The sequence below is a fragment of the Mytilus galloprovincialis genome, chromosome 11 (assembly GCF_965363235.1).
Source record: "Mytilus galloprovincialis chromosome 11, xbMytGall1.hap1.1, whole genome shotgun sequence".
Classification (NCBI taxonomy): domain Eukaryota; kingdom Metazoa; phylum Mollusca; class Bivalvia; order Mytilida; family Mytilidae; genus Mytilus; species Mytilus galloprovincialis.
This window is the reverse complement of record NC_134848.1, coordinates 43,451,084-43,710,829: the sequence shown is the minus strand read 5'-3', so window position 1 is coordinate 43,710,829 and position 259,746 is coordinate 43,451,084. Positions and strand designations below refer to the sequence as shown.

General features: G+C 32.8%; 9 protein-coding genes and 1 long non-coding RNA gene across 10 annotated transcripts; 6 read left to right on the top strand and 4 right to left on the bottom strand.

Annotated features, from left to right (window-relative positions):
* Nucleotides 1–20,195: 20,195 nt before the first annotated feature.
* Nucleotides 20,196–25,313, bottom strand: LOC143052222 (uncharacterized). The gene is made up of 5 exons (XM_076225212.1): nucleotides 23,633–25,313; nucleotides 23,164–23,229; nucleotides 22,936–23,016; nucleotides 22,397–22,462; nucleotides 20,196–22,065 (listed from the first exon to the last, which is right to left on the bottom strand). The coding sequence occupies exons 1-5, from the start codon at nucleotides 23,892–23,894 to the stop codon at nucleotides 21,623–21,625; spliced, it is 918 nt and encodes a 305-aa protein (XP_076081327.1). The 5' UTR covers nucleotides 23,895–25,313; the 3' UTR covers nucleotides 20,196–21,622.
* Nucleotides 24,641–26,591, top strand: LOC143052223 (uncharacterized). The gene is made up of 4 exons (XM_076225213.1): nucleotides 24,641–24,650; nucleotides 25,448–25,506; nucleotides 26,079–26,141; nucleotides 26,276–26,591. The coding sequence occupies exons 2-4, from the start codon at nucleotides 25,454–25,456 to the stop codon at nucleotides 26,469–26,471; spliced, it is 312 nt and encodes a 103-aa protein (XP_076081328.1). The 5' UTR covers nucleotides 24,641–24,650; nucleotides 25,448–25,453; the 3' UTR covers nucleotides 26,472–26,591.
* Nucleotides 26,592–70,027: 43,436 nt separating this feature from the next.
* LOC143050758 (uncharacterized protein KIAA1958-like) lies at nucleotides 70,028–71,199 on the bottom strand. Its single transcript, XM_076223877.1, has one exon. It carries the CDS (start codon nucleotides 71,006–71,008, stop codon nucleotides 70,028–70,030), a length of 981 nt encoding a protein of 326 aa, XP_076079992.1. The 5' UTR covers nucleotides 71,009–71,199.
* A 7,112-nt stretch (nucleotides 71,200–78,311) lies between these two features.
* On the top strand, nucleotides 78,312–83,999 carry LOC143052221 (metalloproteinase inhibitor 3-like). The gene is made up of 5 exons (XM_076225210.1): nucleotides 78,312–78,468; nucleotides 79,452–79,531; nucleotides 80,548–80,659; nucleotides 82,505–82,626; nucleotides 83,816–83,999. The coding sequence occupies exons 1-5, from the start codon at nucleotides 78,354–78,356 to the stop codon at nucleotides 83,948–83,950; spliced, it is 564 nt and encodes a 187-aa protein (XP_076081325.1). The 5' UTR covers nucleotides 78,312–78,353; the 3' UTR covers nucleotides 83,951–83,999.
* Nucleotides 84,000–104,014: 20,015 nt separating this feature from the next.
* On the top strand, nucleotides 104,015–113,329 carry LOC143052220 (metalloproteinase inhibitor 4-like). Its single transcript, XM_076225209.1, has 5 exons — nucleotides 104,015–104,180; nucleotides 105,593–105,672; nucleotides 112,112–112,223; nucleotides 112,585–112,706; nucleotides 113,165–113,329. The coding sequence occupies exons 1-5, from the start codon at nucleotides 104,066–104,068 to the stop codon at nucleotides 113,297–113,299; spliced, it is 564 nt and encodes a 187-aa protein (XP_076081324.1). The 5' UTR covers nucleotides 104,015–104,065; the 3' UTR covers nucleotides 113,300–113,329.
* Nucleotides 113,330–116,875: 3,546 nt separating this feature from the next.
* On the bottom strand, nucleotides 116,876–129,066 carry LOC143052219 (uncharacterized). The gene is made up of 10 exons (XM_076225208.1): nucleotides 128,831–129,066; nucleotides 128,027–128,194; nucleotides 126,839–126,893; nucleotides 126,393–126,428; nucleotides 123,037–123,351; nucleotides 121,988–122,077; nucleotides 120,366–120,614; nucleotides 118,544–118,684; nucleotides 117,901–118,067; nucleotides 116,876–117,150 (listed from the first exon to the last, which is right to left on the bottom strand). The coding sequence occupies exons 1-10, from the start codon at nucleotides 129,047–129,049 to the stop codon at nucleotides 116,953–116,955; spliced, it is 1,638 nt and encodes a 545-aa protein (XP_076081323.1). The 5' UTR covers nucleotides 129,050–129,066; the 3' UTR covers nucleotides 116,876–116,952.
* Nucleotides 129,067–133,769: 4,703 nt separating this feature from the next.
* Nucleotides 133,770–216,105, bottom strand: LOC143052217 (uncharacterized). Its single transcript, XM_076225207.1, has 17 exons — nucleotides 216,063–216,105; nucleotides 211,029–211,890; nucleotides 188,599–188,683; nucleotides 184,211–184,288; nucleotides 183,095–183,135; nucleotides 178,474–178,516; nucleotides 177,031–177,633; nucleotides 176,452–176,538; nucleotides 175,678–175,968; nucleotides 164,171–164,219; nucleotides 163,154–163,350; nucleotides 162,222–162,508; nucleotides 156,090–156,230; nucleotides 152,944–153,198; nucleotides 152,336–152,445; nucleotides 139,360–139,501; nucleotides 133,770–136,290 (listed from the first exon to the last, which is right to left on the bottom strand). Exons 2-17 carry the CDS (start codon nucleotides 211,884–211,886, stop codon nucleotides 135,541–135,543), a joined length of 4,017 nt encoding a protein of 1,338 aa, XP_076081322.1. The 5' UTR covers nucleotides 211,887–211,890; nucleotides 216,063–216,105; the 3' UTR covers nucleotides 133,770–135,540.
* Nucleotides 144,340–147,337, top strand: LOC143052218 (uncharacterized). The gene is made up of 3 exons (XR_012971042.1): nucleotides 144,340–144,488; nucleotides 146,215–146,334; nucleotides 146,877–147,337. It is a non-coding gene; the product is annotated as an uncharacterized LOC143052218 (long non-coding RNA).
* A 10,740-nt stretch (nucleotides 216,106–226,845) lies between the features above and the next one.
* Nucleotides 226,846–231,271, top strand: LOC143052216 (uncharacterized). The gene is made up of 5 exons (XM_076225206.1): nucleotides 226,846–226,877; nucleotides 228,602–228,698; nucleotides 229,320–229,500; nucleotides 230,150–230,235; nucleotides 230,817–231,271. The coding sequence occupies exons 3-5, from the start codon at nucleotides 229,322–229,324 to the stop codon at nucleotides 231,110–231,112; spliced, it is 561 nt and encodes a 186-aa protein (XP_076081321.1). The 5' UTR covers nucleotides 226,846–226,877; nucleotides 228,602–228,698; nucleotides 229,320–229,321; the 3' UTR covers nucleotides 231,113–231,271.
* Nucleotides 231,272–233,758: 2,487 nt separating this feature from the next.
* Nucleotides 233,759–235,348, top strand: LOC143050757 (uncharacterized). The gene is made up of 2 exons (XM_076223876.1): nucleotides 233,759–233,792; nucleotides 234,116–235,348. Exons 1-2 carry the CDS (start codon nucleotides 233,759–233,761, stop codon nucleotides 234,925–234,927), a joined length of 846 nt encoding a protein of 281 aa, XP_076079991.1. The 3' UTR covers nucleotides 234,928–235,348.
* Nucleotides 235,349–259,746: the final 24,398 nt, after the last annotated feature.

The following is a 259,746-nucleotide window of genomic DNA, read 5'->3' as shown; positions in this document are numbered from 1 at the left end:
TATGTAGAGATGTTAATCCATGAAACGCTTTCTACTCTATTGAAGTAATATCATTATTCAAAAGATTTCTGGAAGTATTAAAATAAAACATATTAACAATAAAATATTCAATAAATCTATACCCGATAAAGATTTTGAGTTGGGAATAATTAATTATTGCAGGGACGGTGGCAAACGCCGTGTTGTACAGCAATCGATTTTCCATTTGAAATTTGAGCTCATTTAAGTAATATGAACTATTGTTTTATGCGTACCCCTAACTATTAGAACTACTTCCTGAACCAAAGAGGGAATTAAAAGTTGATCGTGATGTCAACTGGCAAAGGAATTCCTGAAAATAGTCCCAATCATCCTATTTTCATGAAACAATCTGGCCTTTTGGACCAGCTTTTATGAATACTTTTTAACTATAGGAAAGAATTCCTTTTTCAACTAACGGTTCATGTTATCCTACGCTATGAAAGCGAATTCCGATAATATTAGGTTGAGCTTCTGCTTCTGTTTGATGGCCTCTATACAAGTATCTTATATATATTATATAATAAGTGTCCCGCCAAAGGCGGGTCCCCTATTGTGATCAGTCTGTCCGTCCGTCCGTCCGTAACACTTTGTGTCCGCTCCATATCTAGAGAACCATTATGATTTCATACTTTATACTTTACATGTTTATTAACCACCACCAGAGGGCGTGTCATGATGTATGTACAACTTCCTAGGTCATAGGTCAAGGTAAAAAAAACTTTGGTTTCAGTTGACAACCCTGTGTCCTGTGGTGAAGATCGTGTCCGCTCTATATCTTGAGAACCGTTATGATTTCAAAGTTTATACTTGACATGTTTATGAACGACTGCCTAGGGCAAAGTTCAAGGTCAAAAACTTTGGTTTCAGTTGTCAACCCCATGTCCTATGGTAAAGATTGTGTCCGCTCTATATCTTGAAAACCGTTATCATTTCAAAGTTTATACTTGACATGTATATAAACCAACACCAAAGGGTGTGTCATAATTTATGTGCAACTTCCTAGGTCAAAGGTCAAGGTCAAAAACTTTGGTTTCAGTTGACAACCCCATGTCCTATGGTAAAGATCGTGTCCGCTCTATATCTTGAGAACCGTTATCATTTCAAAGTTTATACTTGACATGTTTATAAACCAACACCAAAGGGTGTGTCATAATTTATTTACAACTTCCTAGGTCAAAGGTCAAGGTCAAAAACTTTGATTTCAGTTGACAAACCCATGTCCTATGGTAAAGATACAATTTTTTAATGCACATTATTCACAGCGGGGCCCACAGAGATGGCTCCCATCTCAATGATATCTAGTCTATTTAAATATAAAAAAATACACTCTGTCTACTGTTCTAGAATATCCTTTAAACATTTTGACATTTCAGTAATGTAAGTTTTTCAAATAAATGGTTCAATGGCATTGCCTCATTTGCTTCTCTAAAATTGGTTACGATACCGTATTTATTTTTGTACAAATCTATTTTTACAATGTTTATAGAGATGTTAATCCATCAAACGCATTTTGTTCTATTGAGGTAATCTAATTCTTTCCCGGGTTTCTGGAAACAAAAAAAACCCAAAAAAAACCACCAAAAAATGTTGAAACTTACAACAGTCCAGACTAGTTTCCAATGTACTGGAAATATAGTTCAATATTTCACTAAAAGTCGCTAAATATAACTTAAATAGTCAGTACTGTTTCTCCATTAAAAGTCACATTTTAGGGTTCATCCTTCTAATTAGTTTCACATGGTTTTGTTACGGAATTCAACTGAAGTAAACAGTTATTAAAAATGTTCCAATTGTTCTATGTTGTCCAATAATTACAACAACTATCGTCTACTACTAGTATATAAAACTGACTAGACACATAAAAGTCTTGTCCTTAAATCAATGTCACGAAGAGTTCATAGTTATTTCCTTGTACCATAAAATAGTGGTAATAAAAATTGTCCACATACGTCTGTAAATACACAGTTCATGATATAGTTGATTAAACGTTCAATATGAATATATGGATTATATATCAAGGTATCCTAAATCCCTTCCGGTCACTACCATTCTGTATTCTGCTTTCTTCCTTTAAAGACTAAATACATGTTATAGTTTATTTAAACAATTATTTACTATAGTGTACTTCTCGGTGTCCACTTTGATTAATTATCATGTTGGATGTAATCGTATAGATTTATGTTAATTGTCAATAATCGGTAACTTCAGCACTGGATACATATTATTTTGTGTATCATCCTTGTGGTTGACCAGCATTGGTGCAGAGGCTACATCTCTGTTGGTGGTAACTTCACCCTCGGTCTTTGCCGACACAAGATGCCCCACCTTATCATATTTGGCAGCGATATCATCACATTTTCGCCACCCCCTCTCCTGGCTGAACAAGATGAGCAGAACCTAACTTTGCACATAATAAACATAGCTATTCCAACCAAAAGAGCCCCAAATAAATATATCAAAGTATATACCAAATTTGGTAATTCACTATCCTCAGTTATTTGACTCAAGCTTTTTAATTGGCTAATTAAATCATCCTTTGGTATCTCTTTAATTTGATCTAACTCTTTAGGTAACATTGTTAAGTTAAATTTCGGAAAAGACTGGTGAAAAGGTTCCCATAGCTTTTTGGATGTCAAATCATTATTTATTATCCTTGTAAAAAAAATCGTCCCTTGAAGTAAATTTACTTTGTTGATTATAAAAAGGCAATAATGTCATAGAGTCATTCGTCGCTGTACATGTCTCATTAAGCGTCAGAATATTTATTGGAGGGAAAATCCTTTTTTGTCAAGGTCGTTTTATATTTAGAATTTTGACAAGCAATTGCAAAATCAAGTGGTCTATTTGTCGTCACTAACCATGATCCTCACGAAATATAGTTTGCCATGGGCAAGATTGAACTCGGTTCTACTAAAACCTTACAACATTTATCAAATTGAATGTCATTTTCTTTCTTCATAAATAGTGACATCGCACAATTCTTACTTAGATTTATAGGGTAAACAGGACTTATTATTTAACAAAATTTTGTTAAACGATCTGTACATTTATTAATTTTATCATTATTTAATAATACGTATTTTGACCGCTCAGCATTTATTGCAAAATATTCAACATTTATATCAAATTTCGCTACCATTGTTAACAATTTTGTACCGTTGTTTTTCGTAGGCATAGGGAGATTAAATGCTTTACAAACCTCGAACCTATTGTTTGAATCGAGAAGCGGAAGTAAAATAATGGCTAATATTTTATCATCGTAAAGTACAGTGGTGCAAGTCAACAATCTATAAAAGAACCACAAATTTGAATTAGGATCCTCTGATATTAACTCTAAGTATCTAGGTAATTTGTTTTTAATTTCGTTTAAAAGTGGTTTTAAATTTGTTGGGAGTAATAGTACTAGGTGAAAGATGACCTAATGATAACATATTTAATTGCTAACCTAAATGTTCTGAATAAAACATTGCTTTTTGCACCGGTTATTTAATCTAGTTGAACATACATTTGTATATAATTTTCAAGATCGATTATTTGTTTTTCAAATTCTTCTGTTACATTTTCGAGTTAACAATCTATTTCACGCAAGTTCTCTATCAATGAATTAATTGCATGCCTATTTTCGGAAACTGTTACATTTAAAATTGAAAGATTTTCTGATAAAACATGAGAAAGTTCATTTGATTATCTTCAAGAACTCTTATGTTACCTTTTATTGCACTTATGTCTGAATCCGTTAAAGTTCCAAACAAAAAACACATGGCTTTACAGATAATTGGTAAAACACTACGTTTATTCCTATGTAAAGCCTAATAATCATTAAAAATTCTTAATATCGAAGAATGGGTATCTGTTAGTAATCGAAATTCATTCCTTAAATTAGATAAGGTATTTTTAAATCCTTCCTTTTCCGGTTTATCATATCGTCTCGTTATCTCTTGAGCAAGCGCGGCTGTTTGAACAATGTCATTTGAAAGTTTCTTTATAAAATTATCAAAAGGTTTTAAGTCTGTGACAAATGTAACCAACCAATTCCATCTTGTGGTCGTAATTGAATTTATTTTGTCGAAAACTACATTTTCTGAAATAAATGCTTGTTCACCCAAACAAAAGAGGAGGGTGACGAGAAATAATGTCCTCATGTCTGTCCTGTAATTTAAAGAAATATTAATTAATAGTCGTTTAAAAATTAGTGCAAAAGTTTGCGAAATATGCTGCCTTAAACTTTTCAAAGGTCGTTTACACGGGAAAATCCCTTACAAAACGGATATACACCATTGACCAATTCGCAAATATAAGAGGGGGTCAAGTTGATATCAGTGTTTGTTTTTTTAGTAAGTTTCAAAAGAGTCCCTCATGGTTTCGCCTAACATATTCGACTCATGGAATACCCTTGCTTTAAAATTCCAAGTTTTGAAGATTCGTTTGATTATAGAAGGCTTCAATCCTTCTTCCAGTGTTTCTTCACATCCGGAATATGCTATGTGGGAAAATTCATGAATGATTAAATTGACTTTTCCTTTCATTATTTCGGCCTCTGCCAGTCTTTCTAAATCTTCTATTCCATAACATTAAGATCTAGTTAACTTTTGATTGTCGTTAACGATTTTCTTTTCATGAAGAAACAAGTGACTTAATATTTTCTCATTGTTCGGAGGTAGTGGGTAATACCACATTGAATTCTTTCTATAATATGTAGATATTTTATAATGGCATTGAGCTAATACATTTTTTTGTATTAACTTATGTAGGCGATTTAGGGATTAGCAATCAATGGGGATTTTACTGAAATAGTTTAATCCTTTGTAATAATGATAAAATAAACATGAATAAAGAATAAATGGAAGGTGTATAATATGATATTAGTAATGACAGAGTTTTATAATTTAACGCAAGTTGTTATTTACTTGTCTAATATATGATTTATTTAATTGCTCGAAATAGTCTATGTGTAAAGACATAGAAGAGGGCAAACTATTATAAGGTATATCTACCTCATTTTCAATAATTGTTATAAAACATAAAGGGTATCATATATAAAAGGATCAAAATTATATGACAGAAGATAATTTAAACCATCGCAATAGTCCAAATCTTCGGAATTATTTGACAACATGGACCAGACTTGTGCCGGAGACAGACTGAACATGTCCATGTTTGGTAAATCTAAGGAATAGAAAAAAATATTAATATAAGGTAGAATGTAGACAGTATAAATCACAATAATAAACAAGATATATAATTTTCTTTTTTTTTTCATAATTTTTTATTCTCAAACATGATGCAATGAAAATTATTACAAAAAAAAAAACAACACACATATACATGTTAAATATACAAAATAATTCAATAATAATAAAACATAAACTGAAGATTTAAAGGCTTTAAATATTTACAGATGTACATAATGATATTAATTAAATGACAAAATACAATAACTATTGTAATGTAAGTGTCATAATATTAAGATCTAGTTAACTTTTGATTTTCGTTAACGATTTTTTTTTTCATGAAGAAACAAGTGACTGAATATTTTCTCATTGTTCGGAGGTAGTGGGTAATACCACATTGAATTCTTTCTATAATATGTGGATATTTTATAATGGCATTGAACTAATACATTTTTTTTGTAGTATGCAACTTTTCGCGTTTATCCGCGCACTTGAACTTATGTAGGCGATTTAGGGATTAACAATCAATGGGGATTTTACTGAAATAGTTTAATCCTTTGTTATAATGATAAAATAAACATGAATAAAGAATAAATGAAAGGTGTATAATATGATATTAGTAAGGACAGATTTTTATAATTTAACGCAAGTTGTTATTTACTTGTCTAATATATGATTTATTTAATTGCTCGAAATAGTCTATGTGTAAAGACATAGAAGAGGGCAAACTATTAAAAGGTATATCTACCTCATTTTCAATAATTGTTATAAAACATAAAGGGTATCATATATAAAAGGATCAAAATTATATGACAGAAGATAATTTATAGCATCGCAACTACTAACGGGGGTTCTTTACCCCCTACAATACCTATTATAACCCCTATATGTCGAGCCCCTAGATACACAACCTCCATCTTATATGGGGGATAACTATTATAACCCCTATATTTTAAACCCCTAGATACACAACATCCATATTATATGGGGGATAATTAACCCCAACCTTTCCAACACCCATATAACATCCAATGATATGGGAGTTAAATAACTCCCCCAACTTTAACATTCAAATGTTAAGGAGGTTAAATGGATTTTAAATGTTATTCAAGTTTGATACATGGGGGTTATACATATTTAAATGTTATATTCTACAACATACACCATTTTAACATCCATTCAATTCAACAGGATGATTTTGTATCCTATATTTATGTAATCTGTTATATGAAAACAAAATCACTCACCATGAACTGTAATAATATAAATAAACTTTATGTTCATCATGAGGTTTATACATCTTTTCGATCACATAGGTAGCATTTAAAAGAAAACAGAATGGACAGATATCAATGTGGTTGTTTTTCTGAAACATTTCATGATACTTTTACTAATACTGATCAAATTGAACACAACAACATTTGTGGACAACACCCATCACAAGAATCAGCTAAAGAAGGCCATGACAAGAAATTTAAAATGGAACAGGTTATAGGAAAAGCTCGAGAAATGTTAATGGCACAAATGGATTCTGATAATGTGGCGCATCATTTGGCAACAAGAAACGTCATAACCGTAGAAGATAAAAACAAAGTGTTCAAGATTAAATCTAAATATATGAAAGCTGAGAGACTTTTGAAACGTGTTATTGAGTCTAACAATTCATCTCTTCACCATTTGAGGATGGCTTTAATCAAGGCAGACCAGAAAGATCTATTGAAGTATATAAGTGAAAGAAATGAGCAATACGTAGAGTTTGATGATGATGATTTAACCAAAAGCTTGGAAGGAAGGTGTATGATTCCGTTACAAGGTGATTCGTACGTTGTTGCGAAAACTTACAACGATAAGATTCTCATAAACATTCGTAATTATCGAAAAGTAGCTGAGAAGAAATATCCCACTAAACAAGGTGTGTCGCTTACACTCTCAAGATGGCTAAAGTTGAAATCTCAAAAAGACTACATTAACAGTATTTTTCAACTTGTAACAGATGGCGAATCGGTAGACGAAGAACTTATTCACTTAGGCGGAGGAGTGTACGTGACACTAAATTCAAAATATCCTAATGTAGACCTAAGACATTTCTGGAAACCTGAGGATTCGTATAAACCCGTTCCAACCAAACGTGGAATAACATTAAATAAAATCAAATGGAACAAACTTTGTGATGTCATGACTATTATGACTGACTTTGTTCCAGAACTTAATAATGCTATCGTGTGTGAGTATACTCACTACAATGAAATGGAACTTCAGAAATGTTCTGAATGTCATCCATTTAGTGACGAAGATGAAGAGGAAGTATCTCAAAATCAGGAGGGGGATTTTCAGATAATGAAACCCATTATCATGCATGATCATGAATCTGAATAAAATGGTGGTTTGACAATTTGTGAAAAGCAATGGAATTAGATGACACACTAATGACAATAATATTATGTTTAATATATTTTGCTGTTGTATTTATAAAATAAAATATACATATATAACTATTAATGTGTTTGTGTTTTTAATTTAATTCGGTATAACTGTTGAATTATTTTGGAACAGGTAGCAATATAGTTGACGATACTCTTATTTTTAGAGAAGGGTTTTACACTTTTAGTTTTTGTTTTTGATCAATCAATGTTGATATGGTTTGTTTTTAAAGGGATTTTTATTTTCGAATTGGTACAGATTTGTAAAATTTTATAAATCATTGTTACACAGATTTAATGTTCATTTAAGTGGGTTATCATCAGAACGTTAATACACGTTTAAAACTATTGTAAATTTGAACACTATTACACCACAGAAAAACAAAATGACACAGAAGCAAAAGGAGAATTACGTTAAAAGAATATGGACAAACCCTAATCATCCTGGAGCTTTTGCTGGACCAGATAAATTATTAAAAGTTATACGTAGTGAAGGAAAATTTGACATAAGCAGAGCACATTTAAAAAAGATTTTAGCTAAAGAGGATACATATAGTGTTCAAAAACCTTCACGAAAAACATTTAGACGAAATAGAGTAGTTGTAGCAGGGTTGAATGCTCAATGGGACGGAGATTTAGCATCAATGGAAAATGTATCGAAATACAACTCAATGGAAAAATACAACTCGGATATTAAGTTTTTATTGATACTGATTGATATTTTTTCAAGATTTTTGATAGTTAAACCTCTAAAAGATAAAAAGAGTGACACAGTAACGTCTGCTTTAAAAGAGATTTTTAAAACGGGTAACAGGAGACCCAAAACTGTACGTTTTGATTTAGGCGGAGAATTTCAATCAAGTGTAAAAAAATATTTAAAGAAAGAAAAAATTAATGTATTTTACACGCACAATTCTAAAATAAAAAGCAATTATGCAGAGAGAGTAATCAGAACGTTAAAAAATCGTATTTATTCTTATTTTATGGAAAATCAAACATCTAAATACATAGATGTTCTTCAGAAATTGGTTAACAGTTACAACAACACACCTCATCAATCCTTGGGAGGGGCAACTCCTGCGTCTGTTACCAAAATAAATGAGGACGAAATAAGATATATACAATACCTAGTTAGAAAAAAAGCAAAATCTATAGAAGTAATAAAAAGGAAGAAGAAAAAACAAGTTTACAAATTCAAGATAGGAGATATTGTACGAATATCACAACTAAAAAGGGTATTTGAGAAAGTCTATCAAGAAAATTGGACATTGGAATATTTCAAAGTATCTAAAAGATTTAAAAGAGAAAACCAAGACATATATAAGTTGAAAGACACCCTTAATGACGACGTGAAAGGATCGTTCTATAGATACGAGGTACAGAAAATAGACCAATCACAGAAGAAACTGTACAAAATAGAAACTATTCTAAAAACCCGAAAGGTAGTAGGAAAAGAACAAGTATTAGTGAAATGGTTGGGTTGGCCATCAAAATTTAATTCTTGGATTTTAAAGAAGTCGATCAAAGATATAAAATAATATGCTGTAATTGTTAGATGTCATTCAAAGCCAAAATGAGTTTGATAATTGTTGTGTCTTCAGAAGATGGAAAAGGTTTATTTACCGATAACAAACCCTACGATTTCAGAGTTAAATTAAATCAAAGAATACGGTTGGATCATAATTGGGTGATCGCCATTACGGAATTTACTTCATCAGAACGTATCGATTCACATAAAAATCCTGAATTATTTATTTTTTCAGACATATGCCAGAATAGTTTCATTGGAAATAACGAACATCCATTACTTAGAAGGACATATTTTGACAACGCAAAACAAAGAAACATTATTTACAATACTCCGTATTATATTCAGGTCAGACAGGGTGAAATACAACAAATTCATTTTTATATAAAGGATGACAAGGGACAAGATGCTTCATTTTTACAAGAGAAGGTGACCATAACGCTTCATCTGAAAAAAAGATCCCCTTGTTCGTGAAATGAATAATTATCTAACAGATCCTCTCATCTGGAAAAGATTTCATAAAAACATGGAGGGGAATAAATTTAACGCATACAGTTACAGACGATTGAAAAGAAAAAATCAATTAGGACGGGGACTTCATGGTCGTTTTAGACATTCTTACATGATTCCTGTGAATGTGAATGCAAACGACACCGAGACAAATTCCATCAGTACTACCATGGTATCACCTGTTGTTGCCTCAGAAGATAGGGCAACTTCAGAAATGAAGGACGTAAAAGAAAAGAAAAAACCCCATGTTAAGGTGTCGAGTATTATAAAAAGAAAAAACAAGAAAAAAAAGCTCAAAACGAAAAAGGAACGCAAACAATCAACATCAAAAACAACCAAGAAGAGAACCAGACGAGCTTCAAAAAAGAAATTCAACAAAGACTATTACGATAACGTTTGGAGTTCAGTTTCTGTTAAAAAAAAAAAGAAAACGATAAAATAAATTATGGCTTTTTTGAGTGAAGATAATAAGGAAATTGGCCTTCCAATGGAACTTTCAATATTTGCTTCTCCCCCTAACCAAGTGGCCATAGATAAAATAACATATACAGAGGAAAGGCCAATATCTAATCTGATTAATTATTCCACACCCATTGAAATAGTAATCTCAGGAGCTGGTAATGATTACATTGACTTGAGAAAAAGTCGTCTTTTTGTTAAATTACAAATTTTAAAAGAAGACGGATCTTACCTGCAACCAAAAGAAAAAACGGGAATTATTAATTTACCGTTACAGAGTATGTTTTCACACATTGATGTATACATGAACAACAAATTAGTATCGGCTAATTCTAACAATTATCCATGGAAATCGTACTTCAAAGTTATACTGTCTTCGGGAAGCGATGAACAAAATTCTCAACTTCAAAGTCAGCTTTTTATGAAGGATGATGACCCTATGGATTCGTTGACATTAAATGCTGGATATGTTAACAGATATGAATACACAAAAGAGTCTAGGACATTCGAATTAGAAAGTAATTTGATGGAAGATGCATTACTTTTGGATAAGTACTTGATTAGTGGCGTGGACATTTACATGAAACTGTTCCGTTCCAGTGCTCCTTTTTTACTGATGTCCGGAGAAGCAAAACCAAATTACAAGGTTAAAATATTAGACGTGTTCTATAGAACTGCTAGGGTTAAAGTGGATCCGGGTGTTATTTTGAATCATAGGCGTCAAATTCAAGAATCTCCAGCTAAATATTTGATTAACAGAAGTAACGTAATACAAAATGTCATACCTCTAGGATCAACAGAATTTTACTGGGATTCTTTATTTCCGAAATCTCTACCTTCTAAAGTTGTGTTCGGACTTGTTCCTCAAAAGGCAATAAATGGTGATTATACGGCCAATCCTTTCAATTTTCAACACTTTAACATGTCATGTATTACTTTGAAAGTCAATGGTGTGGAAGTGTATGGATCACCTCTTAACATGGATTTTAGCAACAACAGAAATTACACAGCAGCATATGTAAGACTTTTTGAAATATGCGATAAATGGCAGAAGGATACAGGATTAAATATTTCTTTGAATGATTTTGGGAATGGTTATACGTTCATAGTGTTTTCCTTAGATCCTTCTGATTTCCAAGAAGATTTTCTCAATTTGGTAAAACACGGAAATGCTCGATTAGAAATACGGTTTAGCGTACCCACAACAGAGGTTGTGAATTGCATGTGCTATTACCAATCGCAAGCCATTTTGACATGTGACGAGACAAGAAATATAAACATAGTGGAACCATGAATGCAAGAGAACTGATCGTTTTTTTAAAAGACTTTAAATGTTTAAATAAAGTATCTATCTGTATAAGTGACATTAATGGTTTGCCTGCTACCGTTGTGAATCACTACCCTCAACTATTTATTATCAATCCTGGAAAACATTGGTTGTGTGTATTTTTCTATGACTCTACAAAAGCTGAATATTTTGATAGTCTGGGAAAATGTGTAGAGTTTTATGGAACTAATTTAGCAAAGTTTATAAGCAACAACGCTAAAGATTGTTTTTCAATACAGAGACAATTACAGTCTAACACTTCAGATATTTGTGGACTTTATGTTGTATGTTTTGTAGTGATGAAAGTATGTTATCAATTTTCAATTAAAAATTTTAATGATATGTTTACTGATAATGTATTTGAAAATGACCAATTCATTAAAATGTTTTTTTCTAAATAAATATTAGATGTAAAAAAAAAAAAAAAAGTTTTGTTCTTTTTACGAGGGGTCTTCTCTGATATGAATATAAAACTCATATGCGACGTATCGTCTTCATTTTAAACAAAGTCATGGAGAAGGAACACACTCTTCTTCCTTTTTCATCTCCAACCACAATATATATCTCTGGACCAACTCAAGCAGGTAAATCGATTTTTACTAAAAAACTTATAGAAAATGCTGACGTAATGTTTACCAAACCACCGGAAAAAATTTTATATGCATATTCCGAATATCAACCATTATTTGACGACATTCAATCGTCCAACTTAATATTTCATGAAGGTCTGCCTGATAAACAGAAAATAGAAGAATTTACTCAAGATACTCAACATTCGTTAATCGTACTGGACGATTTGATTTCTAAAGTAGTACAATCAGAGGAAGTTTTACATTTATTCGCCGTCACTAGTCACCACAAAAAGGCATCAGTGGTCCTTATTTCACAATCTTTGTATCCTCCAGGTAAATACTCAAAAAGTATTTCCCTGAATTGTGCTAATTTTGTCTTGTTTCACAATCCTAGAGACATGCGTCAAATTGTAACGTTCGCATCACAAATACTTCCAGGAATGACTCGATATTTCTTAGATGCATTTTTGAAAATTACAAAACAGAAGTATGCATACATACTTATTGACCTCTCGCCTCATAGAGAAGACAGACAATACATGCTTAGAACGGGTATTTTTCCAGGTGACACCTGTATAGTTTACAAACCTATATAAAAATGCATTCTTGTTCGTACGATCATTTGGTGATAATGAGCAGGCGAATGAGGTCAAATGCTGTGTTTCTGAAGTTTTTATACGAAGCTGGTACAAACCAACGAGTTGCAATCTTATCAAATCTGACTAAACCACAAATCAGTGTTCTATCTGAAGTAGCTTTAAATATTTATAAAGGAGTATTCCCCAACAAACAAAAATACGTCAAGTCATTAAAACCATATAAATCCATTGTGTACCAATTGGGAACAAAATCAGTAGGAGTGCGAAAAAAGAAACAATTATTGATTCGTCATAATAAACTAATTCCTAGTTTGTTAAGACCTGTTATGGATTTTTTGCAATGATGGCAAAAGAACTAGTTTTGTTATCTAAAAGAAAATATGATGAACTTTTAAAATCTGCGTCAGAGGATAAACAAGACAAACCTACAGGAGAAATAATGGAAAACGAACATGGCGAGAAACCGCAAATTTCTAAACCCATAGAGCAAGTTCCAAACTCTGACCCAGCTGAAATGGGACGGTTCGTTGAGAAGATTAACGACGATGCGAGTGGTACACCAGGAATTCTAGATCAACCTCCTAAGAAAATGAAAAGAAAAAATATGAAAAAAAACTTAAAATGGATATTATATTAACTTTTAATTATGTAACTTCTCATTTGTACAATAAAAATCTTCAATAAAGGATTAATGTTAAGTCATTTGTTGCAACAGTAACCGAAAGGTAAAGTAGTTAAGTCATTTAACAATCTTCTCTTTGTATATACCATTCTGTACTCCTTTTCCTCAATCCTGTTGTATAATTTCCTTTTACATGCAAGTCGGGAAATTTTACGCGGATTGGTAGTCTTTATTGTTTTGATAGTTTTATTCACCACTACGTCACAAATAGATGAAAAATTTATTAGATCTGAATTCATCTTATTGTCTAACGAAAAACCTCTCACTTTACACTTTTCATTGCCCGATGCCAATCTGTAGGCATAATTCTTAGGTCCTCCGGCCACAAAATGTGTGATGTGTTTATCCTCAGGTGAAATTTCATTTGTTAATTGTCCTAAGTAATTGCCAATAGGAAGTGTTTTTGAGATAATTTTATCTTTATCACAAAAGATGATCGAGTCTGTGTCTACATACAATGTGTTGTGACCCACTTGTTCCATAACGTTGTAGAGCTTGATTCTGGCCCAACAGGTAGTAAAAGATGCTATGAAGATGTTGGTTTTAACGTCTATGGGGATAAAAGGGGTCTCGTGTACATGTTCTATTTGTATGAAATCTTTACTAATGATATGGAAATCTTTTACATCCTTCCGGGGATCTGAGAGTAGCTGAAAGAACTTATCTCCCTCGTGTTCGTGGAAAAACGCTGTTTGCCTCATATTTAAACGTTGACCAAACTTGCCCCAAAAACTATTTAAACATATTTTTGCCAAACTACGGAGTCCTGGATTCTTTTTTATATTATCATAATCTAAATGTATTCCCTCGTGTTTTGCGTAATCAGCTATATATTCCATCTTTTCTTGATCTGTTTTACACTCCTGTGGGAAACCTGATGCTTCCTGTTTAAATTTCAAAAATAGATTGACGTAGGCATCAAAAAGGCCTCCCACACCCGTAAAAGGATCATGCTTTTTGAATTCTTCAAAATGATACACCTCGTATATTTTAAGGATTTCGTATCCTTTGGAAAGAGCCAGCTCCACTTCAGGAGTACACCATGTACCAACAATGGCTCTCTCGTCATTGGTGCATGTGCAGTCGTTTTGGTTTTCATCATCGGCACACTTTTTGCAAAGTGGAAACTTTAATTTTCCATTGGAAACGTATGGTAAAACGGGATGAAAAAGACGTCTGTGGGGTAAAATCTTTACTTTAACCACCCCAAAATACTTGGAAATATCTTGAAAATTCGATGTTATGATAACTGGATGTCCTATGGGGTATTTAGCATACTTGTTGACGCTAGGATACAAGCTGAAAAATAAAAGAAGGAAATTATCAACTAAGTAACCAAACAATGTAACATAAAAGAGTTCTGAATATACAAATGAATCAAAAACAGTACTTATTACATTATTTTATATTACCTTGTGAAATCATAATATTCAATTGTCTCTCCTGGTTCTGCGCATTCATGGTACAGTTTAATTCCGTTAGTCCTTCCGCCATAAAAGCTATCCCTTACATTTAATCGGTCTGTAATATCTAATGTAGAAACTAATTCTCTCATTTGGTCATCTGTCGACATTAATTGATGAAATTCGTGCTCCCAGATGCACACATACTCGTATCCTAGTCGTATCAGTTCCCTTTCTTTCTGTTTGGTCATAATATATAGTTCGGCCATCGAATGTTTTGTCTTCGGATGAGTTGTCTTTGTTCTATCATGGGGAAAGCAGGAGGGACAACCATGGAAACAACAACCTGAAATCATTAATGATAATAAGAGGGTTTACATCAATCAATGCGCCGCATTACTTTAACAATCGTTATTCAGTTGTAATAGGTGGGAATCGTTTTGATCGTCTTGAAAGAAATCGATAAATAATAAGAAAAAATATAATAAATTTATAAATATATAAACAATATAATAAATTTATAAATATATAAACAATATAATAAATTTATAAATATATAAACAATATAATAAATTTATAAATAATATTGTCGCCGCCGCCTCCTATGCCCTTAATTATTTACTCACCTAAAAATTCGTATGCCGTTTTCTTTGGAGAATGGACATAACCATCTAGTCTAAAATTCGTGCCTGGTACTTTGTGTTCTCCTCGACCATTTAGTGCGTGTTGTATGTGAATTGGTTTTCCTGACCGTCTACTACGCTCCATTGTCCATTCCAACCATTGGATTGACACTTTACTGAAATTGTCTCTTGATACGTAACCCTCTGACGGAACTACTGCAATGGGACTTTTAACGAAAACTGTTCTTCCAATTGTGTACGCATTAGACGCATCTATCGTTTCCTTTAATACCCATTCACCGTCAGGTAATTGCACTTGAAGTGAACCGTTCACAAATTTCGAGGGACACTTGAGATTTGTGTTCTGGGTTAAATCCGTCACACACGTTTCATATTCTTCCTCTAGGAACAGTTGCCTGTAGATGGCTTGACAGACAGAAGCAATCGTGATGTAATTAAACGGATCTATACCTTCGGCGTGCGTTATTATTTCGCCTTTTTCGTTAGTGTCTTTTACAGATGTCACGTCAATCATAATTTTACGAAACTCCATACATCCTCGCCTCAAAATATCTACATCTGATACGCAATAATTGTACATCTCCGACTGAAAGTCAAATATTTCATTTTCTTTTGAACGGTACCAATTCCAAAATAATTGGGCTTCTTCTTCTCCCATATAATCGACTCCATAATATGATGCAGCCGGATAAGGTCCTTTATATGATTGGTGTTCTTGGGTGTTGAAGAGGTGTGGGAAGTGACCCTTCTGAAGCTCCTGAAGACCAAAGCATTGTGGAATCTTCGATAACTTCATATTGATAAAGTTGATAGAATCGAGAAATGTAAGGTCTAAGTTTTTCGAGACATGCATATAAACAATCTTTGAGCCCTCGAAGATGATTTTATCGGGTTTTACACTGTGATGATCTATGAGTGCATTGAGTAGGGGGTAGTTGTCGAAACCTTTGGCGTTGTGTGCTATGAGAACCGTGTTTTTGTAATGGGGGGTCATGATGTGAGAGCAGAATTCGTAAGGTACGTTGTTACCTCTAAACACCCTCTGTCTGTAACCGCAACCATCTTTACAAGGTAAAATCCTTTTGTTCTTTTTTACTATTCTACAGTTTTCACAGCGACTCCCACAAACGTCACACTTAGAGTTTATCGTTAAATCATCGTTTTCACAAAGGGTACAAGTAGATTGCAAAACAGCAAAATTTACCTTGTGCTCATTTAGTCCACACCAAGACTGATGACAGTTGATGCAAATTTTACAAGAGTTACATCTCGTTTTCATAGCACATTTCGTTTTACAAGGTTGGCTGGGTACGTAACCATTAGAACATTGTTCTTCATATCTACATCTGACCTCATAACAGTTCGTACACATTTTGCATTTTTTACACCTGTCTGTTGTCGAGCATTGTTTCTCGCACGGTTCGCCGAGCAAATGACCTTCACTACAGACCATTTGTTCATTTTGTGTTGTTTCAAAGTCGTAAAAAAAATATTTCCTCGGTTCCTTTTTACTAGATTTCCAAATAGATTTCCGCTGATAACACAAATGGTCTCCTAATTGATATTGGAAACAATTTTTACATTTCCATTCCCCGCATCTATGTTGTTCGGGTGCTCGTTTGTTTCTTTCTAGGACTTTTTTACAAGTTTCACACTGGTAAAACCTTTCGCACATTGATTTGTCGCAATCATGGCCTCTGATGGTTTTAAGGGAGTTGTGTCTTTTATAACACGCTTCACTACGACATGTTCGGTGGCAGTCTGAACAAGTAACTTGATCGTTACTGATCTTACATTGATGACTACCGCAAACGTCACATGTTTCGCTACAGGAGTGCCTCCCCTTGTTTTTATACGGGGTTAAACAGTGCGAACAGAAATAGCCAAAACCAAAATAACCATTTATACTCCCTATGGCATCGTAATGTCCATTTCCATCTGCATCACCCGTAAGGTACAGGTAAATGTTTTTACGTTGGGAGTTATTAGCCACACGATAAAATTTGTTGCCTAATTTTGAGGATAACACCAAAATATTGAGGTCCAATAGGTTTTCAAAGCTATGAATGTCTCTAATGCTTAGGGGTTTGTCAGTTGGAAGATTTGCTTCTTTACATAAGGTTAATGCCATGGTTTTACTGTAAGATTTATTATTCACAGCGGAATCACTCACGTGTTTGTAATAACTTTTGGTAGTCATGCCATGTTTCAAGACTTTTTGAAAAGTGTTCATGTTGGGGTCATCGTCTTTTGTGATCTCTCTCCATTTGTTCAGGGGAACGACTTCGCAGAGCTTTAAAAAACATCTACCAATCGCTGTTGCCATACACATTTCGTCGTTATTCGATACCTGTAATAATGACTTTTTTAGGGCAATTGAATTACGGGTCCCTTTGAGTCTTGTTATGGGTATCGTACCACTCCCACTAGGTACTGCAATGCTCCCTATTGTGACTTGCATAGCTGTATCCAAGGGTAAATTTTCGTCGGAATTTAGGACGTTTTCTACTGCATCCATGACCCTTTGCGAGTTAATGTTGGACCAGTTATCCAATGGTACGACTATCGAATTATTCAATTCGGGATGTGAAATGATAACTCTTCCGAGGTCATAGTCATTTCCTCTGGCCCTACCCAGTACGTCATCGAACATACCCCTAAGTTCGTTTTGAAGATTGCGCATTTTTTTATTTTTCCAGGTATCTTTGAATTTTACTTTGTATGTAGTCTCACGGGCTAAATTTTTGGAGAAGGTTTTCTGTCCCGACATTTGAAATAAATAAGGTAAATCTTCGTTGTCGTTACCACTCCCCCTTTGTTCGATGTCATCCATAGTCAATGTGATATTAGGGTCGATACTGTTTTGAAGGGACGTGTGTACACCTTGAATAACACTCCCACCCTCTTCAAAGTTGTAGGGGGTAGCCATGTAATTTGTCGTTATAGCATCCATGTCCATTACGTTCGCATCCACCCTTTGATTCAAGTCATCCATGGTATATACTATATTTTGGTTCAAACCATATTGAAAGTGTGTTTGTGATTGAGGGTCCATATATTGACTAGCAGTAGCTCTGTAAGTGATGTGGGAGTGACTTGTTGATGGCATATTTATGTCTTTGATATTTTGAATAACATTAAAGTCGTTTAAAGCATCCAAATCGAAATTAATGGCTAGGTCATCTGAATTTGAAAATGTATTGATGTCATCTATAATTTGGTGAAATTCCAAATGATCTTTCAATTCCGATGATAAGTTGAATTTCATATAACACTTTTGACATGTCAACAAAAATGATAGTCTGTCTAAAACTTGGGAGTTGTTTAAAAGGCAGTTATCTGTAGCCCAACTTATTAAACTGTCAGCATCTGTAAATGTGTTCAATGTATATGTCAAATTGAATGACAGAAAGTGTCTGATCCTATTTTGTATCAAAGGATGATTTATTAGGTCATTGTCTAATGCCCATTGCTGCAAGTCCTCTAAAGATGTAAAATCCTTGACAATACTGTTCAAACTTGGTGATTTATGCTTCATTGTTTTTGGTTTTGTCCATTTACTGAAAAATATTTGTTTTTATTTGGTTTTATTTCTTTGGTATTTGTATTTGCTTGATTCTGTTAAGATAAAAAAAAAAGTGATACCACTATTCTAAATTTTTAGTTTGATTTTACTAAAAGCAAAAATATTTGAAATGTTTACTTACCTTACATTTCATATGTTTCCATTCAAATAAAATCTTGTTGATTTTACTTGGTTTTATAACCCCTAAAATCATGTCATAATGTTAAGGTTCAAGTATTATGTGTCATGACCTTGGATACAGTCCAATGAGTTTTACATAATAAAATATTGTTGTATAATTGTACTGTTTGTATGAGGTAATTTTAAGGTTCAATAATTCTGTGTCATGACCTTGGATACAATCCCATGAGTTTTACATAAAATATTGTTGTATAGTGGTACTGTTTGTATGAGGTAATGTTAAGGTTCAATTATTCTGTGTTGTGACTTTGGATACAGTCCAATGAGTTTTACATAACAAAATATTTGTATAGTGATACTGTATGAGATAATGTTAAGGTGCAATTAGTCTGTCATGTCATCATGACCTTGGATACAGTCCAATGAGTTTTACATCATAAAATATTGTTGTATAGTGGTACTGTTTGTATAAGGTAATGTTAAGGTTCAATTATTCTGTGTCATGACCTTGGATATAGTCCAATGAGTTTTACATAATAAAATATTGTTGTATAGTGGTACTCTTTGTCACACATTTTTTTTTTCTTAATTATAGATAAATGAAGACATAATGTTCATAATGGTTTTAATCAAAATATATACATTCATCATGAAACAAACATACATATTAAAATGCTTTTGGTTATGGAATTTCAGGTAAAGGAATGCAATATATTTTAACAAATATCACATTTATCTTCTAAACCTACAATATTAAAATAACTGTTCATAATTTTGTGTGTTTTTTTTTAATTTCAAAATCTTATATTTAAAGAATATTTAATAAACAATAACCAAGTAACTTCTTATCAAACTAAATTAATTATTTTCCCCCTATGTTTCTTTTTATAAAACAAGTATTTGTTTAACAAAGCAATTACAGACATAGTGATATCAGAATTTCTTGGAAATTGTATGGCCATATTAGTCTTGATATATTTGGGATGAACACAAATAAATATCACATTACCTCCATGTTGTACACAACTAATTTATAAAATAAAACTTCCTCAATAATAACTAAGTATTATTATTATTTGAGATCATTTCTTTAAAAAACAACGTATGAGTAAAAATCACCTGAGTAACATTTTAGCACCAATTCTTTAACACACAAAAAAAAATATCACATAACCTCCATGTGGTACACAACTAATGATTGTATAAAATAAAACTTCCTCAACAATAACTAAGTATTATTATTATTTTGAGATCATTTCTTTAAAAAAACAATGTATGAGTAAAAATCACCTGAGTATAACACACAAAAAAAAAAAAATATCACATAACCTCCATGTGGTACACAACTAATGATTGTATAAAATAAAACTTCCTCAACAATAACTAAGTATTATTATTATTTTGAGATCATTTCTTTAAAAAAACAATGTATGAGTAAAAATCACCTGAGTAACATTTTAACACCAATTCTTTAACAATAATAGCACCTTGACTAGTTTATTATTTTTTATGAAGAACAATGACATATGTCATTAAAAATATCAGTTTAAATATAAAAGTCACAACAGTTATGGCAATAATATCAAGTAAAATATATTCATATAAAAAAACAGTGATGAGGTAATACAAATCAAATACCTTTTAAAAAAAAATAACAAGTGTCAACAATAAAAAATTAACAACCACTGGTGTAATTGAGTTTTTAAATAATTTCATACATGAGCATAAAATTTTTTAAACATCAATACATAAAACATGTATACCAACAACAAAAAATACTAAACTACTCTATATACATCTTTAATATGAGCATCATATTCTGCAATGGATAAAAAAAAAAAAAAAAAATCTAAATGAAATTTACACATGTAAATTAACCCTTTTATGAAAGATGTAAGTATATTTCTTTAGGTTGAAAAGTTTAACATTTTAGATTTAAAACTAAAACATGTGTATTATCCAAGTGAAGTCAAATAATAATATACATTCAAAGGCAAAACCAAATACACCCTTTCACCATAAAGCACTTTTAAAAGTAGGGAGACACCAAATCCATAGTTAAAAAAGTATGTACCATTGAGTGTTTTGGATCTATTGTTTTTTAATAATAAGAATCCTCCCATAGATATAAAAAACATATTATATAACTAAAGAAATTGGTGTATGTATCTTCACTTAGATACTAAAAATAAATGCATTCACCTTACTATTCCCCCCTTTATGAAAAACATCACCCACTCTCCAACATAAAAAATAAAGGCTCAAATACATTGACCTAAATAAAAAGGATTAGGCCTAAAAATCAAAACAAGCAAAAATCTACTAGCTAATGAGTGTATTTCTAATATGTACAGACTAATTGTTTTCAATTCTTTTATTTCAGGTGAGAAAATGTATTCAAATTTCATATGAGAGGGTAAATAGTTTATTTTTAAAAATTTCAAGTGTTCAAAATATACCATTAAATTTTCAATTAAAGAAGAGATTATTCTTTTAAAAAAAAATTTGTGTTTATAAATAATTAAATAAAAAATTACCAGAGTTCAACAATTAAGGAAAATATAACATGATTAAAAATGTTTACAAGGCTGCTTCTAACTGTTTCTTCTTGTTGTGGGTTCTGATGGCCACTGGTTCATTCAGTTCTACCATTTCCATGGGTGGAGCAGACGGTTCGGGTGATGAGTCTCTGTTTTCAAAAAAAGTAGTAGGTGAATCTGATGTTGGTAAGGGTATGGTGTGTTCAATTGGTGTAGACTCAAATGAAAAAACAGGAAGTCTGTCTATGGAATAGTCGGGTGTTGATGTCGGAGGTGGAGTGAGTGATGGCGGGACAGTAGAGGAAATCATACTCAAAAAAGAGGTCTGTGTTTGAGATATCTGGTGTCTGTCAGCTGTTATGGTGGTGTTGTCTAGCGGTTGGTGTAATGGCAAATATGTAGTGTTTCGTTTCAGTTGTAGTATCCATTTCAGGACAGACAAGAATGTAAACATCCCAAAAATTCCACACCCTGCCCAGAATGCTGTAAAACAAATTTATATAAATATAAATTAAACATATCATCAGACCTTTATATATATATAATAAATTTTATACATGTCTGTAAAATCATATCTCATATATGTTTACTCCATTGTTTTATTAGTACTATTATAAATGAGAAAAAGTATTCAGTTATCTCCCTTTATTGATGCATGCAGGGGAGATAATTAAATCCCTTTAAGATATAGGGGGTCATAAGTTTAGATGTTTGAGAGTGACAACAAAACAGGTTCAAGATATCCATTGTGTTCCAGCAATCAAAGTTCTTCTGTATTTAAAGAGACATAACTTAAGTAACTATAGATGCATACCTATCATAGCAGTTTCCATGGTGCTTGACATCTTGTCACCATATTTCATTATTGTTTTGTCCTGTACTGAAATAATAAAAAAAAAATATTATAAATAAATCATTACTATGTTGTGTAGGGCCCTTTCAAAAAAAAAACCTGCTCGATAATCAAAATGTTCCATTTACAGAGTTACTGGAATAAGTCCTCAATTGGCAAGAAACCTCATGTTAAAATTTCAAAGTTATATTAAAAACTGATGTGTCCACAGACACTGACAACACTAACACAGACATAGACTGTCCCACATACCATAATACAACCATTTTATTTTCAGTCATATAAAAACCTGACCCCCAACCATTGTAGAGAAACCATTTGGAGAAATGTCATGCTCTGTACAGTATAAAGTTCTATATAATTTGATAAGAGTAGGCATCTTGGTAAAATTTACTGCCCCCCAACATTTTACCATCAATCCCCCTTTTAAAAAAAAAAAACATATTGTACTGTATATAGCTGAAGTATTACTCATTAATAATTGTATAATAAAATCTTACTTTGATTTGTAGTCAGTGTTGTAGACTTTTTCTGTTTGTTAGTCATTTCCAATTGAGAATTCTGTAAAACATTGTCTGGTACTACAAAATAAATGAAAAAAAAAATTAATAAAACATGTTTAATTCCTTCCTTAAAAAAAAAAAACCACACACAAAAACAAAAACAAACTGGCAGTATCTTACTTAAGTATTGAATATTAATAATCATACTTAAATAATAAATCTTACCATGAACTGTAGTTATTTCCTGTTTCCTAGTTGTTTTTTCTTCCTCTGGTAAAATATTGTCTGGTACTGTAAAATAAATGAAAAAAAAAAATCTAATACTGGAACTGATTGAAAACTTGTTACAATCTCACATGACATTGAAAGAGAAATTTGATATTTCATACCTAGTTTTAAAATAAATTTGTTGGAAATGTTCCCATGGAATTATAATTTTGATCACTCACACTTACTGCAAAAATCAACTACAAAATTGTTTAATTATGCACATACAGAATACATTCCATGGGACATGAAGATCAGATTTATTTATCCTTCAACTTTATAATAATTCCTTGTCAAGAACTGGTCGGATGCCCTTAGAGTTATTCCCCCTTTTTTTTTTTATTTTCGAAATAAGGCAAACTGTTGAAATCGTTAGAATGGTTGGACTTTAAGACATAAATCTTGTGAGGGTAATCATAAAACTTACCACATTCTATCTCATTGCAAAGCCAATTGCATAATTTGTTGAACACGTGTACCACTGTTGGCGGTTGCTCTTGTGCCTTAAGAAAATTGATGGTACAATTACAACTTTCCGACTGAATTTCAATAATTCTGACGTTTTGAAGAATGTTTATTTCTGTACTACAGAAGCAGTTGGCAATTGCCGTTTCATATTTACAATCTATCTGTCCTTCTGCGTTTAAAACTAACAATAACACAAGAAAATGTACGATCCAAAATGCCATGTTTGTTTTCTAATGTACCAATGAGAACGTGATGGGTTGTAAACAACAGAATAAAAACATCGGAATCTTCATAAAAAATATAATATATAGCAAACAATATAAGTATATTTTATAAACAAATCAATTTTCATCATATTTTAACACACATAATTAACGTCGTAAGAGAGAAAACTGAAAAAATTAACTGTGGTAATTACATAACTCCTTACGGTTCACTAAATATATATGTTGGAATGGATATGTTATTGTTTCCGGAACGTTACATAAGATATTTAATTTTCCGATCATTTTCACACGTTAATAACATGATTAAAATTACACAGTGAAAACTATTCTTAGATAATGATCTTTTAGTAATGTGCTAATTGAAATGAGGTTACCAAAGATAATTAATGGTTTCACAGTTAACTGTAAGCAGTGGCATTTGGAAAGGGTAGTTTATATAATAATGTTTTACTGTTACATATTTTCTCACATTAACAAAACATTTTAAAATAATAATAATCCTTTAGCAAGATGTTATTCAAATTTAATGAAATGTGTAACATCCTATTACAAAAGATAATTAACGGTTTCCCAGAGTGTAAACAGGGTACCCGACGGATGGCATTTGGAATGGGTTATTTATATAATAAATCTTTGCTATTATGCATATAGTCTAGTTTTAAAAAGTCTCATTTATTATGTAACATTTGTATACATAATAAGTGTAAAAATCAGTTAAACTTTATTCAGAGAAAGGAATTTGAGAAAAATGTAAGTACAATTTGTTGAGTTATTTTTCATTTTAACGCATATTCTTTATATATGAGATAAAATATTTGTTATCTTCATCTTAACTTAAATTTATGAATTTTTGTTGTTAGAAACCTTACAAAATAAACTTGTTTCTATAATTCTAATAAATTAATTAAACTTGAATTGGTTAATTCTACTACATATGTAAGTGATTTAATGTTGGTTTTCTGGTTTTAATCAGTCCAAATGTGACACGGGTAAACCCTAAATTCTAAATTAAATAATAAAAAAATGATATTGAATTTGTGTAAAGGAATTTAGTGTAAATATGTCCGTAAGTTAGGGTTGTTCCTGATTTTGGAGATGATATTTTACTACGAATAACAAAACCAGAAAACTGTTAAATTTAATGTGTGATCCTTATTCTCCTTAATTTTGTTCAGAGATTTCTGAAAAATGTCCACATTAAGACCCTCTTTAATATTTGTGTATATTTATTAAATACATACGTAAAGTTTGTTAGTATGTTTCATATATGTTTCTCGTTTCTCGTTTTGTAAATAGATTAGACCTTTGGTTTTTCTGTTTGAATTATGTTACACTGGTTATTTTGGGGCCCTTTATAGCTTACTGTTCGGTGTAAGCTTTTGCTTCGTGTTGAAGGCCGTACTTTGACCTATAACTGTTTAACTTTTTATGTATTGTTACTTGGATGGAGAGTTGCCTCATTGGTACTCATACCGCATCTTCTTATTTATACTAATATTGTAATGGTTAAATATGTTTTTTAAATATATTTTTGTTTTAATTATTAGATTAAAATGGAATCTGTCATAAAACAGGAAGTACCAGTTAGAACCCCTGAACAGACCAGGTATATATCAGTAAGGTTGTTAGCAAGACTATGTTGCCTTCATATTCACAATATAATCAATTATTTTGATAAGATATCATTTAAACATCCTTTGAGTGAGTTTACACTGTCCATGTACTTGTTTGTTGTCTTCGTGTGTATTATACGTATTTCTTGTTGCGTCCTTTGTTTGCATGTGTCCGAATTTTGCAATAGTCTATGAATTTATGATTTGTTTTTATTATCCTTTTGATTTGTTGCCGTGGTATTCGTTTTCCATTGTATTAAATTTATCTTCATTTATCTTAGCTACACTGTAAAAATTGTGCTTAGAACCTAAACATGTTTAGGAAAATGTTTAGAAGCTATACACATAAATGTCTGTTGTGTCCCCCTTCTAAACATGTTTAGAATTTCAACATGTAATGCCCCACATGCTTAGAGCCTAAACATGTAACCAATTGTATAACATGAAATGTGTATAGAAAAGTGTTTAGGCCCTAAACACAATTTTTACAGTGTATATACTGCTAAAATTTATATATTTTATAATCTTTACATAAAAGTAATACATCTAATTTATGCTTTTGTAGATCTACTAATGTGCCTTTGGAACCTGTGCAACAACAGCCACCTAATAGAAATACCCAGAACATGTGAGTATATTTTTTCTTTTAAAAGCCTATTTTGTTTTAAAATAATAGAACTCCAATCATTAGTAATTGTATATATCATAATTTATTATTTTAATTTTGTGCTGTAAAAAATAAATTTTATCTATATTTTTTAGAGCTTCAGAATTTGAGATGGTGGAACATTTAAACAATATAATGAGTACAAAAATCGAAGATTTAGCCATCAAGATAGCATACAATGCCCACATATTGACAATACAAAAGAGAAAGTTGAAAGAGGAAATTAGTTTTAAAAAACATTTAAAAATGAGAAAAAGAATGCTATTAGAAAGAAGAACAAATGGCATATAATTTGATCTTTGGAAATGGACACTAAAGAACTTTAAATACAATAAAAGAGTTGTATGTTATGATTGTTTTCTTTAATCTTTTATTACACAAAAAGTACCCTTACGGTGAGACAAACTCATAATGAGCAAATGTATGGACAGTACCGGAATGCAGTTACCCTCTTGCCTTCCCTCTCTTATGGCCATCGGATTTGAGTATATACTTTATATTAAGAAAAACACATATATTACATAATAGCTCATACATTTATTTTGATATTTTCCAAATACATAAGTAAGTCCTGTTATTAACTTCTGTGATAAATAACTCTTGTTATATACTGTATTATAGACCTCAAATAGTCCCATTGTCTTTGTGATAAGGATATTCCTTTAATAGTAGGTTTATTGTTCAAAAATTGACGAATGTCTATAATTGTTCTTTTGTTGTATTCACACACAGTTAACATAAATTCACCAGGTAGACGGAAATGTTTAATATAAGAACACAATGATTGGTTAAAAGTAAGGTTCTGTTCATTTATATCATAGTTGGAAACATTCATGTTATGCTTTGACATGTTTGATGACAAATATAAACTACCAGTTATCCATAGGGTAGATGCTGTAAATATGAATAGCACTATAACACCTGTCCATTTCAGTACATTTATGTGAATTTCATATTGATGGTACATATTCATTAAACTTGATGTGACACTATTTTGTGGTGATATTGAATTGATTCTGGTATGAGACATGGTTAATTTAAATAGTAAATCCTTTCTGTTAGAATTCAAAAATATATATAACCTTATAGAGTTTAAACACACTTTTATAAAATATTGTTGAATTGTCAGTTATATATTTGTATTCCTGATTGGTTAAACAGAAACACCTCCCCCTTAACTTTAAATTGGTAAAAAAAAAAAATTGGAGTAAATATACATAAGAGAAAATCTTATCATTATATATTCTGGATGTAACAAATGGGACATGCCTCTCAGTACAAAACTTAGATGTTGGATATAAGTGTGTCAAACTTGTATATCATTTAAAATCAATTTAACCTCCTTGACATTTGAATGTTAAAGTCTGGGGGTTATTGAACTCCCATATCATTGGATGTTATGTGGGTGTTTGAAAGGTTGGGGTTAATTATCCCCCATATAAGATGGAGGTTGTGTATCTAGGGGCTCAACATATAGGGGTTATAATAGATATTGTAGGGGGTAAAGAACCCCCGTTAGTAGTATCGCAATAGTCCAAATCTTTGGAATTATTTGACAACATGGACCAGACTTGTGCCGGAGACAGACTGAACATGTCCATGTTTGGTAAATCTAAGGAATAGAAAAAAAATATTAATATAAGGTAGAATGTATACAGTATAACTCACAATAATAAACAAGATATATAATTTTTTTTTTTTTCATAATATTTTTTTCTCAAACATGATGCAATGAAAATTATTACACAAAAAAACACACATATACATGTAAAATATACAAAATAATTCAATAATAATAAAACATAAATTGAAGATTTAAAGGCCATAAATATTTACAGATGTACATAATGATATTAATTAAATGTCAAAATACAATAACTATTGTAATGTAAGTGTCATAAAATTAAGATCTAGTTAACTTTGGACTTTCGTTAACGATTTTCTTTTCATGAAGAAACAAGTGACTTAATATTTTCTCATTGTTCGGAAGTAGTGGGTAATACCACATTGAATTCTTTCTATAATATGTAGATATTTTATAATGGCATTGAGCTAATACATTTTTTTGTATTATGCAAGTTTTCGCGTTTATCCGCGCACTTGAACTTATGTAGGCGATTTAGGGATTAACAATCAATGGGGATTTTACTGAAATTGTTTAATCCTTTGTAATATTGATAATAAAAATAAACATGAATAAAGAATAAATGAAAGGTGTATAATATGATATTAGTAATGACAGATTTTAATAATTTAACGCAAGTAGTTATTTACTTGTCTATTATATGATTTATTTAATTGCTCGAAATAGTCTATGTGTAAAGACATAGAAGAGGGCAAACTATTATAAGGTATATCTACCTCATTTTCAATAATTGTTATAAAACATAAAGGGTATCATATATAAAAGGATCAACATTATATGACAGAAAAAAATTTATAGCATCGCAATAGTCCAAATCTTCGGAATTATTTGACAACATGGACCAGACTTGTGCCGGAGACAGACTGAACATGTCTATGTTTGGTAAGTCTAAGGAATAGAAAAAAATATTAATATAAGGTAGAATGTATACAGTATAACTCACAATAATAAACAAGATATATATTTCTTTTTTTCATAATTTTTTTTTTTCAATAATTGTTATAAAACATAAAGGGTATCATATATAAAAGGATCAAAATTATATGACAGAAGATAATTTATAGCATCGCAATAGTCCAAATCTTCGGAATTATTTGACAACATGGACCAGACTTGTGCCGGAGACAGACTGAACATGTCCATGTTTGGTAAATCTAAGGAATAGAAAAAAATATTAATATAAGGTAGAATGTAGACAGTATAAATCACAATAATAAACAAGATATATAATTTTCTTTTTTTTTCATAATTTTTTTCTCAAACATGATGCAATGAAAATTATTACACAAAAAAACAACACACATATACATGTTAAATATACAAAATAATTCAATAATAATAAAACATAAACTGAAGATTTAAAGGCCTTAAATATTTACAGATGTACATAATGATATTAATTAAATGACAAAATACAATAACTATTGTAATGTAAGTGTCATAATATTAAGATCTAGTTAACTTTTGATTTTCGTTAACGATTTTTTTTTTTGAAGAAACAAGTGACTTAATATTTTCTCATTGTTCGGAGGTAGTGGGTTATACCACATTGAATTCTTTCTATAATATGTGGATATTTTATAATGGCATTGATCTAATACATTTTTTTTTGTAGTATGCAAGTTTTCGCGTTTATCCGCGCACGTGAACTTATGTAGGCGATTTAGGGATTAACAATCAATGGGGATTTTACTGAAATAGTTTAATCCTTTTGTAATAATGATAAAATAAACATGAATAAAGAATAAATGAAAGGTGTATAATATAATATTAGTAATGACAGATTTTTATAATTTAACGCAAGTTGTTATTTACTTGTCTAATATATGATTTATTTAATTGCTCGAAATAGTCTATGTGTAAAGACATAGAAGAGGGCATACTATTATAAGGTATATCTACCTCATTTTCAATAATTGTTATAAAACATAAAGGGTATCATATATAAAACGATCAAAATTATATGACAGAAGATAATTTATAGCATCGCAATAGTCCAAATCTTCGGAATTATTTGACAACATGGACCAGACTTGTGCCGGACACAGACTGAACATGTCTCATTTGACTCATTTCTTCCTTGATGTGTTTGCAAAATTGTTATGTCCAAAAGATGTTGTTTATCTGGCCGTAATTAAAAAATCAAATGATGTTTCTTTGAATCTGAAACAGTGTCATACCAAATTTTGGCATGACCTTCTAGATGGAAAGTTAATGATTCTGCACTTTTTTCCTTTGATAAATCATTAAAAACTACAATATTGGTTAAAATTAGTTAACCCAGTCTCGGGATTTTGAGTATTATCACCTTTAAATTTCTCAATTTTCAAAATAGTTGACATATTAAATATGTTTGTAGGAGGTTGTACTGTCCTACCTGATGAAATTGTGGAGGTTGTTGTGGTTGTTATAGCTCCTGCTCCTGTTCCTATTGTTGGTCCTGATCCAGTGTTTGTAGTTATAGTAGTTGTTGGTAATGATGTTGAGATTGCCGTTGAAATGGTAGATGTGACAGTGTTTACAGTTGATATTGAAGTGGCACTGGAAACTGCAGATGGTGTCGATGTCTGCAAAGAAGAATATAATGAAGAAAAATGTTTAGGCGTTTGAAGTTGAGTTGTTGGCGGTGGTGGTCTTGTAATAAGATGGAATAGTTGGTCTGCGGATAATGGATGGTCTCAAAGGTGTGATGTGGTTTGGTGCTGTAGGATATCCCGTCCACGATGAAAGAAAATGGTTGCTGTGGCTTTGATGAATTGGTGATGACTGTAAAAAGTGTTGGTCGTCGTATGGAATGGTTGTATTGTTGTCAAAATCTTCAACAGGATACGATGGTGGATTGTCGGTTTTGAAATGTTGCAAAAATATATGAAGTATTAAAAACTTGAATAATCTTAAATGTAATTTAATTTTGCTTATTTCAGTCTCTAAGTTACTGTTTTATCATTTTGGTGGCGTTCCTGCTCCCGAGGTAACCCATTTTTCAAATATTTGTGGCGTCCCTGCTCCTTAGGTGACCCATGCGTATATTTTTGTGGAGTTCCTGCTCCTTCGGTAACCCATTATGTCAATTATTTATGGCGTCCCTGCTAATCAGGTAGCCTGAATAATATACTTACCTATATATATATTAAATTATTATAACTTTGTACTGGTATAAGATTATCCAACAGTACACGGCAACAATAATTTTACTAACTTGTTCCTAATAGGTAACTTACAAACAAGGATATTCATGTTGTGTAACCCTTAATGAAGTTGTTCCTAATCTTAAAAGACGACTGATTGCAAATATTAATATTGACATGCGTTTAAAATACATGTTTTAGTACCAACAAGGTTCTAATTAACATCATTCTGAAAAGATATTCAATAGATGATTTAAATAACTACAATTATTGTGTTGATAAACTTTGTGTGATGTTATGGTATGTTGTACCCGACAATTGTAATGACTTTTGGCGCAATCTAGGGGGGGGGGGGCTCACGGTAGGAGGCCGGAATCAACAACGGAAAAGAAAACCAAACTAGAAAAATCAAGAAACACGCTATTATTTAATAAAGAGAACATCATTATAATTATAATCCAATTTCACAATACAAATATTATAGTCAAAAATAAATTGAAAAGAATAATTAAATACTACAATTCAAATTAAATATAATATAATAACAATAAAAATAACAATTAAATTAAACCTTTTTTTTAATTAAAACATAAATTATTTATAAACTTTGTCTTATTTTTCCAAAGTAAAATAAATATAAAAATATTTTTTAATCTAAATTATTTCCAGAACCAAGAGACTCGCCTAGAAAAATCAAGAAATACACTATTAATGTTTTAGCGACTTGATTTCCTTATATACCAATTTCTAAATGTCACAGTGACCATAAATCAAAAATTAGAGTTTTTACCCCAATTTCACGGTCCACTGAACATGGAAAATGATAGTGCGAGTGGGGCATTCGTGTACTGAGGACACATTCTTGTTTGAAATATTTGTGGCGTCCCTGCTCCTTAGGTGACCCATGCGTATATTTTTATGGAGTTCCTGCTCCTGAGGTAACCCATTATGTCAATTATTTGTGGCGTCCTTGCTATTCGGGTAGCCTGAACAATACACTTGCCTATATATATATATATATATATATATATATATATATATATATATATATAAATTATTGTAACTTTGTACTTTGTTGCTTGTTGTCTCATTGTCGCATTACCCACATTGATTTAATTATGTTTTGTGGTTTTTGTGTCGGCTTCTATAGTACTTATCTAAAAGTATTCCTACTTTTTCAGTGTTTTTGGTAAATGTATGGAAAATTTGCGTGCTAGGATGAATCTAAGACTAATCAATTCAGCCTCGGAAGAAAAACTAAAAAAGTTAGTAGCTCAGCCGTCGTTTCTATGCTGTCAAATTATCAATGAAGACCTCGTTGGAGTACACAACCAACAGATCAACCTAACTCTCAACAAACCCATCTATGCCGGACAAGCTATTTTAGACCTTTCAAAGAGACTGATGTATGAATTTCATTACAAGGTGATGAAGGCTCAGTACGGTGACAAGATCAACTTGCTGTTTACAGATACAGGTATGATATTTTTGTTTGTTTGTTACAGTAAAAGCCATTGTTTCTTTTAAATTTCTAATATTTTTCATTGTTTTATCCTTTGTATAAGTAGAATAAAGGAAGTGATTCCTCTTTGGTATTGTGCTAACATTTCTGAATTCATTTTAGATTCGTTGTGTTATGAGATTCTGACTGATGATGTATATGAAGACATGAAACCTATCAAAGACCTATTTGATACCTCAAACTACGGCTCATTCAACAAAACGAAACATCTCTTTTCCAGCAAATATAAGAAAGTCGTTGGGAAATTTCAAGATGAGCTTAGTGGTGAGTTCTTTCAAACAAACATCTCTCTCTAAAGTTTAACATAAACTTTCTTTCAAATTTTCCTTTTTCTTGTGAATTTTCTGTTAAATTTTCCTTTTTCTTCAGAATTTTCTTTCAAATTTTCCTTTTTCTTTAGAATTTTCTGTTAAATTTTGCTTTTTCTTTAGAATTTCTTTCAAATTTTGCTTTTTCTTTAGAATTTTCTTTCAAATTTTGCTTTTTCTTTAGAATTTTATGTTAAATTTAGCTTTTTCTCATGTGCCTCAAAACATCTTTTCAGGTGTTCCTTTAAAAGAATTCGTTGGCTTGAGACCTAAAATGTACAGCCTTTTGTATAACCAGACCTCTACAGAAGGTATCACATGCGAAAAGGAAAAAAAAGTGGCGAAAGGCATTTCAAAAACTGAAATAAAACAGACTCTCCGACATGAAATGTTTAAGAAATGTTTAAATGAAGAAACTACGACCACCAATTCAATGACGTGCATTAAAAGTAAAAATCATGAACTGTTCATGGATACCGTAGTGAAAAAAGGACTGTGTAGTTTTGATGATAAACGCTACTGGAAGAACCCAATTGAAAGTTATGCTTATGGACATTATAAGATAGACACATATTAGTGATAGTATTTATTAAATATTCTTAAAAAACTAACCGTCTCAGTTTGTATTATGTCCGTAATGAAATTTTGAAAATGTTATTCCTTTAAACGCCTCACTAGTCACACCACATTGTCATTGTATCGTCTGGAAAAATGCTCCCATCTCCTCCTCTGATAGATTGTATGTCCATAATGAAATTTTGAAAATGTTATTCCTTTAAACGCCTCACTAGTCACACCACATCGTCATTACATGGAGTGATTCTTCTTGCCTCTTGGTGGCCACCCTCACCGGAATTGTACTTCCCTTATTCCACATCGGGTCTGTTTGAAGTGGAATGGCCTCGTTTTCATATATCAATGTTAGAGGTGCCTGCAATAATAAAAATGAAATGTTTAAATAAATAAACCAGAGAGAAATGAAATACTTTCAGTGTTGCTTATCTTTTTTTAAGGACAAAAAGGTTGTTTGCAAGTTCAATTCTATACATAAAAAACAAGTATTGCTTTGTTTGCATTGTATCAAGTTAAGAATACATGGTGATTCTTGAGAAGAACAAAAAAAAAACACCACCCTCTATTGCAAGACTTACCTATTGTATGTATTGTTAACTTGTTCTCACCCTGAGCATGTATGAAATATTTGTCACTGGACGTTAAGCAACCAACAATCAATCATGATTCTTGAACATATTCAAACTCTACATTAATAAATATATACTTACGGAAGGTGCTGGTGGTGGTGGTGTATAAAGCGAGGTAGATAGATAAACAGAAAGATAAACGGTAATAGACAATACTTTAAAACTTCCTGTTGTTTACGGTAAGCGCATACAAACAGAGAAAAAAAACACCTCAAAGGGTATAATCTTTAATTTCCTCGGTTTTTAAAGAAAACTCCTACACGTGAACCTCATGTAAAAACAAAAAGAAAGAAAATAATCTTAACTGTGGAAAGTATGCCGTTAGGGACTCTAGGTGCCCCCTCATGGTAAAAAGATCATCCAGCTCGTCTAAGCCTAAATTCAGCTTCATCGTACCATTAGATGCCTCCAAATCTAAATAAAAGAGTCCTCTAGCGGACTTTTTAAAGGAAAGTACTTTCCCTCTCCCGAATTGGGTTTTGTACTCCGTCCTGCCAGTTGAAGTAACAGACTGGGTAAACTGCACATTTTCGGCTGCCATTCTGATAACACTTAATCGTTTGCAAATATATTTCTAAACAAAGGTTAGAAGTACTGACTTGTAAACGAAAAATACACACTTTTATATTTATTTCATTTTTCTAGCTAATATTATCTAAACCAATAATATTACACTTTGAAGTATGGGGTGGGACTAAAGGAGGGATAACCACACCATTCTTAGGTTTCGCATAACAACTCTATGCCAAATTGTTTATGTGGTGCGCAAACAAAAATGCGCTTAACAACAAAACAACGTGTTGATGAATCTCTAGAAACTATACTATGATAATATGTCATCTGCTTTATTTTTGGGTTTCTTAACTTAAAATCTGTATCTAAAGCAGCTACATTGTAAAAAAAAAAAAACCCAAAACGTTCGATTTTTTTTTGAGTGCCATTGTCTTGTACCTAATATTTTCTTATTATATGTTTCCGTTCCCCCCTTTTTTTCAAGTTATACTATTGTTGAAGATCATATAGCAACATCTCAATTCTTTCATATTTATTCTTTTTCGTATTGTTTTTTGATACAATCATAATCTCCCGCCTTTTTATTTTTAATTAACTGTTGATTGTGTGCACATGCGCAGACGATTCACAGAGAAAAAACTGAAAAATCAAAAAATGGTGCTCGCAAAGTGTTTGATGTTTTTATGTATTGTTGTGTGTTATGGCCAAGTGCATGACCTTAGTATAAGGAAATGCAAAAGTGTGGTTGATGAAAACTACGAGGTAGTAGAACTGCAGTGTTTGTATGAGGGGGAAGGCAGCTACGTTTTCACTGGACCGGCTTCAGTGAAAAAGTTCACCCTAGACAGACTGGCGGGTTCCAGCACGTTGATGACTTTTGGCCAGCATTTAGAGAGAGTATCCATAAAAACCTGCACCATAGGCAATTGTTGCCAGGCCATCTCAACATCTCCTAACACGGAAGTGCAGATTGCAGATAAAATTTGTGTAAGATGCTATTACGTAACTTGTTTTCAACATCCGCCATTTTTATTGTTTACAAAAAATTGACACCTACTTTATGAAAGACAAATTCCCTTTATTTTCTTTTAAAAGTATATCAATATAAGAAAAGAAATATTTGTTAGCATACTTTTAATTGTATTTCTATTAAACAGATTTGTGTTAAAAACTATAAATATTAAATTTGATATATTATTGTTTTTTTTTTACAGTCACTGGAAAACCTGAATACCGAAGACCTAGTGTCCACTACTGATGCGGGCGAGACCTCTCCTCATACGGAGGGAGGTTCTTCTGACTCCTCAACAGAATGGCCTCAAAGCGTTCCAACAGCAAAAGTGTACGACCACAGCCAAATGTCCAGCACTCTCCCTGACCATCAACAGGTGGGTTTTCACCAATAGGGCAAAGAGAATCCCTACTTAACATAACCATTGCATTGTGGTGGTGTATTCTAAAAACATAAAAACACTGCTGTTAAAATTAACGTAAACAATTTTGAAAGTACTTATTTTCACTATTTTAGACATTTATACTTATAAATTTCTCATGCTTTAAATTCAACTAAAGCTAAATGTGTATTGATTGTAACATGTATTAGGGTGTGGATTAGGTTATGTTATCTTATTTGTGTACATGTAGTTTATTATTTAATTTTTTATTTTAGACTACTACAGAAAATGAGGCCAACTCCACAACACCATGGATAGTGGCAACCGTCACCACTTTAACAGGTAGCTTAAAAGTTTATATAATTTTTCTTGGAGTAATTTTGTTTCTTTTAATTGTCTTAATTTTGGTGTTCTTATTAAAAAAGTATTACTATCAATCAGACTACATTCCAGTTAAGAACGATGATTCTTTATATGTTGAAATGGATACCATAACTAGTTAAATTATTTCTTTTCTTGTAGTACTTCTGGTGATAGCTCTCATTTGTTTGGGGAAGAAATGTTTGAGGAATAGTAGGGGAGGGTTAATTGAGCATGGTCTTCCTCTACAGGAGATTCCTACTGCCCCTAAATATAAGTTCTATTAGGATAAAAGAATTAATTATTAATTGTAATTGTAATTTCAATATCACTGCTTTTAACTCTTTTTTTTTTACTTACAGTGATATTCTTTCTAATAGGTGGATTTATTGTTTGGAGGAAAAGACATTCTAATAATATTTCAAACTCAGAAGATGAACTCTATAATAAAGCCTGGTACAATTTAAGTAGTAACAATTTATAAAATTTGTATTTATTTTTATTTTCTTCTTGTAGAGCAATTTCAAGTTCTAATCTTTACCATGATTAGCGTATTAGTGGTTTTAAACCGTATACATAGACTTTTGCTAAACGCTATACCAGCTTAAAGAAACTTCATCCCCCCTGTAAGACAGCTTATTAACCCTCCTCAACATCAACCACTACACCAAGCAGCAGTCTGACCTATACCACCTGTAGTACACCAGGAAGTCATCCTACCCTTACCAGCACCTCCACTCATTTTAAGAAGAAGCACCAGACAGTCCATACCACCCAACAGACTTAATTTGTGATTAATTTGTGTATTATGTTGTTTTTTTATTGTTTTCAAACCAAACTTTTATATAATTTGTGTAATTAAGATGTACCTAACACTGTAGGGGGATAACTCTGTAAAATCAGCTAAATGTTTTATTTATGATATGTATTTAAGGACATTGTAATAAGCTTCTCAATGGTTGAAATTAGTTTTGTTAAACTGTTATATACCCAGTGTAATTTTTATGAAGAAATGGTTGGTTCAAATATTTTGAAATTTATGTTTAAAGTATTTCTTACCTGTCCTTCAAGATATCTAAAGCTATCTGCAACATGTCTCGGCTTTGTACACTATTAGCTGCATTGCACTGCTGCATCAATTCTCCCAGAAATGTCTCACTCATTCGTATGAGACATCCTATTCTAGTTTCCCTCCTTTCATGCAACAAAGCATGATATAGTGCAGAAACATCAAATTGTGTACTACTAAATGTGCTGATGGGTTGCTGACAGTACCAATTCTTCATTTCTTCAAACAACTCAGGTTGTATTGAACACTTATAACACGGGAAAAAATTACTCCCCCACTACTGGCACATGCTGAGATACAAAATTAGTTAATTGAGAAATAAAGTTACTGATTGAAGCACGATGATCCATCATAAAGTTTTCTAAATAGAATGAAAGTATAACATTTTTCCTAAATATTAAAGGACTTATTCTTCTCTCTTGGTTATGATAAGATTCATTAAATAAAGCTGGGTTGATAAATTTAATTCATTTAGACTTAACTGAGATGTCATTTTAGGATTAATTTATATATGTCTAAGCATCCATTGTGATGACAAAGGAGATATTAGTATTCTATGCTATATTATCTTAAGAAGTTTATTGAGGGGGGAAGGGGGGGTGCTTTTTTTTTATTATTATTGAAGGTTTTAACAAAGGAGAGTGATAACTTTCTATACATAAGAAAGACTCAACATCCTGTGTTTGGCATGATTATAAATTATGGATAATTGATACATTTTTCACTTAATTTCTCTCTTTAAATTTATTTTTATGATGAAAATAGAGAATAAGTCAGATTTTTGAAATGATGTTACTTCAAAGGGTGTTGTTTATATTATACATATGAAGAAGTTTTGTATATGTTTACACAAGTCTGTTTTGTTATGTTAAGAAGAAGTTTAACTCAAATTAGTAGTAATATATGTTTATCTGTCTGATGTTCTCCATTAACAGTTAATCAGTTTTGAAACTTAATTGCAATTAAGACAATTTCCTATACTCTACATCTTAAGATTGTTATACATGTTTATCTATCAACAGTTATTTAGCTTGAGGCTTGATTGTAATTAAAAATATTTAGTAATTACACAGTATAATAACTCCTAAAGGAAGAAAATCAAAATATTTATGAAGCTTTACATCAGAGGGATTATCTGATATGATCTATCAGATTAAAAGATAACGTTAATTTGGTCTTAAAAATATCAAAAATGCTATAGAGGTTGATGGGGAACATTAGACAGACCTTAGTAGTATATGAAATGTTTATACTGTAATATAAAACATGTATATAGTCTTTGCTTTTTCTTGTTATTAAGCAATATAGTTGTGATAATTTATTAAATGTTAATTGTTTTAAAGTTGGTGCTAAATAATTGTGATAATCATTAAAGTTCATATTTCAAATCATGATAGTTGTACTCCTGATAACATGCTGTTATATATATATTTAATATATTCATGATAGTTTAAGAGAGGAAAATATACTCTATAAAGACAAGTTTTATAAAGAGAGTAGTGCTTATACTATAGTTTTGGTGCTGTGTATTCTTATGGTGCTATGCATTCTGTCAGATTCCCCTACCAAGATAAGTTTTATAAAGAGAGTAGTGCTTATACTATAGTTTTGGTGCTATGCATTCTGTCAGATTCCCCTATAAAGATAAGTTTTATAAAGAGAGTAGTGCTTATACTATAGTTTTGGTGCTGTGTATTCTTATATTGAAAAAATAAGCATTTACGGTTGTTAATCAAACCATGATACCTGTATATATTTTATCTATATTTTGTTACTTTAGAGCAACATTCCATCTTTTAATGTTTGCTTCATGCATGATTTCATTTTAAACATGGAAACCATGTGGGTTATATTTTTATTTTATAACATAATTTATCTTCTATCACATTCCATCAAGTTACTTTTTATATTGTAGTCATTTAAAAAAAAAAACTAAGATCATCTAGTTAATCATATTACTATATGTAATCTTTTACATGTCTCTTTTTAGAAATCCATTCTTGTTAAAAAAAAAACCATTTGGTTTAGAAGCTTTATAAAATTTTATATATATTAGAAACAAACTCAGGGTTGTATGCTCAAATATCGGTTTTAATACAAGTTTTTATATACTATACATATATTGTAATATTTATTTTTTATACTAAAAATACTCAATCAGTGTTTGCAATAATGGTGATCTACACCAAATGTGATGTATACATAATGTATATAAGTTTTTGATAATAAAAATAATTTATTTTCTTCAATCTTTGTTTTATCTCTTCTCAAGCTTCTGTAGTTTGTGTGTTGTGGAAAGAAAATGGATGCCAACCCCTTATCAACAACCATCTCTCTCACATATTGGTTAACTCCAAGCAAATACAAATTTAGACAAGCAAAAAACAACACAAAATTCAGCAATGTGGACAACATGGGTGACACACGTACCCTGGTTACCAACCAATGTTGCTTTACCTTACAACGTGGAAAACAAAATGGACGACAAACATATCCCTGGTTACCCACCAATGTTGCTTTACCTTGAAACGTGGAAAAACAAAATGGACGACAAACATACCCTGGTTACCAACCAATGTTGCACTACCTTGGTCAAAAGTATGATACGTGGACCAAACATTCCATCATCACTAGCACAATGTTTACTTTGCTCTACCTGCTCTACTGTTTTCTTATCCCTATTCTACTACTACTGTTTATATAAACTTGTTCCCTAAACTCTTTAGCTAAAACATAACAATCTCCTGTAAATGAATCATACATCTACCTTCATGGCTTTTCATTAGGACGTCGTCATCGTTGTCCTCTGTAGTATTTGTTTGACTTATATACCTTAATAAGATATTAATTCATAGATTTTATTTATGACCCCACTTAAATAATTTTGGTGTTACACATGTGGAGGGTATATACATATCGTTTTTTTTTGTGTGAGTTTAAACGTGGGGGTAAACCATTACAATATTTTGTGTATTAAAATTATGAGGTGTTATAATCAGTACCCGAACAGTAAGGTTTGTGAACCCCTACATTATTTGGTTGATATATATTAACTGTATCAGTGGTTAGTGAACCCCCTATATTGAAGAGTTTACATTCAGTACATGTATCTATGGGGTTGGAGGATATATATTACATGTACCAGTGGGGTTAGTGAACCCCCTATATTTTAAAGGTTAAATTTATTACATGTACCTATGGGGTTGTTAAACCCCTATAGGCATGGGAGGTTGGGAACCCCTTATAGTAGTCACCACTACATCTACACCACACAAATTTACTACCAAACATCAGACACACCCTACTGCATCTAAACAGCACTTTACCCAACCAACTTAAAACAGGAGCAATATACTACCAGTCGTGATTTTTATTGACCATACATCTGAACCTGTACATGCATCTAAACAGCACTTTAACCAACCAACTTAAAAACAGGAGTATGTCTTATGTATTATTTCTGTCAGTACAATATTCGTATTGATATGAACAATTTTAGTTTGGTAGAGTAGGCGGATAATTAAGTTTATAAGGTCAAAATATCGCATAGTTGATGAATACACCTCCGAAAAAACAGATTATTTTATTGGTTGAATTGAAATCCCTCTTATTCATTTATTTACTTCAGTTTCATATTCATACTATGTCTCCTTGGTTACTCCCAAAACCCGTCATCAGAAACCGGTGATTCGGAGGGTCACTGACATGCATAAGGGTCTCCCGTTCAGTCCTAAGATATAGGAGAGGATTGACATGTGTGGAGATTCACCCCCATCACTTATGTGACAAGTACATCTATGTTAATCAGGGTTAGAGTAGACCAGGACCATGGAATAACAATACTTGCCTGAATTTTGAAGATATATTGACAATACATCTGAACGCGTTCATCGAACGATCAGGGGTAGAAGGGAGAATTTCACCAACAGTCAGAAGACTTTAAGTCCGGATGTTTTAACGGAACGAAAATGTACTGCAAAGCAGATGAGGTAGAAAAAATTAAATATGTAGAATTTACCTCCTAGTATCTATGAACTAATAAATATTCTATTTTGAAGCGGTTCGTCACTACTTTGGCAATCGTTATCCAAATATTCGAGAAATTATGAAAGAAAATGGAATTGTTCGCCTAGTTTTAGAATCAGATTATCCGTATATCCAATGTAGAGAAACCCAAATTCCAAACCCGTATATTGTCAGATTTGTAGCAGAGCAAATTTCCAAATTATTAAATATTTCAGTGAAGCAAGTCTTTGAAATTACATTTTCAAATACCTCAAAAATATATGCAAAGAGGGATTAGAGATGAGGAATTGACTGTGTTTGTTGTATATAGGTTTATTTCGTTATATATAGAAACTGTTTAATATTAATATGTTTGCGTCAATATTTACTCTGTTCTTTAGCGTTTATTTTTTTATTTAATTTTCATGTTCTAGTGAAGTTCTCCGAAATTATCTCTGTTTCATATTAGTCTAAGATTTTATTTGTAACAGGAGTTGACGACCACTGAATTTTTAATTGAGCCATTGACTCGGAACGTAACCTAAAACGCTAATAATCAAAATCCATTTGAGAAATAAGTTTTGGATTTTAGTGAACGCTGTGCACCTGGAAAACATTTAATTTAAAACCCGAGAACATGAAACGTCAAAGTTATTTGTTATTTTATACCTGTAAATTGTAGAACTCGCATTTCTGTGTGTAATCAATAGTAATTCGGATAAATAACTCGAAATACGGACTTTTATCTTAAATTTTTGAAAAAAAGTGTAGTGCTAGCAGTTTAATATTCACTTGTATGCAAGCATGTATGTCTTTAAGAAGGCGCGGCCCGCCAAGTAATTTAAATCGGAACAGCAATCATACAGGTAGTCAACAAATAAATTTGACGTTTCTAGTTCTCAGTTTCAATTGTGTGTTGTTGCTACGCCCTTCCGTTTGACGATGTTAATATTATCGTTCAAACTACACTATAACGTAATATAACGTTGTCGCGTCTTGTTCTGAATTTAAATTTAACAAATGCCATTTTTACTTGTGATTGTGCAATGTGAGATAGACATATAATATTGACCTCCGTAGGGCCTCTAACATTCAGTAAAACCGGTTTTGGCAAAACAATCACATTCGAGCGATATCAAATACGGAACCTTTTCAACTATGTTATTTATTGTTTTAGAATTGAATTTATGTTAAGGCATTATTTTGAGTAGAAGTCTAAAGAGAATTAACAAATACAAATGGAAGTTTTTAACGACCTTGACTGGCTATACAGCCCTTGCACGGTCGGTAGAGAATTAACTTGAAACATCGTAAGATATATAAACTATATCGAAAAAATAATTTTGTCGTTTTTATATTTATCATTTAAAAATTGGCATCATAACTGCGTGAACGTACAATAATGTGAGATCGAAATATTGACCCTCGCAGCGCCTCTTAATTTCAGCATAACCGGTTTTCTGAAGCAGGTCAAAATTGGGTCATATTAATTGTTGTTTGACGTGTAATGGAATTATTACCTGAATATATATAGTTCTAGAATAATTAATCTAATATAACACAACTTTGCAGTCTTGACGAAGGCGAAGTGTCTTTGATTAAAACTTTGAATAGAACAGAAGTGCAACTCTGCCTGGTTCCATGTATTTGGGTTGCTCCATCTATCCGTTTTCCGAGAGTAAGGTTATGTATGCTTGTCTAGTTTCCTGTTTCATATATCATATTTCTTCAAAATTGGAGAACTGCTTAAGCGGTATAACAATCCCCCAACGGCACCACACTTCTCCCCGTTTTCTTGAGAAAAAACTCAAAATGATCTTGGTTTGTTGGCCATGAGCAAATTTGTTGACAATGAAAAAGAATAACATATATACTTGTATCTTAAACCAATTACAAACCAGTCAATCTGGTTAATAGATGTTAAAGGCTAAAGACCAAGAGTGCATCAATGTGACATTATTTAATCAAATATATATTATTTAGAAACATTATAAGTTGTGTTAAAACTGCCTATCACTGTGAAATTATGAAAAGAATAATAAAAAATACTGCCCATTATTACTTCAAACCCAATCCCCTCAATAATCTTTAATCATTGAAGCATTTGTTGTAGTAGTGGCCAAAACGTCTTCAAGGTATCAGAAATAATCTTGAAAATTCATCACCTACAAAGATGTATGGGTTGACAAGTTACTCCTTGTAGCGGATATATGGAGCATCAGATTCTAAAAAATGTTGTTGAAGTTGAACTTTTTGATGGAGGAATATTTGTCAGTAAAGATGAATGATGTAACGCAAAATACAATGTTCAAAAAATGTGAAGATGCAGACTCAGACATTTGTTCTGTCCCTGCAAGACAATGCCTACGAGTTTTGTGATCTTTAGGTAGGTTATTGACCATGGAGGTTGAAAGTTGAAAGGTTTGGGTTGTTATCTCCTCTGCTCTGTGGACAACGACTGGAAGGGTTTTCTGAACTGCCAAATTAAGCTGGTTTTTTTTTTTAAGTTTTGAGAATTTGGTCTATCGGTAGTATCCAATCCACATTCTCCTACCGATACAGTTTTGAAGATGCCAAAATAGAAGTTAGATTTTTGAAGAACCGGTTTTATGTTGATACAGAGTTTTGAGTTGACACTTCGAGGGTGCATTCTAAAGGAGAATATAATTCTATGATCTGTCTTGACTTCTGATTTTTCTGCTGATGACAGCATATCTATCTCCTCATTTGTCTTTTCCTTATTTATTACATTTTAACATAATTATAACTCCTTTTCAGACAGTTCATCACTTTTCTCCTTTTTTTTTTTTTTGCATGCTAAAACTTAAAATCCTCTTTTCATCATTCTTAACTACTTTTTTTTTCTCCTTTTTAATTATTTTTCCTCTCATAAATCATCACTATAAACCTTAAATATTTCGATGAAAACTTTACTTAACTTGTCTCTCTTTCAGACACTTCATTTCTTTTCTCTAACGTTACCGCATGTTACTCATCCCTTAGATCTGAACGTAATAAATATTTACAATTTATTTAAATAAACTTCCTTTAATTTTGACTGTATCCTTAAAAGTTAACCGACGCCAAAATTATTTTACGTTAATCAAAACCATTGCCACACGAGACTCTTTTCGCATACAGTTTGACCAAATACACGAATTTCTGTTTTACTGCCCGGATCAAATGAAATATGAGCATTCAACTTCTAATACCATAACCAAAATCTTTTGTTTAACAAGAAAGTATTTTTTTTACTGATTAAACTGTTCTTACCCCAGTTGTGTCATTTGTCTTTCTCTTTTTTCTAGGTGGATCCGGCCGGTTAGATGGCCCAGCCTCCTCATCCTCTTTACCCTCCTGAATCGTATCAGCACACCGAAGTGCAAAATGCACGAGTTTACACATGTTCTCCCTTGAATCCGGGATTCCACCCAACAGCAATAGTTCATCTAGCTTAACACCTTTGGACTTTGCTATACTTGTAAGTTCTGCCTTACTGAGTGTCGGCAAACACTTCCCATCGTATTCTTCCATTTCGGGATCTTCTTCCCGAAACTTTCTTAACACTTTTACAATATTATTCATTTTTGCGTCCGATAAGGACCGCAAACTCCAATCAACTGACCAGACCACAAGATGACCGCGTTATCTTATATTCGAGGCACCCAAGGGTGAACTTGTAATAATGCCTCCTGATTCATTAACGAGACACGTTTTTCGACAAAGGCTATTTTTGACTTAGCAGCATCGGCTTTGGCAAGCTTCCTCCGTGTCAGGTTTGACATCTCGGTTAGAGCTTCCGCTAAGCGAGGTTTTCTTATACTTAGATGATTTTGTTTGATTGGATTTATCTTTGAGAGGGCAAGGCGATGCTCATGTAAACCTTCCATGGCCAGTTCCACCTTTGTCAGACAAAAATCCAATGTGAGATAACATGCGTCTATGTCCTTTCGACTGTCCAAAGTTCTGGTCCTTTGTAGAAAGTTCAGGTATTCGTCTGTGAGCCTACTATAATTTGTACAGGCTTTTACAATATTGTCCTGGACTGTTAATAGTTCCTGATGTTCGTTAGGAAGCGTGGTGATTTGCAATAACTTGGATGCTATATCTGGCCATAGAGCTCCAGTTTCTGACAAAACTTGTCACGTTTTTCTGTGAAAGCTCCTTTACCTTTTTCCGTGAGGTCACGTACTCGCCTAGTCTCGGTATTTTCATCTAAATATGTGATATAAGACGGAGTTTCAACATGTTCTTCGGGGACATCATCCTCCGGGGGCTGAACCTCTTCTTGCTGTTCCGCGCGACTGGAATCCATGATGTAAATCAACTAACTAGGCAATGTTTATTCAACGTTGTTGGTTTGCTGCCTAGAACACACAAGCTGTGTTGCGTATTGTCAAGCTAACAGCTACGAACGATGCTCCGCTGTATTTCCTTATCAGGAGATGTGTAGACAAGTTGTTGTCAATTTACTGTACTTCGAGGGTTGACGCGTTCTTGTAGGGTAGATTAGACTGTAAAACTGACGTGGAGTGGCGTTATCAGTGAGACACAACATGCAAGTTGTAGACCTTTAACTGTAATGGCCTGACCATTTAGTATAAACGACGATTGGGTTTAAGGAAATAGACTATCAGGTGCTGATACTTTAACCAATACCACCACCCCCAGTCCTAGGTTTGAAACCATTTCTTTAAGACAAATACCAGCAAACTTCAATCAAGGTCGCACATACCATTATCTTCTGGAAAGTGTTGTGATGGAAGGTGAAAATGGCCAAACTGATGACACTGACCTAGTCCATTTGACATAAAAAAAAACACTAACCAAAGGCCAACAGTATGTCAAGAGTGGTAGTGCGAGTAACATCGTGGATAATGAGCGTAACCATCATTAAAGTCGCATCATCTATGCGTAATGAAGAAAGGAAAGTGCAAGTGGGGCTGTTAGAGATACTAGCTGTACATGTCCTGGGTCAGCTCTCGGACGTTGCTATTATTTGGCAACAGTCTTACTTACAGTACATAAACACTGTAAGGAGTTTGGAAATGACCAATAAGCATGTACTAGTAAACAATGAGAATGGGAAAAGGGAAAAAAACCATAAAAATCCAGGAAAAATTACAGATGCTTCATATACATCTTACAAACCAAAACATCTGAAGCTTACAGAGTTTGACCCTAGACCTACAGATTTAAGAAAAGCCAATGATGTTAACAAACAGTTTTTCGAACAATTTAAAATACGACTGTGTTAGTACAGGAAAAACTTCAATGTGGCACACCCTAATGATTTGATTATTAATGTTTAACACTGGTTAAATACCGCATTTAGGCTATTTCGTTGCGGCCAGTTTTTATCGGTGGAGGAAGCCGTGTACACACTAATGAAGTACACATATGAGGATTATGATTTTTTTCCTAAGCAAAGAGGAATTTTAAAGTCTCAAACTTGGGATTGTTTTTAATAATATAAAGCAAGAATGTTGCTAATCTGAAAAAGATGTTTTTATGATACCTAACGCAGTATCGTAATCAATTCAATGGAAATCATGTTGGTTCAGAGCGGCAGTAAAACGCTTGCCGAAGTGGGGCGTCCGTTTGGCTGTGCGGGATGTATCAAGATCGAAGTCACGTCCGGTCAGCTTGGGAACGTTAAATCCGATGCCTCGTGTACTCTTTACACGTTAAGAACCCTTGCAACAACTCTTTGAGGGGTTCGTGGGTGGCATGTTACAAGGCAAAATGTCTGTCCCTATCCAATATACCCTCATTTTCCAGTGGCAATCCAAATGTACCCGACAATCATCCCAAAAGGCCTCTATTGTGACAAGTCCTATCTATTGTTTGTATTGTTAACTTGTTTTCGTCCATGACATATTTGCCACTGGACATTAAGCAACCAATAATAAATCAATCAATCCCCGTCTGATATTTTATGCAGGCGGAAAGTTAGGAACCTGATGTTCCGTGGTTGTCGGTTTCTGTAGTTCATAAATGTTTCTTGTTTTCCGTTTTTATATAGATTAGACCGTAAGTTTTCCCGTTTGTGGTGCCGGTTCATCAATTTGCATCTGCTGAGCATTCTGTTGGTCACCATTTCTTTAGTTGAATTCAATTTATTATAATTATCGAAAATGCTACAATAAAGTTATTACATAAAGCTTTGGGTTTTTTCATTGTCTGATTACAAATTAATGAGTCTGTTTATAGAGAAAAATCAAGATAGGGAAAATAAGAGCACCCTGCATCCCACAACCAGCGATACTGTTCGGACGAACGAACGGACGCACAGACCATAAAACATTATGCCCAAATATGGGTCAGAGAAAAAGGCAAGCGACTACCTCCTCAACTTAATGGATAATAATTTATTTTCAGAATTACCAATGAAATATGGCATGATTAACAATTTTGAAACTGTCCTCATGAAAGACCAGTTAAAAACGTATGACTCCTTTAAGACTACACTATATTAAAATTATGTTTATTATAATTTGAGTTTATCATGACTTTGTCATCTCACTCTTTTGGGTAGTTAATCATCTGTGCACACGGTCTAAGACGTCACAGTGCACATTCCATTATAATCTAAATTGCTACGTCAAAAGTTTACACGATGTTTGTGTATGATATGTGTACGCAAGTAATACATGAACTTCTGTTGTTTAGGTCAGCACTTTAGTTCTTCTTCTTGCTGTGTTTCACTCCTTCCAATAGGAACCACCAATTTCAACTTGATATTTTATGTTTCTAATCAAGTTACTCAATTCGAAGTGGCAGGTGTGTTCGATTCCTATCTGAATTTACCAGGATTGTGAGTTTTTCTGCCGAAGTTCTGTACTGTCCGTGCAGTCCGGCTTCCTTTAATAATTATAAATAGCATATAGCGCTAAAAGTAGTATTGAACATCAACAAATCAATGAATAAATGTTTTAACCAAAACAAAGTTTACTTATTGGGGATATTCAGGGTCAAATGAACCCTGTCAGATGAATGTCTTAAACGTTTAATTATGTTGATAATTATCATGTGTTGACAATTGAGGTTTACTTTTTAATTTTCCATATCCTTTCATCCGTTCGTGTGTCAGATTTTGAAAATCTTATTTATGGAAATGATATGTTGACATATGGATACGTTGTCGTGTTCTATGTACGTGTATCACGATTTCCGTGCTCTCTTCATTCCAGTTTTTTCTACATCTTTATATATCTTTTTTTCTATAAAATAATACCAACGTACTTTAAAATGGGGAGGAGTATAATATTTTTAATTCCTTTTAAGCTAACACATTGTTATAAATACAGCAGATGACAAAAACAGTGTTCAGACAGCATCAAGTGTCCAACAAATTGTTATAAATACAGCAGATGACAAAGACAGTGTTCAGTCAGAATCAAGTGTCCAACAAATTGTTATAAATACAGCAGATGACGAAGACAGTGTTCAGTCAGAATCAAGTGTCCAACAAATTGTTATAAATACAGCAGATGACGAAGACCGAGTTCAGTCAGAATCAAGTGTCCAACAAATTGTTATAAATACAGCAGATGACAAAGACAGTGTTCAGACAGCATCAAGTGTCCAACAAATTGTTATAAATACAGCAGATGACGAAGACCGTGTTCAGTCAGAATCAAGTATCCAACAAATTGTTATAAATACAGCAGATGACAAAAACAGTGTCCAGACAGCATCAAGTGTCCAACAAATTATTATAAATACAGCAGATGACGAAGACAGTGTTCAGTCAGAATCAAGTGTCCAACACATAATGAACAAATTTCATCAGTTAGCACCCGAGACAGAGAAAGCTGCAACTCCTTGTCCAACCCTGGACGAGATATTTGGACATCGCAGTAGAAAATTTACAAGCGTTCGCTGTTGGAGATTCTACTAAAGCTTTGTACAACGTGGGATATGAACATTATCTTAAGTTCTTACAATTGCAAGGATCAACTTGGTCAACGTTCCTATTACCACCTGTTTCTGAAAATTTGTTGATGCGTTTTATAGCCTATTGCGAATCTAATAAGCATCTGAGATATTCCACAATTAAATCCTACCTATGTAGCATACGTTTCTTTTACTAACTAGAAGAGGGCGTTAATCCATTCGAGAACTTTGTCGGTTACCCATTGCCAAAATTAAAATCAGTATTAGTAGGTTTGAAAAAGAAGCATGCCATTATGCCTAAGAGAATTTGTTTACCTATACCATTTGATATTTTACACAAAATGTGTTTTTTACTGCGCAATTGTATTTTTGATAGTTTTACAGATGTTCTAATAGAAGCTGTGTGTGTAACAGCTTTTTTCGGGGTTTTAAGATGTGGTGAATTTTCTGTTTATTATACAATTTTTGTTATCATGAATCAAATTTGTGTCTTAATAGTGATGTTCAAATATCAAATGACTGTATTGTTGTGCACCTTAAGAAATCTAAGACTGGTCCTTTTAGGTATGGTATTACTATTCCTTTGTTTAAAAACTCTACAGATATATGTCATGTAGTTGTACTTCAAAATACTAGACTCAGAATGAGTATTTTTAGCAATTCTGAGTCCTTTTTTATCACTTATACAGGTGATCCATTGTCAAGATTTTGTTTCATTTCTCATGTTAAATGTTCATTAGACAAATTAAGATTATCCAGCTAAAAAATATAATGGCCATTCATTCAGAAGTGGTGCTGCAACTACTGCACACAGACCACGACTGGAAGATCATCTTATTCAAACTTTGGGACGATGGTCCTCAGATTGTTATACCAAATATATTCATCCCTCTCCAGATGTACTTAGACGAGCTCAAATTCAAATGACCTCTACTTTGAACAATTAAAATTTGTACTGACAGCAAGGAGTGGATTGATTTTCATTCTTCTCATTATTTCAACTTGGGGCTACAGCCAGCCATATTGTAAATAAATGCATATGATTTTATATTCTTGAAAAAATAATAGTTTAGTACTTAGTTTTTGTATATATTAGTATACTTCTCGTCACACTTAAAGTTTATTACAAACTACAGACATATGTCCTTTAGAAATTGAGGTTTGGGTTTATGCATACGAGACAGCAACTCAAGGCAAGAATTCTCATTTCTGTGCTAAAAAGTGGTATGGGTAAACAAAAGACATTAATTTGGTAAATGTTTTATAACCACTTTATAATAAATCAAGAACAAGTGAAGTCATAGATGGAAAGTAAGGAAATTGGGTATGGAACACCTCTTCAATCAAATGATCCTAAATGGCACAAAATATGACGTGGTCGTATCACAGCATCACATGCAGGAGAAATAACCAAGCAAACAGATGGGGCTAAACTTGCTGAACGCTTGCAGTCAACCAGACATGTTCAGACAGCAGCTATGAAACGTGGAATAGAATGTGAGGTTACTGCAGCACATGCCTATAGTAAGGTGATGAATGACAATGTCAACTTATATCCATGTGGTGTGATTGTAAATCCCTGGTGTTACTGGCTTGTAGTTACCCCCAACAGAGAAGTATATGCAACTGATAGAAATTAACCACATGGTTTGTTGGAAATAAAATGTCCAAACACTGACCAATTATTAAGCGTCAAATGTCTTCATATAATAGACGGGGAGCTAAAACTGAAAAAAAATTATAACTATCATTATCAAATACAGATGCAAATGGGAGTTACAGGATAAAACTGGTGTGACTTTTTTGTTTGGCTTGAAGATTCACATTTGGAGAGTTTATTTTGATAGTGAATTTTGGGAAGCTACAAAAGACAAACTTGATTTGTTTTTCAACACTTATTTCTTGAACTAAATTATGTCACTGTATGTATAAATGAAACACAAATCCAACTTTTAATAAGTGATGATTTATTATTTTTGTTTAATTGATGGTGTTTTGAACAGAGTCAAAAGATTAGCAACAGTCCATAACCGATTCAGTCAGAAAAAAGTAAAATCACAAAAATACTGATTGATTGATGGTTGCTTAACGTCCAGTGGCAAATATTTCATGCATATTCAGGACGAGAACAAGTTCACAATAAATACAATAGGTAGGTTAATACAATAGAGGCCATCTGGGATGATGGTCGGGGAAATTTGGACTGCCACTGACAAACGAGGGTATATTGGATAGGGACAGAAATTTTGCCTTGCAACAGGCCACCTACGGACCCCTCAAAAAGTTGTTGCAAGGGTTCTTAACGTGAAAAGAGCGTGGCACTCTCTTTACACGAGGCATCGGATTTAACGTCCCCCTTCTGACCGGACGTGACTGCGAACTTGATACATCCCGCACAGCCAAACGGACGCCCCACTTCGGCAAGCGTTTCACTGCCGGTCGGGAGAAGACCAAGTGACCATATTTCTATACCCCAGTCACCCCTGGGGTCCAAAAATACTGAACTTAGAGGAAAATCAATTCGAAAAGTCCATTATCACATGGCAAAATCAAATAACATAACGCATCAAAAACGAATGGACAAGAACTGTCATATTCCTGACTTGGTACAGGCATTTGCAAATGTAAAATATGGTAGATTAAACCTGGTTTTATAGCGCTAACCCTCTCCACACATTAACCTACATAAAACATAAATAGTTCAACAATAAGATCCATCGACGTTGGACGTCATCTATTGATGGGTTCCTTAGAAGACTTATAATATTTAATTTTCATTCTTGTAGCAGTAGGCCTGATTAAAAAATAGTAGAAAATTAAAAAAAAATCAAAAGTTGGAAATCCAGTATAACACTCTATCATGTCATGGTCAAAAGAAAATCTTGTTACTCCGAACAGTTCTATTTGTCACTTCTGGTTTAAACTTGTCTGTTCATGTGTCTTGTCTTTCTCTGGAGTCCTTATGCTCTATCACATGTTCCAGTTTCTCAATTTTCTCAAGATGGCCAGAATGAATATTAGAATCAAAACTCCTATCAATATAAGATAATTATATTAAGTAATGGTATAAAGCCCTTAATAGTAAAAGGGGAGCGGAGAAGAAATCTGAAAGAACACTATGTTTTCTTTTGATTTTGTAAAAAAAAATGTTGAGTAGTCATATAATATATGTATTTGCATTGTCTATGACCATGATGACAGACGTGTTTGAAGTTCAAAATGCATATTATTTTTATTACAGTCTCAAACACACAGTAATACGAACACCATGGGATAAATTAATTACACATATCTACAGTAATGATGAAGCAGAAATCGCTATCAACTCCTGAATATGCATGAAATATTTGCCACTGGACGTTAAGCAACAAACAATCAATCAATCATGGTAACAGTTCGACACGTAACAATTATACAGATGTTTTACGTTGAACTAATAATTAAAAATTGGGACGGATACTTCAAATTAAAGAACATTATCAGCTTCTATGAAAAGTGTAAACAAATGCTTGTGTTTCTAGTATTTACCTACCTTGAAAAAATCAACTTCATCTCTACGTATTGCAACAATCCGGTTTTTTTTTGTGTTAAAATTTTCTTCTCTGATGGTAAATGATGAAATCTCAGCTCTTTACTAATTATTGTTTGCCATTGCAAAATGGCACACCACAGTATTCATCTCTTTGTTTTACTTGTTCATGATGTTGGAGAAACCCGTAGCCAGGAATTTCCAAGGGGGGGGGGGGGGTATTTGGACCCACGAACTTGACTTTAACAGTCACAATTCGAACAGAACGTTGACTTAAACAGTGCTTATTTGTTATCAAGGGGGGGGTATAACCTACGAAATTATGGATTGTCAAAATTCAAAGCTTTAAGTGGTCCATGTTGACCATTTAAAAGCACTTCACACACGTGATGATACATCTGATGCTCCAGTTTAAGAAGAACAATTAACAGAACAAAAATTAGATCAATCAATTTGGATTGATAACACAGTTGACAATATCACTGATATACAAGATGAAAATGTTCACAACGTTGAAACGAAACCAACTTATCCTAAGTATAGTAGTCGGAGAAGACAGATAAAACCTCCAATAAAGTTTTCGCCATATTAACATACATCATAATACAAATTATTTTTATTAAAAGAAGGGGGGTAGTTATTTATTTGAAATGCGAAAATACATACAAGTACAAACTATACATATTCTCTTTTTTATATTTATACCCAACATAATAAATTTACACTCTAAATATACTATGTATTTATATATCGTTGATATGTATTTAACAAGAGCATAACCATAACTTTGCATGAATACATGCTTTTGTGATTCTGAACAAGTGTTCGGATAATTTATTAGCACATATTTTATATGTTTTCTTTTGTTATTAGTTAATTTAGGATGTACAGTATTCCGGTATACGCACATGAACAATTTTTTGCCATCGGTATTTACGTACTTTCGGTACTATGGGTAACCGGATGCTGTGGTTAAATCGATGAATGTGGATCGATATATAGAGAACGTTGAATTGGTCATAGGTACCAATGTAACACGGCTTATAAATAGTCAGGGTGGGCATGTTCTATTATACGGCAATTTGTTGGCCATGGACTCTCTTTAGTTTTCGGCTATGTAGATAGAAACATGTACACTTGTACTAAATAAACATTGTTGCTTTAAAATGACTGACCAATGTGGGCCATGTCAGAATTGTCAAGAGTAATATTTGATTTGACATAATATAAATATTCCTTTAGTTTATTTTTATTTTAAAGGGGGAGATGTGCTAGTCAATTGACTGAATAATTTGATGAGTAAAACCAAATGCATTTATACATTGTCACCTCAAAACTTTTGGTTCCAATTTCAGAATGGAGATTCAAATATTCGCTGATGGAGACCTTAATGATGAGGATTTAGAAAACAGGATTGAATTTTTCTACACACCAATAACTATGCAGTGTCCTATTGATGGCTGTAACGCCGGTAGATTTGATTGATGGTTGCTTAACGTCCAGTAGCAAATATTTCATGCATATTCAGGACGAGAACAAGTTCACAATAAATACAATAGGTAGGTTAACACAATAGAGGCCATCTGGGATGATGGTCGGGGAAATTTGGACTGCCACTGAAAATGAGGGTATATTGGATAGGGGCAGAAATTTTGCTTTGCAACAGGCCACCTACGGACCCCTCAAGGAGTTGTTGCAAGGGTTCTTAACGTGCAAAGAGCGTGGCACTCTCTTTACACGAGGCATCGAATTTAACGTCCCCTTCTGACCGGACGTGACTGCAAACTTGATACATCCCGCACAGCCAAACGTTTTACTGCCGGTCGGGAGAAGACCAAGTGACCACATTTCTATTCCCCAGTCACCCTTGGGGGACCGGTAGATTTGGGTCAAAAGCTAAATATCAAAGACACTGGGACGAGAAGCATTTATATTTAACAATCAGTTACAGTTGCCCAGAGAGATTGTGCAAGTCAGTATGTAGAAGGAAAGCTGATATGAAGCAGCACCTCAAAAAAGTTCATGACATTGAAAATGTACTTAAACTGGAAACACAATTAACCACATGTAAAAAAGAGGTCAGAGAAAATAAAGGATTTGTTGATCCTGGTGTTTTTATTTTCCGTGGCCGGACCAAATTAGCAACAACAACAACCTCTACCACATCATTGACAAATACTGTTACCACTATGGGTAACACCAACACACCATCTATCACCAGCACACCATCTATCACCAGTACACCATCTTTCATCAGTACACCATCTATCATCACTACACCATCTATCACTACTTCACCATCTTTCGTCGTAAATCTTCCATCAAAATTTCCAGAAACATCAAGAAGACCGCCATTACTTCCACTACCAGACCTTCCAGTATTTCCTGATAGAACCCCATTTTCCTTAACATCAAGAATTTCTCTTGCAGAGTATAGAAACAGAAGCCAGCCGGAAACAGAAAATGCCCATTCTGGGCATCCTGCAAACAACCACTCTGGTTGTACTACATCAACAATTCCAAGTAATGAAAACCTGATCACAACAGAACAAAACAACCAATCTGGTTGTAAGACCACAAGCAGTAAAACTCAAACCTCAATTACAGATCTACCTCCGTTGGTACTGCCACTAATACCAGAGACCCGCCCAGAAGTAGAATCCCTGCTAAGATGGTTGTGTAACTCAATGGATGCTGTAGGACGGTTGCGTGAGTCGGCGAAACACAAGTTGGAGGATATAAAGGAAGCAGACAACAAGATAGAGAAAGTAGAAGGAAACTAGATTGATTGATTGATTGTTTGTTGCTTAACGTCCAGTGGCAAATATTTCATGCATATTCAGGACGAGAACAAGTTCACAAATAATACAATAGGTAGGTGGATACGATAGAGGCCATCTGGGATGATGGTCGGGGGAATTTGGACTTCCACTGGAAAATGAGGGTATATTGGATAGGGACAGAAATTTTGCCTTGCAACAGGCCACCTACGGACCCCTCAAAGAGTTGTTGCAAGGGTTCTTAACGTGAAAAGAGCGTGGCACTCTCTTTACACGAGGCATCGGATTCAACGTCCCCTTCTGACCGGACGTGACTGCGAACTTGATACATCTCGCACAGCCAAACAAACGCCCCACTTCGGCAAGCGTTTTACTGCCGGTCGGGAGAAGACCAAGTGACCATATTTCTATACCCCAGTCACCCTTGGGGATCTTTTTTTTTCTATAAAAAACTAGAAGCAGAAAACAGAGAACTCAGGAGACATATAGCAGAAAACAAATGGAGAAATGAACTGTTCAGAGACATTGCCAAACAATAGACGTTGAACTTTATATTTAATAATGTGATGTTACTCTATATTTATTATATTTATTGTTGCATAATTTTATTTAAATAACTTAATTTATTTCATTTGTATTTCAGGTTGAACATTGTTATATAAATATATGTAATTGTTGTTATTATTGAATATTTTATTACTTGTTGATCTTTATTAAATTATATAGGCCCTAGTAGGCTGAATTTTCATTACATATTGATTGTGCTAACTATAACTTTATTTCAGATAGTCTTTGAACAATACTTACAAAACTAGTAACATTATACGTATTGTTAATCACTTGTGTAAATTTAAAAAAAAAACCTGTTTTTAACTTATATATTTTAGGTTATATTCTTGCCATTTTGGACTAATGTGTTTCGGCACATTAGGTCATTTTTGGGGATAGAAATACGTAAGCTCTAGGGTTTGGGGGAGCGCACTTTTTGGGATTTGAACGCTAGTAAAGAGTTGACTTTATTTATATTCTACATTTTATCTAAAACAATATATCTTACTAACCAGGTAAGGACTTAACCGTAAACTTGACCATTCGTATGCTAAGTATTTATATCTTATTGAAATGTATTGTAAATGTGAACTACAAAATACATACATGTAAAAAGCACGTAATAAAACATATATAGACTTTAATAATCGTCAGTTTATTAGAGAACCTGGGAAAACATAACACTAATCTGTTTATACATCTGATGGTAAATGATGAAATCTCAGCTCTTTACCAATTATTGTTTGCCATTGCAAAATGCACACCACAGTATTCATCTCTTTGTTTTACTTGTTCATGATGTTGGAGAAACCATTATGGATGATACTGGTGCCTAGGTTTGCGTCATTTTCGATAATTTAACCCTTGGTCAATTCATGCATGAGTACCTTTAAGGAACCGTCTATGGTGTGGATTCGACGCGAAACGTAAAAAACTTGTCTCTAATTTCCCTATTTATGCTCCTCATCTATTAAGTGCAGTTAAAAAAATCGAATCAACTCACAATTGTGATAACGATTGGTAGTTTAAAAGTAACTTTGTCGTTGTTAGTACAAAGTTTCAGATGTATCCGATGTTACTAAGTGTTATTTCCGTTCATACACAATGCCTTTCTGTTAAAAGACAAATACTAATAACGAATTCGCGTAATTTTATTAGCTCCAATCGGCAGGTAAGACCAGACACTGTTAAATGAGATTGTCATACAAAGATGGTCTCCCCGTCAGCGTGTATCCATGCACGATTACACGCGGTGATTAAATCTCTAAAAGGGACTTTATCTCTTTCAGATTGCAGAATGTAACACTGGGGAAGTAGTTTGACGAAATATCAATATAAATATGATAATAATATAAGCATCGCTTGTGTAAGTCGTCATGTCAAGCAGTGAATAATTGTTTTCGTCGTTGAAAAAAATGACTTTGTCGCGTCTGGTGCCATGATCAATATATTATTATAACCCACAATACTAGAAAATGTGAAATTAAATATACATATAAATTATATTATTAAAGAAAGCCCGATTATCAACATAATCATTAATAGCATAGATACAACAAAGAATAACATTTAAACAATTTTACGTTAAGCAATAGAAAAAACTTTGTCGTTGTTAGTACGTGGAGTTATTATGCTATTCTGTCATCTATTGTTGGTTTCTCAACCTTCAGTGGCAAACAGTTCATTCGTGTTCGGGACGAGAAAACGGTTTAAAGGTCGGGGATATATGCAATAACCTCAAAATTGCCCGGGGCAAAAAAGAGATATTGATATTGTGCCCTCTAAATGACGTGACGTCATTGCGTCCTTAACGACAATGGCGAACGGTGACGGTGCTCGTTTCGTCGCAGTGGGAGAAGGCGAAACGGGAGACTTTGTGGAACTAATGAAAAACGTCAATACGAGAAAAAAAACAGTAAGTGACATTAAAATTCTGAAGGACTGGTTAACAAGTGTCGGAGAATTACGCAATCCAGAGGATATTCCAGTTGAAGCGATGAATATGTATCTTGCCAGATTTTTTATAGCAGTACGTACAAAAGATAGAAAAGAATATGAGCCGGATTCACTAAAATGCATACAATCCTCGATACACAGATATCTGAATGAAAAAAGCAACATCAGTATATTAAAGGACAAGGAATTTGCACACTCTCGGGATGTTCTAGGAGCGAAGCGTAAAGCATTAAAAGGGAAAGGACTTGGAAACAAAAAAAGACGTGCAGACCCCTTCACTTCTGATGAAATTGATTCCTTGTTCAACAAAAATCTGCTAGGAATAAGTAAGTTTTTATGATCAACTATTAATAAAGTATTTAAATTTATTTTATAGTTAAAACACAGTTCCCGTTTAATAATAGGATAGTAATTAGAATTCGTCAAAAGTTTCAGTTATACAATAACTATGGTTGTATTTTTTTTTCTTCTATAAATAAAAAAGTAATTTCCAGAGACTCTCCTCTCAATTTATAGAATTTCTTTCAATAAAAGAAAAAAAGGTAGTTGCATTTGTATAATGTACAATTGCATATAAATTATTCGTATATAATATACATTTATCATATGTTTAGTAGTAAATACATAGAGAATAATACATGGCAAAATCCGTATCATATGTCGTATCATCCCGAGACATCAATATCAGCCCAAGGGCCTTTAGGCCCGAGGGATGATATTGGTCGAGGGTGATACGGCATGTGATACGGATTTTGCCATGTATTATACACTTTATCATATATTTCAACAGAAGAGTATTATATTATATGAATTGTTTTCTGATCCATAGCACTGGGTTACCTTCAGTTCTACTTTTGTCTTGTTTCAAAGACCTTAAAAGAACTGCTCAATACTTTGCGTGCTGTTGTTTTAAAAATATTTTGTTTATTATTGTATTAATTTGTGTGTTTTGTATTTTTCATAGTTTGTGCCAAAAAATATGAAAACTTGACGTTCGTGACGTCACATACAATATGAAAACTCGACGTTCGTGACGTCACATACCAAACAATGACGTCATTCAAAAAATTTACCTATTTTGAGGAAAATTTTTCTTAAGCAAAAAAAACCCCAAAACTGACTAAAAAAAAAAAAAAAAAAAAAGTAGGGGTGTGATAAAGGGTATGCGATAAAGGGTGCGCATCAAAGTTGCGCGATATGGATTAAACAGCAGGCTATTTATCACATATGCAAAACTACTGTATTTACTACTAAACATATGATAAAGTAGTTTTGCATATGTGATAAATAGCCGGCTGTTTAATCCATATCGCGCAACTTTGATGCGCACCCTTTATCGCATACCCTTTATCACACCCCTACTTTTTTTTTTTTTTTTTTTTTTTTTTACATAGTCAGTTTTGGTTTTTTTTTTTGCTTAAGAAAAATTTCCCTCAAAATAGGTAAATTTTTTGAATGACGTCATTGTTTGGTATGTGACGTCACGAACGTCGAGTTTTCACATTGTAGGTGACGTCACGAACGTCAAGTTTTCATATTTTTTGGCACACTAAATGCAACTATGAAAAATACAAAACACACAAATTAATACAATAATAAACAAAATATTTTTTAAACAACAGCACGCAAAATTTAAGGCAACCCAGGTGCTTCGGACACAGGCACTTGTTTCTATCCATACGAAGGTCGACTATCCATATAAATAGAAGCTTCTATTTATATGGATAGTCGACCTTCGTATGGATCATAGAAACAAGTGCCTGTGGCTTCGGATAAGTACTTGAGCAGTTCTTTTAAGGCCTTTGAAACAAGACAAAAGTAGAACTGAAGGTAACCCAGTGCTATGGATCCGAAAACAGTTCATATAATATAATACTCTTCTGTTGAAATATATGATAAAGCGTAAAATACATGGCAAAATTCGTATCACATGCCGTATCACCCTCGACCAATATCATCCCTCGGGTCTAAAGGCCCTTGGGCTGATATTGATGTCTCGGGATGATACGACATATGATACGGATTTTGCCATGTATTATTCTCTATGTAATTTCGCATCGTTTCATATTCAATTTATGTTATTTTAGGTAACCCTGAAGCCTTAACAAACACAGTATGGTTACATAACAGTCTCCATTTTGGAATGAGAAGTAGACAAGAGCATACAGATATGTTATTCGGTGATGTAACAATGAAAGCAACATCTGAAGGAAAGCACTATTTTGAATATTCAGAAAGAATGACAAAAACAAGACAAGGGGAGTCTAGAAATACAAGGTCGTTTGCACCTAAAATGTTTGAAAACCCAGGTAAATACCGTATATCATTATATCGTGACATTTTAATCTTACAAAAACACATATTTGTAATAACAATTCATATATAAACTCACAATAAAACTACTTTGCAGCAATAGGAACAGAACACAAAACAGCCGAAATCGAATTCTTAATACATAAACATAACATATATTCTCTGCGATTTACATTTAAGAATATTTATAAAAAGTGTTGTATGTATAAAAAAAAAAGTTTCTTCTTTATTTTGTAAGTCATTGGTCTTCTTTGAAGGTGACCCAATATGTCCTGTAAATGCATTTAAAGAGTTCATGAAAAGACGGCCTGTTGATACTTTGACACCAGACAGTAGGATGTATCTGTCAACACTCCACACTATTACCCCTGACAACACTTTTCCACCTATTAGAGCACTGTGGCTTAGTAAACAACCACTTGGAAAGAACAAGCTTGGTGACCTGGCAAAAACTATGTCTCTTAAAGCTGGTCTCACATGCCGTAAAGTTAACCACAGTGCCAGAAAAACAACAGTTACTTCATTATTACATTCTAACGTTGAAGCTACCCAGATAATGCAGTTGACTGGACACCGTAATGTTCAATCTATAAACCAATATAGCTCTTCTTCTCTAGCAGCAGCAATAAATGAGTGACATCTCTTCAGTTAACCGAGGATCTATAGCTAATAAACCTGGAAATGTCTCTAATCAGCAAAGTACATCCACTCACAATATTGAATAATTAACAGATGATGATTTAACAAATGTAGATGTCGATGCAATGGTTGCTTGCATTGCAAGTTATGAGAATTCTGCTACAATGGCAACTAGCAACAGTGCACAACCAACAGTTATAGATTTAGCCCCAATTCGATTTCGTTAACATTTTCTGTATAGTAAAAGAGATGATAGCGCTAAATTCATTCAAGTGAACTTACCCAAATTTTGCCACTAATTACATAATAATTGATTACATAATGATTGCATAATAAACATATTGCATTCATTTAAAAGACTAATCTTTTATCTATCTATATATACCTCTTTTATTATTGTCTATGCATTCATAAGAAAGTTACAGCATTTCTAAGGTTAGTGATTGGAAGTAAAAAAAATCTTTGTATAATTTGCTACCTTAAATCTAAGATACCTATAGAAAAGAACTTGGTATTGATATTCTACTAGTAAACATAATGAAAGCACTACATGACTTTAAATATTAAAATACTAATGAAGTGTGTATGATATCACAATCCCATAAATGTTTTAAAAGCTTTGCTGAAAACTAGTGAAGGCCGTACGGTGACCTATAGTTGTTAATGTCTGTGTCATTTTGGTCGCTTGTGGACAGTTGTCTCATTGGCAATCATACCACCTCTTATTTTTTATATATAGTCTATCATCTTCAATTTCATCAACAATAATATTCATCATTTTCTTGAAATAAAATGTATGCAACATACTTACGTACATATTGTTCATCATATGGTATTTCAATGAACTGAAATTCATCAGGATTTAACCAAATTAAAAGTTTACATGTTCTTAGTCCAGTGCAAAACTTAGTTAACTGAATTTGCATAAAAAATTCTCGATTTCCTTTGACTTTTAAAACTAAAATACCATTGCTATTCTTATGAACATCATATGTTTGACCTGTGAGTTATCCACTTGACAGAAGGTACAGGACGTTTAATTTCTAGTAATGTGCCTTCAATTAAAATCCGGCCTTGCAGATGAAGTTGTTCACGAATAAAGTTAGTAGAGTCTATAGTTCTCTTATTCGGAACTTAGCTTGCGCTGCTTGTAGTTATTTTAATTTTCCTCGCGTCTTTCCATAGAACATTGTTGCATTGGTTTATAGTGTCGGTTTGTAATTTGATAGTACGGGACAAATCGACAGCAAGATATTTATAATAAAAGGATGATATAAAAAAGAAGATGTGGTATGATTGCCAATGAGACAACTATCCACAAAAGACCAAACTGACACAGACATTAACAACTATAGGTCACCGTACGGCCTTCAACAATGAGCAAAGCCCATACCGCATAGTCAGCTATACAAGGCCCCGATAAGACAAGGTAAAACAATTTAAACGAGAAAACTAACGGCCTTATTTATGTAAAAAAAAACAAACGAAAAACAAATATGTAACACATAAACAAACGACAACCACTGAATTACAGGCTCCTGACTTGGGACAGGCACATACATTAATAATTTGGCGGGGTTAAACATGTTAGCGGGATCCCAACCCTCCCCTAACCTGGGACAGTGATATAACAGTACAACATGAGAACGAACTATAAAAATCAGTTGATAAAGGATTAACTCATCACATGGACAAACATACAAGTGGACGTGGCCCGGTACATCCCGACACCAAAAGACACAATGAACAGATCTGAGAGTACTCGCAGTTATCTGACAGCTAGGTCAAAACCACTAACAACTAATAAAAAAATCATGCAACTAAGACTACATTATCAATCCGTACACATCCAACATCCAATGGATTTAGTGTAAAGACGTCATAAACAGCCAGAGAAAAACATGACCTTGTGCAATGCCAAGTTACAGGTATCGACAGATTGTAGATCCATGAATATCTTTATGCATATAACATACTAGTAATATTTCGTTAGCTTTTAATTTACTGATAATGAAATCAATATTTATACCAATAAAAATAATATTCAATGATCTTATTACAGTGTTGAATAGGTAACCTTTTAGAATAAGTTTATTTAAAGGAGCGACAAGTTTACATGGATCATTTCAAAATTTTCGGGCACGGTTAATATTTCCGTAAAAATGAGGATGTGCTATCCCGTTTGAAATAAAGTTTTCTACAGGTACAACCAAACTTCAAAACCAAATCTTTATATCTATGGAAAACTTTAGTAAAGGATTTTAGTAATGTATGGTAACGATATCCCTGGTTTAATAATTTACCAGTAATACATAGGTTGCGTTCGTTAAAATCAAAAACGTCACAACAGACACGGGCATAGCGAACAAAATGTGAAATATAAACAGCGCAAGATGGTGCCATAGGAACATCACCATCTAAAAATGGAAAATTAACAATAGGGAACGAAAAATCGTCTCATTTGTCGTAAATTTTAGTGTGGAGTTTCCCGTTTAAAACCGAAATATCTAAATCCAGGAAAGGTGAGTTATTCCTTGGGGTAAATTTCCGCAGTATATTGAAAAAATTCTTGATTACTTAACGAAAACATATCTAGATAACAGTTAGTGTTGTTGAATTTATCAATTAAATACAATTTCGACGGGTCTTTACTGAGTTTAGTCATGAACTGTGATTCGTAACAGTACAAAAACCAAGTCTGTATTAAAGGGACACAATTAGTGCCCATGAGCACCTTTGACAAGAACTTAATGAGTCATGTTCACCATGGTCTTTAGGAATGTTCTCCTTAACGGCTGGTTTGCTGACGAAACTTTTATTAATTGTTGTTCCTTTTAGTTTGAACAAGGGGAGACTGTTCTACAGCTGTTACAAGTTTTTAGGAAGAACAATCCATTGGTGTGACACGAACACCTGGAGCATCTACATTGAAATCGTCTAGTAAATTTTCACTCTGTTTTGGTTTTTTTGATAAAGGCCTTTGCTCAATGTTTCTCTTGGTACCTCTATTCCACATGGCATTGTCATCTGGTCGTGTTATTCCTGACTGCATGTTCAACCTTCCAAAGCACTGCACCTACTTGACTACAGGATAGCCCTTGTCCTGCCATACAGGTACACCATCCTTGTTCAATGGGTCCGTCCATAGAGCAAATTACATAGGCTTCGTTTAGCGTACTTTCTGTTTGGGAAGCACGAACGTCTGCTTTCAAATACATTCTGCCATCCGAGAGAATGTTATGGAAAACTTTGTCAACATTGCCGCTCTGAAAATAGTTGTAGCTTTGGAGAATTTTGAAGTATATCATTTCTGCATCATCCAACGGCTTTTGACGATATCAAATTATTAAAAATGTCCCCGTACATGATGTTTGGCAACTTTCTCATGTCGTCAATCCACTCTGTTACGTTATTTAATTCTGAGGGCATTGCTCTTTTCGTCTGAGTAGTCATAATACAGGTAATAATCCAACATTTTGTACGCACTGATTCGCTTTGTTTACAATTTCTTTCACTTTTGAAATGGCGGACTGTTATCGTGACGCGCAAGTGGCAGTTATCTTATCAAAAGGCGGTAATTGATTAAATCCGTCTATAAAGTGATACATTTCCAAGCAACCATGTCGAATATTTAGCATAACCTCTGTTTCCTTCGAAATAGGAAATGGCTACCCTAAGTTCATGTTTTCCGTGCGAAGGCTTTAAGAACTCGAGTATTTGGCATGTCCTTTGTTTCCTTCGAAAAAGGAAATACATACCCTTAGGTCATGTCTTCCGTGCGAAGGTTATTAGAATGTCAAGTATTTGGCATATTCTTTGTTTCCTTCGAAATAGGAAATGTCTACCCTTTGGACGTGTCTTCCATGCGAAGGTTATTAGAACGTTGAGTATTTGGCATATCCTTTGTTTCCTTCAAAAAAGGAAATATCTATTTTTAATTCATATCTTCAATGTGAAGATTATGAGAACGTCGAGTATTTGGTATATTCGTGGTTTCTTCGAAACAGGAAATGTCTATCCTTAGTTCGTGTCTTCCATGCGAAAGTTATGAAACTCTTGAGTATTTGTCATATCCTTTGTTTTCTTCAAAATAGGAAATATCAACCCTTAGTTCATGTGTTCCGTTCGGAGGTTAAGAGAGCGTCGAGTATTTGGCATATCCTGTGTTACTGTCGACATAGGAAATGTCTATTCTTTGTTCATGTTTTTCGTGCGTAGGTTTTTATAACGTCCGAGTATTTGGCATATATTTTGTTTCCTTCGAAACAGGAAATGTCTTTTCTAAGTTCATGTCTTCCATGTCAAAGTTGTCAGAACTTCGAGTATTTGGCATATCCTTTGTTTCCTTCGAAATAGGAAATGTTTACCCTTTGTTCGTGTTTTCTGTGCGAAGGTTAGGAGAACGTTGAGTATTTAGCATATCCTTTGTTTCCTTCGAAACAGGAAATGTCTAACCTTAGTTCATGTCTTCCGTGTCAAAGTTTTCAGAACTTCGAGTATTTGGCATATCGTTTATTTCCTTCGAAATAGGAAATGTCTACCCTTCGTTCATGTTTTCCGTGCAAAGGTTAAGAGAACGTCGAGTATTTTGCATATCTGTTGTTTCCTTCGAAATAGGAAATGTCTACCCTTCGTTCATGTTTTCCGTGCGAAGGTTAATAGAACGCCGAGTATTTTGCATATCCTTTGTTTCCATCGAAATAGGAGTCGTCAACCTTCAGATCGTGTTTGCCGTGCAAAGGTTTTAAGAATTCGAGGTTTCTGAATATCGTTTGTTTCCTGCGAAATTGTCAATTTCAGTCCATAGATCATATAGGGAACATGTGTACTAAGTTTAAGTTGATTGGATTTCAATTTCACACAAAACTACCTTGACCAAAAACCTTAACCTGAAGTGGGAAAGACTAACGGACAAACGGACGCACAGACCGGAAAACATAATGCCCGCCCCTCTACTATCGTAGGTGAGGCATAAGGGAAAAAACCTCCCAAAATATTAAAGACAGACAGCTAGATATCACCAACATACTATGAATGACAAAAGGAAGTGACAACCACGCACTTGCACGTAAACTCATGCTGACCCTGCAAAATCATTGACCAATAAGAAAGATGTAATCCAATCATACACTGGTCATAACTGAAATGTATCTGCACGTGAACACATGCTCTCTTATTTCAAAAAAATATTGTTTAATTCAGTAGGACACTCTGGCCCTTTAACCAGTCTAAGGACATCATAAATTTATAGTAAAAATAGAGTCTTAGTAATAAATAATTAAAACAGCAATATCTTCTGTCTTAAATTACTTTATTCAGCTTAGTTTTCAATTAGCAAATAAAATTGGTTTTAAGACAGGCACCTAGATACCACAAACATAATATGTATACACAGGGCTGATTTGCTTTATGATATAAAAACTAAACTGACGAAAAAAGGTCATTTTTCAAAATCATTAAATACAAAAAATATATTTTGCAAATAAAACATTTGACATAAAAGTACATATTTAAAATGAAATAATAATACATAATGCATACGTAATTACATCAACTTATGTCATATCAATCTCAAATAAAAGACAAAGAATAGCAAAGTTGGTGAGAAAATACTGCCCCAAATCCACTCTAAGGCTGAAATAGTGTATCCACAACCGATGACTCTAGCGACGTGAATACAATGTATATATAACTTGAAAGAATTAACAAGCAATGCTGACCTAAAACAAGATGTTATTACATGAAATAAAGAAAAGAGTTTTGGCAGGCAATACTGACCTAAAAACAAAGCATATAATTTTATTAGTAAAGATCTTAAAAACGTTTTGACAGGCAATACTGATCCAAACACAATAGTTGTAAGAAATAAATATCATAAACTTTTTGGCAGTTCATACTAAACCAAAACAGAAGCATTTTATTACTAAAGATTATAAACTAGTAAACGTTTTGCCAGGCAGTGCGGACCAAAACAAAACAGGTGTACTTGTATGAAATACAGACGATTCACACAGTTGTAATTGTATCCAATAAATATCATAAAACTTTTTGGCTGGAATTACCGGCCCGAAACAGATGAAGCATACAGTTCTGTAACTAACCTAATTTATTTTTATGCTGTTAAATTCCATAAACGCATTTGACAGGACAATTCCATCCACGAATTGAATCAAAAGATCTTTAGTTTTCCTCCTTATAAAATTAGGTGCTGTATAGTTACGAGAATCCAAAACAATTAACGACATAACGAACAGTAAAGAGATGGTAGAATGATAGCGTGAAACTGGTGCTTAGGACTTTCATCGGAACTATACAGCACCTATGTAAGTTGTTGATATCACGCTTTATTACACATAACCTTCAATAGGCAAAAATATTTTCGTAGATCAATGCCAGACTCTACGAAAGCCGGAAAGAATCATTCAAAATTCAGAATTCAAAACTCAAAAATAAATATTGCAAAAACATAACACGTTTTTCCGGTATGATCGGAATATGTAAAATGGCGCCAAGGATATAATTTTGTAATATATGATTGACCATCAACAAGAATGTTTGCTGGCTTGACATCTCTGTGGATTATTTCCTTGTCTTAACCATGAAAATACATTACTGCATGCTAATGAATAATTTGTTTAACAAGTTTAAATTTGCTTTTCTTTTTGTGTCCTCGTCTAAAAAGATCTTCAATATTGAAACCATTGATGAATTCAGTTACTAAATTAACACCATGCCAATCATATGCAACTGCCAGTAACTAAACAATATTTGGATGTCTGATTTTACAATTTTACAATTTTTCCTCATCAACCATGGTTTCAATTTTACTTTTGACTTCTCTTGGTTAACTCTTGATGGCAACAGTCGCACCATTCCATGTTCCTTTGAAAACCCTGGCAAAAGCTCCCTTCCCTAGCTCTTGTCATGTACTGAAAATTACTTCTGCTAACGGAATAATTGGAACAGAAGAAACTATTTCTATGATCTGTGAAGTGCTGGCTGCTGTTTGTGTGCGATTTTTACTCTTTGCATAACATACTATAACTTCTTCTGACTTTTACCTCTCTACTTCCTTTGAAACCACATAGTAATATCTTCCAGTCTCGCCTATTATTTTAAGGTTGTGTTCAAGCCCTCATTTGATAAGAATGATATCTTTAAACCGTCTATACTTTAGTTATCTGCTCCCATGGGCCTAGCAGATAACTCCAATAACTAGTTCGTCATCATCATGTCCAATAATATCCTTCGTACGATTAGTAAGTATGCGTAGTAAATCAGCTGCTTGAGGTAAAGCATAATGCACCTTTACTTCATTCAGCTGGAATACTGTGTTCTATTAGTTACATAGTCATTTACTGACCGGGTACGGAATTTACCCTGGTCAGTAGGTTTGATACCTGGTGAGGCGAAGCCGAGTCCGGTATCAAACCTACTGACCAGGGTTAATTCCGTACCCGGTCAGTAAATGACTATGTAACGAATTTACCCCATCGATTCACATGTTTGAAACGACAAAAACCTAATGAGATCAAATGCCAAATGATGCACAAATTTGAGACAACTTGCCAAGTAATGCACATGTTTGAGACAACAAAGGACTAGAATTAGACAACAAACAACAAATGATGCACATGTTTGTGACAACAAATGCCAAGTGATGGACATGTTTGAGACGACATTAAATGATGTACATGTACGTATGAGACGACAAATGCATACTGATAGAAATCATACATGAATATAAATAGACATGTTTAAGACGACAAACAACAAATGATGCGCATGTTTTTGACAACAAATGCCAAGTGATGGATATGTTTGAGACGACAAACACCAAATGTTGCGTATGTAAGAATCGACTGGCTTTTTCTTTGTTAATTACTACAAATATAAGTGTAAACAAAAATTTAATTCAACAATAACAACACCATGGCATGAACAACTAATATCACAGTCTCAGTAAATTTTGACAAATTGTGTCATTGAATGTTAAGAAAAGATCATCAATGTCATTTTGAAACATTAAAATTGAAGTTAATTGTTCCAATTGTATATCCTGAAAATGCGGGCAAGATTGGTTTATTTTGAACATTTGAGATATTTGCAATTGTCTCAGTTTGCAATGAACTTAATTGAAAGTCAGCAAAGAGATCAGAAATATTTAAACCCTGCAACTCTGAAATGGCGACTGAACGACAAGCTGAAGGTCCATCCCCACATTCTTCAATCATCGGCACAATACTTGTACTTTCATTCACTGTTTCAGGTGGCGGCAAGGCAAGTAAAGTTGAATTTTCAGGTGCTGGCAATGCTAGAACAGCAGAATTTTGGGTGGCTAGACTTTTTCCCATTGCATGGCCCATTGCAATTTTCTCTTCAGTGTCAGTTCTCTGATAAACAGTGAGAGACTGAACTGATTTATGTCCGGTCACTGCCATTTTTTGAGATGGATTAAGGGCATACGATACAGTTACAGGGAAGGTAATGACGTTGCTAACGTAAAATGTTATTTTCGCGACGTCAAACTATGAAATATCGGGAAAAGATGCATTTTTCGACTATTTTTTATCATTCAAACTGATTTAATTTGAAAACGAGTGCATGGACCCCTATTTTTTAAAACGACATTTTGTTTCATTTTGCAGGGAGATTATGTGCACCAAATTTTATTAAACTGTAAATAGAGGATTTTTTTTAATTTTGATAAATATACAGCAAAAAAATACGATTTTTTCTTAATTTTGACCATTTGATAAATATGAGTTATTTCTGAATAAAAAATGCATATTTTTTTAGGATACTTATAAAATACAAAAATTACCGATTATTTAACAAAAAAACAATTTGTGTTTATCTTTTAAAACAAAAAGTTATGTCTTTCTTTCGAAAAAGAAAATATCGATACAGATCTGAATTTTAAGCAAATATACAAAATTTCGACCTAATTTTACTCAAAAAGTAGCACATGAAGGTATATTTTTTATTACATATTTGATTTAATCAGGTAGAAAATAGCCTACATGCAAATTTTCATCAACTTGTAAATACAGGTTCAAAACTGTATCGTATGCCCTTAAACATACTTTTTGTCAATATTGTTGCTCCAGTTGCACGAATGGAATGATTTGTGTAAATTTGTGAAAGTTTAGCCCCCTCACTCAACTTTGTCATGAATTTTGCCAATGTTTTTTCTCCTAATCGTGAGTTACAATACCAAATTGTATCGTCATCATTGAATGATTCATTCGGCCTCTGCCATAAACTAGTGCATAAAGGATGAAGTTTGCTGATATATGTTTCATAAGATTTGACAGGACAATAGGGTGATCCAGGGAACTCGGGCATAACGCCTGAGGTTGATTCTCTGTCATTACCTCTATGATTTTTTGTGAGTTCATCTTCACACTTTGCCACATATTTAAGTCCAGTCTTTGGATCATTTAAAACTTTAAATGTAGATTTTGTCATTCCATGCATATTAGCCTGTGATCTTCTACAAAAATATAGCCTGATATCAAATTGCACTTTGTTCAGTAGAGCTTCTGGTGCGTCAGGGATCATTATAATAGATTCATATAATTTCATACGGTCTGTTTCATTGATGACTGGGTGGTGGTCAACACTGCCTTTACCTAACCTTTTTAACTCTGCAAGCGCTGCCTTAAAACACTCATTTGCATCACAAAACTCAGGGTCCTTTATTATATCAATCTTCCGGCTGTAAGGAACCCCATGTAGATGTCTGTTTAGAGCATGTCTGGTGTTTTCGAACGATGTAGCTTTGTAGTGTTCACCGTCTTGTTTACGTGCGTTCATGTAAAAGTGCCCCAACACTTCGTTTAGTTTTCCTGAGTTATATTCCTCAAACTGTTCGTCCTCGTCTGTTGCTTTTAAATATGCTTTAAGAAGTGTTGCTGCTTTTTGGTTACTTTTGATTGTTTCTTTAGAATTAATCAGCATTTTCTTTTTTTCAATCTCGTCTGCTGTCAGGGACGCAAACCGTTTCGTCGCCATTTTGAAATTTTCTGTTGAGAGCAAAGAACGATAACTCTATCGTTGACAGGGTATTGCTAAAACAGTGACCAGGTATAAAAAATACATGGTCTTTGTCAGGGTATTGCTAAAACATAAACCTGGTATAAGTAATACATGGTATTCACGTGGTGCTAATTAAGGACAGGGATTGGTTGATTTCTTAAGAGGTGGGGTAATTGGGTGTCCATCCCTACCACTGTTTCCTTGTCGAGGTACACTTAACGTCATGATGTAATGGATCAGTTATTCCATGACCTATGAAGTTCTCCTGTTTCATCAGAGAGTAAAAGTAGTTCCACGGCTTGTTTTCTGCCGATAACAGTTACCATGAAACGGAATCTCAGTGTACCGAATGCTTTTCTTTTGTATACCTAATGTAAATACTCGAAATATCCTGGTCTTTAACTTCTAATTTTGTTGCTCTTTCTTTGGGAAGATTTTTTTTCCTTTTAAATTCTAGATCAATATCATGTTCTATATACTTACTCTTTTTACTTTTTTCACCAGTGCTTTTACTACAACCTGTTTTCTGCACTAAACTATCGCTGTCACTGTAAACTATATCTGTTCTATGCACCATTTTTCTCGTCATCAGAAAAACTGATGACCTAGACGGAACTAAACCCCTCCAAGTAAGGTGATCTTTGTAGTTACTCTTCGCCCAATCTTTATTTAGAAAAAAGCTTTATTGGTTTTAAAGTAAAGTCAGTAAGACTTAACTCCATGTCTTCGGGTTTTCCTTTTGGTAAATTGGCATCTGGAAAGTATAATGCTTTAGCTTTCAGGAAAATTTCTTTGAAACCAACATTCTTGTCTATGGGGAATTCTCTTAATCCCCCTCCATATGACTGATACACTTGTTTATACCCCTGTTAAGATGCATACTTATTTTCTGGAATCCACTGGAATCTGACAGATACAAAGTCAGAATCAATCCGTTGTTTATGTTTTCCTTTTATCTAAGCATTAAGTGATGCATGTCATTTATGTGGTATTGTACTTAATTTTCAATATTTCAAACTATTTATATTGACTTCTATTGTGTACATTTTTTATGCAGAAGGCATATTTAATTTATATTTATCGTAATTATCTCGAAATTCGCTATGAATTTAAATGTCAGACATATTTGTTTACGTCTGAATCATTTAAGATTTTAAAATTCTCTTTGTCAATAACCTTTTAAACTCCAAGATCCCCCAAGGGTGACTGGGGAATAGAAATATGGTCACTTGGTCTTCTCCCGACCGGTAGTGAAACGCTTGCTGAAGTGGGGCGTCCGTTTGGCTGTGCGGGATGTATTAAGTTCGCAGAAACGAGAGTGCCACGCTCTTTGCACGTAAAGAACCCTTGCAACAACTCTTTGAGGGCCCGTAGGTGGCCTGTTTCAAGGCAAAATTTCTGCTCCTATCCAATGTATCCTCATTATCCTGTGGCAGTCCAAATTTCCCCGACCAACATCCCAAATGGCCTCTGCTATGACAAGACCTACCTATTGTATTTATTGTGAACTTGTTCTCGTCCTGAATATGCATGAAATAATTGCTACTGGACGTTAAGCAACCAACAATCAATCAATTTAAACTCTAAGCTAATGTTAATATTTTACAAGTTCGTTATGCAACTTTTTCGGTCATATCAAATACACCTATATTTCAATTGATTGGTGGATTGATCACCTATCGTAATTCTCTTTGATGAATTACATTACTTAATTATATAATTTCTGTTTACAACATGACCCCAACAGACTGTGTTGTTATAGCAACTTTATTTGGTATTTAAAAAAAAGATAAATTTATATTCAAGGACTCCGTTTGGATATGCCAAGGAGAGCACATGAACTAATTTTCCATCACAATCATATATTTATTATGTTTTTGATTTAAAAGAACTAATTTGAAACAATGATATTTTATATATGGACTTTATTAAATGAATTTGGACTTTACCAATTTGTTTATGTTTTTTTGTATTGGACTGCCGACTTGTGTGTGTGAATAAAGCGCTAGTACCCCGCATTGTGAATTGTTCCAAAAGACAGAATTCTAAAGCATTAAGGGGGACAATGGTCATCAGATTAAGATCTATCTGCCCACAAATTTTCAAACAAATCCTTTTGTTATGTTGATGTGCCTGAATTGATATTTTTACGGACATTTTGCAGTTTTTTGGTTATTATCTTGAATACTATTATAGATAGAAAAAAACTGTAAACAGCAATAAAATGTTCAGCAAAGTAAGATCTAATATTAACTAGATACCATTGAGATGGGAGCCATCTCTGTGGGCCCCGCTGTCAATAACGTGGGGTAAATAAGTTGTATGGATAATCTGATATGAAGCATTATTTGAAGTTATTACATAGTCTCATGTGAGATTTTATTCTAAGATTTTAAGTTAAAACTGATAAATATTCTCAACTTACTTTCATAGTGATATGACTCGAGAGGTAGAGCGGACACAATTTGTTAAGAACAACGAACGGATGGACATACCGACGGACTGACCTTTGACCTAGGATGCATACATTATGACACATTCTCTGGTGTTGGTTAATATATATGTTAAGTTGAAAATGTTTGTCAGGTATAAAGTATGAAATAATAACAGCTGTCCTCTCAAAATATAGTGTGGATCAAATTTGTTAGCGATGGACAGACCAACAGACAGACAGACCTTTGACCTAGGAAGTTGTACATACATCATGACACACCCTCTGGTGTTGGTTTATATGGATGTCAAGTATAATATTTGAAATCATAACGGTTCTCAAGATATAGAGCGGACACGATCTTCACCACAGGACACGGGGTTGTCAACTGAAACCAAAGTTTTTTTTACTTTGACCTAGGATGTTGTACATACATCATGACACGCCCTCTGTGGTGGTTAAAATGGATGTCAAGTATAAACTTTGAAATCATAACGGTTATCTAGTTATGGAGCGGACACGATCTTCACCACAGGACACGGGGTTGTCAATTGAAACCAAAGTCTTTGACCTTGACCTTTGACCTAGGAAGTTGTACATACATCATGACACACCCTCTGGGGTTGGTTAATAAACATGTTAAGTATTAAGTATAAAATCATAACGGTTAGATAGATATGGAGCGGACACGATCTTCACCACAGGACACGGGGTTGTCAACTGAAACCAAAGTTTTTTTACCTTGACCTTTGACCTAGGAAGTTGTACATACACCATGACACGCCCTCTGGTGGTGGTTAATAAACATGTAAAGTATAAAATATGAAATCATAATGGTTCTCTAGATACGGAGCGGACACAAAGTAAGTGTTACGGACAGACTGATCACTATAGGGCGACCCGCCTAAAGGCGGGGCCCTAATAAGTCAGCATGACCAAAATTGTCAGTCAACCCCTTAAGGAGTTATTGCCCTTTATTGTCACTTCTTTCATAAGTTTTGTAAACATTACAAAAATCTTCTACTCTCAAACTTGGTCATAATCATCATTAGGGTATCTAGTTTTGAAAATCTGTCGGATGATCTTGCCTCCCAACCAGCATGGCAGACATGGCAAAAAATAGAACATAAAGGTAAAATGCAGCTTTTGGTTTATATCTTCGACGCTTAAGAATTTATATCAACTTCCTTCAGCTGACCCTAAACAAATATATACTAGTTCAGTGATAATGAACGACATACTTTTTTTCCAAATTGTACACAAGAAACTAAAATTAAAATAATACAGAGGCTCCTGACTTGGGACAAACGCAAAAATGCGGCGGGGTTAAACGTGTTTATGAGATCTCAACCCTCACTCTATACCTCTAGCCTCTTTATCTCTATTTTTACCCAAGTTCATGTCAATTTCATTAGCAACGCCACGTGCCACTTTAGTTTTTAGCGATAATTTTCATTCTCATGATATGAAAAATTATCACATAAAAAGATCAAAGAAAAAATGCACAAAATAGCGATAATAACTAATATCATGTATATGGTTACGACTTTGTGAATTACCAGTTGAAATGTATATGTTCGGTCTCATCTCTAGCCATTGAACTTTCTGTATCTCTGACATACTCTGGTTAAGCACATGATCACAACTTTGCTGCACCTCAAGCGAATTTCGAATGACAATATTTAAAATTCACACATCAAGTATAGCACGAAAAATTAGATATTATTGTCAGTTCTAAATCGACCGATGAAAAACACTTTACCAAATATACTATCAACACGTGTATAATTATAAAAAAAAATCATTCGGTTGTGTTTACATGCCGGTGTAAATAACGTTGATAAATATGCCCATCTTTCACTTACAGTATATTTATTTGCATAGGGATATCTCCTTAAATTTAGGTAGTTTATTTTCTTCTCAATCAATTACGCTTATTTGCAATAATACGGAAAGTGGGTTATAAAAACTCACTATTTATGTCAGGCGGACACTATACGGTATAATACTTTATATAGTAGATATACAATATATGTATGTTGTCGGAAAATATAAAATTTATTTGTAAGAGCTTTCGAAACAGGTTGAAAAGCGAGGCTCTGTCAAGCTTTCCCGATTCGTAGCGAGTACAAATGCATTTCATAATTTCTGACGATGTAAATATATTGTTTTTATCCTGAAATTACTCCCAAACTTAAGTTATTAAAATCAAAATCATTGTCTTTAATCTCTCAAAGAAATCGAAATCGTTGAAACGCGGACCGCGAAGAGGACCCCAAAATGAACCGGTTTGGAAACAGAAATATTCATATAACTGCTAACTCAACATGAAAGTGGGGTAACATGAGACTTTATTTGTACAAGTAATCAAATGAAATATAGGGGAGTTCCTGGGGTCACCCAACCCCCTCCTTTTTGGGAACTTTGAAACGGTTGGAATTCCCACCCCTAAACCATATATATTAAAATACGGGACAATATAACTAATCATATGAAATATAGGGAGAGTCCTGGGGTCAATCCACCCCTACTTTTTCGGAACTTTGAAACGGTCGAGATCCCCACCACTAAACCATATATTCAAGTATGGGACAATATAATAAATCAAATGTAATATAGGGTGAGTCCCTGTGCTCACCCAACCCCCTCCTGTTTGGGAACTTACGAAACGGTCGAGATCCTCACCCCTTAACACAATATATATTCAAGTATTGGACAATATAATCAATCAAATGAAATATAGGAAAAATCCTTGGAGTTGCCCAACCCCTCCCGTTTTAGAACTTGGAAATGGTCGAAATCTCCATCCGTCAACAATACATACTCATGTATGGGATTATAGAAATCGAATGAAATATAGGGGAGTCTCTGTGGTCACCCCACCCTCTCCTGTTTGATAACTCGGAAACGGATGAGATCCCCACCCCACCCTTGAAATATATATAATCACGTATGAGATAATATGATAAATTAAATGAAATATAGTGGGAGTTCCTGGAGTCAACCAACTTCTCCTGTTTGAGAACATGGAAACGGTCGTGATCCCCAACCCTTAACCTTATATATTCATGTTTGTGACAATATAAGATTAAAAAAAAATATAGGGGGATCATTCCACATCCTGTTTGAGAATTTGAAAACGGTCGAGATCCTCATCCCTAAACCATATACATTCATATATGGTACAATATTACAAATCAAACAAATATAGAGGGAGTCTCTTAGGTCACACACACCCCTTCTTTTGTTTGAGAATTTGAAAACATTGGAGATTCCCACCCTTGAGAACTTAGAAATGGTCAAGATCCTCACCCCTTAACCCTCATCTATTGGACAATATAGCAAATCAAATGAAATATAGGAGAGTCCCTGAGGTCTCCCCATCCTTCCTGTTAGAGAACTTGCGAATGGTCGCGATTCTCACCCCTAAACAATATATAAGTATGTATGGGTCAATACAACTAATTAAATGAAATATAGGGGAGTCCCTATCCCCTCCTGTTTGAGAACTTGGAAACCGATGAGATCACCACCCCTAAACCATATATTTTCGTGTATGGGACAATATAACGAAGTTTTCAAATGAAATATAGGGGAAGTCCCTGGGACCACCCTACCCCTTCCTGTGTGAGAACTTGAAAACCGTCCAGATACTCACCACTAAACCATAAACCATACATATTCATGTATGGTACAATATAACAAATCATTTACATTTACTATGGGCAGGTCAGTCAGACCTCACATTTGCTCCCTGTAGTAGTGAACATTTTTCTGATTTGTGTCTCATAACTTTTGTACTATAGCACACAAACTTAGTATTCTTTCCAGGGAAACCAGTTCATTCATACTATTACAGTAACATGTTCGTACTAAGTCAAATTGTACTACTTTCAGTCAACTAAAACTAACGTTAATTACTAACTAGAACAACTGCAATCATTGCGAACTTATACCACTGCAGACTCACCATACAAAAATATACATTGATATATGCATTGCTTTTGAAACCTTGATAACATAAATAATATTTGCCTTAACAATTAATTCATTAGATAAACATAAATGTACAATAAATGAATGTTTAATGTTGAATCAACATTGCCACAGTTTTCATTATTACAGTTGTCTTGGTTTTTGGTTTACTGTCCTCAGCGCTTACAGCGCTTTGATTTATTTTATTTTGTGATGCATTTTTACAAGGAGAATCTACATGTAGAATAAAACAAATCTTTAGAGTTAATTACGTACAATTCGCCTTAAATTTTCAGTTAGATTCAGAAATTTCATTATGTACTCCTGGCTGCACTTACAATGTGTAGCATGTTACTAAAATTAACTGCTGATAAAATCCTTTTAGCATTTTATGTAAATTATTCAATAGTTTGGTTATATATGTACAATATACGACTGACAAATTGTTTTGCACTGCTACTTTCACGCATTTTATTCTTACATCTGTTGCGTCTGCAGGGATATATACTTAAATAATACTGCATAACAATTTATCACGGCTTAACATCTCTGACCTTAATTTTACATATTGACAGATAATCAATGATTAATAACATGTGTAAGCTTGATTATGTAAAAACAATTTCATGACTTATAGACTATTAACAAAATTTATTATTTTTTTACAAAATTTACAATTTTTGTGTTTAAATACGGAAATTATCAAATGTATACCTTTAAAATAACTACTACGTTTAAAATAACTACCATCTGTGTTTTTTTTTTTTTACAAACTTCATTTTTGCCAGAGGCAGTTCTCTGGATTTAAATTTACCGGTGTATTGTTTCAGGTATTAATATATATAATTATATATACGACATTTTATCATCTAAAATTTTAGTGTTTGTCAGACAGTCAGCTTCAATACGTTCAAAATGAGAAACGGGATAATACAGTCATGTTTTTTGTTGATTTTGTTATTTTCAGTGTCCGAACAATGTGGATGTCCTGCACAGTATACACAACAAGTCATTTGCGACTCTAAATTGGGTAAGACCTTTTTTTATCAATGATATGAGGGGTTTCAAGTGTTGCGTAAATATTGTAACATGTTATAGGGATGATTTCAAAATAAGACAAATTTTTGAGAAAATAATAAATTAAAAAAAAACATATAACAGAGTAAGTAGAGGGCATTGTCGAATATATTTCACTTAATTGAACAAGCCATAAACAAGAACGATTATCGAAGCACGTTCAGCTTTAAAACTTGTGTGTTCGAAGAGGTCAGAAAAGCTCATTTTTTTTTTCTGTTTTGTGTTTGTTTGAAGATAAGTTACATTTTTTTGTTCTTATAAAAAAGAAGATGTGGTATGATTGCCAATGAGACAACTATCCACAAAAGACCAAAATGACACAGACATTAACAACTATAGGTCTACGTACGGCCTTCAACAATGAGCAAAGCCCATACCGCATATTCAGCTATAAAAGGCCCCGATAAGACAATGTAAAACAATTCAAACGAGAAAACTAACTTCTTGGTTGTTGTTTTTTTTTGGTGGTTTTTTTTTTGGTGGGGGGGGGGATTTAGGCGTACACAAATAAGATGTGGGGCATTAGAAAGGAGGTAAAAAGTAGGATCGGGGGGGGGGGACAGTTAGGGTGTCGGCCACATTACAAAAGATCGAGATATCAGAATGGGGAAAAAATAAGGATCTGGGGAAAAGAAGGACAGTTGGGAAGTCGGAAACTTATCAAGAAAAATCAATATTTCGGGTATGAACATCCCGCATAAAAAAATATACTACATATCACAATATTTCATCTTGTCAACAAACAACTCGTTGTTTTTGATTTCCGCCAATGAAATTCCACAAAAGCTGAATAATGATTAAAACATTATCTTTCAAACAAGTAAAATTGTTTTAAATTATTGATACTGTTACTATTGAAAATATTGAACATTAAAAACTTCGCCATTCAGCGATCAATATAAAATTATCAATTAATTGCCTATTGCTTCTTTACAGTTGTTGTGGCTATAATTGATTCGTCCTCATCAGATGGATTCAACACCAACTATAGAATATCAGTGACAAAGTTTTATTATGTAAGTATTAACAATTATTGTTATCGTCAACTGCGTCTTATGTGAAAGTCCGTCGGATAGTTCATGATTTAAAACGGTTAGCAAGAGCTAATACTAATTGGACATTCATTATCGACTCCTAGGAGTCGATATTAAGAATTGAACGATGGACAGTCAGTGCGTGAATTGTTCTTGCTACCTGATTAGAAGATATTACGAGACGTGAATAATCAAAGTTTATTGATTGGTTAGAACAATCCAAACCTAGTAAATGTCCTTCAATCCCTCTCTATTTTAGCAATTAGATTTGCCTGGTCATTAATCATGCAGATTCATGATATTGGTACACAGGTAACTTTTATCTATAAATAGTCGAATCTTCTGGAGTGTCGTAAACAATAACGTTAAACGATATATACTACTTCATAACGTGTGTGGTAAAATTTGTTGATTGATGCACGTGGCTATTCTAGTAAATAAATTAATCTACAAAGCGAGAGCACTTTCCATGTTCATCAGCTAAGAGTCGACTAGCCCTTTTTGAAAGGCTAATGCTTGTTTGAAGTTCGTTTCAGATCAGAAAGAATATATTTCTTTATTTATTTTGTGATTTTTCGAATTTAAGGAAGATGGGTTGTGGGAGAGTTTAATTTGCTCTGTTTTTTTTGTACATTATTTAAATTGATCAGACCATTTCAGTTTTATTTATTGCATCATTTCTCTCTGTTTGAGTATTACAGTTAAGATTTTCCATCCTCCAATTTTTTTTTTGTGAAAAACTAATCTTATACACGAGCAAACTACTCGTTTTGCTATCAAAGGTGACTTTGTATAATATGCACAAAAGTTTGTACTTTTTGTAAGAATATTTTATTGTTTAATTTGCCCAATTTAGAAATTTATTTTCAGTTTGGGTTATAGAACCTACTCGTCTTTTAAATTATTGTTTTATAGACTTGTAAAATATGTTATAGGATATAAGAACTATAATACTGATATTTTATTTAATGATTTTGTTATTATTTTATATATGACAGGGTAAGATGGAATATGATCAGTTGTCCGATAAAAAGACCCTGGAGACACCGAAATCAAGTGCAGCATGTGGACCTGTGGTTCTGACTGTAGGATCAAGTTATATTTTATCTGGTAAAACAATGTTCTCAATAACAGACTAAGCATAAAATGCATCATTGTTTTTAGCTCACCTTGCCTACAGGGCCAAGTGAGCTTTTCTCAACTCTTGGCGTCCGTCGTCGTCGTTCGTCATTAACTTTTACGAAAATCTTCTCCTGTGCAACTACTGTGCCAAATTTACCCAAAGTTGGTCACAATCATCATTGGGGTATCTAGTTTTAAAAATGTGGCCGCCATGGCTAAAAATAGAACATAGGGATAAAATGTATATGTTGGCTTATATCTCTGAATCCAAAGCATTTAGAGCAAATCTGACATTTGGTAAAATTGTTTTAGTCAAGATCCATCTACCCTGAAATTGTCAGATGAATAAACAACCCGTTGTTGGGTTGCTGCCCCTGAGTTGATAATGTTAAGGACATTTTGCCGTATTTGGTTATATAGTCTTGAATATTATTATAGATATCATAGACATAAACTGTAAGCAACAATAATATTCAGCAAAATAAGATCTACAAATAAGTCAACATGACCAAAATTGTCAGTTGACCCCTTAAGGAGTCATTGCCCTTTATAGTAAATTTTTAACATTTTTTTGGTAAATTTTGTTATCTTTTATAAAAATCTTCTTCTCTGAAACAACTTAGATAAATTTAACTAAACTTGTCCATAGTCATCATCAAAATTACGCTGATAAAATTGGCTAATAGGTTATAATTTATCCACCCTCAATTTTTTTTTTTTTACCAATCAGGCAACGTGTTTTTGGTTGCTACCCATGAATTGATAATTTTAACAACATTTTGCAGCTTTTGGTTATTATCTTCAATAATATTATAGATAGAGATAAACTGTATACACCAAAGTAAGACCTACAAATAAGTCAACATGACCAACATGGTCAATTGATCCCTGAAGGAGTTATTGCCCTTTATAGTCATTTTTTTTTACAATTTTCATAAATATTGTAAATCTTAGTAAATTTGTACAAACTATTTTTCCTCTGTAGACTACTTAGCTAAGTCCAATATAGATAGAGATAACTGTAGACAGCAGAAATATTAAGTAAAATAAGATCTACAAACACATCACCATCACCAAAACACAAGTTTGTCATGAATCCATATGTGTCCTTTGTTTAATATGCATTCAAACCAAGGTGAGCGACACAGGCTTTTTACAGCCTCTAGTTTTTTTTTATCTCAATACTTTTATTGGCTACCGACATTGCATTAGATTGAAAAATCAATTACATGTTATACATTTCATTAGCTAATCTGAAAATATTTATGATGACTGTTGACTGTTAGATTATGATGCAGTTAAGGGTTAATATAAGATAAAGGAAAAGCTTGGGTTAATGTAGAGCTAGTGTTCGAGTAGGTATTCTGGTTCAGAAACGAGTCAGTAAAGTTTTACATTATGTTGTGAATAAACTCGTCATAGATACGAGGATTAAATGTCATGTTTACGCCAGACAGACTCATCACTGAAGCTTGAATCCAGAAAAGTTAAAAAGACCAAATGAAGTACAAAAGTGAAGATCATTGACAACCAAAAGTCATACAATTTTTGCCAAATATAGCTATTTAAGGTAACCTATTCTTGAGAAAGAAAAGCCTTAGTATTTCAAAAAAAGAAGCCCGAAAGGTTAAAGGGTGTATCATTTGATTGAATTAATTTATTATTAATTCATTACAACAACTGCCTCTAAATTCTTCTGTCACTGATTTATTTGAGAGAAAAAAACATATAATTAGCAACATAAACTTATTGTTGGGCTTATCGATACAGTTTGATTTCAATTATTCATATTCGTTGTACATTTAGTGAATATGTATATTTTTTACTTAATAGTTGACCTGTATGATGGAAAAATGAGCCATAACTTGTGTGGACTTCAGGTTGAAGCCAAGAAAGCAAGTCAGGTCTTGTTACAAGGATTGGCTGGAAAATATAAAGATAATTGTGGATGTGAGGTATGATTGTGTTATTGTTTAAGTGGCGACATGTGTCACAAATGAAGCAGATACGACTAAATAAATATGTATTTGATTACGGACTTATGTTGGCCCTTCGTCTTACTGGTAGTTTTTAAGGAAGTTCGTTATTCGCTTTTAAGTTCAAAATAACAAGCTTTTCACAACATTAGTATACATTGATAGGGGATTAATAAAGTAACCAAAAGAGAAAAAATAAAATGTAGGTCAATGTGCTTGTTTTTGAGATATAAATTATTGGAATTTTGGCGGGAAAATGTTCTCTCTTGATTTTTCATAGCTTAAGGTTGCAGTCTTGTAATTGACTGCTCCAAAGGCTTACATGCAAAACATCTGATCTTTGAAAAGATGCAAGATTTTTTTAATTCTATTTATATGTTTCAATTCAGTATAAACCTATAATCAAACAGAAAAATTTAGTACAGAAAGAAATTCAGAAAGAAATGCACTATTTTGTTTCCCTCTATGTTTTGACAGCACCGGAAACTGGCGTTGTAATACAAGACTGGTACCGTTATCAATGACAAGTTAAAGTTCTCAAAAACTATAAAAAAAAATGACAACGATTTTTATAAGACTTTTTCAGATGGCTTATAATGATACATGTAAAGGATTTGAAAAAAGAAAAATGGGGGCAACGGGCAATTTTATTAATGCATTCAAATGGATAAAAGCAAAGGATTCCGAAAATCTGACAAAAATTCCAAAACATGATAAAGGAATTTTTATGGGTAAAAGGGATATGCAAATAAGTAACTGTGCTTTAAACCTAAGTTTTCGTAAGTTGAAAGACTTTTTGTCTGATTTTTAAAACTGTCTTTTTTTACAAATATTTGAAAAACTCTTGTGTGAAGCTTTGTTGTGCTGATGAGGCATACAACGATTTCTTATCACTCATTATTTTACGGTAACGGTTTAACAAGACCCTGTAACTTAAGACCCAAATTTTGTATGATTAACATTGATTTTAATTTTTTTATTCGGAAGTAATTTTCATTTTCGGGTGGGTTTTTTTTTGCAACAAAGGCAAAGGTTTTCTATGTAATTGCTTTAAACATTTTCATGCCTGGTTTCCCTACAGCTCTCTATGAATTGGTGACACACAACAATTAATTGAAGACTAACTATTTCGTCGAGATGATACACTCTCATATTGTTTTACTTTCAGATTCCATTTGCGTTTGATCCTCCACCAACAGGCCCACAAACCAGAAACCAATGTAGAAATACACCTCCAGGTTGCTCTTATCATAGTATGTGTAGCAGGAATGGATACGGTAGATGCAAGTGGCAAGGTTGTTAAACAACAATTATTAAAAAAAGTTTCGCTTAAACACTTTGTGTTATTTTGTTAATTTCTGGATAGATTCGATAAATTGATTGTTAATTTGCTTAACGATCTGTGGTATATAATTCCTGGCATATCAAGGACATATACTAACGCATACAAAAGGGACTTACAATTTGATCGATCAATTTCTCATCTGTGCGTTATTTATATATTTTTTTTATCATAAGCCTTATCGTTTTCTTTGGAATTTTTCAGTATCCACATCTGATTCACGCCACCTGTAGAATAGGCAGTTTCACGATAACTTTGAAGCCCGTCTTTGATTGCTGATAAAATAGATGTTAATAATTTAGAAAGAGGTTTCGTGGAGCACTTGGAAGACCTAGCAATATACCGTTCTTTGTAAGGACACTTATGTAGTTTAGGTATCCAATACAGTGATGGAAGATCCCGTTCTTCATCTTTGGTTGAAATTCCAAAGGAACATAGAACAGACCTATGATTAAACTAGTGTTTAGTTGATTGAATGTTGGTTGCTTAACGTCCAGTGGCCAATATACCGTGCATATTCAGGACGATAGCTTGATTGGTATCTTTAGTTGTGTGAACTGAAGGCAGTTTACCTTAAAAACTTGACTACTGTAAAATCAGATATTAATTAATGTTTATATTTATTTTAAAAATATTATTGATTAAGTGATGCAATTTTAAGATACATATTCATGTTACTTACCATAAATTTGACATTCCAAGAATGAATGCACTAATTAATTTCTGAATTTACAGTATTAAATGATTTTCCTGATAAACAACATGAACACTTTAAGGGGGTTCATATATTTGCAGATCTTTTCATTGAAATAATTAAAAATCATTTAAATAAATATGAATGTTGTATCTACATTATACATTTACATGTAATACTATATGAATTCACTTAAAATATTAAAATCCCAATGAAATGTGTATGATATCACAATCACATAAATTTTTTAAAAGCTTAGCTGAAAAAATCATTTAAATAAATATGAATGTTGTATCTACATTATACATTCACATGTGATACTATATGAATTCACTTAAAATCATAAAATCCTAATGAAATGTGTATGATATCACAATCACATTTTTTAAAAGCTTTGCTGAAAACTAGTCTATCATCTTCAATTTTATCAACAATAGTATTCAACATTTTCTTGAAATAAAATGTACACAGTCTAGCAACATACTTACGTACATAGTGCCCATCATATGGTACTTCAATGAACTGAAATTCATCAGGATTTAACCAAATTAAAAGTTTACATGTTCTTAGTCCAGTGCAAAACTTAGTTAACTGAATTTGCATAAAAAAATTCTCGATTCCCTTTCACTTTTAAAACAAAATTACCATAGCTTTTCTTATGAACATCATATTTTTGACCTGTGAATAGTTCATTCAATGTTATCCACTTGACAGAAGGTACAGGACTTTTAATTTCCAGCAGTGTGTCGTCATTATTAAAATATGCCATCCGGACTTGTAGATAACCAGTTCTTTTCTGATGATACATACGTCCCCTTTTCAACGACATGGTATCCATTTGTCAATAAATACTCCTTAGCTGCAATTTGACCTTCTTAACCGTGCTTTGTAAATTATATCTTCAAACTTTGGATGAAGATGTTCACGAATAAAGTTAGTACAGTCTGCAGTTTTCTTAATCGGAACTTAGCTTGCGCTGCTTGTAGTTATTCTATTTTTTCTCGTGTCTTTCCATAGTACACTCTTGTATTGGTTAATAGTGTCAGTTTGTAATTTTATAGTACGGGACAAATCGACAGCAAGATATTTAGAATAAAATGATAAACACATGTGACAAGAACTTAATGAGTCATGTTCACCATGGTCTTTATAAATGTTCTCCTTAACGGCTGGTTTGCTGACGAAACTTTTATGAACAAGGGGAGACTGTTCTACAGCTGTTCTAAGTTCTTGTGAAGATCAATACATTGGTGTGTCACAAACACCTGGAGCATTTACATTGAAATCTTCTAGAAAATTTTCACCCTGTTTTGGTTTTTTAAATACTATGTTTGATAAAGGCCTTGACTCAATGTTTCTCTTGGTTACTCTGTTCCACATGTCATTCTCATCTTCACAGCTAGCACAAGTCATGTTATTCCTGACTGCATGTTAAACCTTCCAAAGCACTGTACCTATATGACTACAGAAAAGCCCTTGTCCTGCCATAAAAGAACACCATCCTTGTTCAACGGTTCCGTCCATAGAGCAAATAACATAGGCTTCGTTCACCGTACTTACTGTCTGGGCAGCACGAACGTCTGCTTTCAAATACATTTCGCCATCCGAGAGAATGTTATGCAACACTTTGTCAACATTGCCGCTCTGAAAATTGTTTTGGAGACTTTTGAAGTTTTTCATTTCTGTTCCATCAACGGCTTTTGACGACATCAAATAATTAAAACTGTCCCCGTACATCATGTTTTGTCACTTTCTCATGTCGTCAATCGATTTCGTTACGTTATTTAATTCTGAGGGCATTGATCTTTTCGTCTGAGTAGTCATAACTCAGGTAATCATCCAACAATTTTTACGCACTGATTCGTTTTGTTTAAAATCTCTTTCACTATTGAAATAGCGGACTGATATCGAGACGCGCAAGCGGCAGCCATCTTATCAAAAGGCGAAAATTTAATAAGTCTGTCTATAAAGTGATACATTTCCAACCAAGCATGTCGAATATTAAGCATATCCTTTGTTTCTTTTAAAAAAGGAAATGTCTACCCTTAGTTCATGTTTTCCGTGCGAAGGTTATGATAACTTCGAGTATTTGGCATATCCTTTGTTTCCTTCAAAATAGGAAATATCTACCCTTCGTTCATGTCTTGCGTTCGACGGTTTAGAACGTCTAGTATTTGGCATATCCTTTGTTTCCTTCGAAATGGGAAATATCTACCCCTAGTTCATGTTTTCCGTTCGAAGGCTAAGAGAACGTCGAATATTTGGCATATCCTTTGTTTCCTTCGAAAAAGGAAATGTCTACCCTTAGTTCATGTCCTCCGTGCGACGATTATGAGAACGTCGAATATTTGGTATATCCATTGTTTCCTTCGAAATAGGAAATGTCTAAACTTAGTATATGCCTTCCGTGCGAAGGCTAAGAGAGCGTCGAGTATTTGGCATATCCTTTGTTTCCGTCGAAATATGAAATGTCTAGAATGTCGAGTATTTGCCATATTCTTTTTTTCCTTCGAAATAAGTAATGTCTACCTATAGTATATGTTTTCCGTGCGAAGGTTAAGAGAGCGTCGAGTATTTGGCATATCCTTTGTTTCAGTCAAAATAGGAAATGTCTATCCTTAGTTCATGTCTTCTTTTCAAAAGTTATGAGAACGTCGTGTATTTGGTATCCCACCTATTTCCTTCGAAAAAGGAAATGTCTATCCTTAGTTCGTATCGTCCGTGCATAGGTTATGACAACTTCGACTATTAGGCATATCTTTTGATTCCTTTGAAATATAAAATGTCTACTCTTAGTTCATGTCTTCCGTGCGACGGTTGTGAGAATGTCGAGTATTTGGCATATACTCTGTTTCCTTTGAAATAGGAAATGTCTTTTCTTAGTTCATGCCTCTCGTCCGAAAGTTATGAGAACGTCGAGTATTTGGCATATCCGTTGTGTCTTTTGAAATAGGAAATGTCTCATCTTAGTTCATGTCTTCCGTGCGACGGTTGTGAGAAGGTCGAGTATTTGGCATATACTCTGTTTCCTTTGAAATAGGAAATGTTTATTCTTAGTTCGTGTCTTCCGTGCGAAGTTTACGTGAACGTCGAGTATTTGGCATATCTTTTGTTTCTTTCGCGGTAGCAAATATCTTCCCTTAGTTCATGTCCTCCGTGCAAAGTTTATGAGAACGTCGAGTATTTGACATATCCTTTGTTTCCTTTGAAATAGGAGTCGTCAACCTTTAGGACGTGTTTGTGCGCAAAGGTTTTAAAAATTTCGAGGGTTCTGAATGTCGTTTATTTCCTGCGAAATCGTTAATTGCAGAAAAAGATCATATCATAGGGAACATGTGTACTAAGTTTTAAGTTGGTTGGATTTCAACTTCATACAAAACTACCTTGACCAAAAACTTTAATCTGAAGCGGGACAGACTAACGGACACACAGACCAGAAAACATAAGACCCCTCTACTATCGTAGGTGAGGCATAAGGAAAAAAAACAACTCCCAAAATATTTGAGATAGACAGCTGGATACCATCAACATACTATGTATGACAAAAGAAAGTGACAACAACACACTTACACGTGAACTCATGCTGATCCCGCAAGATTAGCCAATAAGAAAGATGAAATCCAAACATGCACTGGTCATAACTGAAATGTATCTGCACGTTAACACATGTTATCTAATTTCAACAATTTATCGTTTAATTGAGTAGGACATTCTGGCCCTCTAACCAGTCCACAGACATCATAAATTTACAGAACAAATAGCTCACTCTTAACTTGAGTCTTAGTAATAAATAATTAAAACAGCAATATCTTCTGTCTGAAATTATTTTATTCAGCTTTATTTTCAATTCAGTTGTAATTGTATGAAATAAATGATCATAAACGTTTTGTCATGAAATACCGACCCGAAACAGTTGGAGCATAAAGTTCTGTTACTAACTTAATGATTTTTATGCTGTAAAATACCGATTTGACTTCAATCTTTGAATCACGACATGACAATTCCATCTATGAACTGCAGCAATAGTCTTTTTATTTTCCTTCTTCTAAAACAAGAGTCCAAAAACAGTTAACGGCATATCCAACTTTAAAGAGATGGTAGAATAATAGCGTGCAACTGATGCTTCAGACTTTCATTGGAACTAGGGTCCAGTTGTGAATCCAAATGATGATCGAAGTCATATGTGTAAATTTGTATTTATAAAACAGTCAAAGGAGGTCTTGGTTAGTTAAGGATTCTTGTTGATACGACTGACACGTCTGGATCAAAATTATAATCAGGAAATTAGGTATGTGTCATTAATGTCAATGAAACAGCAACCCTTCAACATTCGTATTTTTGTAATATCGGAACTATGGCATACCGCTGATATATGTAAGTATATTTAAGTTGTTGATATTATCACGCTTTATTGCAAATTTCCTTCAATAGCAAAAGTTCTTTCGTAGATCAATACCAGACTCGGTGCTCTTCGGTCATAGTTAACGCATGACATAAACAAATTAAGCATGTAAAACAATGAAAGAAACTTACATTATCATTAAAAGACAAAAACGATCTCAATCTAGAACATCAAACATATCGTGTGTTAAGGAATAGTATGCGATGATTTAATTATCATAGTTTCTTCCTCTTCAATCATCAACCATTTAACAGACATTATTTTATTTTTATTGTGTAATAAATGAAGTTAATGAACTTTAAAATATTATCAGTATGTCTTGCCCATTATTATTTTTATTGAAAAAATTTGTATTCTAGAACGGAAAGTGCATATGCACTTAAAATGTTTTTCAAAGGTCAAAATACAGGGCTGTGTGGCATATTTTCAACGTTAACATGCCCCGAACTTTTAAAAGTTAAAACTAATAATAAATTTCTTAACTATCAATACCTTGACTGTATAATTACCCCAGACTTCAATATAAACAATATGCATACGTTTATTTACTGGTAACATTCCCAAATTATGTCTCTATGACATGAAACATAGAAATCATAACTTGGAACCAGTATGTAAACAAAATCAATTCTTTATGAATATTCTATATCTCCCCAAAAGAGGCGTGGTTTTAGAAACAGCTGTATTTACAAAGTGCAACCTACAATGCATTAGTATCTATAATACTAAAATTACGAGGTCCAATTTATCAGCCGTCATCACGTAAAAACGACGAATCACAGAATTCAACTTTATATATAACTAATATAGTACAAAGGTGTAGATTAAAAATTACACCACTCCAGGCCCTTTTGTTTTCCACGTAATTAATATTGCCAATAATTAAGAAGTTCCGGGTCGAGTCCGCTACCGATACCAATAGTATATTCACCTGTTACCTATTACCTTATCTGTACGTTCCGCATCTGACAGGCGCACCACCAAACGTTGTATTCAGGACTAATATGCTATATACACGGGTCATAACCACAGGGTTGACACTACTAAATTGTCAAATTGTTACCTATTGTAGTATTTTAATCAGTAAGACTTTCTAAGATAACAATACGAATACTAAAAATCTGGACTAAAAATAAGGCGTATAGGTACAGTTTTCAATTTGTTAGTGGGCATGACGTAAAACAGCAAAGCAAAGAATTCAACTTTATTTATAACTTATATAGGACAATGCTGTTGATTAAAAAATACTCCATTCCAGGACCTTTTGTTTTCAAAATAATTAATATTACCAATAACTGATAAGTTCCAGTTCAACGGGTTCAAACAGAAAGACTTGGAAGCAGAGAAAAACTGTGTATCTTATAATCGACATGACTTTATCAGATGACAATACTAATACTAAAATAAGGCTTGCGCATAGTTGTATACTTTAATTCAGTCACGGACCCGTGATATCACGGGTGTGTTCTAGTTGGTATAAAAAGTATCGATTATGTTCATCAACTTTCAACACATTGTTTGATAAGAATCACAAGTAAACACATAAAATGCTGATGACAAAAGGAAGTGACTACCACGCATTTACACGTGAACTCGTGCTGACACCGCAATATTATTCGCCAATAAGAAAGATGGAATTCAATCATGCACTGGTCATAAGTGAAATTTATCAGGACGTGAATACATGTTATCTAATTTCAACAATTTATCGTTTAAATAAGTAGGACACTCTTAACTTTTGACCAGACTTGAGAAATACTTAAATTTACAGTAGAAATAGCTCACTCTTAATTTGAGTCTTAGTAATAAACAATAAACATAATTATCTTCTGTCTGAAATTATTTTATTCAGCTTAGTTTTCAATTAGCAAAACAAAATGGTTTTTACGACAGGCAGCTAAATACCACAAACATACCATGTATACACAGGCCTGAATTGCTTTATGATATAAAAACTAAACTGACGAAAAAAGGTAATTTTTCAAAATCATAAAATGCAAAAAAATACATTTTGCATCAATCTCAAGTAAAAGACATAGAATAGCAAAGTTGGTGAAAAAATACTGCCCCAAATCCACTCTAAGGCTGAAATAGTGTATCCGCCACCGATGAATCTAGCGACGTGAATACAATGTATATATAACTTGAAAGAATTAACAAGCAATGCTGACCTAAAACAAGATACGGATGTTATTACATGAAATAAAGAAAAGTGTTTTGGCAGGAAATACTAACCCAAAACAAAGCATATAATTTTCTTACTAACGATCTTAAAATCGTTTTGACAGGCAATACTGCTCCAAAACACAATAGTTGTAAGAAATAAATATCATAAACTTTTTTAGCAGTTAATACTGAACCAAAACAGAAACGTAACATTTTATTACTAGAGATCATAAACTAGTAAACGTTTTGCGAGACAGTGCCGACCCAAACAAAACAGGTGTAATTGTATGCAATACAGACGATTCACACAGTTGTAATTGCATGAAATACATATCATAAAACGTTTTGGCAGGCAATGCTTACCCAAAACAATATAGGTGTAATTGTATAAAATAAAGATCATAAACGTTGTGTCAGGCAATGCTGATCCGACACAGATGAAGCATAAAGTTCTATAACCAACTTAATTCTTTTTATGTTGTAAAATACCGGTTTGACTTCAATCTTTGAATAACGGACAGGACAGTTCCATGCATGAACTGCAGCAAGAGTCTTTTTGTTTTTCCTACTTCTAAAACTAAGTGCTGTGTAGTTACGAAAGTCCGAAACAATTAACGGCATAGTCAACTTGGTAGAATAATAGCGTGCAACTTGTGCTTCGGACTTTCATTGGAACTAGGGTCCAGTTGTGTATTCAAATGATGATCGAAGTCATATATGTAAATAAGTATTTATATAACCGTCTAAGTAGGCTTTGGTTAGTCAAGGACTCTTGTTCATACGACTCGCGCGTCTGGATCAAAATTATAATCTCGAAATTAGGATGTGTCATTAATGTAAGTGAAACAGCAACCCGCATACTTGCCAACCACTGACAATGGGAAATCATGACATGTCAGAAAGCTTGTGAAAACGCGTGACGTAGATGGGGACCTTTTAATATGAATGTGGTAATGTTCATAATTTCACATACAAATTTGTTAATATAAAAAACAATATATATTCTACTGTTAACTGTTATTGTAAAGCACCACCACTAGGCACATATTCAAAACAACTGCCAGTTTTGAGTTTAGTAACATGTACATTTATTTGATAGCAGCACACAATATAAATGTAACATAGTCAAGTTCTGATCAGAATTCCGTGTCAATTTCTTTATAATTGAAAATGCTCTCCAACAGTAAGAATTGATATTTGACTGAATTACATGTAGTTTCATCAAGATTTGAAAGAATGTCATAATGTCTATTTTTTTGGCAATGTAAAATGTCATCTATTATCTCTGTCATTGCTCCCATTGCTATTGCCTGGTCAAAACTGGGTAGTTCATCAGAAAATAGCTGGTTCTATGAGAGCTGATCCAACAGTTCTATGATATTTTCATCCCCATGGCCAGTAGAAATCTGTTGCCAAGATTTGAAACTGAAATTGAAATAGAAAAATGTTTTATAAATTTGATTTCCATTAGATAAACATGTTTAATGCTTATTTAAATAGCAACATTGTATTTCTCCTCTCACATGTATTGTTTTTTATCATAGCATCATATAATGCACAAAATATGCGTTACTTGTCACTCGATCATTTAAACTCGAACTCCAAAATAATATAATTTATAAATTTTGAATCTTGCCGTACACATCGTTTTGGCTCAACAATCTGCGCTTTAGACGACGATACAGGCCCTGAAAGAGACCTCTTCCTGTGCAAATTTTCCCTATAAAGTGAACTTGAAATAAAGTCACAAAATCGTTTAAAAAACTAATCACAAACAACTTACCTTTTACTGTTTCAAGTGTTTGTCCATATAGAAAAAATAAACAATATGGCAGCCAAACAATTACTTCGAATTTTTCGGTCTTTATCGCCGAATAAGGAAAAACCCGAGAATTGCGATATCACCAACGACCAAAAAATGAAAAGAACGAAAAAGCGTGTAATTGCTTGTACACGCCATGTGACAAAATCCTCGCATGTAAACGGTTGAAAAAGCGAATATCATGTCACTGGGCATGTATGACAACCCATCAACATTCGTATGTTTGTATTATCGGAACTATGGCATACCGTTGATATATGAAAGTTGTTGATATCACGCTTTATTGCAAATTTCCGTCAATAGCAAAAGTTCTTTCGTAGATCAATACCAGACTCACTGCTCTTCGGCCATAGTTGCAGTATGAAATAACTCAAAAAAAGAATGTAAAATAATGAAAAAAACTTAAATTCTCATAAAAAACAAACACGATCTTAATCTAAAACCACAAACATAACGCATATTAAGAAATAGTATGCAATGATTTAATTGTCACAGTTTCTTCCTCTTCAGTAAGCAACCTAATATTAAACAGACATGATGTTTATATATCATGTAATAAATAAAGTTAATGAGATTTAAAATATTATCAGTATTATTTTTATTAAAAAAAAATAGTATCATAAAACGGAAAGTTCATGTTCACTACAATGTTTTTCAAAAGTCAAAATATAGGGCTCTGCGTCATATTTTCAACGTTTACATGCCCCGAATTTCTAAAAATTAAAACTAATAATAAATTTCTTAACTATCAATACCTTGACTGTAGGATTACCACAGATTTCAATATAAACAATATGCAGACGTATATTTACTGGTAACATTCCCAAAGTATGTCTCTATGAGATGAAGCATAGAGATCATAACTGGGAACCAGTATGTAAACAAAATCAATTCTTTATGAATATTCTATATCTCCCCAAAAGAGGCGTGGTTTGAGAAACAGCTGTATTTACAAAGTGCAACCTACAATGCATTAGTATTGGTATAAAAAGTATCGATTATGTTCATCAACATTCAACAAATTGTTTGATAAGAGTCACAAGTAAGCACATCAAATGCTGATGACAAAGAGAAGTGACAACAACGCACTTACACGTGAACTCGTGCTGACCTCGCAAGATTATTGACCAATAAGAAAGATGGAATATAAACATGCACCGGTCATAAGTGAAATTTATCAGCACGTGAAAACATTTTATCTAATTTCAACAATTTATCGTTTAAATAAGTCAGTCTGGGATCTCACTGGCGTTTTATTTACCTGATTGTGTAAATTTTTTATAACTTAAACAGGTAAAATTATTTTACCGATGCAAATATGCTGAATGTACCTAAATAGGTAAAAAAAAGTTCTCTGGATTATCTCCCTTTGACAAATGATCTTTTTTTTTATCAACTTAATACAGATATGTTTCTAGTCCACTTGATTTTTTTATTACCTCCCTTATTTTTGTTAACTTTTTTTAAGTAAATACTATAATTCAGTTAAATTCGAAAGACAACTTTAATGACTCACAAATTTCAAATTTAGCGCTGTTAGTTTTGTTGTTTATATATAGTTTAATTTCAACATTTGCCCTATATCTAATGAAACATTGTGGGCACACTGATTACCATTTTGTTGTATATTTATGATAACTTCTTGAATTTTCTTTAAGAAATTGATTTAATATTTTCACAATTTTGGGATTACTTCAGCAATTTCAGGTAACTGTTTACAAACAAGATAGGGTCAAGCCAAAAATAACAACATGCATGTTATTAAAGTTTGAAGTTGTCTTCTCCAAAATAATCATTGAAAGTTACTTCAAATCTTCCTTTATTCCACCAGAATTTGGTTAACATCCCTGCGATGTTAAAAGTGATTACAATAGCTCACATGACCAATAGGGCTAGGAAAGCTCAATTGAGAAATAATAGCACCACATGGGACTTACAAAAGTATATAAAACAATAACGTTCTTATAAAATGATTGCTTTAAAAACAATTCAATAAGAATGAACATGATAAATACCTTTAAAAAAGTAACAATATTTAAAAAAAAATTGGTCCTACATGTATATGGTATATTTTAACATTTTTCATCAGCAATACATATTAAAATGTCGTGTGCATGCTCTAATGGATCATTAAAAGTATTGGACGGTTCATTCAAGACATATTCATACAGTTACAAGATTATTCTCGATAATATCCAAAAGATGAAATTAAAAATGCAAACATATTTTAAAGCTTTTAAACTGACTAAACATGTAACTAGTATATTGTAAAACAAAGTATAACATGTCTGTAATAATGAACTTAAACCAATATTAAAAAAAATAACGTCTAGTCAAAAAACATATGTACAATTATGTTACACAAAAGTGATATTATTAAAAAAAAAACAGGAGATAGTGATACATGATATATAATATTAAGTCAGTTAATGAGTCTATAAACATAATAACGATAAAAAGTAAATATCAAGTGTCAGGAAAAAAAGGCACTAAACTGGACTACTACATTCATGACATTTCACATATCACAGAAAAACATCGCAATGGAACGCCTCTTTGCAATCTGTGCAGGTGGTTTCAATTTCTTCTTTATACTCCTTCGTTCTACATTACTTTTGTCAAGAACATCTGGCCATATAAACATTTCATTTTTATTTTTTTTCATGAAAGATACGTCAATATCTTCTTCTGCTACACTGTTGATCTGAAAACAAAATATAATTGATTTTATGGGTTTTTAAAATTAAGTATGTAATAAATAGAAAAAAAACAAGTATGGACACAGATCAGCTTGGATAGTATCCAGCATTCTGAGAGTATTGCATGGCAATACATAGTCCCATTCCAGTTAACAATCATTGTAACCCCAAAAACAAAATTCAAACTTGATCTGTAACTTGTCATGTTAAATCTATATACCAAATATCAAATCAATATAGTCAAGCATGACAAAACATTAATGTGTCCATAATACAGATGCCCTCTCCCACACTATCATGATACAAATATATAGCAAATATCAAATTAATATCTTCAAGCACGAACAAAAAATGTGGACAACTGATTGGCCAGACTGAGGGATGGACAGACAGACATACAGACCGACGGAGTGCAAACATATAGTCCCCTTGGACTTTAAAAGTAGGGGACTAATAACTGCAAAATATTTGTATATAGTATACACATCAAGGCTTTCATAGTGTTTACAGAAATTATGTACGAACACAATATACTTTTCATTTGTGGACAAGGGTATACATATGTTTTCTGGGATTGGTTTATGGACATGGCTTTTTACAAAAAGTATTTGAAAAGTAATATTGTCTTCTGGGCTTACATGGAAGAACGAACCTAATTCCAGTGAGAATGATTCACAATGAGATTTCACGCAAATTTTTTATTTCCTTGTCCGGGATTTGTAAGAAAACAACTTGAACAAAATGATGAAAATTAGGATCTGTTACATTTAAAATATTTTGCTAAATTTTTTTATTCTATTCTTAATACTATGCTATTTATTTCAATTAATCTGGGGCTGTCAATCATGTTTTAGCTTTTTCCATTGATCAGGGATCTATTTAAATAAATTTAAGGCCCATACTCTCAAAAAGTCGGAACAAGTGAAGTCTAATATTTTAACTACTGTTAACCAACCTTTCCAATGAATTGCTTTGTTCTAAATCTTAACTTAGGCACTGGCCTCCCTAACAACATGACAGGTTACCAACTATTACTGAATGTATTCACACTGAAATATAGTTCCCTGTAATTCTCATGTATGTGCACATAATACACATATAAACTGACAAAATGGGTATATTTTTAGAGCAGTTTATTCAAGAATGTATTTCATTAAGGTGTGTTGATGTGCAGGCTTTTTTATTTAAACATTTTGATTAGGTAATTGGGTATTGATACAGTACTAGTATGATTGACAACTGTAATTATCAACAAACAATCAGAGATAAGGTAGACCTTTAATTACAATGCGCAACCTCCAAAACTGTCAATCAAATTGACCACACTACCTTAAAATCTATGTCAATAAACAATTCAATATACAAACATTTGACCTTTCAATTGAATACAAAAATGTATATATTAGATATTTGATATATATAAGGATGATAGATTTATTCATTGCCTATTTCTTTTGATCTACATTACGTAAAGTGATTCTGTAAATTATGTCTGAATGATAAATGATCTATGGATTAACAAGATCTTAAAAAAAAAAACGAAATATTAATATAAATATTAATATATAAATGGTATTCAAGTAAGGCCTATAATTTACTTAATAAATTTTCAATTATCATCTGTAGTTAATCAACAATTTAGATCACTTATTGTTATGCTGTTAAGCTGCATTATGCGAGCACCCTTGATTTGTGTTCCACTCAATACATGCTGAAATACTTGCCATTGTTATTATCTAGCTGGCTACTATGTCATATATAACTAATTGAACACTTTTTTAATACTTTTTATTCGCGATTACAAAAAATATGACGAGAAAAACCTTAAATGATCGTCGAATCATCCAAAAGTTACACATAGGAAGTAGTGCTCATTAGGAATCCTTGTGTAGTATATTATGACCTGTGCTTTTGGCTAAGATGTCAATGAACAAAAGTATGAAATATTTAATCTCCGAAAATGTCATAAGACAATTAGTTTAGATTTCCCAAACGGCAAAAATCGTAGGAATATTGTTTATAACCAATACGTAGTACAACATCAGTAGTCTATTATATATTATTATTAATAAGTTCAACTGTTCATGCTGTTTGCGGCAATTTCAAATTCAAAGACGAAAATTTTCATATTTTTTCAATTTGTAGGCAGGGCGCAAATTAACGGTGGTCCGAGGTCCGCGACCTTCCACTTTTGCACGCGGAAATTCGATTTGGTTTCTAGCTACGCCCGACGGAGTCATCTTCCACTTTAAACAAAATAAGAAATAACTTTGCAAACTTTTTCACCAAAGTCTAAATAAACGATCTAAAAACTTATTTTCCTCATTATAATTCATGACAGCGATGTTCATTTTGTTCAACCGCTAGCTTTATACAAAAAATCGCCGACAAATAATGTGTAAATTCGAGTAAAATCGTATCTAATTGGCAAAAACGACATTGTAAACACAATAAAAATGGCTGCCGTGAAGACAAAACTTTACAATATCGAATCCGATTCCGGAAGTGGATAAGAGAAATTCCGGGTTTTGACGATCAACTACAAAAATATCCAGACATGTGACAAAATACATCTATGCATAGTAAATGAATATAAACACTAGAATTGAAAAAAAAAAGGTTTTTTATACAGACACTCAAAATTATTTTTTGACAAATTTTAATGTCAAAATCTAATACAATGTGACAGCTGGGAACAGTATATCTAACAATATATATGTTCATGGTCATAGTATAAATTTTCTTTATCAGTGATAAATGATGATAATGCATGTAAGATACTTTTAAAGTGTAAACAAATTACTGCAATTTTAAAGGGGTATTTTTTTTTTCTCATTTTGAAGGGTCATTCAAAGTAGCAGGAAGTTTCTCACAAATAATGCAACTATATTATATAATACCGGAATGTAAGCAAATCATATGATATATAAGTGGCGTCCTTTAGGCCACTCTATCCCCTCTTGTTTGATAACTTGGAAACAGTCGAGATCCACCCCTAAACCATATATTGAAGTAGAGGACAATATAATAAATCAAATAAAATATAGGGGGAGTCCCTGGAGTAATCCACCCCTCCTGTTTGAGAACTTGGAAAAGTGTCAAGATCCACACCCCTAAACCATATATATTCATGTATGGGACAAAAAAACCAAATCATTTACATTTACCATGGACAGGTCAGTCAGACCTCACTTTTGATCCCTGTAGTAGTGAACATTTGTCTGATTTGTGTCTCATAACTTTTGTACAAAAACAAATTTCCCACAACTAATTTTATGTCCCCCAAAGATTCCTGATAAAGTGTGTTATGACTTCAGTCAATGTTGAAAGAACAGTAAAGAAGTTGAAACATTTCCTTTCTGTACATACTAACTGGTTTATTTAAATGTGATTTATAAAAATCCTCTTCCAGCAGTTCCCTATTTATGTGTGAAATTGCAACATAAAAGACAATAGGAAAGTATACCTTTTCTTAAAATATCCTGGTGTTTCAGGTTGTTGTTCTGGTGTTTCAGTTTGTTCTGGTGTTTCTCTGGTTGTTCTTGTGTTTTCTCTGGTTGTTCTTGTGCTTCAATTTGTTGTTCTTGTGTTTTCTCTGGTTGTTCTTGTGCTTCAGTTTGTTGTTCTTGTATTTCTTCTGATTGTTCTTGTGCTTCAAATAAAATTTACTTCTGCCAGTGAGAACCCAGACTGTAAATAGGACACTCTTAATCCTTTGACCAGACTAGAGAAATACATAACTATACAGTATAAATAGGTCACTCTGTATTTAAGTCCTAGTAATGTCTTAATGTCTTAAATTATATTATTCAGCTTAATTTTCAATAAGCAAATAGTGAGCTTTTCCCATCACTTTGCGTCCGGCGTCGTTAACTTTTACAAAAATCTTCTCCTCTGAAACTACTTGGCAAAATTTAACCAAACGTGGACACAATCATCATTGGGGTATCTAGTTTACAAAATGTATCCGGTGACCCGGCCAACCTACAAAGATGGCCGCCATAGCTTAAAATAGAACAAAGGGATTAAATGTAGATTTTGCCTTATAACTCTGAAACCGAAGCATTTAGAGCAAATCTGACTGAAGGTTAAATTGTTCATCAAATAAACATCTATCTGCCCTGCAATTTTCTGACGAATCGGACAACCAAACAGCAATAATGATCAGCAAAGTAAGATCTACAAGTAAGTTAACATAACCAAAATGGTCAGTTTACCCCTTAAGGAGTAATGACCCTTTATAGTCATTGTTTACCAATTTTCAGTAAATTTTTGTAATCTTCTACAAAAATCTTCTCTGAAACTATTGGGCCAAATTTAACCATACTTGGCCACAATCATCATTGGGGTATCTAGTTTTAAAATGTGTGGTGTGACCTTACCCCAAGAGTGACTGGGGAATAGAAATATGGTCACTTGGTCTTCTCCCGACAGGCAGTAAAACGCTTGCCGAAGTGGGGCGTCCGTTTGGCTGTGCGGGATGTATAAAGTTCGCAGTCACGTCCGTTCAGAAGCGGGACGTTAAATCCGATGCCTCGTGTAAGGAGAGTGCCACGCTCTTTGCACGTTAAGAACCCTTGCAACAACTCTTCGAGGGGTCCGTAGGTGGCCTGTTGCAAGGCAAAATTTCTGTCCCTATCCAATATACCCTCATTTTCCAGTGGCAGTCCAAAGTTTCCCGACCATCAGCCCAGATGGCCTCTATTGGATCAACTTACCTTTTGTATTTATTGTGAACTTGTTCTCGTCCTATATATGCATGAAATATTTGCCACTGGACGTTAAGCAACCAACAATAAATCAATCAATGTGTGGTGATCCAGCCAACCAACAGAGATGGCCGTCATGGCTAAAAATAGAACATTGGGGTAAAATGTAGATTTTGGCTTTTTACTCTGAAACCAAAGAATTTAGAGCAAATTAGACCTGGATTCAATTGTTTATCAAGTCAAGATCTATCTATCCTGAAATTTTCAGATGTTGGTTACTGCCCCTGAATTGGTATTTTTTAAGAAAATTTTGCCGTTTTTTATTTTTATCTTAAATATTATTATAGATAGAGATAAACTGTAAACAGCAATAATGTCCAGCAAAGTAGGATCTACAAATAAGGCAATATGACCAAAATGGTAAGTTGACCTCTTTAGGAGTTATTGCCCTTTACAGTAAACTTTTAACAATTTTCATAAATTTTGTAAATTTTTGTAAACTTTAAAAAAATATTTTCCTCTATAACTAATGGGCCAAGTTCATTATAGAAAGAGATAAATGTAAGTAGCAAGAATGTTCAGTAAAGTTAGATCTACAAACACATCACCATCACCAAAACACAATCCATCTTTGTCTTTTGTTTTATATGCACATAGAACATGGTGAGCGTCACAGGCTCTTAAGAGCCTCTAGTTTGTTGTTCTGTTGTGTATTGATAATGTTGAACTGGTTGCATTTGAGTAGAGGACAGTTTTCCTCCAGTGACCAATTGTTAACAGGCATAACACATGTCATGCTGGGACGGCGGGTTCTGACGCTGATACTGATTGATATAATAATAATTAGGAGCAGTTTCAACAGGAGCTAGATGATAAGTTGTCTTTTAAGGGAGTGGACGACAGGATTTATTTCTAACCGTACGCATGGCTCTGGATTATGCCTGATGGACTTTTTTTCTTCTTTAGAATCCGAAGCGAGGACATTTGATTCATATTCTTTGATAATAGCCCAGCAACCGACTCAGGATCTGCTATGCGTATTAGTTTGTTTCTGTCCTTAACCTTGTCTATGAGGTCTATGATGATACGTGAAACCTTCTTCTTAGAATGGGGAACAGAGTTATCAACCTGTTTAGCTCGCTAAAGTCTTCCTTGTTAAACTTGTATTGTATTTTATGATCCTGTAATTTAAATTTTAGCGAAACCGCTTGAATCTCTGCTTTTAACTTTTTAGAAATAACGTCTTGTTCACGGACCAAATTTGATTTAAGATCAACTAGTTTATTGTCAAAATACACTTTAAAAGTTCAAAGGTATCGGCCAAATCACAGCAATCTTCTACTACTGTCAATTTAGAAATTATTGCGAGGTTTTTATTATTGCGAAAAATGCGACAGAGTTGTAAACGCAACAATTTAAACTCGCATTTTGCAATGTTTTATATGAATTAAACAGGATTTTTCTCAAAATCGTAAAAATAAAAATCACATTTATGTCTAAAATGACAAAATTGCAACAGTATATAGTTGTGGCTTTGTGAATTACCAGTTGAAATGTGTAAATATTCAGTCTCACCTTCAGAAATTTGACTTCCTTTTCTTATATCTGATATACTCAGGTTAAACACAAGCTTACAACTTAACTGCACCAAAGAGAATCTCGAATTACAATATCTAAAATTCACACATCAAGCATAGCACGAAATATCTTCTAACTCGACTAAAACATTTTACCAAATATACTTTTAACACGTGTATAATTGTAAACAAATGCATGCGGTTATGTTTACATGCTGGCGTAAATAACTTTGATAAATATGCCCATCTTTCACTTCCAGTATATTTATTTGCATATTATTTTTTTTTTTGGCATAGGGTAAATTAGGTAGTTTATTTCCTTATCAATCTATTTCACTTGAGCATTTACAATAATAAGGAAAGTGGGTTATAAAAACTCACTATTTCTGTCAAGCGGACACTGTACCGTATAATACTTTATATGGTAGACATACAATATATAAATGTTGTCGGAAAATATAAAATTTATTTGTGCGAGCTTTAGAAACAGGTCGAAAAGCAAGGCTCTGCCGAGTTTTCCTCCTGTTTCGTAGCGAGTACAAATGAATTCCATATTTTTCGACAATGTACATATATTGTTTTTATCCGGAAATTACTCCCAACATTTGAAACTTAAGTTATTAAAATCATAATCATTGTCTTTAATTTCTCAAAGAAATCGAAATCGTTGAAACGCGGACCGCAAAGAGGACCCCAGGATCAGGTTTTGGAACAGAAATATTCATATTACCGCTTACTCAACATGGAAATGGGATAACAGGAGACTTTATTTGTACAAGTACTAATAAAGCAAAAATTTATTTGTATACCAGTTATTTGTACAATAGATGGCTAATTGCAGGATAAAAATTGAGGTAACATTAAAGTAGACATCAATAACGCCGCCGAAACATCCTCGAAGAATAGCTTGTAAACTAGCACGGTTGGTTAGAACTTCCTTTGAACTTATGGATTCCTCATTCATTTTTTTAGAATGCATTTCAAAAAAATAAAAAAAATTAGAAAGTCTTGATTAAGTAAACATATCTTATTTTCTGATGTATTTTTACAAGCAGAATCTACATGTAGAATAAAACAAATCTGTAGATTTAATTACGTACACTTCGCCTTAAATTTGTAGTTAGATTCAGAAATTTCATTATGTACTCCTGGCTGCACTTACAATGTGTTGATGTTGTTGTTGGTTGTTTGCTTAACGTCCAGTGGCAAATATTTCATGCATATTCAGGACGAGAACAAGTTCACAATAAATACAATAGGTAGGTTGATACAATAGAGGCCATTCGGGATGATGGTTGGTGAAATTTTGACTGCCACTGGAAAATGAGGGTATATTTGTAGTTAGATTCAGAAATTGCATTATGTACTAAAATTAACTGCTGACAAAATGCTATTAGCATTTAATATAAAATATTCAATAGTTTGGTTATATATGTATAATACATAATTGATAAATTGTTTTGCACTGCTACATTTACGCATTTTATTCTTACATATGTTGTGTCTGAAATAGTTGTAGGACATAAAATTGAATAATACTGCATAACAATTTATTACGGCTTAACGTCCATGATCACAGTATTACATACTGACAGATAATCAATAATTAATAACATTTGTAAGCTTGATGATGCCATAAAAAAATCATGAGTTTTTTTTCTATTTAGAAAATTTATTTCTTTGTTACAAGTTGTTGTTATTTGTGATAAATCGACACAATGTTTAAATAAGGAAATTATAAAATGTATACCTATTAATAACAACTGCGTTTAAAATACATAACATCTGTTTTTGACAGAGGGATTTTTCTCTCAGCAAATGTTTGTTTGTATGTATGATAGCATTAATCAACTTCATGCAAACACCCTTGTTTATTTGAGACCAGCTGGATTTTAATTTACCTCAATATTGCTTCAGGCATTAAAATATATATTATAGTTATATATACGACATTTTATTATCTAAAATGTTAGTGCTTTTCAGAGAGTCAGCTTCAATACGTGTAAAATGAGAAACGGGATGATACAGTCGTGTTTTTTGTTGGTTTTGTTATTTTCAGTGTCCGAACAATGTGGATGTCCTGCACAGTATACACAACAAGTCATTTGCGACTCTAAACTGGGTAAGACCTTTTTTATCAATGGAATTACGTTGCGTAAATATTGCAACATGATATAGGGATGATTTAAAAATAAGACAAATATTTGAGAAAATAATAAATTTCAAAAACTTATAACAGTTAGTAGAGGGCATTGTCGAATATATTTTACTAAATTGAACAAGACATAAACCAGAAAGATTATCGAAGCAAGTTCAGCTTTGAAACTTGTGTGTTTGAAGAGGTCAGAAAAGCTCATTTTTTTCTTTTTTGTTTATGTTTTACAGATAGGTTACATGTTTTTTTTTTGGGGGGGGGATTTAGGCGTACAAAAATAGAGATGTGGAATTACAGAAAAAGGGGGGGGGGTTAAAAAGTAGGATTTGTTGGAAAGAGGAAAACAGTTGGGAATTCGGAAACATTACAAAAAAAATCGAGATATCGGATATCGGGCAATATTGAATGTGTTTATGATTATACTTGTATTATTCACAATAAAAAATATTGTTTACACCGAATGGAGTAAAAAGTGGGATCTGGGGGAAAGAACCAAACAGTTGGGATGTCGGAAACATTACCCCAAAAAAAATCGATATTTCGGATATGAACATCCCTCATAAAAGTATACTACATTTCACAATATTTCATCTTTTCAACAAACCGCTCATTGTATTTGGTTTCCACCAATGGAAATCCACAAAAGCTAAATTATGATTAAAATGTAATCTTTCGAACAATTAAAATTGTTTTAAGGTAGATTCATGGTATACCGCCATCTCGGATTGCACAATCACAGTTCAAAATCGGTCTAGTTATTTGCCCAAATTTGCAAAAATGGTTAGAATGATAAGTCATATAACGAAAACTTGGTGATTTATTGTATTATACAAAATTATTAAACAAATATCATTTATTTTTGTTTTAAGAAACATTTATTCAAATCAGCCATTAAGGGGAAATAACTCTTTTACTAAAAAAAAATTATACTGGACTTATAGGGAAGTTTGTTATTTTTACTTGTAGCAAGAAAACAAGTTCGGTGACACCATTTTGTGTTTTTATTTTCTTAAAATATATAATAAAACCTATCTTCTCACGATTTATTTCAAAGTTTTATCTCGAAATATTTTTTTATGCACACAAATGTGTTTTTTTCAGGAACAATCTAACCAAATTTAGACAATTTTCGACGACTCATAGCATGAAAAATAGCACGATGACCCATACTTTTTATTATATTTTTGAAAAAAAACCATAGTAAAAATTAATCTTCATCTTGACAAATTATAAGAAAATTCTGTCTCAAAAAGTCTATGCTTATGATCTACATTAAATTATTGATATTTTTACTTTTAAAAATGTTGAACATTAAAAACTTCACAATTCAGCGATCAATATAAAATTAATAAATGAATTGCCTGTTGCTTCTTTTACAGTTGTTGTGGCAAAAATTGAATCGTCCTCATCAGATAGATTCAACACCAACTACAAAATATCAGTGACAAAGTTTTATTATGTAAGTATTAACAATTATTGTTATCGTCAAACATGTCTGTAAAGAATTGCGCTAATATTAACGTACCTTTTTGCGGTACGGCCACTATCTTTGTGACGTCGCGTAATTGTAATACTTTATGTTGTATTGAATAGAAACGTATAATGGCAGACGTAGTTCTATCTTTAACGCCTTAGTTAGCTTACGATCAAATACACAACGCAACGCAATAATCTACATTGGTGCCGTGACTTCAAACGGAGAGAATGGACATCAGCCGACTAAAATCCTTGAGAGCGGGGAACAAAGCAGCAGTAACAAAAGTTTTTAAAAAACTGGAGGAAGCCATCGGAGATTCAGAAATAGACACGGAGGAAGTATCAACATTGCTCGAAGCAATTGAGAAGAAAAAGAAGACGTTAGCCTCAATAGACGAACAGATATTGAATGCAGTCGAATCAGAAGATATAACAAATGAAATTCTTGAAACAGATGAGTATTATTTAGATTTAGAGGGTAAAATTCGAAAATTTAAAAAGTTCTTAAAACCCGTACCAAAAGCAGCATCTTCGATACTAGATTCAAGCGCACCAGAGTTTGTTCCGTACACAAACCCATTTACTCACACAAGTCAGCAATTATCTCAGTCAAGTTCGACCTCAAGTAATAACCATCGCCTACCAAAGCTATCTCTTCCCAATTTTAATGGAGACATTTTACAATGGCAATATTTCTGGGATTCATACGAGACCACGATTCATCACAATCACACATTAACTGACATTCAGAAATTTTCGTACTTGAACTCATTGCTTCAATTTGAAGCTGCAAACGTAATTTCAGGATTGACAATGACAAATCCAAACTATCACAAAGCAATTGAATTATTGAGAAACCGCTATGGGCAACCACATAAAATCATTAATGCATATATGAGAGCACTACTTGATATACCCGCACCACATGATACATTAGAAAGTTTGAGAACATTTCATGACAAATCGGAAGCCTACATACGGGGTCTAGAGTCTCTCGGACAATGTCAGGAAATGTACGGATCGTTATTGATACCAGTAATTCTCGGGAAGATACCGCATGAAGTACGAAAAAATATAACACGAGAAAACGGGAGCGACAGTTGGAATATTCAATCGCTTCGAAACACGATAGGTAAAGAGATTTCTATTCAAGAGTCCGGATACGGAGATTATACACAGACGTATTCAACCGCAACACCTAGCGCAAATTTCATAACAGGCGTTAAACGAGTAACTACAGATAAAACCCGTCCGATAAACACAACAGACAAATCATTCAACTCGAATCGGAAGAAACAATGCACATATTGTGACGGAAACCACTGGCCTAACGAATGTAAAGATGTCATAGATCACGATAAAAGAGTAGCCATTATAAAAGAAAAGAGGTTATGCTTTAATTGTTTAGGTAAGCATAAAATAGCCGATTGCAAATCCAAGAATACGTGTAAGTGTTGCCACCGGAAGCATCACTCTTCATTATGTAAACAGAACTTGTACTCAAATAAACATCATATTGAAACTGAACAATCGCAAAACAAAGTAGACACAGAAACTTCTATGTTGTATACCGCTAGCGAAGAAAGGTCCACTGTTTTACTGAAAACCGCATTCAGTCCAGTCGTTCACAAAAATACATGTATAGATGCAAGAATACTCTTTGACGAGGGAGCTCAGCGCTCATTTATAACGGAAGAACTAGCAGCTAAATTGGACATTAAAATAGAGGGGTCTGAAACATTAAGTATAGCTACATTTGGAAGTACTACGAAAAAGGTGAGAAATCTTGACAAAACAACAATTAATCTTAAGTCTACAGAAGGAGATTTAATCCCGATTAAAGTTTTAATTGTACCAACCATTGCTTCACCACTTCAAACTCACAACATAGGAATAACGCAGAAGTTTTCATATTTACGTGGTCTACAATTAGCACACCCAGTCATGGATGGAGAGCAATTTGAAATATCCTTATTAATTGGAGGTGATTTTTACTGGGACATAGTTCAAGACAAAATAGTGCGTGGAAACGGTCCAACCGCAGTTAGCTCGAAAATTGGATATTTACTTTCCGGTCCTGTCCCTACGCGAAACAGTAATGCATCTTTCTCAATGATGAATATACTAGTATGTCACAAACAAGAAGAGTGCGATCTTGAAAAATTTTGGCAGCTTGAATCGTTGGGAATTGACGCTAAAGAACAAAATGATCCAAACCTAGCTGAATCAATTGAAAATTACTTACAAACCTCTATTACGAAGAAAAATTATAAGTATATTACGAAATTACCATGGAGAGAGAATGCGCCAGAACTACCTACAAATGAAGACATCGCAAAACGCAGAACGGAAAGCGTTATTCGTCGCCTTAAGAAGGATCCCGAGATGTTCCGAAAGTATGGTGAGATAATTACAGACCAAGAACAAAGAGGATTCATTGAAAAGGTATGTGATGAAAGTACATGCACAAACAAGGTTCATTACATTCCGCATCATCCCGTAAAAAAGGATTCAGTCACCACCCCGATACGCATAGTATATAACTGTAGCTGTAGAGCGAATGCCAGTAGTCCTTGTCTTAACGATTGCCTAGCAACATATCCACCAATTATGACTGATTTGACGGAGATATTAGTACGCTTTAGAATGTACAAATATGCAGTTACAGCAGACATTGAAAAAGCATTTTTGCATATTGAATTAGATGTTGATGACAGAGATGTCACAAGATTTTATTGGTTAGAGAATCCCATGGACACAGAAAGCCGTTTGATTACCTACCGGTTTAAGGTTGTACTTTTCGGCGCCACCTGTTCGCCATTCATGTTAAGCGCCACGCTAATGAAACATTTTAGAGACAATCCGTCAACTACATCAACAGAATTACAGAGAAATGTATACGTGGATAACGTTCTGACCAGTTTTACAGATAAACAGTCACTTTTGAAATTCTACACGGAGTCAAGAAAATTATTGTCAGAGGCAGGATTCAACTTACGGTCTTGGAATTCTAATAGTACGGAATTACAGAACGTTGCAGGACGAGACAAGATCGGCGACAATGACGACATAGTCAAAATTTTAGGCATGAGATGGGATAGGGAATCCGACGATTTGAAATTTCAACAGATTGAATTTATGGAAAAAGACAAAATGATAACAAAGCGTGAGGTTTTGCGCACATCGTCTAGAATTTTCGACCCCCTAGGATTAATCACGCCAATTACGGTGAAAGCTAAGCTGTTTATGCAGACTTTATGGAAGGCAAAGTTGGATTGGGATGAATGTTTGTCCGACGAACTGAGAAGTAAATGGCAGGTAATAGCTTTAGATATCGAGGAGGCTACCAAAATAGTATTTCCACGAATGTTAACGGAAGGAGTAATTAACGAGAAAACGTCGCTACATATTTTCACAGACGCCAGTCAGTTAGCATACGGAGCTTGTGCTTACTTAGTTACAGCAAATTCATCGGTCATCGTCATGGCTAAAAACAGAGTAGTACCCGTGAAACCGATTTCATTACCACGTTTAGAACTTATGGGCGCGCTTATCGGCGCCAGATTAGCAACGCATCTTCTTAAAGTCATAACAACAGAACATGTGTATATGTGGAGCGATAGTCAAATTGTTTTGAGTTGGATTAAATCGTCAAAAATCTTAAAACCGTTCGTAGCAAATCGACTTAAAGAAATAAGAAAATTAACAGAGAATGCTGAATGGAATTATTGTCCAACAGATGACAATCCAGCTGATTACCTAACTCGCGGAATTTACGCTAAACAACTTTATAACAACAGCTTATGGATGAACGGTCCACAATGGATTTTAAATCGTGAGAATTGGCCGACATGGACGAGGAAAATTGAAGAATGCAGCACGATGATAACTGTTAGCGATGAAAAAACAGACGATAAAAGTACAAATGCTTTAACACAGACAATTTCATGTATAGATATACAACGATACAGCTCTTTAGAAAAAGCAATTAGAGTAACAGCATACGTCATGCGTTTTATACAGAATATACGGAATTCAAAAGATAAACGGTCAATCGGATTTATCAGTGTTGAGGAGCGATGTAAAGCATTAAAAGTTCTAATAATGACAGTACAACAGGAAACTTTTAAGGATGAAATTGAAAGCTTGAATTCATCTTCACAGAAAAAAGTGCCACTTGTTCGACAACTTAAACTATATACAGACAAAAATGGATTACTACGTTGTACCGGGAGAATACAAAACGCACCTGTGAAGGAGAGTACTAAATATCCGTTGTTATTGCCAACACATCACAGTCTTACGTCCTTAATCGTTATGGATGCACACACAAAGACTTTACATGCCGGACTTAACAGTACAATCGCATATATTCAACAGAAATATTGGATACCGAGAATAAGGCAGTGCGTAAAATCACAAATTCGTAAATGCGTCCATTGCATTAAAATATCAGGAATGCCTTACAGCGCACCCGATCCGCCACCGCTACCTAAAGATCGAGTCAACTACGATTATCCTTTTTCAGTAACCGGCGTTGATTTCACAGGAGCTTTGTATACAAAAGGAAAACACAACGAATTAAGCAAAACATATATTTGTTTATTCACTTGCGCCGCTACACGAGCTATACACTTGGAGATAGTCACAGATTTAACCGAGGAGTCTTTCATGCTTGCTTTTAAAAGATTTGTCGCTAGGAGATCTACACCAAGGATTATGTTGTCCGATAATGCAACAACCTTCAAGGCAGCCGCCGAAAAGATTACAAGATCAAGCAAAGACAACCGAATACAAGAAAAACTTGCCGATCAAGGAACGGAGTGGAAATTCATACCCAACCGAGCACCGTGGTTTGGAGGCTTTTGGGAACGCCTAATTGGACTCACGAAAAAGTCAATTAAAGCAATACTAGGAAAGTCATGTGTCACTACGGAAATGTTGAATACAATTGTAATCGAAATCGAGGGAACTCTAAACAATCGTCCGATAACTCACATTTCTACTGATATTAAAGATCCCGAACCGCTGACGCCAGCGCACCTTTTATATGGTCGTCGACTTGACAACCAATCGGAACAGAATATTGACAGTGCTACTTCCGAAGATTTGCACGTGAAACTCAATAAAAATTTACAGAGAAATAATGAACTAATCAACCATTTTCGCTCAAGATGGAAACACGAATATCTGACGTCACTCCGTGAATTTCACCGTACATCTGGAAGAAACGAACAAACAATACAAATAGGTGACATTGTACAAGTACACAATGACACAAATCGTATAATGTGGAAATTAGCAGTTGTACAAGATTTAGTTCGTGGAAAGGATGGACTCATTCGATCAGCTGTTATCAAGACCGACACAGGAATCACCAACCGTCCGATTGTGAAGCTCTATCCGTTGGAAATACGCAGTACACATGATGACAGTGAATGAACTTTTCTGCCCTGGAGAACTTTTCTGCCCTGGAGAAATTAGTGGATGTATAGACTGTTAAATTAACTCCAGTTATTATATAGACTTGTAAAAGTGTTAAATTATTCAGACGTGAACAGTTAAAATACTATTGAGAGACTTTAAATATGATTTTATTTCTTTTTATGTCACAATTTACGAATTTTTCATATTGTATTTCAAATTTGAGTTAAATATCATTTTCTGCGGCCCCAGAATGTAAAGAATTGCGCTAATATTAACGTACCTTTTTGCGGTACGGCCACTATCTTTGTGACGTCGCGTAATTGTAATACTTTATGTTGTATTGAATAGAAACGTATAATGGCAGACGTAGTTCTATCTTTAACGCCTTAGTTAGCTTACGATCAAATACACAACGCAACGCAATAATCTACAATGTCTATTGTGAAAGTCCGTCGGATAGTTAATGAATTAAAACGGATAGCAAGTACTTGTCTAAATTGGACATTCATGCAAAGTTTTAGATCAGAAAAATTATTGTATATTATTTATATTGCGCTTTTTTGTTTATTATTATGGGGACAGAAAGGTTTGATTTATACTGTTTTTTGTACATTATTTAAACTGTCCATACCTTATGAACCTTTTTCTATTTTTATTTGTGAACAATCAGGATTTGATACAAGGTTCAAATAATTTTAAGTACATACGTTTAGATTTTTCCACCCCCAATTATGTTTGATAAAAAAATAAATAATGCACGATTAAACTGCTAGTTTTGCTATCGGAAATATCTTAGTATATAATACATGCTTTTTGTACTTTTGCATGTTACTGTTTCATTGGACTTTTTTAGAAATGTTGTTTCGGTTTGGGTTATATGACTTCAAGTTATTATTTATAATTATTGTTTTAGAGACATGTAAAATATGTTATAGGATATAAGCGCTGTAATGATTTTAATAAATTTGTGATTTATTTTATACATGTTTGGACAGGGTAAGATGGAATATGATAAGTTGTCTGATAAAAAGACCCTGGAGACACCGATATCAACTGGAGCATGTGGTCCTGTAGTTCTCACTGTAGGATCAAGTTATATTTTATCAGGTAAAAGTGTGTTTGTCATTACAGATTGAAGCATTAAATGCATTAAATGCATTATTAGACTTTTTAATTATTTAAACGTTTTCATTGGCAAACAAAGTTGCAGAAGAAGGAAAAATAAATAACTTGCTGTATATTTCATTTAGCTACACGAAAAATTAACATAATTTAAGTTAATACATTATTGTTAATTCATAACACCAACTGCCTCTAAATTCTGCTGTCATTGATTTGTTTGAACAATTACATATAATAAGCAAAATAAACATATTGTAGGAATATCCAGTACGGTTGTTTTAATTCAATGTATCCTTATCATATTCGTTGAACATTTAGATAATTTGTATTTTTTATCACATAACAGTTTCTCTGTATGATGGTAAAATGAGCCATAACTTGTGTGGACTCCAGGTTGAAGCCAAGAAAGCAAGTCAGGTCTTGTTACAAGGTTTGGCTGGAAAATATAAAGATAATTGTGGATGTGAGGTATGATTCTGTTATTGTTTTCGCGACCACAATTATCACAGACACAGTGGAGAAGACACTGCTAAATAAATATGATTTAGTTATGAATTTTGTTAATTTTGTTTATAAATTATTTGGAATATATTGTAAGATATAGATGTGTTGTGTTATTTTAAAAGGACTTGACAGTGTACTCTTAATTCGTGAAATGTTTTGAGGATTAGAGTTAAGCAATCACCAATCAATCATGTTTTAACGTTGTTCAAAGAGCCCGTAACTTAAAACATAACTTATCTATGATCAACATGAGTTTTATTAATTTATTCTAATGCAAATATAATATTCTTCATTGTTATAAAAACACAGGCATGAAGATTTGCTAAACAATTTTGTTATGCCGGGTTACTTTTACGCTTATTGATAATTTGGAAAACATAATTGTCTTCCAGGTTATATTTTTCTTATTGTTTTACTTTCAGATGCCATATGCGTTTGATCCTCCACCAACAGGCCCACAAACCAGAAACCAATGTAGAAATTCACCTCCAGGTTGCTCCTATCAAAGTCTTTGTAGCAGAGATGGATACGGTAGATGCAAGTGGCAAGGCTGTTGAAAAAGTCATTAAAATGTTTCGTTTTAACACTTTGTGTGTTATTTTGTTACTTTCTGGAAAACAAATTCGATAGATTAATTGTTGATTTGCTTAAAGTACAGAGGTAAAGATTTTCCGGCATGTCTAGCACTATAACATATTCAAAATGTATATAAAAGGTGGTTGCTATAAAAGAAGTCAACAGAAGTGAAGGGCAAATAGTTATCAACGGTACCAGGGTTATTATTTAATACGCCAGACGGCTATTATTCAATCTAAATAGTATACTGTAGTAAAATAATGAGATGGATAAAACAATAATAGCTATTGTAACGCCTTTAGCATTGAGAAAAAAAACATACCGCAATACGTAGAATGGGTCTAATGAAAGAGGGACGAAAGAGACGAAAGAGATTTCAGTTGAACACAAGGTCGTGTTCAATTTAGAAATAGGTAATCAAAGAAACTAACCATTATGACAATGACGTCTGGCGTATGCAATTATAATCCTGGTACCTTTGATAACTATTAACATAAGTTAACAAAGAAATACTGACAGTTATTGACATGCCATCTCCGATCCTACGATTATGTCTTCTTAAATGTTATGTGCAATGACTTGACAACATTATCGTATATTTATCCCTTCTGAATAAGTCTGTTTAAAGATTCGGTACGTTTATAAGGTGAGTTACAATATTTGTGTGTATTGTATAGAATATAACCATAAAAGATGAGATGTAAAATACCTAAACGTATAATATGTCTGAACGTGATTGTATTCAATAACGTCAATATCGTGCTCCGTATAAATATTGTTCCATTCCTTACAAATAAAAAAAGAAGATGAGATATGATTGCCTATTTCTGATTAATACGTTGATATCTCGGAAACAGAACATTCATGCCACCAAAATCTACCAGAACACGTGGGCGTGGTGGAAGGAGTAGATGCAGATGCAGAGGGAACTCTGATTGTAACGAATTATGATCTAGCAGAGATGTCGGACCAACCAATCCAACTTGTATTACAACCTCTTGCTGGTCCATCAAGTTCAAATGACGATGTTTTAGTGCACGATATCAGGCCTACGGATGACACAGATGTGTCGAGTATGGTTAACCCGTTGGAGAAAATGCACAAGAAGTTCAAATTACATACAGACAACCTAAACCTGGAGAGTTTTTATATATTTCATGTGTGACAATGAGCATGATGGTCGTAGTACGATCGTAGTCAGGTCGTTAGAAGAGCGTGATGAGGACGGCATATGCGTGATATAATCGTACTATGGTCTTGAACAGCGTGGTTTTAACGTGGTATATTCGTATTGGAAGCGTCGATGGGTCGCTGTAAGACCGTGATGGTCGTAGTAACGTCAGTGTGAGATCGCAGCGCAGTCTCTCCGAATTGAATCACACTTTCGCTACGATGGTACAGCATTCTTACCACGACCTTACTGCGCTCTCAATACGCTTTTACTACGACCTGATTTCGCCACGACACACGAACCCTTTCAAAGTTGGCCGGCCTCATCACGATATTGAAGATCTCACCACGACCGTATTACGACCTTACTGTAATCTACACGATCGCACTATGATCGTCAAAATTTTAATTTTTTTCACAGATCATAGTGCGATCGTGGCCTAGTAGGACTGCGGTATTATACGCTTTGTGAGAAAACAAATAGGATTATCTCAAATATTTTAAATGTTTATATCTTTTATTTCGTATAAAGTTAAAGTCTATAAATAATTTGTTGACAATTATCATAAGTTACTATATATTAGCATGGTGCACCGGTCGGGAATAACCATTTTTCTTATAAAAACAACATAAATTGTCCTTTCTATTTTTGATATGTGTATGGAACAAATATTTCAAATATGTTCCTACGTCAACTGTCAATGATGTTATCAGTGGATACTTTGATTTTATTTCAAGCAGTTAAAAATATCTCATCAGTCTCACAACTCTTCGGAGACTTATTCATTATCCATATGTCTTTTGATTGAATACAAAACGCATACTCATGTTTTACTAACGCTTTATAAACACTTGTAAAATAACATGCGTTTTAACAACTTTTGTACCTCAAACACTCAAAGGGTTTTCTTAGAGTTTTTTTTCTGTTAGGTTGAAGGCCAATTCTAGGATTGGATAGAAAGAATTAGGATTCAAAGCTGTTGTGAAAATTCCAGATTAACCTCTAAATTTAAAACACTTCTTCCCCTCAACTTTAAAATAAAATCTATTGTTTCACCTTTGCCTGTACAAATACTAATTTGGTTTTTTTTTTTAACCGGTTAATTTATATTGACTATGTAAAAAAAAAAGTGCATAAAATTTATAAGATGATTCATTACTATGAGAAGTGAAACATTTGTATTTATACGATAGTTGAATGCGATAGTAAACTCGACTGCTATTCTACATGTTTGAAACTCACTTAATTTTTTTTTAAAACAATGTGTCTATAGTTATCATATTACTGAATTGAAGTTATTGAATCGTGTGAATGATTCTACGCAAAATCAATTTTCTTTACTATTTTTTTTTACATTTTTTTTACATTTTACCAATTACACGTATTAGATTAAAGTAAAAAAACGACCAAACCTTCAGTTGAGAGTGAACCTTAAACAATTGTTACATGCAATCCCATTTTTCCGACGTTCTTATGGTTGTCATAATGAGACATCTGTTTTTCTTTGAAGAATTCTGGATCCAGGGGAATATATTAATAAACATTGTAACTAAACGCTTACTACGGGCATGGGTTTTGCTCATTGTTGAAATTCCTACGATGACCTATAATTGTGAACTTCTACGTCATTTGATCTGATGGCGATTGATTGGTGACCATACAACATCTTCTTATTTTTATACTACATATAATATTACACAAACAATAAAGACCAACGACAATAGTGTCAGTATTTGCTTCATGGAATATTGTCAGATTTCAATACATGCACAAGAGAGAAATAAAAGGTACTGCTTTTTTAATGTTGTGCATCATCCAAAGTCATTGATATGAATTTTCATGAAACAGAACAACATTCTTATCTGACTGCAAAAAACCGATGCGAGTGAAACAAGTGTTAAGTGATTAGTTTATTTTCTATTGAAAGGTTGGATTATCTTTTTATTGTAGTTGAATTGTCGACATTATAGCGTTTTTAATTACTATTATTTGAAATGTTAGAAACTGTAAAGTGCAACACAATATCACTTATAGAAATAGTGACAAAAAAGGACAGATATTAAAAAAAACACAGGACATTGACAGAGGAACCTTTATAATTCGAATTTGAAATACTCATGTGTTTCAGAAAGATATTGACTTTCATCTCAATTGGAAAAAAAATTATGGCCGTCACAAAAAAGTAGAAACCAACAGAACTTATTATATTTATTTTAAGAGCAGGAGGGTTCTAAAACAAGTGTAATGCAGTAGAACCCTTACAAAATTAGCGATCAAGTTGTTTGTGTATCAACTACAAGTCTAACACTCGAATTATTTCAATATTTCTAATTGTGTTTTTTTTTATTTTGAGGATGTTTTTTGTGTCATGGATAAGAAATACTCATATAACCAAACAATTTATTAGGTTTTTAGATATTTGCTATAAGAATACGGGAACAATACTTTTATTATTATTTCCTCTCAGTTTTGACATTTCCCATCGTAGACAATGATGTCATCAATAGCTATATCTCCATGGTAACCTTTTCCTTTGTAACCTCTTATTGAGACTTCAAAATCAGAAGTAGAAGATAATGTTACATTCATTCTATTCCATTGAAATCCCTGATCACCAGATAACACTTGCAACACAAGGTAATTTGCTGGTGTTTGGTTTTTCTGTAAAAAAAATAATAGCATAAATTACACAATATGTTTACTCTCTGATACTCAAACCAGCACTTTCCTTGATACATTCCCCATTTCCATTAACAAATTTAGTATACCAAAAATCATCAAACTTACAATATAGACCCGAGCCAAATATGATAATGAATTTGTCATGAATAATTACCTTAATCAATAATTTTTATTAAAAAAACTAGTACAATATCATAATCATAATGGAATGCAAATAATCTCTTAAAATTACAACCACATCATGCTGATTTGAAAAATGATTTTAGTTAATATGATGAGTTTATTTAGATAATGAAACAGCAATGCTTTTTTCTACGGGGGATCATTAATTTTAAAATTGAACTCAAATTCTGCGTATAAACTGAATTTGAAAATTTTTAGTTTCAAGAAAGGGTTTTTAAAAGCAACATATTTGATCTGGTCTTAAAATCTTTATACATATCCCTACGTTGTAATCAACGCTTTTAAAATTTTGTATTCTGGCAATGCTACAATAAATAAAAGGTCATGTATACATACACAGAGGAAAAACGAGGCGGAATATGCTTAATAGAATATTAAAATTCAGAAGTCAAAACCAATCGACAATGCTAAGGGAATAAAGGAAAACGACTAGACAATAGAAAAAGTCTACAAAATACATCTAAGCCAATCAACAGGAACCCCCATCACAAACCAGGGATGATATCAGGTGTTCCGGAAGGTCAGGTTTTCGTTGATAATATTTACCTGGATTATTCCAATCTCAAGCTGGTCAATATCTGACCCAAACATATGATACCAGAGACTTAAACATCTGTCCTGGTTTCCAGTCATTAGTGGAGATACCAGATCAGCATATTCGTTTTGATTATGACTTGATGTTTCAATATACAAGTATGTACCTCGTACGTTACCTACAATTATATTAGAAATGGGGTAAACTAATACCATTTTAGACAAATACCATTAAAATCAATTTATTTACAATTGTGCGTTCATATTAATGATATAATAATTATTTGTTTTCTAAAATCAATGAAATTAATAATATCTTCTTTCTTTTATTCTTTGAATACTTGTATAACTTATTTCCAGTTGTTTTTACTGGAAACAGCAACATCATGGATGACATTTGTGAAACAGTTACTACTTACATATTTCTGAATCATCAAATGTCATCAATTCGTCGGAAAGTGTTTGATGTTTTATATCTTACACAATTTAACAGTATTTATGCCATGGTTCATATTGAAAGCTCGCCGCGATATTGCCTTTTTTGCTGATACTAATAATTGAACTCTTTTCCTTTTGATCAGTTTTGACATTAATGATGAGATAACAATTACAGTTTCAGCCTTATACCTAGATATCATCAATGTATCATACTTACCAATAGTATGATCATGACTTGGACCTGTGGCTGTTGACGTTGTTCCTGCTCTATGAGATATCCAATCAAAATTGTCACTGGGAACTTGTTTCCATAGACATATATCTCCTGCTTCAAAATCACAGTTGTATTGCGTAATACCTGTAAAAAAAACACCTCAAAATTACGCAAGAAGTGTAAGAAAAAGAAAGTTTGGTAAATTCAACAAAATCAGCTGTGATGTGTTTCAGCTTTTGATTTTGCCATTTGATAAAGGGTTTTTTCCGTTTTGAATGTTCCTTGTTTTTTTATGTTACTTCATACTTCGTAAAAAATTCTCACAATTACTTACTATTAATATAGTCAGGATTTCATTCTGATAATTGTATACAATATCCCGCCAAGGGCTGGACTAGGAGTATGTATAATACCTGTTACACATTTATTGGACGTCATTTGTGTTTTTATTCTAACAGTATGAAATTGTAAATTGGCATTTATGTTGCATATATGATATTAAATGTTCGTTAGGAAAATGATGCATCACCTTTTACGATATGTAGATAAGTTTTACCCTACCAAGTATAAGAGTGAATCATTTTTGTGAGGTTCGAACATCATTAGCTGAGGAAAACTATCTTTCATTTAATAAGGTGTCTTGTAGTAAACTCTTGTTATAATTTAGAGAAAATTTTAGAAGATAAGGGGAAAATACTTCTTGTAAAATTTGGAAAGAACATTCCATGTATATTGTGTTAGAGCTAAACGATATGCAGGCATTAATTAGTTGTTATGTATCGCTTCAAAAGATCGATAACGTTATAATAATTGAAGCTGGAGTTATTTGCTTCTGGTTAGCCAACGGACATACGAACGGACGGAGTCAATCGGTTCTTAGACCTGTTTCCGCCTTCGCCGAAACAGGTAAATATGGGAAGTCTTTAAAAAAAAATTACAAACCAAACGTTATCAGCCAACGGAAAAAGTGTAAAACAACTGTCAGATTCCTGAACTGGCATATGAATGTTATATTACAACTGATTTTAAGTTGGAAGCATTGTATCGATTGCTAAAGCGAAGGCTAACATGTTCCGGCACAGTAATGTTGACTCAATTTCAGGAGGGATTTTGTTGTATTGGGGACGAAAACATGAATGTATTGTACACAAGGCGTCCCAATCTTAACCTTTTTATTGTATACTTGTTGATTTATAGACAATAAATACAGAGGCTTCTACTAAAGATTTGTTCATTAAATATCACTATATAAATTATAACATTTGTTTCTTAAAAAAATAGTAATCACCTATACTTCCTGATCCACATAAATCTCCCGTCCCGTTCTGTTGCTCGTACAGGCACAAATTAAGTGTGATGTCTTATACAGTGATATATTAATCACAGGGAAGAGGGCGGGATAGGGATTATGGCAATTGGAACATTTCCGTATTAATCTGTGACACCAACACTCCTAAACGGTTATCGAGCTATAACAAGGTCATCTTACAAAATATTGTGATGTATTTATATCATTGAATAACGACACATCTGTACATACTGTAATAAAAGAAAATCAAGACACTTTGTGCGTAGGCAATGAACTGTCTCCTAGAATATACATCTACATCTAGGTACATGTAATTCACCATTTCAGAATATAATGCACTCTTGGTAATATTTCGAAAAGCGTACACCAAAACGTTGTTATTGGTTTAAACATTCTAAACAATGGAAATTAAACCAATGACGTAACGTTATTTTCATTTTAGTGTACGCAAAATAAGATTACCCATAGTCCTTTAGATTGTAAAAGGGCGAATTGTCAACTTAATTCCTCAATTACCTTTAACCTTCAATTCATAAGTTGAAATTTTTCTTCCATTTATAAAACAAGTGTAGTTCCCCTGGTCGTTTGGTAAAACATCTGGTATCGTCAATTGATGTTTATCAGACGATAATTTTACACGTGGGTCTAAACTACTCGAATCCTTCATCCACGTGACCAAGCCAAATAATCCTGTACTGTTTTTACAGTCAATAACAATATTTTTGCTACCTACTTGGATACCCTGATTACTTCTACTTTGCTGTTCTGAAAAAAATAAACATAAAAAATTCTCGTTTTACATTTTATATTTTAGGGCCGTTTATAGCTGACTCGCAGTATGGTATATGTTCATTGTTGAAGGTCGTAAAAAGACCTATAGTTGTAAAATGTATGTGTCACTATGTCGTTTTTTGGAGAGTTGTCTTTTTGGAAATCATACTACATCTTCTTATTTTAAGATTCACTGTCAATTTCATTATGTCTGTTGGTGCCATTTTATACGCCCGTCAACATTTTTCGGTGTGTCCGTCTATCCGTCTGTCTGTCCGGCGTAAATATGTCGCACCTAACCTTAAGAACGAAATATCCAAATTTCATGAAACTGAACATAGTTAGCTGTTTCTTATGATGTTCAAACGATCTGTATACTTTTTAGTGAAAATGAGATTAAAAGTTACGGGACTTTGTAACTAAAACAGGGGTTTGGTTTGGTTTCTTTCACATGTCGTGCCGTAGCTCAAAAACCATTTATGATTATAGCTTAAAACTGTACACACTTCTTTGTTATATAAATCTAAAGTTCAGAATACTTTTTGGTGATAATTCAAAATTTCATATAAGGGTAATTGAGGGTTTGTTTTTTTTAAAGGGGGGTTTCACATGCCGCGCCGTATGTCAGGAACTATTTATGATTATTGAATAAGAATTCACACACAAGACGACGTGCGTAGCCTGCGCTCATGGCGCAGCTGTTTATTTGTGATATATAAACGCATTTAGTAAATATTGGATTCAGAGTTTTGTAAAAATCTGGATACAGACCTACAGACAATGTGTACATTTTTCAACATTAAAATGTTATTGAACTGTAGACACTAAATCCACAATAATTCAGACTTGTTCTTGACAATCAAACGTTAACCGTATCGTGATTTTTTTTTAAAGAATTAAGATGGAAATACAACTCGGGTTAAAATGAACAGAACACTGTTTGCACCAATAAAAGAGGGACGAAAGATACCAGAGGGATAGTCAAACTCATAAATCGAAAACAAACTGACAACGTCATGGCTAAAAACGAAAAAGACAAACAGACAAACAAAAGTGCACATGACACAACATATAAAACTAAAGAATAAGAAACACGAAGCCCACCAAAAACTAGGGGTGATCTCATGTGCTCCGGAAGGATAAGCAGATCCTGCTCCACATGAGGTACCCATCATGTTGCTTATGTGATGACAAATCCGTTAAATAGTCTAATTTGGTAGGTCACATTCATGAAATGGAAGGGGATTGAAATTACGACGTAAGGAACATATCCGATATCATTTGTGAATAAATATTATCAAACATGTTAGTTTATACAAATGTTTTGTATTTTGAATATAAATTTCCTTTCTTGCCATTATACTTACTTAATTTACAAGCACAGTCCTCGTCTAAAACTTTACCGTCAGGGCCTTTTGGTCCTTGGTCTCCTTTTTGACCTATTTCTCCAAGTTGACCTGAAAAAGTGAAAGCTATATGATATATTTTTTTTGGTAATATATCAACATTTATATATAGTAATAATACAATTGGCGAAGTTAACTATTATCATTGGGGCTCACATTTGATCTGAATAACTTCAAGACTATATCAAAATCATAATAAACCAAAATAAATCTAACAACTAAATATACTTCGGGGCAAGGTTAAACAATCCTGTTTCAATTACAAAAAAGCCAACAAAACACAAAAAAAGAAGGTGAAAGAGGGCATTATATAACTTATATTATCTAAACGTTTCAATCAATTGAAATAATGCGTTTAAGTTGAATTACAAAAACAAACTTAACACCATTTTCAAACACCAAAAAATATAGCAATGACAAATTTAAAGATGATTTAGTAAGGATAACCTTTATAAATCAGATTTTTAAAACCCGGACGTGCTTAATGTAATACTAGTTATATAATAAAGTTTCATAGAAAGTTTCATTATAGTCTAATTCTATGGTTAAGATAGGAAAAAGACGGGAAAGTCGTATACAAATGTGAACTTTATTAAATGGCTAAAGATAAGTCAGATAGTGTCATGCCATAGTGAACCAAAATCTTTGTTAGAATTATATTAGATACGGACCAACAGGCACTTCATATATCCGACTCATTTTGTTGCTTATTCAGGACCAGTACCGGACGAACGAATAGACTTATCGTACATTGCATACCAACCGTTTTAGAAGTTTAGCGTATTATAAGAAATAGACAGATTATCATACGATATCAATATTTAAGTACAGAAGAAATACAATATCATATGCAATTTAACACGGAATTAAAGGATTTGCGACATTCTAACACTTATGCACTTATTTCACTAAAATGTTCCTATGCAGGTATACTTGTTACATACTGTAAGATATAATGGCTATTGCGTGTTTAAACTATTTTATTTCTGATTTTAAATCTTTTAAATTACCTTTAAAACCTTTTGCGCCGATCAAGCCTGGCGGTCCATTTAAACCTATATCTCCTTTTGACCCTGTTAAGCCTTGACTTCCAGGTTCTCCCTTTAATCCCATTATGACAGGATCGCCAATGTCCCCTCTCAAACCTTTTTCTCCTTTCATACCAGGACTTCCACGTAGACCCGGAAGTCCTCTCTGTCCTTTATCTCCTGGTGGACCCAGTGGTCCTTGATAACCTGGATCTCCAACCAGTCCATTGAGACCAGGCAAACCCTTATCTCCCTGTATTCCTTGGTTTCCTTTAACGCCACTTAAGCCATGTGGTCCTTCAGAAAATAAATAATGTCAAGAACAGCTCTAAGAATTTGATAGTATACATTGAAGACTTTTTTTAACGAAAGCCAAAATTGCGTTATATTTAACTGTTATAAAAAAGAATATGTGGTATGATTGCCAATGAGACAACTATCCACAAAAGACCAAAATGACACAGACATTAACACTTATAGGTCACCGTACGGCCTTCAACAATGAACAAAGCCCATACCGCATAGTCAGCTTTAATAGGCCCCGATAAGACAATGTAAAACAATTCAAACGAGAAAACTAACGGCCTTATTTATGTAAAAAAAAAATGAACGAAAAACAAATATGTAACACATAAACAAACGACAACCACTGAATTACAGGCTCCTGACTTGGGACAGGCACATACATAAATAATGTGGCGGGGTTAAACATGTAAGCGGGATCCCAACCCCGTTAGATGACTTTATATGTTCACATGAAGTTAAGCATACTAGAATGTATAATTGCATGCTTATATTGGTGATTTTGAATCTGTTCAAAGTTTTGATTTTTCTCCCCTGTATACCACATTGCCTCACATTCTCATTAAGAAAAAATTCACACACCTAATTAAATGGGCATTCAAAAAATCAGAATGTGAATATATATGTTCAAACTCTTTACGGTCATTTTTTAGTAGCAATAAACAAAAAAACTATGTTAATTGGACATGCTTTGATACTATATATGCCCTTGAATTTTTACTAGATAACATTTTTGTTCGCTTTGGGGATTCCGTATATCGTCAGATTATCGGAATTCCAATGGGGACTAACTGTGCACCACTTATTGCGGACCTGTTTTTGTATTGTTATGAGTTACAATTTATGACAAAAATAAGCAAAGACCCATCGAAACAACATCTGATAAACAAATTTAATAATACTTTTAGATATTTGGGTGATATTTTAGCTCTCAATAATGAAGACGTCAGTATGTATATTAATGAAATTTATCCTGTTGAACTTACTTTAAATAAAGCTAATACTAACAATGACCACTGCCCTTTTCTCGATCTTGATATCTATATCACTAATGGAAAGCTGAATACTAAAATTTATGATAAAAGGGATGATTTTTCATTTCCTATCGTTAATTATCCGTTTTTAGATGGTGACGTTCCCTTGCCACCATCTTACGGTGTTTATATATCTCAACTTGTACGATTCGCTCGTGTATGTAACAATGTTTTAGATTTTAACGAGAGAAATTTATGTATTACTGAAAAATTATTACACCAGGGTTTTCGATATCACAAACTAGTCAAAACATTTACTAAATTTTATCATCGGTATAAAGACATCATTCGTAAATATAGCTCAACATGCAGACTTCTAATACGTTCAGGTATTTCACATCCAATTTTTTATGGAAATATTCTTTATAAAGCACAAAGGTGTCAGTATTCACCTCAGAAACTTACAAAACCTTTGAATAGACTTATTAAGAAGGTATATAAATACGATACTGTTGTCAAGTCATTAAAGATTGCATATTTTGGCGTTGATATTGAGTCATTGATAAGGTCTTTGCATCGGAACTAAACACATTTATTCTAAAAACAGTTGCTGGCATGACACGGGTTATGTTCTTCTCATATATGTTATGATGGTATGATACTAAACCCCTAACGGGAAGGATTGTGCCTGATGTTCATATGATGAAATCATAATCTTTCAGTCAGTTTAATTGAAGTCTGGAGCTGGCATGTCAGTTAACTGCTAGTAGTCTGTTGTTATTTATGTATTATTGTCATTTTGTTTATTTTCTTTGGTTACATCTTCTGACATCAGACTCGGACTTCTCTTGAACTGAATTTTAATGTGCGTATTGTTATGCGTTTACTTTTCTACATTGGTTAGAGGTATAGGGGGAGGGTTGAGATCTCACAAACGTGTTTAACCCCGCCGCATTTCTGCGCCTGTCCCAAGTCAGGAGCCTCTGGCCTTTGTTAGTCTTGTATTATTTTAATTTTAGTTTCTTGTGTACAATTTGGAAATTAGTATGGCGTTCATTATCACTGGACTAGTATATATTTGTTTAGGGGCCAGCTGAAGGACGCCTCCGGGTGCGGGAATTTCTCGCTACATTGAAGACCTGTTGGTGACCCTCTGCTGTTGTTTTTTATTTGGTCGGGTTGTTGTCTCTTTGACACATTCCCCATTTCCATTCTCAACTTTATGTATGTATATATAAAACTACCGAGACCAATTTTAATGCACTAGATGTGCATTTAGAGAATTATTGTTTCGTCATTAGTGCTCAAAATCTCCATATTTGTTGGCAAAACTTATATAGATCTTTATATGTTTAATTATGTGTTGCTGGTTTTCACCTTTTCTTCTGCCTATATTCTACTGACATTTACCCTGGTTTTTTAAAATTTAATTTGTTCTGATGTTTAACTGTCTCTTATGCATCTGTTTGTTTAAGTTTAACAATATGTTATTGTAAATTTTAAACTGATCTTGCTGTAAGTGACTCACCTTTATCAATTTTTGTTTCTTTTAAAAATAATATTGTATACCACCGAAATAAAGAAAGGTAACAAGTGGTAAACAGTGGGTTTTTTTATATGAAATGCTAGTTGTCGTTTGTTGCTGTGAATCATATTTGTTTTTCGTTTTATTATCTTGTACATAAATGCAGCTGTTAGTTTTCTTGTTTGAGAGTATTACATTCGCCATTTAGGAGCCTTTTAAAGCTGACTATGCAATATAGTTGTGTTCATTGTTGAAGGCCGAACAGTGACCTAAACTTGTTTAATTCTTTGTCATTTTTATCTCTTGCAGAGATTTGTCACATTGGTAGTCATACCACATCTACTTACTTTTTATTGTAATCCTTTAATTCGATAAATTTATGTCATTCATTTTAAAATGCGAATTCAAGATTAAGATATTGCGAAAGTGTGAGTTTTAAGGTGACTTATATACAATGATAATACTTGAAATCGAAATAGTGTCGGTAAATTTTTACCATGAAAAATTATTCATTTTACTGAAAGCGTAGTAATCACCTTTTGTTCCCTTTGCTCCAGGTTGTCCTTTGATTCCTACAAAAGAAACACATTAGCTTTATGGTAAAGAGGGCACATTACGCCCTTCATACGCATACTGAAGATGTTGCAAAAATAATATGGACATTCGTAGAAGGTTATTTTTAAAAGGCGTTAAGATGCTGTTATAAAAACAACTTACAAGAGGCTAGCTTGAGGCGTATGAAAATGTGTTCATATTTAATGTTAACAGCCTCGTTAGTCTTGTGAAATAAATCTTAAGGCACACACGTTTATGTAAAAACAATACAAATGGGCGCCTCATTTATGTAAGTATTATATTATCGGCTTGGCCAATTCAACAAAACCACATTAGATCATATTTCTATACTATAGTTTACTCTTTAAAGATGAATTAAGTAAACCTATGATCACACATTTATTAACCGGATTTTACTTATACTCACCTCGAGAACAAACGGTACCATTACCAGAAGTGCAGTGTTGTTCTAGAATAGATTCCTGTAAATATAATATGTAACTAATTTAGTTCATAAACTTAGTTTAATGCTTCCTCGAAACAGATACTTCTAAATTAGGTAGTCTGGGTTAAAAAGTGTCTGAATAATGAATGAAAAAAAGTAAAATACAAAAAAAACTGAACTCCGACGAAAATTCAAAACGGAAAAGCCCTTCTCAAATGTCAAAATCATATGATAAAATACTTTAAACGAATGGACAACAGCTGTCATATTCCTGACTTTTATATCTGATTTGCCTTTTTTCAAAACTATTTCATTATTTCTGATCTTTTACGTTTGGTGTAACGTTCACAGCTGCCCTACAAACTTAGTTGCAGTAGCATATTTATTGATTGATTTGCTGTTTTAAGCCTCATTAACATATTCACAAATGATATGTAACGTATATATTTAAGTTTACAAGTAGTGTAATTGAAAACAAAAACATTTTATAAATATGATCAATGTTTCAAACTCATATTTGTCAATAATAAAGCATATGCCATTTGACGTCCACATGCATTTCTACTTTGTGATACGTGTATCATAAGAATAGGATATTTGAGGTGTTATACCACCAAATTATAGTACGTCACTTCCGGTTGCATATAAAATAAGCAGTATTTTGTTTATAGTACAGGATAAACTTTACTCATGCCAGGTATTTCCTTTTTTTGAAACAAATGATTAATTCTGCACAATGTTATGAAAAATGCAAATTTAACAAAGACTAAAAGTGGAAAATCAAAAGTAATTTTGCATCTTTTAACACGTTCTGTAGCTAAAAATACTATATGTGAACCCCGCCGCAATTTTTCGCCTATCCAAAGACAGGAGCCTCTGGCCTTTGTCAGTCTTGTATGATTTTCTATTTTAGTTTCTTGTGTATAATTCGGAGTTTAGTATGACGTCCATTATAACTGAACTAGTATACATATTTTTAAGGGGCCAGCTGAAGGACGCCTCCGGGTGCGGGATTTTCTCGCTACATTGAAGACCAATTGGTGGCCTTCGGCTGTTGTCTACTCTATGGTCGGGTCGTTGCCGCTTTACCACATTCCCCATTTCCTTTCTCAATTTTATATGTGACACTACATTATGATAAATGGTAAGAAATTACTATTTATGACGTACCTGCATGGTTAGCAATTGTTGAAACATAGTGTGAAGAGAGGATGATGTCTGTCTTTTGTGTAGATTCTGCCCAACTCCCTTCTCAATTTCAAAAACTTCAAGTATTTCTTTTACCAAATTGTTCGGAAGATGTTTGGTGTTTTTAAGGAAATTTATAATTTCTTTTGTCTGAAAACAAGAAATTAAACCTAACATGTTTTCTACTGTAATGTATTTTAATTCTCTATTTTTTTCAAACAAAAGGGACTACTTATTGATTAAAATTGAACGACATATTTACTAATAAATGATTCCGTTTTTATTCCAGAGCTACATGGTTATATGAAGCCGTTTCACGAACCAAAATGAAGATAAAGAGATCGACTGGAGTATTCACAAAATATGTATACAAAATGTTACTGTGGCTTTCTAACATGTCAGACATTTGCTCGATGTTTGGTGCTGTGGTGCATGTTCTTATTTTTTCTTCTCTCAGGCGTAATAATTAAAATTTCTCGTTATCACAATTTGCATATTATAGGCGATAATTCCTTTCTGCAAGGCCGGTATAAGGCAATAATGGATTTCAAAGTTATATCTCTTCATGACAATGCTCTATGATAAACTATAAATTGTTTTCCGGAGCGGGACGATACAGTTATCCAACAATCGCGTAATGTATGAAAGTAGATATGTATTTTGTGGTTGACTATTACTTTTATGTGTATCATCATCTTGTGTGCTATGGTTTGCAAGCACGCAATTTAAAAGAAATATTTATTTTATACATGTACATGCATGTAGTGCATGATGAACAAATCTTACCTCATATGACATTGTATCCTCCGAACCACACCGTGTTTCCAGAGCTCGTAACTTTTCTGATTCGTACAGGTATTCATGCTTGAGTGTGTAGGTTTTGTAATATTGCCAAAGAGACAATATGATAAATAAAGCAGTGTACAATGTTGTCAGACATATAAGTATTGTACGAGATAAAGATTTGATCTCCATTTTGAAATTCTTATCACTCAGACTTGTCATGTTAGTATTGCAATATCAGGAATTATCTACATATCCAAATATAGGTAAACAATGGTCAAAGGTCATTTTCAGTAATCTTGTTTAATGTTATCACGTGTGCAAATTTATAAAAGGACCTTTCAATATTTAACTTTACTAAATAACTTGCAAATCGAGAACCTTGTTTGTAGTCTTATCTTAATGTTTTTCATTATTTCGAGCATAAGGCGTTAATTGCAGATTGTTTCTTCTCAACTCTAAACGATTTAGATTTAGATCGCGACGTTCGAACTTTCAATCCAGATGACATGTACACATACGTCTGTATATCAAAAATCACTACATAAATGCAATGTCAATGCGTGTTTGAAATAATTAAGAGCAATATAAAAGGGGAGATTTTGTTGCTGTAGAATTATACTCACTGACACTAAATTTGACAAAGTTTTTCTTTTTAGTGCAATATTGGATTATCAGATATAACCATATCTTTTCTTATTATTTCTATTTGATTGTGTTGCTTTGTCTTTTAGCGATTACAATTGAAGTTTCATCACAAAATGGTTATTAATAAGTTTATTCATGATATATCCGTGTTATTTAACCTATTGCGAAGGTGTTGACAACATTGTTATGTATTAGGGTTGAATTCTGTTCGAGGTCGGGGCTATTCCAGGTAAGGGTGTAAGGTCAGACCCGTAATGCTGTTTTTTATGTTTTTAGTATGAACGTACTTATGGAGAATAAAGACGTGTTTTTGTAATGATGTCTTGTCCAGTTATTTAGTCCCCATAAAAGGCAAGAACATCTCATGGTGGAGGACCCGGGCATATGTATTAGGGTTGAATTCTGTTCGAGGTCGGGGCTATTCCAGGTAAGGGTGTAAGGTCAAACCCGTAATGCTGTTTTTGATGTTTTAAGTATGAATATGCTTATGGAGAATAAAGACGTGTTTTTGTAATGATGTCTTGTCCAGTTATTTAGTCCCCATAAAAGGCAAGAACATCTCAACAAATCGTCAACTTAAGTATATCTATGTACACATTGTCACTTGTCATTAATATGTAAATAGCTTTACCGTTAAAGACATTTTGTAACAAAATGTATCGGCATGTCACGCAGATACAAATGTGTGTAAATATTGTTTGGATACAGCTGTTGTCTTATTTATCTTGTTTAAATACTAAGTGTAAGTGTACTACCACAATTGATTTCCCGTATTAGTCTTAGTTAATTTTGCACTTTTATAAACATTATGCAAATTTTATCTTTGTTTTCGAATAAAAAAATACATTGAACAAAATGATTTTACATGATTTAGAATACGGTCATTAAACGTACTTTGTGCCTTTGAACTATTTGCTGCTCATAATACGATAATGGTTCGTCATAATAGTGTAAGTGTCTTATATGTTTGAGTTTTACCTGCTACTACCGGTATAGGTCTTGATATAACACTTATTCGCTGATGGATGAAAAGGCTTTTGATGTGCCGATTTTGTGGCAAATTCGTTATTATGACCAATAATATTTACCTAAAGATAAGAGTTTAAGAAGACAGAATTATTTAAAAAGATAAATCATTGACAAATGAACCATGAAAATGAGATCAAGGTGACACGAAGCCTGCAAGACATATATATACACATCACAATCGTTCCATATACTAAATACAGTTGATAAATTTCTTATAATATTCGAAAAACACGCAAAAAACATGAAAAATAAAAATTAATCAAATAACCATGCAAATGAGGCTTAGGTCAGATGAATCTTGCCAGACGAACATGTACACCTGACTATCATAACATACACCAAATATAGATGAATTATTGCTTATCGTATATGAGGTACGAACTTCACCGGGTAGCTTTAACCTTTATCACTGTTCAATGGAATTAGGTTGAGGTGAAGCATGCAGACGTTGCAAGGAACCCATATACCAAATGTAGTTATCTTATGACTCATAATAAGTGAATAATTCACTAAACCAAAAACACATATTTTTTTTCAGGCTGTCACTGAATCATGAAGATGAGATCAAGGACAATAAATATATGACAGAAAAAAAACTTATTAACATAAGGTATTTGCTTACAAGGTCTGAAGCATTCAGATCCTTTTCTTGAAATATAAAGCTTTATAAAGGAAATATTAGTGTTATATACATATGCACATCCATTGGTCTACAATATGTTGATACTTGAATTTGGCATTGCACAAGGTCATGTTTTTCTCTGATTGATTATGACTAAGTTCATTAGATGTGTACTGCTTGACCATTTAGTCTTGTATGCATGATAGTTTTTTATTTGTTGTTATTGGCTTTAACTCACTCTCAGTAACTGCAATTACTTTCAGATCTGTACTTAGTGCCTTTTTGCTGTTTGTATATATAAGTAACCAGCCATGTCTTCTCTGGTTAATTTTGGTAGATGTATTTATTTTGTATCGAAATGTTAGGTTGGGCCATATTCAACATAAAGTTATAGTTTGTTCTTAGGTTGTATTGTTACACAACTGTTCCAGGTAAGATTGGGAGGGGTTGCGGCCGCTAACATGTATAACATGACCTCATTCTATATGTACCTGTTCCATGTCATGAACCTGTTACTACCACATTCAACGGTTGATTTTTCGTTAACTTTCTGTATATTTTTTTTTTTCGTTTATTGTTTGAACAGCATGTAATTGTATTGTGTTGTTGCACCGTTGTCCAAGGTTTGTGAAGGTTTGGTGCCCGCAAAAATATGTCTAACTATTTAAGCTGACTATGTAGTAATGGCTTTGTTCATGGTTGACCGCCGTCCAGCGTCATAAAGATGATAATTCCTCTATCAACTAGTCTCTTGTGAAGAGTTGACAATCATACCATATCTTCTTTTTCCTTGTTAAACAAGTTGTTTACACAGCTGCCACCGCGTTCCCGAATTTTTATACATATCTCTAAATGTCGCCGGTGAGACAATAACAGTGTTCATATTCTTTGCTAGGAGTTTTTATGATTTTGATACAATTTGTCTTAAAAGTGGTAAATTTCTCGGACAAGATCTTCTTTGACAAGAGCAGGTGTGATTTTTTTAAAGTTGCATTTATTGTCCAACAGAAACGCACAACAGAATAAGTGTGTGTTCGGGCCATGTCATCCAAATTAACGATGTTTTTGAAAATAAATAATTTTGTTTAAGAGTGTGATTCATAAGATTTTTAACTAATGTTTATAAAGATTTTTTTATATAATTGTGATGGAATTACAACATCACTCATCATTTCAGTTATATTTTGTATAATCCCTGAGATTTTATATAGTAATTATGAATAGTTCCTAAAAAATTTAGGGGGTTGTATCTATTGTGGAGGTTTGAGCGTTCATCAACATATTTACCCTCGACACATTCTTTATCTGCCTGTCCTGAGCGTATATTACAGTGGATGTCGTTGGTTCATGTCTATCTTATATGTTTTTCGTAAATTGTTTTGGGGCGAAAGATACCATACGAACATTTAAACTTATAGATGTAAAAATAATCTGACAACCCCCTAGCCTAAAAAAGGCGAAGACAAATAAAAGTACACAAGACACAACATTTTTCTATATGAATGGGATTCTTAATAAATATGCATATTCACCTGCAGAAAGGTATATTAACTGCGCAAAATGTCACGTGCTTTTGTGTGCCTAATTTTGGTACAATCGGTTTTGATGAATAATTGCCATCAAATACATTTCTCTCAGAATATGGAATAAAATAATTACTGTCTTTTTATCGGTAATATGTGGTTTTAAGTGAATTTTGAAAACACTTATATTCACAACGGCCGTTGGACTCGGTGAATATCATTCTTTTTCAAAAGTTAATAAAACCACATATTTACCACATCAAAAAACAGTAATTGTTTTCCCCTGTTCCGGGAGAAACCAACGTATTTAATGACAAATATTTATCAACACCAATTGAAAATCAATAATTGAACACAACTTTTAATTAAAAGAGGGACGAAAGATACCAAAAGGCAGTCAAACTCATAAATCGAAAATAAACTGACAACGCAATGGCTAAAAATGAAAAAGACAAACAGACAAACAATAGTACACATGACACAACATAGAAAACTAAAGAATAAACAACACGAACCCCACCAAAAACTAGGGTCGATTAAAGGCGCGTGAATTGTAGCACGGGATATATCAATCACTTTTCTCCAGGTGGATATCCTTTTTTGATTCAAATCTTATTCATCAAAAGAAACTCTACTAAAGCAATACCAATACAGGATAATAATTATCACATTTTGCAACGCATGATAACAATTATTCAAAACCTTATGCATTGTTATTCTGTCTTGCACAGGCCAAATTATTTATTTTAAAATCGTCCTACCCCCAAACCACTCTCTACATCGAATGTTCATCCCCTTTAAATATTATGTTAGCTAAGACTGTTCTTCACAGTAAGGTAACTGTCTGAAAAAGTTCAATAAAAAATTGATTACTTTAACCATGTGTTTACAGTTTACTGTGAAGTATCGATATTACATGTACAGATGACAACAAAAAATGAAGAAGTAAAACATAGCTAATTATCGTATCAATGAATACTTTTAGTTTCTGGAATCTTACTGGACGTTAGTTTCCATTGACATTGAAATTATGCTTTCTTTGAATAATATTTATACGTACTGAACGCTGTGAAAACGTAATTTGCATAAAATTTTTAAAGTTAAAAGAAAGTAAACTATAAATTTTCTAAATGGTTTATTTACAGTAAACTACACAAGTGCATATCAACATCGTGAAAAAATTCAATTTCCTTATGAAAGTTCACTTCTTATAACTGTGCCCGTTTTTTAGTTATGTCATGTTTCTATATAACTTCGCATTTTTATTTCTATACTTTTAGTTCTGAACATGCTAAGTGCGTCTCTACATCTGTATTATGAAATTTTCATTTTGTTTTGTCTAGAAACTCAGATACGTTGAAATGTAGATATACTTGTATATAAATTCGGTAAAACAACATGCGAGCAATAGCTTGAGATATTATTGTTTACAAAAATAGTAACTCGTTTCAATATAAATATACATTAGTTTCTGCTTTATGATTAAAATGAAATAGAAAATTAATAACACTTAATATGAAAAAGACTCAATACAGTTCCCAGCTTCGTTTTTTTGCTCGTGCAAATTTTCACTGAATGAAGTTAACTGTTCAAGTTTCAGTTTTTATTTACTCATAAAAATACATATTTTATTGTTACAATAAGTTAATCATTTATAGATAACACAGAGGTTTCCATACCGTGAAAATCAAACAATAAATGTTTTTTACAGAAAATTACTTTAAACTTCATACTTCATACTCGTTCTTAACCACAACAAATAAATGGATAACAATTGTCATGTTTCTGTCTTTGTACTAGCATTTACTGATATAGAAAATGGTAGGTTTAACCCGGTTTTGAAGCTATCTAAACCTCTAACTGCATGACAGTCGCATACAATTCCATTATTTGTTGACAACAATGTATGAACAAAATAAACAGACAATATGAAAAAATATACACATTCGGTGATAGAGCAACCAACTATATCTGTTTAGCTTAATCAGTATAAGTACAAACAACTATGCCAACAAAGGAAAACAAAATGGCGTAAAGAAAAACCTTACAAGTTAAACTAAAAATAAAAAATGCAAAAATAAAATACTATAACTAAAATTGCCAGATGTATGAATACAAAGCCACGCAAAAACATAAACCAAAATTGTACTGAAAAGTAAATATTTATAACATACAAAGACAAATAAAAGAACAATACAACATGCATTACGATGATACACAACGTCATTACCTAGAATCAACACTTCTAAGATCATCATGAGATGAAACGTTGTTCGACGTTATCATTATTCATATCCTTTCTGCTCAGATAATGGGGACGTTTTCAAAAGCACGAAAAGTAGCTGTAATCTTTTAAATAACGATAAGGGTAAATATTTTACTTATGGTAGCTATATAATGATTTTGGACGAATGTCGATAAAACATTAAGGCTCATTTGGCGGTAACATTAGCGAAAAAGGAGACTTTTGACACTTTTCAGTTTCCAATACTTTTAACTTTTGGTTTCCTTTTGAATACAAATATTAGTAAATCAGTCTAATTGGTTAAAAATAAAGGCAACAGTAGTGTACCGGTGTTCAAAATTCATAAATCGATAGAGAAAAAATAAATCAGGGTTACAAACTAAAACTGAGGGAAACGTATCAAATATAAGAGAGCTACGACACTACAGAGACACACCACCGAAATGTAACATACCAGAAACGAACTATAATGTAACAATGTAGTTATTACTATATAATTATAAAATCAAAAAATGTAAGTGTGATGATATGATAAGGACGCGAAAAGATTCGACAAGATTTCTACCGATTTCCAACATAAAAAAAACTCACAAATTGAATGTGATGTAGCATAGGTATTGATAGTGTCAGTCAAAGACAATCAAATTTAGCAGTTCCGCAGAATTTCAAAATTATCAGTTGCTATCTGAATTTGTCGAATTTTCTCTTTCAATCGCATGAAAGATTCATGTTTCTGTTTGATAGCAATATGGTCGGCAAGAAGCTTCTTGTTTGTCGCTCGCAGACTTTCTATTACTTTTGGCAGAGCTTCATTGAAAATACTGGCAAGTATTTTATCATATTCTTTTCCGAATGAGCTTTCGAAACTTGCCTTCAATTCAGACATTGTTATTTTTGCTAAACACTCATTATAAAGATCATCTGCCTTTCTTATGCGACCCTTTACACCAATAACAAAGCCATATACATAATAAATTGGAACAAACACTAAGGCAAAGAAAAACGAAAATACTATTGCCAGATGTACAAAGAGAACCCCAACATTAATCCCATAAAAATCATCGTCAGGGTTGCCAACTCTTGTATCTATTCCTGTAATCTCGATCTCAATTTCTTTCAGTTTTGACTCTATATCTTTAACGTGTGATTTGATTTTTTTGTCTGCCTCTTCAAAGATTGCTTTCACTTCTGTGCCTTCACACCATCGTTTTAATCCACTCTCAAACCTTGATGACACTTCGTCTCCAAGAGAAGTGTAGGAGACTTTACTTATTTCTACTTTACCATTTGGATTAAGAATTTCTTTCCTTCCTTTATCTGAATGAACGTAATCATGGAGACTTTCTGCCAGCTTTGAAACGATTGTGCCTCTGTAACTTTCCAATTCTGTTTTTGACTACAAAATTAAGAATAAACATCGATGGTATACAGTGTCAAGGGTTCACTGTAGATTAGTTATATTGTAATTGTTGTTCTTCCTCTGTCAGTATGACTCTGCTTATGGGATCGTTTGTCTTTGTGGGATTTCGAAATACTTGACCAGACCATGTCATAAAAGGCAAGTTGCATCTGAAACCTCATGTATAGAGATACAATCCTTATTATTTGACATACCTTTAATATATAACATGTATAATTTGTTCTTGTCGTGACCATGCATAAAATAGGCAGACAACAATCAATTAGTTGATGGTATTCCAACATTAACTTTTCAAATGATACTTATATGGCACAGTATCGGTTTTTACTTTTTTTAAATGAGTTTAATTAATAAAAAACGTTTACTATCATTTCTTTGAAACAAGTTTTGTTTTGGCACAGCTCTTATCAGACCAGTGTGTAACAAAATATGTGTACTTTAAATAAAAAAATATTAGAAACCGAGGTATAACGGAAGTGACAACTCGTCTCATGTTATACGTGTGCTATTTCGCGCTATCATTAAAAAGTTGAACAAAAATGAAAATATAAAGATATTGGTGGTTTTAATCTACTCAAAGTTTTGCTTTTTCTACCCTATATACCACATTGCCTCACATTCTCATTAAGAAAAATATAACACACCAGATTGAAAGGGCATTTACAAAGTCAGAATGTGAATATATATGTTCAAACTCTTTTAGGTTAATTTTGAGTACCAATAAACAAATAAACTATGTCAATTGGACATGCTTTGATACTATATCTGCCTTAGAGTTTTTACTAGATAATGATTTTGTTCGCTTTGGAGATTCCGTATATCGTAAGGTTATCGAAATTCCAATGGGGTGTAACTGTGCACCACTTATTGCGGACCTGTTTTTGTATAGTTATGAGTTACAATTTATGACAAAAATCAGCAAAAACTCATCGAAGCAACAAAGGAGTAGGTTCAGATTCATCTAACGAAAGTTTTTAGACAATTTTTAAACACTTAAGTGTCTATTTCAATTGATTCGATAAGTTTATGTGAAAGATTTTAACTGATTTAGTCATTAAAAACGCTCTGATTCAAGTTTAAATATGAAAAATCTATCAAATATGCCAAAAACGTCACTTTTCAGATGGTTTTTGTCAAAAATGAAAGTGACCGCATCCGGTTTCATCCTCAACCTTTATATATGTTTTGTATTATTATCAAATACAACTCATATTTCAATATTATGAATGAACACGAATGCGGCCGCTTTCATTTTAGACGGAAACCGTCTAAAAATTAACCAAAATGCTCAAAATTTGAAGATTTCAGTAATTTAGCATGACTTAATGATGCTAGAACGCGATATTTGTGCATTGTATTGTCAAAAAACAGCTCATATGTATGTAGCAGAAGCATTTTACTTTCCAAAATATAGCTTAAAGATTACATTTTCAGAAATTTCTAAAACTGCTATATTTTGGGGCCAAAAAGGGGTCTTACTGAACCTACTCCTTTAATAATACTTTTAGATGTTTGTATTATGTTTTGGCTCTCAATAATGACGACTTTAGTATGTATACTAAAGAAATACATCCTGTTGATGTTACTTTAAATAATGCTAATTCTAACAATGACCACTGCCCTTTCCTCGATCTTGATAACTATATCATAAACGGAAAGCTTAATACTTAGATTTATGATAAAAGAGATGATTTATCATTTACTATCGTTAATTATCCATTTGTAGATGGTCACGTTTCCTTGTCATCATCTTACGGTGTTTATATATCTCATTTTGTTTATGAAAATATTCTTTATAAAGCACAAAAATGTCAATATTCAGCCCAGAGGCTAACAAAAGCTTTAAATATACTTATTAATAAGGGATAAGAGTACGATACTTTTGTCAGGTTATTAAATATTGCATAGTGTGGCGTTTATATTGATTCGCTTATAGGGTCTTTGCATCGGAACTAAACACATTTATTTAAAATCCAATTGTTGGCATGACACGGGTTATGTTCTTTTCATTTATGTTATAATGGTATGATACTAAACCCCTAACGGGAAGGATTGTGCCTGATATTCATATGATGAAAACATAATCTTTCAATCAGTTTAGTTGAAGTTTGGAGCTGGCAAGTCAGTTAACTGCTAGTAATCTGTTGTTATTATGTATTATTGTCATTTTGTCTATTTTCTTTGATTACATCGTCTGACTTCAGACTCGGTCTCGTCTTGAACTGAATTTTAATGTGCGTATTGTTATGCGTTTACTTTTCTACATTGGCTAGAGGTAAAGTGGGAGGGTTGAGATCTCATAAACATGTTTAACCACGCCGCATTTTTGCGCCGGTCCCAAGTCAGGAGCCTCTGGCCTTTGTTAGTCTTGTATTATTTTCAATTTGAGTTTCTTGTGTACATTTTGGAGTTTAGTATGGCGTTCATTATCACTGAACTATTATATATATATTTGTTTAGGGGCAAGCTGAAGGACGTCTCCGGGTGCGGGAATTTCTCGTTGCATTGAAGACCTGTTGGTGACATTCTGCTGTTGTCTGTTCTATGGTCGGGTTGTTGTCTCTTTGACACATTCCCCATTTCCATTTTCAATTTCATATTAAATCAAATTATTGTAAAATAATTTCAGTTCTGTATTAATGCGCTAAAAATTTGAAGTTCATGATACTCCATTTTTTTCAACAATATGTACTTTCCTGTCTATAAATGTATGTCACAATATGTAATGAGATCTACATCAAGTCAGGGATATGGCAGTTGTTATCATATCATCCGTTACTATGTATGTTGGCGGTTCTATCATAGTGATTCCTTGTTTCCGTTGTTCCGTTGATTTCATCTTATAGTTGATGACTTTCTCTCATATTTTGTTATTGACCCGGATATATTTCAGTTAAGTCGATATATTACTATTAGACAACGTTATACTACTACTAGTATTGCCTTTATTTATAACGTTTTACACCATGTATCATGTTATACACAGAGATTTCTTCATTTTATAATCAAACTGTAATTGACTTTTGTGCTATGCCATACAAGTACCTCTTTGCAGTTCCGTTCAAACTCTTCAATCTTGACATTGCTCTTATCAATGATAAGCTGTTGTTCTTCTTCTGACCTTTCGAGCAGTTTTAATCGTGCGAGTGTACCCCTCTCTGCATGTGGTATAAAATTCCTCAAAAATCTATGGAAAGTAAAATAAATTTTACCACTGGAAAGTTATTTATTTTAAATGCACATTGCATATATCTATCACAAATGCATTTAAGGATACTGATATAGACGGTCCTTTTGCTTCACTGAAATATTTTTCTATACGATTTAATATACTTTCTTTTCGTATCATATATCTAATGCGTGTTTTATACCCGAACACTCATCAGCAGTACAACATTATACGGCTGGTATCGTTTATTTTTATTATTCATTATTAGCACAAATCCGTAGACCTTTTTTTAGTGTTGCGTTACTTATTCCAAGCGACCAGCAATTAACAGTGCCAGTAACTGTAATTTTGCTTGTTTGCTTATCGGTTTGCTGTTTTCTATTCACTGTTATATATAACGCCTAGCGGTAGTTATAATATGCAATAAGGAATAATATTTATAAATCTTATATTTTTTTCATATTTTATACCACGAGACGTTACTATGTATGATATCGACTTCAATACTTCAATATTAACTAAATGAAAACATCACTTTATTAATTTGATGCGTTTGAAGCGTTTTTCTTGATTTACTTTCATCAGGAACGCTCATAGTCAAATATTTGAAAGGCAAGGATGTATAAAAACCAAAAACATTTCAAGAGCTATATGATCTGAAGTTCATAAAAAATTGACAAATTCATCTAAGGCCAACTTTGCCTGAGGATGTTGAAACCTCATTGTCTTTCGAATTTATAAATGGACAATTATTGGTTACGTCATAAGTCGTTACTTGATGTATTAACGACATCCCTTATGTCTACTAAACCGTTGTTCAATTAACAATATGATGTTTTGCAAAGCCACAATCCTAACGGAATAATATTGAAAGAGCTAAGATGCATCTGAACACTAACAAATAAGAATAGAAAAACTTTAATTTAACATGTACTTTGACCTATAATGTTTTTTGTTTTACAAATACTGATTTGGATTGCGATATGTGTCTTTGACACTCATAACACATATTATTATATCTATGACTTTACATAATTAGTAATGATTGCAACAACATAATACCCTTTTAAATCTATTTTTTAGAAAAAGGTAAGAAAACACGGTACAAAATCGTTTCACACATCAAGGAACGAAGACATTCGAAACTGACAGAATCGACCAATCGATGATTAAAGTTGATGGAAGATAAGTATCAAATTAAACTACTAGAAAAGAGTTTCAAATTTATACCAAAGCTTAAAGTTATTTTTGAAGAATTATTTAAGTATTGAGTATGAAACTGGAAAGTACATAACACCTAAAACAAAGACCTTTTGAGGACTTCCTAAAATGCATAAAAGTGTCGATTCAAGGATGCACGTAGCTAAAATTATTAAAAAAAAATAAATACAAATTTGATACTACAAGTTAGAAGATGATCCATTATGGAACAAAATAAGCTAAAAATACTGAGTCATGAAGCTTCTTTTCGAAATATTTTTTTTAAGAGCGAAAAAATGCTGAATCGGAATTTTACCTTATTGTTGCATGTAGTTTTTGTCTTAAATAAAATAAATCTAGAATCTACTTTATTGTTGGCAAATTACATTTCATGAGCTATTGACGCCTTTTATAAACAGAAAAAAATGATGCTATTGGACAAAATATCTAACACTGAAAAAAACAAAACAAGGAATCTGATGATTTGACAAAAATTCCTCAACCTCACCTATGAACAACCTTTAAGGAGGCGATAACCCTACGGAATAGTGCATACTTAATCCTCTCTCAAATAGTAGCAAAACCAGAATGTACAAAAGAAAGTCTCAGTAACTCCCTGGACATAATATTGAAACAATTATGTCAGTTTGTTTCAAAAGAGGGACGAAAGATACCAAAGGGACAGTCAAACTCATAAATCGAAAATTATGTATACAGTTCAAATATAAATCATTTAGGTTGCAAACATACGTCAATTTCATTTAAAGTTTTATCTTTGTTTATGGTAAGACGACATATGAAGACAAAAAAATAAGATTTGAATACAACCACAGGAGGAAAATAGAAGAGCATCGTATAACTTTCGCAGAAATAGTAAGATAAAAATAAAAACAAATAAAAACAAAAAAAATCAAACAAATAACATATTTATTACAGAATGATAATAATAAAAGACGGACGAAAGATACCAGAGGGACAGTCAAACTCATAAATCGAAAATAAACTGACAACGCCATGACTAAAAATGAAAAAGACGAACAATAGTACACATGACACAACATAAAAACATAAGAATAAACAACACGAACCCCACAAAAAACTAGGGTGATCTCAGGTGCTCCGGAAAGGTAAGCAGATCCTGTTTCACATGTGGCACCCGTCGTGTTTCTTATGTGATAACAAATCCGGTAAATAGTCTAATTCGGTAGGTCACATTCACGAAAGGGAAGGGGATTGTAGTTACGACGTAAGGAACATATCCGATATCATTTGTGAAACGGTTATTCCATAACGGTCAACCAACTCGTGATGGCGTCCGAAGAATTTACGAAGGGATGATTTCAACTTAACCATTTGGAACTCTTGGTTTAATAGCTTCCTTGTGAGCAGCAAATCTCTATCAAGAAAATCATGATAGGAAATGCAAGCATGGGAATATAGTAGCAATTGGGAAATATATACCCCGTATGCAGGTGCTTCTGGAATGCTGCTACTCAGAAATGGAAAGTTCACAATTTGAAAGCTGAACTCATCTCTTTTGTCGTAAAGTTTTGTTTTTAACCGACCCTCATTGTCAATTTCTAGATGTAAGTCAAGATATGAGGCCGACTTAACTGTATCTGTAGTATCCTTTATCTCTAGTTCAATGGGATAGATGCGTTACCAAATTTTGAATCATTTAGTGAAAGAACATCATCTATATAGCGGAAAGTAGAGTTAAAGGATGTCGCTAACTTCTTATCTTTCTTCCTAAGAAGTTCATGCATGAAGTCAGCCTCATAATAATAAAGAAACACGTCGGCAAGTAGAGTGGCACAATTTGTTCCTATTGGAATGCCGACAGTCTGTTGAAAAACACGTCCTCCGAACGTAACAAATATGTTTTCAATCAAGAAATCAAGCATCTTGATAATATCAGTTTTAGAGAATTTTTTGTTTGAATCAGAGTGATACTTTACAAAGTAGGATTTATCCCTCCCTAAAACAAGATTGTGATTTTATTGTATACTTGTATCAACGTTGGCCATTCTTTTTTATGAAGCACAGCAATACCAACTCTTTCAATTGGAATGTAGAATACTTGTGTAAAGAGTAGAAAAGTCAAATGTTTTAATACTGTTACAAGATGAAAGAGAGCTAGATTGTATGTACTCTAAAAGATCTTTGGAATTTTTAAGTACCCACATCTGATTCACGCCACCTTTAGAATAGGCAGTTTCACATTAACTTTGAATCCCGTCTTTGATTGCTGATAAAATAGATGTTAATAATTTAGAAAGAGGTTTCGTGGAGCATTTGGAAACCCAGCAATATACCGTTGTTTGTAAGGACACTTATGTAGTTTAGGTATCCAATGCAGTGATGGAAGATCCAGTTCTTCATCTTTGGTTGAAATTCCAAAGGAACCTATGACAGACCTATGATTATCCAGGATTTCCTCTTTGGTAAGTGTCGTGAGGGTATATGTTGAGTTTCCAAGTGAATTATCAATACCCAATTCGTTTATCAAGCAGTTAACGTAATGAGCTTTACACACAAAAACGATGTTGTTTGGGGCTTTATCTGCGGGGACAACAACATATTTGTCATGGAGGTAGGATAAGTGTTTTGCAACATTTGGGTCTTTAAAGATTGACGTAGCATGGGCATTGATAGACCCATTCAGTTTCTTAATTCTGATTTGTATCAAAGGCCTTACTGCCTTTATCCATTCGGAAAGAGTGTCTACGTCTTCCTTCTCGCGCTTAGTCCATTGTCTGGCATAATCCTCGACTGAATCTATCAAAATTTCAAAGTTGTATTTCCAATTGATGGATTAGGCTCACGATATTTCGGACCTTTCGATAACACATTTCGTAGAGAAGTGTTATTAAGAGGCAATGCCAGAGAAAACCAGGCAGAACTTGGAAATTTTGTTCAACAACCTTTTTGAGATAAATGTGTTTTTGTATTGTATGCACCTTGTTTTGTTGGAAAATGACACTTTATAAAGTCATATTGGGCTATTTTTTGTAAAAGAAATGAATTTGATTTTACAGTAAATTTGACTGCCTATATAGGGAAATACGGGTATTAATTTCTCAATAAAAACAGCCTACAATATAACAATTGATATATATTCTAAAAGATGACAATGAACACAACAGGATTTGATAATAATATCTCTGGTATCTGTTGATATGTAAATGTTTTTATGCAGTAAAATGTTTGGAAACAGCGGTTTCTTTTCAACTTTTTGGTGTTTAGACATACCAAAAGTGATACTCTTCAATTTAAAAACCGATAAATGTTGTAATCAGCTGGTAATGTTTTGATGGTAAAATGAACATCTTTTGCATATTTTTATACATAATTGAACATTTTGATAGGATTTAACATAAGCATATTACTTTGGGGTGTTGGGCACTAATTTCCCTCATCAGGAGATTGTTGAATACATGTATGTACGGGTGATGATCAATTCCTAGACACATAATTTGTTAGAGGCAGTTTATAGTGAGTTACAAATTCTGTACAGGAATGAGGATTATTTGTAAGACTGAAATTATTTTTTTGTTTGCTGGAAATGTGGAATATTCGGAATTTAAAGCCATCCGTAAGTAGTTTTTGATGATTCAGCTGGAAATCATACAGTTTGCTCCCTGTCCAAGTCCCATCTTAAAACAGTATATCATGGACACCAAGGAAAGATCTAAATGCCATAATTTTGGGCATCTTGAAAACTGGAAAGGAGGGTCACTTTGAAGCAGATGATAAATATAGTGTATACAAGAATTCTTTGTCACAGTTATACCAGTTGGAACAGGTAATAGTTAAAATTATTGGAGTTTGAAATTATTTCTGGGATAAATTGATACAAAAAGGCATCAATCAAAGCTGGGACTATTATACTCCCAGATCAAAAGCATTCAAAAGATTAAATGAATTTAATAAACATATTTTTCAAAATTTCTTTTAAATGGAATCAAAATCTAATTTCTGTGAGAATTTTCCAGACACATTGTTGTTTCATTCTGCTTTATTTTGAAATTAGAAATCATTTTCCAATTACAATATTTTCTCAACTGACTATCATGAGTCCAGTTCAATTATTTCAATATATCCCCCCTCTTCCCCATTTGTGAGTTACAATGGAAAATTCTTATCTGCATATGTACAAATGTATGATCTTTGCTGAATGCAATTTTATACATTTTAATTCATCATGTTCAAACATTATTTGAATAGGATAATAATTTAGAATAAAAAAAAATCTAAAACTATCAGACTAAGAAATTACAAAAAAATAAGAAGATGTACTACATGTAGTTATTGTAGTATGATCATGATAATTGCCAATGAGAAAATCACATGTACCACTATCCGCCATATACATTTTTACATAATACTAATAGACCATACACATGATACATGTCTATCTCCTTATCATTAATATTTTCATGTACATAATGTTTATTACATGTACAAAAATTAATGTAAGCAACTACACATGAATACATTTTATATATACATGTAGAATAGATACATGTATAAGAAGATGTGGTATGAAAGTCAATGAGACAACTTTCCATCCAAATCACATTTTATAAAAGTAAAGACAATCCTACAGTTATCAGGATAGTCATATAAGTTTATGTCAGATATGTGTTGTACATTGTACATGTAAACAGTAAGCTTAATTTGTGAAAAAGCAGGAGTAAATCATTGCTTTTTAATTTATGACATGAATGAGAGTCAAATTTAAATTTTCTGTAATTTTGATTGCTACATGAACATATACCTATATTTTATATGACCTTTAACATGTTTAATATTACATACATGTATGAAAGATACATTGTAAATTGGTTATTGCATATTTAATATGTTTAAAAGAAGAAAACTTGTAAATCAAATCTTAAGACAATTAGATTCTTAACTCACTATTTAGATGGGATCTTTATGGACGGCAATACTTTTGTTTCTTAAGTTTGTTGTTTATTGTCCTTCGTGTCCTTAGAAACTAAATTTAGACATGTACAAAAAAATGTATATGATATAAGGATTGCAAACCTTTTACAGTTAATACAAAACTGCAAAAAAAAAAAAAAAAAACTCATTTTGAGATCTTGTCATTCATGTCATTAGTATTAAGATACATTTGTACATTTACATGTACATGTACATGTATGATCATGATGAGCATATAAGAGTAATTTGACTCAAATATATGAAGTAAACTTGTTTAGTAAGTCACAATTGACCTTTCTGCACTAAAGTGTTCATTTAATGTAGATCATTTTATAATTTAACCTGTCCATTTAACAAAAGAACTACATGTTATTATACAAAAACTTTGAAAGGTTGAATAAGTTTTCTATGTTTAATGTAGTAAGATGCTATTAAACAGATCATTGTATATTTTCCATGGGTTCTTAAATTAAGATAACTATATATATAAGAGAATAACTAATTTGATTTTAAATACAATTTTCAAAATTCAATTCAAAGAATAATTGATAACCTTATAATCTGTTATTTCTTTTAAACAGATAAAAGATACATCAGATGACAGACTTACATGTACAAAAAATGTAGAGGAGCCTATAATTGGAGAAATGGATCAACTTGATTTTAAAGTTAAAATACTGCATGGATATGAAAATTCAAAAGTGAGTACCGGTATCTCTTAAAGTACATTTTTTTTTACATAAAATTGAAAATGGAAATGGGGAATGTTTATCTTTATAAAGATAAAGTATCATATAACATGTGTAAGATAAAGAATGTTAAATCTTAAATCCAGTATACTAGACATTACATCAGTACATACATAATGCAAATCAGAATAAGAATGGATAATAATTGAACCTTTAAACATAATTAGATCTATAACTAGTTTAAAAAAAATAAAAAACAGATAATGCACACAAAAATATTAATGAGACCAAGTACTAAGTCCAGATACGCCAGAAGGGTTTTAATTTCTCACTACAAATGTTTATGAAGTACTCAGAGTCCTGAATGTGAAATCCTCTAAAACATATATATTAAACTTCAAATATGTGTACTTTAATAATGTTATACTATACACAATATATACATATATATAATATGCAAATTCATCTTATTAAATATAATTAATTGAAAACATTTTTAAGCAAAAAAGTGATGTATAAAGGTATAGCTTGACTATTCCTTTAATTTATTTCAGGTGACTGAGCTAAAAGAAAAACACACATGAAACTGTAACCAGTTTAGGAGACTCAAAGTGACCAACAGAACATGTTAATACCTTTTTAGTTTTTTATGTATATATTTGACTTTGGTGATATTTAGGCAGTTACTACAGTAACTGAGAGAACTCAATGTTAAAGATGTCAATTTCATAGAACACAATTTTAAAATTTCAATTGTATTGTTTATAGATCTATATCTTTTAAAAGCTTACTGGGTATCTGAAAGAATATTTCAAATTTTTCTGAATCTATATAGATATTTATCATGTTTTATGTGTTTATCATGTTATAGGCAAATATTCATTTATGTTTTTTTTATTTTAAGCAAGGGTATTTATGAATTAAAAAAAGTTGTATATGTAAAATTGAGAAAGGAAATGGGGAATGTGTCAAAGCGACAACAACCCGACCATAAAGCAGACAACAGAGAAACTCCTGCACCCGTGTTGATAACAAATTCAAAATTATAACAGAGTCACAAATCAATTTATATTAAAAAAAATCTATTAAAAGGAAAAAATGTCAAAAGTTGTATTTTTCAAAATAATTGTGTTAATATTTCTGTGATATTCAGATATATGTGCACCAAAAAGAATTAAACTTTGTATACGTATCAATGTGACATGCCCTTGTTATTTTTTGTTTTGTGCAGTACATGCATTTGTTCGAATCGATTGAATAAACATGATAAACTAATTGTTATGTTCACACTGTAGCTAAGTATATGTAACATTTAATCAGGCCAAGTTATCCGTCTTATTAAAAAGGAGATCTGATATGATTGTCAATTTCACAGCTACATGTACCTATCACAGTTCTTTTTACGCCATAATCATTGTGACATATGGGAATAATTCTCTGTTGTCATAATCTGACTTTTATACAAACCAAGTGAAGAAGATAAACAGTGCTTCTATTTCCAAAGGTTTTTAAGAAATTGCACACAATACAAATCAGAAGATGTAGTATGATTGTAATTAGACAACTCTCTGCTAAGAGACCAAACGATGTAAAAGTTTAGAGCAATAGGCACAGCCTTCAATAAAGAACTAAACCAATCTGCATATCATATTTGATTTTGAAACAACCAAAACCATGATTATTTGTAGATTTTGTCACTATCAAGTATATAGGTGCATGTACAAATGTATTCGCGTGGTGTCAGTCCACTTACATAAAGTCACCCTTGGAAAAATAATCAGAAATCCCACAAACACACACAAAAAAAAAATTAAATGGACAGGATGTTTGATCATAATGGTTATGCCAGTTGGCAGTTGAGAATATATAAGGTTATTGTATGGAGATAGCAGAGCATGTCATAGAGTATTAAACTATGATGGTTTGGGATGGAGACCTATCTCATTTTTTTATGTGGGGTTCCTGCATGGCATGATCTGAAGGTAAACATTTGCATTAAGAAGGTGTTGTCAATCAAAAGAATACTGTTTATTCAGAAATGTGTGCATTGCTGTTAATGCAAAAAATTGCAAATAGGTAGGGGAAGTGAAAAAAATCATAATAAAATGTGAAAGCATTATCTATATGCAGCATTTTAGGAAATTGCAATCACAAAACTAACAAGTGTGTGGATTGTCAAACAGCTACAATAAGTAATGTCAAAGTTGAAATGGACATATAAACCTCTTTCATATACACATACCTTAAACATTGTTAAAGGATAAACATCAGTCATAGGTTATCATCCATGGAACACAACACATTGTCTTGAGGTGCTGCACACATGTGCCAAATATCAAAAGATTTTGTCACAGGACAAACAGATCTGCTACTGACACTTTTCGTAAACAAAAATCATCTTTTTCCTTGAGGTGAAAGGTCAAAGTACAGCAAAATTTGTATTGTAAGTATCTGTGGCATTGACTTATGATCTACATGCCAATTCAATGAGAATTTTCTTACATCTCCCAACTTAGTAGTTTCATGGTGAAAATTTGTACAAAAGAAGTCGACAGGAAATGAACAGTGTACATTTAATCGTTGCTATGGCAACCTAATGAACAAAGTGGAGACAAGACTATACTTTTTTCTTTTTCTTTTTTTCATCAAAACCTATCACTTAAACATGACAAATACAATAAAGATGCAAAAGTATATGGCATTTTGCAACTTAATCCATGTAATACCATTTTGGTTTGCCAAAGAATTATTTTCTCAATTTTACAATATTCTCAATTTTTTTGCATTTTCATACTAGATTTTTTTTTTAAATAAAAAAGATACCAGAGATTTTATTTTCATTTATTTTTTACACAAAAATAGTACTAGACTTCCATATAAGTAGTTTAGTCATCACTGTTGTTTTTCTCTAGTGGTTGATAATTGAAAACGGTCAGAAACTGGCTTTTCTCAATTTTCCCTATTTTAGCATTTGTTTACTTTATTTTTTGAAAAAATAAAAAGATACCAAAAATGTGATTTTCATTATTTTTTACACCAACATAGTACTAGACTTCCATATAAGTAGTTTAGTCACAACTGTTGTATTTCTCTGGTGGTTGATAATTGAAAACGGTTAGAAACTGGCTTTTCTCATTTTTCTCAATTTTCCCTATTTTAGCATTTTTTTACCTCATTTTTAAAAAAAAAAAATAAAAAGATACCAAAAATTTTATTTTCATTATTTTTTACACCAACATATTACTAGACTTCCATATAGGTAGTTTAGTCATAAGTGTTTTTTCTCCGATGATGAATAATTGAAAACGGTTAGAAACTGTGCTTTTCCCCATTCATTACAATGAAAATTCGCAGTTTGAGTGCTTATATTGAATTTCATTAAAAAAAATGTCAAATTCACAAAAAATTGTAAAAAAAATTATATATTCCCAGTCAGTATGTTATACTGAAAGGGTAAAATATATGTTTGACCAAATATTTTTTTTAGTTGAACAGTCCTGCCTGGTGCTCTCTGATATTGCCTCTTAACAATGTTCAGGTCACCGGATTATATGTGAATTGGGAATTAGCACAAGTGCAATCGGGAGGTTTAGACTTGAAATCGTCAATATCGAGATCCTGCAAAACGTGTTTGTAATTGAAAATTTTAGTTGCAATAGGTTTGGTATAGGTATAAGAAATGATTGGTACAGACTGGTTTTTGAAATAAGGAGGTATTTTCGATTGAACTAATTTATGATGGAGGATATTGCCTAAGTTGACGCCATCGAGACCTTTGTTGGCGAAGAAAAGATTAAGGAAAGATCTTTTCTCTTTTTCATCTATTCCAATGCGGACTGTCTTGAAAAGTCTGTGACTTACAATTTCCGAAATTATAGCCTCAAGTTTGTATTGGTTTGAATCCAAACATAAATTGAGCAAAGAATGAAGTTTTAAAAGGAGTAATGAATAAAGTTACGTGCGAATGTGATGAATACCTAACGGCTTTTGTATAAATGGCAGCAAGTCATTAATAGAGACATCATGCAGAGAAGCTAATGTATAATGACGATGACCATGACTGCGTCTACGTCAAGGAGTCGAGTTGAAAATATTCATCACATTCATAGAGTTACACGAAAGACTAGATAGAATACCTATACCATCAATGTTGTCATTGAAACCATAAGGTGTTGCAGTTCCCTATTGTCTAATCCAGTAGTCCTCTTTTTGTCTACGGAGAGTCGTTGAAAGATTAGGATTGTTAGAGCTATGGTATATCTTTTCGATAATGCGAACTGTCATATAAACGATGGAATGATCGGGCTGATTGAAATGCTGGTATGTAATGTCGTTAGCATTTAGGTAAATGTCTGATTTATGACCGTACATACGTTTGTTTAGTCTTCCTTTGGGTTCACCGACGTATACCAATCCGCAAAGATTGCATTCTAATCCGTAGACGACATTTATCGATTTACAATTCAGATCACCGTAATTTCTAGTAAAATATGACTTTTCGGTCAAATTGTGAATTCAGCATCTGTAAATTTCACAAGTTTTGCAGCCTTTCGTCTCACATTTCGAAATGCGACAGTGTTGTTCTGTGTCATCAAAAAACAAAATGTCTTTAAGAAGAACTGAACATGGCTGTATATGTGTAATATTGCGATTATCACTAGGACCATGATCTGAATGAGTCATGTTTGAGATATTTGTCATGTCTGGTGATGAGGGGACACCCGCCGTATCAGACTACACCGTGTCCATCGTGACGTCTGTTTCGGACCTTTTTATACTGGGCGACATCCGAGCCAGTTTTCTGTTTGATTTTCGTAAACTCATGCATTTGTAGTTTTGCTACTGGGCGGATGAAGTCCTCGGGGACAAAATGTCAACCAGCAGAGACATCGACCCGGTGGTTATAAAAGAAGGATGAAAGATACCAAAAGGACAGTCAAACTCATAAATCGAAAATAAGCTCAAAAAGACATGGCTAAAAATGAAAAAGACAAACAGACAAACAATAGTACACATGACACAACATAGAAAACTAAGGAATAAACAACACGAACCCCACCACAAACTAGGGGTGAAATTAGGTGCTCCATAAGGGTAAGCAGATCCTGGTCCACATGTGGCACCCGTAGTGTTGCTTTTGCTATAATCATAAGTATCTAATACATCCAAGGACCGATATGGTTTTGAGAATAACAACATGGAAGACTTATTAACCTATATTATTCACATGCATTCTTAATCCAAGAAGTTAAAAAAAACAGTAATTGGACGTATCTCGTTCTATCTTTCAATGGCAAATATTTTTCTGTAGAGATAAGGATCTCTAGTTGATACTAATTGGAATTTCAGAAATGAACTTTCTTGAGAAAAACAATTAACTAAAAATATAAAATTAAAAAATTCTTATGTACAGAAAATTGGAAGTGTGTTGTTAGATGACTGCTTCGTGGTTTATGACAGAAAGTTCAGAAGACTCCGAATATATTTCATATTATTTTCAAAAGCATAAATTGATGCTTCCAATTTACGGTACACGCTTTACTTGAATCATGCATTCGCGCAAAGAAAATACATGTTAGTATCTTACGCTATGGTGAATATCACATTTGTTTCATTGGCATTTAGTCATTTAAAGAATAAAATCTTTCAAATGTGCACAATTTTTGCAGCTCAAACTAAGAAGATGACTTTCCGAAATATAATAAAATCTTTAAAAAGCCGATGTGTGTGTGAGAAAGAATATTTATTAATTGCTACTTAAACATAACTATTAAACGGTATGGAAGTATTGGGATTATCCTCATAGGAAATCATCTCTTTATTCTTATAGTATCACCATTTATTTTGTATTTTATTATCACGTGAGCGCCAAGGACGATAAACGCTCGTCTATCGAAACAAATTATTAGTTTTGTATCTTTGAAGAGTTACTATGGAATCCAAAATTTGATATGGAGATTGACTTTATTTGTCGTTTTGGTTATACAAGAATGTAAAATGAATGTTAACTGACCTGTAGTAGTATTCTACTCTTTTGTTTTCATTATTTTCTATCGTTTCTTTTAACATGATTTCGAATCTCTTGTATTCATCAGTGAAAAAGGTGTCGTCTCTATTTGCAACCTTCAACAAGTAAATTAAAATATTATCTACATTAAATAATCAATGTTAATTTGAAAAATATCTTAAACGACATTCAATCTACAGACATAAGTGTTTATGTTCTCATTTCCATAGATGTATGTTTAAACTTAAACTGTAATAAGTTCATTCATTTACAAATATTTAGATTTGGAAAAATCATGTTATATGTTGCACTTTGTAAATACTGCTGTTTCACAAACCATGTTTTTTTTGGAAGATATGTAATATTTATTGATTGTTTTTACCTTGTGGTTCCCAGATATCATTCTTATTTTTCATCTCTCGTGGTACGTGTGTTACTACATCATGACAAATACGGGTTTCTAGAAATAACACTATTTTTAAGACGGCGAAGACGGGTAAAATATTAAGGCAACAACTGACCTGGTAAGCTTAATAAAAAGACATTTTACTACTATTCAATACGAGAGTCGACTGGAATATGGAAAATGATAAAGATAACTAGAATGCAATTACCTGTTCTAGGCTGATACGAAAAATATTCTCTATTTGTAACCCAGCCCAGCCTTTGCTCAATTTGTCTTGAATATCAATCCATATCTGTGTGTGCTGGTCTTCTCTTTTGCTGCTTACGCCATGCTCATCTTCGTCAGTTGAATACTCGACGTTTTTTATTATATCCCATTGATTTGTTAGGAACATGACCTCTTTGGGATCAAAACACGGCATTTTGTGTCGATTGTCCAAAATTGTTTTCAATATCTTTGAAAGCTGTTAACAGAAAAAAAATAATCATTTTAGCAAACATGTTTGTTTATGTAAGTGATTGACATTTTTCTACATATGTTGGTAAGCCAATCAGGGTTGATCACTTTATTTTATAAAGTTTAACCAACTTGAAACTTATTAATATTCCCTATGATATGATCTTTCTAATTTTACTGCCAAATTAAAGTTTTTATCCCAATTTCACGGTCCACTAAACATATAAAATGAAAGTGCGAGTAGGGCATTCGTGTACTATGGACATATTCTTGTTTGCTTCATAAAAGGTCATTTGTCACAAATTAAGGAGATTCTTGATTTCATTTATTTTCATATCTGATACTACATAATACCAGTACAAATATTAGGTAAAAGTCCGAGTAAGCTTTTTCCTATCAATACGTTTAGACAATTTGGTCCTTAAATAATGCTTTTTATTGAATTTTTGAAATACTAAGGCTTTTCTACCTCAGGCATAGATTACTTTAGCTGAATTTGGCAAAGTTTTTAGGAATTTTGGTCCTCAATGCTATTCAACTTCGTACTTTATTTGGCCTTTTAAACTTTTTTCTGGATTCGAGTGTCATACTTTATTTGGCCTTTTTAACTTTTTTTTGGATTCGAGGTCACTGATGAGTCTTTTGTAGACGAAACGCGCGTCTGGCGTATATACAAAATTTAGTCCTGGTATCTATGATGAGTTTATTTTCTGACTTTAAAGTACACTATTATAGATAATTGTATTGTCACTTTTTGTTATGGAAATAATATATTTTCGGTGCATTTTACAATAATATTTTCCCCAGCGGTGGCAGAAAGGAAAGTAGAAACTTACAAGTTAGAATATTTCTCTGAAATATGTGACGCCTCTCTTTTAAATATGTTGCTTGTAGTTTCCTGTAAGATCTAAGATTTCGTACGGTATCAGAGATTTTTAGATATAACTTGTCCGATTTTGGAGTCATAACCTGACATTTTTATTTGTTATTTGCCTTAATCATCGATGTTTTACGTAAAGAAAACACTTATGACAAATTTTACTATTTTGTTTTTGTTTTAGGTTCATGTATAAAATTAAAACAAAAATAGTCATAAACAAGCATAAACACGAAAATAAAAAAGGTTTAAATTTCGATACGTTTGGTTTATTGAGGTAATGTTATAAGGCACTTAACATTAAAAGCCTATGGAGGAGAGGCGAAAGATAGCAAAGGGATAATCAAACTGAAAGATCGAAAATGAACTGACAACGCCATAGCTGAAAAAGAAAAAGACATACAGACAATAATGGTTCACAACATAGAAAACCAAAGACTAAGTACTAAAACCCTTTTTTGCAAAAATTTAATAAAAAAATGGCTTACAACATAATTGTATCAATCCAATAGTTCAAACTTATATTGTCAAAACCACCGCACACACACTCTTTACCTGTTTTCGAGGCAAAGTCAATGATATATCATATAACAATCAACGTGTTATATGATATGTTACACATCTACAAATATATGTTTTAGTGTTATTTTAAACTCATTGTATTTGTATTGGCAATGATATAGATTCAAGGTTAGTTGTATTGAACCACACTCGAAGAATCCAAGGCCAACACAGCTGATCGAGAATATTTTTTTTATTAAATGATTTAAATTCTTTTAATTAGAATACACAAAACACGACCTAAGAAACTTACCGTGAAGAATATAGAGAATTTCATATCTTCTTACCCTTTAGGAGCATCTGAGATCACCCCCAGTTTTGGTTGGGACCGTGTTGCTTAGTCTTTAGATTTCTATGTTGGTTCGTCTGTACTATTATTTGTCTGTTTGTCTTTTTATTTGTAGCCATGGTGTTTTCAGTTTATTTTCAACCAATGAGTTTGAGTATCCCTTTGGTAGCTTTGGTCCCTCTTACAAACAAAAACTATGTGAATAAATCTATTTTTTTTCTATATATATCGCAAAAGATACAATTTCTTATGTCAAATAAGGCACTACATTGCAAGTCGCATTTTTTGCCTCTTCTATTGAGATCTGAACGATGTTCTTTTTTTTAAAAACAGATAAGTATTTTTAGTTTTAAAAAAAAACACACGATTTTAATCTATTATATTATGCAATTGATGATTAAATTTCATTTTACAATATTTTATTAAGAAATATGAAAAACAAGAACTATCTTTAAAAAAGATATCCAACGTATTTAAATTTGAGTATTTGTTTAAAACTATCATTTCGATAACCTTCAGAAGCACAAAGATACCATTTAAATCACGTTTTCTCTGTTTGTGTCCAGTATTCTCGGTCCTCGTATCTTTCTGTATACATTCACCAAAACCCCGCGGAAATCTCACATGCGTAGGTGCGTTCTAAAAGTCATGTACGTTCGTACAACAAAGTTTACATTAACAATTATATAATTGTGCCGAATAAACAGCTGTCACGGATGCTTGGAGAAACAATTATTATAATAAAAATATAAATCTTTGTAAGATCTAGTTCAAATATTTATAGTTTTTCACTTGCTTTCCATCACGATATAATTAACGAGACGATTTTTTCAAACACAACCAAATCACCCACCATGACAGCATTTTGTCCAATCACAGAAAGGATTTTCGAGCATGCGTATAATGTTGCCATAGTTAAGCGTCTTTAAGTTCAAAGGGCACAAACCGAAACTATACCGACTACGTCGGAAAAATCTTCTACACATTAAAATTGAAGGCTTTTGTGTTTTGTATTCTTGTCTAAACTGAAATTACTATAATGAACTACTATTTTGAGCAATAGAGTCTTTACTTTGCTCATTTAAGAGTAAGAACCAGTGTACAACTTGTAAGATTGAACAGAATATCTTGACTTTTTAAAAAATAATGCAATCGACCTAATAAAATGTACCCTTTCCTCGTGTAGTCCTCCGACATTTTTTGCATTAATCATAAACACAAAAGTGACTGCATGTGGCAAAACATCCATTAGTATGTTGTCCATCACTTCATGTTCTCCTACATCAGGTGTGTCCACAATCATAACGTTCCCCTTAAATTTATTACAAAAAGAAGCTATATCTAGTATGAAAGATTATTCAACATCATTTGGTAATGTAAAAACAAACACTTATCTAATTATCGCTATTATATTTTAGGGAAACATAAAAGAAGATGTGAAATATACTACAGAGATAGAAGAAACCAACAACAAATATCTCAAAAAAGACATTACGAGGAAAACAAACAATTGTCTTCAACATTAATGGACAGGTATCAATTACATGCCATGTATTAAGAATGCATCGTATTAGCATAGATTTACAAGAGTTGTGAATTGTTTTCTACAGAATCAGGACGAACATCTGTATCAGTTGAAGACTAATAAGCTTTTAAAAATAATGTACTCAAGTCTTTCAAAATATCAGACATAATAAATGAACAATTTCAAAAAATTCTAATTTGAAGCACTTTTCAATATACCTTGAATCTTCAGACAAAATAGATGACAAAGGTGAATAATTTTCACAAATAGCCGAAACACTTTCATCAAAACTCAACAATCTTGAAAGGAACAAATGTTTATTTCTTGTAGTATGTTTTTCACATTCAGATTTTTTCATAATATCAGAACTTTTATCTAACCTGCTAAAATTTTTAGGTGACTCAAAAAAAAAAATTATAAAGTGAACTAATGGAACATATTGAAGCCATTCGACCACACAATTTCATAAAAACATATAATCAACACATTTTTATGTCCCATTGATGGGCATTATGTTTTCTGTCTTGTGCGTCATTTCGTTCGTTCGTCCGTCCGTTCCTCCGTCCGTCCGTTCGCTCATACGTTCCTCCGTCCGTCCGTTCGTCCGTTTGTCCCAGGTTAATGTTTTTTGTCGAGGTAGTGTTTTATGAAGTTGAAGTCCAATCAATTTGAAACTTAGCATACATGTTCCCTATGATATGATCTTTCTAACTTTTAAGATGGGAAAAAGCTGCGAAAAGTCCTGGCAAGAAAAGATCGCATACTTGTAAACATGTAACCCCGATTTCATCTTGCTTTGGCATTACAGTTGCATCATGAGTTTGGCTCTTAAATTTTTATTGAAAATCCAAATTGTCATGATGTTAGCACATCCTATTCTAAAATACGTAGATATCGGACTAGTTTAGCAAATTTCGAAATAGACAGAATCCAAGACATGTCCTTTTACCTAATGGTATTGCTGTGTTTAGAAAAGGTAGTCGTATTAAACAGTGTCTTGTTTCATCGATAACCGAAATATATCTGTTCTGTCCTGTAAGGGAAAGTTCAGATATTTTCATGATGATTTAAACAAGCTAAGGGTTTTCCGTCGTAAAGGATGCCAGTCTTGACTTATTTAAAAACGAAATGCACCATATTTCAATTCTACAACCAAGCAAGAATTAAAGAATAAACATTTATCTTTCCAAAAAAGTCACAATTTAGCCTGCAGTAAGGGTGGTCCATTCAAATTTTTAAAGTGTCGGATTTGTCACTCCACTAAATGTTGTACTGTTACACAACTGTCGTATGTTTTGTGTTGGTGCTTGTCCCAATTCCCAAGTCAGAAGCCTGTAATTCTGTGGTTGTCTTTGTTGCTGTGTTACATATGTGTTTTTGTTAATTATTTTGTCCATTATTAAGGCCGTTAGTTTTCTTGTTTGAATTGTTTTACATTTGTATTTCGATGGCCTTTTATAGATGACAATGCTGTTTCGGCTTTACTCATTGTTGTTGTGTGTGTCATTTTTTCTCTTGTATAGAATTGTCTCATTGGCAATCATACCACATCTTCCCTTTTCTATCAAATTTAATATTGCATCACTGTTATTACAAAAGGTTTAAATATCCTTAAAATCTAAATCAGATTAATTATACTGATTTAGTTAAATTATAATTTCATATCAGGTATGGGTTGTCCGATTCGTCTGTTTACCCATATCAGATTAGTTCTAAATGCTTTAGTTTCAGAGATAAAAGCCAACATTTGCATTTTACCCCTATGTTCTGTTGTTTGGCAGGTATGGTCATTGGACACAGTTATAAACTTGATACCCCAATGATGATGTTGCCAAGTTAGGATGAATGTGGAACCCTTGTTTAAAGACAGACGACGGACACGAAGTGTTGATAAAATCTCACTTAACCTTATAGACCAGGTTAGTTAATCATGATGAATTTGGATGTTTTCTGGAATAAAAATTTAATGAGTTGAGATGTTTTAATTATTTTTCTTATTTGTTCAAAAATAAAGGCAGTAGTAGTTACCACTGTTCGAAATTCAAAAATCAAATAAGAAAAAACAAACCCGGGTTACAAACTAAAACTGAGGGAAACACATCAAAAATAACAGGAGAACAACGACACAACAGAAACACTAAAATGCAACACACACAGAAACGAACCATACGATATCAACTGCCATTTTCCTGACTTGGTATAAAACATTTTAAGAAAAGAAACGATGGGTTAAACATGTTTTTTGCGGATAGCCAATCGTCTTGCTTAAATAGCAATGTTAAATATAACACTAAATTAAAAACATTACATGACAGGACTACAGTCAATATAAATATAAAAACATTCAGGACAGAGAATTACACAAATAAACATTACAATAAGATATTTCGACATGCTTATAGTTATCAAAGGTAGCAGGCTTATGATTTAATGCACCATACGTGCGTTTAAACTACATAAGACTCACCAGTGACGCTCAGAACAACTAGTAAACAAAGCGAAACAAGTAAAAAAATGAAAAAGATGATGAACAAAAATTCTAAAGATTTGTGCTAAATACGGTTAAGATAACTATGCCTGGTATAAGAATATCCTTTCATGGTATTTAGAATAGTTCTTACTTTTTCAAACAGTAAATTTATAAAAAAAAAATAATCATATAACTGATCTTCATGTCAACACCGTAGTGGCGACTAACCGCAGAATAAAAAGAAACACGTAATACAAAAAAACAAAATAGGACAGCACTTACACAGGACAAAAGAAGTCAGACTAGATAACGCTACAAAATGACATCACATGTAAAAGTGACGTCATAGGTACATTTTCTAAAAGTTTGGTATAGTTCAAAATCAGTTTGTTAGTTTGGTATTTGATGTATAATATAACAATTACAATGCAATCACTATATAATTGTATTTGTAATTAGATATATCGGTTTTCGTCTAAATTAAACTATAAAACAAATAAATGGTATACGTTACGTTGCTCTAAACTAAAATTTTATGAATAAACTGGGTGACTAATTATCTTTACTTTCACATACGAGAAATGAATAGAATATTAAAAATAAGAACTACAAAGACCTATAATTAAAAACAAATGTTCTCATAACTATATAAGTAGCATAACACAAAAGTTCTCTTTTTAAAAATACATAAAACTAAAAACAAACAAATCAAACTTGTCAGTTAGTCTGTTTTATATACCAAATTTATGAAATATCGTCCTCGTCTATGGACAAATGTACAGAGAAGGACAAATTTTCATAGTGAAATTTTGTTTGTATTTAGACAATATTTTATTGATGAGTACTATGGAATTCTGTCTTGTTAAAGGGAAGTTATATTTTGTGTGAATTGAGACAATATTTCACAGGTGAATGTCATGAAATTTTGTCTTGTAAAAGGGAAGTTATATTTTGTGAATATTGGTACAATATTTCATAGACAGATTGCCATGGAATTTTGCCTCATGGAAGGGAGGTTATCAACATTTATATACCTATATGGAGTTATTTTCTTTCAGAACGACAGGTCATTCTTTTTCAGAATCAACCCAGACGATACCATGTTTCAATGAAATATGCTCAAAGGCATAAAATAATGACCTGTGTGAGGTCATATTTTCCTTGATAAAATTGCAATCTATAATTTACAAAATTTTATTCGTCTGATAGTTTTTTGTTGCCGATTTGGAAATTTATTTTTTAAAGTTCAATCGATGATAGATGTAAAAGAAACCTTCATTGCCTGCATTTTAATTTTAGAAACAAATAACGTGAAGTTTTGTTAATTTATCGCTTCAATAAAGAAACATTATCATATATTTGAGATGAATTTTAATATAGACTTTCAAAAATAAAAACCCAGATTTAACATATTTGTGTGTTAGATTTTGAAAATCTTATTGAGTCACACTGAATAGCTTGATTGATATTTGTTTGCTTGCTTAACGTCCAGTGGCAAATATTTCATGCATGTTCAGGACGATAAACGTTGAATAGGAAATTATACTATGACCTACATGTATTTATATTCGTCTTCGTGTCAGTTCTTTACTTTTTTAAATTCATGTAAGATAATCTTATATTCTATTGAATAACATTAACGTAACTCAGAAAAAGGGTCGAGTGCGGAGGGTATATAATTATATCCTAATTATCTGTTAATAAAATGTATTGCTTTTCAAAAGACAATCTTTCTGAATTTTTCATTCAATTCAATTAAAATTGTTAACAAAAACAACCACTTTTCCGCGATAGAAGTGACATTACAAATAGAAAAAAACCATACCCCTCCCCCTCTTCTATAAACTAGGTGGTACAATAAATTACTTACAACATGTACAATGTGTCTTGTATTTGTCATACACCTTTATCAGATGGTAACAATAAATTGGTGTCTTACTTCATGCAGTTACAGTAATATTTTTATTGTGTATGGATAGTATTTTTTAAAAGGTTTATACATAGATTCATTAGTGAGTTTTATTTCACATTCTAAATGAGCCGTAGGGCGTATTAAAACCTGAACGCATTAGAAAGGAATATCCCACTTTAGTGTTGTCGGAAAAATAGGATACCAAATTTTGCAAATCTTTATAAAAAATAATATTTTTTTGACGGTATATAAGTCAGATAATGCATATTTTAAGGTTTTTCTTGTCGTAGAACACACCTCGGGGTGCCATGATTGCTCAAAGAAAGACCTCCCTACGGTCGGTCTTTCGTGTGACCAATCCTGACACCCCTCGGTGTTTTCTACGACAAGAAAAACCTTAAAATATGCATTATCTATAACATATTCATGTTAAATATTGATAATTTGTTTGACTTATAATAAAAAATTAACTAAATTAATATTCCAGTTGCATTGTACTTAAGTACTTCCAAAACTAAATTGAAAAACAGATTGTCAATCTATAACTTACGAATACTATAAGTTCAGTACATTTTTAATATATATTTACAAAATAAGTGATTTTCAGTACATTAGTTATACATGTTATATTTGTATAATGCAATACAATGAGATATACGGAAGACAATTCTTTAATCTATAATTAACCATTTGTAATGTATCTATGCAAATTTGAAACTCACTATTAGTATATAAATTAATCCTTACTATACAAAACAGTTTCAGTTATAAATCTAAAAATGTGAATGCTGTTTGCATGTTTACTATTTCTAATTGTGTAATAATTCTATTTAAAAATATTTTCAAAACCAGTATTTCACGTTGAAGTATTGTCATGAACAGAGTTTCATAGTGAAATATTGTCCAGAACGAGTAGACAAAACTTCATCGACAAGAACACTATATCATTATGAAATACTGTCAGCATGGTCAGTGGTCAAAATTTTATAGGAAGAGTTAACAGGAATAGAGGAATATTAAGTAGATAGGAAGTGGAAATGCACAATACAGAATAGAATTCTCAAAGGTAGATTAATACAACATTTCCTGATGAGGTTTGGTTTCTAGTATCTAAGAATTTCACATTGTCCTTATATTTGAGAATATTTACGTTTTCGGTAAACAGAATCGAATTGACGATGAATCAAAAAATGCTCCACACTGTAAACATGCTTATAGAAAATCAACATCAATTTGCGGAAGACCTTCTTTGTTTTCGACTATGAGTTTGAAAATGCCTTTCGTACATTTCGACTTGCTTGTAATAGAATTAGGAACACCCCACGAACCGTTGTATGCAAGCAATCAATAAAACCTGCTAATGGTGGAAATAGAAATTAAATCGTCAAATATGTACCTTTAAAATTGACACTGGTAAGAAGACGTCTACATAACATATGTCTTTTAAATCCTCCCGCATTTTACTTATATCTGTAAGTCCTTTGATAACAGATCTCAGTTTTTTCACATCAGGTACATATATATCTTTCTTGAGAGTTGCGTCTTTTGAGTAACATTTTACTGACATCTGTTCTGAGTTCCGAATCCTTGTGATGGTACTAGTGGCTTGTAAATTACTTGTTACGAAAATCTTCTTTCTTAAAAGTTGATTTATGAGACTTGTTTTACCAGAATTTGCTCCACCTAAAAATGTGTTTGCTTAATAGTTATAAAAGATACATCCATACAAAAGTTTGAACATCAATTGAAAAAAGCTTTGTATACCCGTGACAAATATGTACAGATAATCATTGACTTTTGCAAATATTTTTAAATTGTCTTCCTCCAAAAGTGTCGATCACCAAGATAGGCATCAGGTGGTTAGGTTTTAATGTTAAAAGGTTAAAGACAAAACTATTTTTCAAGGACTATGCTGTTCCGTTAAGACATTTTTTTTTAATTTTATGGAAATAAAATGTATGCCAATCACTGATGACGGCAAAACGTGTCCCAATAGTCTTGTGTCTCGTGAGTATTGTAATTTCAGCGAATTTGATGTCACACAGTCTACTCAGATAGGACTTTTGTTCTGTCAAATCACATGAATAGCTTTATCATTGGCAACATCTGTCAGGTACAAAAAAAAATATTTATTTTGGTAAAATTTGTAAATAACGTATCCATGGTATATGTGTGTTATTAGCATGGTCAGTTGATATCTTTGATATCAGTTCAATTACCTATGAAAAATGCTGCCTTATTTCTCAGCTTTATTAAATAATATATTCAAAAACTGAACTTCATGAAAGAAAGACAATAATGATGATCAAACATGATTATTTGACCAACCTATAACGACGATTCCATAATCATTTCTCGATAAATCTCGTTTTGCCGTGAAGAAAACAATCATGTAATTTGGATAAGCTGTAGACAATTCATATTGAAGGTCTTCGTCATAATCCGGACAATTCAGCATTTCTTCCACTGATTCAAACATTATTTTCAATCTTTTGATGTGTTCATCTGGAGAAGTTTTGGAAAGCCTAAAATGTATTTAGATTTTTTCCTGAACAATATTTGTGAATTTGTTTTAGGTTTGAAATATTTATTGTTTTGAATGTAAGAATTCTTCTCCCTTAAGGATTTGATCAAATCAAACCATACTAATGGGGCTCGCGGGTATAAATCATTTTGTTTTAACATAGGATTTCGCTATATTTTTTTAAAGATGAACTTTATCAAATACTTGATAGAAAATTTAAATGAAAAAATAGGGTCACCGTTCATTTAAGTATACATGCCTCCGTACGAAGCATTCATTTTTGTTTTTTTTTCTTTTGGTGTTAGAGGAGACATAGAGGTAAAATCGAAATAAAAAAAGAACTAAATTACAGAAATCGGTTTCTTCTCCATTTATTTAGTTCATGTACAGCTTATTGTTAACAATTTTAATGCAAAAAATGGCAAATTTTGATCTTATTTGAATGATATAGATATAGGACGACGTGGTGTGAGTGCCAATGAGACAACTCTCCATCAAAATAATAATTTATAAAATATAAACATTTAAAAAGTAATCGGGGGCCAAACTGAATCGATTTTTTGGTTGATTTGTGTACCATATCAGAAAGTAATACTTGTAGTGTAATAAATTAAATTTATAACGAAAAAATCAAATGATTATTTTTTGGCGGAAACTTTTGTACCCGCGAGCCTTCTTAAACTGAATATTGAACAACATTTTGATTGAGTTTTTACTGATATTTGTTGATTTTTACAAAGAAAAAACTTGGCCTTTCATTTTACATCTATAGAATTACAAACTTTGTGATCAATTTTTTTAGCATAAAACAAATCATTTACGTTGGTGTACGCCATGTATCAGCAATCTTTTCTGTCAAAAACTTTCTACCTACAAAGTATAATTTATAGCTGATAAAGAATTTCAATGTTTAAATCAACTAACAAAGACTGTAACATCATTGACTAAATTTGAAATTTATATTTTCTCTTGTAAAGTATTATTATCATTTTTATCTATATATTGTTAGGTTGATTTGAAAACACATTTTTCAATGTAAATATTCATTGTTTTTCACTTAAGAATTGTTAATTTCTGGAATACCATGGTCAGAGATGACCATGTATATATTCAAATTGTCAGGATCATACTTTCAACTTTTTTATGTTTTTGATTACGACATCACCAAATAAGACATATTATAACATTCATACGTGCATCAGCAAAACACACCGGTAGCAAAGAAAACTAAGTATCACCTAGGAGCAAATAAGTTCACATAAATGATTTTTCAAAGCGTGTGTGAAGCTCAATCATTAGTTTCGTATAAAATGTTTGTTTACTTGTTCTTTTTTAGTCGTTTTCCCATGGCGTTGTACGGTCATAATCACGCAATTGTTAACCGACCCACTATAATAATGTGTATGCGTTATTTAATCTTCAAATACCGGAAAAGTCATGCATAATATAAGTCGGTTACCAATTCGACGCACTCGGTATTTGCTCATTAGAAGTTCATGTGATTCGTGAAGTTTTATTTTTACATACATGCGTATCTTCGTAATGAGTTTATTATATACCAATATCTGTTAGCTACCTTTGCCTTTTATGTACTCATTGTTCAAATCATCTGGGTTTTTTTTGTATCTTTTTTCATGTTACTTTTTCTTGAGTCATTATAAAAGGTAGGTAGAAGGTTTTCTTATAGTTTTTCTAAAGTATTTCTCATCCATTTTGTCACCAAATTTTAATTCCTTTGTATAATTACGTTGTCTCTCAAGTCCCTTTATTCTGTTAATAAGTTATCGAAATCTTGTTATCGGGTACACTAATTTCCATATTTGTTTTAATTGCATGCGTATATATTAAGGTTTTATTTACAATCACTAGGTTATTGCTGGTTGAGGTTGTCGTCCCAGGGGTATAACCAGCCATGTTATCCTACTTACAGTGTTTACAGAACATTATTTTAAAATTAACTGTTCACCAAACTTTACAAATGTTTGAAATACCCAAGTAACATTACCTTAGGTGTAATTATGAAAAACTTTCTGATTTTTAGGTCATTTTAATGCTGATTACTCTGTCATGTATTTGGCCTGTATAAACTTTTTTTTAATTTCAGCGTTACCAATCAGTTTATGTAGAGGAAACGCGTGTCTCTTTGTATCAATGAAGAATTTATCAGTAACTCTGAAACTGTTTCCATCAAATAGTTTTGTCTATGTCGCATTTTCCATGCTCGAGTGTTTTAATTTCGCACTACATTTTCCTCCATGCTTGAGAGTAAATCAGCTTAGAATTGAAAGCAATACTTTGTAACTTAAATGCTTTCGACTCGCTTGTATTCATTTCTTTCTTTGGTGTATATGTTTGCATACACTTGCAGTAAAACGGTTTTCTCTTATATATATATCTATAAGTGTCTAAGAATGTAACTTTAACACACTAATGAGTGTTATAAAATTAGTTGTTATATTTTATATATTATTCACGCAATATTTCGCTAAACAAATTAGCTTCATCGGGCGTGTTCATCTTCTTCTTCTGTATGTATTATACTTCCATTAAGGAACACCAAGAATATCTTGTAGCACTCTAAATATATATACACTATATACACAGGTTCTCAATAGGTCCTCTCAAGGAATTATGTACATGTATACACGACCTATTCTACTAATGCTGGTCTCAACACTATAAGTAAAGTTTATAGAAAAAAGGGAGCAGACTACCTTGCCATCACCTCAATCACTGATATGTATATATTAAGACAAATAATATATATGTTTTAAAGTTACTGATCACTTAGAAATACTACACATTAGATGTACTTGTCCCTTTGGTAATTGTTGATGTTATTTTGAGTCCTTCCAACAGTTTAAGTCTTTTGATATATAGCTGATGACACAATTCGGTAGATATTTTTGTAATGACCGTTATTTGTTCGGTATTAAAATTTTCACTAAAGTTTGAGCAGTCCAAAATCAGAAGCAATATAGATTCATGGTTTACAAAGAGTTCAAGCCATTTCTTTTCCCCAATTATATGAATAACTTCTAATTTCAAACGGCTGTAGTATAATTGTCTTACACTATGAAGAGCTGGACATTCTAACAAAATATGTTTAATATCCTCTGAATATATCGCACATAGCTGGCAAATGTGATCAGCGTTTTCTATTTTAAATTTATATCTAGTTGCTTGTGTCATAAATGTGCCAGTCAGCATCCTAGCTTTAGTGATGCCCATCTTCACTTCTGATACCATTGAGCGGAGGGATTTCCATAATGTATGCGGAGTACCAATAGACAGTACATTTACATTTATATATTTTATAGTTGATTTATTGTCCATTTCAGCTTTAAGTAAGTTTGTCCATGTCTTCTGGATTGCACATTTACACTGATATATAAATGTTAATTTTGATGGTTGTTCCAGTAATAGCAATATCTGGTAACTCATACAATTCAAGAATTTCTTGAATTCTGCCAAAAAAACTGTCACAGTTATCACCATTTACTGCACGTTGTCTGAGCAGAAGATTTCTTATTGTTGTGTTATTACAAGTGAGAATGTTCTGGAGAAGACTAAGATGCCTCTTGTGTATCTCTGCATCTATCGGTAGTGCACCCAATAGTAAATAGACTATACATGTTGCCGTACGCGTTTGCAAACATTGAAATCGGCGTAGATTTGAGATATGAAATCTTTTCAAGATGTCTAATTGAGAGTTATTCAGAGGGAGAACTTCCAGACCATATAATAACTTCGGTATGATGTAAGACTGATAAATTTTGTAAGAGACAATTGGATTGATACCATTTGATCCGTGGAGGCCTGTATTAAGTTAGACATACATTGTCCTTCCATCTTGAATATAGCAACTAGAAATTTCTACAGTGATCAAGCTAACAGTTAAATAATGTTTTTGAGACGATGTACTGCTCAATGAAGGAGAGAATGGCAAGTAGTCTAGCAATTAACTTATCAGATTTGATTCATAAGCCAAGGTATCACACTAAAACTGGATATCATAAATGTTCAGCACATTTTCTATTTGAGAGAATTTTCTCTCGGAAGATATTTCAAGATCAATGTTCTGTGTAAATTCAGTGATTCAATGTTAAAAGTTTACGCTTGAATAAAAATATTTAAAGTTTAAAATCTAAAAGTTCGCCATTTTTTTTCACTTTCCAAAATGGAAATGTTCATCACTACAACGGCACTTCCTTTGTCAGCTTGTTTGATAACAATTTCGTCATGGTCTTTTAAGTTTATCATGGCTTGACTTTCTGACTTTGAAATATTTCTGACTTGTTTACCACTGATTGAAGATCTGACTTCAGCTTTGACTGATGTAATGAATGATTCCAAATTGTCGTTTTTGCTTTTAGGGGGATTCCATTTACTTTTCTTTTTAAATTTTGGAATGCATATGTCTCCTTCATCACTCTCATAATCAGATTCATTCATTCCGGCTTCTTTTAAATTTTTCTTCTGTTGTCTATTGAAATGTTCTTTCAACCGAAGACGCCTGGCAAATGCTTCTACATCTGTCTCAAGTTGTAAATTGTTGACGGTTGCTGGAGCTGGACAGAAATTAAGGCCTTTACTCAATAGTTTTTCTTCAGAGGTAGTTAGTTCTATTGATGACAGATTGACAACTAACTTATCTTGAACTGTGTGTTTCTGTTTTTTAAAACGTCTTAAAAATTAATGACGTCCTCTCAGAAATGAATAAAGATACACAAATTGATGACGATACGTACGATTATCTACGCCCAGACGAAACGTGCACAGCCGGTCGATTTTACTTACTTCCAAAACTCCACAAAGACGGGATCCCAGGGAGACCTATAGAATCAGCTAATGGCTATCCCACCGAAAAAATTTCAGAATTTGTTGATTACCACCTCAGACCACATGTTAAACAACTACCATCTCATATTCAAGATACGACTGACTATTTGAAAAAATGAATTCCTTAAGTCCTTTACCTAACAACACAATTTTGGTTTCAATGGATGTGTGTTCTTTATACACAAATATTCCAAAAGATGAAGGAATTGCCGCGTGTGAAAAAGTATGGAATACTCGAAAGGATAAACATCCCCAAACTGACTGTCTAGTTCAATTGCTCAAGCTAGTGCTTGAAAATAACAACTTTATTTTCAACGACAAGCACTTTTTACAGATTGACGGAACTAGTTTGGGAACAAAAATGGCACCTTCTTTTGCCAACATTTTTATGGGGGATCTCGAAGAACGCATCCTTTTGAGTGTGCCATACAAACCCTTGTCATGGCTCCGTTTTATTGATGATATTGACATGAAATGGAACGATACTGCAGAACATTTGCAAGATTTCCTAGATCATTGTAATCAGTTCCATCACTCAATTAAATTTTCATCTGAATTTTCAAGCGAGAAAATTGCTTTTCTCGACACCACCACATTTGTAAAAAAACGGGGTCATGACAACTGATCTCCACACAAAGAAAACTGGTAAACACCAGTTCCTTTCTCCAAAAAGTTGTCACCCGAAACACTGCTCCAGGAGTATACCTTACAGTCAAGCCATCAGACTAAAGCGAATTTGCTCCTCGGAATCCAAACTTAACTATCGTTTGGGACAACTGAAAACACAGCTGAAATCAAGAGGATATAAAACCAAAAACATCACAGACGCTTTTGATAAAGCCCAAGAAAAAGATTGAGCTAGCCTCATGGAATACAAAGATAAGACGACCCGTGCAGATAGAATTCCGTTTGTTGTAACCTTCCATCCCGATTTGACAAATATTTCATCTACTATCCGAAAGCACTGGCGTCTTATTGAAAATGACTCTTCCTTAAAAGAATTTTTTCCATCACCTCATGTTATTGCCTATCGCAGACCCAAAAATCTCAAAGACATACTTGTGACATCAAAAGTAAAGACGCGAGAAACTTCTAAATTTGGGTGTTACAAACAATGCGGTAGAAGCAATTGTAAGTGCTGTAAAGCCGCCAACACTGACCACTCTTTCAGCAGCACAGTAACAAAGCAGCGATACAACATCTATGTTACATCTAATTGCAAAACGGAAAATAGTATTTATATTCTTACTTGTGGAACTTGCAAGCTGCAGTATGTTGGTGAAACAGAAACTACATTCAACATCAGACTTAACAATCACCGGTCGTTCTATACAAAAGGAAGAAACTGTCCAATTACGAGACACCTCTTAAGAACAGGACATGCTTTTGATAATATCACCTTTCAAATAATTGAGGTAAATCAAAATTGGGACTCCGAAAGGAGAAAACAGAGAGAAAGGTTCTGGATGCATCAGCTACGTACTCTTGAACCTGATGGACTTAATGAGAGGGATGAAAAACAGTTCTACCCAAAACCAAAGGAATAAATCATGAATTTCATTCTATTTAACTAAAACAACTATTTGTTTAGATTTAAAAAGTGTTATGTACAATAAACGGCAAAAATATGTTTTATCTACCCCATCAATCAATATGTTAAACTTTTATACAAAACGTCAAGCTACAAAGATATTTTTTGTCATGCATCCGATTTCACCTAGATAGATGCACACGCCCGATGAAAATTATTTGTGACGCGAAATATTGCGTGAATAATATATAAAATATAACAACTAATTTTATAACACTCATTAGTGTGTTAAAGTTACATTCTTAGACACTTATATAATTTAATTTAGTAACTGCATCAGTTTATTTACAAACTGATCCACACCTAGATAGATTGAATGTTAATTGTTGCTATTTTTAGACACTATATATATATATATATATATATATATATATATATATATATATATAACTCGTCTAAATATCAACCCAACACTTTTAGATCTGTAAATTTGCTTTCGCAAATTTATGGTTCTTCCCTCGCCGGGATTCGAACCCATGCTACTGTGATATCGTGACACCAAATCGCCTGCACTGCAGCCGTCCCGCTAGACCACACGACCACCTGGGCTCTCAAAAAAAAAGAGCTTTTGCTGGCCGTGTGTTACCTTTCCTCGTCAGTTTAAATCTAGCGGCGTAATACAGTACATGATATATAAGGCATGAAGATGTTATTGTTACAGATCAGCTAAATTATTTATAGTAAAGGATCCTACAAATTAATGTAATATACAGTTACAGAAAATAATTATAGTTATAAGTACGTCTGAGTCAGTGACAACTCTACAACATATATATATCGAGATATTTCCTCCTGCAGTGCTGTAGAACACTTTGCCATATAGACTGAACTCAAAATTCATCTTTTGGTGACCTAGTGTTACATTTTCCCGTTCCCTTGTCACCATCTTATGGTGTTTATGTATCTCAACTTGTACGATTTTCTCGTGTATGAAACAACGTATTAAATTTTAGTGAGAGAAATTTATATATTACCGAAAAATTCTTACACCAGAGTTTTCGGTATCACAAACTAGTCAAAACATTTACTAAACTGTATCATCAGTAAAAGGACATCATTCATAAATATAATTCAACATGCAGACATCTTATACGTTCGGGTATTTTTCATCCATTTTTTATGGTTATATTCTTTACAAAGCAGGGATGTAATAACGATAGTATTGTCAGGTCATTAAAGATTGCATATTTTGGCTTTAATATTGATTCACTTATAGGGTCTATGTATCGGAAATAAACACATTTATTCTAAAACTAGTTGTTGGCATGATACGGGTTATGTTCTCATATATTTTATCATGTTTATGATGGTACAATACTAAACTCCTAACGGGAAGGATTGTGTCTGTTATTCATATAATGAAGACATACTCTTTCAATCGGTTTAATTAAGGTCTGGAGCTAGCATGTCAGTAACTGCTAGTAGTCCTATGTTAATTTATGTATCAGTGTCATTTTGTTAAGTTTCTTTTGTTATCTATTCTGACATCGAACTCGGACTCGTTTAACCCCGCCGCATATTTGCGCCTGTCGAAAGTAAGGAGCCTTGTTAGATTTGTATAATTTTAAATTTTAGTTTCTTTTATATATTTCGGAGTTTAGTATGGCGTCCATTATCAATTAACTAGTAAACATGTTTGTTTATGAGCCAGCCGGGTGCGGAAAATAATGCTTAAAGAAGACCAATCGGTTGCCTTCGGCTGCCTTTTGTCGGGTTGTTGTATTTTCGACACACTTCCCATTTTCATTTTCAATTTATGTCTTCTTATAAGATCTTTATCATACACTTGCATGTATTGTTAGGAAGGTAACGTTTTAATGAATTTCAAAGTTTACTAAAAACATTACAGGAAAATTGTCCCAGAAATAAAAACGATTTACGAAGACCAAGATCGAAGTTAATGAATTTCACAATGGAAAACAAATATTACAGGAAAACTGTTCCAGAAATAAAAACGACTGACGAAGACCAAGGATGATAACACTGATATCGAAGTTCTAGTAAATTAACTAGTGTCTTCACCTACAAATTGTCCGTCATGTGTGACGATGATGATTTTGATTACTACTAAAAAGCGAAAACTGAAAGTTACCAGTTAAAGAGTCCTGAAACACGTAGTTGGTAAGTGTCTTATTAGCTGGGAACTAACGTTATCAAATGAAACTGTTTTATGCAAGGTGAAAATCCACTTCATTTCAAATTCATTTAATGGAAGTATGGCCTCTTTCTTTCAATTGCATGCTCATAAAATATGTATCTGCGCTGATATTTGTATGCGTAGTGGTGAAATTTAACATTCTGCAGATATTCTCCAGAATGTTATATAACGTGTCTAAACGAGTACTTATGTGTTTAAGATCATATGAAAAAAAAATGCTGGAATTATATATTTTTTTTCAAAAATAGACTTATATAATCAGGAATGTTTCTCTTCGCTTAATTATATCTGAGGATTACAATATATATTTCTTTATTGGCATAAGTGGCTCAGCAGTTAAAACAACCACAACGGCAGACTACTTAAAACCTGTAATACTATATTTTTTGCATAAAAATTTTGAAAGCATTTCATTGATATGTGCTTGCTATATATTTTAGAAATTAATTAATATAAAAATGCATGCGATTCATTCAATTCTATGAATTTTGTTTAGGTTTTTACAAACATTTGGGTACTTCTACTAGGTTTATCATGGCAGATAGTTTGACTTAGTGGAGGAAGCCGGAGAATCCAGAACAAACTACCAACATTCAGTGGAACATTGTCAATCCTTATCAAATTAGACTGGAGACGACCAGTCCAGTTCTGGGACCCACAACCTCAGATTTAACTGGCTAGCGATTAATGTAGATAAACTACGTTTAACTACCGATGTATTAACCATACGTTACTTTGATTTATCATTCAATTTCATTTTGATGTGAAAACATTTCACAGGTTTCTTACATATAGTAGCAAGGAGAAATGGCATGATAGCACCTCACCTTGGAACAGAGATGGGTCCGATTACTTTCAATGTAATTGATTAAATTACAATTACTTTGTCATGTGTACCATTAAATTAAATTAACGATTACATCATTTTTGAAAGTGTCTGATTAAATTAATGATTACATTGGCAAAGTAATCATGATTACATCTGATTACAATGAATTAAAAAAAATGTTTTGAAGATGTGAATGAATAAAAGTCTATAATATAACTATAGCATTTTTAGAAAGGATTAGGTTTGATATATTATAAATGATATGGTTAAACCTCATTTATTTAATAAACCACACAAGTTCTCTACATACATGAACATTGTGTCACTGGTTTGACCCATTACACTTCATCATGATTGATCTCTGAATTATTTTGACTTCAAATGAATAAAGCTTTATGAAGAGTTTGCTGTTTGTCTTCTAACCTCTTCCTGACTTTATATGTGTTTCAAGGTGCAGTTTATGGAAGTTAAAATATGGATGATATAAAGTTACCAGTAAAAATCTATGTAAATTTTTTATAGAATTGTTTAATTAAATTGTAAACAAAATGCAAGTACTAAAATTCATTGCATTTTACATGTCCAGTCCAAATACATACAAAATTTTGCTTATTTTAAACAAGATTTTTTCCAACTTTTGATCTAGTTTGTGTTAATTAGAGAAATTTTGAATGTCTCATTAAGCTTTTATCATCATGATCATATATACAATGTATTGTCCTGCAGCTATACTCAATTGGTAATTGCAATAAAAACAAACCTTAATTGGTTATCTACCTGTCAATTCAAAGTTGACAAAAATCAAAATGTTAACAAAAGATAATAATTATTCAGGGTTAAAGAGAAGTATTACTAGACTATAATTATCAAATATATATATATGTACATCTTTAAATTGTCAATATATGTACAATATCTTTTACTAAGGCCAATGACACCTAATTTTATTTATATGTCTCTTCTTAGAATAATGATGACTTTTCAATACTGTAACAGTTTATTTTTACTGAAGTATACAAATCAATAAACATGCTTAATAAAGTAAACCAAACTATCTTAACATGTTTAATATTTATTAAATAAGAATAACAAAAAGGTTTACTTCTTGACCATTAACACAGCTAAAAAATCATTGTAATCAGAGAGTAATCAAAAAGTAATCAGGATTACAGGGTATTTTGAAAAGTAATTGATTAAATTAAATTACATGTAATCAGATTTTTGGCTGATTAATGATTACAATGATTACTTGAAAAATTGTAATCAATTACAGCTGATTAACGATTACAATTACAATTACCCCAAGTCTGCCTTGGAAATATTCACTTGTTGATAATTATCTCATTGACAATCACTCCCCATCCTTTTTTTTAATAATTAAAAGTGTATTGCCAAACCCCAAAAGTAATTATATATAAAAAGAAGATGTGGTATGATTGCCAATGAGACAACTATCCACAAAAGACCTAAATGACACAGACAACTATAGGTCACCGTACGGCTTCAACAAATATGCATTTATTACAGAATTATCATGAAGCTGGTGTAATACGTGTGATTTACTGTAACGAAATCCGGAATGATAAAATTTACCAGTTATACATAAATCTCTCTTATTGAAATCAGAATCGTCACTACAGACAAATTTATAGTGAACACGTTTTAAATTCTTCAACGTATTTTAACACGGAACATCAATTTCCAACAAACAATAACAAAAGAGAGCACAGAATATCAACTGTTTTTTCGTTTATATTTTTTTTTGAACAATTGATGTGAAATAAACATATAGAAATCTAGAAAGTACCATTTTTTTATGTTTATATGGAATCAATGCCAGTGTTGATTTGATTGTTAATGTTTGAAATACAATTCATAGAACGAGTTATGTAAAATTTGGTATTTTTTATGTTGTTTTTCTCTTTTTTATTTAGTTGTGCATACTATTGCAATTGTCTTACACAAAGTATTTATACAAAATAGCCCTGTTTGACTGGATATATGTTATCAATCTGTGACCAGTCGATTAATTTTAGAGGTCATTATTCTTCAAAATCTTTTATCTCAAACTTTTCTGTTGTGGTTATTTCATTTGAAAATTGTAAGTCTTATTGACGACCAATTGATTCAATTTTGTTCCATTATAAAAGCAAGAACTATATTTTAAAAAGCAATAGGGTGACATATGGAAATGGTTTAACTATAAAATGACCAGCAATACAAAATTAACAAACACAATCAAAACTGAATCGAACCAAACACTTTATCGACTTAAAAGGAGTATTATCCGTCTCTGTATTTTGTACTATCAACTTGAAAATATGAATCTCCAATGATCAACTGAGAAAAATTGTATGTGCATTTTTCAATACAGTCCCATGTTTAAGATTAATTTTGTTTTATTAATTTTGTTCAAATAAACGTTTGTACCATGAAACAAGTTTAATACTACATTTCAACTATTTTATGGTTGAATTTTTTTCAAAATTAATATGTTAACTCTCTTAATTAGAAAACAAAACTTTTAGTTTAAATCAGTATCATTTGTAAAAAAAAACCATTCAAATAAAATAAGCTGCTTCCTCACAATATGAATTACTGGCTATCCTGATTAGTACAACTCTTAAAACCTAATCAAATGAACATGAGAGTAGTTATATAGCATTTCCATGAGCTTAAACACTTCTTATATCAAAGTTGAATATCTTTGATAAGATGTTCCACAAGTGTGATCTTCCACATAATAAGTATGCCGCTAGATTTCCGCTGCCAGGCGACACAACAAGGTCATTTAGTTAATATTATAAAAATAAGTTTTTAAAGATAATAATATGAAATTTCATATTTACCATATGTTGTTGCCAGAATGTAATCATTGAGTATCATTTGTAAAAAGAATAATTCATACCTTCAGATATTTTGAGCATTTCTATTTGGATTCTTATCTGCATGTCAAATCTTGTTTCTGACCCTTTACCACTGGCAAAAATAGTTTGGAGAAGCTTGTCAATAACTCCAAGGAAGAATCCGAAACTTTGTAAAGCAGACGGAAATATCTCTAAACAAATAATTGTTGAGCCGTCCGCAACAGAATGTATGCAGATGTCCTCGCTGGTATGATGTCGTAACCTGTCTTCGGTCGTACTTTTGGGTGGTAGGTTTTCTCCTTTGATTGTTAATACATGTGAAGCACTTCCAGCTAAAATATTTACAGGAATGTAAACTACTATTATGGTATGCACTCATAATAATATTTATCAGCACGGATAACAATAGCATTTGTATTGCAATGGATGATGTATCCAAGGAGTTTATGTATAAAGAGTTTAATATTGGTAACGAATAACATCAGATTACATCACAATATATCAACCTGTTACATTGCTTGTATTTTAAAATATTCTGAGAAAGACTTTGAACTGTCAACTGTTGTATCATGTAGTATCTAATATAAAACATTCTCACATGTTTGATAACTGTATCAAGGTTTTGTTCACTTTGAAAAGATACAGCACAACAACGTATACCAACATGATTTTAAATTTGTGTTATCCTTACAGCTATTATTATGATATTTATATGTATAATTATTTCAACAAAAATAAAAGATCTATGTTATTATTAATTCTATACAAATTCAATGTCATTTGTATGTTACTATTCATTTGTAATGTATGTGTACCTTTACTTGTTGTACTTGTTTTCTTTTCGCTTGTTACAAGTAGTTTCTTGAAGCTTTCAAACAGTTGTTGAAAAGAGTCCAGAATTTCTAGAATAAAGGCAAGTAAAACTGGACATTTTAAATAAAGGAAATTTTAATAATATAAATTACAACCATATGTCAAGAATGATTTATACTAAGAAAAGGGTTGCCAAATATATTGGCGATATAAATAATTTCTATAAGAAAAAAACAACTGATGCTTTTTGTCGAACTTCTACTTAATATGCCGCATGTATTTCCTCATTTGTGTACAATCACTTGCATATCAACGAAAAACATCAGTTACTGTGCTTGTCCTGATGTTTCTTATTATTATGAAAAAGAAAGATAAGTTTGAATGGCCTAAAAGTATTTTGCAGGACACTATTTCTCAACAATGCTTTGAATGAGTTGAATATCATTTGACAATATGTATTTAATATTATACATTCAACATGAGATTAACTGTGCATAAATAGTATTAATAACGAAAAGTAAAACATCACTTTTGCAATGTTTTAAAACATAAAGTATATTATGCAAAGTATTTTACTTTACCTTCCAACCTTCTAGTGATCTTTATATTTTGTATATCATTTTCTTTTAGCTTAACTATCTCTTCATGAAGTTGTTGTTCCAGGTCAAAGTTAAAGGCCAAAGTTATTAGCGTGTCTATTTTTTCTTCGTACTTTTGCCCTCCAAGGTCTACACAGGTCTGACGCATGTCTCCCCAAATTTTATTAAATTCTTCAGTTCCTACATAACAATTAGAAGAGTGGGAAACAATCACATTTTTTGCAATACGAATTCTATCAATGTTTGCAGACATACTTCGATCATCAACGTCCGGATCTTCCCCCCATCCATTCTGATGCGGACAAATCGTACCAAGATTTCGCAGTATTATATATAATAGACTCACGTCAATATCAGAAAAATCACCCGTGTATTTTGAATCACCATCTGGATATAATAAATGTACTTGAGAATAATTGAGTAATGGTAATAGTCTTGATTTCATTCCGTTCAAGGCATATCCATAGTCTGCTCCAGGTAATCTCCCTTTCAGAACGTCCACCAGAACATCTTTCGCAACACCTTTGATCAACAAGACTAATTTAAAATAATTGTGCAGGTCTATTTTTCTCTGTTCTCCTAAAACTAAAGAATGTTATGTATAAACGGTGTTGTGACGACAGTCTTATATGTTGTTTGTTTTATTAATGGTTATATGTATTTATAATTATCGTATGCACACATTTTTGAGATGATTTTCCAAAACAATGCTAGGAGTGTACGGGTGACATTATCAGCAAAATTGAGGAAAATTTACTTTTTACATACTAGTAATAGATTTAGAAAATTTAGAAAGCTTTTTATATCCCTATGTGTTAAGAGGCCTCTATAACCATATGACGTAAATAAAAATCGAAAATGCTGAATACGAAAAGACTGATTACAGTTGAAGCACCATGTTGGCGTTCAAAATTTTAATTTTCGACTATGGTGCTCTTAATAAAGAAAGACTTCTATGATGGGGAGCAAAAATTTTAACATACCTCACAATAACAAAAATCATTAAAGGACGATATCAAAAATGTAAAATTGTTCATTTGTGTTTAAAAAAAAAAGCAAGTATAATATCTACAGCAGTTTAAATTCAAATGAATCTTTTAATTCATCTTATTTAGTTTAGTCCAAGCCAGGTTATAATTGTTGTGAAATACAATTTAATTGTTTCTCTTTTTACTAAAAATTACATTACATTCTGCATTTTGTTCAAATCGTAATAAACTTAATTCGTATTGTCTACGCACACTGCAGTATTTTATTTCGCTATAACCAACTTGAAAATATTGTCCCAATCACATGTATTCCTTTCTCCATAGAGTTATTTACAAGAAAATCAACGTAAAACGGTATGGCTCCAGATAATGTTCTCATGGTCGAGTTTCATACTTTTGAAATTTATTTTGTTTTACATGTCTTGTATTCACTTACCATCTACTTTCACTGACGAAGATTGTGGTTTCACATCAAAAGTCTAAAATGAAATTAAGTGCTATTAATATAATTACTATGTAAATATAAAGTTGAAACCAAAGATATATGAAAAACGGAATATTACAAAACAATTAGGTGATGAATTATTTTTAACTATTTAGAGTATCCAAATAAACAGTGTAACCAAAACCCCACTTATTGTTAGCTTACTTACGACAAACCAATGTCAATAAAAATAATCCCATAAAGAATAGATACAAGTGTGAATATTTATTCATGATAGAAGATATCCACGATTCGAATCTTTTGATAAATACGCATTTAAACTGTAAATAACTTAAAGGCCTCTGCATAATAAACTGTCCAAATTACTATCTGTTGTTAAATTTAATTCGAAGGCCATAACTCTGTCTGTTATTTTATGAAAATTAAGCTTCTATCGTAGTTACAGTATTACTATGACTATATGGCAAAATTTCTACAAACTTTAAAGGATTAATGATTTGTAGACCATATACAGGTTTTCTTAGTATTTTTTATCTGCAGTTGCTGGGCAAAAATTGTAAACCCTACCATTAATATGGCATAGAAAGCACCATTTATTATTCAGACTCTTTATCTGTTGATTATTTAGGTCGTTTACTTGCCATTTCATTGATATTAACCCGACATTTTATCAATAAAAAACTCGGCAAAACTTTAACAAAACGACATTTTAAAGATTCAGAGTTGCAATGAAACATTTAATTTCGTTGATGTCAGATTATAACAAGGTAAAGAACGAATACAAAAAGTAATTCTTCATTTGAAATTATCTAAATATACAATAGTGTAATAAAAATTCGGTTAGAAACAGTGCCGAATAGAATTTATTTTTTACGGACTATGGATATTGTTTAAAAGGTCACATTCATTATACATTTTAAAAGTACTACAATTACAACTTAATACCAACGCTGTAGTCATGATATTTTTAAAGAATAATCAACATCAGAAAAGAAATCAAAGTTTAATAACTTATTCTGACTGATCAATTTTTCATATTTCTTCCCGAAATTTAAAATTAATCTAATCGAATTTATATGTCAGTGTTGGTTAAGATATTTAAGATTAAGGTCGTAGTAAGATCGCAAATGTCGCTGTACCATCGTAGCGAGAGTGTAGTGAAAACGTGATTCTATTCGGAGAGACTGCGCTACGATCTCACAGCGACGTTATTACAACCTCACTACGACCATGACGTTCTCACCGCGACCCAACTACGCTTCCACTACGACCATACCACGTTTACACCGCGCTGTTCAAGACCACAGTACGATTCTAGCACGCCCTTGCCGTCTTCGTCACGCTCTTTTTACGACATCGCTACGTTCATACTACGACCATCATTCTCATTGTCATTTTCACATAAAATATATCAAATCTCTTCAGGTTTTGTTACTCTGTATGTAATTAGGACTTGTTCATTTTCTCTTACGGCTCAACCCTGCTTCTCGTTTTTATATAGATTAGACCGTTGGTTTTCCCGTTTGCATGGTTTTACACTAGTAATTTTTGGGGCCCTTTATAGCTTACTGTTCGGTGTGAGCCAAGGCTTCGTGATGAAGGCCGTACCTAGACCTATAAAGGTTTACTTTTATAAATTGTCACTTGGATGGAAAGTTTTCTCATTGACACTCATATTACATCTTCCTATATCTATTGACACATCTGTGTCATCTCTGCTATCGTACACTAAAATATCGTCATTTGAGCTTGATGGACCAGCAATAGGTTGTAATGTAAGTTGGATTGGTCGGTCCGACATCTCTGCTGGATCAGGATTCGTTACTATCAGAGCTCTCTTTGCCTATCATCAACCCCTACCACCACGCTCACGTGTTTTAGTAGATTTTGGTGGCATGACTGTATTGTTTCTGAAAAAATCTACGTATTAATCAGAAATAGAAGGAATGGAACTGTATTGATATGGAACACGATAACATCGTTATTGCTGAGAACGTAGTTAGATCGTGGAATGAACGTAGTATAATCGTCGTCAGGACGTGCTATAATCGCATTTGAAGCGTGGTATGACCGTGTTGCAATCGGATAACGCGTGGTATGGTCGTAGTGAGAAAGTGGTGAGCGTAGAAAGATCTTGATAAGCGTAGTGAGGTCGCAGAATAAGCTCGGTGAGAACGTGGTATAATCGTATCGGGATCGTTGTAGAAGCGTAATGAGGACGTAGTAGCATCGTAAAAGCAACGAAAATTTATATTTTCACGCCGCTCATACCGCGACCTCACCACGATCTGAATTTATTTTAGATCGCGGTGAGCGTGTGGCGATCGTGGTCTAGTGGGACTGGGATTTAACCTCTCCTTTAACAGTCTCCTGAACAGCTCCATGCACGAGTTTGGAGTCGTCGAAATCAAATGGTCGTCCCCTTACCAAAAACTAATGAAAGAACGTCATCAATAGTCTAAGAAATTATTATACTTTACATCATAACTGTAAACATTAAACTGTAACAACTAATATTCTACTGGTACAGCATATTTAATGAAAAGTAAAAACACAAAAAATCTGAACTCCGAGGAAAATTCAAAAAGGAAAATAAAAAATCAAAAGGCAAAATCAAAAGTCCAAACACATGAACTGACTGAATTATTTCAAGCGTCTAAGAGAAAATGGTTATACATTCTTTATATGCCTGTCCACAGTCAGGATCGCTCGGAGTCAATATTTGATTTTTCATCGTTGATTTATGTCTTGTCATATTCATATTTTGTAAATATTTTTGTTAGGTCGTTAGTTTTCTTAAATGAATTGTTATAAACGTTTTCATGTCGTGGCCTTTTATAGCCGAACATACTGTTTTTGGTTCTTCTCATGTTTGAAGGCCGTACGGTTGCCTATACTTGCTCACTTCAACATCTCCTTATTGTTTTATTATACAACGAGTTTTATTTTCATATTAACATTATCTATGATCAATAGAAATAAGGTAAGGTGAGATGACACCGTGCTACTATTCCATATACAAAATATATTTGACCGACTACTTATAGTACGGTATCTGAGGTACAGACTTGACCACTGAATCTTAACCTTGTTCTCTGATCCAAATAATGAGCTCGAGGTCAGTTGAGGCATGTCTGACTCACATGTAAACATTTCAAAGATAGTATATATTAGTCCCCAAATATAGTTATTCTAGAAATCATGCAAAGTTAAACATTTACATGACGAAAAAATCTATACAGTTTTTAGCGTCACTCAACAATGAAAATGAGGCCAAAGACAATGATTATATGATGACCCGAAATTTCTATATACAAAGTATGAGTCTTCTAATTCCTCCGCAAACTAAAAAATGAACCTATAAAAATACTTTAAGGTGTTGCCGCCGCCAACATTAGATTGAATTATATATGCCCCGCATTCTGACAATTGACATGAACTTTCTAACCTAAAACTGGTCTGTTGGCAGTGTTACAGTGGTCAATGAAACTTAATAGCTACTACTAGCTTCGGCCAGTTAATTTGCTATGTTGTTATCTTATTAAAATTCTGATTTATATTAACTCGCGTGCTTGCATATTTAAGCACGTATGAGGATAACGAAATCCGAGTTCTATATATTAATTATATCAAAGTTGTTTACATGCATATCAACGCCGTTCATAACCCTCTTTTTGAAGTCGTTAACTTAAGGTCAATTGTAGACCACGTTATGCTCAATAAGTCGTATACTGTACTTGGTACTAATACTCAATAAGTCGTATACTGTACTTGGTACTAATGCTCAAAAAGTCGTATACTGTACTTGGTATTTATGCTCAATAAGTCGTATACTGTACTTGGTACTTATTCTCAATAAGTCGTATACTGTACTTGGTATAACATGGTAAGTGTGTAAAATCGAGTGATTAACCTATTTCTAATTGTTATTTTGTTTCCATAACCTTAGCAGAATACCTCCTCTTTTTTACCGTTTGCACATTTTTTCTAATTTTATAAAGGAAATGTATATTCAGACCTGTTCATTCAATCCACTCTTAGTTTATATAACACAAGTTTTTGAATTAAGAACAATTTGATGTGCTTCCATACTCACGCAACTTATAAATGTTAATACTAAAACAAAACATCTCTGGTATCGAATCTCAAGTAAAAATTCTGAATTTTTAATTTTACATAGGTCAAGGTCTATGTTTAACAGCTGAATGAACATTGTAAATGTGCATCCTATAAGTACAAATGTCAATCACGAACCATATTTGTCAACAGAAACATCAAATTAGTCCTAAATATAGTTTAAATAATTTGGATTATTTGAATTTATTTTCCTATAAACGTGCATATGTGGGGGCAGCATACTGACTAAACGTTACTTAGCCTTATCTTTGAAATTTTAACTGTAATCTTAGTCATGATTTTTTTTTAAATATGTGACCACTGTAAACAACGACGACATCAATAATTCGTTCAGGCTTGTCCTCCTGTTTACAATGATATAAAATACAGCCGTGTATTTTTAATCAAAATCTAACAAGTATATTGAATGAGCACCCTACTATTACCTTTTTAGTCATTGAACTTTTTTAGCTTACAGAAAATCGAACTTAAATACCTGTTTGCTGCAAATAGACTGGCAAAGATCCAAGTGTTTTCCTGTAAAATAACCATTAATAATAAAAAAAAGTGTGTCATGTATTTAAACCATTGCTCTTATTTCATCAATTTGGTCAATGTGAACAATTATTATCGGGGAGATTAGAATGTTAGACTTTCAGTTAATGTTATAATGTATAATTGCACGTTTCCAAGATGAGACATTTTTTTAAAAGTAGGGAATTATTGAATTTTTAATAGATTTATCTTAGTGTAAAAAAATATTTTAAACCTATAAAGTTATTGATACTAATTTATGTTTCGGGAATTTTGGGATTTGTTAATTAAATTATACATTTTGGGAATTTGTAATTATGAAGAATTCAAAACACATAGTGTTGATTACAACAAAGAAGACATTCTGCATACTTTAATGCTATAACACTGAACACAAAAGACATCTGATAAACAAACGTTCTTCTTTGTCTGCTCTATGATCGGGTTGTTGTCGTTTTGACACATTCTCCATTTCCTTTCTTTATTCAATAACGTATACTCAATATGTCAAATTGTCCCTTGTCTAGCGTTTAACAATATCATTTTTTTTAATCCTATCGTTGAAATTATAGGCATTATTTATATGTGTCAATTTGGCTTTTCGGATAGGATAATAATTGCTATAAGAACTTCTAAAATTCATTGTTAGAACTTTTTTCGTTGTATGAATTAAACTATCTATCAGAAGGATTTAAAAAAAAAAAGGTTCTTCTTCTTTCCAGGCTTGGTTGTACCATTTGAATGCCTGTTTTAGTACCAAATAATGTGAATAATACAATAGTATTGGAGTTCAATTGAATAAGTGTTATATTAAAAAATGTCGATTTTGATTATTGGTAATATATTATTACAATTAATGGTAACATTTCGAGTTATAAAGAAAGCAAATGCTTAATCGTCCGATTTTTAAAAGGATATTGCAAATTCAATGTTTAATCTTCTTTAATTTATTATTTCTAAATACCTAGCACGATGTTTTTTCATCTACATAAATTATAAATCTATAACATCATACATCTAGAAAATCCAGAACGATAAATAGCAAAACAACACATCTAAAATTTATACGCATACGTACTTGTAGCTTCAAATATGGCAAGAGGATAAGAACCTTCTATATATTGACCATTTGGTAGCACCACTGTTGTTTCTCTTTCTAAAAATTAGAATTAAATACTATCGAATACACATGTCTTTAAGCGTTTTGTATCGTTCTGTGTCGATAAAAATACTCTGCCACGTCCGGTCTGTATTTTTGATTGATTGTTTTTTTAAATTTAAAGCTTTTGTTTATTCAAAGCAGGGTTATTCATTATACTTGGAACAACTTTCCTAAAAGAGGGGTCGGGTCGACTTACTTTTTATAATAAAGAAGATAGAAGTCTAGGAATATAACAAAATAACCTGGACATGTTTTGATCATATAATACCAGATAGATGTATTTTTCTATGGGAAAAGTTTCTTCAAAAAATATTAATATATGTCTTTTTGTACTAAGAAGTGGTTTTGAGAACAAAACAAATTTTTATCACATGAAATTGAACCCTCATTAAAGGGATAGACATTTACATTGCAGGGTAAACCCTCCTTTGAGTGGTTGTTCCAAACCTTTTGAATATATTTCTTTATAACGACAGTTTTCTTTTCCTGACCATCGTATATGACACGTGCGTCGCCAAAACGAAGTACCCTCTCAAATCAATTATCTATAACAAAGTGGAAGGAGAAAGTTTAAAGTCGGCTTTTGTTTGGTTTTGAACATTTTTCGTCATAACAACAGTTTTCCTTTGCAGACCATAGTTAATAATAGAAGGAGAGGAGACGTCAAAAGATTGCTTCAAACACATGCGTCGCAAAGTTGTTAATAAATCCTTTATTAATCAGCTGATTATTGATTGTCTGTTAAAATCTTCACGAGTTCATGGTGAATTCAGAGTATTGTCTGATCAGATAATAATAATTAGAACATACTCACCCCTTCTCGTCCAATGAAAATTCAGTGTTTTGCCCTCTAATTTTCATAGTACATGGTTTTCCATGCACTATGAAATGCTATACATGAGTGACTTTTCATTGTCAGTTATTTATGAAAGTGAACTCTTACTAGTTGTACTAACGAAGTGTTCAATCCCATAAGGCATTTTCCTTGGGAAAATAGCATACTGATTAAAGATGAAAGAGCAAAGATTAAAATTAAAACCAAAATGAATTTTGCAAAATGTCATGCATTTTCTAATGGAACACATATATAGAATACACAAAAAAAATTGGTAAGGATAAATAAAATGATATTTATTTAATTTATAGACCTTACATTTGAGGAAATTATTTTCTTTTTCTTTCAAAAATACACAATACCAGACTGCTGATATATAAAGCAAAAGATTGGTTTCAGAGAAACACAATACATTTAAATTTATCAATTAAAAGTAGGCATTTAATGTTGAATGGTCTGAATTCAAATATTCATACAGAGAGTTTTATATTTATAAAAAAAAATCAAATTTCAAAAAGGGGTTTTTCATAGCATTGTGTTGCTTTTTAAAATAAAAAAAATCTAAAGATATATAAGTATTAAATTTTACCTGAAGCAGAAGAAAATCAATTTATCATTCACAAACTATGTCATTGCTATTTCAGTTCATCCATTGAAATTATCATTACCTATGTTTTATATTAAGTTCATTATAAAAAGTGAACTCTTATTTAGGTTTGAATATTACAATGGGAAAGGATAGTTTTGTAAGGTCACTCGAAAGTGTGAATATGTTCTAAATTGGTCAGACAATACTTGGTCATGTTTTATGAAGATTTAAGCCCTCGGCTTCGCCTTGGGCTTAAATCTTCATAAAACATGACCAAATATTGTCTAACCTATAATAATAATCAGAGTTGAAAACACTTCCATATATTTAGAGTTTTGATTGATTAATGAGCGGTGCTCATTCTCAATCTGATACTTTATTTGCAATGATTGACTTTAAAATTCTTAATGAGCTCATCATAGATACCAGGATTACATTTTTATATTTACGCCAGATGCGCGTACAAAAGACTCATCAGTGACGCTCGAATTAAAACATGTTTAAAAGGCCAAATAAAGTACGAAGTTTTGCCAAATACAGCGAAGGTAATCATTAAATTATTGTCTGAATATTGTCTGTCTGCCCTTGTTGATTAATTGATCTGCTTGATAAATAATCCGTGAGGAATCTGTCAATGAGATATATGTAACAACAGCACAAAAACAAACCCAGTGAATTTTTCAAATCGGGCATTTTGTATAATCACTGAAATATATTCATTTCCCTTTTACAGATTTATTGATTAAATTCAGAGAAATTTTCCAAAAAATTTGATTCTTTTTTTTGTTTTATTTTATTAATGTGCTCCTGAAAAGTATAAATCAATTGGTATCACATTTTATCATATATACATCTTAAATATATATTGCCGTCATAAAGAGGGGGATACATTTATTGAAAGACTTACAAGAAATTGATTGGTTTTGACTATGTGATCCAATGGCAAAGGAGTAGGTCCGGTAAGGGCCGATTTTGGCCCCAAATTTCAGTTTCATCTAACGAAATATTTAGGACACTTTTTAAACACTTAAGTGTCTATTTCAATTGATTCGATTAGTTTATGTAAAAGATTTTAACTGATTCAGTCATTAAAAACGCTCCGATTGAAGGCTTAAATATGAAAAATCTATCAAATATGCCAAAAAACGTCACTTTTCAGATGGTTTTCGTCAAAAATGAAAGTGGCCGCATCCGTGTTCATCCTCAACCTTTATATATGTTATGTATTATCATCAAATACAACTTACATTTCAATATTATGAATGAACACGAATGCGGCCACTCTAATTTAAGACGGAAACCGTCTAAAATTTAACTAAAATGCTATAATTGTGAAGATTTCAGTAATTAAGCATGACTTTATGATGCTAGTACACGATATATGTACATTGTATTGTCAAAAACAGCACATATTTATGTAGCAGAAGCATTCTACTTTCCAAAAAATAGCTAAAAGATTACATTTTCACAATTTTGCAAAACTGCTTAATTTTGGGGTCAAAAAGGGGTCTTACTGAACCTACTCCTTTTACATATTATGACATGATACTTTATATTTAAAAAGCAATAAGTGTTGTATTTTAAATTTGCAACGTATACAAAGACATTTACACCCACAAAATAATAATAATAATAAAGACAACCGATTAACTTTGTTTGTACTTGCATTTCTATGAATAGGTATAACCAAGCAAAAGTAAGCCACCTTGACCATTTTTATATGCTTTACGTACATTGGTCATATCTCAGATAGATTTATTTTATCACAAAATAATAAAACTTTAAACAAGGTTTTTTCTTTTCTACTTTTTCATATTCTAATCAAATTATAGGGAAATATTTGTTTATTGTACATTGTAGGTATGAATACCTCAGTGTGCTGAGACTGTAAAAAAAATATCGTAAAAAACGGTGGATGTCACACAAACTTATCTTGCAAAAATAGGTAATTGTATTAATATCCGTTCATATGCCCTTTTCCATCATTGTTTCTGTACGATAATTTTAACTAGATGTGTTTATTTTAAAATATACTTTCAAATCATATGTATGTTTATCACCATATATTAATATCAATATACAGTTGATCTTCCTCATATGGGTCTAGGTTTCGGAAATTTTCAGGAGGGTGTGTGGGAATCGAGAAAAACATATCTCAAATATTAACTTTGATATTGTAATCAGGATGTAACAAAATCCCTCGCAATATTTTCAGTGATTCTATAAAATCCCTTACAATTTCAGAGATTTTACAAAATCACGGAATGTGTAAGTGATTGTACTAAAATCACTAAATATTCAAGAAATTTTACAAAATCCCTAATTTAACTATTTCACTGTGATGTATACACACAGATCAAGCGCTTAAATGCCTACAGTGTCGCTGATCAACTTATAGTCTGATTTTTTTTCATGATATATGGATGTACTTAATGAATTACTGCACCATGTAGTGTCCGTTGATTTTCTGTGTTTTTTTTTTTTTTGTGTCTGTTTTTTTAAAGTTGGTGTGGTGTGTTATACTGTGCAATATTTTTATAACGATTCCTGTCAAATCTCAATTGTAATTTTTCTTGTTATAACATGTCATTCCGGTAACACATTTCCGGTGAAATAATACAAAAACGATCGAATTTTTAACGTTAATCCATCAGGTTTCCTTAATCGTTTCACAGGTCATTTTCCGAAGAACTAAGATTCATTATTATTATTGCATATTCCATTCGCAGAATGAAAAAGATAACACACTACGATCTATAATCAATGAAAAATAACTGTAAACATAATCAAATTCTCCCAATTATTTCCCTAACATTATTTTAACATAATTGTAATTAATCGCATACTAATTTGTTTTTTGAAAATCAAAAACAAACTTACCACATAAAATCCTTACAGCATACTGTGTTTCTTCTGCTTTGATGCGTTTTAATTCCCTGATGACACTTTCGCGAAACGCCACATCCTGTATCGAAAAAAGATATATTTAAAATATAACAATGTATCGCTAATTATTTATTTCCGGGATCAATAAATTATCTGAGGTCAATCCTCGTTGGATAAAAAAGAGGGACGAAGGATACCAGAGGGACATAGATTCCTGCTCAACATGTGGCACCCGATGTGTTGCTTATGTTATTATCAATCCGGTAAATAGTCTATTTCGGTAGGTCACATTCGGGAAAAGGGAAGGATATTGCAGTTACAACATAAGGAACATATCCGATATCATCTGTGAAATAAATTACATAATTAATTCAGTGGAAATTTACTTACAGATCTATGCATTTCCTTTCAACATTTCATTGTTGAGGGTTGCTGCTTACAATTAAGCTATAGAACCAAAAGTGGTGTAGTTGAAATTATCCATTCAGAAAATTTACGGACACAGTTGGTTTACCGTTATAGAATATCTGCTTCACAGATGACGTCGGAATGTTCGTAACCACAATCCCGTCTTTTTCTCTGATTGTGACCAATTGAAATATACTTATCACCTGGTTCGTACCATGAACACCACGATGAGTGCCGCATGAAAAACAGGATATTCCTATATTTCCGGAACATATGATCTCACCGAAGTTTTGGTGGGGTTTCTGTTGCTTCGGATCTAGTTTCATATGCTGTGTTTTGTTACTTATGTTGCAAATATAACTAGAGGCTTTTCAGAGCATGTGTCGCTCATTTTGGTCTATGTGCATACATGTATTAAACAAAGGACACAGATGGATTCATGACAAAATTGAGTTTTGATGATGGTGATGTGTTTGTAGATCTTACTTTACTGAACATTCTTGCTACTTACAATTTTATCAATCTATAATAAACTTGGCCCTTTAGTTACACAGAGGAAAATATTTTGTAAAAATTTACAAAAATTTACCAAATTAATGAAAATTGTTATAAATTGACTATAAAGGGCAATAACTCCTTGAGGGATCAACTGACCATTTTGGTCATGTTGACTTATTTGTAAATCTTACTTTGCTGAACATTATTGCTGTTTACAGTTTATCTCTATCTATAATAGTATTCAAGATAATAACAAAAAAACAGCAAAATCTCTTTAAAAATTACCAATTGTGGGGCAGCAAACCAACAACCCATTGTCCAATTCATCTGAAAATTTCAGAGCAAATAAATATTAACTAGATAAACAATTTAACCCCTCTTCAGATTTGCTCTAAATGCTTTGGTTTCAGAATTATAAGCCAAAATCTACATTTTACCCCTATGTTCTATTTTTAGCCATGGCGGCCATCTTGGTTGGTTGGTTTCTAAACTAAATACTCCAATAATAATTGTGGCTAAGTTTGGTAAAATTTGGCCTCGTAGTTTCAGAGGAGAAGATTTTTGTAAAAGATTACAAAATTTACGAAAAATTGTTAAAAAATGACTATAAAGGGCAATAACTCCTTAAGGGGTCAACTGCCCATTTTGGTCATGTTGACTTATTTGTAGATCTTACTTTGCTGAACAATATTGCTGTTTGCAGTTTATCTCTATCTATAATAGTATTCAAGATAATAACCAAAAACGGCAAAATTTCCTTAAAATTACCAATTCATGGGCAGCAACCAACAACGGGATATTAGTGCGGTGACAGAAGTGTAAAAAGTCGTCTAGATCGCGAGTTTAATCTCCCCAAATAACACACGGCTAAAAATGGTCTTAACTTAAAGACAAATATGTCTTCTTTAGTTTTTGCCCTGTCGTCAGAATTTTGTACGGTCACATTTTTCTAAAAAGTCGTTTTTATGACTGGTAGTATATTGGAGAGTTTCAACCCCCCTTTTTCAAAATGAAAAAATGTGTATGTTTGCTTACATTTAATTGAAATAGTTTTTCCTGAAGCTATTCTTATATGTCAAAATATTCTATTCGGTATTTTATTTCCTTCTAATCAATAAAATTTGCGAAGTTTAGACTATTTAAAATTGAAGTAATTTTAATTGCAAATTCAGACTCAAACTTTAGTTTCTTCTTCATAGTATGAATAAAAATTATCCCATAATATTTTAATCACTTGCCTTCCGTCACTTGTTGTGTATTAGTCAATAATTTGCTCTCAAATGATATATGAAATAACTACCTTTTTCGCTATTATATACACATATTTTCAATGAAAGTGCAATGATATATGCCACATAATTTGTTTGTATATGTTTATATTCTATGTTTTTTCGTTATAAAACATCAAATATACTTTGTCAGAAAAGTCTTATTGTAAAATCAAAATAATTGACGGATAGTTTCAGTAAATATTCCGTGATATGCAAAGTCCTTTGCAACTTCGCTCCATTAAGTCCAAAGAAAAGACAAAAGTCTTTAAATTTTATGCAGTGCATAATATGCCAAAAAAAAAAAAACTCGATTGAAATTTTGAATCAATTTACCAGTTTAGGGAAGTCGATTTGTGTATCTGCATTGCATAAAAGATTGGATGAGGTGTTCATGCCATATCTGTTAATTTGAAGAACTCCGTGCAGGCAGTTTATCATCGTTCATACTACAAAACTTAAACAAGTAAACATATGTGTTCCCCCTTTTAGAGGCTTCTAGTCTGATATTTAATGACGACATACAATTATCTGACTGTTAATTGTCCCTCAGTTTCGGGTATTTGTACACGTTCTAGAATGCAGTCGTTCAACTAGAGCGCATGTATATTTTGTTGCAACAAAACATTTTAGAAAGATAAAAAATTATTCAAGTTTGAATCAGATGAGCGTATTAAAAATGTTTCATCCGTGTCAGATAAAGTTGAAATAGTTTCCCGTCAATCTTTTAAACTTCAGAATAAGAATAAGAATAAGAATAAGAATTTTATTAGTATAAAATCCAAACAATAGGATTGTTACTAAAATATACGACAAAAACAAACAAACAGACAGTGGCATATTAAATACAAAACGATAGTCATTAAACACTACAAACATGTAGCATTGAAAGAAAAACAAAAAAATAGATTATTAGTATTAATTATAATACTATTTTTGACAGCATGCCTCCTCTTTAAAATTATCATCAATTAAAATATTATGCTTATGTTACAAAAAATATGTTATAATATATATAACATTATAAGTTGAGCCATCAATTACACAGTTCATATATTGACATTATAATTGTTTCTTTCATTATACATTTCACTTATGTAGTTAACAATGATAAGTAAAATATCACATTCTTCGCAGGAAAATATAAATTCAAATTTGTTTTCTTCACTCATTGAATTAAAACAGGGGACAATACTAGATACTTCAAGCACTCTGTCATTTTGGTTGCATTACAAATTATTTCCTTAAAAACGAAATAAAAAAAATCCAAACTCGTGGAAGCAGATATCTCAGAACACGATACTACTTTTACTAATTTTAATTTGGCTATTGACGATTTATTGGTCATTCCTCATAACACCGTTACTTGATACATATAGATCACTTCTTCCCGCTGATTCTAATTTAAAATATTCTAAATGTAAAATGCAGTCTAAGCTCATTCATTTCTATAGAAATTCAGTTGTCAAACAACTTTAACAAGTTCAAGGCAAATATAACGTAATATTTAGTAGCAAAATAACTATTTATGATGCCATATAAGCTTCTAGTCAATTGAAAACTGACCCCAAAATCTCAATGTCAACTGTAATAGATACAAATAACGGACAGATATTAATTTCATTCCGCTGCAAGTTTACTTAGAAAAGACATCGAAACTCTAAAGAGACTACCCAACTTCGGATGAATTGTCTCTTCCTTCTTAATTCAGTCAATGCCTTCGTAGTTATTGCAATTCATTCTATGGTTACTCAGTGAAACTGTATACAGCCAAGATTTTTCTCAGGAAATGGCACCAGAGAAATTGTGGAAATGCAATTGTTGAGGCAATCGTTTTTGTTTTACTCTTTTTCATTTAGGATTGGCTTTACAAATGTACCATGAGTTTGGTTCAAAACACCTTGTTGAAACATTGAGTGCCAAAGGATTTTATGCTTCTAAAAGTAAAGTGCGACGCTATCCAATGTATTGCCAACCATGCAATTGATCGAATTCAAGATAGTGTGTACGTCTCGTATAATGTTTCCGCAGCATCTTTGCAGACAAGCATATGGATGTCATCACACCTTCCTAACCCCCCTTTTAGATCTCTGTTAAATCTTGGATGAATTGATAGCCTAGGGATGGATTGAAGCTGGTATGTTTTAGGAACAAATGTCTTTGGACTTCCTACAATATCTTGTCTGTACTTGTAAAGAAAAACTCAAAATAACGTGTTCGCTTTCAGCAGAACCTTTCATTTGCAGACCTGTTGCCATGAGTGAAATGTGTAGAAATATTAAAACACGTCTTGTGACGGTTGATGAAAATGAAGATGATGGAGATAACGGTTGATTTGGTATAAAGCTTGTTGCACTGGTACACATGGTTCAAGCCCCGAGATTAGGGGAGTGTTGGCGTGCCCTTAAAAAAGTTAAACCCCGCCACTTTCTGTATGTGTCTGTTTCAAGTCACGAAACGGTACTGCAGTGTTTGTCGTTTGTTTCTCTATACTATATTTGTTTCTTTCTTATTTATTTTGTACATTAATCATGTTAATTAGGCCGTTAGATTTTTGTTTGTTTTACATTATTCATTTCGGGAATTAAAGACTATGCAGTATGAATTTTACTCATTGTTGAAGCTCGTACGGGACCTATAATTGTTTTATGTCTCATTTGGTCTCATTTGGAGAGTTGCCTCATTTGCAATTATATGACATCTTTTTTTTTATATGGAATACTTTTGAAGTTTGTAGTACGTTGCAAGGGAAAAAAGGGGGGATATAGTTACAAAACCTATAATGTATTCGATATTAACCAGAGTTAAATACACGATTACAAAAGATAACACTATGGTAGCAGTAATAATTGTGAAAAAAAACAAAAGCAACGAGTAGTCTATAAAAAAACCTGAAGTATTCGCAAATTCAATATGAGGTCATATTTGACTGTAGTGTTTAATGGCTTTGGTTTGATACCTCACCCACTATGACAGTTTAAAAAATAATTTTAAAAGTATTGTCCTGCATGACACTTGATTTTTACCTGAAATTTATATTTTTCATAAGGTTAAGGTGCTCTAAACATTTTATAGGTTAAAAACTTGATTTTTGAAGTTTTATTTATAAAACGTCGTTTTAGGAATTTTTTTGATAAAAAAAATCTCAATGATTAAGGTTTATGTATAATAACAAACATTACTAAAGACAAAACAGTATCATTTGTATTTAGAGTTTAGAAATAGAAAAAAATGCCAAAATTGAAACCCTCCCAAATTTTCACAGATTTTTACATATGACCTTTGACCTCAATTTAAAAAAAATGTGACCATATCAAGTCCTGACGATAGGCATATTATTATAGTACACGATTTTTTCTTTCCAATGATATATTATGTAGGTGTGTGTTCGGTGGGGAGATTAAATTCAAAAAAATCTGCCTTCAGTCACCGCACTAATCCGATTCATCTGAAAATTTAAGAGCAGATAGATCTTCACCTGATGAACAATTTTATACCTGTCAGATTCGCTCTAAGTGCTTTGATTTCAGAGTTAAAAGCCAAAATCTACATTTTACCCCTATGTTCTATTTTTAGCCATGGCGGCCATCTTGGTTGGTTGGCCGTGTCCCGGACACATTTTTTAAACTAGATACTCCAATGATGATTGTGGCCAAGTTTGGTTACATTTGGCCCAGTAGTTTCAGAGGAAAAGATTTTTGTACGACGGACGACGGACGCCGGACGCCAAGTGATGAGAAAAGCTCACTTGGTCCTTTGGGCCAGGTGAGCTAAAATTAAGAAAATATGATATTATGGCCAACTAGACAAATCTCTACAAGAGACCAAATAACATAGAAGTTTAAATTATAGGTAATAGTATTGCATTCACCAGAGAGCAATACCCATACCGTATAATCAGCTACGAAAGGCCTCAGAGTGACAAATGTGGAACATGTTTGTGAGCACTCAACTCTCCTTATTTTTGGAAAATGGCGTAACAACACAACATAAAAATTTGTAAATAATAAGTTGAGAGAGCCTTATAAGAGACGTGACACGTTTTTTTTTAACAAATCTCAACACGTTTCGTACAATTTCCCTATGCAAACCTAATAAATCGACGTTTTTAGGTCAAAGAATCCAGCGTTTGTCATAACCAATAATTTTGAATACGATAACGATCGCGTGACAGTGCTTACGTCATAGGTTACAAGCCGAGAAAATGTCCCAAAAAGGGATGATGGCGATCACTTTTCTGCACAACTACACTATGAACAGTATTGACAACACTTACTGATTTCTGACAAACAAAAGACAATTGACCTAAGCAATTTTATCCATTGTGTATGTTAACAAACCAAGAAAAAGACATCAGTTCTGAAAGCAAAGAGTCCAAGAAGAGTCTTATTGATAATCGATTTGTATGGAGTTTAGTCTGTTACAGTAACAATATAGGTACGCATCAGAAGTAGAAAAAAAACAATAGTAAAAGTCAAATTAGGAGTTCGGAAAGGATACATTTTAACTTTACTTTTATTTTAAAACTGAAGGACTTTTAAAATGTAGGAAATATCATTAAAATTTATGATTATATTTTTTTTGGTTTGAAACAATGCATCACACCATTTCTGATTATTTTTGTCTCACAGCTGATATAGACAGGACATATTTTATTGCTTTGGGGAGTCAAATAATAATTGTACAACTTTCTCCCCTGTTCTGTCAACATTTATTGGAGACTGTTGTTTTTGTGATTATATTTTTACACCTATTACATACTTTACTATGTGAAAGGTAACAATGCACCTGTAGTGTGATTTAGTCATGTGTAATGTTTAGGGATGTCCACGAGTACTCGAGTATCGCTTGGTAGTACCGAGTATAAATTACCAATATGGTACTCGACTAGTCGGTCTCCTGTTAGAATATTGTTGCTTTCTTAAGCTTAACAAGATTTTTTTCTTATTGAGAGCGCCTCCCGTGAAATAAAATATTTATCAAAATAAATAAAAATACGAAGTCGATTCGAATGTTTGCGTTAAACTGTTATTTGAATTTCCTCCAAACAGAGGTAGGATATATAAACAAATGCACTCAGTATTATTAGTATTATTACGTAACTTTTATATAGCGCCTATCTAGCAAACATGATACTATAAGCTCTTAACATATAACATTGAAGGAAAATATATATCACAATGCATACAATAATAGCAAACATATATATATATATATATATATATGTATATATATATGTATATAGCCGCTAGATTAAAACTGACGAGGAAAGGTAACACACGGCCAGCGAAAGCTCTTTTTTTTTTGAGAGCCCAGGTGGTCGTGTGGTCTAGCGGGACGGCTGCAGTGCAGGCGATTTGGTGTCACGATATCACAGTAGCATGGGTTCGAATCCCGGCGAGGGAAGAAACAAAAATTTGCGAAAGCAAATTTACAGATCTAACATTGTTGGGTTGATGTTTAGACGAGTTGTATATATGTATATATATATATATATATGCTATTATTATATATGAACATAAGAATGAAACAGAAATTATCTGTATTCCAATGCTTACACTTTAACCTAATCTTAGTCATTCAGCACCTCTGTACCATCAGCGCATATATTTTCATCAGCAGAACTGTTAGTTACCTAATATAGTTGAGAAATCACATCGTCCCCGAAAAATTTGACAAAATAATATTTTAAATAAAATCATAGTCGTGGACCCTGTGTGGACACTTAGAAAATGATTAATGCCATCAGTAAGTTCTAATCATCACCCTTTGCTGATCATTTTTTTACAGTTCCAAAATACTGTTATTTGAGTACTAATAATCATTTTCTTTAGAAATTAATTTCAATTAAAAACTAATTGTTCAGAGAACAATTGAAGGTCTTTCCGACCATTATCAGAACAAATGCAATAGGTCTTTCCACAGAAAAGGGGAAAGACCTAATTAAAAACCAATTGTTCGGAGAACAATTGAAAGTCTTTCCACATGAAAGAAATTTTGAAAAGAAGCTAGTTACTTTAAACTGATGTGATACATAAGGAGTTTCCATATACTTTTGAGTGAAATAAGGGAGATAATTTGCTACTTCCACAATGTCACTTCCGGTTGGCTTTTTCATGGTCAACTGTCTTGCAACGTAATGCTAAAAGTCCCATAGCTTTATCATGTATACATATGAGGGAAAAGCAAAGGTCAGAATCTAGAACGTCAATTTAACCTATGACCTTGAGTTGAATTTCAAGGTCATAAACAAAGGGCTTCAAAATAAAAGACAATAGATCTTCATTATATATGGTTAATGCGTTATATCACTTTATGCCTAATTTTTAATATAAGAGGAAAGAAAACTCCAATGTAATGTTAGCTTACCCTTTCATCCAAATTTCATGTGTTACGACATGTCGCAACTTACAATTTAGTAAAAATGTGTTGTTGTCGATATCTTATACGGATTTTGAAAAGAATTGAAAATACGCCAAAATTAAAATATGACCTTGACCTCTGACCTTGACCTAATTGTCTTATTTTTGGATCAAGAACCTCAAATCAAAAGATCCTAGGTCGCTGTCACTTATGGTTTACAAAATAGGAATGCATATCACTTATATCACATGCATAAGGGAAATAACTCTCATATAGAGTGTTCATAACGCTTCTGTCAAAAAAGGACAAATCATTCGAAGGATATAACAATCAATTTTATAAAATAAATTTGTCGCTTTCTTTTGTGGTTATGGATGAGATGTAGTCACAAGGAAAACACTGTTCGGGGAGATAATTCTTACAAAGAAAATTGTTCATCTTATTAAAATTTAAAAGCGCATGAGCTATACGATACAATATGAGAAATATCTAAGCGACATATTGCGAATCAAAATAAGCCGGAAGAAAAAAAAGAAAGATAATTAAAAACAAATTGTTCAGAGAACAATTGAAAGTCTTCCCACATCAATTTTAAAAGTTATTAAAAGAAACTATTTCCTTTTTACTCAAAGTTAAAATTGGCATCCAATCATTAGTTTCTTCATACTGATACGATAAAGTTTATGTCACTTCCGGTCTCATATGATAGCTTTTTTTACACTGATTCCAAAAATTAATATACATTTATATATACTTTTGCCGGTAAACCAGAAGATAATTGGACACTTCCGGTTTATCCAAAGTCATTTCTAGTCTTTAGTTAATGTATCTAAATTACAAAATATATATATTCCGAGTTTTTTTTCATAAAAAATTGCAGAAAAGCTATTTCCGGTTTTCTCAAGGTCACTTCCGGCTGTAATTTTTCAAAGTCATTGTTAAAGGTCATATTGTTTTATAATAAACCAAGTTGAAGTAATAATCAATTAACCTTATAATAAGACATTTCAGGGGCACTAACTCCTATAAGATGCCATTAGATTGTATCAGACCAAATGTAACATATATATTACCATAAAGCAATCATTTTGGACTTGTTCTTTTATACATATCTCTTAAAGTGTTGGAGAAAATGCAAAATCAAGGAAAAGTCACAGTTGAGAACTTGACCTTGACCTTTCACCTTGACCTCATTTTCTAAATAAGGACATAGGGGCCTCAAATAAAAACATTCCTGGGTTATACAATTAACGATTGATAAGTTAATAACTCATACCGACAAATTTATTTCGTAAAGGTAGTCCACTCAGAGAACATTTCATCGAATTGCTTCGATTCAATTAGCCAAAAATTCTTGAGGATGTAATGAACAATTTGTAAAAGAAATTTTGTTGATATCTTTTTTGTTATGGTGGTGATGCACACATATGATAAACAGTAAATAGAGAAATAACTCTTACAAAGAAAAGGGTTCGGCTTAGCAGGGTGAAATATAAAAGCGCATAAACTATACGATACAACATGAGAAATATCTGAGCGACATATTGCGAAACAAACATTTATCGTAAGAACAAAATTTGCCAGAAGAAAAAAAACAAAATTAAAAACCAATTGTTCAGAGAACAATTGAAAGTCAGTCCAAGTCAAGAAGATAAGAAGAAGTTTCTTCATTCTGATGTGATAAATAATGATTTAATTATACTTTTGAGTGAAATAAGGGAGATAATATGCTACTTCCGGTGAAGTGAATGTCACTTCCGGTCTCATATGATAGCTTCTTTCACACTGATAAAAATATATAGTCTCTATATACTTTTGTATGTAGAACAGCAGATAATTGGTAATTTCCGGTTTGTCTGAAGTCATTTCTAGTCTTTAGTGATAAAGTTATGTATCTATATGACAAAAAAATAAGGTTTTTGAGTACTTTTATATGAAAAATTGCAAAAAATGCTACTTCTGGTTTTTTCGCGGTCACTTCCGGTTGTCATTTGTCAAGGTCATATGTTACCTAACCTTTTGTACAAAGTCAAATGGCTTTATTATGGTCTTAGTTGAAGTTATAATCAAATAACCTTATATTAAGACATTTCAGGGGCACTAACTCCTATAAGATGCCATTCAATTATATCAGACCTAATGTAGCATATCTTCATTACAATAAAGCAGACATTTTGCACTTGTTCTTTTATATGTATCTTTCAAAGTGTCGGAGAAAATACCATCAAGCAATCATGTTGCACTTGTTCTTTTATACATATCTTTTAAAGTGTTGGAGAAAATGCAAAAACTAGGAACAGTCACAATTTAGAACTTGACCTTGACCTTTGACCTTGACCTTATTTTCTAAGTAAGGACTTAGAGGCCTCATATGAAAATATTCCAGGCTTATACGGTCAACGGTTTATGAGTTAAAAAAACATACCGACAAATTTTGTTGGTAAAGGTAGATACCTCCTATAAAATTTCATCCATTTGCATCGATCCAAATAAGCCAAAAATTCCTGTGATGTAACGAACAATTTGTAAAAAAAAATCTGTCGATATCTTTTTTTGTTACGAAGGAGATGCACACAGATGATAAACAGTGAATAGGTAGATAACTCTTACAAAGAAAATTGTTCGTCGAAGCAGGGTGAAATTTAAAAGCGTCTAAACTGTACGATACAATATAAGAAATATCTAAGCGACATATTGCGAAACATCAGTTTATTACTGAAAAGAATCTAGTTCTGGTTTACTCAATCTTAAAAATTGGCATCCAATCATAAGTTTCTTTACACTGATAGGATAAATAAATGGTTTCTATATACTTTTTATTAAAATAAGGGAGATAATATGTTACTTCCGGTGAAGTCAATGTCACTTCCGGTATCTTATGACAGTTTATTTCACACTGATTCCAAAAATATATAGTTTCTATATACTTTTGCATGTAGAACAAGAGATTGGCCACTTCCGGTTTATCGAAAGTAATGTTTTAGTCTTGAGTGTTAAGTGTATGTATCTATATTGTCAAATATATTGGAATCGGAGTACTTTTATAACAAAAAATTTCAAAAATAGCTACTTCCTGATTTCTCAAGGTCACTTCCGGTGTTCATTTTTCAACGTCATATGTCACCCAACCTTTTGTAAAGGGCATATGGCTTTATAATGAATCAAGTTGAAGTTATAATCCAATTACCTTATTTTAAGACATTTCAGGGACTTGAACTCCTATAAATACCATTAAATTGTATCAGATCGAATGTAACATATCTTCATTACAATATAGCAAACATTTTGCATTCGTTCTTTTATATGTATCTTTCAAAGTGTCTGAGAAAATGCAAAAACAAGGAAAAGTCAACATTGAGAACTTGACCTTGACCTTTGACATTGACCTCATTTTCTAAGTTAGGACCCAGGGGCCTCAAATTAAAACATTCCAGGGTTATGCGGTTAACGATTTATGAGTAAAAAAACATACCGACATATTTATTTGGTAAAGGTAGATAACTCCTATAAAATTTCATCGAATCACTTCGATTCAAATTAGCCAAATATTCCTGAGAATGTAGCGAACAAATTAGAAAAAGAAATTTGTCGATATCTTTTTCTGTTACGAAAAAGATGCACACATCTAGTAAGCAATGAATAGGGAGATAACTCTTACAAAGAAAATTGTTCGACTTAGCAGTGTGAAATTTAAAAGCGCATACACTGTTCGAATCAATATTTGAAATATCTAAGCGACATATTGGGAAACAAATATTTATCGCAAGAACAAAATTAAGCGGAAGTAGAAAAAAAAATTAAAAACCAATTGTTCAGACAACAATTGAAGGTCTTTCCACCAAAAACCATGTATGTTAACATGAAAGTAGTAAGATTAGGTTGGAAATGTCATTTCAATCGTCAAATGATAGCTTATTTTAATATCTGGATCTATATACTTTAACTTTAATAAAGTACAAAACATAGCTACTTCCGGTTTACAAAAGGTCACTTCCGGTTGTTTTTTTTCAAGTTTAAATGGTGTGATACCTATTGCCAAAAGTCTCATGACTTTATTATGTATACACATGAAGTAAAAGCAAAGGTTAAAATCTAAAACGTCAAATTAAGCTATGACTGTGAGATCAATTTCAAGGTCATTAACCAAGGACCTCAAATCAAAAGACCAAAAGTCTTAATTATATTTGGTTAATGAGTAACATCACCATACGCGTATTTTTAAATACAAGAAGGGCGAAAACGCCGTTTTACGTTCAACGTATCCTTGCAATCAAAATTTACGTGTTACCACATGTCGCAACTAACAATTAAGTAAAAATAAATTGGTCAATATCTTATACGGTTTTGGGAAATAAGTGAATATAAGCCAAATTCAAAATTTAGAATATGACCTTGACCTTTGACCTTGACCTTATTTTCTTTTTTTTTGGACAAAGGACCTCAAATCAAAAGATCCTAGGTCTCTATCACTTATGGTTAACAAGATAGAAATGCATATCACTGATATCAAATGCATAATGGGAAATAACTCTCATATGTAGTGTTCATATCGCTTCGGTCAAAATACAACAAATCATGCGGAAAATATAACGAGCAATCCTATAAAATAAATTTGTCGTACTCTTTTACGGTTGCGAAGGAGTAGTGGACACAAGGAAAACAGTTTGTAGGGAGATAACTCCTACAAAGAAAAGTATTCGGTTATGCAGGGTAAATTTCAAAGGCGCATAAACTGTTAGATAACATATACCAAATATCTAAGCGTCATATTGCGAAACAAATATTTGTAGCAAGAACAAAATTAGGTGGAAAAAAAATAATCAGAAGAAATACGATATGTCTTTCCACAGAAAGGCGGAAAGACCTAATATTAATAATAATAATCAGCAGAAGAAAAACAATAAGTCTTTCCACAGAAAAGTAATAGAACTGAAGGAATGATACTGTATTGATATGGAAAACAATGTTGACGTTATTGCTGAGAGCGTAGTAAGATCGCGGTTTAACGTAGTGTAATCGTGATAAGAACGTGCTATAATCGCAGTAGAAGCGTGGTAAGATCGTGTTGCAATCGGATAACTCGTGGTATGGTCGTAGTGAGAACGTGATGAGCGTAGTAAGGTCGCAGAATAAGCGCGGTGAGAACGTGTTATAATCGCAGTGGGATCGTTGTAGAAGCGTAATGAGGACGTAGTAAGATCGTGAAAGCAACGAAAATTTACATTTTCATGCCGCTCATACCGCAACCTCACCACGATCTGAATTTAATTTAGATCGCGGTGAGCGTGGTGCGATCGTGGTCTAGTGGGACTGGGGCTTAGAGTTGTTTCAATATACTTTTGAGTGAAATAAGAAAGATAATTTGCTACTTCCGGTGAAGTAAATATCTCTTCCGGTTTTATATGATGGCTTAATTCACACTAATTCCGAAAATATATAGTTTCTTTAAACTTTTGTCTTTAAATCAGGAGATAATATGCCGCTTCCGGTTTATCGAAAGTCACTTCTAGTCATAAATGACCAGTTAATGTATCTAAATTACAAAATGTATTTGATTACGAGAACTTTTTCATAACAAAAATTCAAAAATGGCTACTTCCGGTCTTCTCAAGGTCACTTCCGGGTATAATTTTTGAAGGTCTTATATCACCCGAACATTTGTAAAAGGTCATATTGCTTTATATTGAACCAACTTGAAGTAATAATCAAATAACCTTATAATTATATATTTCAGGGGCACTAACTCCTTAAGATGTCATTTGATTATTTCAGACTAAATGCAAAATATCTTCATTACAATGAAGCACACATTTAGCACTTGTTTTTTAAATAAATCTTTAAAAGTGTTGGAGAAAATGCAAAAACAAGGAGAGTCAAAATTTACAACTTGACATTGACCTTTGACCTTGACCTCATTTTTTAAGTTAGGACCTAGGGACCTCAAATAAAAAGATTCAAGGGTTCTGCCGTTTAAGGTTGATGAGTTAAAAAAACATAACGAAAATTTATTTCGCAAGGGTAGATAACTCCAATAAAATTTCATCAAAACGCTTCGATCCAAATGAGCTAAAAAATTCTGAGGATGTAACAAACAATTTGTTAAAAGAATTTTTTTGAAATATTTTTTTGTTACGAAGGAGATGAACACATTAGATAAACAGTGAATAGGGAGATAACTCTTACAAAGCAAATTGTTTGTCTTAGCAGGTTGAAATTTGAAAGCACATAAACTGTACGATACAATATAAGAAATATCTATGTGACATATTGCGAAACAAAAATGTTATACTTGGCGGAAAAAAAATAATTATAATATTAATTAAAAAGCAATCGTTCAGAGAACAATTTAAGGTATTTCCGCCAAAAACAATGTATTTTAATATAAAAGTTGTAAAATCAATATTTTTTAAATAAGGGAGATAATTTGTTACTTCCGGTTTTAAAAATCTTACTCTCGATAATATTTGAATATTTACTTGACACTGATTCCAAAAATATCTGGTTGTATATACATTTATATTAATAAAGTACAAAAAATTGCTACTTCCGGTTTACACAAGGTCACTTCCGGTTGTTTTTTTTCAAGGTTAAATGGTTTGATACCTTTTGCCAAATATCTAATGGCTTTATCATGTATACATATGAGGTAAAAGCAAAGGTCAAAATCTAGAACGTCAAATTAAGCTATGACCTTTAGATCAATTTCAATGTCATAAACCAAGGACCTCAAATCAAAAGACCATAGGTCTTAATTATATTTGGTGAATGAGTTATATCACCATACACGTAGTTTTAAATGCAAGAGGGGAGAAAACTCCCTTTTACGTTCAACATACCCTTGCAATCAAAATTTACGTGTTACGACATGTTGCAACTAACAATTAAGTAAAAATAATTTGTCGATATCTTATACAGTGTTTGGATATAAGTCAAAATAAGTCAAAATGAAAATTAAGAATATGACCTTGACCTAATAAAAATAATTTGTTGATATCTACGGTTTTTAGGAATAAGTGAAAATAAGCCAAATTCAAAGATTAGAATATGACCTTGACCTTTGACCTTGACCTAATTTTCATTTTCTTGGACGAAGGACCTCAAATCAAAAGATCCTAGGTCTCTATCACTTATGGTTTACAAGATAGAAATGCATATCACTTATATCAAATTATAGCATAAGGGGAAATAACTCTCATATGGAGCGTTCATATTGCTTCGGTCAAAATAGGACAAATCATGCGAAGGATATAGCGAGCAATTCTATAAAATAAATGTGTCGTAATCCTTTACGGTTGCGAAGGAGAAGTGGACACAAGAAAACAGTGTTTGGGGAGATAACTCCTACAAAGAAAAGTATTCGGTTACGCAGGGTAAATTTCAAAAGCGCATAAACTGTTCGATATCATATACCAAATATCAAAGCGACTTATTGGGAAACAAATATTTATCGCAAGAACAAAATTAGGTGGAAGAAAAAAAATCAGAAGAAAAACAATAGGTTTTTCCACAGAAAAGTAGAAAGACCTAATAATAATTAATAGAACAAATACAATAGGTCTTTCCACAGAAAAGTGGAAAGACCTAATAATCAGAACAAATACAATAGGTCTTTCCAAAGAAAAGTGGAAAGACCTAATAATCAGAACAAATACAATAGGTCTTTCCACAGAAAAGTGGAAAGACCTAATTATTAAAAACCTATTTTTTAGAGAACAATTGAAGGTCTTTACACATCAATGTTAAAAGTTATTGAAAAGAAGCTAGTTCCTGTTTACTCAAAGTTGAAATTGGCATCACATCCTAAGTTTCATTCTGATGCGAAGAATAAGTGGTTATTAAATAGATTAGAGTGAAATAAGGGAGATAATGTGCTACTTCCGGTAAAATAAATGTCACTTCCGGTCTCATATGATAACTTCTTTCACACTGATTTCAATAATATATAGTTTTTATACACTTTTGCCTTAAAACAAGGAGGTAATTGGCCGCTTCCGGTTGATCGAAAGTCATTTCTTGATAAGTTGATGTATTTAAATTGCAAAATATATGAATTCCGAATACTTTTTTATGAACAAAGAACAAAAATGGCTACTTCAGGTTTGCTCAAGGTGAGGTCCAGTTGTCTCTTTTCAAGGTCACATGTCACCAAAACCTTTGGTTAAAGGTCATATGGCTTATAATGAACCAAGTTGAAGTTATAATCAATTAACTTAATTATTAATCAATTCAGGGACAGTAACTCCTATAAGATGCCATTGAATTGTTTCAGACCAAATATATCTTCATTACAATAAGGCAAACATTTTGCACTTGTTCTTTTATATATATCTTTGAAAGCGTTTTAGAAAATGCAAAAATAAGCAAAAGTCAAAAATGTGAACTTGACCTTTGACCTTGACCTCATTTTCTAAGTTAAAACCTAGGGACCTCAAATTAAAAAGTTCCAGGGTTATACGGTTAAAGGTTTATGAGTTAAAAAAACATAACTACAAATTTATTTCGCAAAGATAGATAACTCCCATAAAATTTCATCGAATCGCTTCGATCAAAATTAGTCAAAATTTCCTGAGGATGTAACGAACAATTTAGAAAAAGAATTTTGTCGATATCTCTTTTTGTTACGAAGGAGATGCACACATTTGATAAACACTGAACAGGGAGATAACTCTTACAAAGAAAATTGTTCGGCTTAGAATGGGTTAAAATAAAAAGCTCATAAACTGTATGATACTATATAAGAAATATCTAAGTGACATATTGCTAAACAAAAATTTTACGCGACAACCAAAGGAGTATGTTCGGTAAGGTCCTAAAATGGCCCCCATTTTTAGCGTCAATTTCAAATTCGGATTTATTGACCAATACCACAATAAATTATAGCTTATACAGTGACTAGATAGGAAATAAGCCATTTTGTTGAAAATTTTACGTTTTTGCGTTTCATTATGACGTCACAAGTTGTACTCATATTGATTTTTCACGAAAAAATCAATAAAAATGGGTAAATTTTCCATAGATTATTAGACAGGAAACATAGAGCGCATACGTCGACAACAAAGATCTTTTAATATAATGTTTGTGAAGACATTTCACATGTTTTATTTGGACTAGAACACACCCGCGAAATCGCTGGGAAATAGAGCGTATGTAAACTAAAAAAAATATACTGAGTGGAGAATTTCAGGAGAGATATCAAAAGTCAATGGTACTTAGGGACTGGGCACATTTTTTTGCCCTCCCCTATTTTCCAAATACCTATTTTTATACCTTCTGTTTTTCTGTACTCTATGAACATGCATATATACTTTAATTACTATACAGAGAATTTCAGGAGAGGTATCAAAAGTCAAAGGTACTTACATATATATATATATATATTATATACATCAGTGAACGCCATGAATAGTAAAGAACCCCCCCCCCCCCCAAGATAACCATTGGAATCTATAGTAAATTATAACAAATACAGTTATTCAGTTATTCATAGTAAATGTATGTATACAGAAATATATCCGCAGTGACCGCCGTTGATAGTTAACCAAAGGCGGATCCCAAGGGGGGGGGGGGGTCGTTGAAAAATTTTTGTTGATTATATGGGGAATCACTGAAGCATGAGAGGAACGCCCCCCCCCCCCCCATTTTAGGTCAGTCAGTGCCCCCTCCCTTATGGAAAGTTCTGGATCCGCCACTGTAAACTAATTGATAGTAAATAGCAAATATTATTCATTTTCTTTTTTCTCCCAATATAACCCAAACTGAAACACGTTAAGCAAGTATGATACATGCTAGAATTCAAAATGATAGCAGAAAGCAAATTTATATACTTTATTCATAGTCTTTGTATCATATATTCAAGGTACAGAAAAGGAATTTATAGTAAATTATAACAAATACAGTTATTCATAGTAAATGTATGTAAGTATGTACAGAAATATATCCGCAGTGACCGCCGTTGATTATAAACCATAGGCGGATTACATGGGGGGCCTGGAGGCCTTGTCCCGCATTTCGTTGAAAAAATTGGTTGATTATATGGGGAATCACTGAAGCATGAGAGGAACGCCCCCCTTTTTAGGTCAGTCAGTGCCCCCTCCCTTATGAAAAGTTCTGGATCCGCCACTGTAAATTAATTGATAGTAAATAGCAAATATTATTCATTTTCGTTTTCCTCCCAAAATAACCCAAACTGAAACACGTTAAGCAAGGATGATACATGCTAGAACTCAAAATGACAGCAGAAAGCAAATTTATATACTTTATTCATAGTCTTTGTACAGAAAAACACAAACCGGAAGTCTAATCTGACTTAAAGTTTTGTCCAATGACGGGAAAATATCCGGACGCATTCTTTTTCGTTTTTATCCCAAAATAACCCCAACTGAATGATCATAAGAATGGATGACAAATGCGACTATACATGTTACCTATAGGGCACAGAGGCATGATGATTAATTTATTGTGAAAGGAGGAGAAGCGACATCCAAAATGAGGTCTTCTCGTTTAATAGTATAGATATTAAGTTTGTCGACGCCTGCGCTCTATCTTTCCTGGTCCTTAAATTGGTTGAAATCCAGCTGTTTTTGTCAAATTTCACCAAAACCCTTTATTTTGACCTATTTGGGATGTAAAAATCAACGTGTTAGAATAAAATTTTGACAAAAACAGTTCTGTTAAACTTTCTCACGTGTCTTTAATGCAACTTAAAACATTTATTGTCTTGTAACTATGAACTTTATAATTTGGGCCAAATATGGCCCTTACCGAAATTACTCATTTGACGACAGAAAAAAATATAATAACAATAATTAACTAGAGGCTCTTAAAAGAGCCTGTGTCGCTCACCTTTGTCTATGTGCATATTAAACAAAGGACACAGATGGATTCATGACAAAATTGTGTTTTGGTAAGTGTGATGTGTTTGTATATCTTACTTTACTGAACATTCTTGCTACTTACAATTTTATCTATCTGTAATGAACTTGACCCTTTAGTTACAGAGGAAAATATTAAATAAAAACTTACCAAAATTTACCAAAGTAATGAAAATTGTTAAAAATTGTTAAAAATTGACTATAAAGGGCAATAACTAATGAAGGGGTCAACTGACCATTTTGGTCAGGTTGACTTATTTGTAGATCTTAGTTTGCTGAACATTATTGCTGTTTACAGTTTATCTCTATCTATAATAGTATTCAAGATAATAAACAAAAACGGCAAAATTTCTTTAAAAATTACCAAATTGGTGGGGGGAGGGGGGCAGCAACCCAACAACCAGTTGTCAAATTCATCCGAAAATTTCATGTCAGATATATATTGACTTGATAAACAATTTAACCCAAGTAAGATTTGCTCTAAAAAGGTTTCAGAGTTATAAGCCAAAATGTATATTTTACCACTATGTTATATTTTTAGCCATGGCAGCCATCGTGGTTGGTTGGCTGGGTCACCGCACACATTTTTTAAATTAGATACCCTAATAATGATTGTGGCTAAGTTTGATTAAATTTGGCCTGGTAGTTTCAGAGGTGAAGATTTATGTAAAAGATTACAAAAATTTACGAAAAATTGGTAAAAAATGACTATAAAGTGCAATAACTTCTTTAGGGCTTTGTGACTTATTTGTAGATCTTACTTTGCTGGACATTATTGCTGTTTACAGTTTATCCTTACTATAATAATATTCAAGATACTAACCGAAAACGGCAAAATTTCCTTAAAATTACTAATTCAGGGGCAGCAACACAACAACGGGTTGTTCGATTCATCTGAAAATTTCAGGGCAGATAGATCTTGACTTGATAAACAATTTTATCCTGTCAGATGTGATCTATATGGTTTGGTTTCAGGGTTATAAGCAAAAATGTACATTTTAACCCTATGTTCTATTTTTAGCCATGGCGGCCATCTTGGTTGGTTTGGCGGGTCACCGGACACAATTTTGAAACTAGATACCGCAATGATCGTGGCCAAGTATGGTTTAATTTGGCCCAGTAGTTTTAGAGGAGAAGATTTATTCAAAAGTGATGAGAAAAGCTCACTTGGCCATTTGGGCCAGGTGAGCTAAAAACCAATTGTTCAGAGAACAATTGAAGGTCTTTCAACATTAAATAAATTCTGATAAGAAGATAGTGTCTTCATTCTGATTTGTTAAATAATGGTTTAATTATACTTTTGAGTGAAATAAGGGAGATAATATGCTACTTCCGGTGAAATGAATGTCACTTCCGGTCTCATATGATAGCTTCTTTCACACTGAATCCAAAAATATATAGTTTCTATACACTTTTGTATGTAGGATGGGAGATAATTGGCCACTAACGGTTTGTCGGAAGTCATTTCTAGTCTTGAGTGATAAGTTTATGAAACTATAAGACAAAAAATAGGGATTCTGTGATGAAAAATTGCAAAAAAATGCTATTTCCGGTTTTCTAAAGGTTACTTCCGGTTGTCATTTATCAAAGTCATATGTCACCTAACCTTTTGTACAAGGTCAAATGGTTTTATAATGATCTTAGTTGAAGTTATAATCAAATAACCTTATATTAAGACATTTCTGGGACACTAACTCCTTTCAAAGTGTCGGAGAAAATGCAAAAACAAGCAAAAGTCACAATTGAAAACTTGACCTTGACCTTTGACCTTGACCTCATTTTCTAAGGAAGGACCTACAGGCCTCATATTAAAATATTTCAGGCTTCTACGGTCAACAGTTTATGGGTTAAAAAAACATACCCACAAATTTATTTTGTAAAGGTAGATAACTCCTATAAAATTTCATAGAATCGCTTCGGTCCAAATTAGCCAAAAATTTCTGAGGAAGTTACGAACTATTTGTAAATCAATTTTGTAGATATCTTTTTTGTTACGAAGGAGATGCACACAGATGATAAACAGTGAATAGTGAGATAACTCTTACAAAGAAAATTGTTCGTCTTAGCAGGGTGAAATTTAAAAGTGTATAAACTGTACGATACAATATACAGATATACAGATATTTCTTAGCGACATATTGCGAACAAAAATTTCAAAATGTGGTGGAAAAAAAAAATATTCATTAAAAACCAATTGTTCAGAGAACAATTGAAGGTCATTCCACATCACAGAAATTTCGAAAAGAAGCTAGTAACTTAATACTGGTGCGTTACCTAAGTGGTTTCGATATACTTTTGAGTGAAATAAGGGAGATAATTTGCTACTTCCGGTGAAGGAAATGTCTCTTCTAGTCTCATATCTCATATGCTTCTTTCACACTGATTCCAAAAATTTATAGTTTCTATATACTTTAGCCTTTAAATTAGGAGATAATTGGCCACTTCCGGTTGATCGAAAGTCATTTTTAGTTTGGAGTGATGAGTTTATGTATTTAAATTACAAAATATATGTATTCCAAGTACTTTTTCAGGAAAAAAGTGCAATAATGGCTACTTCCAGTTTTCTCAAGGTCACTTCCGGTTGTCATTTTTCAAGTTCATATTGCACACAACCTTTGGTCAACGGTCTTTTGGCTTTGTTATGAATCAAGTTGAAGTTATAATCAATTAACTTTATAACTAGACACTTTCAGGGGCACTTACTCCTATAAGAGGCCATTAAATTGTTTAACATATCTTCATTGCAATAAAGCAAACATTTTGCTCTTGTTCTTTTATTTATATATCTTTGAAAGTGATTGAGAAAATGGAAAAACAAGGAAAAGTCAAAATTAAGAACTTGATCATGACCTTTGACCTTGGCTTCATTTTCGAAAAATTTGGAAACAACACGTTTAATAATTTAATGCGTCCGAAAGTCCATCATACTAGAATTTCAAAAACAAATGTGTCAAAATAATTATAAACTGTTTTTTTTCAGAGATAACTTTATAGAACTTATCAATAAATAACTCACCTGAAAAAAACTAGGGTGGTCCAACGCGGACTCCATAACATATTTTCGGTTCTCTTGTGCTTGTAATCTACCAAATATACATGTTTTTATTGAATCAAGCATCACATTATAACGATCTGCACACTTGCAATAGCAGCTAATTGTTCTGATATTTGTTTCCATCGACATCCAGATTTTGTCAAAGACCTCGCTTTGTACTTCATGATCAATGGCGATCCACGATATTTGTGTCTGATATTCTGTTAAAACAAGTACAGATTTGAATAATAAACAGACTGTGCTTAAAATGACAAAATTCGTATCATTATCGAAAGATGCTACTGTCAGTCCTTTAGCTACAAATGGCGTTGTAAGCTTAGAACCATTTGTTCCATTTTTTCCTTCTTCTGATTCTTGATCTTTGAAAATAACAGTCCATTGGTCTTTTGTTAAATATTTCTTTTTCCCTCCTTGATATGCATTACTGCATCCGCCACCTGTTTGATAGAGGTTGTATAAGTCTTCCTTATATTTATTAAGGATTTCCTCAACACTTGTGTTGATTAAACAGCTTTTCCAGAAGAGTTCATAGCAATGATATGTCAGAAGTGTATTTATTGTATTCAGTCTTAACTCTTCTATAGTTACATTTTTTGCTTTACGGATAGCATGTTTAACATCATCAAATCGATTCCAATCATGCCAGGTAGATAAGTACTCGAGAAGATTAAGATTTTTTTCTAAAAGATAGCACTTAAGCAAAGTCCGCTTGATATTTAATCCAGTATCGTGAAGCGCCATCAGTCGATCATGATTTATCGATTCTGTCCTCTGTATTTCTGTATAATATGGTTCACTGCAATCGTTAAGCTTTGCCATCTCGCTACAAGTATCAATAATTGTTTTAATTGATTTCTTTAACATATGTATGTGTTATCATGGACATTGCCAACCAGTGGCTATTGAAACTCATGACAGCTTCTTTCAAAGTAGCTATATGTGTATGAATACAATAAGTCAAAAACAATGGCAAATTAAGCCAAATATTTATATAACTTAAACAAAATTAAAGATAGATACAAGACTTAATTGTTATAATTATTAAACCTTTTAAAAAAGGAAGTGTCAATTAAAAAATCATAAACTGCAAACATTGATATTAAATAACGTTGTTTTTCGTTGCATTAATTTTAAAAAATGGGAAATATATTTCACATATCAACGCTAAATTCATACTTAAGTCAAAAGCATAACTTGATTTAAACTTTTCCGTGGGTATTTTAACACAATACAAATGTTTCGAAATTTCCAGTACTTGATTTCAATGTTACGAAGTGTTTCTTGCAACATTTTTTTTTTACTTATATATCTGTTTAAGTGTTGTTACTATAACCTTTAGCCCTATTTTACCTTGCAAGTAAAAGATCGTCAACTTGTCTACGTTATAGCCATCGACACTTGTGTTTATAATCATGATTTCATCTATCGACTTTGAATAAAGGTTAACTAGCATTTAACTGACAGTAAAACATATAGTGCATGCACATAAATGTTCCTTTCAATTGTACTTGAATTTTGTACTTGTTTATTAATAACCTTTTAAACAATTATGAGTCAAGCGTCTTTACGATTCTGTCGTGGACAAAACATGTAAATGGGTAACAAAATTTAAGCCAGGTATGGAGTAGTATTTCATTTAAGAGACTTTGTGTAAAGTTTAATTTTCCACTGTGCTGTGCAATACTTCTACATGGACCTTGAAGTATCATGATTGCTTGTACTATCTTTAAAAGCACATGACCTAAATTACTTTGTTTAAAGTTTAAAAAGCATCATTTAAATTTAATTCTAGTATGTCAATTTTCAGATTCCTTTCAAAACTTGTAAATCAGCTTGAATAACAGAGCAATTGAAGTGTTCAATTTCAACAAAATAGATATCTTTAAGGTTGTATTGTTATTCAAATGTATTAAATTTTTCACAACATTTTTTAATACGTTTTAAAAGGGTTATTCATGTCATATTGTAATATAATTGAATTTAAAATACCTGTTTTTTATATTCTTCCTGATAAGACTTCACTTACTCATACGAAAAACTAAATCAAATAATGGTTAAGGTAATAATTTTTATATATGATTTAAAAATGTAAACTCGTGTGTGTAATACCAATATGGAAAACTTAATTGTTGGTTAATAAAATTATACTTTTTTACCATGAATTTAGATTGCATTCGTTAAGACGCAATGCGACTGGAAACCACAGTTAACATCTACTTTAAATGTAATGTAAATTACGATGATACGTGTAAAGATAATGCTTTTGCACCTACTGCAACAACAACAAAATTTTACTCCAACAATATTCTTTCTGCAAAGTGAAATTCTGGATCTCGCTGACTGTTGAACTAAACAATAGCTCATCCCTTCATTTCAATCTGGTCAAAAGTAGCACAAAAGAATAAACATATGCTGTAGAAGACTTAACAAATATCTGTAGGACATATACTATACAATTAACTGATCATAGTTACCAGGTTTTAACTTTCGTACGCAAAACGCAACTTTGGTCTATAAAAAAACTCATCTTGGATGCTCGAATCGAAATAGTCACATAATGGACGAAGTTAAAAAGCATTTGTTCAGGTTCAACCGAATACAGGTAAGGTAATATATCCCTACATCGTGTTTGTGGACACACTGTTATAACTGAATACTAGTTATCAAAGTTCAAAAGATTCAAGGTATTTCGTCAAAGCCACTTAGACAACCTAAGTATTCCTACCAGAACTTTCACAATTATTTTAAACTCCGATTTTTCTAAACACCTTTAATCACTTTATGTTCAGTTTTAAGTAAAGATTCATGATTAACATGCAATAATAAATGTATTTACTTATTCTTTTAGCTATACATAATGAAGTCTTTAATAAAGTATGTTTACACTACGTTATGATTGATAGAATTGTTGTTGTAGTCGTACCGTTCATTTAATCAAGTAATACAGGATGAGATCAAAATAACACATTTATAAAATAGGCTTGGTTTGCAATGTGTGAGGATCGGGATAAGGAACGAAAATCACAGACTGTCACTAGAAATAACTTTTTAAGTATTTTTTTATAAGAGCATACATTTTCCCGTGCTTTCGGCAAACTATGGACCTCCTAGACCAGTATGTCAATGATTCTTAAAAGTGCATACACATGGCACTCGTCCTACAATTGACATCGAATATAACGTTGTCATTCTAACTGGAAAAAAGTACAAACACAAAAATACTGAAATCCGAGGAAAATTCAAAACGGTAAGTCCCTAATCAAATTGCAAAATCAAACACATCTAACGAATGGACGTTGCTGCAAATTCAAACAAAACATATGACATGCACAGCTACTTTTGCATAGATACTATTTCTGTACTAAAAAAATGCAGTACTGGAAATTGACTTTTAATATTAAGTACTATTTCTTTACTTTAAAACTATTGTAATATTTATGTACTTGTATTCTACAGTACTTAATTTGTACTAAATATTTTGGTACAAAAATAATACAATATTCCATGGTTGAAAATCATAACTTTAAGAGATTTGAAATAGAAAAACTTTGAAAATGCTAAAAATGTAACAGAAGTAACCAAAGATCTGTAGTACCTAAATTTCAAGTACAAATAAAGTACTGTAAAATACAGGTACCTTAATATTACAATAATTTTAGTCACAAAATAGTACTGAATATTAAAAGTAAATTTCCAGTACTACAAATTTTTAGTACATAAATAGTACCTATGCAAAAGTAGCTGTGTAACTGGTGGGCCATTTTAGCAAGTGTTCAACTACCGAAACAGAAAAGGTTTTAGGTTGACATTTTTTATAGCAAGGTCAAATCTTTGAGTTATTTAAATGAACTAATTAGAAACAAAACAGTGTATAATTATTTGCAAATCGATGAAAATATTCCTAACCCCAATTTGATAAAAAAAAAAAAAAAAAAAAAAAAAAAAAGGTCCTACAGATGATACAAAAATATTCTAAATCAAGAGTTTCCCCATATATTATAATGTTAAATGTTGGAAATAAAGTTGATTACCAGCATCGAAAAAAAAACGGAATAAAACGTTTGCGCGGAAATTTTTTTGGCTCAGATAAATTAACAAAATACTCCCCCCCCTTTTTTTTAAGTTAAGTGGTTGCTTCTTTATGAAAGCCATTTTGATGATTTGCAGTAGTTTAAAAATAATAAAGATGTCTCGATTAAGCATTAGCAAATTTAGGCTAAAGCACCGTGCTTACAGGCGAAGAACATATATTTTTATTCTCATAAAGCCAATGCATTACATCGGTACAGAGATTGAAGGAGAAGAATATATATTAGGGATCACTGTATTGTTTCAAATGGTATTTCTTCTCCAAGGAGTATTTGGTAGGGAGGGGGTAATGTGGTTTTTTTTTTAGTTTTAAGAGTAATTTAACGGATCCTAGATACATTACTAGACAAACAATACATGTACCTTGCACTTTTATAAGTAATGCATTTATGAGTGAATCGTTGTTTGAGTAAAGACCAGTGGCAAACATTTCTGTGCAAGTCAAGTCGATTCGGAAAAACCTTAATTTTCAAATGAATTATGTGTTCGGCAATGACGCTGCTTTGAGTCTTGATAAGGGCTTAACAAAGCTACGTTAAGTTTAAAAAAAAAAACATTTAAATATATCAAGTTAAGACAAATATTTCTTTATTAATAATTGTTATAAATATCAATTTTATTCAAAAATTGTTTCTTCCTTAAATATACACGGTGAAACTAATGTTTTAAATGCCTAGTTTTGTGTACATTTAATCTACACAAGGCCTACATCGAGTATCGACTGCATGTAAACATTGAGTTTTATCAATGGGAACGTAATTTTGTTTAGTTTACGTGTGAGTTACACTTACACAACACCGAGTTTCGGTCAATGTGAACACGGCCCAATACAGTGATGTTATTTCTACCACATGTAGTTCTGATTTATATTTAATTATTATAAATTAAATATATTTTATTTCTTACCTGTATTGTGCGACGTTTCTTTGAGCGTCGTTACCTGTATCAATATTATATCATACACAATGTACAAGTTGATACGAGCATGCGCGAAACATAAACTAAATATAGATGAATACTAGCCTTGTTAAATGGAATGATTTTAAATTTGTAATAGCCTGCGTCAGTCATTCGTATTATTATCGTGTTAATGTCAAATAACCAATGCAGAACCATATCATTTAACTTTTATCTTATTTAGTCTAAATAAGCAAATACAAAATGCTGCTTACACATATTTTGAAAGGTTTATCGCATAACGGAACCAAGGTTACATTTCAGATGTCAAATTTCAGATACAGTTTTGGAGGTCAACAAGTTCGAGATCCATGTACAATTGGGTTCAGTTCTTTTTATAGGAATGGTGTCAACAGTTCAAGAACAGTTTTATCGTAGAACATAATCTAGACATATTTATAATTGAACTACCCTAATCAGTTCTTATGTAGAACTGATAGAATCCGTTTTAGTATAGAACTGTCCATAATTGTTTTAAGAAGTACAACACAAAAACCAAACTTTAAGGTAAAAGGCAAACACTTGCCATGTTTCTGACTTGGGATGAAGGTTCAATTATTAGGATTAGTTATATGTTAGATCTAGGGTAGAACGATCATAAATTTGTATAAATTATGTTTCAAAATTTCTTAATGACATTAATAAGAGCAATTATTTGATTATGATTTAGAATAGAGACAGTTAGCTATTATTAAGAAACTAAGGTTTTAACTCCCTCAGGCAAAGTTGGCCTTAGATGAATTTGGCTATATATTTTAGGTATTTTTGACATATAGCTCTTTAACGGTTTCGGTACTTATACATCTTCGGATTTCAAATGTTTGGCTTTGAGCGTTCCTGATGAAGGTAAATCCAGAAAAGCGCTTCGGACGCAAGAAATTACTTAACGTGTTGTTATCAATTTTTTAGCTTAATTTTCCTTCTAAGTCGGATTTTATAAATAAAGGGTTAAATAGTAAAAAATATAAAGCCTTGAATATAAGATAAGAAAATCTAGTGTTTTTACCGATTAGAAAAAAATCCACTAGATTTTAACATTACACTACATAGGTAAACAATTGATTAAGATTATACCGATAAACAAAGTTAATGTTTCCTGTACAAGCATGAACCATTGTGTTTGTTCAAAAGTTATTTTGAATGTGATACTTTCTTTGTAAACCAATACATTATTCGCTAAAGTAATTAGGAAAGACAAAAGATACAATCAAGTCATCATATAAAGGTCAAATAAAGTTTGGAAAGTTTTATTTCCTGTCTCATTCAAGAACAAAAGTCTTGAAAATATACTTTGAAAAGTTCAAGTTAAAGTCTATGTTTATTTGATCAACTTCAAATGAAACATAAAAATTGGTAATTGAAATATCAAAAAAGTTAATAACAAATAAATCCTCATAACCTCACCTTCAACTATGAGCAAAAGTAAATTCAGCTATAGAAAGATAAATGTGTTAGTTGTCTTATTATTCGTGTTTATAAATTAATCAAAGATAAAATATTATTTGTATATAATGAGTATGTAGTTATGGAGTGGCAAAAGATACCAGAGGGACAGTCAAACAATAAACCGTCAACGCCATGGCTAAAAAAGAAAAAGACAAACAGACAAATAACAGTACACAAGACACAACATAGAAATCTAAAAAAACTGAGCAACACGAACCCCACCACAAACTGGGGTGATCTCAGGTGCACCGGAAGGGTTAGCAGATCCTGCTCCACATGTTGCACCCGTCGTGTTGCCCATGTTATTACAAGCCCGGTAAATAAAGTAAAGATATATATGGTTAATGTATCCGCATTTATTATCAAATATGCAAGTAGTATATTATAATACTCATTGATGCTACTTCAATTTTGTTATGACAAAAAATATCAAATAAAACATTCTTAAGGATGTACTCTTCTGACGATTTTAACGTAATTTGGAAGTGGTCAACGGGAGAGGTATCGGGATCGTTCGCCCTGATTACATGTTCGCCCTAGGTTCGTTCGCACTGAGTTTGTTCGCCCTGATAGTCCGTTCGCCCTGGGTTCGTTCGCCCTATATTCATTTATGATATGTATATATTACATTAACGAACGAAATATATATATAATATATATTGAAATTTATGTATATCTATTAAATACAGAATATTGGCCAAATTTATATTAATTAAATAAAATTCTTGGTTGCATTGTTACACTTTATTTTATAATTACTTTTAATTACTGTTGATTGAATTTTGATTGCTCATTATCATTTGAAATCTTTGATATCACTGATTGTTATATGGATTGTCTTTGATGGATTAATAATGAAAATAACATTTATTCAATTACATACAAATAATTTAGTCTTCAGCAGTCTCCACGACGAACTTTTAAATCTACCTGCCCGGAGCTCAAGTTTTGAAATTTTTTTGTTAGATTCTGTTGGCCTGTAGATATGATTTTTACAGGCCCGAGAGCAATTTTACTAGCCTGGGCTGCCTGGGCTGCCACTCAGCGTGAAGACTGCAAGTTCAGTTGTTTTACATTTAAAAATACAATGTAGTGCTGAAATTCACAGAAATTTAAATTTCCTAGTAACGTAATAACATACAGACACAAACTTAGTCCTCAAGGCAATACCTTGAAGCTCAGCCTTGAAGTCACAATATCTTGTAGTCCTGAAATGTACAGAAACTTATAACCTAATCCTAGTAGCACTGAGCTAGCTATAAACAACATCATACATCGTAAATATTCGTCCAAATTGTAGACTGACTTCAACACATTCAATTATATACAAACAACGCAACACTATACAAAAAAATAAAATCAGGGCGAACGGACTCGAGGCGAACAGGTATTAGGGCGAACAGAAACTAGGGCGAACCAGAATCAGGGCTGACGGACCCGGATTCAACGGGAGATAACTCGCGATTGACCTCGATGTCGCAAAATGGCTGAAAAAGTAATATTTCGCAGAAGATAAATATTATTGTTTAAATGTACATTTATTGTTTCCATATTTTCATTTAGTTAAAAATAAATTAATAAAAGTTAAATAGAAATGGTTGTATAAAATAAGAACGACTTCCCCAAAGTCCCGGATGCTGCTGCTCTGTATCTTTACCCACTTCAAAGGAGAACCACACAGTTTCTGTGTGTTGAACGGGTGCTTTGGGTGGCGGTGCTCATTATTTACATTGGTGCTGTGTCTGTGGGTCCCATCACCATAATTTATCCATGAATTTTTTTGGATCATCCTTCCACCATTATGTACATTATTTACATATATGAATATCACTAAAGATAATGTTTGCAATCCGCAACGACACCTCCCGACATTTTAAAATTCATGTATGTTATAATAAAAGTTCATGGCGATTTTTATCAATGTTAAAACAAGTCTATCCACACGGGGTTTTGTGTTAATATATAAAAACGGCTTCTTATTAATCGCTTATAATCTAAAATCTAGAATGTCCTCACATACGGAATATATATATAGAGAGCGACTTTGCCTGGTTAAAATACGTATTTAAAGCTCCATGTTTAAAAAATGTTTGCTCTTAAAAATCTAAAAGTTCAGTGTTCATACGAAATTACTGCATTGTGATAAAAGTATATGTACGGTAAAATCTAAAAGTATGCCCACTATGAATCTGTGGGCAATCCGGTGCTTTAGGACCCAGAGTCAATGGTATCCCAACCCCTCCCCTCTCCATGCTAGCTTATCTTCTACGATGTGCCTCTAAGTCTTTTCGTCCAACAGTACATTTCTCTTTATGTGCAACTTGAAGAAAAGGTTTCTGGAATGGTTTTCCATACGGGCTACGCTGGCTGAGTTATGTCTATTTAGGTTGATGAGTTTTGCACTGTCGAGGAGCAATTGCATTTGCGTTGTAATGTCCAGGTCATGGAACCTTATGGTATTATTCATCTCATTTTGCCATATGTCATTCACCTCTTTAAGTATCACCGCTCTAACGGACTGTAACTTCTCGCATTGCATTACAAAATGTTCTAGTGTTTCCTCCTGTAACCCACAAAGCAGGCAGGTCGGGTCTGTTTCTTGTCTGTAGAATTGAATCCGTTTTGTTTGAAGTACATAAGTTCCAGTAATAAGGCGTAATCTGGTAGGGATTCTGCTATTGTCTAGAGCGGATTGACTCTTGTGTTGGAGGATTGGGTGAAGTTTTCCCTTGATGAGGTTTTGACTGCTCAGGTACTTTAGGCCCAAGTATAGTTCGGATATTTGTACAGTTTTGATGCTCCAGTATTTCATCACAGCGTTCTTTATCAATGTGATCCACTGAGTTTTCTTTGTTGGGTTGGCCAAGTAGGTGTTTGCTTCGCTGAGATCGTATAGACGTAGCAACTTGTTGACGTGTATGAACCAACTATTACTATCCTCACTGCAGACTGTCAGTTGTCTTCTGGCAAGCTTTTTCTCGGTACTCTCTTCTGATTGATGGCAGATATTGTTAAAGAAAGTTAGCGTCTTAATGTGAATTTGGGCTTCAACCGGAAGAATTCCTGTGAGTATGTAGACTGCTGGATCAGGGCATCTTGTTGGCAGCGATAATATCTGTTTAAGCATCCTTTTTTGGAAGATCTCAAGTTGTTCAAGAGGCTTACCGGATGGGGTTAGAAGTTCCATTCCGTATAGTAGGACAGGGAGTATATACGTCTTGTAGATATGCAGTAGCGATTCAGGGTCCAAACCATTGTGTCCATGGAACCCGGCTCCAAGTAGGCTGTATGCACTCCTTCTTGCCTTTGTTATATTTTCGTTGGTGTTACTTTGTATATTGTTCTTCCGAGTTGTAGTTCTGATGATCCCAAGGTGTGTAGCCTGCTCAACATTAGGCATAGGTGTGTTACCCATCATCAGGATGTCTTCTTCCATTTTGGTGTTATTGCTGTTTCCGCTTATTTTAATTACTACACTTTTCTTTGGCTGCAGCTGGTATCCTTCTGAATTGGCAAAATCAAGGGCCATGTTGACCATAATTTGAGCATCAGCTGGCTGCATACTCAATATTGCGATATCATCTGCGCATCCGGTGTTGTTTGTGTTGACATTCCCTATAGTCATGCCGTAGGTTGTGTTTTGGAAGTGGTCTAACAGAGGGTTGATGTATAACTTGTACAGGTCTGTACTCAGTATGCCTCCTTGCCTGACACCCATGCCTACTGTGAAACGCTCTGATGTTTTTCCGGACCATTTTATGCTACTTTCTGCGTTTTGATGAAGACTCCTAATGATTGTCCATGTCCTGTCTTGAATCCCAGCATGATATACCCTGCGGAATAGATGTGAGTGCACCACAGTGTCAAAGGCAGCTTTTGCGTCGAGCAAGACTAGGTAACCGTTTTGCTTTTTTTCCGGGAGAATTCGGTACATTTCCTCCACAGGTAGTGCTGCATTCATCGGGGAGGATCCTTTGGTGAATCCTCTTTGAGTTGGGTTTTGCACCTTCTGCACTTTTGGTTGTACCCGATCTCTAATGATGGCCTCAATTATCTTGCTCTCTACGGGTAGAATAGTTATTCCTCGGTAGTTTAATGCATCATTATTGCTGCCTTTGTTCTTAAATACAGGAGAAAGCAGTCCTATTTTCAGAATTGTTGGTATATCTCCTTCTAGGAATATGATATTGATGAGTTGAGTAAGGGCGGATAAGATATTATCTCCAGCATATATGAAATGTTCGATGGTTATATTATGGTAGTCTGCGGATTTGTTTCTATTTATTGTAGAAATAGCTTTACGGACATCATTTTCTATGACAGGGCGTATCGTTTCTTGGTCTACCAGTTTGCAGATATTGCTTATTTCCATTTCTACTTGGGAGTGGTACTCCGGGTTGCTGAAGGCCTCTTCTTTAAGTGTAGAAAGAGTACAGAAGTGTTCCTTAAATCCTTCTATGACTTTGTCTCCCGAGTATGTGGCGCCATTAACGTTTATATCCTGTATGTGTTCAATTCCCTTCCTGCGGTTCTTTTGAACTAGTTTGTGGAAGACCTCCATGTTATTCGATCTTGCTTCCATGATGCTCTCTTTTTCTGCCTCCAGTTGCCTTGCTACTGCTATGCGTACTGTTTTCCTAAATTCATTTTTTCCTTGTTTTTTCTTGAGTGTTAGGGGATTTGCTGGGTCGTTTGGTCTCCCACCTTTTTGCCATTCGTTGTACGTGATCCGTTTTTCCTTTAAGGCGTTCTTTATGTCACAATTCCATACTTTGAGCTTTGGTCTTGATTGATAAATTGTTTTATTTCCTGATGAATTTTGTGATGCTGTTGTGTGTATATCATTCATCCGCTCAACTACTTCTTGTGAGTCTAATGAATCTGTAATAATTGATTCTTGCAGCTTCAGTGCCTCTTTGTCTGTTATTGCTTTATACAGATCCTTGTCTACCTTATCCCATTTAATTTTGGAATTCGGACGGTTTTTTTTGGTTCATATCAAGTTTCTCATGCTTCCAGTTTATACTCATACTGATTGGATAATGGTCTGAGGCGTTGGTTTGGCATTTGAGGATTGACTTTCCCTTCCCTAGTATGTCTGGTGTTATGTTGTGTAGGAAATAGTCAATTTCAGAGCATTCACACCCCTTCGAGTTGATGAATGTATTTCCAATGTTATCAAATTTCAATTCAATTTCATTTATAAATTTCTTCAGGTACTCCTTTCTCTGGTTCGTTGGTTTTCCAGCATTAAGGTCTTCGTTAATGTCTCCACCTATAATAATGTGGTGAGTACTGATGTATTTTTGGCATATCTCGTGCAGTTCATCTATGCACTCTTGATATTCTATTTGATGGTTTTTGCTCCCGTTTGATGGTAGATACACGCTAACAACCAGTATTCGCCTAACCGAGTTCTCAAGTTCAATACACTGTATTTTTTCCGATCCGTCGTCAAGAGGTCTAATGAGATGATTTATGTTTGTGTTCCAAATGATTCCCACGCCACCGTATCCTCTGGGCATGGATACTGGAAGAATTGGTTCGTTCATATCCACCCCCTTGGCTGCAAAGTTTACGTTACAGTTAATATCAGAGATCATATGTATTTGAGAATGAAAAAGCCAATGTTCCTGAATTAAGATGATGTCATTTTCCTGTAGAATTTCGCTAATGGAGTGTCCACATGTTTTGATATTTTTACAGTTGTATGAGGCTATGCTGATGGATTTGTCCTTAGTGTCTAAAATTGGTTGATGTTGTTTCGTTGGGGATTGCTCTGCACTAAAAAAGGGTTGTTTCCACAAGCTGCACCTGTTGCCATGTTGTATAACGGTTGTTGATTAACAGGATGGTGCGTTGGAGGGATTTGTGACTCTAGTCTTCTGACATAGTAGTGTTGTCTTGGTGGTAATGGTGCACTTGGACCAGGGTGTTGTACATGTGCCTTTTTTGTTCCATTCCATATCTTTTGGGTGTTATCAGATTTCTGTTGACATGCTCCTGTAGCAGCTTTCTTGTTTGGATGGCTGTATATTAGAGGTATTCCGTGGAGTTTGGTAGGGTCCTCGTTTGTTATTGTTCTTGGCGAGTAGTCGGCAGATATAGTTTTGGCCTCTTCAGTTTTGTGGCTGACAGAGATGTTTGGCTTGTCTTCTCTTCTGTGAGTAGTCTCATCCAGTTGCATGTTGTCTATGTGTTTGTCAATACTGTCGAATACAACATCTGTAAGCTTCCTGTGCAGCCGCTTGAATCTTTGGTTGAAGTACTCAGCCATATCATTGCTGTTATTGTCATGTCTGCTGTTCTGATTACTTGTTTCGCTTGGTGAGTGGTGTTGCTTCTCATTGACTTGTCCTTTTGCCACTTGTTGCACCTCGAGACTTTCTATTCTACGGACTAGCGTCTTGACTGTGTGTTCCAGTTCGTGGTTCCTTGCTTCTAATTCTTGGCACCTTGATTCCAGTTTTGTTCTGTTGTTATTTGCTTCTTGGGCCGCCTTTTCTCGTAGTTTGATCTGATCTTCCATTTTTTTCCATTTTATTTCCTTTGCACGCAGTTCACTGTATTTTGCGTCCTTATGTGCAGTTGTTGTGTCTTCTTTTTGGCTTATTGCTGGTTGCTGCATGGTCATGTTGACAGTCTGTGTAGGTGATGATTCCGCATCTGTCAGATTGTCTTGCCTCGAGGCGGCTGTGCATATATAGCATTGGGGTTCCTCGTTGTTATATTCCATACATTGCATGTGACATTGTCTGTTACAAGTTGAGCATACGTCAGAGCCTATTCTTTCCATAGATTTTTCACACTTTGGGCATTGTTGTGCTTGTTCCTGACAGTCAATCTGTAATTGCTCTTTTCTAATTCGACTTCCTCCATTAGTAAGGTTTCGGCTAACGACTCCTCAATACTTTCCTTGCCCCTTACTTGCTTTAGTGGTGTATCGCATAACTTGCATGTATAATCGGTGTCTGTATCGTCCGAGCCTTCAACTTGCTCTATTTCGATGGCGGATAGCTTTGACAACTGTGATGTATCCAATGATTGCCTGTCTTGCAAAAAGTTCCTTTTGTTCTGCAAGGTCTTGTACATTTTGGACATATGATGTTGTTGCTGCTATTCTCTCTTTTACTGCTGTCAGTCAATTGTTTAAGTTGATCTTGAAGTTGATTGTTTAACAGATCCACGTCCAGGTTTATTCTGTCAGCTTCATTGACTACAATTTCCTGTATTTTTGGGGCATCCACCCTCGTAAATATATCACTTCCTTTGCCATTTACTAAAAGTTTGCTTTGTGTTGTATAGATGTTGACAGTGTACTGGGGGTTCTTAGGTTTCTTTATCTTGGCAGTATATTGGACAGTTGCCCCTGACTTGTCTTGGTATGGCTGTATATAGACTTCCACACCTTCTTTCTTTATACCTTCATAATAAGCCATAGCTGCCATCTTGAATAGTTCGAAAGTTACGGCATCTGCTGTAATTACTATTCCGCCACTGGTATACCTATATTGGAGAGTTCTTGCCCTTTGTGTAGCTTTTAACTTTTTCGTAAGCGCTTTGCCAATGTTCAAATTGTAGTCGTTAACAATATTACTGGAGTTACTGATTTTTGTTGAACATTTGTTTGGTTGGTCCAATTCCATTGTGGATTTTATGTGAGGTAATATGTGTGCTGTCAGATGTATCCAACGCAAAGCTTTGACAATTAAGACTATTAGTGCACAATGTGGCTTGGTCATCCCATGCCTCCTGTAGCACAATAGCAGGTGAAATTGTCAAAGTAGCTATTGGTAGCAGTCCACTTTTACTTGGTCCACAATTTCTCTTAGCCAGACTCTAGATAGTAGCGGAGATGGGTGAATTCCGTCGGAGAGCAGACTGTACTTTATGACGTCTTTCGTAGGCTTGTTTTTACCCCTCTTGACTTGCTTACGGGTTCGAAGATGAACGGTCAGCAGTGGTGAGTGCACCCCTAGTTCGCTGTTAAGTGAGTGGATCTTCAGGTTTAGTTCTTCAACTTGTTGTCTCAAGGTTATGTCTTGTTCAGTGAATAACTCAGGGTTTTTGTGGCCTTTTGACGTATTCCAGCGGACTATAGAATAATGTTAGTTTGCAGCCTGGGTGTTTCTTGACCAGTTGTGTGAAGTTGGCATATAATTCTGCTATTTCTTGCACCGCTTCCTGTGTGTTTGTGTTGGCAATTGAGATTTGTCCCTTTTTTTCTCTCTTAGTCAAATTGCAAGTGCCAAGCCAAATATAGAAATGAATATTCCCGTATTGCTGTATTTTGATATCAATGTTGTTTTTCAGCCAGCGCAGTCGGTGTTGAATGTCGTCCCCAGATTTATGCCACCATTTGATGTGTTGGTTTGTTGGGCCTATGTAGTTTTGCAGGTATTTTGACTTACTGTCAGAAATGACCGCTGCTGTGAGCACTCTTCGTCCTTGTACCGGTTTATCTTCGTTTTGTAAGAAGTCGATAAGTCTTTTATTTGACATGGGTTGATGTTTTGCTGTGAGGATGAGGAGAGGGGGAAGGGAAGGGGTACGGCGTTTGCCTATAATAACACAAGTTTACACGTATGGGAGGTGTACAACGATGTTTTTTGATTGTTTTGTCTCGGACTACATGATTTTGGTCGGTATTCTAAATAGTAGTACGGAAAAGTTAATGTTGAAGTGTTCGTAGAAAAATTTCAATCACTTTACGTTAGAAATGTACAGATTTATACGGGTTTTACTGCATAAAAGTATTTTATGTAGATCAGTGGTTGTAAACGAGCTCCACCTACACCTTTTCCAATCGTTATAACTCAATGACACACTATAAAACTTAAAATCTTCCACCAGAGAAAAAAAATTCAGCCACCATTTATTTACATCCGGTTCCGCTTTTTGTCAGTCGGCAATGTAAACAATCGTCTGCCGGTAGATATTGTTTACATTGATTATGGTACGCAAATGAAAGGTTTTAAGAGTAAAAAGCAGACGGAGCGGTTACGGAAGGTTCTACAGGGTCTAGTAGATCGGAGAAGTGAAAGATGTGCAACAGATGGCAAGGTTCTTTCCGTTTTGAAGGACCATTCTTATGCATCCCCGAATGATGGCAACCCCCCCCCCCCCCCCCCCCCCCCCATACACGTCGCAGAGCAGTTGTTTTCAACTGCGACACAAACTTCCTGGTCTATGGGCAGACGCATAGTGGAACTTGGTGTTCTTGCAGAGGGTCTGTCTGGTTGCAAAACGTGTGGACTACCTCTGCAGTTGGCTCATGCATCTGGCATTGTGACATATGGATTGTCAGCTATTATCAAGGTAAAAATTCACAGACATTTATATTCTATCTCTTTGTATGAAGAAGATGTTCCTTTAGGATAAGGGGAACTGCCCACCTTCTTTTGCACATGCTCTCTCTCTTCAAATTCACAAACTTTAAACAACCAACCTTTAAGTGATCATGAGAAATGTGTTTTTCTAGTGGTTATATATATGCTGCCCAATTTTTTTTTTAATGTTGAACCGTTTATCTTTAGAATTTTTCAGCATAGCAGCCCCCTCTCTTTTGGACACGAATTTGATTTTTTTTAGGAGAAGTATGAATTATAATGCCCTGCATTTTTTTATTTGTAATCTCTGACTTGCCTTGTTATTTTTTACAAATCCATTCTCATGATCTTGGGATTTTTTCATTTGTTCATCATGTTCATATCCTACTCTTTTTTTTTTCTATAGATTTCATCCTTCTTTTTTTCCACTTCTGAATTTTTTAATCAAGACACTTGTGTTGCCTTTTTCAAATTCTATCCTAGCCCCCTCCCCTAAAAATCAAATGGTAGCTTCCTAATACTTGGTTATGGTGGAATCTCATCTTTTTAAGTGACCATAAAGGTTGGGTCTAGCTGTGACTAAAATAATGCATCTATTCAATTTGTCAAATGAACTGCACCAGGATTTAATATTTGTAAAATATCAACAACTCTACCAAACACAGGATTATTACAGGAAACTTTTTTGTTTTGTATTTAATACACAACTAATCTGCATTATAAACCAACTTGAATAATGGACATTGACGGTGAAATAAAGCTGGTATCGGGACCTTTCGCCCTAATGACATGTTCGCCCTAGGTCCGTTCGCTCTGAGTTCGGTCGCCCATAGAGTCTGTTTGCCCTACTATAAAAATATTAATATGAATTGAAGTTGAATAAATTTATTCAGATATTTCTATGGTACATGTATATTCATGTATATATCTTGTATATTCTTGACATTTATGGGAACATTGCAATATTTAAGAGTTTATTGCTTGTTTAGGATCATTAATTGTTCAAAGAAAAAATAATTCGGATCACTGATTATTGTGATACTTGTCTTTTGATGGATTAATAATAAAAACAAACGTTTTGTTTTGATAAAATATTCAGCTTGAAATTAATAAAAACAATTGATTGCGGCAATATAAATATTCTGTCAATTTTTCAACAAACTTTAACATATTTTGTTCAAATACTTCAATCAATGCAACTAGACAACAATTAGAAAAAAATAAAAATCCAGGTGAATGGACCCTGGACGAACAGGTATCAGGGTGAACATGAATCAGGGCGAACAAACCCGGATTCAATAAAGCTGGTGATAATAATTTGGAAAACTATCAATCTTTTTTTGCAGTCACTTATTTTTTTGTATACTTATATATTGATGTACAAAAAAGAACATAAAACAAATCGTTTAGGTTAATTTAAAGATACATTTAAACTATTAAAGATAGTGCTTAATTGAAAATGGACAAACACGGCTTATGGGGGCTGATGTCAGGTAATAGAAACAAAATGACTCTTAGTCAATCGCTTAATTCTGTAAAGCTTACAAGTAAAAAGTAATAACAATCATTTTACTCCCAATAGCATACACAATCTGCATCGACAAACATTGTTTTTACTGTTGAATGTATAAAACACACTGCATGTAGTAAGTACATATTGCATTACATTAAATTATAATGAATTTGTAAGAATATTTTTTCTTAACATTTCAGATACCATGTTATCATACCAGATGTCTTCACATAAACAATGTTGCAACTGGGAAAAGACATAACAAGATATGGGATGCCAACACCAAATTAGCTACAGGTATTTTTAGTGAACAATGACTGTGTCTAAAGTCTAAACACAATTTCGCAAATGCTAACTGAGTAAATCATTATTCCCCCTTTTAAAAATGTCTTAATTACAGGGTGATTGTGACTTGGGATATGTACATAATGTTTATATTGAATATTTATATGCTTACTTAATTGTCAGATGCTGATTTAGACAGGGGCAAGTGGCCCAGCCTCCCCCCTTTTTTGGGAAAAAATTGGTTGATTATATAGAGAACTACTGGAGCATGACTGTCGGGGACCCCTTAAATGGCAATCAGTGCAACCACCCCCCCCCCCCCCCCCCCCGCCTCTTAAATTTCTGGATCCGTAATTAACTGTAAATTCAAAAATTTATGCAAGATTTTAATTATTATAATTAATTCAATTAAGTTATTATTGCAGTACATGTATAAAGAACTTACATTCAATTTTACACTATATTTTTGTCACAAAATGCAACTTCTCCTGTTATAGTAATACATAATATTGATAAAAATTTGTGAAATTAAACATGCTTAGTATTATTTATCAATATTCAGAATTGTTTATTTTCTATACTGCTATTACAAATTAAGACTTTCAATGTTAAATTTTCTCTTTATAATTTTAGCTATGGTGCATACTGGTATTGGAGGAAGACAAGTCAACACATTCCTCACAGCTCTTAATATACCACCTGTGAGTAATACATTACTATGTGCAAGGCAGAAGGAATCAGGGGGTGCTATAGAGACTGTAGCAGAGAGCACCATGGCTCTATGTCTATCTGAAGAACTTGATATTTCAAAGAAGTAGGTGCATATATGATCTAGCTGAAATTTATTTATCGTATTGTGGTTGTGATTAAACTGCATGTATATAAACAAAGACATGTAAACAATATGAATTTGTATTGAAGACTGAAGGTACATGTAACGTCATAAGCATAGGACGTAAAAATATAAGAATACAATTATGCCGTGTTACAGTAACGTTATATTCTGTGTGTGATTTCGAACATTATTATTGCCCTTGACAAAAATCTACCCTCTCTAAAAGAAAGGTAAGACAGGCATGTCATTAAAAAAAATAGATTTCTACCGTACAAAACCAATGTTTGTCAAAAGGAATAGGAGTTCCCCCCTATTTTATTGAGAAATCTGAACTATGAAAAAGTGGTTTTAAAAAAATCTAAATTGCTGAATTAATAAGCTTCAGTCTTTCAGGTAATGCATACAAAAAAGTAAACAATACAAATGTTAATGAACCAAGATAAACCCTGTCAATTCCAAATGATAAAAGGGAGATAATCAAACACAAGGGTAGTACATGTAGGCCATAAATGATTTTGCATTATGTTTGAATTCCTTAAGTTGAGACGAATCATTATTTAGCAAGAAAATGGTAAATCTGGATGTTTCTATTACAGCTCTAGTTTCTATCTTTGTTTTGTTTTTTCAGTAAATCTGATAGTGATGAATTGATTGTGAGTGTCGATGGAGCCTGGCAGAAAAGAGGAAGTGGCAGGTCATATGACAGTCTTTCAGGTATAGTCATCAATAAAGAAAATCTTCAACTTTAATCTTCATGGATTGATATTTTTTAAAAAGCAAACAAAAATATTTATTTCTGTTCTCAAAATAAACAAAATAAACTTGGACGGAGAGTTGTCTCATTGCCACTCATACCACATCTTCTTAGAATAAGAATTGCATCGCAGAAACATTAAACATTATATTATAACAATAATAGGCAGCCAAATTATCTTACTATATCATTAAACCCCCATAAAAACAAAAAAGGGGGGGTCTTTTTGGGGTGGTATATAGGAATCACCCCATCTCTTTGTCTGTGTCTGTCTGTTTGTCCTTCCATCTGTCCATATGTCTTGTAAGCACAGCTCCTCCTTAATGGATGGGTCAATATTGATGAAACATTACACAGTTGTAGAACACAACCTGAGAATGTGTTTGAAGGAGGATATTTCTGGTCAGAATTTTTTCAAGGGAGATAATTGAACTTACTTAGTTTAAATATCACAATATATGGCAATAGATCTTGTAAGCACAACTCTTCCTTAACTTGTTACATTGCTACAAAATAGAAAATCAAACTTTTTATTTTCCAGGACACTGTTCCATGATTGGTGCAGAAACTGGAAAGATAATAGGTTACAGTGTTCGCAGCAAATTTTGCATAACCTGTGATGAAGCTAACAGAAAGGGAAATAAGGCAAAAATGCATGACTGTCGACTAAATTGGGATGGTAGCTCAAAAGCTATGGAGCAGGATATGGTAGTTGAAATGGTCCAGAATATAAAAAACAGTGGTATCACTGTTGGTACTATTATAGCTGATGATGACACCACAACCATTGCAAGACTGAGAAAAAAAGTAAACCCCAATATAAAGAAAAATGTCTGATCGAAATCACGTCAAAAAAAAATATTGCCAACTCACTGTACAGTCTTGGACAGAAACATAAAAAATTAAATCAGAAAATAATCAAATACTTCTTAAATTGTTTAAATTATATGCTGTGCCAAAACCAGAATGACCCTGATGGTGTTGAGAATGGTCTGGAAGCTGTGGGGAGACATCCATTTGGTGACCACACTTTTTGTGAAAAAACATGGTGTTCACACGTTGAAGATCCATCAAAGAAATATACATCTCTACCATTTGGAAACCCTTGAAAGACATTCCTCTACAAAATGCATTGATGGACCTTATGAAAGGATACAAAACACAAAGCAGCAAGCTGTCCAATCTAGGAAGCACACAGGGGAATGAAAGTTTCAACAAAAGTGTGGCATCCAAAGCACCAAAGGCACATTTTTACAGTGGTTCCTCCAGTCTAAACATAAGAGTAGCGGCATCTGTTGCACAGAAAAATGAAGGACAATCCTATTTACTCAAGGTACCGTATGCTATTTGATTTATTTTTGTTTAAAACTTTATTGTTTGCTACTTTTAAGCACTTGTCAAGAATCACACTTAGACAGACAAACCATAGGAAAATTTAGGAATCATATGACAAAGAAGGAACAAGTTAAAAGAACTAAAAAAAACGAAAACAACAAATAAGAAGCTCAAACAGAGTTTAATTGTAGCTTATAAAATAAACAAGGAGCAGACAAAAGTCTTTTTTTTTAAAAGCAAATATATTGACTATGTGTGCTTACTGTTTTTCAAATTAATTGTTAGAACTTAAATTATATGGTTAAATTTAGTATGTTAGTCTGTTTAAATTTAAGTGAAAATACTTATTACTATATTATTTTTTCAGGTCAACAAAAAAATAGGTTTATCTCCAGGTGTCCATACAAAGCGGTTGGCTATTTTAAGAGATATCCAAGCAAGAAAAACGAAGGCAATTAGTGTCACACGGAAAGAAAAAATCAGACGGATCCAGCTGAGATAATGCACTTCTGCAAACCCCAAATAAACACAATACATTCCATTTTTTAACTGTGTATTTTCTTCTGAGCCAATAATAGATCAGTTACCTCATAAAGTCATTGCTCATAGGAGAAGAATAAATTGTGTGTCGGTTAGTGTCACTATTTATTTGGCTGTCTTGGCACTTTAAATGAGCCATTATACCATGTAAAAAAAAGAACTATTAAAAAAATTATATGCAATTGCCCTAGTCATTTTGAAAATAAAAAAAATATATTCTTTATAATTTTTTGCATTAATTCTTTCAACTCATTGTTGGCGGCATCAAACTATGCTCACATATAATTTTTGTTAACATCAGGCAATGTATGCACACTTCCTTATGCTGGTCCAAGTTTGTGCAAAATACAAATTAATTTTGGTGAAGCATCTGCTTGTAACATGTGTTAATAAACTAACAAAATTCTATGGAAGAAAGATTCAGAAACAGACTAATAACAATATGTTGTCCATTATATATATTTTTTTATTTTATCATGTGAAATTCAAAAATTATTGCTTTTTCAGAATAAAGAAAAATACTGTAAAAGAATTGTGCGAGGGCCTAAGTTACAGTAGCGCAATTGATTTCCAGGACCACCAAGACATTACAGAGATTCCCTCTGCACCATCTCCACCTATAGAACACTGCCATATTCAGGAGACAGCAAAACTTGTATGCTTTGACTTTGAAACTACAAGTTTAGGTAAACATATAATTCATATTTAAATAATAAGAGATCAGTGTTGGTATAGTTTTCAAGTCTTTAATTAACCTTTCATTATTTCATCTTTAATATGCAACATTTGTACATGCAATCAACATGAACAAGTTTTAAAAAATAAGTGATTATTGACTGATACAAAAAATGAAACTGATAGAAAAACATTGCCTAAAATTTGTTAATATTGACATAATCATATATATTATATATGTAGTGAGAAATGTGCTTTCATGCAAAACTTTTAACTAAATAACAATTTCAATAATCATTAAAGAGCAAATCCATTATCTTTGGTGCATGATTAGCAAGAACAACACAAACAATTAAAAAAAGTATACTTTTAAAAACAGCTTGAACACACTGTAACAGTCACATTGTTATCTAGAACTAACAATAGTAGAAGGGCATTATGTTTTTCAGTCTGTGCGTCTTTCAATCTGTATGTTTATCCATCCTGTGTCAGGTTAAAGTTTTGTTAAAGTTTTTGGTCATACAATTTATGCTGAATTTGAAGTCTAATCTACCTGAAATTTAGTACATATGTGGCCTATGATATGATCTTTCTAAATTAAATGCCAAATTAAAGAAATGATAGTGGGAATGGGGCATCAGTGCACTATGCACTACTATTCTCTATTAAAATGTCTCTTTTCAAATACAACATTTGATAGAGGAACAATCACAATTCTATTTGCTTTAAAGTTCTTTTTATTCTTTTTTTACAGCACGTGACTCACACATCACTCAAATAGCTGCTGTCAGTGGGGACAATCATTGGAGCTGTTGCGTAACTCCAAAGATTCCAATAACAAATCAAGCTAGTGATATAACTGGCATTACAGTAAGGAATGGCAGGGTGTTTCATCAAGGGAAACCTGTTGACTCTCTTTCTATTTCTAAGGCCATGGAAGATTTTTTCAAGTTCATCAAAGGAGAAGGTATATTTCAGAACACTTAATTGAAAGTTAATCTACTATAACTACATATGTATTTACAATCAACTTATTCATTAACTGCAACAGACTGATATTATCAATATTTTGTGTTTGTCAATCTTTGTAAAATACTTTTATCTATTGTGACCCTAGAACCTTTTTTTGAAAATTAAATGCCAAATTAAAGAAATGATAGTGGGAATGGGGCATCAGTGAACTATGCACTACTATTCTCTATTAAAATGTCTCTTTTCAAATACAACATTTGATAGAGGAACAATCACAATTCTATTTGCTTTAAAGTTCTTTTTATTCTTTTTTTACAGCACGTGACTCACACATCACTCAAATAGCTGCTGTCAGTGGGGACAATCATTGGAGCTGTTACGTAACTCCAAAGATTCCAATAACAAATCAAGCTAGTGATATAACTGGCATTACAGTAAGGAATGGCAGAGTGTTTCATCAAGGGAAACCTGTTGACTCTCTTTCTATTTCTAAGGCCATGGAAGATTTTTTCAAGTTCATCAAAGGAGAAGGTGATAATATATACCTTGGAGGTCATAACATTAAAACATTTGATTGTCATGTAATGATCAATACTTTAAAATGTATTGGAAAATCCAACATTCTAAATACACATATTCGAGGATTCTTGGACACCAGACTTCTCTTCAAAATTAATAACCCAGACCTCAAATCTTTCTCACATATAAATTTACTCAAAACTCTACTGAACTGTGATTATGCTGCACATGATGCACTACAGGATGTGACTTTCCTTCAAAAACTTATGGAATCATCCAAAATTGACTTTACTGATGCCAAATTTTCTTCTGCAACTTTTACTGTTCCAGCAGCATTCCATTCCTTTGACCAATCAGCTTCATGCAAGTTAAATCTACCTTCACTACTGGAATTTGTTGACAATAAAGTGTTAAGCATTGGAATGGCACGGAAAATTGCGGCTTCGAACCTTAATAAGGCTTCACTTCTAATAGCATTTTCAAGAAGTCAGGAGAATGAATTACAACAACTTTTTTCTGAGGAATGTGGCAAAGGACCAAGAGTAACAAAATCTTCTAAAATAATCCATGCTGTTTCCAAGTATATTTCAGAACACTTAATTGAAAGTTAATCTACTATAACTACATATGTATTTACAATCAACTTATTCATTAACTGCAACAGACTGATATTATCAATATTTTGTGTTTGTCAATCTTTGTAAAATACTTTTATCTATTGTGACCCTAGAACCTTTTTTTGAAAATTCTGAATTTCCATAAGAAGTATTCACTACCACTAAAATTGTATTAACCCAATGTAAAATAAATTCAATAAAAGCATAATGTGTGTGTTAATTTTACAACAAAGCATATAGAAAATAGAGAATCTGTTTTCATGAGCTAATTGGAACCACACTTATATTTATATTTGGCCTTATAAAAATATCTGTACATCATAACATGAAAGGTTACTGTGCTTATATTGTTTAGATTCTAAATTAGAATAATGTATTGATCTGTTCATTATATTTGTATAAAAAAATATGTTCATCTGTCTGTAAGTGCAATAATAACCAACATCAGAGAGTGTTCCATAATTTAATTCAACTTTATAGGTCAAAGGTCAAAAACTAACTAAATTAATTTACATTTCAGAAACCCATGTCTTATGGTAAAGATCTTGTATGCTCTATAACTGAAAACCCTTATGCTTTCAGTGTTTATACTTGACATGTATATAAATCAACAGAGGGTGTGTCATAATTCTTGTATAACCTTGTAGGTCAAAGGTCAATGTCTTGGTTTGTTTTCTTGAAAAATCTTTGATTTTAGATATAAAAATATTTTTTTTAAATAAAATGACAGTGTTGCATTTTATTGTTGTTTTATATCTTTATTTAGGCTTTCTGTAAATGTAAACAAGGTATTAATATTTTTCAAAAATATTTCTGTCTATTTGGGATTATTTCCCTTGAATTTAAAACTTTGGCTATTTTTGGGCTTGAAACCGAAATAAATATGACAAATTGACAAATATCTTTAATGGGGGAGTTTCAGAATAAAAATATCTATCTTATCTGAAAATTATTAACTAATCTAATAACACATAATTAGTCGACCTGCTGTATTTGCACAGCATGAGATGAAAAAAAGTTTTCATGAGATTTTTGGGGCAGGGTGAGGATAGTAAATAACATGAAACTTTTTAAAATGCACACTAACCCATATCTAATTGTTTAAAATGTTAAGTGTAATTATGCTTTCAACTGCATTTTTATTGTGAAAAAAAAGTTAAACAGAGGAAGGGTTCCATTTTTTGTGTAAATGTTGGAATCTAGGCTTGTTAAGGTGAAAAAACGTTAATAGATTTGTTGGGGTGTAAAATGATATAAAAGATTTTTTGTATGTTATTATACTGTGTGTTATATGATTTTTGATCATGAAACAAGGTTTCAAAAAGATAACACCCAAATTGGGTTATTATTATATTTTTTTTGAAAAAAAATCCATATATTGCTTTTTTGTTAGAAATGTGATGTTTTGGGCGTGGTGGGGATAGTAAACAACTGAGAACTTTTTTTAATGTGCACTAACCCCTAATGTTTTTTGGCTTAAAATGTTTAGTTTATCTATTCTTAACTGCATTTTTACTGTGGAAAAAATTGTAACAGAGGAAGTGTGCCATTTTTTATGTAAATGTTGGAATTAAGGCCTGTTTTTGGTGGAAAATTTCTGATTTTTGGGGTGAAAAGTTATAAAAAAATTATTTTTGTATGTTTTTATACTGTGTGTTTTATGATTTTTTGTCTTTGAGACAGATTATTAAAAGGATGAAACCCCCAAAATAAGTATGTATTAGACAGTTTTTGAAAAATCCATATTTTGCTGTTTTATTGGAAATGAGATTTTTAGGGTGGGGTGGGGATAGTAAATGACATAAAACTTTTTTTAATGCACATTAACCCCTAATGTTTCTGGGCTTAAAATGTTTAGTTTATATATGCTTAAGTGCAAATTAACTGTGGAAAAAAGTTCAACAGAGGAAGTGTGCTATTTTTTGTGTAAATGTTGGAATTTAGGTCTGTTTTGGTGGGAAATCTCAGATTTTGGGGGGTGAAAAAGGTTATAAATTTTTTTTTGTATGCTTTTATTTTATGTGTTTTATGATTTCTTGTCTATTATACAAGGTATTAAAAAGATAAAACATCCAAAATGAGTTTTTATCAGATAGATTTTGAAAAAATACATATATTGCTATTTTTGTTGGAAATTAGCATTTTTCTCATACTCTGTAAATTGTCCTTTTTCAGATGGCCATAGTTTCTTAAAAAGCGCATTAGCCTATGATTTTTTTTTATGAATTCACTTCAGAAAACACTTATCTTCCAAAATATAATGACCATTTAAAAAAATTAACAGAGGAAAAATTTGGCTCCTCAGAAGTGTACATCCTTAATCAAATTAAAGTTATATAAAAGAAGATTCAGAAAATATAATACTACAAAACTATTTAAAATACCTGTCATTTCACATGTAATAATGACAAATTATTATTAGATAATTATCAGAAAGATTATGCATGGTTTGAAAAAGAATTTCTATTCAAAATATAAACACTATTAGTATCTTAATATCTTAATCGGGATGTTCATTGATACATATGCACAATACATTGTTTTCGATCCAGCACGTTTAGGTAATGTAGACTGTGCTTGAAACCACCACCATGTGTATTCAATGTAAATCAAATCAAACAAACACAAAACAGTAAATAACGGGAATTGAGTAGTTCATAAACAGTTAAAACATTGCAAATTCGGCCCAACATCTTTCAACGTTGCTAAGAATTATTGTGATGTGTTCAAGCAAATTCCAGTTTATAACGCTTTTTTTCGAAATATCTCATTTTCCAGTACGGTAACCCTACGTTTTATTTCCTTATATTGTTTAATAACAAACAACGCATATGTTAGTATGGAGGACTCAATTTCGTCCAACACAGAGAGGTTAAAAAAAATTTGAAAAAAGGATCAAAATATCGGCCTCCATCTAAAATAGATATAAAACAGTGTCGTCAGGTCACAAGAGACGCTCTTTCCTCGTATTGTTAAAATTGTTGTAAACATGAAAAATCTGATAAAAAATCTCTTGATTCTAATTTAGATAAATGTATGAATGTAATGGATTTTCGAATAACACATTTCGAAAATAATTCAGAAATAAATAATAAAAGTACATTATAAGCCTATTTATAGAATAAGAAATAATCTTCAAGATTTTTCAAAGCGGTTTGTGTTTGTATCAGTCGACAAAGCAGCCAACACTGTGGCGGTGGTACAGTTGGGTGCAGAACAAGCATTACATAAAGTAAACGCAAGTTAACGCGGCGTGCACATTTTTCGTTAGTTAACTATAAATTTCGCGTTTACTAGTAAACGCCCGTTTACTTCATTTACGTTAACGCGGTCAAAACGGAAATTTCTAATGTCTACTCGAGTAAAGGCGCGTTTACTATGTGTCCGTTTAGTCAGTAGTAAACGCCCGTTTACTTCAGATTTCACAAGTTTAATTTACGTAAAATACGTAGTAAACGCCCGTTTACTTTTACGGGCGTTTACTACAGATTTCTCAATTGTATTTTTATGCGCACTTGAAAGTAAACAGGCGTTTACTTTTCGCGTTAACTAATTGTGTATATTATAAAATAATCGCCGTGTGCATTTGTACATTTGTTTATGTTGTTAAAATGACTTAATATTTTACGTATATGGGTTTTGAACCCTAACATTAAAAGACACTTTTTATTAGAAATATAAACATTTATTAATTGCAAAAATAGTCAGTTCCAAAAAATTTCAACAGCGGATTTTCTTTTTTTTCTGTTCAAAATTTACATGTACAAATATCGACTCACAGTTAAACCGGCATATTTAAAAATAAATATGCCAAAATTAAATATTCCAAAACTTAATATCCTCTCACGAATGTAAACTGAAAGTCTTGTAGGTTTTACAGTTCCAGAAAGAATTTCCATTTTGTTCTTATATGCAATGATTAATTTTCAATAAATTAATTAAAGAGGTCTCATTTCATTAAATACAATTGCCAATATGTTGATCGAAAATGGACAGATGGATATTTTAATGTATCTTATCATGTGATATATTAGGTCAGTGTATCCAGGATACGAGGACAATCTGCGTTAACGCGCGTTTACTACAAACAGTAAACGGGCGTTTACTTTTTTTTTAAAGATAGAAGACACGCCTTTTTCGCGTTAACGCGAAGTAAACGCGAAAGTAAACGCCCGTTTACTCTTTACAAGATTAGAAGACGCGCGGTTTTCGCGTTAACGCGGAGGTAAACGCGAAAGTAAACGCCCGTTTACTATTTATGTCTACTAAAATTTCGGAGTAAACGCAGAGTTAACGTGACGTTTACATGAAGTGCACGCGAGTAAACGCCGCGTTCACTTTTTAGGCCCGTTTACATGTAATGCTTGGTCTGCACCCAACTGTATGCCGTAAATACTACACGGAAGTTCTTAAGAATGAAATTATTAATTCATCTAAATTCAGGTCCGGTTGCTCCGGAGAGTCATATAGTACACAAACATGTCTCAACAACATCACAGCTTAAGGTATCTTGTGAACATTTGAAGGTCCCTACTATGTACATGTATTTGTTACCTAAACTACAGGAACAAAAAAAGCAGTAACATATCGTTTCATCTCGGCTTCTAGTAAGTGTTCTACAACTAATCTTTCAGTGCTTTTAACTAGTTCCTAAACTACTACCAAAAACTTTATCATTAACTTTTGTAATGAAATACATGAAAATAGTGGAATTAACTATCTTTTTAGTGTTTACAAATATTTGGATGTTTTAGATAACTTACGTGCTTTTGATGGTCCTTTTGATTCAGTTGAGAGTTATGACTTTTCAGTTCTTTACACTACACTTCCACACAATCTTATCACAGAAAGGTTTTCTATTTTTAATTAAATGGTCGTTTGGTAAATCTGAATGGAAACATATTTGCTGCAACTCATTTCTCTAATGAGAAATGTAAATATACTAGATATACTTACTGGAAGTGTTATAAGATGATTGAAGCTGTTAATTTTCTCCTTGATAATATGGATGTACGTTTTGGCAACGAAGTTTATAGACAGGTTGTAGGTATTCTTATGAGCACTAATTGCGACCCTTGAATAGCAGATTCGGTTTTTTTTACTGTTATCAATCACAGTTTATGACCAAACTCAGTAAATTGCAGTTAGTTGATAAATTCAACAACACTTACCGTTATCTTGATTACATTTCTCGTTAAATAATCAAGAATTTTCTGAATATACTTCCGACATTTACCCAAAGGAACTTACTTTAAATAAATCAAATATTATCGGTTATAACTGTCCTTACCTAGATTTAGATATTTCAGTTTTTCACGCTAAAATTTAGACAAAAGGGACGATTTTTCTTTCCCTATTGTCAATTTTTCTTTTTTGGGTAGTGTTGTTCCTTTGGCACTATCTTACGGTGTTTATATATCACAACTCATTCGATATGCCCGTGTCTGTTTTGACGTTTTCGATTTTGATGAACGTAATCGATGTATTACTGGTAAATTATTAAGTTGGGATTAATTTTCCACAAATTACTTAAAACCGTTACTTATTTCCTCCATAGATATAAAAGTATAGTTTTCATGTTTGGTTGGACCTGTAGAAAACTTATTTCAAAAGGGGTAGCACATTTTCATTTTTAGGGAGATGTTGTTTACCGTGCCCGGAAATTTAGAAACGATCCTTAGAAACTTATTGATCCTTTAAATAAACTTATTCTAAAAGGTTACCAATTCAACACTGTAATTATATTTTTGAATATTGTTCTTATTATTACTAATATTTTTTATACATATGCACTTTCTCTTGGCATTGCACATGGTCATGTTTTTCTCTGACTGCTAAATGAAGTCTTTTTATAGGTAACCGTACGGCTTCAATAATGAGCAAATTCGATACCGCATAGTCAGGTATAAACGGCCCCGAAATGACAAATGTAAAATAATTCAAACAGGAAAACTAACCGATAATCTTTGTACAACAAATTAAGGAAAAAAAATATGTAACACATCAACAACCGACAGCCAATTAATTACAGGCTGCTGACTTGGGACAAGCACATACATACATCATGTGGTGGGGTTAAACATTTTAGCCGGATCCCCTCCCTGGGACAGTGGTGTTACGGTATAACATAATAATAAACTATGAAAATCAGTTGAAAAAGGCTTAACTCATCAGATGTATACCAATAGAAATATATTCAACATGTTTAACAAAAACACAGAGTGGACTTGGCCGGGGACTTGTACATCCCAACAACAAAAAGACACTATGTACAGATCCTAAAGTACTCGTTTTACACTGTAGCAATAATTTTACCTTATTGATCAACATCCATGCGCTCTTCCAACAGAAATATCTGCCAACTAACATGACCTATATTAAATTATATGTAGGAAGGATGCGTTCTTTAAAAACATATACTTAATGCATTAATATAACAAACTATTTCATGTGGCCTCGTAATTTTTTTTAAAGGCAAGGTCGCATTCAAAAGATTTACGTCGTTTAAATTGAAAAATTTTGTGTTGAACTTTTAATTTCTTGTGACAACATCTAGTTGGTCCAAATGCAGAAGATTCAAAAATACATCAATACAGGCATATCAATTAAAACCCGTGTTGCAAGTAGTTAAGCATTATACAAATTCTAAGACATTATTGATCTCCTTTTACTGTCTTTATGGTTAATATTCATAACATTCAACGTTTGTGTAATCTTCATTGCTAAAACAATATTTTTTACTTCAAACCATAACAACATGCATTAACACTCTTAATAACTTAAAACGGTATTTACATCGAGATATATGTTCAACTCATTGTTATCTTATTGAAATCAAATTAACCACAAAACAGTAAATGACGGGAAATGATTTATAAATAACCGATGAAAACATTGCAAATTGGTTCAACATCTTTTAACGTTGATTTCAGAATTGGCGCAAGGTAGTCAAGCAAATTCAAGTTTATAACCCTTTTTTTTCGAAATAACTACTTTTCCACATGACTCTACTTTTGTATATATTTCCTTATTTTGTTCAATAACAAATAATGCATGCATATTTTATTGAATTATCATTAAAAAAAAACCAAAGTAGAATTTTTATTAGATATTTCACCAAAAAAAGCGACAAAATTATTATAGCAAGTTATCGTTATTACTTGTCCCTCAAAAATATTACAATAATGTTGAAAAAAACAAAGTATGTATTTATGATTCGGACATTTAATAAAATAGTACACTATTAATAACTACAAGTTCCGATTTTTAAATTGCATACTCACTAAACTTAAATCATATATATGGGAGGAGCATGCGTTCTTTAAAACATAGACAACTAAATGCATTATCCTAACAAAACGTCTAATGTGACCGCGTAATTTTGTTAATGGCAAGGCCGCATTGTTGTGACAACACATTGATTTCAGGAGTATTTTGTACACTGTGTACAACAGTTTTATTTTGTCCTTTTATTCTCAAGTGTTAATGCTCTCAAAAGAAGCTTGAAGATGTAAATCAAAATAACAAACAATAATGAGGGAACCACAAAATCAGAAATACCAGTCCCGTCTACAGGATCATGCGCATGATGATGATGATGATGATGATGATGATGAAGAAGATGACGATGACGATGACGATGACGACGACGACGATGACGACGACGATGACGACGACGATGATGACGACGATGATGACGACGACGATGACGACGACGATGACGATGACGATGACGATGACGATGACGATGATGATGACGATGACGATGACGATGACGATGATGATGACGAGGAGGATGACGATGACGAGGATGAGGAGGATGACGATGACGAGGATGAGGAGGATGAGGAGGACGAGGATGAGGAGGATGATGATGATGATGATGATGATGATGATGATGATGATGATGATGATGATGATGATGATGATGATGATGATGATGATGATGATGATGATGATGATGATGATGATGATGATGATGATGATGAACCCACGTTCTCACACACCCGAGGTCAACAAGCTACAAGAAGACCCCCGAAATGGTTGTTTCTTCATTTATGCTGATGAAAATCAAATTGTTGAAGAGGTGATATAACCAAAAATGACCAAACGTAATGCAGTACTAATACAAGGACTCATAGATAGTTACAAGAGAGAATCTTTTCTGAATTTTAAACGATTACACTGTTTCATACCAGCTAAATTTTGATGAAAACATAACAGTTTTTTCTGCCAGCTTCGAGAGCTTACGTTGTACAAGTAGAGGTACTGGTCAAATGGTAACAATAACTTAAAAACAAAACTCAAAACTCAAATTCCAGAATGGTTATTTGGTACTGTACCAATAAAATTATAAGCCTAAGTGAAATTCGACAAATGTAAACATTAAAGACAACATAACTTGCGCAAGCCAGACAAATGGATACATATATTTGTCTCAATAATAGGCATAAGAAATCTACACTACTGAAATATTGTTTAGATTAGACGTAATATTTCAGTGTTACAAAGGAGTCTGTCCTTTTATTTTCTAACTCAATTATATGATTTCATTAAAGAGGCAGGCTGTTAACATAAATATAGATATACTTAGATTAAGAACTCGTGCAATTGGATTTTTCCAGCTCCGTTTAATTTCATATCATAGGTTGAAAATATATGTAAATAATCGTTTATACCTGTATAAAATGGATTTTTTTGTGGCTCGAATCAGCCAATCAAATGATTTAACTTTGTTTCACTTTCAATATTGATATTCTTTTCCTTTAACTTAAGACGCACAATTCATGCGTTGTCCATCTCTTGCTAAGTTGTTAAATTGAAGTTCACAAGGATACGTTTTCAATGTGGTCGAATTATACACTTACAAGTGAATAATTCATCATCAATGTTTCTTAACATATTTTGACAAAATTGAACCAGACTGTGTAGTATTCAAAAGAAACATAAGTATATCTTAGTTTATATAAATTGTTTCAGTACTTCAGTTATAAATATAATCATATGTCGTACCTTTATACTCGATTTTGTCCTTTACGGCAAAAACGGCAAGTTAAACAAGTTGATTAAAGAGCATCCGTGATACTTGTTTTCGAATCTGGTATTATATTTTTACATTTAAAATTTTAAAAAATGTTTCTTTTGAATGATAATTTTCAGAAAATTATATTTACCCACAAAAATGACCTATAATTTAATGTGTGACAGGTAAATAAACGAACGATGACCTTTCCTCAGTTGGTATTTATAGCTGCAGTTGATTAATGCATCACTTTGCTACAATAAATAAATCTGTTATACAAACTAAAAGAACAAAAATGTTATTTAAATTCGGACAAAATCGAGAAATCAATTTAAACGGGGACCTTTATTCTTAACTTTTATCGAGATATCCTCTATTGATATAAGTATATCACAGACGACACAAAGGTGAACAACCTGATTAAATTTCTTAACAAGTTTACGATCAGTTAATAATTTACATTTCATTATGAACTATCATTTGTTTTTTTTTTGCTATCTTTCATATTTCCTTTCAATTTTTTTTTGTAAGTAATTTTTGTGTATTTGTGCGGTGTTTTTTTTTTTAAATCTTTTCTTATATATATATATATATATATATAGACATATGTACATGATGTATACTTCGTTGTATACAGGTTTAATTGTTAAAAATAGAGCATAAGGCTTTTAATTATAAAAAAGGTATATGTGTAGGACTCTAAAGTGCGATGGTACTCTAAAGTGCGATGGTCACGCTAAAGTGCGATGGTCTACGCTAAAGTACGATTGTGTCTCACGCTAAAGTGCGATGGTTGTTTGTTCGCTAAAGTGCGATGGACCAAAAGGGTAAGATTCGAGGGATTAAAAAAGATAATTGGTGTAGATTGCCATTCACACAGTCTATCACTAATGGGATCATTGTTATTAGATTGCATTGTAAATTACAAATACAAAATAAGATTATTGTTGGAATATGTAACATTTTTTTAAGCTTTAATCTAAAGAGAGAGAGAGAGAGAGAGAGAGGTGATGTTCACTGACTTTTCTTCTTTTTCAAAGTGACCACACAAACATGTTATATTTTCCTTCAATATACAAACGAATGTTTTAGCCGACTAAATCAAATTATAGTTTACGCATGAAGTATTTTTTTTACCGACGTTACTTTCCAATAAAATCGACAATGTTTTCAAGGGAACTGCAAAGTCAACTGCAACATAAACAATGATTCAAATGTATCTTTTCGCTTCCACCAAAACCAGGATACATGATATCCATGCGAAAACCGACAAAGCACGGTCAGGTTTAAATCAATTAAGTCATTGACATTTGGTTTTAAAGGTGTTACTTATTTTGTATTATTTATAAAAAAAATATATAAACATAAAAATAGAGGACTGTTCCACAAAAAAATGAAACCAAAAGCTAACTGTCACATATCTAATTATATTGAACATCTACACGACGGGTGCCACATGTGAAGCAGGATCTGCTGACCTTTCTGGAGCACTTGAGATCACACGCGGATTTGGTGGTGTTCGTGTTTTTCAATCTTTAGCTTTCTGTGTTGTGTTTTTTTTTTGTACTGTTGTATTTTTCTTTTTTTTACCATGGCGTTGTCAGTTTGTTTCCCACTTATGAGTATGAATGTCCCATTGTTATCTTTCACCTCTCTTCTGGCGTTCTTATACGTAATTGGTTTTCTAATAGACGGCTTTGAGCGTTCATTATGAAGGTAAATGCAGAAAACCGCTTCGGACGCATAAAATTAATAACGTGTCGTAGTCATCTTATATCCTTTGAAGAGATGTATACCCCCCCCCTTTCCCCCCATAAATCTATAGAAGGTAAGGTAAATATATATAGAACCTTTATATGAATTTTACTATTCTATTGCCGTACGGAATAAGAGCAGATACTATGAAAGATTTACAAAATTCTGAAAAGGGAACATTTAACAATGTAATTCATTACAAAAACTGTCTAGGTTTCTGACTTTAAAAAAAACACATGGACAGTTAGTAGGTTTAGTAAATTGAGCCCTCAATCACAGTTTTCTCATTTCGATTTACATGATTATAAAATTAACTTAAAAGAACGTAGAATCAGTTAAAAAAAGATCATCTCAATAGATAAAGCAGACGGAAAAAAGACACGTTGCACAACAATTTATATACTCGAAATGTCTTAGTATCAACTAATCATGCCTTATTACATACCGCTTGCAATTTATTTTCTTTTTATTTCCACGTGTTTTATTTCATCGTAATTATTATCATTTAGTGCAAAAACATAATTTGTATTCGCATGAGCACCAAGACGGGTTCTCCTCACCCGTTTTTTTATGTTCATGTTGCCCAGTCTTTAGGTTTTTATATTTTGTAGTGGTCTGAAATATGATATCAGTGTTTGGCAGATTAGAGAAATATATTAGATAGAACTCAAACAATTTATTTACAAATGTACAGCTTTCAAGTAAAACAAAGTCAAATGAAATAAAAAAGAAAAGTATTTCAAATGTTATGTTAAAAAACGAAACGTAATAAAATAGTACTTTTTCGCAAGAGGAAACAAAAGGAAAATGAATACAAGTCATATGAAATTGGAAATAAGAATAGTAATTTAAAAGCAAAGATGAAATGAAAATGAACCGTATACTTCGCGTTGAGTGTTAGAATTTAGTATATCATACCAAAATAATCCCAATATTATTGAAAACTAACTCGAATTGAAACGATAGATTCCTGCGAGCTGTATCTAAGAGGAGGGTGGCAGTGTTACAGTGTTACATTGCCGGCTCATATAGACACTTATAGAGTGAACTACTTCCTACCGGAGCAACTCCTGATCATGGCAAGTTTTAAATAAAAACTTTCTAAAAAATAATGAAATATATGGTATTGAAGAAACGATATTCATCAAATATATAGAGTGACTTTAAATTTGAATACTTTTGTAGTTTAATTAGTAAAGATACTTGATATTTTAGCAAGTGTAGGTCAAATTATACATAAAAAAAGTATTTGATTAAGAAAATACTAATTTTAAACTATTAAATAGAGACTTTCCAACTCTCATCCATTTCATCATTTCGACTAATGCGTTTAAATATCTGTTTGCGTTCTTTCGTCTCTCTACTAAAGGAACTTCATTTTTAGCTCAACTAGCACACATTTCCAAGTGAGCTAATCACTCGTCTGTCGTCCGTAAACTATTACAAAAATCATCTTCTCTGAAACTACTGGACCAAATTAACCAAACTTTGCCATAATCATCTTGGGATAGCTTGTTTAATAATGCTTGCCACCCAAGATGGCCGTTATGGCAAAAAATAGAGCATTTTTGTTTTTCGTTTTTGATTTCTCTAAATCCAAAACGGAAAACAAAAGTGTTTTCTTTTTTGTTTTTAATTTCACTAAAACCAAAATGAAAATAAAAGTGTTTCCGTTTTTCGTTTTCGATTTTACTAAAGAAGAGTTTTGTATTTAACATGTTTAATTTTAATTATTTCTCGATGTATAATGTGAAATGTTTTCCTTTCTTGTTTCATAGTCATTGTAAATATTGCCGATGTAAACGCTCCTGTGTTCTTTTAACATAATGTAGACAAAATAGACCGCATGACTGCTGAATTGAAATACGGTGATATAGTAATCAAAGACTTTCAAATTACCTTGCTTATATCTTTGATAAAGAATAAACTATTATATTTAAATATTAAACTAATCACAAATTTAAATTGTACAATATTCTATTACGATACATAAAGATGGTATAAATAAATAGATTGATTACAATATCACAATAACAAGGGAGGTTAAAACTTTAAAAACTTACAAGAAAACTAGCCCGGTCGTTAAAGTATACATGCACAGCGGTTGTCAAATCAATACTATTTTAATCAAAGATAATGTCGACGGATGCAAAAGTCTTTAACAATCTGGACAACACGGGTGCGTGAACTTTACTTTTGAGTTAAGAAAGGTCGATCTAAGATTATTAGAAATGATGACCAACGCCCATCCGCCAGTATTTTCAGTACCATGAACATCGAGGACGATAAAGTGTTTTGCTTGATACATTGTAGATTGATTAAAAAACAAATTTCCGCAATTTCACAATTCAAATCTGGATAAGCATTCAATTATTTTGGCATTCGGAGCCTATAGGGAATTAGTTTTGCTTATTTGTGAAGGCTATATGGTGACCTTAACTAGAGGGCGTTGATGGGGAATTATGGAAGTGAGAATAGTTGACAACAAATATAAATAATAGAGACAATGGACCAATAGATAAATAAAATAGCTAGAATAATGGTGTTAGAATATAAAGAGAAGAGAATAATTGGCAAAAAGTATAAAGAATACAGAAAAATGGCCTAAAATATCAAAGAATACAGAAACTAAGAACCCTGATTCCAGACCTTCATACTAGTTGCCTTAGTCAATGTTAGTTTGTCTCTGGAAGATTTGTATTGGTTATCATACGGTTTCTCTATTTTTCTATGTCTATTAATTAAGATACGAGCTTCCATTATTTGCCAACATATTACAGATCACATTATAGAAAAAAGACTATTATAAAAAAAAAAGACTACCATAGATTTGCTGGTACTTGTTCTGCATAAAAATTCATTGGAGTCCACTTTTTTTATCAAGTGTACTTCAGCTGACCACCCTACCCCATCATTACCAAAAAGATTATAAAACAAATTTCAACGGCAATACTTTTGTCTGCACAATGTGTAAAGGGGAGCTGGGTAGGTTAGCTGATGTCTACCTGAGAAAAAAATCAAGGTTGCTGTTCGGCTTATTTTATTTTTAAAAGATCGGAAACCCAACCCCATCCTTCCCGAAAATATAATAAAAATTGTCCGCACTAGGTGCAAAATGAAGCGTGGCAGCAGAGGTTTACAGTAGAAAAATCCAGGGTGTTGTTCTGCTTAGTTTTTGTCTTCTAAAGTATATCTAAAGTTGAGGTCGGATACCCAACCCAACCCTTACCGGATAGGAATAAAAAAAAATCTGCATCAATACTTTTACTTGCACTAGGCGAAAACGTAAGCTAGATATATAGGGCCTACTTGATCAAAATCACAAGTTTTGGTATAGCTAGGATTAATTTTTTTTAAGCTGATAGATAATTTCCTTGCCCACCATACTTCGAATACAAAAAATAAACATTTGGTCTAATCATAATTAATCGAAATCCACTAGTTCCGAGGTAGAATGTTTTGTAAAAACAGTTTTGTGTGGCAAACAAAAAGTTAAAAGCACGAGTGCAACTTTCTTTTCTTCTGATGCAGAACAATTGTTACTGTTCATGAACTATTTCACATGATGCCGAGAATATGGAATTTCCCAAAGCTATATATTTCACACAATAGAGCAATCTGACATCATTTTAAAAAAAGTTTTAACTTCTTACGATTCTATTAACACACAAAAGTGTTGATTCTTCAAAATGTAAAGCGTGCTGCACGCTTTATAATATATAAAGCGATTTCCTTTGCCTTTTTATAACTAATGAACCAGAAATGAAATTTAAAAAATCATTGAATAGTGTCTTTGACTGTTTTACAATTTATTGAAAACTGATGATAAAGTGGTTATTTATTAATAAAAACATTTAAAGTACGTTTGAGTCCTATGCAAAATTTGTGTTTATATATTACATGTATATATTTAAAAACTGGATGCTACCGACTGGCTGCTTGAGCCTAGTCTCACAAACTCCGTATTTTCATTACAGCCGATTGCATAGAGTGTGTAGACAAAGGTTATATCATTGGTTACCTTGCTTGTTAAATGAACCGTGAAATCATTTTTAGGTAAGGTATACTAACCTCAGGTGGAAGTAGCCTAGTCCTACAGACAGATTGATTGGTTATCTGTCGGACCATTCTACTCTTAAAGGAGGATAGTTTACCAAACCTAATAATGACTTCACCATACAGTTAGCAAGCAATCTAACCAAGGATACCACCTTTGCCTACACACTAACTGAATCGGCTGTAACGTCTTTACATTACATGTTGCAAAACCTTGCCAAATTTTTGGGCTCCAATAAACGTTTGAAAAATTATGTCAATGTGCTTTCCCATAGGGTTTTATGCAGATCATTTACCGGAAATCTATTATGGTAGTTTGTAAAATCAATGTCAAAATCGAAATATAACTGAACAAAGAGGTTACTCACATTAAAAAAGGTTGAGACATTGAAGGCCAAATAAGTTTTCCTATTTCATATTCTTACGTGTCTTATAGTTATCAGACGGTCATTATAGAGTTTACAAAGTAATTTAATACTAAGGCAAAAGTTAATGTGCAGTTTCATTGGTGAGATTAAGACTGCAATACAAATAAAGGATTCTCAAATTATCATGACTTTTGTTTGTAGTACAAACAGCAAACCCTACAATTAATCAATCAATCAACCAACCAATCAATCAATCAATCAATTAACCAATCAATTATTCAATCAATACAATTGAGAATGGAAATAAAGAATGTGTCAAAGAAACAACAGCCAAACCAAAAAGCAGAAAACAGAAAACAACCGAAGGCTACCAATGGGTCTTCCATACAACGAGAAAATCCCGCAACCATAGGCGTGCTTCAGTTGGTCTCTAAATAAAAATTAATACTACTTAAGTGAAAATGAATGTTACACTAAACTAAACTAAAAAAAACATAAAAGAACTAACAAAGGCCAGAGTCTCCTGACTTGGGACAGGCGCAAAAATGAGGCGGGGTTAAACATGCTTTGTTAGATCCCAACCCTTCCATTATACAACTATACAATTATAGCTAGCCAATGTAGAATAAACAAACACACAACAATATGCACAGTAAAACTCAGTTTAAAAAGATATCCTAGTCTGACGTCGGAATAGGGAACAAAAGAAACTACGCAAAATGAAACTGATTCATAAATTAAACTGCTAGCAGTAACTGACATGCCAGCTCAAGTCCCCAACTAAACCGATAGAAAGATTATATAGATGTAAGAAGATGTGGTATGAGTGCCATTGAGACAACTCCCCATCCAGGTCACAATTTGTAATATGGAATATGTGCAACTTCATCAAAAACTACCTTTACCAAAAAACTTTAACCTGAAGCGGAACAGACGGATGAACAAAAGAACACACAGACGCACAGAACGAACAGCATAAAGCCCATAAATGGAACATAAAAATTCTTGTGCAATATAGTATTTATCAATAATAATGTAAAAGAAATTGTATGCAAGTAAATTAAAAACGATCAGGGCAAACTTAGCAGTCCTTTCAATTCCAATCAAACACTGTAAAAATATCTTTGAATATTGTTCTCATTGGTAAAAATATTAATTTTGTTATCAGGAACTTAAAACCATATTAAATATTATTGTTTTACACATCAAGGTACTACAATATGTTGTTACCTATGCATGGCATTGCATAAGGTCGTGTTTTTCACTTATTGTTAATAACGTCTTTACACTATATCCATTGGATGTTGGATGTGCACTGATTGAGATTTGTGTCTTAGATACATGATTTTCGTATTAGTTTTTATTGGCTTTGAACTAGCTGTCAGTAACTGCGATTACTCTCAGATCAGTACTTTTTTGTCCTTTTTACAGCGGATGACCGTGAATTCATTCCGGTGTATTGTTGCGAGAGAGATTTCCATTACGTAACTTTCGTGTTGGACTTGTAACCGATCTATAATCTATAAATACGCGGAAATTATCGAGTGTGAAATAACATTCATAATCGCTTGTTATCAATTCATTTCTTCATTGAGTACTTAAAATATATTATTTTTAGAATATAAATTAAAAATATGAAAATATTTTGTTATATATATATATATAAATAAAAAAAAATCATTTATAGCTATGCACGGGTACAGAAAACAAGAACTATCTTTAAAAAAGATATCCGACGTATTTAAATTTGAGTATATTTTTAAAACTATCATTTCGATAACCTTCAGAAGCACAAGGTACCATTTAAATACGTTTCTCTGTTTGTGTTCAGTATTCTCGGTCCTCGTATCTTTCTGTTAACATTCAACAAAAACCCCGCGGAAATCTCACATGCGTAGATGCGTTCTAAAAGTCATGTACGTTCGTACAACAAAGTTTAAATTAAAATTAAAAATTATATATTTGTCCCAAATAAACAGCTTTCACGGATGCAAAGAGCTATTGGAGAAACAATTATTTTAATAAAAGTATAAATCTTTGTAAGATCTAGTTCAAATATTTATAGTTTTTCACTTGCTTTCCATCACGATATAATTAACGAGACGTTTTTTCAAACACAACCAAATCACCCACCATGACAGCATTTTGTCCAATCACAGAAAGGATTTTCGAGCATGCGTATTCTGTTGCCATAGTTTGGCGTCCTTAAGTTCAAAGGGCACAAACCCAAACTATACCGACTACGTCGGAAAAATGAGTTACATAATGAGGAAACATATCTCAAGAACGGTTGCAATCTCTAATGTAGAGTTATTGATCCTTGCTCTATCCCAAAGGATCGACAACTTTGATGGGAGATTGAACGTTTTGCGAGAAATATGAATACTCACCCAAATCCAATCTATTAGACAAATCGAGTTATTACAGAAGAATGTCCACCATGCACTTGTACTGTACTATTATTAATAGAGTAAAATAAAATGATATACAAATGGATGAAAATCATATAAAAATGTAGCTGTAGTGTACAAATATTAATAAATACCAAAAAACCAGAGTTTTCTGATTTATATCACTACAATATAATAGTTATTACGGTGAGGTTGAATTCCTATCATACACGCACGAACTTGTCTCAGAAAAAAACAACATATCTGTATATTAAGATGTCTTTTTTTTTCTGAGACAAGTCTTTGTGACAATCCACAAGAACTTGCGGTCATTCGATGTTCAGTATTTCAGTACTTTGATTGTTTGAAAACGATGTATAAATACACTGCCACACTCTGTATGTGTTTTTGTTAAGAGTTTTTTTTTTCTTTTTTGTATCGATCTTATGCGTTAAGCCCTGTTCCACTGATTTGTATAGTTTGTTTTTATGTTGTGCTGCAACAAAACTGTCCTAGGTTCAGTTGAAGGTTGAGCGCTCACAAACATGTTAAACCCCGCAACATATTGCATGTGCCTGCCCCAACCCATGAGCAAGTAGTTCAGTGGTTGTCGTTTGTTGATGCCTGTCATACCGGGTATTTGTTTTTCGTAACTTATGTTATTATAAATTAGGCCGTTATTTTTCTAAATTGAACTGTTTCATATTTTTCATTTCATGGCCTATTGTAGCTGACTATACCGTATGTTTTTTCTCATTGTTGAAGGTTATATGGTTTCCTATAAATAATTGCTTACATTCACTAAATTTGAACTTTGGAGAATAATTGACTCATTTACAATCATACAACATCTCCTTATTTAAAAGTTGAAGGGGAAAGGGGGGGGATGAAATTTTTATTTCTTTGAATCGGTCATCTAGTTTGAATTTGACATTTTCCTGTGCCCTTAAATTTGTGTTATGAGCCAACCAGAGCTCACGGCCTGTTGGTGGGTAGTTGATGACTATATGGTAAGCTCTGGATGTATTTTTAGTAAACGGTGATTTGGTGATGTCTTCATTCAATGTATTGTCCCATTATTTTATATAGACAGCTTATCAGTCAACCTGGTCTATCAAAGTAGCTCTACTGGCCTTTTGTATAGTCAGACGAGACACAAGATATAAACTAACTTAGATTGGTATATATATGTATATATTCAATATACTCATACAAATTCAAGTCAAATTTATATTGTAAAACAACATAAAAATAAAAAAGTGTAAAAACAAATGCTTTTCATATATATGTTGAAAATATTATTTTGTTTGTGAGTGGTCATGGATAAAGGTATGTTTTCTGGTCTGGGTTAAGAATAAACTATTGATCATGATAATGTGTTTTATTATGATATTTTTCGCGGGAAAGACGGGGGATAGACAGGTTCTGGAAATGGAAAGTCTAACCTGATGTATAGGAAACAAAACACGCACAGGAAAATGAAGAATAGAGCCGCTACAGTACCAATAGGTGAAATAAACTGCTGTTTTCCCCGCTTGACCCTCATGATAAAGATAAAACACGAAAAATGCTTCGGACGCAATGAATATCTATGATGAGTTTATTAATAAAGTTTATACATTTTGTAACAAGGAAGCAAAAGACGTTCAGTAAGTAACCACATGTTTGCAAATTATGAAGGCTCATGTACTTGTTTATAGGCATAGAAATTAACAAAAACAAAAACGTATGAAAACCAATAACAATATACAAGAGACAAAATAACGTTGCTTTAGGCAACTAGTATAATGGTCTCAAAGCAGGTTTTTTTTGTTTCTGTATTCTGTAATACTAGAACCATAGTTTAGGCCATTTTTTCTATATATACTCTTTAATGTTGTGAGCAATTTTTTCTCTATTCTTTACACTTTTTGTCAGTTTTTCTCTTTATATTTGAACACCTCATTATTCTATTTTATTTATTATCGGTCCATTGTCTCTAATATTCAAACCTTCCCCCCCCGCCCCGGCTATTCTCTATTCCTTAAACGCCATGCATACCGTCTAGTATGAGTCACCATATAGCCTTCACAAATGAGCAATACTCATACTGAATAGACTCCGAATGGCAAAATAATTGTATGCTATTCGCGGTTTCAAATGTGAACTTGCAGAAATATGTATCATGGTTTGGCAATTGTACATGCCCACCGATGTCAAGATATTGTTCAAAATTGTTTTTGAAAAGTTACGATGCTACCGGACATGGACAAACATGTCCTTTTTCCATGGAAAATTAAACTTTTACGGTATATTACAGAACATATAACTGGCTTTCATTGCTGTAAATACAAGTTAAAAAGCTCACGTGGGTTATATTAAAGCTAGTAATCCCAATCCTCCCGCATCAAATAATTAAAAAGAAAAAGCACATAATCTTTACAGCGTTTTGCATTTGCGCCGATCTGCATTTCATTTGCGCCGATTTTTAACATTGGAGGGGTAAACTTCGTTTAGCGGTGTCCAGGTCCTAAATAGAAAATAAAGAGAAGCGCAGTGAATGAACACGGGACAAAATCGCACACAATACATAGAAAAAATACAAATAACAATGAACAGGGCTTTTATTCCTGTTCTTCATCTTGAAAGTAGCTGGAGGGATTTCAACGACGAACCGGACCATGTATACCCATTATACAATAGCCACATAGGTTAGTGCATCGGACTACAAACACAAAGGGTCCTTGTTCGATTCCCGTTCCGGGGAGAAAATTTTCAATCCACTATAAAAAAAAAATATATGTTGAAACTTACCATAGCCATACACTTGACTATGTGGATTACAAGGTTTTTTTTATTTATCCTACATATATATGTCTTTTGACATTGTTCCTATATGTAGATACTTAAAGTCTTACACTGTATCTATATAATTTGCTCCGAGACCAGAATATAACAAAAAAACATAAAACAAAACTTGCGCTTTAGATTTAGAAAGGGTCTGAAAGAAACCTTCCGAATGCAAGATTTTGCGTCATTTTTTCCAGTTCTTCTGGGGTCCTTTAACTCTTACCTCGCCAAAAATATAGTTATGCTTTATTTGTAATAGAGGATAGTCACTATTCTGTCTTATCATCTTATATCATCTCCAAACTCAAAAGTAAAGATCACTCACCCTTATTGTTTAGATTGATAAAGACTTTTGCATCCGTCGACATTATCTCCTATTAAAATAATATTGATCTGACAACCGCTGACCTGAGCATGTATACTTTAAGTTTAACGGGCTAATTTTCTTGTCAGTTTTTAAAGTAGTTACCTCCCTTGTTAATGTGATGTTGTAATCAATCTATTTATTTGTACTATCTTTATGTAATAGTATATTGTACAATATGAATTTGTGATTCGTTTAATATTTAAATGTAACAATTTATTCTTTATCAAGGATATAAACAATGTAAATTGAATGTCTTTGATTACTTTATCACCGTAGTTCAAACGAATGTTGAATGTTGAAAACGAATGTTGAATGTTCACGGCCGACACTCGGCTAACCGAGAGATTGGTCTGTTAATCTATATTGAGTATGCGGCTATATCGGCGGTTGGTCTGTTAATCGGGTTGGCTAAAGTCTGTTAATCAGGTGTTATCGAGAAAATCATTGAAAGTTCAGCATGCTTCATAGTATAACTTTCTAAATATATTTTCATCATAAAAAGTATTCATGTCTAACAAAACAATTCAATGTACTGAATTCAGTGGTGTAATTATTATTTTTCTAGCTTCGATGTACGATCTATAAAATGAAAAGGCGGGTTACTCATCAATAAATTTATACACATTTTACACACATAAAATGTACACAAAATGACACATTGGTTAAATTTACTTGCATTCAATATTTTGAACATCGAAAAAAGAAAGGCATTATGTGTGTTAACCATATTGATATCATTGTGTGAAAAATCTACAAGAAAATCTGTATTTTGGAGACATAAATCAATCTTTATTTAAAACCTGGTCTGTTAATGGGTCGGATATATAAAACTCGGTCTGTTAATTGGTCTGTTAAGAGTTATGAATGGCAATAAAAGTATAATTTTATTACTATATGGGGTGTTATCGGATCAAATGAGTAGGCTCAATACGAGCGGCTAAAATATACGAAAACACCACATGAGCAATGAAACATAGCATATACGGAAACAACACATGAAATTGAAAACTGATAAAAATGGTTTCAAAAAGTGTAATATTAAAGTAATATTAATTTCATCCAAGAATGATCGTATATATCATGTTGATTCTGCTTGATTGTCATGCATGACACAAATTTGTCATCTACATTGGTAACCAATATATATAAATCAGAGATAAACGTCGTAATGTAACTAAACATCAGTAAGTAAAATATATTGGGATGACAAAATATGAAAAGAAAGAAAGAATAATGAGTAAGATAAACAAAATGTAGAAAAAAATTACATAACAATTTAAAGAGTACAGAAATCAACAAAAACCCCAATCCGGACCCTCATGGTATAGACGAGAATCTGGATGGAAACGCAGAATATAGAATAATATATAAGGACAGTAGAGAGTGATACATTGCTAAAAACGAGAGAAAAATAATAGTTGTTTAAGAATACACACATGAAACACCGATGGCTGTTGAAACAGTAACGGATTGCGATGTACTTATATTGGTGACAAATTCTAGAAGTTTACATGCGGACAACTATGGTGGCAGGTTAATGCCATTTTGCGTTTTAGCGCTTTAGCGTTTTCGCCTTACATATTCTATATGGCGGAAACGCGAAATTGCGAAGTCGAAAACGCGAAAATGCGAAACCGATTTCTCGTTTTCGACTTTGCGTTTTCGCGTTTTCGACTTTGCGATTTCGCCTTTTCGCTATTTCGCGTTTTCGCCCTATAGAATATGAAAGGCGAAAACGAGAATTTGTCACCAATATAAGAAAACGCGAAATGGACTTCACTGGCCACCATAGACAACTGTAGTTCTCCTCTGCACTTATGTAGAAAGGAACTAAACGGAATAAAATTAATTGAAACTTAAAATAACCAAATGTAGCTACATTCGCTCCTTTCCGTTTACTTCTTTAGAGTGATTTGTAAACAACATATGATTAAATAATAGAAGAAAAGAACCAATTGGATGATGCTGACGAATTAGGGTTTAACGTCCAGTGACAAATATCATGTTCATATGTGAACGAGAACACGTTATATGTACCCTGTGTTGTATTAGAAAGACACTTTCAGTCGGAATTGAGAACGTGCTACTTCAAACAGACACAAAAATTAAGGCTGATTGAAAACGTCAATAAAAAATTCATTCCAGAGGCCAATACATATCACGCTATATTGAAGTGATACACCCTTCAATACAATGCAAAGAAAGTCAAAATAAAAATGCTCTTTCTAGGATACTGTGTCACCGTATTGTCATTTGTGTTTACTCAGGAACATCTCATTCTTAAATTTGTCGTGGCTAAATAACTCTTAACTGACACAATTTCAATTGTCCAACCCATTAACAGACTTTATTCCCATAATTTTCACTAAAACGTGGTATTATTCACGTTATTTTACAATTATGAAATATTTACTAATGTCAATTTATTTTTTAGAACCACAGTACTATTTTTTGTCCTTTAAATGATATCTAAATTTGTTTGTTTCGCCTTTTATTAAAAAAATTGCTATGCGTATTAGCATAAATACTACATACTTGCACGACGCCTTTTAGTTTTACTGAAAACTGCGCAGACTAAGAAATGTTTTTACAAATGCAAAATGTTCTATGATAGATACCATTCTGTCAGACACTTTTCTTTTTTTGATTTGGTTCTTATAACATGCCAAAAATCTGTATATTTAATAGAGTTTAACATTAAATTAAGCGTTTTACTCTTAACAGACGTATAACCAACCCGATTAACAGACCAATCGCCCATATAGCCGCATACTCAATATAGATTAACCGACCAATCTCTCGGTTAGCCAAGTGTCGGCCGTGATGTTAAAAACGAATGTTGAATGTTGAAAACGAATGTTGAAAGTTGAACGTTGAAAACGAACGTTAAATGTTGAAAACGAATATTGAAAGATGAAAATCGTACGGAAGCCGATAAGGGCCATTCAAAAAAAAAAATTATGTCGTAATTACGACATAGCATGTCGTAATTTCGACATAACATGTCGTTATTACGACATCGCTATGTCGTAATTTCGACATAACATGTCGTAATAACGACATCACTATGTCGTTTTAACGACATAGCTATGTCGTAATAACGACATCGCTATGTATATAAAAGAATATGTATTATGATTGCCAAGAGACTAAATGACACAGAAATTAACAACTATATGTTATCATAATGCCCCCAATAATTAAAAAAGCCCCCGCATAGTCAGCTACAAAAGAGGGACGAAAGATACCAGAGGGAGAGGCCCCGAAATGCTGTGTGGCAGACAGTGTTAACATTATTTAATTATTAGCTCCCTTGGTAAAACTCCAAATTTCATATTTAAAGTATTTCATTGTTGATTAATTTACATGATGCTTAATAAGTATATATTTGTTAATTGCATAGCTTTTGCTATTTGAATTCATTGGTTAAAGATATTTATTCATATTGTAAAGTTTAATATTTGTATCGTTGCAAAATCTTTGGTCACCTTCTTTGGTTACCTTCTGTGAGAAACTTATATAATTTATAGATACTGATTCCGACCGTGGAAGAGATGCACAGTCAGTCTAGGTCTTCTAAACCTTCTACTTGTTCAAGCAAATTTGGAGGACTGATAATACATTCCTACCTATAAACAAGCGCTAACTACATGCCTTCGTGTAATAAGGGTGAATTGATATACTGATTGCTCTCTTTCTACTTTCAAACGTTGGACACGATGTTCCTCCAACCTCTAGGATTTAAAACAGAATCTTCGAAATTTCATCCGCAAAACAAAATAAAAATGTTAGAAAACACGAACCAATATTAAAACAAATTCAATATATGTTTCAAATTATGTTTTTACAGCTCTTGATCATATACTAAGTAATATCTAGTATATTTGATGATTAGATTAGCCAAGTTATGTGAAAAAAAAAAACAGATGTCCAACGTTACATTTATGAAAAACTGTTTTAAATCTTATGTATAGTGATCCTATTTCTTATTCTCTGATCTTCTTGATACTTGGCAGGAACAACGAT

What these genes read in the sequence shown, in the direction of transcription:
- LOC143052222 (XM_076225212.1), bottom strand. Translation starts at nt 23,894, where the DNA reads ATGGCATTTTGGATCGTACATTTTCTTGTGTTATTGTTAGTTTTAAAC. An exon ending in GGAAATAACTACAGTTCATG is followed by an intron (nt 23,017 to 23,163) that starts GTAAGATTTATT and finishes TTTATTTTGTAG; the next exon opens with TACCAGACAATGTTTTACAG. An exon ending in AACACTGACTACAAATCAAA is followed by an intron (nt 22,463 to 22,935) that starts GTAAGATTTTAT and finishes TTATTATTTCAG; the next exon opens with TACAGGACAAAACAATAATG.
- LOC143052223 (XM_076225213.1), top strand. Translation starts at nt 25,454, where the DNA reads ATGGAATCTGTCATAAAACAGGAAGTACCAGTTAGAACCCCTGAACAG. An exon ending in AGAACCCCTGAACAGACCAG is followed by an intron (nt 25,507 to 26,078) that starts GTATATATCAGT and finishes ATGCTTTTGTAG; the next exon opens with ATCTACTAATGTGCCTTTGG. An exon ending in AATAGAAATACCCAGAACAT is followed by an intron (nt 26,142 to 26,275) that starts GTGAGTATATTT and finishes TATATTTTTTAG; the next exon opens with AGCTTCAGAATTTGAGATGG.
- LOC143050758 (XM_076223877.1), bottom strand. Translation starts at nt 71,008, where the DNA reads ATGGCGACGAAACGGTTTGCGTCCCTGACAGCAGACGAGATTGAAAAA.
- LOC143052221 (XM_076225210.1), top strand. Translation starts at nt 78,354, where the DNA reads ATGAGAAACGGGATAATACAGTCATGTTTTTTGTTGATTTTGTTATTT. An exon ending in CAGTGACAAAGTTTTATTAT is followed by an intron (nt 79,532 to 80,547) that starts GTAAGTATTAAC and finishes TATATATGACAG; the next exon opens with GGTAAGATGGAATATGATCA. An exon ending in AAGATAATTGTGGATGTGAG is followed by an intron (nt 82,627 to 83,815) that starts GTATGATTGTGT and finishes TTTTACTTTCAG; the next exon opens with ATTCCATTTGCGTTTGATCC.
- LOC143052220 (XM_076225209.1), top strand. Translation starts at nt 104,066, where the DNA reads ATGAGAAACGGGATGATACAGTCGTGTTTTTTGTTGGTTTTGTTATTT. An exon ending in ATCAAGTTATATTTTATCAG is followed by an intron (nt 112,224 to 112,584) that starts GTAAAAGTGTGT and finishes ATCACATAACAG; the next exon opens with TTTCTCTGTATGATGGTAAA. An exon ending in AAGATAATTGTGGATGTGAG is followed by an intron (nt 112,707 to 113,164) that starts GTATGATTCTGT and finishes TTTTACTTTCAG; the next exon opens with ATGCCATATGCGTTTGATCC.
- LOC143052219 (XM_076225208.1), bottom strand. Translation starts at nt 129,049, where the DNA reads ATGACAAGTCTGAGTGATAAGAATTTCAAAATGGAGATCAAATCTTTA. An exon ending in TGGTACCGTTTGTTCTCGAG is followed by an intron (nt 126,429 to 126,838) that starts GTGAGTATAAGT and finishes TTTCTTTTGTAG; the next exon opens with GAATCAAAGGACAACCTGGA. An exon ending in TGGAGCAAAGGGAACAAAAG is followed by an intron (nt 123,352 to 126,392) that starts GTGATTACTACG and finishes TATTTTCTGAAG; the next exon opens with GACCACATGGCTTAAGTGGC.
- LOC143052217 (XM_076225207.1), bottom strand. Translation starts at nt 211,886, where the DNA reads ATGGCAAAGCTTAACGATTGCAGTGAACCATATTATACAGAAATACAG. An exon ending in ACCACCCTAGTTTTTTTCAG is followed by an intron (nt 188,684 to 211,028) that starts GTGAGTTATTTA and finishes TTTTCGATACAG; the next exon opens with GATGTGGCGTTTCGCGAAAG. An exon ending in TGCCATATTTGAAGCTACAA is followed by an intron (nt 183,136 to 184,210) that starts GTACGTATGCGT and finishes GTTATTTTACAG; the next exon opens with GAAAACACTTGGATCTTTGC.
- LOC143052216 (XM_076225206.1), top strand. Translation starts at nt 229,322, where the DNA reads ATGGTGCATACTGGTATTGGAGGAAGACAAGTCAACACATTCCTCACA. An exon ending in GAACTTGATATTTCAAAGAA is followed by an intron (nt 229,501 to 230,149) that starts GTAGGTGCATAT and finishes TTGTTTTTTCAG; the next exon opens with TAAATCTGATAGTGATGAAT. An exon ending in GTCATATGACAGTCTTTCAG is followed by an intron (nt 230,236 to 230,816) that starts GTATAGTCATCA and finishes TTTATTTTCCAG; the next exon opens with GACACTGTTCCATGATTGGT.
- LOC143050757 (XM_076223876.1), top strand. Translation starts at nt 233,759, where the DNA reads ATGGAAGATTTTTTCAAGTTCATCAAAGGAGAAG. An exon ending in CAAGTTCATCAAAGGAGAAG is followed by an intron (nt 233,793 to 234,115) that starts GTATATTTCAGA and finishes CTTTTTTTACAG; the next exon opens with CACGTGACTCACACATCACT.